The sequence below is a fragment of the Pezoporus flaviventris genome, unplaced genomic scaffold (genome assembly GCF_033815535.1).
Source record: "Pezoporus flaviventris isolate CSIRO_AGI_PZ_B2104156 unplaced genomic scaffold, CSIRO_AGI_Pfla_v1 ptg000018l, whole genome shotgun sequence".
Lineage (NCBI taxonomy): Eukaryota > Metazoa > Chordata > Aves > Psittaciformes > Psittacidae > Pezoporus > Pezoporus flaviventris.
In genome coordinates this window covers 5,257,115-5,523,080 of record NW_026892566.1, presented here as the reverse complement: position 1 = coordinate 5,523,080, position 265,966 = coordinate 5,257,115, and the positions used below count along the sequence as shown (strand labels likewise).

At 42.1% G+C, this 265,966-nt stretch overlaps 2 protein-coding genes across 4 annotated transcripts; one reads left to right on the top strand and one right to left on the bottom strand.

Moving 5' to 3' along the window:
- Positions 1-37,049: 37,049 nt before the first annotated feature.
- MUSK (muscle associated receptor tyrosine kinase) lies at positions 37,050-90,137 on the bottom strand. Its single transcript, XM_061455124.1, has 17 exons — positions 89,431-90,137; positions 85,003-85,129; positions 81,704-81,855; positions 80,110-80,237; positions 79,453-79,594; positions 64,147-64,271; positions 60,872-61,031; positions 59,410-59,416; positions 56,142-56,408; positions 51,372-51,547; positions 50,926-50,949; positions 48,565-48,653; positions 48,062-48,221; positions 46,010-46,199; positions 45,495-45,686; positions 39,971-40,119; positions 37,050-38,009 (listed from the first exon to the last, which is right to left on the bottom strand). Exons 1-17 carry the CDS (start codon positions 89,540-89,542, stop codon positions 37,333-37,335), a joined length of 2,877 nt encoding a protein of 958 aa, XP_061311108.1. The 5' UTR covers positions 89,543-90,137; the 3' UTR covers positions 37,050-37,332.
- Positions 90,138-134,472: 44,335 nt separating this feature from the next.
- SVEP1 (sushi, von Willebrand factor type A, EGF and pentraxin domain containing 1) lies at positions 134,473-265,578 on the top strand. Of its 3 annotated transcripts, XM_061455120.1 has the most exons (50): positions 134,473-135,200; positions 153,180-153,435; positions 154,643-154,819; positions 182,067-182,225; positions 182,480-182,659; positions 187,385-187,564; positions 192,278-192,475; positions 194,834-194,952; positions 196,397-196,526; positions 197,089-197,196; positions 197,431-197,562; positions 198,924-199,118; positions 200,164-200,285; positions 201,698-201,806; positions 203,725-203,910; positions 204,234-204,467; positions 204,976-205,137; positions 205,755-205,916; positions 206,570-206,731; positions 207,361-207,455; positions 208,579-208,675; positions 209,338-209,451; positions 210,322-210,435; positions 211,346-211,547; positions 212,604-212,761; positions 213,938-214,139; positions 214,766-214,941; positions 216,319-216,443; positions 220,819-220,942; positions 221,469-221,639; positions 223,086-223,259; positions 226,227-226,346; positions 227,191-227,367; positions 228,149-228,233; positions 228,541-228,732; positions 229,660-229,827; positions 231,681-232,353; positions 233,763-236,542; positions 237,744-237,969; positions 239,057-239,212; positions 240,471-240,534; positions 241,260-241,433; positions 246,676-246,849; positions 248,713-248,886; positions 250,313-250,489; positions 251,394-251,564; positions 260,358-260,453; positions 260,971-261,066; positions 263,356-263,449; positions 265,326-265,578. In XM_061455120.1, the coding sequence occupies exons 1-50, from the start codon at positions 134,682-134,684 to the stop codon at positions 265,354-265,356; spliced, it is 11,070 nt and encodes a 3,689-aa protein (XP_061311104.1). In that variant the 5' UTR covers positions 134,473-134,681; the 3' UTR covers positions 265,357-265,578. The 3 variants fall into 3 exon arrangements, with proteins under 3 accessions (XP_061311104.1, XP_061311105.1, XP_061311106.1); XM_061455121.1 differs by lacking the exon at positions 248,713-248,886; XM_061455122.1 differs by lacking the exons at positions 251,394-251,564; positions 260,358-260,453; positions 260,971-261,066; positions 263,356-263,449; positions 265,326-265,578 and having other exon boundaries at positions 248,713-248,888; positions 250,313-250,483.
- Positions 265,579-265,966: the final 388 nt, after the last annotated feature.

Here is a 265,966-nt window from a genome sequence, read left to right as displayed (position 1 = left end):
AAATCAAGTGGACAGAGAGGATAAACTCAACATTATCTGTCAGTTGACCAAGATATTGAATGTTGCACTTGCTTTGTCCAAAACAGCTCTTTTTTCCGACTGCATTTTAGAGCAAGTGAATGTAAATTTTGATTTTTTTTTTTTTTATCCACATAACTGTACTGCAAAAGAGAAGAACAGGTTGGATGAACTTTTTCATTTAAAATTATCTCTTTGCTAAGCCACTCATAAATTATTCTTAGTGCTTCTGTGATGTTTCATCTAGTGCAGTTAAGCAGAAGAGAGGGTGAGAGTGCCTCCAAAGAGAGGGCACATCCAACTGAAAAACAATTTCCTTTTCTCAAGAACGCTTGGAGTTGCCTTCTTCCCTGGATCCAGGAAGAGCACTTTTTCCTGTCCCCATCTTCTCCATAAAAGAAGGATATCGTAGACACTTTATTTTTGGGGATGCCCTTTCCAAGTGTCCGTTTTACTGCTGTTTGCATGCTCTTGATTGAATCTTTCCTGGATGGGTGGGAGGATGATGCTAAGAAATAGCAGCAAATCCTTCACCCTCGTTCACTGTGTTGAAAGTGTGGTGGTTTTGAAGAAGTCATGGGGGAATAATCTTAAAGCAGGTGTGTGACAGGGGATTGGGTCCAGAGGGCAGGCATTTCTTTTCTCATTGTAATTATGACAGGAGTTAGTCACTGCCCAGGTACATCAATCAGACCTTCTCCAAGGAGGCACTCAACAGTTCAAAAAGCTGGACATTTTGAACTATCTAACAGCAGCTAAATATCAGTCATTGGGTAGATTAATCCAGGAGCACTTCTGGCAGTAGGTGGCTTTTTCTTCTGAAAGGTGAAGTGCAATTCCTTAAGGTCAAAGGCAACAGGGTGCAAATGTTGCTTATACAATTCCACTAGAACTCACTGAGCATGTGGCTGCTGCTTAAAAATCTAATTAGTGCTGTGTTTTGTTGTCATGATCTCCCTATATCCTTGAGAAATCTGATCTGTGGATTGTGTTACTTTGCAAGCTAATGAAATTAAAGCTGCTGTGAGCAAAGAGAATAAAAACCAGAGCTTGGAATGGAAGGATTCGTTGGCTGTCTTCTTTAGAGTGGTTCCCATGCCACTTGGTTTCATCTCAGATTTTTTCCAACTTTTGCCTGTCTTCATTGCGCAGTTGTAGAACCCACTTCTGCTATGTGAAAACATGGTGCAAAGTACTTAGGGAAAAAAAAATTGCTCCACTTATTTTTACTTATCTCAAATCCTTCAGAAGGTTTTAGAAGGGTTCTTAAAATACCAACAATCCTCCCACAGTCATTAAAATTCTTCTGTTGCTGGCTGCCTCTGGTCCAAGTAAATGCTCTTGAAGTTCAGAAGTAATGGTGTTTGTTTCAGCAATTGTAGTGGTAGGAAGCTGTGTATTAAAAGGAGTATGCTTAATGAAATCATTTGCAGGTCAAAGAAAATGTGGTTTTCCTACTTTGTTTTCCCAGTGGCAGCACAAGTCTGAAAACTAATTGAAAAGATTGCCTTTGAGTGAAGGATTATTAAGTGGAATTTTAACTCCCTGTTTCTGTCACACTTAGAGAGGCTGAGCAACCAATCGGTCCACAGAGCTGTTAATCACAGCATTTACATGAAAAGTTGTAAACATGTTCTGTGCTTGACGCACGCTGTATTGTCAACCTCTTTTTTGCTCCATCTCTGAGATCTGTTGGTAGCTCCAGGCTGGCTGCTAACTGGGATGCTCAAAGCTGGGCAGATAACTCAGAAGATAGCTGGCACAAGGAGAAAGGGCAGACCAACTAAGAGCTTTTTCATTGATTGCCTGCTGAGGCATGACCCCATCCCATTGTGCCTGTAATTCCTTTGGGTCCCTTCTGACTGAGATGGGAGGGAGCTGGCAGAGGTCAGCCTTAGCAGACTGGTTCTTTTGTACCTGCTGCAGAAGTAACATAACCTGAATACAGGCTTTTCCTTTCTGGTTCTCTTAAGGGCTTTCCTGTTGAGCAATATGCGATTGCAAGTCCTTTGTGATCAGTTCCTGCCATTAGCCATCAGTCTGTGCTATACACCGTGTCTGTATGGAGGGGATTTGTAAATGCAATCTCATTTGTCCAACCAAATTGCCCAGGCTTTACCATTTGGTTGGAAAGGTCACTTCCGATAGACAGATACCTTAAAGAGTATCAATTCTAGCACCTGTCCAGACATAACCCCTCAAGAAAAAGTGCTCTTTTCTTTCCTCTTGTTTTCTTTTAGAGGATTTTCAAGAAATGTGTTTACCTAGCTCTGGTTTTCTAAGTCTTATCAAGGAGAAAAGAGGTTGATAAACAACAAAAACAAACAGGGATATTAAACTATGCTGTTGTCTTCTGTGGTATATTGAAATGCAACCTGCTGATAAGCTGCCAGCATTTTATTAACAAAAGCCTCCATGAAATGTTCCCATTTGCCTGTGATAAAATTCTGATAACCAAAGTGTATGTGGGGGACTTGGGAATCTGTTCATTTGTTTCCCTGTTTAAACAAAACCATGTTTATACATCACAAGTATGGAGAGAACCAATGAGGTTTAGCAAAAAAAAAAATTGCTATTATGTGCACTTACTGTAAATGTTTAGAGGTTGTTTCTAGTACAATAAAGTATTTAGCATGTGTAATACAGAGTGTGCAAAAATACTCTTCATCCTGAGAGCTGGTATTTTGGATGTGGAGGGGAATTATTCAAAAAGTGGTTCTAGGGAGTGTGGGGGGAGCATGGGCTGATCTGTTCCAGGCGACAGCATAGGGCTGAAACACAGGGGCAATGAAGGGGGAGGTTATTTCCAGTAAATCACTTGATCAGTTCTGTTCCATATTCCTAGCTGTTCATCTTCCTTTCAAGTCCACACTTGCACCATTTAACCTCAGACCTCCTTTAGTGTGTAGAAAAGTTTTCCTGCACAGAGCACCTGCTGATTCTTTTCCCTCTCCCTATTACTTCCTTTCTCTCTCCCCTTCTCTTTTCCATTCTCTTTTCCCTTTTTGATGTGCATGAGCATGTTTGTTCTAGATGATGTCCCCAGTTTCAATTCAACCACAGAAGGTCATACATTTACTAAACCAAAGCTGGTTGGCTTATACATAGGAATGAATGTGTACACACACAGATTTGCAAAACCATAGCAAGGAGGAAGAGCCAAAAGGAAAAAAGAAAAATATTATTATTTCAATGCTGTTTGAGGATAGCTAGCATAAGACTCTATGCTAATTCGTATTTCACATTTCGAAGAAAGCAGGTATTAGGTAAAGGGTCAATTAACTACCTGCTTTTCATTAGGGAAGTTACTGACTTATATACTGAGAGAGACCAACATCTGCTTCAGCAAAATAACAGAAAATAAAGTTGACATTCCTAAGATAAAATTGCACTACTGATCACTCCGGGTATTACTAAGTGCAAAAACATAAAAAAGGAAGAGTTCGATTTTTAACTCTCCCCAAAACCTGATGATTCATGTTTAGTACCCTGGTGCCTTCCGTGACATGGCATGTGTAATGTAAAGCAGCCCCACAGAGATGGATTGCTGGACATAGCGAACAAAAAGCCAAAATACACAATTGCTAAATAAATCACCCTTCGTGAAAACATGCTGCAATGCCTCTGGGATTTTTTGTTCTAAGCCCTGGATCACCATTTGTTGGCAAAGTCAGACTGTTTACATGATGATCTGTTAGCATTAAATACACAACACGTGCAGCAGTGCAGGACACAGCCTCAGCACGCAGTAGGCAACATTCAGAGCAGGAGCTTGGAGAGCCAGGATGTTTGGGATGAAGATGGCCAGAGCCCACAACACACTCCCTAGCATCATATAGGCCAGCCTCCCCAACCTGCTTTGTGCCTATTGAGATCTGCCCCTTCTGGCCAAGTGTGACAGGGAGAATAGGACTGCTGCAGGTGAGCTGGTCCCAGCAGGAGCAGGTGTGAATCGGCCTCTTCCACTTCTGTCTAATGCCTTACTCTTCTTAATTGCTAAGCCTTCCCATGCTTATGGATCTGCTCCTCACTCCACTAGTCATTGCATGCTCAACTTCTTGCTGGATTTTCTTGCCGCCCCTCCAAAGACCCTTTCCTGTTCCTCATTTGTACTGCTTTTCTCTGTGCCTCTTCCAAGTAGCCAAAGCTATCTCTGAATCAAGCAGCAAGGTAAACACCAGGTGTTTTCTACCACAGATAAAGGTTTCTTTGTTATTTCCTGGGGTGTAAGTAGGAATGGTGTTAAATCCAGTTGGTGCCCAATCACAAGTGATGATCCCCAAGGCTCAGTACTGGAGACAGTTCGGTTTAAGGTCTTTATCAATGAGATAGAGGAGGGGATAAAATGTACCCTCAGTAAGTTTGCAGATGACACCGAGTTGGGCAGGAATGTTGACCTGCTAGAGGATAGGAAGGCTCTGCAGAGGGATCTGGACAAGCTGGTTCAATGGGCTGTGGCCAGTTGTATGAGGTTCAATAAGGTAAAGTGCCGGGTCTTGCATTTGGTCCACAACAACTCCATGCAAGGCTCCAGGCTTAGGGAAGATTGGCTGGAGAGCTGCTTGGCAGAAAAGGACCTGAGGGTGTTGACTGATGGAGCTGAACATAAGCCAGCTTGTGCCCAGGCAGCCAAGAAGGCCAACAGCATCCTGGCCCATGTCAGCAATAGTGTGGCAGCAAGACCAGGGCAGTGATCATCCCCCTGTACTGGGCACTGGTGAGGCCGTGCCTCAAATCCTGTGTCCAGCTCTGGGACCCTCACTACAAGAAAGACATCGAGGTCCTGGAGCAGGTCCAGAGAAGGCCAACGAAGCTGGTGAAGGGTCTGGAGCACAAGTGTGATAGGAACAGCTCAGGGAACTGAGGCTGATTAGTCTGGAGTAGAGAAGGCGCAGGGGGGACCCTATCACTCTCTGCAACTACCTGAGAGGAAGATGGAGTGAGGTGGGGTTCATTGTCCTCTTTCACATAACAAGTGATAGGACAAGAAGAAACAGCCTCAAGCTATGTCAGGGGACATTTAGGTTGGATATTTGAAAAGAAGGACATGTTTTAGTGGTGGAATTTGCAGGGCTAGGTTGACAGTTGGATTTAATCGTCTTAAAGGTATTTTCCAACCTAAGTAATTTATTTTTTTTTTAATTGTCTGATGGAAGACTTTGTTGTTTTAGGTGTATTTCATTTATCAAGAGCTCAAAAGGCCAACTGAAACAAGGAGAAGCCTTTCCTTTTCCCACCCACACTCAACACAAAATTAAATTGTTTTTTATATAAATAGTGTTTTACCACTAAAAGATTGAAGGATGCTTCAAGGACTGACATTTTTTCATTTCACTTCTCTGTTTTTCCAAGGCTCATAATATCTGGGTATTTAAATGCTTGCCCTGCCACAGATTTTGAAGTTTGTGCATTCTTCTTGTCCTCAAGTGTCTCTTTGCAGCCTTGCTTTTTCAAAATATGTGAACACTCCTTAGTTCTAGAGAGTCATTCAAAAATGTGCCTGGTTTGAGCTAGTCCAGCTGCTGTTGCCTTCCAAACCCTTCTCCTGTTTACTCACATTAAGGTCGGATTTTGAGCGACAGCTAGATGCTAGCAAGTGACAATTATTTTGTTCAGAAATTTTTGTGTCAAGGGAGCTACCAATATCGTACATATGTTCTTGCAGCTAAAGCAATAACTGCAGGCAAGCTGGCTGTTCTTATGACACTTCTTAAAAAGGCACATCAGGAAAACAGACTTTCTTGAGCTGGACTGGGCTAAGGGTTTGAAAAAATTACAGATATTCCTTCTACATTTGAAACATCGCTCCTACATCTTTGCATGAGCATGCTTAGGGATGAACTGTTGTTTAGTCTTCAGGTCATCTGTCCTTTCTCCTACTGTTCAGACATGTAAACTCCTGTCCATGGACTTGCTCACCTGTGGAAACAATGGTGGGATGAGTAGTGCTCAACCTGGGACTGGCACAGGGGCAGAAGGAGGAGAGGGTCTGTCAGAGGGCTCAGGACTGGTGCAGCTCTGGCCAGCAGGGGCTTGCACTGACCCACTGGTGTCAGCAATGCCGTGTGCGCTCCTGGGCCCCAAGCTTGACAGTGCCAACTACTTAATTTGGAGGTGGCCAATGGACAAGGAAGAGGAGGAGGAAAAAACAGGAGGACAAAGGCTCCCATCCCATGCCTGAGGAAGAGAAGGTGAAATCAGGCTTCTCTGAATATCTGCTGAAGTCTGGTTCTTGGTATTACTTTTAAGCATGGCTCTTTTCCCCTACCCATATCACTTATTTTACCTCAGATCTCCAAGTGGAGGCATCCCTCTGGTTTTATCAAGTACCCAGCACACTGGGGTACAGAAGCAAACTGAGACTTTCCAGATCATTGGCCATAGGGTTGTGCACTCACAGGCAGTGGCAGTGACAGCAGCACTGTACCAAACAGCGACCTGGCATGCCATGCCCTCTTCCTTCTTTGGCCAGGAAAAAAGAGAGATGTCTTCCACATCTTGGGGGAGGAGAGGCTGTTCTAAGACCCCATGTGCAGGAGCTAGGGGTTAGGCAGATGGGTTCTTGGCTATTTGGCACATGCCTGCAAGGGAGGGTGGCCTGATGCCAGGGAGGGGTCAGCTGGGCTTGGGCATCAGACATCAAGCTCACATAGACCCACAACAGAGGGGAAATGGCAGGTGCCGGTGCTTCAGAAGCACCAGCCCTCCTTGTGGGTGATCATGCCTCAAAAAATAGCTCAGGGGTAAAAAAAAAAGGGGCTAAAGAAAAAAACCTGCAAATTTTTTATGAAGTGGAAATCCTGCTTTAAGTCCATGTGGTTAAAAGCATGAGACATCCATGCCTAATCTACCAGAGGGAGCATGCAGGAAAGTAAAGTGGGAACTGGGGCCCTTGACTGTCAGAACCTCTTTTCTCATCAGCTGGACACATACTTAGTGTCTATGCTGTGATGTCTATTTTGGTCAGGGAACACCAGGCATATTTAATGACTTATTCTAACTGCACAAATAAAACACAATTGCGATACAGACAATCATTTTGTTAAGACAAACTCCATGAAAACTTGCTGGATTAGAAGAATTTCACTTTAAATGGTGTGGGTTTTTATTGTCATTTTATATTTCTGTGCAGAAAACTGACAGACACTGGGAAGCGTTACTTTATTTTTTTCTAAGCAGAACACACCCTGAACCTGAGTGAATGCTCTAAAATCCTGGAAAAGCACAAAGAGCAGCTGTAAAAGGAGAAATGTCAAGTTTTCTTATCAACATCCCTAGATGACAGCTTCCCTTTTTAAACAAGCCATGTAAACCTGGCTGCTATGTAAGGATTGCAGTCCTTGAATACTTCCCTCTCCTTGAATACTCCCTACTCCTCATCTGCTGAGTCTGACCTGTGCCCAGTGAGCTCAGCAAGGGGATGTGGTAGGGGAGGTTTTGTTCACGCCTCCCCAGTTCCTGCCCAGCTATGGCTATATCAGCAGAGGGATGCAGGGACCAAAGGGGCCGGGGAGAAGTCAGCACAGGCAGGCTATGAAATGGAGCTATGCTGGGCTATCCTCTTTCCTGCCTTCAGCATTTTGTGAAGAGGTGACATCTCTGTTGGGTTACAGCAGAACACCACTAATTGGGATGGAAGGAATGATAGGTATATAAGGAGCCTTTAATGTGAATTATCATGATTGATTGCAGACCTGTCCCAGAAAAAGAGGATGTAAATTTTGTCTGCAACTAGACTTTAAGGGTGGCTGTCAGGAGATGTCAATTGCAGTGCTCCACAGTGAGCTCAGCCCTGGCTTTTACTCATACTCCATGGCTGTAACTCAGCCAAGAAGGACATGTCAAAGAACATATATGGCTTTGTTGATATGAGTGGGTCCTCCCAGGAACGTGGAAAAACTGACAGCCTAACAGCCACTGCCTCTCCAGTGGCTCCCAGCCAGTGTGCGCTTCTGGCTTGTATTGCCTGGCTGTGAGGATGAGCTATGGCAGCAGAATCCATCCCACTGCAGATACTACCAGAAGAATGCATGCATCCCACATGTTGCAGCAGGATTTGGTATTTTCTTTCTCTCTGGCATTTGATGAGTATTTTGGAAATTTCCTGCAGCACAGCTGTAGCCAAGCTTGATGTTTCACTAGTGAGCAGACACCAGACAGTGATGTAAGAAAAAACATCTAGGTCAGCTATGCAAAATTCCAGTTCCTGCTTTTTCTACTCATTTTCCAGTGCACAGTGGTATGAAAGAAAGCCTTTGTAGCACAGATTTGCTTATTTTTTAATGTTAGTGCTCTGTCCCTTTGCTTGCAAAAGCTAACATTTCCCCAAAGAATTCGCGTGGCTGAAGAAGCATTAAGTTTTGGTAGAATACTTCGGCTGAAAGTCAAAAGGACTTTTCTTCCCAAGTGTCCTAAGTCACTCACAAATGTGGGTGCACTCATTTTGCTGAGTACAATGGAAGAGACATTGTCCATTATCATCTGACTATCGTCTGTTCTAGTCTAGCATTGCCTGTGCCAGTCCAGGTTGATCTGGTTCAGGAACTAAATAAACTGCACTAGTAAAAGACATCTTTTTCCAGTGCTTTGTATTACTGTATGAAGGTGCAACCATTGAAAGGAAAACATCATATCTAGTCCATCATGCACCAATGAAATTTTTCTGGTGTAGGCCAAGGACTCCTAAATAGCTCAGACACTTTTGAAAATATTACTCTTCATCCTAATAAAGTGAAAGAGCAGCCAATATTCAGAGTAAGTGGCTTTGCTAGCAGTGCTGCTGCACTGCTTAAAGCAACCTCCCACATGCTTCCACCTTCAGAGAGTAACTCCATAACTGAAAAGTCTGGAGATGGGCCAAACAAAACTGTGTGTTTTTCATTAAGAGTGGAAAAATATTACACAGTGTATAAATTTACTATGAAGCCATGTTGTTTGCTATGAACTAACAGTGACATATGTGTGATTTTAATAAAGAAAACCATGATTTCATTAGTTGACACTGTGTGCAAGTAAAGCATACAATGAAAAACAAAGCATATCCAGTCATACATCAAAGAATCGTTCATCAATAAAGCTACATGAGCCTTTACAATCACGCCGCCAGGCTGGTGGGCTTCTGCCTCCTCCTTCTTCCCTAACCATCCCCAGCCCATTTGCTGCAGTTGGTAGCAGAGCACTGTGTTAAGAAAGGCTATGGCTGTGGTCCCGGTGGGTGCCCTACTCATAGGACTCAGTGCCCATGCACATGGCCACTGCATGATATGATGCAGAGGTCTGCTGTCTGTACCACTCCATATCTTCCCTTCTGGTCCTGCCTCTAACCAAAAGACCCAGCACACAGACAACAAATGCAAGGAATATTTAAAAAGAAAGAAGAAATACAGCCACCTGGGTACAGCCAAGAGTCCAGAGTTAGAAATGATGTTTGGCTCTGTCACAAACTGTATATGACTACACAATTTCCCCTCAGTATCTAAGTTTTTTATTTTAGTAGGGATAATAAAAGGTTTATTCTCTTTGCTTCCTTTCCACTGTGAATTCCACAGTTTGGGGAATACCTCTTTGCAGTGTATTTCTGCAGAACCTAGAGCAAGAAATGGGACAGCATTTCCACCAGGAAATTAGGCCATTTCTGGTACAGGACTCAAGAGTCCCCTAGTTGAGTAACTCAGTCATCCAGCTGACTCTCTGTCAACTCAGGCGTGAGCTGGTTAGTAATGTGCTTACCTCATTCTTGGAGAGGAGTTTGGACAGGAAAGCAGAGAAAGAGAATTACATCAGAATGCAGTTGGACACCAGAAATTAGTAATGAAAATACTAAGCAAAATATATGTTCAGTGACGATAAACCATGAGAAGTAATGTAGAAAAAGGTAAATGTCATGGATTAAACGTAAAGTTGAAAAACTCCTTGCAGCTAAGCTTTGCTGAACCACAACCAGAAAACTAATGGAACTGCTAGGCCTGATTTTCTTCAGGACTGGAGATGAGGAAGCCATCAAAGATCTTGCTGAAACATAGGATGCTGAAGTATTGTCCAGCAGGAAATGGCTGTATTTCCTGAAAGCCTGGAGAGCTTGAATTAGTCAGCAGGTTTATCATTTAAGCAAACCCAGACCCTTACAGCTCCTAAGGGGGGGTATGGAAAATCAGTGGGAGCATGTGGACCTGTGGAGTGCTGTTTAAAGGAGAGCCTGCGGTGCTTGAGAGGAGGGGAGGAATGGACTCTGCCTAAAAAACAAGGAGCAGAGCCATTTAGCTCCGAAATATGACTGCAGTACAGAGCAGCATTTGTTAGAGCAGACTGACTTGACAAGAGATCCATTATGGAGGATCTTGGCTGGAACCTACAGCACCAAACTCACTAGCGGGTGAGATGGCTGTTGGACGGCAGCATGAATCCATAACACCCTATGAAAAAATATGACCTGGTTTTTCCTGTCCATTTTGCCTTGTTTTCTCTCCTGGTTCTATGGTCCTTTCATGCATGGTAATTCCTCAGGAGTAACTAAGAGATTTCATTCATAAGTAGCAAGACAAAATATCCAATCCAGGAGGAGGAGGGCTCCAGTGACCGTGTTGAACTGACCCTCTGTGGGCCAGCTGCCAGCTTGCTGGATGGCCCAAGTCATCCAGCAGCCAGCCCCTCTGTTTCCTGTTGTGTTGAGTTTGGTTGGGCTTAGTTCTTTCCTCCTTACTGTGATGGGTGGAAATGTGATCCTGGCTTCCCTCACTAGAGCCAAGGCCATGGCCATAGCCATGTTTTGCTGAAACAATCATCCTGACACTCTCCTGCTGACTTCTGTTGCAACAACTGAGTTCAGCCAAGCTAAAGGAAGGTACTAGAGAAGCTCAAAATCAGACTTACAGCAGAGTGCTTATGTCTCTGTGGAGAGAGAGAAAGAAAGGTGACATGGATTTTCCCCTGCAAGTGCAAGAATAACTGAATGGGAATATGGCATCCAAAAGTCACAAAGTTGGTGCCGTTGGAGGGACTTGCTTAGAGAATAACTGAAGTTACAGAGTGTTGATATTCTCAGGGCACGTGCAAGCCTTCTCATTTGAAGTTGTTTTGAAAAATCATGGAGTTCAGTGGTCTGCTGCCTTCTCCCAGCCCACTGAAAGTGATGGAAATGAAATCCTGATGGTTTCAGAGAGGTTTGGCTGGGAACATTCCTGCCACGAAGGGGAGCATCACTCTCAGCAATGGTCCCAGGGACTAAAGCCAGCACAGAGCTTTCCACACTGCACAGCAGCATATCTCAGGGTGGGATGCTCAGGATGCCTATACCTTTCCTTGGATTTCTCCTTGGAGGCAGAAAAGAAAGCACCATGCCAGAGGTTTAACTGGAATGCACATTGCCAAACGTTTGTGTCCATTTCATGAGAGCATTTGTCCATTAGAGCACACAAGTGCTCTTCAGATAGGCCAGTGACTATTCCTGGGAAGGAAACAACATTATTCTTTCATGAAGTGGCTCTCAGGTTTGCTGCAGTGTTCAATACGTTACTGGGAACTACTTCTGCAATAAGATCATTAACTAGGTTGCACAGATCTGCAAGCAGCATACACTGGAAAAATCCATTTTTGCAGATTAATAGCGTTAAATTCTTATTGAAATAGATCAATTAAACTGTTTTCAGAACCACACAAGTTGAGATACAGAATGTGGTGTTACTGTCATCTATACAGTCATGATCTTGTCTCATTTCTCTGTAAATGCCAGATGATGCTATTGCAATCAGAAAAGCAACTCCAGATGTACATCTACAAAAACAAAATCAAAACCTAGTCATTGCTACTACACTTTTTCCAGGGGGAGCTAAACTTGCATTGAGAATACATAATATCTTAAAATGCCTGTCCCTGGGACATTATCCTCCCTGAAGAAGCAAGTAAGTGTGAATGCTTGGAGCCCCAGCAGCACGACAGCAACATTGTCAAGAGACAGGGGGATTGTTCATATAATCAAAGATAGGTTTCAAAGTAAGCAGAATAACCTGTTTTTCCTGCAGCTCCTTTTAAACATTATGAACATTTAGAAACTCATGCTCTTGGAAGCTAACTGTTGAAATGCATGTATCTTTCAATTCTTTAGAGGTGTTTCACTATCCATTGTTCTTAGAATAAAACTTTGTTCTTCTGAGAATAAAACTAATTACCATTTAGTTTGATATTCACTGGTTTTACCTACTACGTAGCTGGCTACCCAGCTACAACAAATTTTACACTGGTAGACAAAGTGATTTCTTTAGGATATTTCTCTCTCAGAGAGTAAGTTGACATCCAAAATAAAAGTGAAAAGGAGGACAACCGGGAATATGGAAGCAGTGTTTGGCCTGTAATTCCCTCCTTCACCTGCTCAAAAAAAGCCTCCAATTTGGCTCTATGTTGGATTGCTCTCAAGAGGTGTTTGCGAAGTTCGTACATCTGCTGAGGGATGACTCACTCCCCTGTGCAAAAATCCTCACTGTACTGTGAAGTTCATAATAAACAGGTCACAGGGTGGTGTGGAGGGTGGAAAGCTTTGGGAATGTATAGAAGACCAGTTGAAGGATGCTTTTGGCATATGTTTTGTTGGCTGAAAGGGATGTTTTTAAACAGCTGGGAAATGCTCACAGCTCCAGGCATGAAGAGAGGGCTGCCTTTAGAAAATACCTAGCATTTTTTACCTCCAAGGATTATTTCTGGGAATTGCAAGGCAGGGCCCAGTATATCACCAGCACATCCAAATCCCAGAAAGTGCCTCTCCCATCTCCAGCTGCAGCAGGAGAGCTGAGGAGCCAGAGAGGCTCTGTGACCGCTCAGTGTTAGCAAACTCTGAAGCAGCAAACAGCAAACTCTGTAAGAGTGCACAGAAATAACACAGTTGAATGAGGATGGGCTGCTGGAGGTCTTTGCAGAAATGATCCATCATGCGCTAGGGCAGAATTGTTACAAATGCTGACTGCATTTCCTATTATTTTGTGAATGAGCACTAGTAGCTGATGTGGGAAGACTAGAAATGAGCTGAATGATGATTCTAAGAACAGGATGGTGTGACAACATTCACAGCACGGAGAGGCATTGACAGCAGGAAGGGAGAAATTGTTGGAAAAAGGAAGAGTAGGATCTGTAAAGAGGAAATGGAATCAGAAAACAGAGCCCACATGGACAGAGGGTTTTCTGTCTGATTCAGGGAGTGGTGTCACCACAAAGTGGTTTGAGAACTATTGCCTTGGGTATTCCAACCCAGCGCGCACACTGCACACCGGTAAATGTCTTCCTCATACAGTTGTTTAAAACAACTTCCTCATGGTTCAAGAGGAGTCTTTTCCGCGAAACTTGACACTTCCCTGTCTCTGAAACTGACACTGAATGGAGAGCTGGAAGGCTCATACACTGGTACAGGTGACCCAGAGGCAGCATTTCTAGGAGCCACTGTTCACAGGACTCCTGATGCCCCTGGGGGTGGAAGCACTGGAGATGTGGTACAGCTGGTTGGATGCTGTGTCCCCAGCAGCTGATTCCTCTGCCCAAGGAGGGGGCTCTTGGACCACACCAGCCAGATACACCTTGCTCTGGCTCTGTCATGCCACGGTCTGTGGCAGGGCTATGCCTGGAGGCTGTGGCCATACTAATCTGTGCCATGCAGGAAGAACTAGAGGGCTTATATTTTTGTATAAGGCCAAAGGTCCAACCTTTTCTGCAAGCCGTTAATACAAAGGCTGCCATGCAAAGCATGGAAACAGCATGTCAGTAGTGTTTCCCTAGAAGTAATGCCAATTTCCACTACAGCAGAGGAAAACAGATGCAGCACAATGACTTTTTTCTTTTTTTCCTTCTGTTTTAAGTATCATTCATTGGTTACTGTGGGGTGGACATAGCTTTTAATGCCTGTGCTGACACAACCCAAACACCAGTGGCCAGGAAACGCTTGTAATCCCAGCTGAAACCTGACCAAGTGGTGGACAAAAGAGGGAGAAAGGCTGGCACACATCTGTCCCAGAGCATCTGAGAGGAAAAAAAGAAACATTAATGCCATGAATACTGCAAGCAAAAAATGTCACAGTCTTCCACAGTGCAGACTTTGCATCCCACAGGGACACAAAGCACTTTCCAGAGCTCACGTCTGAATGCCAGCACCCTGGAATGGTAATGACTGTGGACCTGGGAGGAACAGTCTAAACAGTGTGTGCTGTTGCAGGAGGATCTCTTCATGCACAGCTGTTGTATCTCTGTGGTGAAATGGGAATCTGGAAATCTATTAGCGTTGCTTATCTTAATTCTATGTCCAGAACAGGCAGATTAATCATCTAGTCTATCCTAAATTATCTTAAAGTGAATCAAAACATGTGCTTCTGAAGAAGCTGTGCAAAGCACAATAGACATGTAGGCTGGACTGTAAAAAGCTATCCCAGGATATGGGGCTGCTTGCCTTAACAAATCTCCTCCCACAGCTGGAAAATCAATATTTCAGCAATGCAATGGCTAGGGATTATTGGAAATTCTTGTGGGATGGATTATTGCAAGAAGGGATGTTATTAAGTGACCTTTCCTCCCATAAAAGTCTAGAGGTGATCTGGAAAAATCTAACTGCCTGGAAGAAAATCAAGACAGCTAAAAGGTAGTTTGACCATTGCAGAAGCAAAGTGTCCTCCTCAAAAACAGATGAGAATTCTTCTTCCACCAGCTGGAGATGCTGATTGCTTCAGCTGTGTTGCCACATAACAGGGTCCTTCTGTCACCTGCCTCACCTTCTCCCCACCTCTCTTTAATTTTCGCATCTCCCAAGCACTTCCTGGCTCAGTAATGCTCTGCTAGTCAGTTCTGCTATATGTTATGCTACCTGCTCCTTCAGGTTTCTTACCATTAGTAAATTTCTTCCATTTCTGGATCACACTATTTGCAACAGCAGGACCTGAAGATGAAACAATACCCAATGTTCCTGTCTTTCAGGACTACCATCTAAGGTGTACCTCTCTCCATTCTGAGTTCACCTCTTAGTCTTGTGAAAGAAGCTTTAAACTGTAGCTCTGGATGTCCCAAGCATAATTCCTTGGAAACATGCAGTCTCAGCATCATCTCTTTCTGTCCAAAAAGCTGCACTTGAAAATTTGTTTATATTGCTTTCTTGCTCCCTCCTCTCTCTCCCTGCCCTCTTGTTTCCCCCATCTGTCACATGTTGTCACAGATGCGGGGCAAAAATACCTTCTTTCCTGCATGCTTCTGCAGCACCCAGCACCACAAACTCCTAATTTTACAGAGAGCCCCTTGGCACCTCTGGGAATCTTGCCCACCTACAGAAAGAAATATCTGAGAGGCTCCTGTGTGCCTTTTCTTGCGTGTTAGAGTGTTAAAGCAAGGGAAGAAGTCTGCTGTCAGAGAAATGGCGCACCAAACTCATGAGCTGAGTACTTGGTGGTCTGGAGTGTCACATATAAAGTTCTGCCTCACTCCATTCCTAAGCCCTTTAAAATGCTTTTGGACAAATATACAGTTACTCCTCCAAGGATTCTGATTCAATTATAAAACTGTCTACTGGAGCAGTGAATATATGAATCAGGCAAGATGATTTCTGATGCTCTCTGGATTCCACAACTTGAAATATCTTTCTGGAATAAAACAAAGTCAGGACTGTGGGGAGCAGTTAACATGAGTTCGAGAGGATGCATGATAGATGTGTATTTCCTGACCATTTTCCCCCTTTTTTCAGTCAGTTCATTTTCTTCATGCACATCAGAATTTCTCCCTTTTCTATTTCATAATCTTCCCTTTCTGTAGCTGTATGCCATTAACAAAGAAGCAGCAGCAACAGAAGAGATATCTGTGTAAATGGCTATGTATATATATATATATATATATATATATATATATATATATATTGCCATTTATGGGACTTGTTTCATCTGGTCATCTGTGACAGCTGGTTGTTCTGGTTTTGGTGGGACTGAATGAACAAGTAAGTGTGACCTGGATGAGGAGCCTTGGATCAGCATTGTTGCAGGTATAGAGTCACTCCTGCAGCCCCAGGCAGAAGAAGGTTGGCTGTGTGCACACAAGGACTTTTCAAACAATATGGAAAGTTTGGGGGTTACTTTATACAGTTCATTCAAGCCTATTCCCAACCCACTTCCTATCAGCAGTCAAGTTAATGAATCAAAACTCTCTGAGCTGGCAACTGTTTTCCACAAAACTATTCTGGGAGGAATTTTGGCTAGTCACACAGGCCTTTAGTCAGAAATAAATTTTCCAAGTGAAGGTCTGGTATGGGAATTTTATCACATTTTATCACAGTGGTACAACCATATGCAAAGATGAAAAATCGTTCCTAAAGTTACTCTAAAGAAGGAAAAAAACCTGAATGACATCATACCAAGTCACTTCTTGCAGCCATATGAAGTCAAAATTTTAAGAAATCATTAGCAAGTTTAGTAATAACCCCCATTACTTTTATTGAAAAACTGCTACAGTGCTAGAACCACAACTCCTATAAATCAGCACAGTCCCATTAAAGTCACTCCTCAGTTCCTGATATCTGAGGTACTATCCTGGAGAATATTACTGGAAAGGCAGGTCATCTTATCCTATGTCATGCTAGTGGCATAGGTCCATTCTGCAGGACACTTGAAATATCTATCCAGATAGGATCGGAAGGGCACTATGCGTTGCAGGGCTGCTTCCATCATAACTTACATGAAAGTTCTGCAGGAAAAGGTTTATTATAGGTTAATGCAAGATTTTAACTGTTTCATGTGTTTCAAGTTCATCATCCATCCTGATGGATTTCAAGTAACTGATGGCTAGAAGCAACTCACTGCCCTTTGGGCTCCTTAAAAGTTGATTGCCAGTCACTAAGGCAATCTATTAAGCACTAATTAATAGCCTTTGGTAAGTTAATTGTACATAAGCCTCAATGAAAACTACGACCTACATTTAATTTCTAAACCTTCTTCATCTGCAAAACTTCCTGTTTTGCAGCAAGCAGTTCCTGCCTCTACTTACTTGGAGCTCATGGCACAATTCACTGACTTCAAAGGAGCTGTTCTCCAGGGAAAGTACAACTTACACTGATCAAGGAATCTGTCTCACAACCCCCGTTATTCTAAAAGAGGATTTTCATTCATTCATTTATTTATTTGTTTTTCCATTAAGAAGGAGAAAATTGGCAGCATATTTGTGGGGAGATAGCAAGTAGATGTTTTCAGCCAGTTGCAATGCAGAAGACAGAGCCAGGATGGATGAGGCACCAAGTCTGTCAGACGCAGAGGCAGGAGCAAATACATTCTCCCCCAGATGACAAAACCACCTGCCCTGCCCCAGCAAAAAGCATCTGTACTCTGACTAACTTAGTAAACCTTGTCATTACTCTTCTGCAGTAAAGTAAAAGCAGCCTGTACATCTTTGCAGAAGGAAAGAGCATAAAAGAAAGCAACAGGGCAGTTTTAACAGCTTGGCTCATGAAGCTATGAAAAACCCCAGCACACAATCAGGAAACCAGATTTTCTGCACACCAGTTCAGATTATTAGAAAACACTCCATGGAAAGCTCATGAGGAGGTGTTTGGGGGTAAACTGATTTCCTTTTTTTAATACAAAGAGCTGGGCACATTGCAATTTTTTAACAATCTTGAATTAGCACCGCAGAACAGCAAGGATGCAGCTGGCCACGAAGAACCTTCAGAGACCCACTGTGGCAAGGGAGGAGTTAGCAGCAAAAGCTTGGACTTGGGCTGCAGTGTGGGAGTAGAGGTATTCTGGGGGCTTTTTGTGGCAGATGCAAGGGACTGTTTTTCTCAGGCTCGTCTTGTGTTCAACGGTAGGCTGAAGAGAGGAGCTCCTGCATTATTACGCTACTTTTGCTCAGCTGAAATTCCTCTTGGTTGGTTTTTTTCCCCCTTTTGTTTTATCTACAGTCCCTTGCATGAAACTGTTTCATTTGCCTACAGTCCCTAGCGTGAAAGTTCAGGAGCACTGGATGGGGGTATCGCTGAGGAGTGGTCTTGCAGTTGCACAGTGTGGTTTTACTCAAGTTCAGCATGAGGCATGGTACAGTTTTTTCCAGCTGTGCTCTGCCTTTCATCCCCTCTCTGCTCACGGACCTCTCCACTGCGTGTCACTCGTGATCCACAGCTGGGCAGTCTGTGCATCCAGACCTTGAAAAATGAGCCTCTGGCAGGCTGGCTTCACTCTGTCCCTGCCAGTTCTTCCCAGCCCAAAGTAGGAAAGTATCACCCTTCAGTCTTCACAGGCTTCTAATGTACCAGCACTTGGAAACCATGGGGATACATGAGACCATTATCTTCCATGCTGGGTTTTGATGGCCTCTTTTGTTTCCAGTTGGCTTTTTCTCAGTAAAGCTTTCCAGGGCTTGGAGAGCTTGGAAATTGTAATGCTTTCTCTCCTCTAGCCTCCTTCACTATATATGCCACTCCATCCAAATGCATCCAAATCAGCAGGCAAATGATATAGCCTGTTGTGACTTATGTCTTGTGAAAGCTGGGATTTGGCCAACAACCTATTTCCTAAATCTTCTGTGTGGAGATCTAATGGGCACCATGGTTAAATGTGGTGCAGTAGCATGTTTTCTCTTGATGTCAGAAATTGAACTACAGCTGCAAAAGCAACAGGAGGAAACTTGATGAGGGGAAGTTCTTTGTACTGACAAGACCAAGGAGTATAAAGCACCTAGCTGCCCAGGACAGATGATCCAACTCTTGCATGGATCTGCCTGTAATAAAACAGTAGAGATCTTAAGCCATTTGTCATATTTCAGAGCCTAGTGGAACAGCACAGCCCTGCCATTCAGCTTTTCAGCATCTTTCTGCTCCATTAATTCTCCATATCTTTCCTCTCCTTTATCTCTGGATTTCACTTTCCCTCTCGTTTCATTTTTTGCATTGTTCATAAGAAAGCACAGTGCAAAATGAAGCGAGCAGAATGATGGCGGTGGCTCATTCCCATGCAGGCTTGGTGCAACGCAGCCAGGCAGGAATAAAGCTGCTGGCTTTTGTAAGGGGAGATATGTGTATTTTGATTGTTTTTTTCTTGGAAAACATGTGGTAAGTTCCTGTGTGGAGTTTGCCAATTGCAAAGTTTCCCAAGCTGCTTAATACATTCATCTTATTATTTTGTAACAGAGCCTTCAAAAACCGTCCCTGGCTGGCTTTGCTGCCTCCCCTATCACTTTAAGTCAGGCCTTCTGGATAATGGATGTCTGTGTCTTTTTGCCACTGAAAGACAGAGCAAGGATCCATTTGTTACTTGGATCATTGTGTTATTTTAGCCTTAGGCAAGACAGAGAAGAGAAAAAGGAAGATATTTGTTTGTATATGTGCACAGACTTTCAACCATTTTCTATTTTCACCAGGAATGCATCCTGCTATTTTTCACCTATCTCAGTTCTCCTGCCATGAATTTGCCTGTTCGCACTTGGCAAAGATTAGACACTTACTTTTTAAGTGGCAACAGAACTGGGCTTGATGCCCTTAAAGTCAGGTCTGGGCCAGTTCTTTTGCTGAAATGAGGTTCCTCCTGGCACTGCACCAATATTTTCAGCTTCTCCAGATTTGCACTACATTCAGGAACAAAAATAGTTTCTTCTTTTCCCCCTCTTAATTTTCTAGCTTTGCTTATGGCTAAGACTAGAAATTGATGGAATGAAGCAATACGAGAGAGTAGCTTTCTATGATACTGCTAGTTTGCATGAAGACAGATATCATACACATCAGGCATTAAGCACAGCCGTTTATGTACATTTCTGGAAAGAGCAAATTTTCAGCTCCTCAAGATTTTCTGTGGTAGCCTAACAATTTCTTTCATGCCTGCTGTTTTTCACATTTTGTTTCATTTTAACAAAACTGTTTAATATAAAGACAGCAATTTGTTGGATTTAAGTGTGAGATGTAATTGCCTCTTTTAAAATCACTTAGCATTTTAAAGTTTGATGCAAATTTAATAGTATTTCTGATTCACTTAATCCTCTGACAAGAAAATAAATGTGAGCTCCTGTTCTTTTCCTGTTCTGTCCAAAAGCAGTTATGTCAACTTTTGGGGTGATCTTTGGCAACCTCATTCTCCAGCTTTTTGTGTTTTCATATTGGTGGGTGCTCTGACATGACTCTTCATGTGTAATGAATCGTTCTGTGACAGTTTATGTGTACCATGAGATATTCAAGAACCAAGTGAGGGAATACACAGAGTCACTAAAAAACTGTGATGTGAAACTTAGCATCAAAACCCTACAACTGAACCTGGGATTAAATTTTGGAGGTTTAATGTGGGAGCACAGCCTTTAAGCAACAAAAGCCAAGCTTGCTACACTCCATATTTTTGGAAGACCCAGGATTAAATGTACTGTTTTGGTAACAAACCTTAGCAACAATTCTAGAGTCTAACATCTACTGCTCCTGACACTGCATTTAAAGTCATGAATAGTTAAGAACGATAGCTTTAAGGCACTTTTGCCTGCTGGTTGCCCCTCCTCCAGGTATTCTAGCATTTTCCTTTCAGGTACTGGAAAGTTCACAGCTCATGTCTGGGCTTGGACAAATGCTAGTATCTATCCCAGGAATACGGGATGCAAACTTTAAGACTTAAACATTTGAATTAACTAAGAGCCTTGTGTTTGAAACTAGATGGGGAGCTTACTTTGGGTTGCTTTTTCAGATGCTCTGTGCTCTTCCCAAAGGAATCCCTGCTCACTCAGATACCTGGTAGTCTGCAGAAAGCTAGGTGATCAGGTTTTGCAAGTGGCCCTGAAAACCCCAATCTGTGCTTTTAAACTGAGTTCATTGCTCTAGCCTGCGTCAATGGTGTGGTAGTCTGCAGTGTCAGATAGAAGACTCTCCCTCACCCAGCTCATACCATTAGTCACAGACTTGCTTATGGACAGACTGTCTTTGCCCTTGCATTGCTGGGGTTTGTTATGAAGCAGTGAAGAGGGATCTCCTCAAGTACTGGCTTCAGGCAATCTCACTCTGCAGCTTGCAGATGATAGGGCATTTATTAGTGTTTTCTTAAGGTAATTGCAGAAAAGCTTTTAAGTCAGCAGTTAGCAGCATCGCTGAAGCTTTCCTCTCCCCTCTTTGGAGGCATGCCTGTAGCTTGCAGTAGTGTGTGGTCCTGAGCACTTTGAGGGGTGAAGAGGTGTCCATTACTTTTGAAGAATTTTTTTTGACCTCTGGTCTCTGACAAAATGTTTTCTTCGGGACATGGACACCAAAGCAGTAACACCACAGAAGTGGGTAAACTGACGGAAACCGTTGTTTATCATGGAGGTTGCTGATTTATTGTTGTTCATTGCAATTTACTTTGGCTCAGCCCAGGTTCAATCCTCCAACATCCTGAACATCTCCTGCCAGGGATCGGGGCTTGTTTTGTTTTCAGCTGACCACAATATTTTACAGAACTCCTGGAAAATTTCTCCCAACAATATTGTTTAATAGTTTATTCGCAAGCCTCCCCTGCCCCGCGGCTGGGGAGCAGGGGAATGGAGGGTGTCCAGGGCTGCAAGCGCAAGCAGCTCAGCAGTCGAAGCTTTGTAATAGCTTCCATTTTCTGTGGCAGGAAAAACAATACGTATTCCCCTCTGGGAGATGTACGTCCTCTGCATAAAAGACATTGTCCCCACTGTTCAAGGCATGTCTTGTCTCAGATGCTGTGACCCTCCTCTTACATCATGGCACATCTGGGACCTGCTGACCAAGTACTGCAAGGCCTTGTGCTTCTCGAAGTGGTGCCTGCAGGAGCTCCAGTGTATTATGTGTCAGGCAGGGAGAAGCACTTCTTTTTTGCACTGAATGATGCAGGAAAATATGTCTTTGGTTTTAGGTGAGCATTTCTTTCCCACATGAATCAGGAGCTGAGCTGGATATTTCTATGGCATCTTCAATGAAGGAGTTGGGAAGAACTTGACACATACGAATGAAAGTGTGCGGGGGACATACATGTTCCTGAGTTTTTGCCCGCTGACAAAGCAGGATGCTGTCTGAATTGCATACACACAGCTGGTCACCTGCAAAGGTAATGTGTTTCAAAAACACAGCACAGACCTTGGGAGATCATATTTCTTAAACAAATCCTACAGTGCTTCTGTATTATGTAGATATGACTTAATTATGGAAAACACTGGCTGAAGACCAGCTATTTCCTGGTTTATTCTGTTCTGGGAAATCAGTGCAAGTTACTGCTGCAGATAGGAGTAAGGCTTCAGTGACACCAGATTGTCTTTTAAGGACTCTTACCTCTACCCTGTCTTTCTTAAAGCCCTTTAATAAAACTAAACTGGTATAAATACAAACTTTAATAGAATATATAGTAGTTCCTGAAAATTGCTGTGTCCTGTGAAAGCTGTAAGTTCACTCTGCAGCAGGTATTCCTCCTCTAGAGACTGGGCAGGGAAGCATTTGCAAATAATGCATAATATTGCCATATTATTGGGACATAATATTGCCAACAGGTTCATGGTCCTACTGCTTTGCTGGAGAGAAAGCAGAGATCTGGCCAAAGGCTGCACAAAAGCTTCCTGGGAGCACTTTGGAACCAGATGGGCAGAGAGCCACGTTTCAGCTCCCATTTTCTACTCAAGAACTTGATCCCTCACATGCTGAATGGTTCCCATGGTTGCTGCAGTGAATTCTTCACTCCGCAAAAGCTGGTGGGGAAAGTCCTGATGGATTCCCCAGAGCCAGGTGTCACAGCAGTCCCTGAGAAGGTCAGCTTCAGCCATTGAGTTCAGGCGCTGTACTGCTCCAGCAAAGAATCTAAGCACAGGGGTGAAAGAGAAAAGGCATCTCTGCTTTGCTGAGCAGTGAAGGGCAGTAGAATTGAGGCCAGTGATAAAGAAAAGTTGATATTTCAAAGTATAATGTAGTGGTCAGGTTGAATTATACAGCTTTCTCTTGCTTTCAGAAGAGCCTTTTATTTACACGTGACTGAGACAAACATGAAAATGTATTAGAAAAGCCTCTAGTAGTCCCAGAGCCCTTTAATAAATCCAGCTTTGCCCTAATTGTTTTGTTGTAGGTCCTGGCACAGGAGTGAAATTAGGCTGAATTTCTTCAAGAAAGTGAATCTTTTGCTTACAGATATTCCTTAATTTTGCAAAATACCTGTTACTTTCACCATGACTCTTCAGTTCTTTTCTCTTTTAGTTTTATCCTTCATACATATGTTTTTATCTTTCTCTGCCTTGCAAGAACACTGCAAATGCAGAAGACACTGGAAAGAAGCCTGCTGTTCTACACCTGCCTGAGTCCCCATAAGAAATGGTGGTATTTTTTTAGCTGTCCCTCAGCAAAGAAAGAGTAACACCCTCGTGAGTCCTTGCATACTGTGGCATTGAGTTTTGTAAAAGATTTTCAGCTTTTTAATCATAACTTGATTATTTTCCATTATTTTTTCCCACTTTTAAATTCATCTCCAAAATCAGTTGTCAAATTTGTAGCCCATTAGTCCCCCATTGTTCATGTTTTATAGCAAAAGGCAAATCAAGAGCTGTGAGAAGAACGTGCTAGAGTCTGTTTCCTCATCCAACATCATCCCTTTCCCACCTGAAGACTCCTGACCTCCCACAGAACAGTCTCTATAATTTATCACCACATCAGAGGATGCAGAGGGTGCAACCAGCTTTTGAAATGGAGATTTCAGTGGAGAAGCAAGGGGCTGACACGCCCTCAGGACTCACATACAGGCTGGAGAAATTGATGGCATGGCAGATAGGGAACTACATGCCATCACTCCAGCTGTTGGGACTCTGCCCTGCAGATGCTCACCTGTGCAGCATCTGGTAGAACAGCAGCGTTGATGGTTCCAGGCTACTTGTGAGTTGCCCCAGGGCTAGGCAGCATGGGCAGGATCACGTGCGTTATTGGCATCTTTGGCAAAAATCTCATGCAGTGGCTGACTGTTCTTGCTGCACTGGACACCCTGGAGACACCAAGCATCCCTCTCACCTCATCTTGCTGGACATCAGAGTGTTTCAGGTGATCACTGAAGCACCCAGCATCTGGGCTGCTCTTCATAGGCTGCCTGAGGAAGCACAGTGAAGCTTCACAAACTCCCCAGGGTGGATGTGGCAGTATAAATCAAGTAAGACTCAGGATTTTCAGCCTCTGCTGGCAGGGTCCCTTGTTCCCAGCACACCTGAAAAGATGTCCCGCACCTTGAGTATCTGTGCCTTGCAAGAGACACAAAGAAACTTAACAAAGCTGCTTCGATTCTCACTTTTTAAGGTAGCTAACTCTGAAAACCCAACCAACCAGCAAAAAGGGCAGGACTAGAGAGTCTTTCTACACAGACCCAAAAATATGCAGAAGTACAGGCCAAAACACTACTTGAACATGAGACATGGCTTAAGACACATAGTTATTCAACAGTGAGTGCCTAGTGGATAATAAACACCAAGAGGCTGCTGCATTCATACCATTGTTGCATGACTTCCATGCCCAGACTTGTCTGGGATCACAACTCCATTAAGATGAGTATTGGAAAAACACAGAGTAAGAAGCAACCTCTCTCCAAGAAATCTTGCCTTCAAGACCTGATCCCACGATTTAATCTATATGTGCTCCAGGGTTATACATGGAGCATTGCCGAAGAAAGGTATTCCAAAGTAAGCCGGTCAGAACAAGGCCTAAGCCAACACCACATGCTGGGTCAAAAGGCACAATAAGGAAGAAAAGGAGGAGAGAAACAACTGAAAATGGAGCAACGAACTTTTGCTCCATGCATTACCCTCAGGCCTCAGGCTCTTCCACATCTAACAAAACCGTGAACTTCTGACCAAACCAGGAGCTCCGAGTCTCTCTCAGTCCTGCCACTGATTTCCTGCAGATCACTCCAGCCCACACTCCCAGACCTTTGCATTCTGTGGGTATCTCATAGGGATTGGATCAGGAAAAGTTAGGTGACCTGTGCCAGCTTTCTCATTTCTTCACATGCTGTAGTCTCTCGCATAACCACTGTGGTTCATCTTTTTCTTTCTATCCCTTGGATTACTGAAGTACTATTGTTCAAAACACTGTGCCATGCTTGGAGATATTTTACACAATAAAATTGTGTAAAAGGAAGCAGGCAATGAGTCAGGACACCAGGGTGACCTTTGGGTCCCTCCCATGGGCTCTGGCCAGAGTGGGGCCAAGGCTGTATGACCTGGGGCCATGGGTAGTGATTAAGCTGATTTCCTACAACACATGAGGGTATGGGGAGAAGCTATTTAGGCCCTCTAAAAGAGAGGCATACTTAAGTATGGATTGAAAAATGCATTCTCAAGGGTCACATTTTGAGCAGTGCTGGATTTTGCAGCCCTCCTTCAATGTATGTTGTTGCTTCATTCATGAAATGGAGAGAAACTGCTTTCCTTGTGCTCCAAAATGATTTTGCTGGGCAATTACCAGAGTAGATTATAGTCAGGCATGCTGAAGCCCCCTCGCTCATGTTCTGGTCAGAACTGTCTTGCCAGCAGCCATCCATCCCAGTAACTGACAGTCTTGTAAATATTTATGAGCTAATTCTCTGCCCCCAAAAAGCAACGGCTGTTATTTGTACGAGCCCACAGATGCTGCGTGTGGCCCGAGTCTGCTCTAGTTGGCAGATATTGCTTCAAGCTTGCGAGTACACATACAGGCACGCAGAATGTGTGGCTGGAAAAGAAAACTGTGGTCCAGAAACAAAGCACGAAATAAAAGCTGTAAACCTTTATGGTTCCCCTCCTGGAAACAGTTATCATCTAGCTGAGAGTCAGTTTTGCCTCTCACACAGGGTGCGCAAGAACAACTGAACTGGAACTGGTAAATGACATTCTGTCAGCTCCTACTCCATGACATTTGCTTTTCTGGCTCTTCTGATTTCATTCTCCTCCCAGAAAAATGTGCTGCACTGTCTTTTCCCTTGTGGCAGGATAGTCTGCAGCTGCAAGTTGACTGTGCATCATACCCTGTCAGGGCAGCATCCCTTAAAGAATAGACACACACCTCTGCAAGGCATCTGACTTCCACAAACCTGTTACCATTTTCCCATCCCTTTACTCCTTACATCTGCGTGGCTCTCTCATGGGCGACCCTGCTCACTCCCCTGCACAAGCCAGATGTGTTTGTTTTGCTTGTGTGTGTTTGTTTGGAGTTTTAGGTTTTTTTAGAGAAACTTATTTCTTCCTGGCATTTCTTAATTGCATATGGGGTGCCACAGGTGATTTCCATTTGGATCATTTTCCCCTCCATGAGTTTCTAACTTTCTGCGTTTCCACTGATAAACAATGCAACCTGTAGCTTTATATGCCGCGAGGAGTGACTGCGCACGTTTTAGCCTCCACAAACCTCAATGCTAATGAGTGCAATGCTTAGCCTTATCTTGTCCGTAATTTGCAATAATTGGAGGGAGGAGAGCAAAGCAGCCTGAGGAGGCATTGAGTCAGAAGAGTTATTGCCTTGTTTTCTCAGGATTTTAGGGAGGAGAGGGGACAAGGTCTCCATTAGCCAGGACTGTGAAAAGTTTGGACAGTCAGTGTGAAAGCTGATGAGTTGATCCCCCTGACCCCTCTTCTCTTCCCTTCAAGGAAATAACACTGAATTGGAGATTGCACAAAGGTGCCCCGGCAGGGGCATTCTTAATAATGTTGCAACCTGTGTGGTCCAAATCGCTTCCAAGTCTGCAACAGTATTAATTTTGTCCCTTATTCATCAAACAGCTTTGTGCCCCAGGGACACCTGCAGAAATTTGTCACTGCTTTGTCAGAGAAAGCCAGGGAACAGCCAGTTCCAACAGGCATTAAAGTGATATACATAGAAATGAAAGAAAGCGACAGGGGTCTTCACCTTCTGCCTCCGAGACAGCTTCCCAAATACTCTTTTAGCACACATTGACTCTAACGGATTTAATACAGTACTTCTGGGGAAGAAGCTGGCTCATTCCTGGAAGAAGGAGCCCATAAAAGGGCCTGTTTCTTTGTGAAATACCTACTCCCAGAAAACTTCAGGCACACTTCTTGTCTCACATCCCCAAGGATGCCAACCCCAGGTGAAAAACAGCCACTGTGGCACTCCTCATTGCTTTCTGAATGGTTGGTTTTGTGTTTAACTCAACTACAGTTCACTGTGGATTGTAGCCATCTCCAAAGTGAGGTCAGTAGAAATTGTTCAAGTGGCTTGAATGAAAGCTGGATCAGACCCCATTATGCTAAGTATAATAGATAGTTTTAATGACATGTACCCTATTTTTGTTTGCATTTTACCCAAGGTAGAGGGAAGAAAAATAAAAAGCAGGAGCAGGGTGAAGACCATGGCTGAGCACATTTCAGAGAGCTATCCTGTTTGTTTGGTAATGAGTTTTTGGTTCCTAGTCAGATGTTTATGGGCAAGTCTCTGTGTCAAACACTGAACTTCTGTGCTCAGGAAGGGATAAACTGCACACACCCCTATGGCAAGCTCTGTTAAGTGTTTTCACCTATTGGCTCCGCAGGAGCAGCTCTCAGCAGCTCACACAAAGTACACAACAGGGATTAATTACTAGCTTGAACCCGACCCATTCACAATAGAAGTGGAGAGTTTCTCTTTGCTCACCAGCAGACAGACTATCCCATTTTGTATGAACCTCAAATAATGAGTTGGCTGTGGTGGGTCTCGAAAAATTTCCATCATGCTACTGTGGGTGTATGTTTGATGCCTCTGTTCGGACAGAATTAGGAAAATGGGGTTTAGGCAAATCCATGTTTCACTGAACATTGCGGGCCCTAAGGCCACCCAATAGCTTGTTCAGGTTAGACCTGTGCTAGGTGAAAGTAAGGGTAAAGTGTCTCAATAGCCCAGGACCTCTTCTCTGCTGGGTCTCCCATGAGGCTGGTACTATAATTCTGTTTGTCCTAGGACCAACCTTCGATTAAGTCCTGGGGCTGACAGTTTGCTTGATTAAATCCATGGGCTACAGCACCCCCTTCCCACCACTGCAAGTTTCGGTAATGAGTACCTGACCTAGGCAAGGTGGTTTATGTCTCCTTCTACTGTAGTGGTGAGCACTGTGTCACAAGCACTGGGGAGGCAGGGGATATTCAATGCCCTCCTGTCATTTTGTCTCAGCCAAAAGGGAAAGAGGAAGTTTTCGTTGTCCATCTGCCATGAAAAGCGTGCATCCCCCAGGAAGATATTTCAGAGGCAACATTGGGCTATTTGGATTCCCAACTTGCCAAAAATTTCTGTAACTGGAATTTGCTAAACTGCTTGGATCTGAGCATAAATTTGTCACCAGGAGATCTCTACTTACATGCTGAAGGCTGCCAGGGGAGGTCACGTGCAGGTTATCCATATAACTCTAACAGGAACATGCAGCAACTCAAAAGCTGTGTTGCATGATCAAAACTGTGTGGATTCACATCAGCATAGAGGATATAAATCTTTGCCTTGCATAATCACCGACATTACAAAAACCTCACTGTCAGCCACGAGAGTGGCATTTTCAAGCATGGTCTGAGCAAGCCAACTTCTCCTGCTGGCTCCAAAATCAAGAGAAGTCGGACTTCAAGGGACAGCTAGCAGCACTGACTACGCAGGGAAAGGGTGAAGGATGAGTCTCGCACTGCTGCCGCACTTCCTTCCCCAGGAAATGGAGCAGATCAAGAAATCATCCCTACTGTATCCCACCATGCCTGTTACTTGGTAACAGCATCAACACAACTTGCTGCTGCTTGTCCAAGACAAACTGTGCTCTTCAGGAGGACAGAAAAGCCATCCCAAAAGTAGTCACACCCGTGCTGGAGTGCCTTATGGATATCGTCCTGCAGTATCACAGTGTCTGCAAGGTGGATTTGCAGCAGACTGGTTTCACCATAAAAATGGTGTGCCCACAAGCCATTCTTCTTCCTACTACTCAACCAAGCATTGAGTCTAAAACGAAAGAGAAGAGGCTTCTTGAAATGCAACATCTGTCCTGGTGCTGGGGTTTGTGTCCTTGCCGGGGCAGCAAGCACTGGTATTGCCAGTTTCCTTGGCTGTGGGTGGAGCTGCCTGCTGATCCAGGGAGCCATCTGCAGATGAATCATGTATTTCTCTGGAAAAAGGCCTGCCCAGGGGAGACAAGGCAGCCAGCTGCTTAGGTCAATGGTTTCAGGGTTTGGAACTGAAAGAACAGCATTTGGCCACAATCATTTGATGCTGGGGGACTTATAGCTGGTAGTGACTGAATAGAAAGAGGACTTGCTAAGAAATGCTGGTGACAGTGATGTGTTGGGGTTTTATAAATAATGGCATTGCCAAATCTGTACAAAGAAAATTACTTGACCCTGAGATGCTAGTGTACCAAATCAGTTCAATGCACGGTTAGCCTTAGGGATACAACTGGGCTCCAGAAACCAGTGGGATGTACATTCAGCTTTTTCCTAAGGCTATCTCGTAGGTGAGTGTTCAAATGCAAGTTTTTTTTATTTTAATTTAGAAAAAGGCTGTTTGCGATCCCAGCTGGCACAGTGGGACCACAATGCAGGAGTCTGCCATTGCAGTGCAGTCACTACACTTTAGCCCTGGGCTCTAGCAGTTGCCTCTCCAGGATGAGCTTGGCTCCTTGCTCTGTATCCCCTAGTCTATATTTCGTTATGCCTCCCTGTTATTTCCATTCAGTTCTTACTACTGCTGTGTCTTTGTCAGCTGGAAAATACAGTGAAATCTTCAAAAATCATTGACACAAGTCAGTGGGTGGCAACAATTAAAGTTACACCAGGAAGAGTGTTTCAGATCCCTTTGCCCTGCAGAGGCATTTGCCCATTGAATGATGCATAGATGTTCGTTCAGAAGTTGTTACAGCATTATCCAAGAGACACTAAAACACTGCACATGAAAACAGAATGTTAACATTTTTTTGTCCAGTTACATGCCTTATGTCAAGTTTGGATGAACCAAATATCATTCAGGTAGGAGACGTCTGTGATCTGAGCCCAGATTTTATAACCCAGGCCCCTTTGCAGGTGAATTTCACAGTAGACACAGTAAATCAGGCATCAGACGGTTGGTCATTTGGTGTCCTGACTCCAGCTGTAGCCCGAAGATATTTTAAGAAAAGCAGCAGATGAGGTCACACTTATATCCATAAAGTAAGGTTTTGCCCAGTGGTCCTCTAAAAGCTTCCAGAAAACAGCACTGTCAGGGCATTGAAACCATCAAATTTAATGAAAATTTGGGGGGCCTCCCTGTCCCCATGTGAATTTGTGCAATCCCTTTATTTTTCTTATTTTTTTTTTTTTTTATACTTTGGCATCTGTAGCCTCCTGTGAATATAACTATGTCCTGTGAAAGTCTTTTTGCTTCCTTGTTGTTAAGTTCACTGGAGGCCCCTTCATTCCTGTGTTGGCAGAAACAGTGAATAATTATCAATCCCACTAAACTCTGAGTATAGTTAGAACAATTGCCAGAGAAGCCAGAGGATCTCAGAGTCCCAAAAGGATGAACTGTGCATATTTCTTATTGTAGACAGAGATACTTTTATCTCGTATGTAAGATTTTAATCTAACATTTTAGCTCAAGTTATTTTTAAGATCTTCTTGCTAACAGATAATCCTTTGTCTGGAGTGGTATAAAAGGGCAAATGTGTAGTAGCAGCTACTTGACTGTATGGTAGCTGGCCAAGAAAAATATTTGTGTAAGTCTTGCTGAGTCAGGGTATGTTTCCAAAAAGGCAGTGTGTCCTTTTCATTGACAGGATTTATCTCATGCAAGCCAAATCCAATACTCTGCTGCCCTGCACACTCGGGGAAATAGCGCTCCTCGTCTGCAAAAGAGACAGCAACCCTGTTCAGCACAGTGTTAAATTATCTTAGAGTCGTGTCTGCACGTGCAGTATTACACAGCAAAATAGATTGGCCGAAACCTTTATTGCGTTGCCTAGGCAGGTGCCACCTGGTGCCCAGAGAGTGTTTCGCAATTTGTCACACCCTAGATTGATGAGAGGACAGATCATTAGCATGCTTTGCTTCACTTGGAAGTTCTCACATACAAGACATACTGATACCAAGTCGTCTTGTCCATTCCCCTGCCAGTTGCCAGCTGTGAACCACGATGTACTACCAATGCCAAGCTATAAATCTGGCCAGTTTTTCTTGAAATGGAGCCGAGCAGCAGCCTAACAGCTTGCAGATCCCCTTAGCAAACCTTGTCAGGGCGAGTAATGACACTCAAACGCAAGCGTCTTTGCATTGCTGGAGGTTTTGATCTGAACATTTTGTACAGTACTCACCCAGAGCTCTTTCTAAGCATGGCACAGCCTCCCAGCCCCTGGAGACTTGCGGCTTTATCACACTCTCAGGACCTGCCTGGGGCAAGGGTACTGCCGACCTGAATAGGGGCCACACATCCAACAGCTCTTTGTCACCACAGGATTTATGAAAACATGCACCTTGTTTGTTGGCATTGTCCTGCTCTGCAGACATGCACCTGCCTAGGGCCTGCTCTCAGATGAAAGGGTAGGAGAGGAAGCAGGGCTGTCCCACTGCTTTCCTTCAGAAGAGTGCAAGGTGTGGGAAGTTCAGGGTCCTGGAACACCAAGACAGCTCACTATGCTTCAGAACAGGAGAAATGATAGCAAAGGCACTGGGAGTAAATCCCAGTCAAATCCAAGTAAATTCAGCATGGCAGCAAGCATGCCTGGTGTTGCATCCCTTGGGAAAATGGCATGCTCCTCCATCGAGGACTGCCCCATTCCCTGCTGCTCTTTCCATGCAAAGCCCTCCTGTTCTCCTGTGTCACTGCTGTGAAGTTAGCACCACTTTAAATAAGAAGTTAAATTTAGCACAGCATGAGCTCAACATCCACAGAGTGAATAACCCCCATTCATTCATACATCTGACACTCCTCGTTTCTGCACCCATCCCCTCTTCCATTAAGTTGTTTGTTTACATTAGAGTTTGCTGGTCTATATAAACTCCCAAGACATAACATCTTTTTTACATAAGATCCATGGGGGAGGGCAGATGAACACTCAAGTGCCTCAACATGTGACGTCATGCCTAGCAGAAATGTATAGTGTGGTTATCTCAGAGTTAAACACACCAGCCTGTAAATGCCACATGACATAAAGCATCCCAGCAGACAAAAACCCCCACATTTCTTTAATAAATGTAATCAATCAATTAATTAATTGATTTTATGATAGTCCAAATCTGTCATAAAACATCCTTTCTATCAGGTGTTGATGAAACTCCTATTTACTTAATCTTAAATTTGTGGGACATTAGAAGATGCTGTATTGGCACAGAAATATGTCAGTGGTATAAAGTACAACCTTCACTGCAGGCTACTGCCTTACTGAAAAAAAAATTGTAGGTACTGGTTTTAAGGGCAGCTTTGATGTCCTCAGATATTACACTTTATATAGTTGACAGATGGCTGCTGTACCCTAGCACAGAGAGCTGCCTCTCAGAAATGCTCTCGGCTACATACATCAAGAATATATAAAAAAATGAGTTTCTAGTGATTTTCAGGTGAATGAATTTGAACTTTCTCTTAAAGTTAAGCAATTTAAAATCATCCATGACATTATTACAGCAGGTTCCATATCTTCAGTGGAATCAGTAAATTGTCAGAATTTGTCTTTTTTCTTCGCTTTTTCCTTTCTTGGTTAGAAGAAAAAGATCCTAGTCCTGCATTTGAGAACAACTGGCTGCTTTCAGTTTTTTATGAAATGTGAAAAAGCAGTTTCACATTCACTTCAGAGCTCCACACCAGCAGCAGAGAGGGGCAGCAGCTCCCATGTCCCTGCCATGTCAGAGACTTTGCAAAGGCATCTTAAGACCTCAGGTTTTGGCTGAGGAGGAGAGATGTTACTACATCCAGCTGAAGATGAGAAGTTTTAAACAGAATGGAAATGGGTGAAGAGAAGTTTTTGAAAGACATAACAAGAAATTTGCAGAGAGCTGACTGAAACCTTTCTCCTCACACCCAAAGTGAGCTTCCTCACCCTGTCCATTTCCATACACACACAAAATACCCCACAGGCGTTGTGCACTCGCAAGAACGCAAAAGCCGAGGAAAATGAAATAACCCATTACATGCTTCTCCTGTCCCCAGCCACATGTTACTCTCATTGCTTCACTCAGGGTGTCCATCATTACTGCTGAACTACCCAAAGTACTCAGGGTAACTCCTGGTGCTGCAGACATCAGCTTGTGCTGGCCAGTGCAGGGGATCTCAGAACAAGTTTGGAGGGAGGGGACCCTGGTGTTGATTGCACTGCTGAAGACAACAGGCTCTGTCCTTGGGTCAACCTTTTAGATTAAGCTAAAAACTGTCTCTCTAAGGATTTAAAAAACACTTGGTTTTGTGATGGGAATGAGGGTCCCATGTCCCCTTGCACCTTCAAAAAACTTGGCATGTAACAGACAAATTTTTTAATATGATTTAAAGGACAAGAAGTAACTCTTTTCCTAGTTCATGATTGACTTTCTGAGTGAGGACAACATCTACAAAACACTTATTCTTTTCTAAGATTCCAAGCAAGACTATTTGCAGAAAATATTTTACATTGTATTTGAACACAAGGGTTAAAAACAAACAAACAAAAAAAAACACAACACACTAAACAAAAACCAAAGAATGTGTTTCATGGTTTGCCTCCCTGTTTCAGTCGGGAAGTTTGGTTTTACTACCCAGTTCTGCTTGTCAAATATTTGCAATTAATTTTTAAATAGTTAAAATTCCCGTAGATGTACTGAATGAGTTCGTGCTCAAGAAACACGTGCAGAAAGAGGAGTTATGACTTTTTAGATAAACCAATCAGTGACAAACTTTTTCTTGGCTGTGTTCTGCAGACAGCTAACTCAATTCCCTTTTGATTCTATACCACACTTTATTTTCCAGCATATCCACTTGTGAGATCAGGATCCAGACACAAATGCCAGCATAAATTAGGAGGGAGGCAAATGTCGTTCTTATCTATGTGACACAGCTTTCACATTAAGTGGAAACGTGGTTAAGGGACTCCTACCCAAGCTGCTGCAAAAACATCCTACCTTCACTGCTCCTTGCATCTTTAGTGTCAGGACAGGACCCGTCCTGCTGAGAGCACAGTGATCTCCCACTCTGACCTGGACACCATCCCGCAAAATAGCCTCCTCCAGAGCAATCTGACCAGCTGCTTCTTCTGAAGTGCCTCATTCTGTCTGTAGTCCCTTAATGTGTTCCTATAGTACCCAGTTTAAGTCATCAAAACAACATGCCTTTGAGTACACTCAATAGGCTAACTTTAAACAGCAATAGCCTACAGTATAGCCATTCAGATATTAAAACTGTAATAAGGCTGGTTTAATAAAACCAAATGCATCTCTTTTCAGAAACAAATCCAGTGCTAAACAAGGAAGAGAACAGGGAGATCAGAATTAATATTATCCTTTTCTGATATCCCTTTATTTATAAAATATTTCACACAAGGACTTGCACAGATTGGAATAATAAGAAATGTACATCTCTGCTTGGGATGCTTTTCAAAGCCATCATTTGTGAAATGTGTAACAATCACAGAATAATTGTCAGTATATACCCCTGGAAAATGAGACCAGACAGTTCAGTCACAATGTGTTTGAGAGGAAATTTCTCTAGACCAAATTTGATCATGGTGCAGACAGTGTCCGACCAATTATGGGATTTATGCTTTTAACATGCATTGTAAATTAAACTGCTTAAATAGACTCAGAGGATGAACATGAAGGATTTCTGTGCTGCTTGGCTTATCTGATTTCACAATATGTCATACAAGATAAAGCTGTATATGTACTGCAAATGCTCTAGGCAGAGCACCAGAGAGAATGGGTACATCAGATGTGCTGAATATCCTCTTATTCTCAGGGTTCTCATCCAGTGCCACTGACTGCAAGGCTCCCTCTGCCTTCATCAGTGGAAACCACTACCACCGAAGCACTAGAAATGCTCTTTTTCAGTTGATCCTCTTTCTGCATGAATTATAAATTCAAATTAGAGACTAATAAATATTTTTGTTTCCAAACAACTTTTTGAGAAATATTTTTTCTTTCTTTCCTACTCTCTCACAATCCCTTCATTTGCTCCCATTCAAAATAATTTGAGTTATGTGATAGCTACACAGAAAGTCTAAGTCTCTGTAGTAGCACACTGTGTAACATATATTAAAGAAAGTAGAAGCCTCAGACAAAAAGAGGAGAAAATAAATCTGTGAAAGAAGGCAAATCCCAAAAATATTTCAACCTTCAGCTTTTCGCAAGCTGAAAATTGTACAATAGGAAGAAAGTCTGAGGGTAAAATCTAACTACATGCTAAGGCAGCAGAAGGGCTATCTACCATTTAATTCTCAAAGGACATGACCATTTAGGTGCTAAGCCCTCCTGCTGGATCACAACGCAGAAGTGATTATCATCCTTGGAGAGCAAGCTGCAGAATGCTTCTCTGTCAGTCAATCTTGAAATGATCTCTTTCCTCTTAAAACTCATTTTCCATCCTGGCCTGCAGTCACTCGCTACCACACATTTCAGTACATGCTTATAATGCAAAGGCTGAAATGCTGCAAAAGGAAAACTGAATTTTCCACTCAATTATAACTGCAGGTCCATGTTGATGTGAAGATGGGGTCTCCAAGAGAAAGCTTTGGGCTAGGACAGTGCAGTGAAAAGGTCTACCCTTCTGAATTTGTAGGAGTCCTTTCACAAAGGAAGTGAGAGAAACTTCATTTCATGTGACATTAGAGGCATCTAACTTCAACCCACATGAAAACAAGAAGAAAACCATGATCATGGTTTCAAAGTAGTCTAGCTGGGAGAAATGGAGAGTGAATCACTGGAGCCAGTGCCAAGATCCTAGAAGGCAGACTGTCCTTTGGACTGTAAATGGGTGTGTTTGTTCACATGGTGAGCGTTTTACAACTTGTTCTTGCGTCTTTACTTGGTGTGAGATACTTTCCAGGTTAGGAGGAGATACTGAGTACCTTGACCCACACCAACACCAACATACAAGGTCTGAACCTTCCCTCTCTAAAGAGAGTTATAAAACCCCTGCTGCTGCGAGCACTGCAAGGCTTTTGAACAGGCACCCTCTGTTACAGAGATGGAGCCACTGCTAGGCTGTGCACTGGGGCTCAGCTCAGCAGAGGCTGCAGGCACCTTTGCTCAGCTGGGGATTCAGCTCACCTCCCATCACTCCAGGCCTGCCTTCCCATCCCTGCCATGGTAGGGAAGGATAAACAGCCAGGTGGCTGACAAAACCTAGCAGAATTTAATGCTGAAGACTGCGAGGTGGCCAGCAAACATTGCAGTGGGGCTTACAGGTGTTAGAGGCTGCTATCGGGAAAAGAAAACCAGAAACCTGAGGGAAAGATTGGAAAGGAAACAGAGAGAAATAAGTAACATAACCTGCCACATTTCTGCAAGAAGGGCTGAATTTCTCCCTGCTTTCAGCTCGCTGGGGACCATACTGCAGGAAGAGGCAAATATATGCACCTCAGAAAACTACCAGGTACAGGACTAGGCCCTTGAGATGAATTTCTCCCTTAGCACCAAATGGCTTTGCTGCAGAGGAAGGCAGAAAAGATGGGCTGCAATGCTTGAGGCAAGATTTTGTGTGAGCTATTAGTATCAAATGAACCTCACTGTGGATTTCCCACTTTTCAAAATGTAAGGCTCCACGCTTGACAGGATTTTGCCTGTCCGTGTAACATGAGATGCAGATGGCTGACAGTAGTCCTGCGGGTTCCTGTTTTGACTCTGCCAATGTTACGTTCACAAGTGTCAAAAGGAGGTGGAAGTTATAAAGAAAAAGAAAGTAGCCTATGGTTTCAGAAACATCCTTTTTCTACAAAAGGAAGTGAGTATGCAAAAAAATAAAATAGTATCCCCAAAATAAAATAAAATAAACAGTATCCCCAAAAAGATTGCAGTCTGCAATCTTTCCTTTTTTTTCTCTTTTTTTTTTTCCTTAAATAATACGAAAACATATGAGAAAGGAAAGGAAAATGTAAAAGCAGAGAGCTTAAATACAGAAGGACTTGAAGGGACCTGTTAAGCAGGGAGGTGCCACCAGCAAAACGTTGATTTGCTTTCCCTGAGGAATTCTGCACTGCTGGGAATGCCTAATATAGGTACTGAGATAGTATGGCCAGCACCCTCACCAACTCAAAGAGTCCAAGCTTGATGGCCAGGGGTCAGTCCTGTCACTTGGAGGGGACAGTCCCACCCAGGGAAGTATGGCCCACTGCAGGAGAATGCAGTCCACACTTCCTGATTGGCAGAGGAACAATCTGTTTCTCCTCCCCCTGAACTGCAGTTTTGTGTCAAGCTACCATTCTCAAGCCCATGGGCCGGCCTGAGTCAGTCTGGATGGGTGGACACAGGGCACATCCCTCAGATCGATAGGGTTTCCACAGCCTTCTCATACATGCGCTCCAAGATGCGGTGGATGCTGGCAAAGCCTGGCCGGTCAGAGGGTAGCTTGCTCCAGCAGAGGCGCATCAGGTTGTAGAGCTCCAGGGGACAATTGTCTGGGCAAGAGAGGACATTCCCATCCCTCACGTAGTAGATGACCTCCTCGTGAGCCATCCCGTAGTAGGGCTGCATGCCATAGGAGAAGATCTCCCACAGCACCACCCCGTAGGCCCACACATCAGACTCTGTAGTGTAGCGGTTGTAGAAAATGGATTCAGGGGGCATCCAGCGGATGGGGATGGCATCATTCTCATTTGCCTTGTAATAGTCAGCTGAATACATGTTCCTTGAGAGACCAAAATCAGCTATTTTTACAACCATGTTTTCCCCCACCAGGCAGTTCCTGGTAGCCAAATCCCGGTGGACAAACTTGCGCTCAGAGAGGTACGCCATGCCGGCAGCCACCTGCTTGGCAATGCAGAGTTGGCTGGTGCAGCACAACGCAAGGGGGTTGGGGAAGCAGATCTGCTCATCCAGGTTCCCATGCACCAGGCTGCAGAGGTTGCGGGGTGAGCGGTCACGCAGGTACTCATTTAGATCCCCATAGGCCATGTACTCAAACAGCAGGCACATCGGTTTCCCAACAGCACAAACACCTAGAAGAAGATAGATGCACCACAGAGGTCATTTGGGTTCTGTTGTGCAAAACAAAAATATACATAAATACTTACAGAAAGGGGAGACTTTCAACAGTGCATGAAGGGGAAGAGAGAAAGGAGAAGCATGCAAATACCATCAAGAATGCATGTATCCCTTTGAGTCTCTGAAGTTCCTTCACCAGGTATCTAATTCTGAGCTCCATGGGAGATGCTAACAAGACATGCAGTTGCCTGGTATTTCTGGAAACCCAGGAAAAAGATATTCTTTTGGAGCTATGTTCAGTTAAGAGCCAGTCCTGCTTAACAGAAATACTGCCTCTTCCCAGGTACAACTGGAAGGAAAAACTTTCAGGAAGTAACCTTTGTAGTTCTGATTAAGGTATTTTTTTTTGATTCTTTTGTTTGTTGTAATTACTGTACTTATATGTGTCTAGGGGCTACACATATGTGGGAAGACTTCAGGAGTAAGCAGAAGGGGTATGTTCAAGGGTTCACTGGGATACTTGAAATGCAAAGACACTCCCACTACAACTTCTTCTGCTCATAAGCTCATGCAAAAAATACTGGTTCTAGAAATGCCTTTTGTCATGACAAATACTCAAAAAGGAAAGAAAGACAAATTAAAAACAGACATCAGAAAGGAGAGATTTGCCACATCTGATACACACAGTTTAGTCCTCCTGACGGGCACATGCTTGACCTACACCAGTTTTACTGGGGGCCAGCATCAATACAGGACCCCACTGGCACTGTTTTTATTGAGCATACAATGACATGGCAAAAATTTTTGCATGCCTATTATTAAGTTGCCAACAAGCAATACCCAGCATTTCAAATGTATGTGTTTTGCTTTCTTAGGGCCATTATTTAGCAATTGCTGAATCTGTGAACTCTGAACTTCTCATTGATGACCTAACACTTGAAACGTTGAGGAAACAGATGGCTGTTCCCAGTGTGATAAAATAAAGATCTGACAAGCATGAGAAGTGTATGCGAGAGCTTTGTCATCTAAGCTGCCTTCAAAAACACGACTTTTCTCCACATCCCCATGATCTGAAGCTAGTTTGTTCCTGTACGTTCTCCCTTTACTGACCTAAAGTGTATTGACAGTAAATATAATGTTTATTTCAGTTTGGGTATTTCCTGCTTTTCATTTCTGTAGCTAAAGCACTTGTATCAACCCAGCTTTCCCAAACCTGGGATTTATCTATTTCCAAATTTTCTGCAGCTTCCTATTGAAATAAATTAGGATCTCAGCTTCCTGTTTGCAGGGATCAGGTCTGCATACAATAATTTAGAGCAGGATTGCCAGGTGAAGGTGGCTAGCAACACCTACTTCTCTCAAAACCTGAAAATTTACTGAAATAAAATTTGGTAAGCAGCTTTCTTCAGAGAACAGTGCGCTATTAGCCAAGCTGCAACATTGAGACTTTCTAAAAAACCCAATAAACCAAGGTTTCCTTTCAGTTGGAGAGGGGAGGGAAGGAAGAGACCATTTTTGCGGCTGGCTTTTCTTGTTTATTTGTTTCAGTTTGGTATTTTTTCAATGCTGGTGACTGTTCAGACATCACAATAGTAAGTGGGACCCATAAAACTAACTGGAGTTGTGCCTGGCTTTTTTTAAGTACCCATAAAGTAGATCACAGCTCCAGGGAGCTTGTGCTTTCCCTGAAGACACGTGCCAGTGTTAAAAAACTGGAAGCAGAGCTAGGCAACAAGATTATCAAGAAAATACTCAGTGCAGGACAAGAAGGTTTTTTTGCAATGCACTGTCCTGTTAAGGCAACAGCATCAGACCTACATTTTGAGACTTGTTCTGGTGGAAAAGTTAGCAGAGAATGCAGTGGCACACAGAAAAGCTCACCAGTACTGAATGCGTGTTCACCCCTGCACCCCAACAACCCCATAACAGATTTGCAGAAGGTGGTACACTGTATATGGGTGCCTTATCCAGATACCTAAAAGCTTGACAATATTTGGATTGTCAAACTCTGCCATTAGGGCTGCCTCCCTCTGAAAGTCAGCCTGCATGTCTGCAGATGCTTCCTCCTTCAGCATTTTCACTGCCACCATTGTGAAAGGCTCGTATGGCAGCAGCCCTGGTGCCCTGCAAGAAGACAGAAAGGAAAGCATCAGTAATGGATGCATGCACACTAAATGTAGGCTCTGCTTCTGGTGCGAAAGGATAGGATGATAGAAGAAAAAAAAGAAAAAAAGGGTGGAAGGCCCCAGCACTGACTGAAGACATGTGAAAGACCATCTTCATCTCTTGAGTATGCCTGCATTGCATGGTACAGAGACATTTAGTTTAGTTCAGGGGAGACTAAATCCAATACAGCTCCTTTTTATCACTGCTCTTTCTGCTTACAGGCTCTTTATCATTCCTAGTAAACAGTTAAGTAACTAACAGGCTGGTAAGCAATAGCCTCTTCCGGGGTTGGAAACTTCATGGAAGGCAGAATGGACTTATTATTCCAAATAATTCACTAATAATAACGGTGTAATGACTGAACATACCAGAGTTTAAAATAAACCTGGTTTATATGAAAATGTTGAAAAAGCCTCTTCACTGTGTCTTGTCCCATACCTGGCACCACAGTGGCATTGGTACATCTGACTACTATTAGAGTGAAAGTAACAATTACAGTAAATATGTTTCCCTGAGTTTGTAAGGAAAATAGCCTTTTGCCACTGTTCTATTTGTGTGTATGCCTGTAATTCAACATGATATAAACCATTAGCTAATTTCAGCTGAATTTAATATGGTGGAGCTGAGGTATAGGAAATAGTTACGTTTCTGGAAGTCTTGTGGAAACAGGTGACAGGCCAGAAGGGACAAAGCATACTTGTTCCCTGTCTGAAGAACAAGGTAACGCCTGAATAAGACACGATTGAACATTCAGCTAGAGCTTAGAGAGGCAAATCTGTAGGAAACACAGCTTCCTGACTTAGAGCAATTACAGACTCATTTTGGTTTCTTATCCAAAGGTCAATGCACCCTCAAAGTTTAATTACATGGGCTTGCCAAAGATTTCAAGGTAGCTGTTGCCAAAGAAGAGCAACTTCCTACTCTTCAAATATGCATCAAATTTCAGACATGCATTTTGTTGCCCATGCAAATTCTTCCCAAGAGTCCTGCAGTTAGAACACGTTCCTTACATGCATCTGGCCAGATCCCACGGAGAGTTGTGCCCATTTAGGTGTCATGTTACTACGCCAGCCCGGCTGCCCTCCCATTGCTCAAATGCCAGGTTATTTTACTGCTCAGTGGCCCCAAGACAAGGTTCCGATTTCCCAAGCAAACTTCCAGTTTCCTTTTCATCTGCTTGAGACATATGGTAGTTGCAACAGTTGCACTTGGATGCTGTAAATGTCAAATGTCAGAAGATGGTGGGGTGCCCATCCAGAAAGGAATTTCACAGGTGGCCAGATCGCAGTTGAGACACTAGGGTGAGGAGGTCTGGTGTGCTGGAGCAGAGGAGCAGGCTCCACACTTGTCTGCTACTGCCTCCGTTATAGCAAAATGCCTTGAGTTTTTTTCCCTCAGTGCTGGCAGCAAGTTTCCAGTCCAGGAGGAGGGGAGAAGTACCAGCACCTACTAGCTGCTGTCTAATATCAGTACTGTAGAAAGTCAGCAGCAACAGCCTAAAGAAACCAGTAGAGTATTTAAAAGTAAAAATAGAAGGGCCTTTATCTCCTCCTAACAGCCTCATTTTAGATTACAGCTCATCACTGGCTAGCAGATCTAGTGCAGTGCCAAAGCAAAGGCAGGCACAGCTTCACCTTCCATGCTTTGGAGAGAGAAACTCACTCCAGGCTAAAGCCTGAAGTACACCCATCCATCTACCCTTCACTGAAATACCGTAATGTAAACTAACTTAAATGTAACTTAAGTGAGATTAAGCTGCTCAAAGCCTTTTAACGGGCCTTTACGCAACAGCAAGTAATTTCACCCTTGGTAATGTGTGCTGATTCAGCCCAGTTCTTAGGAAATTCACACTGATCTGGAACAAGGACAAACTCTGCAGTTTTTGCAGAGAACTATTTAATGCCCAAAATACAGTGTTTGAAAAACAGATAGGGGCACATCTGCAAAGGAACAAGAGGAAGGCACTGCTTCTGAAATTAACCAGGAGAATTCTGACAGCAGGGTGGAACATGGAGTGCTTTCTACAAAATAGGTAAATTTCTCACAAAGCTAGGCATCATTAAAAGAAATTACCTTGGGTTTCCTCTCTCATGATTATCTAAATGCTTAGAAGAAATATCCACTGTGCACAGGACAGACAGCGGCTGTCCTCACCTTCACCATCAATGATTTGTGCAACACTGGCAACATTTGGCTTTTAGGTACCTGCCATTCAAAGAACTAAGCAGAAGTGCAACCAGGTATTTCACTCTGAGCCTACTTTCAGAGGGTGCCTGACTAAGTTTCAATCAGGTTTTCCTTCAAGAGCAGTAAAAAAAACAGGAGAAGCTTGAACCTGTATTTGAGACTGTGTCCTGTCCCCCATCTTCATCAGTATTATAGCTGGGTAGCTTCTGTTAGATAAGTAAATGATGCAAATAACATTTACTGGGGCTGATGCAGACCTGTCTTTACCCTGTTCTTTGGAGAAATTCATATGTGGTCAGGAGAGTGCTCTTAATTAGCAGGGGCTCCTTTTGTTGACTGTATTTTGTATTAACATCCACACTGGTTTTCAGCTATATTTGAGAAAGCAGATCAAAGAAACACCCTTTGCACTTGGAAAGAACACAGGGAGACACTTGTCAGAGAACCTCTGACCTCAACGACAGCCTTGCTTCTTGCAGAGATGATGAGCTGTGTCTTTGCAGTGAGGGTCTACTGGCCTGCTAGCAAAACCCCATGTCAAGGCCTTTTGGCAATCTTAGCCTGGACCATGCAACTCCATCTCTGGGAAAAAACTTGCACACTGGTCTGAGTTGAACTGTACAGAGCTGGTGCTCTGGTAGTGTGTGGTGCCAGCATGGTCCTCCCTGAAGCAAATGATCCTGAGTTGGCCATCATGTGTCAGTCTGAGCTAGATCCTAAATCTTATTTGAAGGATATCTGGTTACTTCCTCATCCTTTCTGTGTGATGCTGCCTCCAGTGAAGACAGCAGCTTTTCAGGAGATGCTAGTAAATGATCGCCTAACTCTTCCTGTCCTAACATGTTGCTTGACCCAAGAGTAAACACTGAATCAGGACTCACAGCAAGCCAACTGGCAAAGATGTCGTTGGCACCATGCAGAGACCTGTGTTTACAGGAGAGGGAGAAACATGAGAACAGGAGAAGTAAAAGGGTTACTAAACTTAGCTCAAGATGTCCATTTAACACATGTAGACAAGTACATTTTATCCATCTGAGATGGGAAGGCAATCAATTTGAGTTGTAATAACTTCACTAACCTGCTGGAATGCACAGCTGGTGCTACTGGGCCAGCAGTCTGCACTGATATGCCAGTGCTGCACAGAAACGCCAGTGGCCTAACTGTTCCCTGGAAGTACAAGGCCTTGGAGTGACTTCTGTTAGAGATATGAATAAGGAAGCCCCTCAGAAGAAATCTTTCTGTGGTTCCTTTCCTGAGCCACAGAGAGCAGGGTTTTTTTAGGGCATGGTAGTGTGGTACAATCCACTTTGCAAATGCTGGCTAGGAAGATGTGCTGCTTATTTTTTATTCCCTTCTCTTTTTCTCCCTGTTCCACTGTCAATAGCAAAAAGTTTAATTAAAAGAGATTGCAGCACTGGGGTGGATGAAATCCACATCAAAGGTGTTTACACCACTTTAGCACTTGCTTAACCCAGCTTTAGTGACATTGAACACCCTTTGAGAGGTCCTGTTCAATGTGAGTGAGAATCATTTCCAGCTCAGAAAGGTCTGTGCAACACTTAAATTATCCTGAAGTTCCCAGCACAGAGCTGAAGCAGCACTTGGTAGGAAGACCACTTGTGCACCCACAGTGTGGTGAGGACCCCAGCCATGCCAGTGGAAAGGTGACACTCCACACAGCATCCTGAGTGCTATGCTGTGGCTGGGATGAGGGCTGCCCTGTACCCCTCTGCCAGCTCACAGGCAGTGACCCAAGCTCAGCTGTGAAGTGGTTTCTACAGCTTTGCTCTCTTTTCAAGATGAGATATATTCATCTTTGCCATCCAGGCTAGCAATCAATTACAGGCTCAGCATCTGTGATTCTTCCACTGCACACCCTTCAAACTTTTTTGGTGTGTTATTCTTCTGTGTTAAAGAAAAGCGTGCCTGCATTTATTCCATTAGAAAAAAGGCATCCCTTCATAAGAAAAAAAATCCATCCCAGCCAATGAAAATCTTTCCCTGCTCTTTAATTCATTTAACACGAGCATAGCTCATTTCCTAGCAGGTACATCAACGGCATAATCATAAACATTAAAAGCATCTGTAATTATGACTGCTTTTTTCAAGGACAGTCCTTTGACTTTGAAGTCAATGGGAGCAGTTCCACCAGGCAGGTCTTGGTCTGTGGTGGGACTCTGCCACTCCCCTGTTCTTTTGAGGGCATCATACACAATTCCAGATATGCTACAAAATCAGCCACATCCCAGATTTGTTAACAGTACAAGACAAAGAAAACTGTCCTAAATAAACATAGAACTGGACAGTCTGTCCACTTCCAGGAATTTGGGGATGGAATTTCCCAAGGCACCTAGTACTGACCAAAAACTGTTCTGCAGAAATTACGGACACTGCCCAGGTTAACAGGACACCCTCCAACCACCTCAGTCCAGGCAGGACTAGGTTTATCGCTGGGTTTTTCAATTAAATATTTTTCACATTTGAAGAAGTGCATGACCTCACCACCCATGAGATTTAACAGAACTGGGATCTCATCTAATACCTTAAATTTAAAACAGGCAACAATAGCTGCAAATTCCAAGAATATTGAGCAACTAAAAGGGGACGCTCACACACACATGAAAAATTGGCCTAAGTGGGTTGGGTTTTTAGGGGATTTTTGGTTTGTTTTGGTTTTGCCATTGAATCAAATTGAAACTGGGTCAGGACCTAACTGGAGCATGACACATTGCCCTCTGTGGTAGTTACTGGCCAGTGTTGGCTTTATAACAGAGGACACAACACACTGAGTGGGAAATGCAAGGATTTCACAATAAATCACATGTCAGAAGCAATACTTTTGGCAAAAAAGAGTGGTGATAAATTTAGCCAAGTTTTTACACCACACTTTCGTATTCAAGTAGAACATTATATCTACTAGAGAGAACAAAAGAGTCATTTGTGACAAAAGTTTAGCAAATCACACAAAGCAATGGACAAGAGAAACAGTAACTTAAGCTTGAGTGTATGATTTGGTACACATGCATTTGATCTTGGTTTGAGAGAATGAATGAACGAATCATTTCCAGTGCCCAGATAAAGCAGTTGCCTGATTGCAAATTCTTCCCTGGTACCTCCAGATGAAGACTCACACCCAAGCCACTTACCTTGCCTGGAAGACTCTCCCAAATGCTCCTTCCCCAATATCTCTTACATATTCAATATTATTCCTGGGGTATTCCAGGCTGAGCAATTTTGGATTGAGGAGAAGGGGTGTCCTTTGGTACATCGGGTTGGGATGCAGCCGGTCCAGAAGGAGTTCAGAGGGCAAAGTCGTGAGCGTTGGTGTCTCTGACTCTCTGAAATGATGGAGCAGTTTCCAGTCAGTATGTGCATAGCCCTCAACCAGCAGATACCTATCTATCTGCATCTTCTCCAGGCTGGTTTCTTCCAGGATGGAAAAGGGAGGTGCAGCAGGGCTGTTGAAAGTCTTACAGCAAGATATCATGCCATGTCCCAAAAATAGCCACTAGGCCACAGGGACTAACCAGGGCTTGCACTGGGCTGTCATAGGCAAAGGGAGGACTGCTCCCACCTAACAGGCATTAATGGGACTATGCTCTCAGAAATAGACAAGCCCTCTTTCAAAGCAGTATTTGTTGCCTCAAGTCCTCAGGTTTACCTTTTTTTGTTTTTCCACTGCTTTCGCTGGCGGCAGCAAACCAAGGTCACAATGCTGAGGATCATGACCAAGGCAAAGCTGGAGATGATTGAGATGATAACAGTCATGGAGTATGTAGGGGAAAATGGAAGAGGAGGTGGCAGATTTGGAGTCTCTCCATTTGGTTTTCTTGTTCCTAGTGCTAATGATGCTGTAATGCAAACAAAACCAAAAGGTTATGCTTCTGCCAGTTTATAGGACTTTTTTTAAGAGGTATTCATGGAGACAACCTAATAAGAGAGCTGGGGGTGCTGGCTGACATCTGGCTGAACATGAGCCAGCTTGTGCCCAGGCAGCCAAGAAGCCCAACAGCATCCTGGCCTGTATCAGCAATAGTGTGGCCAGCAGGACCAGGGCAGTGATCATCCCCCTGCACTCAGCACTGGTGAGGCCGCATCTTGAATCCTGCATTCAGCTCTGATCCCCTCACTACAAAGAGACATTGAGCTGCTGAAAAGGGCCCAGACAAGGGTAATGATAGTGGTGAAGGGCCTGCAGCACAAGTCTGATGAGGAGCAGCTGAAGAAACTGGGTTGTTTAGTCTGGAGAAGGGAAGGCTCAGGTGGGATCTTATCACTCTCTACAGATACATGAAGGGAGGATGGAGAGAGGAAATGGTCCGTCTCTTCTCCCAAATAACAAGTGCTAGGACAAGAGGAAATAGCCTTGAGCTGTGACTGGAGAGGTTTAAATTGGATATTAGAAAAAAATTCTTCACTGAAAGGTGCTCAGGCATTGGAACAGGCTGCCCAGGGCAGTGGTGGAATCACCGTCCCAGGAAGCATTAAAAAAAGTGTAGATGAGGCCCTCAGTGACATGGTTTAGAGATGAACTTGGAAGTCCTGGGGTAATGGTTGGACTTGATGATCTTAGAGGTCTTTTCCAACCTAATTGATTCCATGGTTCTATGATGTCCTGAGAATTACTGACATCACAGATACAACCAGATGATTGCATGAGTGGACCATACTTAGGGAAGCCTGGTTTGCAGGAAGCAAAACCTGTTTTGCTTACCAAATACAAAAACTCAGGATTGGCAAAGACCAAGACACGGTTCCCATTGAGCTGGTAAGGAATGTTTGCAAGATACACAGATAGGAACTCACATATGATGGTCTCAACAGTATTCAAATATAGTAATGTCTGCAGTGGGAAAGATCAATGATCTGCAATGTGGACCACAATGTATCATGTGTCCTGAAAGGAATCTTCAGTGAGGAGTGTAATACCAAGTAAGTACACAGTGATACTTTCCTGAAATATCCACTTGCCTCCAGCAATTTGTGTCTTGGTGACCTTACGGGGCAAATATGGCAAATGAGTGTAAAATACATTCAGCTGTATAATTAAAAAAATAATAATATTAATGTAGACACCTGCTGGGTACTTTCTGAGACACTGCAGAAAATCTATCTGCACATGAAATGACTGAGAACAGAAAGAAACTGAAATCATTATTTTTAAGGCCAGCTAAACAGCAGCCCTGCTCTCTGCAAGCATTATTGTCTTACTTCCAAACACTGCTGTCCAGAAACTGTGCATCTTGGATTAAATACTTTTCAAAAATTATTCTATTCCTTGGAAAATAAATAACAGAAAGACTTAAGTCCAACATCACAGAGAAAAGATATCTTTTCCAGATTTGTTTTTAGTTAGGTTTGGTTTTTTGTTATTGAAAAAAATTGCCAGAAGAAAAACAACCTTGGAAAATAGCCCCAAACCTTACCTTGTCCTCAAAACACAGTGTGGCAAACCCGTTTTTCACAATACCACAGGAAATTTGATTTTATCATTTGGCTTTAACATAATATGGGGTAAGGAGCTCAATTTGCCTATCTTCATAGTCATTTAAGGTGCATCTTACATCTTCTGGTTAAAGGTGCTGAGTGAATCTATGCGAAGAACCAGGACTGACTGAATCCTGAACATGGGACAAACTGGTGTGGTCATGATGTAAATGCTTTGCATGGCCCCAGACAACAGTGACAGAAATCATAAACTGTAGTTGCCTACCATCTCCACAGGGAGACACATTGCAGTATTCCCAGGTCACGGATGGGTCTTTTGTGTAGCACCAGGGACGGTCCTTCTCACCACCTGGATTGCGGCAGTAATTCTCAGCATCAGACAGCTCAGGGAAAACTTGAGGAGTCCTCCTGTGCAAATGGGGAGCCTTGAGGAAGGAAACAAATTGGATTATTGTTTCAGTATAATTTTTTTCCTGCTGGTATTAGCAAAACAAAACCAAACAAAACAAAGGAGCAAAGAAAGGTTGAGGTAAAACAGCCTTTCAGTGGCCTGCCAGAATAACAGAGAACACGTTCTGCCACAGAAAGGGGAACTTGCAGACTGAAATATGAAGAGGATGTGAAGCACCAGTGAACTCAAGAATGAAAGCAACCTATCTGCTGCTCAGCCCTTCCACTGGAACTGGGCTGCCCAGCTCTGGGAAAGTCTTAGGAGAAGCAGACCTTGAGCATGGGTCTCCGTTCAGTAGGTCTCACACTGATGCGCACCTGGTCACTCCACTTCTGGCAGGGAATGCCAGAGACAGTGATGTTGGCCCAGCCGTGGTAAAACTGTCCATTGCCGGTGTAGCAAGTCCCTGGGGAAAAAAAACAAATATGGGGGTCAAGCATCTCAGACCATGTCAGCAGCAGGGACTCACAGAAATATACTTCATGTCATTACATAAGAGCACGTGGCAATCAGCAACATATCTGAAGTGCACATAAGGACCAGGCAACTGCAGGCAGGGAACTGCTTAGCCTCCTGTTGGCACGCAAATGGATTTTGAGATCAACACATAAGATCAAATCTGGTAAAACTCCAAAGAGGGAACTGTAGCTCTTTCAGATTGAGGAAACAGGCCGTGCACCTGTGATGGCTGTGCTGCATTTACCCAGTTCACAGCCCTTCCACACTGGCAGCGCAGAGCACAACCACAGTGAAGCCATCCATGCTATGCCAAGACAGAAAGCAAATTGCAGCAACAATTGCATGATTTCCAGCCTGCACTCTTACAGGGGCCCTAGCAGGAAGACATCCAAATTCCTGGGACAATAACAGAGAGCTGAGATTCATAAATTCCCATACTGGTATACCTCCTCCCTGCCTCTGGCTTGTCTTCTTAGATTGAATGTTTGGGAAAAGCCTATGGTTTCCAACATGTGTTCCCATAGCCCAGGGCATCCAAACACCTCAGTAAAGCAGTGACCATTAATTTCATGAGCACACTTAACCCATCACGAACACAAAGTAAAATGCTCAGACTTGGACTCCTTTTACTGATACATAAATTACCATGTTATGCCTCACATCTGCAACAAGCTAACAACCCCCACATGGCCAGCACCTACACCCTCTTCTGGGGGGTAAAATCTTCTAAAGCTGCCCTAGTACACAGCTGTTTATCTGAGCCCATCATTTTTAAATGTCTCACATTCAAAGGCAAAGCAGTGCCTGAAACCTGCCTCATGACTCAGCTAGTATCCAATATGAGAACAAATTTTGCACAGATCTGACATAAACTTTGTTGTAACACCTTCAAGGAGCAATGTGGAGAGGTTTAGGGACAGCAGCAACATTCAAGAAGAACCTCTGAGTCCTTGGAAAATGCAGGTGCTGTTGTACATAGTTTTGCTACAATGAGGACAGAGGGAATAACAAAGGTGGTCCAACTGAGTTTAATGAATAACTTTGATGGACAAGCTAGCAAATGGTTACATTTATGCTCCCAAATCTTTGTGCACATAACAGTGCATCCAAAGTAAAAAAGAGGGGGAAATATCACAAGAATGTTGCTGTTACATCTTCTGATTCATGACCCAATAGTGTACACCTGTGCAATGCCACTCTGGGAAAATACTGTGAAAGCTGACAAAAAGGTGATACATTTACAAAGGAGAGAAAGACCATGTCCTGAACTTGCAAACCAATGGGCTGAAACCAGCCCGTGACTGCACCACTCATTTGCTGGCATTTGTCCCTTTTGCTCCCTTCCCCAGGGAGGGGATGGCTGCTGCTGTGGGCTGTAAGCATTAGGCATGATGCTTGAATGCCCATGGGGCACTAAAGAACTTGTCTCCAGGTATACAGCACTTGGTGCCTGGGGGTTGGGTGGCAATGTAGAGCCAAGTCCTTCCCAGGAAAGTAAATTCCATGAAACTCTCAGTTTCACTTTTTCACTTTCTCCCTCCATGCAGAAGGTGCCTGCCACACCAGATTTGCAGACCTCGCCTGATGAGAAGCATGGCAGGAGTGAGGTTTTTCCTTCTTCAATCGGTCAAGTTCAGTGGCTGAGTTTTAAAACTGCAGTTGCATGTCAGTTGGAAAAGCTGTATTTGCATGTTTCAACCAGGACCAGCAGCAGGGCAGGAGGCTGACTGAAGTCACAGCAGCACTGTGGGGGGTAGCTGGATCTCATCACTGGTCTTTGAGGGTAACACGAGAAACAGACATAATTCAGAGCTGATTGGAGCAAAGTGCAAGGCCAGCTTGATGTAGGTAACCATGGCAGTATCAGTAACAGCACAGAAGGCTGGGATGTATCAAAAATACTAAATATGGGTAAAGCAAACCTAGAATGAATGGGTAGAAAGAAGGGAAAACAGCTGAAAGGGAGGGTACCACCTAAAAGCACCATGCCTCTCTAACAGCCTTCAGCAGTTACCATTCTACTTTCTTGCCAGGCTCTGTAGAGATGAGAATGTGTTTCCCCATACCTTGGATGTGGAAACTCAGGCATTCCTTGGTAATAACCTGAATCCATCCAGCTAGGACCAGAACAAAACACAAAAATGCTGTGCAAGCTGCATCCTCAGCAAAGAACATCATGCCCATCGCTAGAAACATAGAGCCTGGAGAAGTCTACTTACTGGTTATATTCTCATTCGTAAAATCTGTAAAAAGACAATACTTGACGTAAGGAGCGGTTGTCCAGGATATGACATAACTGGGTGCTATCTCAGGAGCATACTATGGGAAAAAGTTCCCTCCCACCAGTGCTTAAGCAGCTTGCTTCTTTGCAGTGGCACCTGAATGGCAATTTTGCCATCATTAAGACTGATTTTGGCAATGAGATTGTTATGACCTTCTCAATAAAGAGCTAGGCTTTATTTACTTAAGGGATTTTTTTTCCTCACACTAGTTGGATGTGACAGGCAAGCAGCCAATGAAGCTGTCACAGTTCTATCCACAGGCACTGGTAGGAGTATAGCCACCATCACCCTTTCCTTTAGTTGTAAGTTATGGATCAGATCTTTCCCCCCTCCCTCACCAAGAGCACAGTTCTCCAAACAATGGGAAGCATGTGCCACCTTACCAAAGAAAGGGATGTGGGCACAGGCACTGGGGTCCTGGTGCAGGCTGGGCAGCCTGTTGCATTCAGGAAGACTTAGCGACATCAGCCCTGGCTTGTAAATCCCCTTCTGAGTGTTTTCCTCCATTGAGAGCCATTCCTTAAAGCAGTAGAGATCCTTTACAGCAAGGCAATTCTCTCTACATTATTTTGCAAAAAACAGTGAAATATAGTAGTCAATGGCTGGATAACAATGGTTGCACTTAGAGTTATGTGTGCAGGGGTTATGCAGGCTGACAGAAATCCATTAACAGGGTTATGACTTTAAGCCAGTCTGTCTGGCTCATAAACCATAAAGGAAACTCTGTATAAAATGCAGCAGCTTCCTATAGGAAACCTACAAAACTACATTTTTAATGAAGCAGGGTTATGCTCACAACGCATATCGCAGTCTGAGAGGAGGTCATTCCCATCTTTTCCTACAGATGTATTGACATCTTCTACTAATAAACACCATGCCCAGAATCTATCTTAGCATTTTTTAGTACATTTTGAAAATCTCACCTGTCTTCTGTAAATTGTACACTAAAGTGTCATCTCATAAAGACAACAGGTGAGATGCAGTTCTTAATCTCCTTGAACTATTTGCCTGTGTTTTTAATCTCACAGAATCATCCATCTAATTTTCTTTTTCTCTCCACAGAAAACTTTTAGTTCCTTTTTCATCTGTCAGCTGTCTGCAGCAAAGCCTTTACAGTGCCGGGTAAAACCAGAGACCTAACTGTCTCCTACCTAATGTATTACCTCCATAACAATGTGAAACATTTATGGACAAGAAGTGGGGGTTTTCGATTCCTTAACTGTTCCTTGGATCAGAAACTGCTAGTAAAGAAGGCTAAGTCAGAAAAATGTGCTCTATAACAAAAAAAAAAAAAAAAAGGGGGGGGGGGGGGAGGGGGGAACAAAAAAACGCAACAACTGTACCAAACTGGTAAATTTGAGGATTTGTTGCATTACTCAATTTATCAGTGATTTACTTATTTATATACTCATTCTTGAGAACCTTAGTTGCAAAACCAGCTTTGAGATTATGTGCAGAGATTGCTTTTGCTGAGCTCAGCTGAAGCCTTTTGCTGATCCACATTCTTTCCAACCACCACACACCAATGAAGAGAAGAGTCTCTGGGGTTCGTGGTGAAGATTTTAACCAAACTCATCACCTGATGGGCTTATACAACAGTTTGGGGAAGAAGAGGTGGCCATGAGTTTCAATGATGACTAACAACACTGCAAACCCCCTTAAAGCACCTAAAGGATGGAGGCCATTGGGAATTCTACCATGGCAGCAGTAATGGATGCCCTTCAAGTCTGCAGGCTGAAGCCATCAAACCCCAGCTGCACTGTGCTTTGTTCCAGCCAGTGCTGGTTCAATTCTTCCTCATGTCCATGAAAGCCAGAATGCAGACAGACAGTGTAATTTACCTTTTTCATCTTAAACACGTAGAAAGGGAATTAATTTCTGAAGTGAATAGATATTTAGCTAGAGAAATGAGAAAATCTTGCATATGAAACACTGGCCAACATGGGAGATCTGGATTGCAGTAGCTTCCTTCACTCCTGAAGCCTTAGTATCCTTACACAAGTCCTTTATTTGGTATGTAATTGCAAAATGCAAAAGACCATTCCTCTGCAATCCTGTCCCCTCTAATGCTAAAGGCAGGTTACCTTCACCCACAAACCCATCTGGGGAGCATTGTGCGGCAGCTGGAGGGAGGGATGGTCAGCCTCTTTGAGCTGTGTTCATACCATTGTTATAACACTTAATCCTGAGCAGCAAAAGCTTGATGAGATCATGTGTAAAGATTACTTCAGATTATTTTTAGAAATTTTATGTCATGTAAGTGACAGACAAACAAAGAACAGTGGCAGCAGAAGATGACAAATGGGCCAGTAGCATTTTAGGGCCAATAAAGGACTGTTTAAAAAGAGGTGGGGACACAGACACCTGACCAAAGTGAGACATTTCCCAACACAAGACTGTTCTCTGCAGCCTAGTCACTTCATATCAGCAAAGATTGAAACAGAAATTGAGAGTTTTTCTGTCACAGCTTCTTTTCACAGAAACTGCAAATGGTAAAAGGCAGATATAATCAAGAACTATGAGATGAGACATCATTTTCCCTCAAAACTAAGAAAACACTGATTTTAATCAGACTGCATTCTAATTTACATTAAGTGAAAATTTTTCCATGCTTTTTTCTTCCGCTTGACTTCATCTTGTTTGACTCCCTGATTATTTTTATAAAAGCTTTACTTGTTCTATCATTGGTATTCTTGTTAGCTAGCTTCCAAACCAATAGGAACATTAAAAACTATATAGGGAGATAAAAAATGGTGCAGAGAATAAAAAACAAGACGAAATAAAACCACACAGAAATACGTTAAGGTGAATATGTACTTCAAAAACTGGGAGAATCCTCCAGCCTCTGAGATAGTTAAATTCTTACTCATGAAGCATTTCAACTGAAAACTGGTGTAGTCTGGCCAGTTTCTGCGGAGAAGTATTAAATTGTCACTAAAAAGCAGATAAGACAATTGGAAAGTAACCAAGATCATCTGAAAAGTTTTCAAGAGCCCCTAGAGGTCTCAGCTGTTCACATGAACCTATTAGATATCTGAGTTATAAAAGCAAGTATTGGGTTATGGTTTTGGAAGACCTGTTGTCCAGCTGATGTGCTCTGGAAACTGGAAACAGGAAGGATGCTATTTCAGGGCTCTTGTCATGAAGAAAGACACACTTAAATCTACATTAAAATCATAGGGGGAAATCATTAAAGTGGAAAACCATAACGTTGACTTGTGGATTTGAAGAAAGATGATGCCAGGCAAGTCCATTAAGATTTAGACATTTGCAAATGCTGTGCCTGTTAGCGTGAGATTGAGTGCAGATTTATGCTGATTTATATCACTCTGACTTCAGAAGAGTCCCAGAAGTACAGGCCTTCAGTCAAATCACTATAAGCTCTGGTCCTGCAAGGCAGCTTAGGAGCAGGGGTAGATGAAGCCAGACCCAGATCCCACTGAAATGCCTTTTGGAGTACTGTGCAAAATCTTTAGCTGACAAATGTGCTGTGCATGTGTGGCTCAAATATAAATACTGTCACAGATTTTGAAAAAAGCCAGAGAGATCATGTACTACAGGGCACAGTGACAAAGACCAGAACAACAAGGTGGCAGGGAGGAGTCTGCCAGCAAAAAGCAGTACTTGGCTGCATGATTATCTTGCACATACTCTTCTTTCGCAGGATATTTGCCACTACTGTGCTGGCGGAGGAATACTGAACTGCGTAGAAACCAAATAGAGAACACAATGTATTGTCAAGCTTTGCACTGGGATTTTCCTCTGTGCCTTTGCTTTAGAGATATTAATGCAGGTGCAATCAGAAAGGTATCAACTAAAAGACAACATGCTGCTGGTTGTTCTAAAAAGCCCCTACATAACTGGGAAAGTAATTGCCAGTAGACTACATCTTTCCCAAGTCCAGCTGGCAGCATGCTTGCCATGTTTGCGGAGAAGATTTGTGATTTAGTTGAGACACTGCAGTTTGGGCTCTCCCACTGAACACGGACCTGAATAATCTGTTTTAAGATGCAGTTCAAGGCGAAACCAGAGCAAAGCACTGCACTTATGCAGACGTGTCAGTTGCCTAAATGTGAAATGGGTAATGACCAGACAACATTCCTACAGGGGCTGAAAATGGATCGGTTGTGTTAGGAAACAGAAAGCTTCACTCTGAGACAGCATATATGAACTGTCCTTTGCAAGGTACACCAAGCAATCATGGTTCTGTTATAGTTCAGACTAACAGAACCTGGGCTATATATATTTAGTGCTTAAGGAAAGATGAGGAGCAGAAGCTTCAGAGGCCAGAAAAGCAAAAGTTATGAGCAGAGCTTGGAAAAACCTGCTTTATTCTAGTCTGACAAGTTGGAGAAGATTAAAATTTCACTGCAAAGTAGGAGGGAGGAAACTCATTCCACCATCTGGCCATGGTGGGAGGACAAGTAGCAATAAGGGGAGGGTTGCTCAAGAGGTTGTATTGTGAGGGAGCAGTGTCTCAGTGTCTCTCTCACTGGGACCTATTGCACAGACACCTGTCGGCAGTATATTAGCTATAGTGGGAAATGCTCTGGACTCCTTGGAGCTCTGTTTCGAAGCACATTTTCTGTGTATGGGAGGACATAAGAGCCAGATGGGAGGTTTGGTTTAGCAGGTACAATTACACTGGCAGTGTCTGTGATATCATCTTTTTATGTTTCATCTTCATTGTTGTGGGAAGTGCTGAATGATTAGTTTATTGCCTTGGACAGATTTGTTGCGCACACTGTGACTATATCTAGTCAAAATTCTAAGCAAGCAATTACTTTTGATAATAATAATGAGCACATACTGACCTAGTAAGATTTAATCAATAGCAATATATTAATAATTTTAATCAATTATGTCATTCAAATGGATATTTCTTTTCAATACTGTCTGCTAAAAGCCTGATATAACACAGACATCTGGGCCTGAAAGTCGGTCAGTACCCTAGCAATGAGCACAGAGACAGCTGCATCAGGTCATCTCTGTGTATACAGAGGAGAGAGCAAAGGGAAAACGCATGCAAACCTAGAGGGCCCAGTTTCACTCTGCTACTCCAAGTCTGGACAGACCCTCACCACTCCCCTGCTGTCTACACATCCCCAAGAAATAAAGTGAAAATGAGCATTTTTTATTTTTTATTTATTTACCTGCACATTGGTTTTGGAGCTGGCCCAGCTCCTGAGGGATTGCACTCCTGGAAGATGTAGTTACACAGCAGAGACGCAGCAGCCGGTTGGCAGAATGAACTCACCATTTTCAGTTCAGTCCAGGCAGTGTGCACAAGCAGCTCTTGGGTCTCCTCTGGGTCAGCATAGGAGGAGTTGAAGAAAACAAGAGCATCCTTTGCCAAGATACCACTACACACCTCACCTCTGTACATGCTGCAGTAGCCTGCATCACCCTTGTATAGCTTGCTGTAAGAGACAAGACCATACACACAAAGTAAGCTCACGGCCCTAAACACCTGCAAAATAGGATGCCTAGGCTCTGTTTTTGAATAAAGTGGCATCCGTAAGGCTGGCAGGGGGCAGAGGAGAGGGTAGATGTTTATAATCACTAAAAGCAGCTAATACCATTGAAAAATGAGACTTCTGCAAGGAGTGCAGGGCCCTCCTGGTAAGCTCCAGGGCTGAGGTTCTGGTCAACAGTTGCTAACAGTTAAGGTGGGCAAAAAGACTGAGCTCTTGTGCACAGCCATGACCTAGCATGGCCTTTTACCCTGCCCTTGGCCCTAATGGGGAAACATTTTGTTTTCTTGCTTCCCTGCAGTAGAGATCAGCTGCTACTTGCTGTATACCTCTGATAACTCAGGATTTCCTGCTCTGCTGGCTGGCAACAGTTTAATTTTGCATTGTCTCAATGAACAGGAGCCAGGTGAGTCGCACCCAACATACGCCAGGGAATTCTTCACAAGATGAGAGCAGCCAAGCTCCTGCTTGCCTGTTCTCAGCTCCTCCACCCCTCCTGGCCCTGAATCTTTTCCATTCACATTTAGGTGGGAGACATATGGCACAGGCCTCAGCACTTTTCCTTCTGGTGCTTCCCTATAAGGTATATCCTCTCCTTTTTTCACATCTCCTGCCACAAAGCATGGGGCAAAACTATGGCAGAGCAATAAAAAGCAAAGTAGGACTGGCTTCTTCATGGGCTATTTATTTATCTTTACCACATTTTTTACATCTAAAAGGAGGCAGCTCTCATCCCTCCTTTCTTCCCCACAGCCATTGGAAGGGTGCAGCAGCATGAGGGCATGAAAAGGTCAGCTGTTCTCCTAGCAGCTCCCATGACTGCCCTATGGCAGCAAAGCCTGTGGGCATGGACATGCTCTCCACTTGGGCAGCCTGTGGCGTGCTATGCCCTTTGTATGGGGTGGAACCTGGAAAACAGCCTCCCCTGTCAGTGTGGCAGAAGCCAAAGGGGGGGGGGGGGGGGAGAAGGGGGTGCTGAGTGCAGCTGTTCCCACTGCTCGTTCAGTCAGTGCAACTGGAGTCAGGGAGTTCAATTCACAACACGCCAACCATTTGGAGTAGCCAGCAGAGCCATTTGTATCTGTGCCTTTTATTTCTTTTCCTTGGCCAAATAATTGTCCATTGTCAGCCCTGATGGCTCTTGCTGTTTTCCTTGGATGGATACAGGATTATACAGGACACCCAGATTTCTGCTTTTTAGATGCTTCTCTCTGCAGATGATGCTCTCTGGCCCTGGTTTAGTTGCTCTACTTTGGGCTTTATGTAATTTTTTTTTTTTAACTATGATTTTTTCCTATATGTCACATTGGCTAAAAAATACAAGAAGGCACTGATTCCTTGAGCTGGCACTAAAACAGCAGTGATGCTGTGTCACCTGCATCACCCTGTGCTCGATGGACACCCCTTCACATGACATAGGCACCCCCAGCATCCTTCACCACGGCCTATGACATCTCTCTAGCACAGAGCAGGCTTCCCCACAGCTCTTCACTGCCCCCAGCCCCCTGTGTGGTGGCGTCACATCATTGATGTTTTCCTGATGATGCTGTTGTGTTTAATCTGACAGGTGAGTCCTTCCCGTGCTCCAAGAAGCAAAAGATGGCACAGGCATGCCTCGGGCACCTGTGCTGCTGAATTCAGTGAGATGCAGAATCAGCCTGGTAAGAGCCACCAGTGCTAATATTGTATTTCCTCACTTTTAAAAAACCTGTAGAGAGATATGGACCAGAATGGAGAAGCAACAGCAATGTGTTTCTCACAACACCTTGCCAGAGTGGGAATTTCGTGTAGCAAAGGTTGAGAACAACTGCAGCACAGAAGGGCTGAACATTTGATCACTGTTCCCATGTCTGTCACAACTACACAGGTGCAGGTGTAAGGCATGTCTGCCGTTATAATCACGTGGTCTCTAAATCATTTACAAACTTCCTGAATCAATCTTGCAAGCCCCTGTGAGGAAAGCAAGCACCTTAGCAGGGAGCCTGTGTCAGCAGAGCAGCAAAGTCATTTGCTCAGACTTTCTCAGGCTCTGCTCTTTTCTCTGAGGGCCAGTAGTTTCCAGCCCTCCTTCAGGCTAAACCTCTCGTTTTCCCTCAAGACTCACCTGTCAGTGCAGCATGTAGAAATATGCTAGGACTATAAAAAGAAAAACATCAGCCAAATTGTTCAGTACTCAAAAAAAATACTAAGCAAAAGTACATGTCTAACCACATGCAAGTGGCTTTATTCATCCATAACTCTGCTTGAAATAACTATCTAAACTCCTCTTGCTCTAATCTGGTGATCACCAAATAAAAATACATTTTTGTCTGCATACAGACAGTAGTTTAACTTGCATTTAGGTTTTTGCTTTTGTATTTATAAGGCCAGTGAAGTTGTGGGTGTGTAACAGTGAAAGGAATTTACTCCAGAATAGTCTGCCTACTACTGTACTTTAAACACCCTTACTGATGTGTGATCCACCACTTGGTTGATACAAAAACATCCCTCTCTACCTGGGCCCAGTCGCCATTTATGCCTCTATGAAGAAGTCTAGTCTTCCCTTCAGGTGAACCACAGCTACATGCTTGGCATGCAGAAGCCCAAATTAATTAAATCCCCTGGGTTATAAAATCATGGAATGGTTTGGGTTGGAAAGGACCTTAAGATCATCTAGTTCTAATTCCCTTGCTATGGGCAGGGACACCTCACACTAAAGCATGTCACCCAAGGCTCTGTCCAACCTGGCCTTGAACACTGCCAGGGACGGAGCATTTACCACTTCCTTGGGCAGCCTGTTCCAGTGCCTCACCACCCTCACAGTAAGTAAAGAACTTCTTCCTTATAGCTAACCTGAACTTCCCCTGTTTAAGTTTAAACCCATTACCCCTTGTCCTATCACTGCAGTCATTATTCTCCTCCCTGGCCCAGAGAAAATCCCCAGAAAGCCAGAGAAAGTCATTCTTACCTCCACTCTGACAAGATGCACCGGATCCAGGAGTGATAAGCCAGGAGAAAAAAAAAGAAATTGAAAAGATATAAGTGACATTTCATTGCCCCCTGTGAGATGTGAGGATTAAGATTTCCATACAAGATTTTCAGACATCTAAACTGTCTGAAAAAGATGCAGCTAAAATCTGTTCTTATTTCATACTTTCTTGTGAGGAAGAATATTTGGGCAACACTGGATGCTGTGCAGGGAGAGGGATTGAGGTGAAGGAGAAGGATTGCTAACTGCAGTTCTTGCTGAGATGGACTGTTGCACCTTAAACTCATACTTTTACCCTTATACTTTGAGTCCCACTTAACTGGCAGGTAGCACCCTTAACTTAAGGCCCCCATGCACCCAGTACTGCAGGCAGCAGATGGATCAGGAGGGAGACACCAGGGCTGCAGGAGATGGGCTACACCAGCATGGAAAGGTGGTGCTAAGCATCTGCCTAGGACTGAGACATCTCTGCCCTGGGACCCCTGGGAGTTGGGGAAACGCTCCTGTTCAGGTCTGGGGGTGCTGCTCCCCTCTTGCTGAGCACACGCAGTCTGGAGGAGATAAGCGCAGCTTCTCCAGCCAACCTAAAACACTTCTTCCTGACTGCATTTGCAGCTCTGCTTCATGGGGAAAACACTTGGCTTGGCTAAAATCAGAAGCAGGGATGTGAAATATAGTATCAAGCACTGAGTCTCTTAAGGGGCAGAGCTTGCTGCTAGGTTTCAATGCCCAGTGTAAAAAAGGTCATGGTTATTTTATCAACAGAGCAGGAGATGAGGCATAGGGAGACAGGCAGGTGCATACCTGCTTAACAGCAGGACCAGGGCTACCACCCCATGTCTGGAGACCTGGATGATTTCTCTTTCCTCTAACTAAACAGCCCTGCCTGTTCCAAGAGAGAAAGCAGAAGCTGCCACACTTGGTGTGACAAATGCTGTCAGCTAGCACAGACTATTTGTATTTCTCCTCTTTGGATCATCCTGTCCCCATCTGGGAGATGCCCCTGGGCATAGAGGTTACCCCGGACATGGTGAGGTACTGCTCTGACAGCAAGCTTCCTGCTTTCTGAATGCAAAGCCCTGGAGAAGTCAAACTTCTCACAAAAACTATTTTCACCTTGCTGTTAGGTGATACCAAGTCTGGGTCATGGCCATGACTTCCTCAACATGGATGAACTTACCAAGTGTGCTTCTGGGACACAAAGTACACGATGGCATCAAGCATTCAGGAAATGACAGCTGTGCCAGCCTCCCAAGTGTAAGAATGTATGAGGAAATAGACTGGGTGGGGGATGCACTTGTACTTAAATTTAGCCCGCTGCACACTATCTAGTCTCCAAGGCTTTCCCTCCTCCTCCCAAGTACTTCACACCCCTTGGTCTCCACAGCAGGGAAGCGACTGCAAGGGTAAAACAATATTGACCCCTTCTTTCCCAGCATACCTGAAACACTGATGGTTGCTGCAGCTTTGGCAGCTCCAAAAGTTTTGCTGTGTTTGTTTGTGGCAAGGCAAGTGAACAAGCCGGGTCGGGTGACATACACCTGCAATCTGGAGTCAACCACTCTGCCCTTGACATTCTCTGCTACAGATCCTGCAGAAACCTAGGAGACCAAAAAGCCCAGTGCGGTGATATTTCCAACAAAGGCAAACAGACAAACCGAGGGAAAATCTGAGACCCAGCCCAAGGCATTTAAATTGGTAGAGAAACACATAGCAAGTGGATAGAACTGGCAAAGAGCTAAAGCTGCTGGCTTTATTTTGGTGCTTTCATACCAGCTGACTTCACATACAAAAGTAAATGTTAAGGACCCCTCCTATTTCACAAGTCAGCAATAATTTTGCAATTAATTTTCTGTTGCAGAAGGCTGCAGTCTTAGTTTTGGTCATGTAATTGAGCTGAATAATTGCTCCAGGGCCTTTTCTAGAAGACTTTGCCTATTCACTCCTTAATAAGGAAGGGCGCAAGGTAACTTTGTGGACCCTGGCTATAGAGAGGGAGAAAAGAAAATAGTTTGAAAGTTGTCAATTCTGGATTAACATAGCCACTGCCACACTTCCAAAGAAAGCACTCTGGCTCCGGCACTTTGGCAGGTATGTGATAGATTTTCTTATCTCACACCTGCAAGTACGGAAGCGGCTGCAGATGTGGTGATTTTGGCTATTTTTCCAGGTCAGAAATTCCAAGGTAAATTATCTTGGAATCTGTTGATTTTGGCCAGTTGTTCTTAATTTTATCCTCAAGCCTGTTCTGCTCATATGGTATTCATTAAAGTACACCAAGAGTCTACCTTGCAAAGGCAGTAGGAAGGAGCAATATTGCCTGTTCTACCCTTCATCCTGATGGAAGGCATTAAGTGTAAGTCCAGCAAGGTGTGGTTACCAGTGCATCCCACCAGTGCATCCCACCAGTGCAACCTGGCCCTAAGAACAGCGATTTCCTTGGATCATCCTAACAAAGCACTCTACTTACACAACTATCTGAGAGGTCAGAGACATCAATTTGACGTCTCTGGAGGTTAATAGAAACATTATTTTAATGTGATATGTGTTTGTTTCCAAAGGTATTAACAGTGATAATTGAAAAAAACATGAAGGGTATCACATCTTTAATAAGCAGGTTTCTCTCTGAGAAGAAAATATTGAAAATAATGTATTTGTTTTGCCTCACTCAAGATTAGCTTGGAGTTCTCGTGGGGAAATGTGATTGTGGAGAAAGCACTATACAACCAGGCCAGCACAGTTTGCAAGTATTGCATCAGGGATGGGTGGGTTAATGTGCAAATGCAAGGACCATGGATGTTTTTTTGCCTTATGTCCTTTCCAAACAACCATCCTATGATTCTATAATTCTGTTTAGGTGGGCAAGGCTGCTGCTCCTGCAGAGGAGTTTGCATCCTCCTCTTCAAAGACAGTTCAATAGCCTCAGCAGATTACCTCTATTTAAACAGATTAAAGGACAATTACAGGTCAGTGTTCAGCAACCATAATGTTGCAGATACATTGCACCTTTTAATGACACTGTTGCTTGCTTGTGAGCCAGCCCTCAAACACACATGCTCCAGTCCACCAGCTTTCTGACCTGACTTACCCAGAGACAAGCACCATTAAGATCTCCTTGCCATATTTAAAATGAGACAGTCTGGAGCACCACCCTCCTTTGACTGGGCTTTGATTTGCAGACAGGAACGGGGCAGATCAGATCTGACCAGCCAGGCAGTGGCCCTGGGCAAGGACTGAGCATCATCCCACACACCACTCTCTGGGACTAGTGCAGTGGTGGGAGATTGGTAAAGCAAGGGTCTGTGCTCCAGAAATACTCTGCCCTTGCCAGTATCACCAGACTCCCCAAAAGTTTTTTTTCTCAATGGGAAAGAAGTCCTGAATGAGCAACTGCAGTTGTCTCAAAAAAATTATCACCAGAAACTACCAAGGATTTATGGGGTTCTGTGGGAGATGATCTGATCTTTTTGCTGTTCTCCCTAGAACCCTTGAAGGAATATAGAAAATCAGGCCTAATCAGACTGGATTACACTGTAAGGCTTAGAGGTGATATGAAGGCAAGAGAGCTGGCAGAGTAGCCCAGGCTCCTTAATAATGTATTTTAAATATATGGAAGGAGGGGACACAGACCTCTTTCCTGGGAAGGAATTTGAACAAGAGGATTTATTGGTGTTGCTGGACAAGCAAATTAACAGGAATGACCATGGCCAGAAGGACTTGGGGGCTGATGGAAGGTCAGTGAGAAAGAGTAGAGGCAAATTGCCAACCTGCACACAGTGGCTGCTCCACCTCCTCCACAACATTATGTCCTGGGGGTTATCCTTAGACAAGCTGTTAAAAGGCCACAAAGAGTACAAAACATGTCCACCATAACCATAGGAAGACTACAGGAAACCTGTGGCAGGCTCAGGCTGCAGAGCTGCTGTGACTGTGTTGCACTACTTACTCCCAGTAAGGCAATATCAGGTGTCAAGCAGCTCTTCAGTTCAGCTGAAGAGAAGGCATTGCAATAGCCTACCTATGGACATGAAAGCCAGACGAGTTCAAAGCAGGCACCTATTTAGAATGGCCAGGAACATTAGACCACAGAGCAATTTCCTGTGAGAAGCAGTGGATTTGCATGTCTTGGTGCCTGTCACTGAAGGGAGTGTATCTTTCTTGAGGATGGGCTTCTAGCCAGGAATAAATTGGTGACATGCTTCAGCGTGTCACCTAGGTCAGTCTAGAAAATTTCAGATCTATTCATCTGCAAATATGCTGTGCATATATGCTGCCCCACAGGAATTTTGCCTCAAGGCAGTTCGCACCACCTAACTACCTCAGTTTGTGTATTTTGTCAAATAATCAATTTTGCCATGTTATTGTTACCACATTAGAGAGGAAAGGTGGCTGCAGAAATACTTAAATGCACAATGGAGTCCTAGAAACCCTGTCTCAGGGGAAGGCTGCAGGCATCTAAACCATTCTTCACCTCAGGCTTCTCAGACCATAACACTAACCCACGCAACACTCTGGAGAAGGGGGAGAGCTTTGCAGAGGAGAAAACTGTAGCAGGGAGGCGAGATGGGCTCAGCTTGATTGCACAGCAAGGCGCTAAATAAGGCAGGAATAGAAACCACATATGCTGGCTCCCAGCCTTGCGTTTTAATCGTTGGGCTGTGCTTCCTGCTGCTAGCAGCCCTCCAGGGCAAAATGCATGAAAAAAAAGGAACTTACTGCTTTCCCATTTTCCAGCCAGGTGACAGTGGGGACTGGAAGGCCGGTTGCTGAACACTGCAATGTCACCACAGACCCGAAGGTGATATTTTGGGATTCAGGAGCCTTCAGGATTCTGGCAAAAACTGCAGGAGAAGACAAATGTGCTAGTTGAACAACACTGTAGAGCTGAAGCTGTGCTGCCATGGGGATGCTCCTTCCCCAGCAGGCCTTGAAATAAGCCCCGTGAATAAAAGCAGAGCATAGCACAGGCTTCCCGCTGAGTGATAGGTTTTGGGGATGGATGAGGAGGAGAGAGAAAGTGATTAGCATGGGTTTGTTCTGCACCTTACAGACCAAAATTTTACCTCTGGAGGTTTTTACATCACCTGAGTTTGATGCCTCAGAGGATGCAATGTGCAAAAAACTCAAGGGCAAAGTTGTTGGCAGCATGCAGATGGGACAGCTTACAGCAAACACACAGCAAGCTACCATACTGCCCTGCCAAGGGTCACCTCATGTGAAACTTCTTCAAAATCATCAAGGGGGACCATTGGCATGTCACGTACCATGAAATTTAAGGGTCAGATAAGCTCCTCAGTGTGACCACAGTGATTAGAAGTTACCATGGAGAGCTGCAAACCCCAACATCTTCCATGCCACAACAACCTACCCTAAGGGGAGAGAGTCCAGCACTGGGTTTTGGGGGAATGGCTGGCAATGACTTTAGGAAGATACAGTTGCAGGGGGAAATAGGTTTTTAAAGTGGCTTTCCATTTCTACAGCACTTGCTTTCTTTGTGGACAGTTTGAAGACAATCATGCCCTGGCACCGATTTTTTTCTTTTTTTTTTTTGGGGGGGGGGGGGGGGGGGGGGAGGGGGGTGCGGGTGGGGGGATGTGTGAGAAGAAGAACTGAAGTATTTTTGCTTAAAACTTATTTCAGTCCAGAAACACAACTCTGATGGCCTTCACAAGCTGTATTTCAGCTGCTGTACTTGGACTACACAGAGGAAAGCAGACGAGAGAAATATTTTTCAAGTGGAACATTTGAGTTTTGACTCAAACTTTTTAATGGAGATACCTGAATGTCTGTGCAGAAGCAGGCTGAAAACTCTGTACAATTTCTTACTCCAATTTCACCTGCTTAGTGAGTTAACATTTGCTCCCTTCTTTCTGGGCTGCACAGCAGTAACTAGAAATCTCCATCAAAAATTTTATTATGCAGGGGAGTTTCTCTTGGAGTTCTCAGACAAGCATGATTACCATTTTAACCACATTTGCTGTCTGTATGGTTCCCCTTTACTCAGCGCACCTCTTGGCACTGGCCACTGGTTTCTCTCAGGTGGAAATCTCCAATGCAGAGTGATTAGAAGACCAATAAGTGTCCCTTCAGAAAATGAGTATCTGTACCCACTATTTGGTATGATGGAAAGGTTTTATCTGCAAAATTTCAGTTGGAAAAAAAAAGTTATCTGCTTTCCACATAGTCCTTCCACCCAGTCCTGGCCTGGGAAGGGGCTGAGATTCATGTTAACAAAGAGCTTTTGTTCATAGATAGGCAACACTAAGAGTACATTTCAGTGTAGAAACTGTTTTGGCTTAGGAGCACAGCCACTCAAGGGGGTCCTGGGAAGGGGGTTTTAGTCAGTGAAGTGAAAAGAGTGGGAAGATATGTATTATATTCAGCTCCTAAATTGCTCCACCGTCTTCGAGCAGTCCCTCACTGTCAGTGCTTGGTGCCACTTGCTTAAAATCAAAGCAGAGCTGCTTTGGGGCCTGCTGAAACCCCCTCCCCCTCAGAAAGACAGCAGGTACAAAGCTCCACCACTAACAAGGAAAGCTGCAGCCACTGGCCGGGAAGTTTCATCACAAATAATAAGTGAAATGAAAGCTTTGCCTGAAGTTTCATTTCAGGCCATTAACACCAGATGGTTATGAATTCAGCCCTGAGTGCTCTGGGCCAAGCTCATAATTACTTTTATATTTCAGTCAGAGAAATACTAAACTTCTGTGCCTCTCCTGGCAGCCTTGATGTGCATATGGTTCCCACTGAAGCCAGCATGTTAGCTCCCAGAGCCAGAATATGTCCCTTAGTGCTTTTCTCATGCTGCTGCTGGTTTCTTAGTGTACTGCTGGGACCCTGCCTGCCTGACAACCCTCCTGCTCACATCTTGCCCAGCTTCATTAACACCGAGAGAAGTCCTCTAGCAGCACCCTGTTAGCAGGTGCCAGACACAGGCGCGTATGCCCTCCTCTGTACCAGCTGCTCTCCCAAAATCTGTAAGGATCTTTCAGCCAGGAATTAAAAAAGGCACGTTTTGAAGATGATGGTAGTTGCACAAGCAGGGACCAAAGCTACAGGGATCGTGGCAGCTAATCCAGCTCATGCACGCGAAAGCTGCATCCCACTTCCCTGGGTCCTCCTGCCAGCACTAATCATGGAACTAGCTTTAGTAATTCACCACACTGCTGATAAGAGTGCTCATTTGCCAGCCTAGGGAAAGCAAATGGTCAGGCCATTCACACTTAAAACACAAAATACAGGGACTGTGTGCAATTCTGGTGTCCTCAACATAACAAGGACATGGAACTGTTGGAGCAAGTCCAGAGGTGGGTCACAAGGATGATCAGGGAACTGGAGCACCTCCCGTATGAAGACAAACTGAGAAAGTTGGAGGAGTTCAACCTGGTGAAGAGAAAGCTGAGTGGAGACCTCATAGCAGCCTTCCAGTAGCTGAAGGAGGCCTACAAGGATGCAGGAGAGGAACTCTTCATCAGGTATTGTAGTGACAGGACAAGGGGTAACGGGTTCAAACTTAAACAGGGGAAGTTCAGGTTAGATAAAAAGATATTACTCTTTAAAGATATTATTATAATATCCTATTTATATTTATTGTATTAATGTAATTAATAATAAATATAATTAATATAATTGATATAGTAATAATTACTATTATTATATTATTTATATTATATTATCCTATTTATCATTCTTTTAAGGATATTATTCTTTACTGTGAGGGTGGTGAGGCACTGGAACAGGCTGCCCAAAGCAGTGGTAAATGTTCCACCCCTGGCAGCACTCAAGACCAGGTTGGACAGAGCCTTGGTCAACATGGTCTGGTGTGAGGTATCTCTGCCCACAGCAGGGAGGTTGTAACTGGATGATCTTAATGTCCTTTCCAACCCTAACTATTCTGTGATTCTATGATTCTGTAAAAAATCCAGTGACAGCTACTAAGCATTCACATGTTACTTTTCCGTAGGGAAGATATTGCAGGTGTATTATCCAGCACAAGGAGTGACAGCTAGAAAAAAAACCTGGACCCTTCAGGAAATAAGCTGATTTCCAAAATGTCAAAGAATGGAAGTTCCTGCTATCTCCAATGCTACTGTGTGTATTTCTAGGACTTTCAAAGTTGAAGTTGCAGATGTAATACTTTAACATTTCAAGTGCTTACACTTGCATGGATTTTTTTAAAGTAAACTTTAGCTCTTTAACTGAAGTACTTAGCTCTAGATACTGTGAATTGAACAACCTGGGGTCTTTTTACTTTATTTTATTTTTAAGTGAGAAATTCCCTCGGACAAAGGCTGGACTCTGCACTTCCAGGCATGCTTTGGGCCGCCACTGACCAGCACACTCAGGGACATATTCTCCAAAAAAAGAAATTGCTTGGGAAACATTGTTTAAAAAAAAAAAAAAAAGGAAAAAAAAAATCAGATCTTTCTCAGTCCCATCATCTATGGGTGGATGACAGACACATTGTTGCTGCTGGCAGACTCAGCTGCTGTGGGAAAGCCAGGATGGGCTGCATGAGAGCAGCCAGTGTCACCTTGTACCAGTGCAAAGCTGGGTAAGACCGCCAGGATGAGCTTGGGGTCCATTTTTGTGACTACATCAGCAAGGAAATCTGTCCTATAGGTAAATGGAGGAATCCAGCTCCCAAAACGCTGACTTTCTTTTCTGACACTATATTACACAAAGAAAAGAGGGAAAATTGAGGAAGAAAGATCAGCCCTGATGTTGCCAACCTAAGCAACCAGCTGGGAGAAGCAGGTGAAAGACAGGAAGAGGAAGAACAGGAAATTTCAGTAAGTGTTTGCAAAGTTCATGTTATTTGGTGGGCTCAGGACATTGCTTTGTTTTCATTTTGCCTCAGAATGAAAATTCCCCCAAAACAGGTGAATTTTAACACCTCTTTTCCAGATCCTCATGAAAGTAGATTTTGCCAGGACCTTTGCTTGTTTAGCTACATCATCACAAGGTTAACAACATTCACATCAAGACACCCAGGCTCTCAGTGAGGGGTTTACCCAAGGGCATGCCAAAAAGCAGTTAGGGGAGGCAAGCAAAGAGGGCTTCATTGATTTATTTATTCAAGTGGAAAACAAAACAGTGGAGCTGGAAATGAAACCCAACAGCTAAGAGCCAAGCCAGCACATTCAGTTTCACTCCTAAGCCCCTTAATAAATGTCCTTTCTTTTACAGCCCTGCTAAATGATGTGCTGTGCACTGCAGGGCTTGCTAGGAGGTATCTGCACCATGGCCAGCTGCTCTCGTTTCTGAGAATTAGGTAACATCATCCAGTCCAAATAGTCCGGCTTTATTTCAGTCACAAAAATTTTATACTATAAAAAGATGAAAGCAGGGCCCCTGCCCAGCCCCCAGTTTGAACAGCTAACTTCTTCCAGGTGACTTTGTTTTCCTGTTGCCTTTGACTGAGCTGTGTTTCATTTCCACAGTTTGGGGCCTGATCCTGCATTCCTAGCATATGCCTGCCCTCTAACTGGGTAAGGCCTGTTTTTCTCCTAAAGCAGGCTGGATTGGGCCAATCACATCCAGGCAGCAGCCTGGGTGGCCTGGGGCCATGCTGCTTTCAGGAAAAGGCGCCCTTTGGAAACCCTCATGCATACAACCCCACTGCAGGAAGATGCCCCATCTAGCCAGGGTTTCATAAACCTTAATGCTGGCTTTGATGCATCAGGCCCAGTCAAGTAACTAGGCTGTGGGGTGGGGGTGGTTTCCAGAGCCTCTTCTGGCTTCAGTGAACCTTGACTTTCAGAGAATATGTGCAACGTTTGCCAAAGTACATGAATTAACCCAGCCTGTCAACATCCATGTGCAGTCATATTTAAGTTTGTTGCTAGTCCTGGCAAACACTAAAGCATACCTGATAGTCCAAACTGATGTAAGGCTACCAAAAACTAAACTTGTGTTAGCAACTGTCTGGCAACTGTGGGTACATGCTCCCTTATCACCACAGTCTATGCCTGGCCTAAAATGTGAGCCAGACCTCGTACGTCCATACTGCCAGATCTAATACATCAACATGCTCCACTTTCCCATACTGTTTTGCTTTTGTCATGAAAAATGACTTTTTGGGTGAGTATGGTCAGACCTTATGCCAATTTTTTTTTTTTTTTGCAGTTATGCTATAAAACACAGCAACTAAAAGCAACTGCTATGTGGAAAAAAGTGTTTTCCTTTGGTACAGCTAGTGCTGTGCTGAGGACCAATGTATCTGCACTGCTGGGGAGATTGGTAAGGCACACATTGCCTCAGAAACTTTTGTGACATAAATACCCTAGCAAAGACCTTGCACTGTGTACTACTCATGGGTAAGTATTTAGTAGCTAAACTGCAAGCGTTTTTTTGTTTGCATTCACCAGTGTTCACATAGCTCTCCTCTAGTTGAAGCATGACAGATTGAAATGACTCTTTCTCTAATGAGGAGCTCTCCGCCTTGGGCCTTGCTTACTAATCCATAAAAATTCATTTATGCTTACCGCCTATATGCTTTGAAGAACCATAAGCTTGTGCCAATGTGTTCACAGTCTTTTGCCAGTTGGAAGTCTGGTTGTCTAAATCCCCATTCAGACTCATTCATCCCACATCCATTCACTCTTCCTGACAAGTCTAAACCAGGCAGTCAAGGAGAGCTAACAAGCACAGGGGATACAATTTCATTCCCACCAGTGAGAGATGAGGGGAGGTCTGACAAATACATTTTATATACACACAGAAATCCCCAGCATTTGTGTTTTCTGACATTTCAAATTAACCGGTGTAAAATCCCAACAATTCTTGAAATACCAAGCCTGAGAACGGGCCATGCATCATGCTCATGGATCAGCGGTTGTGGAGACAGCCACACCAGCTGTGTGCAGCAGTTAATTGCATGCCAAGAGCCAGGGCTGAAGGAGCAAGGCACAGTGTTCGCAGCTGATATGACAGAACCAAATCCCAGCACAGGAAATAAACAAATCCTTCTGTAAGCATGGTCAGCAACTCCTCTTCAGTGGCAGTGACAGGCTCTGCACATGGCTCACCACATGACTCCATATGGGAGCAGTTCACATTGTACCTTAGCCACTGCTCAAAGCCTGCTGTCACCCTCCCACTCCCTTCCAAAATTGCTGGGTTAATAATTAAATCCCAAGATAACTGCAAGGACAGTTTTGCTTTGATCTCTGAATATTTCTTACCAAAACTGCAGCCTTTCTTTTCTTGGAAGCCTACCCAGTAGCCTCAAAGAGAAGTAAAATGCCACAGGGAAAGCCAATGTAAGACACTTTCACTTATCTCTATCAAATTGCTTACTAGTTTTTTTTAATCCCTGTCCAAACACCATTGTTGCCAGAGAATCACATGTATGCATACTATCAAAAGAAAAGATGGTACAAATGCAGTAGGAAATGCACACAGCCACTGTATTATTTCTCTAGGAACAGTCCCATTAGGTATGGGCCTCAGAAGAGCAAGCTTCAAAAGCACTGTAAGCAACCAGTACTTGATCATTATCCAGCCACTCACCTGGTTATTGTGGTAAGGTGAGAGAAGAACCCCTTAATGTAATCGAAATATCAGTGTTTTGTACAAAAAAATCAAAATCTCAAAGCTCTTCTGGCTCCCGACAAACATTTTGAGAGCTTTTGGCATTGTAGTAGTTCTAACACCTCATGCAGTACAGGCCAGACAGCCTGGCAATACATGGGCACACAGCCTGGAGCCTGAGGCTGTGAGACAGACAGCAAGGACAGTTCAAGTTCTGTGTGGAAAAGAGATGGAGGAACCCGCAACATATCCATCCTGAAGTATACCCCTTCAGATTCTAAGCTATGCTATCTAATATCAAAGCAAGTTTTTCTTAGCAGGGCAATAGATTTTCAAGGTAACCTTAGTTTAGGGTGAGCTCCAAGATTTATGGATGGTAGGACAATTTGCATCGGTAGAAGGACTCATATTTTGTTAAATGCACCAGCCAGCACAGGAAGCTCTCGGCTGTGAAAGACTTTGCACAGCATGTAGATGTCCCTGGAATCTTAAAATCAGACCCTGCAAATACACAAAGCTATAATAACCAGGAGTAAAATGTAAATAGATAGCTTATATCCTGTGTAACTATATAAAACCCGTTCTGTACAAGTGTTCATTTCTATAGACTGAGCAAACACCAGATTCAAGGACAAGCGAGGATAATGTGTTCAAATTACTTCCCAAAGAAATGAATGAGGAAGTACTTGTCGTGTCAGTACTGGTCTTATATATGTGTTTGGTTTCTTTGAAGGAAAGACCCCTCTAAACCTCTCCATGCTCTGGCTTTTCTACAGTACAGAGACGCACTATGCGCATTTAACTCTGCCATTACCCATTACTGCATGTGAAACTGGAAAAGAAATTCCCACTCTCCTGAGTCAAAAAACAACATTTTTGCTTGTTCCACTCTTGACAAAACCCACCATGACCACTGCAAGGCTACCACTCTGCCTGCACATACTCAAATCTTCACAGCTGTACACAAGACTCCATCTCTCCTACTCTCTGTTCCTACTCTCCTACTCTCTGCTCCTACTCTCAGGAATGGAGCAGGCAGTTATGGAAATCACTGCGATACCCAAAACTGAGATAAACCCTGCAGCATCCTGACATGTGGTCGTCACCAATGGGTAACAGCAGTGCCAGAAATTTAATTACATGCCATGTGAAAAGTTCTTCTTTTCATCTGTTTTAAAGTGCTGCTAGCAGTAGCTGCTAGGATGTTTCTTATTTTGAGGTGATAGCAAGTAGCCTGTTCCCTGCTCACCTTATCCATCATGTGTGCTTGTTTTTCAATGCTGGAAATTCTCTTATTCCCTCCTTACAGAGATATCTATCTTCATTCCCTGTTCTCAACTCCTATTTTGAGATACCCATTTTGTGAGGCTCTGCCTGGGGCTCCATTCCATTTCAGGGATGTGAGGGGACCATTCCTACACAGACCAGCACTACAGCGGACACTTTCTGTTCCACAGTATAGGCACACATACTAGAAATATTGTGTGACACTAGAACTAACATTACTGCTGGAGGAAAAATCTAGAGTTGTAGAGTTTGGACGAGTCAAGAGAGGGGCTTTCACCTCCACCAAGGCTACCTGAATGAGAAAGAGGTGAAGGACCTTGGAAACAGAAGGCATCAGCCTCAGAAAAAAAAATGGAATTGGTCCATATTAAACTTAACAAAACTGGACTTTTTAACAGATTCTATAAAATTTCTAGGTTGCCTTCAGAACCCTCCTTTCTGTATCTTCAGCTCCAGGTCTATCTTGTTTTCTCAGTGTGAAAAGGCAGCCATTTCAAGATAGTTGTCTCAGTTTGCTCTGCCCCCCTTTACTGGATTGCTGTGAGTATTGTCTATCCTCTGCTTTCCCTGTTGCTGTGCAGGAAACACATCCTTCCTAGCTAATGAAGACAGTTTACAAGCCAGAAGGGTTTTGTCTGCAGTAATTATTTTTTTCTTACAACCACAATTCATGCAACAATGTGAGAAATTCATATATCTTTTAAGTGCCCTTCCAAACTTTTTGATGAGGAAAAGAGGTTTGGCAAAAGGGAAATGAAAGGCTCAAATGCCTATTAAAGAATTGCTCACATAAGCCTTGCCAGAAACCTCATGGTCCCAGGAAACTTGCTTTGCAGCTTCTCAGTGCAGGAAGCCACCCTGCGACAATTACTCTAAGGCAGAATGCATCTCATGTCTCTGTCATAACAAAGCAGGGTTCTGAAATAAAGTGAATGACTCACGCTTGTTTGTTGATTTGCTGAAGGTCTTAGGCTAGTTCTTTTGTCCTGTGGCTTGCCCTGTTACCTTGTAGTTAGGGCTACGGTCATATCTGCAGAACCTTGGGATGACTATGGTGAATGCAGTAAGTAGGAGGAGATTTAATAAGATATTCTGGGCTTTCAGCAATGCCCATGCCACCCTGCTGAGGCCAGTTAGTTACTTTGGTGTAATTACAACCAAGCTCAGTACTGTTTACTATCCCTGTAATGCTCCTTTCCCCAAAACTCTGCAATTTTTAGTAGCAAACTGCAGTGTTCACCACTTACTGCTATAGAACATTGCACACATGTGCGTACACCAGCATCACTGAAGACAGGGAAGGAAATTCTTTCCCAGGGTTTCTGCTTCTCCTTATGGCAGAGCTACTCTTCCTCAGTGTTGGTATCAGAATTCCTCTGAGGAATTTTCACCCAGCATTTAAATGCAAAACTGCAAACTTCCTTGTCAGTCTGCTATTTGGCAATCCATCTCACCCAAAACATCCTACCTCAGAAGATGGCACAGATAAAACTCCAGATTTCATATCGATAGCTGAACTATGGGCAGCATCGGAAGAGTCAGAGTAACAGTGCTGACTGGCTGCTTTGGTGTTTTCTCAATATCTCCCTTTCTTATTTCATCTATGCCAAGTATAGATGTGTTGACACACAACTGTAGAGAACTTTCTGGATGGCACATCTGGAGCCAGTTTTCATTTGAAATAGGGCCCATCTCTGGAATGCAGTACATCTAAACTGATAGATTAGTTGGACTAAATACATACTTTCAATCTTGTTTCTTGACTTATGGTGTGACTTTCATGTCTTTTGAATTATCTGAGACGCAAATTTGTCCTGAGGTCCACAAAACAGCTGAAGGAAGCTAGCGCTTTACACTCAGTGAGCATAGCCTGTTAACTAAATAGCCAAGGCACTGCTTTCTATCATTATCTGATCTGCTGCCCCATCACTGCATCCAAGAATTAGACAAAGTACTAAATTAAAAAAAATAAAATATCTAGACCAAATCTGCCCATGTCCTGGCAGAACCTTCCCTTTGAAGAAATGATTCTCCAAGGAAAACTTTTCCTATTTTTAAGGCTAAGGCGGTTCTCACAAGTGGCTTATAGGGGAACATTTTTGTGGCCTGTGGAAGGGTATTATTATAGTAGCTAGTAATAAGCAATAAACTGTGGGCAGGAAAATACTTCTGTCTACCAGGGTTGGAATGCAAAACCAAACAACATCTAAGTTAAGGGAGCATGAGGAATACTGCTTCTACCCTTATTTTGATTTATTTGCTGTGTGCGCTGTCACTTAGTAGCACAGGAAGTAGAGCGGCAACACTCGGCAGAGGGATGAATGAAATTGCTTGGGTAAAAAAAAGATCAGTAGCCCTCAACCAGTGCCCACTCAGCCAGTTGAAAACTGCAGAGAAGATGTGACACAAAAATGTCATTAACTCCATGGAGAATCCAGTTAGTCTCTTGATGAGCAGACTGGATCTTCCAGCACTTTCCCAAGTTATTTTTTTGTTTGTTTCCTGACAGATGATTGTTAATTTCTAGACATGCCTTTGTACATGCATTTGTACAAGCTTTATTGCAAGTGTATTCCAAAACTCTGAATTCCACAACTCTCTGGTGCCACAGGCTGGAGATGGAGTTCAACTTCATCTAAACCACAAGATGGAGGTGCATCTAACTCAGCATGCAACCAAAAGGACCATCTGTGTACTCTTCCTTTCACATTACAGTTAATGTATTTATATCCTTTTTCTTTCTTGTTCAGCATTAAAAAGTGCATCACTGGACAAACTGGGAAGATCAGAGGTTTTACTATCTGAGTGCAACACCTAGCAAGGCACAACAGAAAGCTTGTTCTTCATCCTCAGGTGAAGAAAAGCCATTATTTCAGGATTTCTGCACATGAAGTCCCAGTATACAAGACTAAAAAGCACAGTAAACAATTCAGACTGTCTTCCTGTAGCAAAAGACTTCCATGCATATGCTTCTGTTGGAATGGAAGGACACCTCTCATAAGAAAATTTCACCTTCAGCTCTGTTAGTGCTAATCCACCATAACCCTTTGTACGTTTTAATGGTAGTAACTCCATTTGTTTCCAGAAAATGTTTTTTGCCATAAAGGTAAAAATTAGGCTGATAGAGCAACATGATATATAGGTTTATGCCTCATCTATAAACAGCTGTTACTTTTAAGTTGTAAGCAATTCATAGCCAACTTTTCAATTTCTTTTGTGACTTTTTTGTTTTAAAGAATAAAAACATAAAGGACATGAGCCTATTCTACCAATTCATAAAGTGGCACTTTCCTTCCCAAGGGAGAGAAAAATACCTTCTTCAAAACACAGCACAAAATTCTGCCAGAGCACAGAGCCCAGGTGAGGCAATCAAGCCTGTAAATCATTGCAAAATGTATTGGTTTACTGCTGTTTTGCATTAGATGCTTCTTATTTGATGCAGTAATTGTATATACTTTGAATATTGGTTATAAGTACCACATCTGAAAAACACAGGACGAGATTAAAGCAACAGTGTCTAGCAGAATTTATTTTGCATATTAAATAAAAATCAAAACCTACCAGGCAGCCTCTGTCTGTCTGAGTGGTAGGCATGCTTATAATAGGAATATTTCCATGCCTCTTACCAGGCAAGAGATCGTACAATTTATACATCACGGGTATGGAGAATATAATTGTTACACATGTCAAGCCATGGGGACCACAAAGGACATGCCTTAAGCAGCAGACCCAGAAGTTGAACCTGATGAGCTCTTGCATAGCTTGGAGCCTTGTTGTCCAAGGGCTCAGCAGGTTTCCCAGTGAAGACCCCAGATCTTCCCACACACCCAGCAGTCAGATCCATTATAATCATCTTTCCACCCCTCATGGGTTATGCATTGTAAGGAGAAAATATATTTCATCATGACTTTTCCAAATTCACTTGGATTTGCCCTGAACTTGAAGAAAAACACAGTCCAAAGGACAGGCTTTTCTTCAACCCGTTTAATTAAAATCCTAGCACAGCTCAATAAATGATTAGAGTTTATCACTTGAACTCTGGTGCCTGAAACATGTCCCAGGAGAGGAAGCAGTCTGGACTGGCTGGGGACTAGTCTATGGAGGCGGCAGCACCCAGAGGATCCCTATCTCCTTTCCCCCAGTTCCCTAGTGAAAATCAGGGATAACTGAAAAAGCAGTTCCTCTAAGAGACGCCTTTGTTGCTTTCTTTTTCCTGACAAGAACTGTGACTGAGTTTTCATCTGAAATCATTGCTCAACTGATTTTAACTTTGCTTTTAAAATAATAAACTTTTTAAAATACTAAAGATGTGCTTTAAAAGAAATAAACAGGGGCCAGTACTACAAATGTTGAGGAAAGTCAACAAGGAATGGAACAAAAATATTTGGAAAATCAAAATAGTAGGATTTTTCATACTGTTGCATCCTGGACTGCTGAAACTGGACAAGAAATAGGACCATGAGACATCTCAGTGGCGTAAATGCTTGGGCCAAGATTATCATCATTTTGAATGAGTGGATCCTGCATAGACAGTTTTACATATCTGAGATTTGCTGTAGTTTCTGAGCCCCACTTCAGCAAGTTATATAAGCCTGTGTCTGATTATATGTGCATTGAAGAGCCTGACTGCATGCAAGAGGCAAAGAGTCAGTCTTTCAAGGAGTTAGAAACTCCTGCACTTTGAACAATGCCTGCAACTAATTGCAGAACTAGTACTGAACCCGTTAAAATGGCAGCTGACAATAGAAAACTAGAAATGTCTTTCAGAAACCTGGACCTGTGATCTATATTTAGCTAGTCATAAATGTTTGCACTGCTCTTTGAATAGGCATTTACTTCATGACTAAATCTTTGTAGTTAACCAGCCATGCTTAGTTATCTTATTTTAATATTAAGCCCCACAATGCAGGGAAGTAACTCAAGTGAACGGTACCAACAGGATTTAAGGAAATGTATTATACTGTTATTACAGAGAAGCAATAAGCAGCATATTCTCATAAGTTTTCTGAATATAATGATTGTTCAAAGAAGATGGATTGAACTGTGATTTTCGTGCATCAAATAATTTTAGATTATTATTTACTTGGAGTTATTTTAAAGTGCTGATACTAAGGGTGTATGAGAGGTAGGAGGGTAGGGATACTAAAAACAATAACAAAAGAGGTGTGTGAGGGGGATGCATACATGTATACATGCATACACAGGTATGTATACTTTATACACATATGTACATTTGCTAAGTATCCATAAGAATTAATCTAAAATACTCAGCAGGGAAGGGATCTGTATACACAACAAGCTGCAGTAATGATATTATTACCTTTGGATTTTGGAACCAAAAAAGTAAGCCAAACATGCATTGGTCTAGTTTGGGTGTCAGTCTAAAACAAGGTATATCGTATGAGTGCCCCACCAGAGAAACCTAGGCAAGCCTGGAGAACAGCATTGTTTGTTCATCCAACCTATGAATGGAACACAAGGGAATAGGTTGTGTGGGAGCACTGAGATCCTATTGATTAATTAAGAACTAATATTCCTCATTTTAAAAAGAACACAAACAAGCTCCCCTTTGCAAGTAGGATATTTGTGAATTATTTTGCCATTCCTTGAATTAACAGGCAGCCACATAATTCTGGAAACAGACAAAACAAGGTATCAGCCATAGCAGCCTGGATTTTGGTACAGTTCCACCTCACTTTTAGATCCTCTAACTGGCTCTTGTAGATAGATTTTGACCAATAAAAGCCCAGTTCCTGAGGCCCTTCAGCATGGAGGTGGGACTTGTATGCACAGCATCAAGTATTTGCCATTCACAGTTAATTCGGCCACTGTCTCAGTGATGGGTCCAAACCAAAACACAGGGCCCAAGCTGCTCCCAGCCAGATCAAAGTGTCTTCATTTTGCCCCATTGCTTTTAGCTTGGGAGAAGTACAGCTAGATTAGGAATAGCTACTTTCCTGTTTAAATGCTATTTAAGGAATAAATACTTGAAGTCTGCAAATGTAAATATAAAAGAAAAAGGAGAAAGAAAAAAGAAAAACACAAAAAAGAAAAAGAAAAATGAAAAAAAAAGAAAAAGAAAAAAGAAAAAAGAAAAAGAAAAAAGAAAAAAGGAAAAGAAATTAAAAGAAATGAAAATTAATGCATTTTTTAGGGAAGCGACAGGCCTACAGTAATTGGTACTTGGATCTAATATCTAAATACTGCTCCCAGAAAAAAAAAGTCAATGGTCCTCTTAGAAATGGGATTGCACCCAGAGTAATGTGTGATAGTTCTAGGCTAAACGTAATCTACAGCCATCTTGTGAAGCTTACTAGGCAAATGGAGACCCTTCTCCACTTTCTACAGTACAGTCATTCTGAATAAGAAATAAGTTCATCCAGTGAGTCAGTCATCCCTTGTCTCACTTTGCAAAACCTTGCATAACCCAACTTCTCTTACAGTATTCAGGAGTATTGAATGCCTCATCACCTACATTTGAGTTCCCCTGTGGTCTACTGGTCTCAGCACTCTGAAACTGGTGATCATTTATACCACAAAACAAACACCTTCTGCAAATAAGAGGCAGACACTGAGCACATAAAGGCCAGAAACTGAAAAATGAATCTGGTGTTCGGTTTAGCACGCAGAAAATGTTCAAGTCTTCAAAGAGAAAAGGTCTATTTACCAGAATAATCAACCAATTCAGATGGAAAATCATAGGAAAGGGAGGACATACACATAATGCTGCAAAATGCTTCACTGTTCGTAGCTGCAGCTCTCTCTGATCAGGCTCTCTGCAGCAAGTTTCTGGGGCCACCAGCTTTCTACTTGTCCATCTCCACAAGCCATAGTGAATAACCACAAGTCTGGTGGGACTTTTCACACAAGAAACAGGGTGGCAACTTAGAAACCATCAGTCAGAAATAAAAACATATTTGGGAGTCCTTACTTAGACAAATATCCCACCAGAGCCACAGCAGCCATGGACAAGGACCCTCCACAGATAATTTCTTTCACTATCAGCCAGCACTGGGATATTTGTGTACAAATTTTCCTTATTTCGCACTATGCTTTCTTTTCCTGTCTCTTCTGCCTTTTGGGTCACCCCTTAGGATATTTTTGTTGACATCAGTGTGAAACTTCAGGTTAATTCAAGTTAACAGGATACACACAAGGAGCTGGCACATGGAGCTGGAGCCTGGTGCAAGGATTACTCACCTTCCACTACCACTGTTGCAGGTTTTGAATAAGTTGTGCCCAGGCTGTTCTTGGCTACACATCGATATTGTCCTGCATCTTCTCTTTGAACGTTGTGGATCCTTAAATTCCCCGAATCGAGGACAGCAATGCGAGCATTCTCCTGTTGGAGGAAGGAGCAATCAAGGTAGGGCTCTACATGCAGACTGCACACAAGCAGCACCAAATGTCCACTGACAGACTGCACTTACAAGCATGAAAATCGTTTGTGTTGTCCTACATCTGAAGGATCTGGAGCAAGCTCTTCCTGCTCAGCTGTGTAATGACACACTCACCCATTCCTCATTTTGCAGATCAGTGAATTACATCTTCCAAAGAGCCTGAATCTTAGCTAAGTGGCTCAGTAGCTCTCATTTAAGAGAATACTCACAAATTTAGCAGCATTTGGCCACGCTTAGTAGTAATAAATACATGTCATATAAAATATAGATACACAGAGAATGTTTGGTTTATAGGTAGAATTATTGCGAATGCAGACATTTATGAGATGAACCATGGATTCCTCAAATGCTTGCTTCTTAGCAACTAGAATTTACAAATGCTGTAATTGATGCTCATATTTTAACACAGTACCATTAGTGAATAGTTAGCATTACTTAAATTTCATTCTGTACTCACCTTTACAGCTGTTTCTCCTTTGATCCATGAAACAAAAGGTTTTGGGTTCCCCATTGTAGTACAAGGAAGAACAGCCTTTAACCCTTCTATTATTTCTACATTTACAGGTGGTCGGGTTATTTTGGGTCCTAAATATTTAGAAGTAAAAAATCAAAAACGAAAACAAATGAAGTCAAACTGAGGGTAAGAGATACAAGAACAGGACAAGTTCAGAAATTACAAAAAATCTCTGCTGCTTTTTAATTTTCATTGCTAAAAATAGTCTTAGTAGACTAAGAAGCAGTCTTAGTAAGTCATGAGCTGTCTTGGAAAGAAAAAACTTCCTTAAGCACAGTGTTCAGCTTTTCAGTTTAAGGGCACAAATGCAGCACAAAACTTTCATGGGTTTTTGTTTTCACAAATGGGAGATTGAAAGCCACTTGAATGAGGGCCTGAGCTAAAATCCAAATCCAGATAAGAGTATTTCCAATATTGAAGAACATTTGCATTCCAGGTTTTGACATTCTTCACTGCATAAACAGTGTCATGTGTGAAAGTTCAGATCTGGAGTGAATCAGTTTTGAAAGAGTTTTAAGCTAGGGTTGTCTCTAGCTTCACAACAAAGGCATGTAAATGCAACTTGTGTCCTTCACTGAAGGGTTTATAGCTGTGCTAGTAAAAAAGAGAAAGCATCCTTAAAGAAAAAAACAATCAAGCTCCTTTAAAGTTAGTATGGGAAAAAAATAAAATCATTTTAGCCAAAGAAAACCATGACTTAGCTTACTCTGAGCTGGGAGTAAAGAAAATCTTCATCTTAGTGTTTTGGGAGATGGGAAGTTTTCCCTCCCTTGTACAATACCAAACTAGCAGAGAAATTACCTTCAGAAAGCATCAACACCTAGCCCCCACCTGCAGGCAACTGGGGTTCTGGAGAGCCCCAGAATTACCAGGCCTGAAGGGTCACTCTCATTAGCACAAACAAATCTTTACCTACAAAACAGACACTTTAGCCAGTAATATCTCAGCTAGCTTTTTCAGTGTTTGTATAAATAACTGTGGCCATGTGAGTTCAGTTTCACCAAGTTCAGCTTGTATATAGTCCTTTGAGAGAACCAGTTCTCTTCCATCCCCATGGGATGATGAGGTTTACACCACAGTGCTCCAGACCTGTCAAGACTGCTATTAAGAACATCTAAACAGCACTTACTTGCTTTTGCCATTCTCAGGAATAAATCTGATTAGTGAAATCTTATGTTTAAAATTCACAAGGGATTTATGCAGTACTGCCACAGAGGTTTAATCTATCAAATTGTGCTGCTTTTACAAAGTTCTGTACAAAGGGTGTTCTTCAAAGCACTGTTTTATATCCTGTGTTATGCAAAGAGTTCCTCTGATCCCAGCACAAGTGTATGTTATTCAAACTGAATAATCATAACTGCTTTTAGTTAATATATGATCAAATATGCCATGTCTCCACCTCAAAGGACCCTACCCAGCCCCAAAGCAACATGGATCTGCCCTGAGCACGGTCCCACAGGAGCCATACCTGGGAGCTTGCTCAGGCTCTCAATTACATTCTCACATGATGACAGAAAGAAATTGCATTCCCACTTACGCATTTTCACTTGGAGAGCTCCACAGCTCTGGGCAGCTGCTCCAACCCCATTATCCGCTGTGCAGCAGTACACCCCATCATCACTGTCCTCCACACTCAAAATGGTCAGAAGCTGCCCGTTCCTCTGTATGCTATACCGGGTGTCGAACAGCCTGCAGGGCACAGAACAAATTGTCAGGGGTAGGGGGACAGCCAGGGATGGAGAGGGGAAATTGCACTTATGTCTGCAGACCACTGATGGTACTACAAATGGCAATTTGTTTTACTCTTTAATTTCAATCTGAAAAAAAGAAAAGAAAGCATTGAAAATATCAAGCTAGGCCTTAATATTTGGTTTGGTCCCCACTAGACCATGCGGTTCCTGTCTGCCACGAACATGGTGGCAATTCTTCCTCCAGCCAGGTATTGGTAAAGTTAGCGGTTGGGTTTCTGCCTGACCAAGGACAGCCATGAGTGCAAGTAATCTAATCCAGCTTGGTTCTGTTTTAGGTATCATGACTCAGTGAAAGAGAAAGACTGCCTATACAGGAAATGGAATTGACTTTAAAAACCTGAGGTTTTTTTAAAGAAACCTTCTTCAGAATAAAAAAAAAAAATAATTTTTTTTTTTATTAAAGAGTTAATGCTATGGAAACATTTCACTGTTGTGGGGAAAAAAAAAAAAAGAAAGACTCAAACCAACAAAAAAAAACAAGTAGATTTATGTCTGCATCCAGAAGTGGTTTGACCTGCAGGGGTTTGTTTTTTTTAATAAAAAAAGGCAAAGAAATGTGCTGAAAAAAAGAAGTCATCCAAAGATTAGGGGATGAAAGGATGGCTGTAGTTCAGTGACAGCAGGCTTTGACTTGGAAAGTCAAGAAAAGCCCTGAAATAGGTGCAACAAAGGTTGGGGATATTGTAACAAAGTTTGCAGAGCAAAAATCAATTCTATATATGAGCATGAGGGATATGTGTGTATGTATGTGTGCAAAAGCCAGGGAAAGACAGAAAGCAGAGGGCTGATCTCTGATTTTCATCGTAAAACTGGAAGAGTGTAATAAAGCCTTAGTGTAACAAGATTTGCAGAACATTTCATAAGTTCCTCCATGTTTGATTTCTACACCTTTATCGATGCTTTTTGTAAGCACTTTCATACAATTGTCCTTCGACTCTGGAAAATAGCGGCAAAAGGGATCTGACTTGAGGATTTTCTACCAAGCTGTCATAAATGCCTGACAGGTCAATATGCCCTGTTTGTCTTTTACTGTTAAAAAATGCACAGCAGTCACCGAGTAATCTGACTGTGCCATCTATCATGTTACAGGCACACATTTCCTTTCAACAGCCTTTCTCCTTTCAGTCAGTATTTCCCTCCTTTTTTTCACCCTGGGAAGAAAGAGTACTCAGTTAACTCATCCATCATGTAAAAGAAGTGCAGGCTCCATTCCCTTCTTTCCCCGAGGAAGGCTCACTGTGTCTTGGGAGATGACACAGGTAACCATTTCACTTGTCACAGGGCACCTGCAAGTCTTGCACAAGATTTCACACCTAAGGAAAGATGTTTCCAGAATCCTAGTGTTGATAAGACCCTCTATCCTGGCACTATATCCCATTGAAGCTGCATGGTTACATACTGGTTTGTTTAGAAGGTTAGCTTAGCTGTCTGTTCAGGGTGCTGGGACCTTCTCTTGGCAAAAGAAGAAAATTTTGTGAATAAAATAACGGATATTTATTGCTTGCAATAACTATCCCCTTTGAAGTTTGACACATACAAACAGATGCACTTAAACATATAGTTTTTTTCATGGGGAAAAAAAAATCCACTGGTCAGACCCTTTTTCATTGTGCAAATGTTTTCATACATGTTCTTGGAAAGCAACAGATATTTTCAGCTTATCTGTTTCCCTGTCTTTAGTCTGAGCGTTTGTATTAGCAGCACTTTTAATGCCAACACAGCTCTGACAAAGTGAAAGATACTGTTAATATTGCTCCAGAAGTCCCAGTAAGGGAACAAAGCACCTGCATTCTCTGGCCAGGCCAGCAGAGACTTTTTGGTCAGTATTTTCCTTTTTAGTAAATATGTGAAAAAAGGCACTGTCCCAGAGAAAGTAGGATGGCTTTTAGGAAAATAAATTGGGCTTCTGGATGTGCGAATGGGTGTTAGAAACTATTTGTTTTTTGTATGATCTTAGAATAGAGAGAATGAAATTTCAAAGACCACGCATGGAGAGAGAAAGGCATGTAACGTCCATGATACTGCATGAATGACTTCTCTCCCAGCTTTGATTTTCAGGCATGGTGTCACTGATTGGGAAGCAATTAGGAGAAAGGTGACCTGATTTGTGAATAACATCCATGGAAATTCAGACCTCCAACCCACAACAAGGCCGGGGTCAGAGGGCTAGGGCCAGGGTTTTGCTGAGTTTCTGCTGAAGGCAATGAAAAACAGATTTCTAAATGCAGAATCCTCCTGCTGATGCTAACTTCCTTGGAGTCTCCTGAGGCAGTGGTTTAAGGACTGTTTGAATGCTTGACTGCAATAGCAGGAACCATGCTGCAGGTGACCATGTGCCTTACATGGGAAACTTCTGTGGAGAATGGGCCTTGACTGTGTTACACAGATATTGTTCCGTAATTTTCCCTTACAGATGGAGTCACTGACAGCAATCTAGAATGAGAAACTGATGTGAAAACATGTAGAAGACATGATGTAATTTCAAAGTTGGAAGATCAAGTACAGTTTATTTTGCAAGAGCCTGTATACAGCAATAAGGCTAAGACATTGGTAGCACTTCCATAACACATTTCCAAGGCTTTGTTCTTCAGCAGTACCTTGATGACTGGTGGTTAATATCTGATAGTGTCTTGTAGCAATAAGAAGCCAGTTTCCTATGATCCAGAACTAGAAGCAAACCAGAATACCATGATGCAACCTCCTTCCAATGCAGACTTTTCAAGCACATTGCAGAAACTCAGGCAACAAGTCTGGCAATGCTCCTTTTAAATACTATACAGCACTCTCCTTCATAAATGCATAAACTGAGGAACAGAGCAGATTTCATTGTCTGAAGCTGAAAAGCAAACTCATTTCTTGACACGGAAATGAACTGTCTCCAATCTCAAGTGTGTGAAGCTGCAAGAGCAGCCCCCAGGTGCTGCTGTTACTCCCTAAGGAGCACAGATTCCTGTATAGTTACAGCCGCTCATCCTTTTCCCCACCACAGACTCATTCTGAAGTTTCCGGATAGCTCCTTTATCATGAAGAAAAACACTGACTGTTTTGGCAGGAGATTCTAAAGGGATTTAGGGCCGTTCCCTACCTGATGGGAATTCCGTTGCGTGTCCATGTAATTTCTGGCTCAGGATATGACTCCACTACACAGACAAACTTAGCGACTTCCTCTACCAGGGCATCCACAGTTTCCAGAGGAGTGCTGATCAATGGAGCTGTGTGAACAAGGAGAAAATGAGAAAGCTTCCCAGTGCCTCCCAGAGAGAGGCACGAAGCCTGCCAGAACTCTTTGATGGAGGCACCCATGTCCTTGTAAGGTCATTTGGTGGCTTTTTCCACACCACAGAGGTGCTTTACACATCTTCTACATATTTGCTGTAACACAGGTCCCTCCACATTTGTAGCTGCAGCCTTCTGTTGTTTCCTGCAGGTTTTGCATTTACCCTGTGCTCTCTCTACAGGGTGCAAAACAGAGCATGGGGCAGCTCCAACAAGCCCAGTGTGTCCTTGGTTTCTAACCCTCCTCTCCCCTAAGGTACATAACACTGGATGGCATAATGCGAGGACATAGGTGAGGCTGTCCCCCTGCTATAGGGGTGGCACTGCATGGGCTGAAAGTGCAAGGAACAGCACACAAATAAAATCCAAGCTGACCTGCCCCTGCAGCTGGCACACTGCATCATTATTGGCTCGTAATGTATGAGATCTGGGGTTTGTTATTAATACGGTATTTTTTCCAATCAACTCAAATTTCTCTAAGAAAAACCAAAAACAAAAACAAAAAACAAAAAAACAAATCAAACCTATTATATAGCACTGTATTTTTCAAAGCCAGGCTTGTAAAGGCCCTTCACGTCTTCCTGAATTTTGGCACAAGTAGCAAACATTCTCTTTTTCTCACCTTTTCTAACCAAGTAGCACCAGGTTTAGAAGTCTAGTAGCTGTGTCTGATGCTTATAATCACAGACCTGCTGTTATACATTATTTGAATGTATCTTTAGAAACATTTTCCAATGCCCTAGTAAAAGACTTGAAGCACTGCTGGAAGGGATCAAAGGCTATGCCTAGTGAATCACTCTCCCTGCCTACGGTATGCATTGCAGCCATTGCCTCCAAAGACACTTGAATGACTTTTAATCTGTGGTTGCAAGGGACATATATCCAGTATTTGTTGGACTGGATTTCATCGACAGCTGTGCTGAGATGAACTAGTTTCATACCATGTTCCTGACACACCACCTTGAGCATGTACAGCAGATGCAGTAATCTTCCTGTTCCTCTCTGACTGTAGCAGTATCCAGCATGCTGTGTGTCTTTTCACAGCAAAATCCTGCCTGAAATGTATCTGCTGGCCCTCCACAGTACAGTAAGATTTAAAACTAGGCAAAAAATGAACTACATCAATCTTACCCCTCCCTCCCAAAAAAAAAAAAAAGGCAAGATGTTCCAATTTAAGTGACTGAGAATGATAGAAAGTCTTTACCTTAATGCTTTTTCAATTTACATGGGTGTAAAAATTACAATGTCATTGAGCTGGAATGCAGCTAGAGGAAGAAAGGATCATCTTTCACTACCAGGTTTATGTAAAAGGCCTAACGCTTTTGAAATTTCATTAGAATGAATCTGCTTCAATAATATTTGTAGATGATATGACTTCAGATTGCATAACTAGTAATGACTACACATATATAAAAGGATCTTAAAACTACAGCTAAGGTTGCACTAAAGATTATATTAACTTAACATTAGTTAAAACACATCTGTGTCAGATTCATCATTTAAGATCACTGCCTCAGACTGTATCACCCTTCAATTTATTGGCTCATTTTGGGTAACATCAGATAGAAGTCATTATCCATATTACACCCCAAGTGAACCCCATGCTAATGGAAGCAAGTGGGAGATTTTCATAAAGCCTAAATTTCCATGCTGCTGAAGGTTGTCTTGGGAGAATAACCTCCACTGATGGCTATCTTGTCTGCTTCAAAGAGGACATTGCTGTTTCGTGACAGAGTTTATTGGGTTTTGATGGCGTTAAGCCAGGAGTTTTACAATCTAATTTTATACGGTAAATTTTATTGCAGTTTTCCACATGCCTTGATCTCTGGAAGGATGCTTTTTTAACCCTGAGAAATGTAAATTTTTACAGTCACCAAAATTCCAAGCAACCAGTTTTACGACTATGCTGTCACAATAAGCATAGCACACAGAATAAAGTTAGATTTGTACCAACAGCTGGTATGCAGAATAACTATTTTTGGGGCAGGCAAGGGCTGTTAGTTTTATATATAAAATTAATTCTTTAACAACAGTTAAGTACTTTTATGACATTTACCTCTTTAATTCAGCAGATGACAGAATTGTCCTTAGCAGTAGTGCCTACACCGGCTCTGACTTAGCATCTCCTTAAAGCCAGCACACAGTTCTTACAGCAGAATCAAGCCCCATACCAACAGAAAATACTGTCCAAACCAACAGCACTTTACTTACGGTAAAAAATAGAAAGAGGACTTTTTTTTTTTAAAGCTGCCTTTCCAAATTCTGCATCAGAGAATCACACAGAATGGTGAGGGCTGGAAAGGAGCCCTGGAGGTCATCTAGTCCAACCCCTCTGCCAAGGCAGGGACACCTAGAGCAGGTTACACAGGAACGTATGCTCTGTTTTACCTTCCTGATATTACACAGGTGTGCTGGGCCAGCAGGGAGGTGAAGGCAGGATCCTGCTGCCAGCGTGAGGGGCAGACGGCACAAGGCCAGAGGACACATGGTGTGTCTGCAGGGGACAGTGAGCAGGGGAGGGTGACGCCATTTTGTCATGAGGCGATGAGAGAGCCCCAAAATGGCTGTGGTGGTGCTTGCTTCTAAAAGCCACCCAAGAAAGCTCAGGTGTTGGTGTCAGTCTGTGTTTACTCAGGAAAGCAGTGAAAACTTCTGGTGCCTTCATTGCCAGATTTTAACATGGGAAAATAAAAGCCAAACAATGCACAGACATATCTGTCAGCATATAGAAATGGCCCCGGGCCATTCTGTACACATCCACTGGAGGTCTCTGAAACATTTTAGGTAGTCCTGTGGCTTTAAATAACATTGAAAATCAATTAGCTTCGGTATCTGTAAAACCCCACAGGTGCCATTTTTCCGGATGTCAGCTGTAGTTTCCCAAGATAGCAAAATGACCCAAGCTGGTCACCGGGCCTGCAAGAAATTGCCCTCCTACTCCCAGCCCACCAGAATCTTCCAGATTGGTTGGCTTTGGGTTTGGATTCACACTTTTGAAACAAGACAAGCTGAGCAAACAAAGCAAAGAGTAAAACAGGGACAGTCTCCCCTGCGGTGCTGCAGGCACCAGGAGATGTTGCTGTTCCTCTCGTCGAAAACTGCTAATCGTGCTTCCAGCTAATGCCTCAAAACCTTTACAGAGCACTGCTAGGTTGCAGTCACGTTTCAGCCTCTCTCAGGTAACAAGCCAATTTGGCTACCCAGGATGTTTCAGAAAAGGATGCGCATCTCTTCATTGCACTGTTCCACCAGAAAAAAATCAAACCCCTTCCTCTTTGTTTTTCTTGTCTCTCCCATCCCATTTTACCACTGATTTCAAAAAGACCAAGGTTCACCAACTTACTTTAGTGCTTTAGGAAAAAAAAATAAATAATTTCAAAAGCTTTTATAAAGGAGACTTTTTCAAAAAAAAAAACATTTTGAGTCCAACCTGACTAACCTGACTAACAATTGTAAGAGCACAGGCCTGCAGGATCAGCCGTGTTGGCCTAACACATCCTTGAAGGTTTTTCTTTGTTTTGCTGAAGCTACAAAGTTTCCAGTATGCTTCAAATGGTTCCTGACAACCACCATGCAGCAGAGCCATTTGTCCGCTGGGGTACCAGACAGTATGTCCAGAAGAACGCTGTTGCGCTTTGTACCTCAAAGACTTTTCTAAACAAACTTTTCTCAGTTCTTGAGTTGGCTAAAAGTATGTGTGCATGTGTCTGTATATGTACACACAAGAGAGGAAGAAGGTATCATAACTTTTATGTTATATGCAATACAAACCTGCATATTTTTATTTATATATATATATATACACACTCTGTAAAAATGTCATAGCTATTTACTTCTCTTTTGAGCTTTATATATTTATAAGCATACACAGGCATTCAGAATGCGACAAATCTTAGGTTCTGCAGCAATGGGTGCTACCAGCCATTAAAACCTGTAAGCTTCATCTGACATGAGAAATGTCCATCCCACCCAGCCTGAACCCAAAGGCCTCCCCTTCCCATTCTAACAGAACTATGTGCTCTTCCTAGAAAAGAACCTCTGATCCCATACACGAGATCATTTTCACTGCTATCCTTCTAAAAGCAGTGAAGTGACCAGCAAAAGCAGCACATTTCTGTCCTTTTCAGGAGCGCTCCTGTGCCACCCAGCCAACTGTTACCAGAGATGCCTTCCTCTTTTCAAAACCTCCTTCAGCAAGTGGCAGAAGCAGAGCAGGGCAAAACCCCTCCAAGCAAACCTTTCAGGAGTGTTTCGGCCAAGCTGAGGGATGCCAGCATGAGGACGTGCACCAGGGGCACCTTCAGCAGGTCATTCATGTTTGATCCAGAAGGCTCCTTCAAGCAAGGCATTCAGCATTCCCGGATGGCTGCATTTCAGACTGCGGTGCACAAGCAGACCTTCTCTGCTAATGACAGAGCAGGGTCTGTGGGATCTAAGTATAATCAGGAATTCTCCCACCCGGCAGTGGTGACAGACATAGCCAGCTGGTGCGTATCCACTTCGGTCAGCGTGAAAGCGTGGGGCTTGTGAAACAAGAGAAAGCAAATCCCTTCTGAATTCCTTCTAAGCAAACAGAGAGGAGTACAATAGGCAAATGCATTTCCAGGGAAGTACCCTACACTAGCACTGGAAAGTCACCAGGCCTTTATTTCAGCATTGTGTAACTGCAGTTGTGGAAAAAATGCTTGCCACTGGATTTCCCTTCACCTTAGTCCCCCTCTTTCTCATTTTTTATCCTCTATCTCACATGTACTCCCTCTGTCTTATTATAACCTTTCATGATTGGCTGCAATATGCCACCTGTTGCCCCGCTGATAGCATTTCTTTTCTTAACAAATGTATTTGCTGGAGCACAAGATGTTGGCGTTGAGGGCTGAAAATGCCCTTCTTTGCTAAAGTGGTTGGTGGTGTTTGAGGGCCATCACATCACACTGAAAAAGCAGAGCCTTGTCCTGGAAACAGACCAAAAAATGATGATGTCCTGGGAACATGACTCCAGTTACTTTACATCATGTTATCAGTAGAGCAGATGTGAGCTTTGTACCAAAAGACATAGTTTGAGGAAAAGGAATATGCAGTCATAACATATCACAGTAAAAGATACTTTGAGATCTCTGGAATTTCTTTCATTTGCTGAACCTCTCAGTTTCGACCACTTTTTTACAGTTAGTTCTGCAATGAATATGCACAGTTCAGCAATGCTTCCTCTAAGGAGTAAATGGATTAAAGCTGGCCAGAGCTATGCATGTTTGAATCCCAGTGGTTTGGCATGCCATGATAATGCCAATGTTACTTTGAGGATATGCAACAACTTATTAGGAGCAAAGATCCTTAGACAAGTGCTCCTCTGAAGATGAATAAAAGCAGAAGCACTTGACGAATATGTGTTAAAGATCTTCTAGGAATTCTGGATCTAACAAAAACAACAAAGACAACAATAAAACAATAGTAATCCTAGGAGGAAACAGAGAAATCCTGACTTATGGCAGAACTTACAAATAGATCTTTTGGTTTGATCAGACCAATTGCATCCAATTAATCTGCTCCATAGAAATACAACTTGGTCCTTTAGAGTAAAGTTGTCTCAATGGAAAGACTTTACCAAAGACTTCTACATCACTGGATTTCTGTCAGGGCTGTGTTAGGAGGACTTTGAAACTGATCCAGACAAGTACAAAAATTAATCTTTCTCTTTTACTTGCCAATTACAGCATCTGGAAATGATACTGACAGTGACAGCTGTTGAATGTTAATACTGCCTTTGTATTTTTAGGATTACCAAAGTATCCCTAGCCTCTCACTTCCTCTATTTTATTAAGGACTACAGTGAGCTCCACTGCTCTAATCTAAAAGGATGTAAATTTACATTTTAAGTGGAAGTAGAGAGCATACACAGGCACAAGGTGGAGTTACTTTGTTATCCAGCTACGCATGACATACAGCTAAAAAACAATATATACAGGAAGCTGGTGATCCTCTGTATCCTTCACGGAGACATATTTCTGCATAGAGTGAAATCAGGGAAATGAAATACCAGTGACACCAAATTTTCTTTGATTCCAAGCATTTTCCTGGCTTACCTTATGAAAGCAATATTTACTTTATTTTATTTTATATACTCCTTTAATTTTCACTCCCAGTATTTAGGAGTTTTCTGTTTGTTGATTTATAGCTAATTATTGTTTACAGCTTTTGTTATTTGCTGTCATGACCCAAGTACTCTGCTGAGATGAGGTCCCAGCAGCCTACACAAGTAACAAGAAGCAGTCCACAGCTTTCAGGCACTGCAGGCAGTTCATGCAGTTCAGTGGACGAAGTCAGTTCATGAAGTTCAGTGCACAAAGTGTGCTGTACCATTCCTTCACCTGGCTAAATTTTTTCCCTTTGCAAATTGTTTGCAGAGTGACTGTTAATACATACAGTATTTTTTAATAAAAGCATAACTACAAAGAAAGTCCAAATTTCTAAGACTTTGCTGAATAGTTCAGGTAACTGTCTTCCAGTTGATTAATTGTCTGCACATCTCTTCTCTCCCTCCTTCTCCCAACTGCTCTGCTGGAGGCTGACAGTTTTACACGCTAATGCAACATGATTTGATCATTGGATACTTCGAAAATTGCATTTTCCCCCATATCAGCATCTGGGATGTCTTCTCCGTAGATAGTACCAGATGTTCATCCAAGTAGACAGGCTAAAGCAGGTATTTCCAGCAGAAAGTGTCCAGCCACAGAACAAACTCCTTCTACGGAGGCGCCCAATGAAGTTGCTTTCACAATGGCCCAGTCACCCATGTGATTCACACAGGAATATCCAAGTCAGCACTAACCCAGCCTGACCAGTGTGCATTTTAATGCAATGTCATCATTGTCGGTGCTGGCAACCTACCTGAGTAAATACATCAGCCACTGGTCTTCAGCTCTGGTGCTGCCAGTTCTGCAGTCACACTTCTGAGTGCAATATAGACATAGTCTTTGAAGCCTAAGATCATATCTGAGGCCTTACACAACAGGCCAGACTATTTTTACTTGCTTTTCAGCAGCAACAAGAATCTGCAAAAATGACTAGGTCACTACTATTGAGTTCAATTTGTATATGTAACAATCAAGCCAGAAGAAGAGCAAGCCCTAACCTGGCAAGGTAACAGACGAGTACAGACCAAAACACAAGTGATCTTCAGACCCCAAGCTCCCATGTCATGGCTTCAAGCCTCTTCCAGTCAGCACAGAATACAGAAGGACATATATTGTGGGGTCTTTCCCTGAGATGCACGCATACACATCTGTGCATGTACTACCCTGTGCCGGGTGCTCCATTGCTGCTTGCCTCTTCAGAGCTTTTGCACTCTCAGATACAGGGCATCTTCACAAAACATTTGATGGTGAAACTCATCTGATGACCTGGCCCTGCACAGAAATGAATCAAGGTCACATAGCCACAGGGTTATGGGCGCACCAGTCCTCCCAGGTCCACCCTGCCCACATTGTCAGCTGTATCTAAATGCAGCACACACACAGTCCTGGGTGTATGGCATGGAAAGGTCATCTCTGACAATGCATGTCAGCATTTGGGGAGGGGGTAAATAGTGGTTTAGCTCTGTTGCTTCACATTACAACTTGCTTCTTTACAGTGATCCTGAGTGGAAGCAGCTTCCAGCCACCAGCTCCAAAGGATTTAACCTAACCTGCTACGCATATATGACCAGTAAGTTATTGTTCCTTGTTCCAGTAATAGCAAATGATGTATTCAGTGTAACAAGTGAGGGAATAAGCTATGCTGCTGTGGCTCTTTACCCTCCACTTGTGGGTTGTGGGTTTGTTTTGAGTTTTGTTTTTTTTTTTTTTGTTTGGGGTATGATTTTTTAATTGTCAAAATTAATTAAGACTATTCTCTAAACACAGAACCATCCCGAAGACCCACTTACTGTCTTTAAGTTGCAGGGTTTCAGGTGCATTTGGCTTGGCCTCTGCCCTCAGCTGTCTGGACCAAACTCTCACCTCCTACTGATATTTCAACACTGGCTGAGCTCTGATGCCTGAATCTAAAATAGTCCCCTTATCTTCATTCGTGGGTATTGGCAAACCTAAGATTTGCATTAATTTCTCGATATCTTATTGCTATAAACTTTCCTGTAATTTTTGATCTCAGAGGATCTAACAGTACTGACTAGGGCCCCTATTTCACCTCCCTGCCCACAGCAGCCAGCCCCACAGCATAACACAGGGAAAGCTCACACCCTCAATAACCCTTTCCTCCCTGCAAACATAATGCTGTCCCTGAGCTGAGCAGGGGGAGTCAGAGATACCCATGTTTCACCAAACAGGGATGCCACAGACAAGCACAGCCCTCGTTCCCCAGCCTTCATCCTTTGGCTGCCACCAGCAGAGTGCAGTCTGGAGGGCCAGGGTGATTGTCGATGGACAAAACCTGCTCTCTATTACACAGTACCACGATCCAGCAAAAAACAAGACCTGCATTTATAATAAAGCAGTTGTAGCGGAGCCCTGAGTCGAACTGCAGGGAAGCAGGAGAAGGAGGGACTCAGCCATGAGGACCACGTGAAAGGGAACATCTCACTGCAGAAATGAGGAGGTGCTTCAGGACAAGAATACATTAGGGATATAACATATCCCATTTACTTCAATCCCAGAATACTGCATCTTATAAAATCTCACTCTCACTAAGAATTACATTCAACCTCAGCTTGATCTGATGGTAATATTAGCAACTACTGCATAAATACAGACACTATGAAATAGAATGTGTCTATGGTGTATCAGAATTCCTGTAAGAAATGTTTTAATTATTGTCAGCAAATCTCTAAAGCAATCAAAACTAGAACCAAGGAAAAGCACTATGAAATAAATCTATGTACTGTCATGCCTCATGTCAGATTGGAAAATGTCTGATTTGTAAGTTTTGTCTGTCACTATTTGTTGTCCTTGATTGCCATTTCAGAGCGTGGAAGAGCAAAAGCCAAAAAGCAGGAGTTTAGAGATGTGCCACAAAGCAAACAACCCATTCAATTTCAAACCTACAGCCTCTAGCAAAACTGGCTTTGATTGGAAAACTGGCCCTTTACAGCATAGAAATTAGCTTTCCTAAGTGATATGTATTCATAGGCCTGTAAATACCTTTCTCACCCACCACTATGGCAGCTCTGAAATATTGCAGCTTCTCTCTGGAGTCAAACTGGATCTGGGAGGTGTTACATATGGGCATGATATGAGGAAACATTCAAGTTTCAGAAATACCTGTACCCATGCAATAATATGTTTTCCAATGGAACAGGACACCTGAAATGGAGCTGTTGTGTTCTGACAGCTGATGGCAGGTTACCACAGCCAGTTGCAGGAGGTGTGCAACACACAAGTCCCAAGGGCATCCTATACCCTTTAATTTTACTGAATAGTGCACAGCATGCTGCAACATGTGAAACAGCTCCATGAGCTTCTTCTGGATGAGATAGCTTTTTTCCTACTACTGTGATAGCAAGAAGAACTTTGCAGCATGTGTAGCCCAGGAGCAACTGGTGACATTTTTAGACACTGTACCATATGCTGAAAAACATCTGGGTGGGCTTCAGCTACATGCATTAAAAACAAGGAACTAAATTCCACTCTAAGTTAACCCCAGGCAACCCCACTGACGTCAATGGAGCGTAACTGAGAGCAGGAGGTTGCCTGTGATCTTTATTTCTTAGAGTTCACCTGCTGCCCATTTGAAGTCATAATCCTTGGTGACAACCCAGTCATTTCTATGGGAGAGAGGCTTGCACTGCAGAGATCAGGTCCTGGTGTGAACTTCACTCGAAGCAGCATTCTTGTCTATAGTGTTTTGAACCATCCCAATAGCTACCTACTACAGCAGTCTCATTGGCTTCTATTTGAACACTGCTGCCTATTATTTGGAAGCACCACAATAAGTATAGCAATACATACAGGTATGTCTCTTTTGTCAAATGGTGGGTCTTTAGCCAAAAGAGGCATCCAACACATTCAGCATATTTAACTGCAAACACTGTCATGGTGATGTGCATCTGGATGACTGACATAAGGCAGGAAATGAGAGCAGAACCAAAGACCCAAGCCTCAAAAACATGTCATTAGCAGCGCACAGCTCCTCATGGGCCCCTGCACAACTATGTGGGACTGTAGCCACGGCACTGTTTGCTTCAGAAACAATCCTTGAGGTGTCACCTTTGACTGCCACAGCAAGGTGTGCTGCAGGGCTGGATTTCACTCTCCTAACACTGCATTTAATGCACCACAGCTGCCAAGCAGTGCCTGATGGCATGCCTGGAGCAGGCACGGGCTTTTCCATGGCTTGGTGCAGACTGGGTCTACTGAACTGCAGTGCTGTCCACACACCTTCGAACAGGCGACGCAGCTCCCTGAGGTGACATCAGCTGTGCCCTGTGGCCCTCCATGCTCTACACCAAGCAGACATATCATCACATCCCCAATCCATAACTCTTCCCCAGCCATTTGAAGACACAGAAGATGGTCCGTGAGGGCTGCACAAAGAGCTGCTCCTGTCTCAGCAGGGCATGGAAATCCCACTTTTGCTGACACCTAGTTCCTACTGGTGTTGATAAGACAGTTTAAGGTGCAAGACAGAAAAAGCAGGAAGGACTTGAATTTCCGCAGACTGTCTGCAGACTTTCACCTGATGTAAATAAATTGTTATTGTTCCCTTGGCAATAGTGGAGCTATGCCAGTTTGTCCTTCTGTAGAACTGGGCCTGTACTTCATATTTGATTAGCATCAATTTAGACTTCAGTTTTTTGTCTTATCTGCACATCAGAGGTTCTCTGTGCAGCTGCTATGCTCTGTAAACTACTCTGCTCTCCTGTATTTATCTCCAGCTGAAGAAGTATTCTGCCCATGGAGACATTTTAAATTAAGCCTCTGTGTAGCCCCTAAATTACAACTTCAATGGAAGTATCTTCCTACTTTAACCAAGTTATAACAGAAGACAGATTCTGCACTTACAGCATAAAGTTTCTGTTAAAAGTCTGAATTTTTATGAAAGAATAATCCCATGTGTGAGGCAAAATGCAGTTTCTAGCAAGAAAAACCTAGAAGAAGTGAGAAGGTTCTGTCTAACAGCAACCACCACCAATAGCCTGCATCCGTGCTGCTCAACCATCCAAGGTGGACAGCCTCCCAGCTGCCTTCTGGCAAGAGCCTGACCTAAACCAAAATCCCCCTTAAGAGTTGTTTTAACATGGCTGTGCCAAAGAGCTTGCACACTGCAAGAGCAGGTACCTTGAGCTTCCAGCACTAGAAGTGTTTCCCACTGCTGTGTCATCTGGAGGCATACACAGGGCTGAAATTCTCAACCAAAGTCAGGCCTTCCATTTTAGTGCAGCAAGGAGAGCCTAGCATTTTAATTCAGGCAAAAAAAAATAAAAATGTCTTGGGGATCTCTGGGTGTTTGGATTTTCCCCAGCATAGGTGAACCCCAGAGCTGGTCTCCTCACTCATGCCAGTGTGCTCTTCATACCAGCAGAAGCAGTCTGGACAGCCTTTTGCAAATGACATTCACTTTTCTTTCTACACCCAGCTAAGCTGGACAGATATTAGGCAACTGTCTACAGCTCTGCAGAGAGCCTAGCCCTAGCTCTGGGGCTGTTGTCATCGATGCCAATTGGCAGTGCTTGTCCCATGCTATGCGCTTGTCCCAATAAACCCCTCCCAATCACTGCCACCTATCCCCTTTAGCCAAGAGCTGTAGCACAATAATTCATAGCGTCCCACTTTGAAGAAGGCATTGTCTTCTTCCCACTCAGTTCTTTTCTTTATTCCTATAAGTAGGGAAAAGCATTGCACAGTCCATCAGTGGTTGCAAGCTGTAATACCACCCACCAGCATCATCAGGGGTTAGACAACAGTGGATGCTTTTTCTTCCAGTGGCCACCTAAAGGTGAGAGGGACAAGGTCCTGGAGCAATAGACAACTCATCTTCCCAGATACTGAGCCAGCAAAAGTAGGAATCAGTTGAGCTGTTGAACTGGGAACAGCGCTGAAAATCAAAAACACAACACTGCACCAGGTACTAAGAAGAAAAAAAACGACTGCTACTGCTGAACTCAGGACAACCTGTAAAGTCACAAATGTGTGAGATAGCTGCATATAAGAGTCAAGGTGCACACATGGGTAGTTGAAAGCAGCCACCTCTATACTTTCAGGCACTGGAAAAAGAAGATCCCTGCTATCCACGACGGAATTTGCGTGCCGAAGAAAGTTTCATCATGGAGATGGTGCCAAAAATTATATATCTAGCAGCCATTTTTTGTGGACAAGCATGATTTTGAAACTGTAAATGTGAAGTAGGACATTTGTTAAGGCACCTCCAACAATAGATGTATGACAGAGGCTCCTGGGGGCTTGGTTTTGGAATGTCAGAAATGCACTACAGAGCTACAGCATTCAAAACATTCAGAGAAACAAAATCCCTGAATTAGGCAATGCTGCCAGGCTGAGGAAATAAGAAATCAAGCTGAAAAGCTGAACAGTAGTTGTATTTTTGAAAATACACTAGTATCCCTCAGGCATTCAAAAACCCTTAGTCAGGTCTTAAAAAAATCATAGTCCACTTAAACGTAACAGTACAGGGTGAGTAACCTCACGTTGCCTGCACTATTAAGGGTCACATTTCTAAGTTCTTCTGGAAGAAAATAGAAAATGAACTTTATTTCATAAGAAAGGCAGAGATTCTTACATAATCGTATAGTCCTAGGGGCCTGAGGCATTAAGCACAACATCAGATAATGTGATACAATCCCAACAGTTGAAAATGCTGGAGCAAAATTAACTTGTGCAGCCCTGGCAACAGGACTGGGACCTGGTTCAAGAACCCACATACACAGGAGTAGTGTGCTCTGTTGAAATGATTCACAGCCACACTTTTTCCGGGCTGCAGTTCTTGGATACTGGCTGTCAGAAATGACAAGACCGTCCTGTTCCAGTCAGTGGAAAAAATCTTTCTGAATAAGAGAAAATAAAAGCCCCTGAGACAGACTTCTGCAGTGGCAAATTAACCAGAGCAACAAAGTGTAGAGTTTCAAAGGACCTTCTGAGGTTTTAGGGGCTTTATTTGGGGAGAATGAGCCCCACAGTATTTCAACAGATGCATCGGGTTCCTCTAAAATTTGTCCCCAGTGTATCACATTGTGGTGACATTCATGTGTAGCATGACATTTGGCTAAAATACAATATATTTGTATTATTATGTATAACATAATAAAACAACTCGGTTTTTAAGAGGACCCAAAGTTTGATTCAAAAGCAGGAAAAAGTCTCATCTTCTGACACTTCCCCAAGCCTTTGCAGATGCCTGGCATCTCCTAGCACAGATCAGTGTTGCACCCATCAAAAAGTCCCTCATGCTAGGAGATGGCCTGGGAGCAGTCAGCACACTGAGGATGGACCTAGGATATGACCTCAGTCTTTAAGGATGTCCCCATGCACTTTGCACAGGGAGAAGCAACTCCCATATTTGACTGGGGACAATTCCATGTCTGAAAACCATTCCAGAAGCACAAATTTACCCTGAACATCAGATGCTAAAAGCAGGGTTTTTTTTCTGGAACACAGGTGACTATAATCCTCTGACAGACCTTTAACTCACTCCCTCTGATCTACCCACCCTTGGTTTGTTACCATGCATCACAGAGTGACCAAACATACAGCATGTTTTTCATAAAGTGTGTATCAACATTTCCAGCAAGTGCACTTCATGACAATTTTTTTGCCAAGTGATTCTGCATCTTGCCATGGCTCTGTTACAAGACACACCACCATATGCATTTGCTAAGAAAAGGGACTTGGCTCTTCCTCCTCAGACTTTGCCCTTAAAAGCAAAGGTGCTGCCAGTGTAGCACTCTGTGCTGAAACCATCCCCACCTGCTGCTCCCTGCCTGTCAGAAGCACAAAATTACACAATTCCTTCTGTGCAGCTGGTACTTGAGCAACTGTGTGAATGTCTAGACTCTCCTCTCTTTACGTGAGCTCAGAGGCATCACAGACACAGGCTTTGTCCAGTCCAAGCTCCTACAAAGCTTGATAAAAGGTCTGTGGCCCTTCCAGTGCACCATCAAGAACTTAGATCCACCACTGCTGTCTTCAGGCATAGCAGGATTTAGGCTGTCAGGTACAGTATTCCACATTCAGTTAGGTAAGAGAAGTTGGTGCAAGGGCTAGTAAAGACCTGCTGTGTTGTGGCAATGAGCCTGCTGTTCTCTCTGAGGTTGCACTACCTGTCTGTGACAATGCCCAGCCTTCACTGATGCCCAGGTGGATGGGAAACACACCTTTTCCTCCATCCTGCAATTAATTGACCTCAACATCAGTGCTGGGGGAAAGGAACAGGGACACTTAGCCAGAAATGAAGTTGGGTATTACAGTAGCTACTGCTACTTACTGTAAGTGGCATTGCACAAGTTATACGTGGCAAAGTCAGAGTCAGCACAGTATATAGAAAGCACGTGAGAAACAGGCCCAGCCACAGCAGGCAAGAAAGGGGAAGTAATGGATCTTAAAAAATGTGGAGTTGGTGAGTGGTGTGGGAAGAAGCAGAGGCTGGCCTTGAGAGATGAAGGTACTTGGTGGGCTGGAAGCAGGCCTCACAGACCAATGAGGATTGTGCTTGGCAATGTCTAGCTTAATGAGATTCAGTGCGGGTACCCTGACCGCACCAGCACATGCAATCTGCCTGCTCTGTTTCAAATGGCATCCCCCCAACATAGGCAGGCTCACCTAGACTTTCCTACCAAGCGCCTGTACATTTCTAATGCTGCCGACACAGGGAGAGGTCAGAAATCCACACTGAACGCCACCATAATAAGAGCAGCTCCGTTTCTTCTTAACAAAAGTTCTGAAGGAGGTAGAGAGACTTCCCTTGTTTGCTGCACATGAGCTAGAAAGCATAACCTGCAGATCTCAAACTGAGAAACAAAGGACTAGTCAAGAGTGCTTGTAGTCAGTAGAAAGTCTTTTAGAGCACAAGCTACAATACACCTTGCACCTTTCTCACCATCCTTGTGCTGGCAATCTGAGTCTGCTGCCAGCCTGCTGGCTTCGAAATGCTTTTTTAAACCCTTACTCCATTATGGAGGCAATGGTCTATAAATATCCGTATCACCCACTGGGCACTAGCAGCTGTGGGCATGAAGCTGTGACTGTGAAACCGAAGAGGCAGTGATTAAATCGTACCAGAATAATAGCTTCTCCACTTATTAGCTACTATCCTGTTAGTTACTTTGTAAGCAGCCATTTTAGTACTACAGAGAGCATGGAATAAGAAATCTAGCCAGAAAATCCCTGACTGTTGTGGCCCAAGGCATGAGAGCATTTCCTCAGCAATACCTAGCACTACGAGAGAGCAGAACCAGGAGGCACAGAAAGTACCCATCTCACAAAGCTCATGAAATCCTGGGTGGGAGGATAGAGCAGCAGTGAACAGGTCCAGTATATTTTAACCCTGTCGGAGATAACTGGTGACCTGGGAGCCAGCATGAGTGGCTTGTGCCCCTAGTAGGATTTTTCAGGGGACATGCCTCCTACCAGCAGTATGGCCATAACGGTAGGAATCCCTGCAGTGCTACCCAGCATGGGAGATCTACACGCATACAAAACACTCATAGTGAGCAAACCCTGACATCCGGAAGAAGGAATAGTCCTAAAATGGCTGCAAAGGTGCAAAAAACATTTTCTAGTGATGCATCTTAATTTTGACGTCTTTACTCATGGGGCTTTGGGCAACCTGGACTAGTGGAAGGTGTCCCTGCCTGTGGCAGGGGGGTTGGAACTAGATGAGCTTTAAGGTCCCCCCCAAGCTAAACCATTCTATGTTTCTAAAAATCCTAACACCCCTAATAAAAAAAGATATGTTGTTGTTCAGAAGTGGATTACAAAGATTTGTTCCCCTTCTTTTGCAGAGACATGCATTAATTTCTAAAGCTTTTCATTATAACTGGGAAGTCATCTAAAGAAGCTTTTCCTACGTAAGTTTTTGCGTGAGTAAATGTTGGTCCTACATAAAGAATTGGCAGTGAATGAAAATGCAAGGAAAGTCTCTGGATTTTTAGCTGCATTCTTATCCAATCTTCAGACAATCATTTTCTAATACTGTGTGAAGTATCTGATTTTATCAAAAAGCTATTACTTTATTCAAGTCAGTTAATGGGGATCATTGAACATAGCCAAGTTAAACTCTCCCAAACACTAGGAAAAATAAGTGAGGCTTTAAAAAGAAAAATGCAGTCTGGGACTAATCCCCAGAAGATTTTTGTCATACAAAGCCTCTAATAGGTTCAAAGTACTGATAATTCAGAGGCACAGTTCTTGGATTATCCTCCTCTGATTTAATTACTGTCTGATTTATGGTAGTTCAAATCTAACTGACCCTGGACTTCTAAAACATCTGCAGGCGGGCTTAGTTTTGAAGAAAGGCAACTCAAATGGGATTCTGTGATGCAGTGTCTACTTGCTGATAAGAATAGTATTCTCACTTGGTACAAAATGCAACATCCCTTGTGGCTTGGCTTGGCAAGTGCAAAGACTGAAGTGACTTGCTCTGTGCACCACAATGAGTCAGCGCTTCAGGCACGTATCTGAAACTGTGCACCTTACTTACCTCCAGTGAGCTTGCTCTTTCAACAAGAAACTGCCACGGTTCAAAGTATCTGAATTTCCAGGGACAGAGGCTCATAAGAGAAGTACAATGGGGATGTTCAAGTTATTGAACTAAAGACCATTTAGGAAACATTGAGGATGAGCCTAGGAGGTTACCACCAAGTCAAAAGCAGGTAAGAAGTTCAACTCTGCAATAAGGTCATTTTGGAAGGAAAATTCTCTCTTCTTATCCAAAAAAGAGTCATTCCTGTGTGAGTTTCCTCCTGTGCCCTTGTGTTAGCTATAGACATAGATGCAGAATAATCTGCTTCCTTTGTACACATCCTCCACTAAAAGGACAGGAATAGGCTTTGGATGCTGTTTGATATTTGTTATTTGGATGTTACTTGATAAGTCCCAGAGAGCAAGATATCCATTTTCAAAAGAGTCAAGTTTGATCTGATTGAAGATATTTCATAGGAAACACTCAGATTTGATAACATTCTTACCCTGTCTTGAGGATCACAGTTCTTAAGACCCTCCCTGGTCCCAGAAACAAGCATCTTGCAACTGGATAATATTGGGTGTCCGTAATACAAGGATTAAATCAAAACTATTAAGATAATTGGTCTGGGGCTTTTTTGCCTCAGAATTGGTCATTATTATGAAATTTCACGCAGAAGGTTATTTTCCTACAACAATTTCTTCGTTAAGGCATGTTCTGTGCAATTTCCTGCTGGATCATCCTGAATAATCCAGTACGAAACCACAAGCAAATCCATCTACAGACTGCAGCAGAGAATGCTGTTCCTTATGGATGAAGACTGTACAGGCACTGATAGCACACAACTCAACAAGTCTAACAGGATAAGTGAAATTTTCACTGCTGGAGCACCAGTTCCTCCAAGTCTGCCATTGTAACAACACACAGGAAAAACTGCCATGCTGACTTGGACTGGATGGGACTTTGACTGGGTCTACTCCTGCAGTCTCCATCTGCAGTGTGTCTGGCAAAACAAGACCATGGCCTTCCTGACACTGAATATCATGCTGCTGAAAAACTTGCACAACCCCTTACAGGGATTTTTCATGAGGTACTTTCATGTCTTCATCTAGGATTTCCGTCACAAGGCATGATTCTGTCATGAGCACAGATAGGAGAAAAGTCCATTCTTTCAGAAGTGGGGAATCTGGTTTGTTTCTATATTACTGTTTACTTTATGACAGTGTAACAAAGCCTGTAAATGTTAAGCCAGAGTCAGTATTAGCAATGGAAATAATTACTACCACTGTAACTGACGTTTTGTTAATGTTACTGTAGCATTGTCTCATGAGTCATGACAGGATGGAAATTAATTTGTCACTGCTGTAGGTCTCTTTCTTTACTATAAAGCCAGTTTCTCCTCTTACATTCAGCTGCTCAAGTGTCTGTAATAGAACTAATAAACCAAAACCATGCTTGAACGTCCTTGTATGCGCTGCCTTCTCCTTGGCCAAAGCCTTTTAAATGTCATTTTGCTTAGGTAATGGAACAGTCATATGAAAACTGAGGCCCTTCAGAAGGCACCTCTGAAACTCACAGAAAGGCTCTGGACTCATTCAGCCTTTGAAAAGGTGTATTTTTACATTCTTTGCTAAAAAAATTTGCTTCTTAGGACTTTGTGGTATATAAGTTGTGCCTCCACAAAACTGGAACTTATTTTCCCTCAATTCACAACAAAGCCAGGAGAACTCTGCCCAAAATCACCTACCAGCATGGTGGTGGATGGAGCCTGTGTGGTCCCCTTAGGGACCAGCAGCAGTTCTTCATTCACATTCTTTCCAGGATGCCACCTTCTTGCAGTTCAAAGGCTTCTGGATATTAAACAAAAGCAGAGTGAGCCTATAAAAAGAATAAGCATGAAGCAAGAAGACGCACATTCTACTTGGTGACCACAGGACATCCTGTGGTCTGGTTGGGTCTGGAACATAAGACATACGAGAGAAGGCAGAGGGTCTTGGCACAATTCAGCCTGGAGAAGAGGAAGGGAGAGCAGACCTTACTTCCAGCCATTCTGTGGTGCATAAGAGGCAAGAAGACACTGATAAAAGGGTGATTCTGGTTTACCTATTTTTGCCATGAGGGTGATCAGTCACTGAAAGGGGGTGCTTGGAGATGTTAAGCATCTCCAGCCTTGGAGCTGAACTTGCACCCAGCAACCTGCTCTAACAGGGCCTGCTCCATGCAGGGGGTTGCACAGCCAAAGGTTCCTTCCCACCTCAGTTCTTCCATGAGTTAATAAAGCCTTTGGAATGTTTGTTTGCTTGTTTCATTGTCTGAAGAATGTCTCCTGACCCCTGTTTAGCTTCTCTTCCTTAGATTTAGCAAACTCAGTGTTTCAAATAAAGTCTTTGACCAGCTTTCTGTATTAGGATTTTTTATTAAAAAAAAAAAATCCACTAGGAGAAAATAGGTAGCTTCCTAGACAAAAATATTTGAAGAGGAAATTCCTCTTCACTTTTTCTTTGCCTGTTGAAACAGGGATTTGTTGTATTTCTGCATCCACTTTGCCATTATCTGTGGATATGTTTAGCCCTTTTTGCAATACAGCCAGACTTCAGCAGGCTGCTCAGTCTTTAGCCAGTGGCATAACCCACATTTCCAAGTGTGGATTATTTCTGAGCCAGCTGCAAACTTATCTGACTTCATCTGGAACCCTGCAGATCTGCTTCCAAATTCTGTTTCTGAACAGTGAGTATGTATGAGTGCTAATTCTACTGAGCTTTTTCTCATTTTCAGAGCTTAAAGGAACCTTTCTTTGTTGTCAGGTGGTTTTATTTTTTATATCAAATTTAGCCTTTACTGAAACTAAAATTTGTTATAAGTTGGAGGAGCATACTTCGGGGGGCTTGTGATGTTTTAAGGTCTGAAAGTGACACAGACAGAAAAGCTGGAAGAAATTAGACTTACGATGAAAAACAACTTTGTTTGAAAACAGACTCCAGCAGTGAGGTCTGAGGAAGCCTGAGGCTCTATCCACATGTGCAGAAATCCAGCTTTGCCCTGGAGATGTACGTCTGCTTTCTGTGACCAGCAATGAATCATAGCCAACACCTTTCCTGCCTTGTACTTCAGGGGTGAGACGTGAGTCCACCACACACCTCCATCTGCTCCCTTCACCTAGGTTGGTGCACTGCTCCACAGCCTGAGAATCTTTGGGAAGACAATAGTTTACTTTCAGCATCACGCTACACTTTCCCAGCAGTTTACAAGTAGGGCATATGCATCCACCCATGAAAGGAGCTGTGGACGCAGGACATGTCAGACTTCTCATTGCTTCAGACATGTAGCTTAACACTGAAAAGTTTCATTATCCCAGGATGTGCTTTGACAATTCACAGAGGAAATAACAGTGGGCCTTCCATCTGCAAACTCAATTTTTCAAGTGAAATTTCAGCTCTCGAAACCAGATCCTATTGTGAAAGTTCTTCCAAAGGGCTTTCTGTGAGCCTGATGCATATTCCATAAGTTCTTAAGCAGCACAATACCCCCTCATGACACAGGTAAACTACACCATTTTCTTCATTTCACCATAGGTGTCTGTTCTTTTAACACTGAAGCAATACAGATGCATATTTTAGACTTAAGAAGAAATAGAACATTGATAGTCAGTGTCAACAATATTGGTCAACAACAAGGCTCTCTCTTGTATCAGGCAGAATCGTGTTATCAGAGAAGGACCTGAGGAGAGGAACACAGAGTAAAACATGCCAAACACTGCTACACATCTGGGGGTTTAGGAGAGGTTGGCATGACTTCTTCCTATCCCAGTAGCAGGTTCATTTAATTCAGTTCTACCAGAAGATGTTTGGCCCTGGGGATTTGTTCCCAAAACTGCACCGATTTTCTGTAACCACTGCCTGAGAAAAGCATGACCGCAATGTCAATGTTATCCACAGCTTTCACAGCACTCACAAATTTAAGACCTGAAGGGCATTTTCTCAGATGGACTGAACAAGATGTCAATCATAGAATCATAGAATCATAGAATAGTTAGGGTTGGAAAGGACCTTAAGATCATCTAGTTCCAACTCCCCTGCCATGGGCAGGGACACCTTACATTAAATCATATCACCCAAGGCCTCGTCCAACCTGGTCTTGAACACTGCCAGGGATGGAGCATTCACAAACTCCCTGGGCAACCAGTAGGTAGCAAACTTAAAACAACATCATAACCTGGCTGTTTCCTGTCTCTTCCTGAATCTCTCAATCCTTCAGTCTCTTGACCTGTAATTTTCACAGCATACACCTGCATATCTTTTCCTAAATGAATGGATCTTATCATCTGACAAATCAATACACAGCAGAAGTGGAGGATACAAGTTTATTTCAGTAGATGTTGCATTTTAGCATCTTGACTCATCACAAATCAAAAGCTATGTAGCAGTGCTGATGGAAGCCAACAATGTGCCTTCATGAACATATTAATATTTGCAAACTAAATAAAATGAGAAAACCTGGATTATTCATGTAGATCACAGAGTATTCCTGTTGACTTGGCATGGACTGCAACAAAGAGCTTTAAACCAAACAAGATTTGGTCTCCTAATAATAATCTATTTCCTAATAGATTATTCAGGAATACATAATCTTTCTTCCTTCAAATATAAAGAGGTTTAGCCACTCTTGCAGACTTAAGCAGTAAAGCTGAGCACATGCAGCCCGAGATACTTCCTAAATGTCTTTTTGAATGTATATTAGGAAAAATTTCTTCACCAAAAGTGTGCTCAGGCATTGGAACAGGCTGCCCAGGGCAGTGGTGGAATCACTGTCCCTGGAAGTATTCAAATCCATGTACATGATGCCTTCAGTGACACGGTTTAGTGGTGGATTTGGCAGTGTGGGGTAACGGTTGGACTTGATAATCTTAAAGGCCTTTTCCAACCTATTTGATTCTAATGGTTTTATGAAAGTTTGACTAGGCAAATAACTAGGTCGTATCTGTCACTTTCAATCTTATCAAATTATAAAAAGAATAACAGGAATGGGAGGACTGCTTAAGACATAAATAAGGTGTGTGATTTTCCCTATTACTTACTCAAGCTGCCTGTAAGTGAGCAGCTTGTTCTTTGTGACCATCGCTTCTTGATTTCTTGGACATACTTGCTTTGTGTGTTGTTAGCAGTGCTGATTTATGAGATGCAGGATGTCTGTTCATGAGCAATTCCATGGAGATCATTAAATCAAAGGCACAAAACACTTGTGAAATGGGAACAGTATCTAACCAATAAAATATGATATAGGTGTGAGCCAACATCCTAGAGGTCATGAGCATTTTCAGCAAAGACCAGTTCTGATTTATCGGTCTTCTTCTGGCTTCTCTTTACTTTACATGAGGTATGAACTGTAGAGGGGGAGCAAACAGCTCTATTTTAGAAATAGGATGGCCGCTGCCTCACCTTGTCTATGAACAAAATACAGGTGCAATCATCCTAAGTAGCTTTCCCATGAAAATATTGAACACTTTTAATTTTCCAGGAAGAATCCTTCTCCTAAGACATGTTATACATAAAAGATGCCATCCAAATATTAACTTCTCAAGGGAAACTAAGCCTCTGTTACTCAAGCGTCTTCTGCACTGCTCAAGACCGCCTCCAGACGTTTGTTTTTTTGGGAGCATACTGACATCTCGTGGTTGCATGTGAAACTGTGACCAGCTCATGTACGAAAATTAGTTTCTGAAACGGATGCTATTTTTTTTTTTTTTTACAGGAATTGCATTGTTTCGACTGATTTTAGAAAGATCTGCTACTGATAGGGAAAGAAGTTAGATGTGGGACTTGAAAAGCAGGAGTTGGGAGATTTTTTAAGCCAGTTGTTTCCAAAGTGTCTGAACAAGTTCTCAAGCTGGAGCACTTCAGTCCAGGGGTTCACAGCTCCTGGCAGAGCCACCAATGGCAAGACTCAAATCTGTTTCCAACATTCACTGCATTGTCTTCAGATGGAGATGGGTGAAGTGATTTGTCTGGAAGATGCTGACTCAGTGTAACCCAGCCTTGTCCCTCTCTGCAGACCCCTGCAGGGCACTTACACATGCAGTGACCCATACCACTGGTGGGATCGTGCTTGACTACAAGATCAGTTCTGTTCACACCAGACAACATTTCCGAAAAGTTGGCTAAATCAAGAGAAAGGACAGCTGAGAGACATATGAAGTTCAGGACATGAATTATCCCTTTTCATAGAATAATAGAATGATTAGAGTTGGGAAGGATCTTAAGATCATCTAGTTCCAACACTCATGACATGGGCAGGGATGCCTCACACCAGACCATGTCACCCAAGACTCTGTCCAATGTGGCCTTGAACACTGTCAGGGATGGAACATTTACCACTGCTTTGGGCAAGAATATTTACCACTGCTTTAGGCAACCTTTTCCAGTGCCTCACCACCCTTACAGTAAGGAACTTCTTTCTTATGAAGACCTGAACTTCCCCTGTTTAAGTTTGAACCCATTACCCTTTGTCCTGTCACTACAGTCCCTGATGAAAAGCCCTTCTCCAGCATCCTTGTAGGCCCCCTTCACATACTGGAAGGCTGCTATGAGGACTCCACACAGCTTTCTCTTCTCCAGGCTGAACAGCCCCAACCTTCTAAAATAAAAATCTCGTATTTTTTTTTCTCCATAAAGATCTCAACTTCTCCTGACAAGGAGCTTTAACAAAGTCTGTGTTTGGTATGTAGATATAATTTTATTGTGGTTTTGGTTCCAGGATGTTCCAAGCTAAAACAAAACTCCTGAGTGTGAACATCTTAAATATTTTACTCAAGAATCCTGGCAGCAGACAGTTTGACTTTTTGTCCTTCCTTTTCTTTCTTCATATTTCACAGTAGAGCTTTACTGATCTTTAACTGCTTTTTTGATAGGAAAAATGTCCAGACTTTTCAGCTACTTTGTTACATTGATTTATTTGATTTGTTATTACGCTCAGCTTCTTAGTAAATCATTGCTTAGGGCCAAACCTTATAACTATGCCTGATTTGGTTGAATATTCTGCTATTCTAGTCAACGAAATTCTGCTATGCAACAATTACACTGGAAGTAAGAAGAAAGTGAGAAATGTCATCAAGGAAAAAAAAAATCACAATAAAACCAAACAGTTCTCTGCATATAGGGGCAAGACACATTCATGTATTATTTCCCACCCATTCTGTATAAGATATAAAAAGCCTGGTCTGAGCTCACCAAAACATATTCACCACCTGTCTGGGGAAGGGCACTGTGGAAAATCTTCTTGTGCTTAATTTCAGTTAATTAATCTGTTTCAAGCAAATTTAACCCTGGGAGCTGGCCTCTGATCACCTCCTGTGTGTCTGAGGAGTGAGTGTTGTCCCTTTTAGGGTCCCAGTGCTGCTGAAGGCTTGTGCAGAATGAGGGAAGATCAAGATGGCCATACCTGTTCCCTCCACAAAGGCAAGAATAAGAGGTCTGGGGCTCTGCAGAGGGGTGGGGAAGGTGGTGAAGTGATTCTGATGCTGAACAGGCAGTTCAGTCCAGGACCCTTCACCAAAACCTGAAAAGAAAGCCTGGCTAAGAGGCTCTGCAAGAAGCAAGCCTGGGAGCTGACACACTCTGTGTTAGTGCTGACCCTCTTCTAGACCTAGCGATGAAAGGGGCATTCCCACCAAGCAGTGACTCTAGGTAGGAGTCCCCAAGGACACTGTGCTTCCCTTTACTCACCCCTTGGGAGTAGATGGTCTCCTGCGCCGATCAGTAGAGGCAACACAGCACTGAGAGCTCTCATGAAAGTGAAGAGACATGGATGTGAAAAGGAAGGCCAGCAGATACAGTGCCTGGCTGTGGAGATTGTTCACAGATGTTATTGATTTCTCATGGAGCTACGCCAGCTCAGCTATGTAAGTAGTCTCTTGCAGGCTTCATGTAAAAGAACTTTTTTCCCCATAAGTGTGGTACCCACAAGGAGTGGGAGAAACAAGAAACAGGGATTCTCTTAACACAAGTGAAGATTATGTGACCAGTTTCTAGCTCTGGCAAGCAGTGAAAAGTGGATCAGGTGTTCACAGAACAGTCATACAACATCATACAACGGCTGCTGTGTCCGTGCATGGACAAGCTTGTAGCTGGACAGCAGCACTTAAGTAGCAAAGGACAAGCCCAGGGAGCCCACAGCCACTCACCATGGGGCACAGTACCTTCCTCGTGGGCCACACTCACCAGCAGACTGCGGCACAGGCAGCTGCCGTACCCTTTCCCTGGCTGGCCTCCATCACTAGTCCCAGGGAAGCAGGATCCAAAACAGGCAAGGCCAGGAAGTGCCCATCTAGGGATGGGCTGATATTTCTAATCCCTCCCTCTGCTTGAGACAGGAGGAAGGTAACCTGGAGGCACCGGGGCCAGTCATGCTGGGGAGCAGGCCCCATATTCATTCCTGTTCATCAAAACATGCAGGAACGTCTTGCCTAAAGCCAAGCTAGCTTTTGTGGATAGCTAGGGGTGAGGATAAGGCTGGGGCTCAAGCTGACGCCTGTTATATTGCAATTTAAATTCCCTCAGGCAGGCCCTTGTTACTGTAGGAGACATGGAGCTGGAGGCAAACTGCATGAGCAGAGTGGTTGTACAGTGTGGTACAACAGAGGAAGAACTGTTGCCTGCTCCCTTCAGTGCCTCCTGATAAAACCAACACAAAACACACACACAAAAAGTGTGGAAGACTACTCCAGTGTTCACATGAGCTCACAGATGATACTGCATTGAATGGTTAGTTACATCTTTCATTGGCTACAGGACTTTACCTGCCTCCCCAGGAAAGTATAGTCCAACTGGGCATTGTTAAAATTAGATATTTATGGCTGGGAAGCTCAAAGTATTTACCCCAGAGGGACAGGCTGGACATCATTCCTGTATTGCTTAGGGTGTGTTGCTCTTCACTCCAGCCTTTCAGAAGTTGTGAAGGGTGTTTCACTCCGAGGAAGGCCCATTCTGCAGTCTTCAGCAAGGCCTGTGTCTATTATGTAGCGATGGGTTTCCCTAAGAGCATAAGAACTTGCAGGCTTGAAGAGACGTTAGCAGCCTTCAGAGGACAGGGAGACTTCCCTCAAAAACAAGTCAGACTTCACTGTTTACGGTCTGCATTTATAACGTGTCATAAAATCCAATCCATGCCAGCCCCTCCTCCTGGCTTTCCTTCCCAACTTGACTGCACCTTAATGGTGCCCACACAGGAGGGGCTCTGGCAGGGAGCATGGCCACCCACAGCAAAGGTTGCTGTGTGTGGGCTGCTTTGATCTGGATGGCAGCACACAGACTGTGACAGAGGGAACAACACGCACATGTCAAGCTGTCAGCTATGGCCAGAGTTAAGCCTTGGGGGGAGTGGAGTGCATATCCCTGTGGAAAGGCTGCCCTGGAGGTTTGGCTTCTACTGGGTTGCTGAAATGTTCTTCCCAGCTCTATAATGCAGTTTCCCATCCTTCCCTAGGCTATTCCAAAGGCCTGAGGAAGGAAGGGATCCAAGTAAAATTACTATAAAACATTAATTCACTCATAAAGCCCTTGACAAGGGGAAAACACAAGCAGCAAACAAAACTCAAAACTGGGACTAGGAAAAGAGCTGCTTCAATGGATTTTGGATCAGCCCTTCAAAGCCATTCATAACTAGATTTTTGCCTCATTGCTTTCAACATCATTCTTGTTCCTTCACCTAAGAGGTTTTGATACCAGCTTTTCTGATGGATATCCCTGACTGTGCAACTACCATGGCCATAACTGTGGCTCTCTTGTGGTGCGAGTCATCACAGATGCTGCAACCAGGCAGACAGAAGAGGGGCTGAGAAAAGAGAGGGACAAAATATTATTTTCCTGCCTTTTTCACTGACAAGACCATTTATTCCTCTACCGCCCTGAAATGGACAGAAAGATCTCCAATACAGCAGTATTGGGATGAAACAGAAAATCTTACTCATATTTGAATGAAACTGAGCATTTCTGACAGAGTCAGATTCCTTTCGGATAAATATAATTTTGAAAGTGTTGAAATGGCACAGTTTGACATTGAAAACAACACACATTTTGGAGGAAGTTGTTTTAAACCATCTATTCTCTTGCAGGCTCAGACTAAACTTTTTGGGAAATACTTTGTTGAGAAACTGCTACTTATTACTGCCTGCTCTGCAGTGCAGAGCTTTTCCCTGCCTCCCAAATGATGAGGATGCATGAGATTATGCCAGAAGTGACTGGCTGCTTGGTTTATTGACTTCCTTTCCCTCATTTGTACTACTTACTTCAAAGCACTATTGGGTGGAATAAAAATGCTTGAAAATCTCAGTAACTGGTGGGTGCTCAGATTCTGCTCAGAGCCATTCAGCACTAGAGCAGCTTCAAGTGTTATTAGGTCTATAGTTTGTGAGTATTTGTAGCTTGCGTAATTTTCAGCCTTTCTCGCATCAATCTTCACACCTTGAGTCCTGGATATGCAAAAGCATAATGCAGCGTGCAGCAATATCTTAAAAATGTTTGTGGCTTTTTTCCCCCAGGTATATCGCAAAGTCATGCTCTGACTTATTCCCTAGTTTGCGTCAATCTTCACCACTAACTGCAAGCACTTTCTAAGAGAGCCATTGTGTTAGGGGCTGGCCCGGACACTGCTGCAGCTTGGGAGCTCCCTGCAGTTCCACAAAAGCACCACCAGAGGGTAGCAGGACGCTTAGCAGAACCTTCGTTCCTGGGTGTTGAAGCTTTTGCCGTGCAGGGTTTGTACAGATCCCGCCTGCCCTGCCTCTGTTCTTTTGATCCACACGAGATGTTATTTTCCTGAAGCAGCACGCGTTCCTTACGTAATCTTTCGGAAGACAGCACGGAAAATTGGGACTGAAATCCCCATCAGCAGAGCCTTAGTTGTCTGTCGCTCTGGCACAGCAGTTGTGAAAGGCTGGTCAGGTTTATTGGGAAGACTAGACTCTATTAGTCTAACAGCAACTTTATTGCTACACACTAGACTATTGCTACACACTAGCAACAGAAATTACAGTTCTCCGATCTTCTAGCTTCAAGAGCAAAACCCCTGAAACAGGACCCTCTTTTTAAACATTTCAGAGTTCCCTCTATGGAAAGCAGTTGCCAAAATGCTGGTTTCCAGGATGCAGTTTGTCATAGCTTTGTACAGTCACTGCTTAGTTGTGAGCAGGACCCAAGATGCATGCTTCTACACAACACTGCACCCTTGTTTCTTCTTGGCATTGATGGTCGTTGGATGCTCCCCAGCTATGACCAAAGTGGCTCTTTACAAGAGGGTATGAAAGTGAGCAAAAGATAAAGTCATGTATGTCCCCCCTTCAACGCACATAGAACACTTTCCACACATTGGCATGGAGATAGAGAGCTGCAGTGTTTGTAAGTGCACAGGCATGGTTTTCTTCACTGCTGCGTTTGAGGACTTAATTCGGGAACAATGCTGCAGAAGGAGAGGATCAGCCTTAGTGGAGACACTTAGCTCATCTAGCAGCTACCACACCAGGCTGCGTCTGGCTTGGCTGGACCAAGTTCTTAGTCCTGCTGCTCTTCCTAGGTAACCTCTCCTCCCTCGAGGAAAGGGGATAATATTTTCTGCTCCATGCAAGAACTGTTGGGGGCACGAACTGATGTTTGTTAGGTGGATTATACAACCACAACAAGAATAGTTTTGGTCAGTTTCCGCTAGATGATGCTGTAGCCTCTCCAAGGAGCAGAGCTTGCTGCTGTTAGAAGGCGGGGGGGAGACGACGGGGGGACACATTGTTAGCTTTAACTACGACTTGAGCTGAAGCACTGATTCTGCTCGTCAGCTCACACCCAACCCCTGCTCTTTGATCTTATCCTCAGGGTACTCTAAGCGAGGTATTTTGCATATATGACAAGAGAGGTTTCAGCCCAGATGACCACACAGATACTTAACACTGAGGATAATCAAGCCTGGGTGGCAGCAGACTTCCAGTGCTAGCCGGCAGTTCCAGCTCTCTTCCTCCTTACTTCTGCATGGGACATTATCTAGGGTACCCTAACATAGAGCTTGGTGGTCTATTTCCAGCATATGTCTGCAGCAGCCAAGCAGGGCAGATGCCAAAAATTCCTGCCTCATTTAGCTGGAAGCTAAAATGACTCTTCTGGTAAATCCATGATGTGGTAGCAATGGGGATCATAATTTTAGGAACACAAACACAAACTGTCATCTTCCATGTTGTAGTGGAAGAAAAATGAGAAGGAGGGAAGTTGTGCACACGTCCTCTGAGGAGTGACTTTCCTAATGACACTCTCATTAAGAGTGACTTCTGCCAAATGCTGTTTACTTTTCTCTGTCAGATCTGTCTGAATTAATCACAAGCAACTCGACTTGAAAGTGAGACTTGTTCTCCTCTGCTTGCTAAGTGACACACACACCAACTGTGAGAAACCGCCTGCCAATGGCTCCATCAGGCAGCCTGCTTCGCTACAACATCTGAAAAATAACAGATACCTTGCCAAGTCTCCATTTTAGTCCATGGTCTCTCCTACACCCCTCACATGGGTGCAGCTATATGGCCATGGCATGGAGAAGACTTTGCTCTACAGAATTCTCATCTGGGTAGCTGGTCTTGCACTGCCAGCAGGTTCAAAAGAGAAATAAGGCAAGAATCTTCCTCCAGCCCAGACTGGCCACACTCAGCTTAGGACAGAGAGAAATCAAACCTGGGTGGCAATGACATGAATTTGGGAGGGTGCATGAAGCCAGACTGGTGGACTAGAAAAATGTTAGAGGGTGGTACACCAGATTAAATTAATTGTATTCTTTTCCAGCATCACAAAAACTGTTACAGGCTTTAATGCAGTGTATTCACAGGGTAAATGGACTCTTGTAAAAGCAGTCCTCAATTTCTCATCCTGTTATCACTTCGTTTTTGTACAGTGATTTGTTCAGTACATATTGGTGGTATTTTTTTCTGCCTTTACAGATTAATTAAGGAATTCTTACCACACTTACATCACAAAATATAACTGCTCTCTGCAACATAGTCTTTGGCATTTGCTTCCTCTTCTTTCCTCAGGACATCTGAGACTAAGACAAATGTGTTTACACAACAGTTAGGATGTCTGATTTGTCCTTGGCCTTCCAGGTACTTCACAGGGAGTATATTTTGCCAAGTCACACAGTAAGTACTGTTACTTTCGGGGTCTGGTAACAGCTGTGAAAACCTTGGCTGACCATCTTTGATGACATACAAACTCTTCTGACCTGGACTGAAGTGACCTGCTGATGTTCCAATTCATGCTGCTGCAAAAAGTGAAGAATTCAAGTGAAAGTGACCCAATTTCTTTGAGCTACCCATCGTTGACAAATGGGAAGGAGAAACAGCATTTTAAAACTGTGAGTGTAACAAGAGGAGATTAGAATGTTCAAGTGATCCCAGATGCTTCCACATGAACAGCCAAAACAGTGCTCAGGAAGTCCTTGGTCTCTCTTGTGGCTTATGCATCCCCGAATCAACCACCACCACTTTTTTTGTGCCCCCTATGTGCTTTCTACATGGTGGAGGTCAATAGCTGTATGAATGACAGGAGACAAGAGCTTTGCATCAGCCTTTCTCCACTTACCCCCATAGAGGGTGGAAGGGATAGTACTGCCTATGTGATGTTCCTTCATTACCTGCCTGACTCCTTTCTTGAAGGAAAAGGAACAAGGTAACTTCATAAACCAACATGCTAAGGCAGAAATGTTGTTTTTCCATCAGATTTGTCCTTACAGTCACAAAGACCATGCACACCTGCAAAAAGGCTTCCAAGTATTTGGTCAAAAAGGAATTCCTACGAGACAGACTGCAGTACAGCAGCCCTTCGTTCTCAACATGGGGATTAACTACATCACAGTCTTAGAAATCTAGAGGATTTTGCACAGCCATCCTCTGCCTTAAGTGCGGCTAATGCATGTCTACAAAATCCTTCTCAGTCTGACATAAAGCTAATTCTTTGCAAAGACACTTTATGATTTAACTGTCACTAGTATGGTGAAAATCTGTTTGCTCTCTGGCATCTCAAAATCTCTAAGCCACGCATCATGGCTTTGATCCAGCCAAGCCTTCAGTATGAATGTGTACCCTAAACACATGCATTATCAGATGCAAGCACTAGCATAGCTAAGAGCCATCATAGCAGAAATTCTCTGGGTATAAGAATTTGTCTCTTCAAAATGGATGTTGAATATCCTCTTTGTGTGTACTTTTCATTACTCCTCATCTTTAACAGAAAGCTTCTTTAAGGAATTTTTTGCAACCAAGGAAGTGGGAGCAAAGGGAAGCAGATTAAGAAATGCTCGTGCAAATATGAACAATAGTTTCAGATTACCATGAACTTGTACGCCGTCTTTTGTAAGTTCGCATAGTGAGGCTTGTTCTGCATTATTTTTGGAAGCTGGGTGGGGTTCCTCCACTGTCTGATGTTTCCAAATCTCTTCTGGTCTCTGTACAGGGCTCTCAAGCTATCCCATCTCTTGGGTGGTATCTCTACGCCTATCTGCTATTCCAAGGCTTCGACCTAACAACTGTTATGTTTAAACAACAGCTCTGAAAGTGAGCTTTCCCTCTCTGCCTGTCTTTAAGATGGGTGGGAAACACTTTCAGCTCTCAGATATGCACTGTGCTCTGCTCTTGCTGACTCTGTCCAGGTTAGCAGAATGCACAAACACACCCAAGAACACAATTCCCACAGTGACAAGCTAGGTATGGCTTACAACAGAACATGTCCTACTGCATTATTAAGTGGCTCGTTCTCTGATAAACTGTAAAGCTGCTCTATTACACGTTTGTTGTACTTTGAGGTACCTGAAGGAAACAAGATTTTCCACCTCAGCACTGTTGAGCAGCCATGATAAAAGTATTGGCCTGCTTACAATGAGGAAACATTCCAGTTACGTAAACAGCAGAGAAACATTTTTTTCCCTCTGCATTCCTAGGGTAAGCTGGCTTTAGCTTTGTCCATAACTTAACTTGCATGTGTGCTGTTCCCTCTGCTGCCTACACACACATATATTCATTTCTTTAGAACTACAGGCTGTTGGCCACTGGAACAAGGGGGTTTAATGCATTCTTGTAAAAGCCAGCAAGAGATTTTGAAAATTCATTGAATGACCACCTCTAAAATGCATTTCCAAAAGATGTAAAAGCTGTCATGATGGATGAGGCCAAATGATGCTTTCAGCAGTGCTCCTTTCCAGCAGTGGTCACTAATGACAACCCTCTTCTTTTTCTTCTCCTTCTTGTAAAGTCTCAGCTTCCAGTGTCTAACAGTGTAAGAACTTTCTGGCATGGCAGCTACTGAGCTTAGATTTGAAGTATTGAACTCAATACTTGAGTTTAGATTCAAGTACTGAAATAAAAGCCATACACAATTCTCTTGCTTGAATTTACTGAAACTGTTTTAATCTATTCATACAATTGTCATTTTACTAGTATTCCATCCTAGGTGAGTTTCAGAGTCTAATTTGTGCAGTGTGTATAGTGAAGAAGAGGTCAAAAGAAGGGGAAAGAACTTATTTTTATTAGTTTAAATTGGCTGCTTTACATTTCAAGTCTGCTGCTTTTAGCTATTGAATTATTAACAACAGCAGCTCTCAACCCCCTGCACTTTGCATAGTTGTATTCATAATCATCATGTTCCCAGGAGCAAGAATTATTTCACACATTTGATGATTCTGCTATTCTTTTGTTTAGTTTGACTTTAAGATGAGGGAAGAAAACAGGCATATAATAATACTGATGTGGTTACATGACAGGGTATATAGGGCTGCAATGTTCTTATTCTGTTCTTTGTCTGTATCTGTAAGAGGAAGCTGAAAGCATCCTTCCCCCGTCCCCCTCTTTTCAAGGACTCAAAATTAATGAAGTGCAAGGACACCATCACAACATAATGCATACTGGGCTCTGTTTTACTGGTTTTCCTTCATTTGGATTGGACTTCCATGTAGACCACAACAGCAGAAGGCAGGTGGAAATTATGACTGAAGCAGAAGTACAAGCCTGGGAGCAGTTCTGGATTTTCTTCGTCTGCAGCTCAGGCACATTTCTTCACTCTGGAATGCTGTCAGTAATGTACATTGCATTCAGTCCAATTCTACGTCCATTCTACTAAACTGACTGCACCCTGTTAATTAAGATGTCATAAACTTGCTGGTTCATTACCTTTGAAACTCAGCTTTAATGAATGGCTGCTGGGCTTTTAACCTGGCATACAACTGCTTCAGGTTGTCTTGATTCTTCCAGATGTATCCCAGGCAAAAGAGGGAGCAGAACAGACAACTTAATTCACCTTTTTGCTAGCTAGCATCAGCACAGGCCTCAAAGTAAGGCTGCTCTGGAATGCCAGACATAGCAAAAGCCCCACATAACTAAACAAACAGCTCAGAATAATAAACTGATGCATACAATTTCCTGCATTGTCTCTTTGGAGTCAGTGGGCTCATGGGGCTCCTAAGTGAGCAGGGAAAAAACAACCATCTCAGCCAAAAAAAAGAGGTACTGACATAAAACAAACACTCTGCAAGAGCTGTGTCATCTCCAGTGAGTGTTATTTCACCTTTTCAATCTGCGATCAAAATTGAGATTACCAGGAAAAAGCAGCAGCCGAGGAAGTCTGATAAACATGGGTTCAGATCATGTTCAGAAGTAGCATTTCTTCTTCAGCCCCAGCATTACAATTTCTTCTGTAAATAAGTTGTGGACAACACTTTATGAAAACCTACTTTTCAAGGTGCACACCAGAGTGTTATTTGGCGTAAATATATGGAAGTGGAGGCCATGTTCTCAAGTGTTGACTAATGTCACCTTTCTACTGAAGGCAGGGAGAGCTGCAGCAGTGGGTGTGCTACTTTGAGTGACAAAGCTTATCTGAGTAGCATGCAATATTACATATGCACCTGTTTGCACTAATTATTGCAAAATTCATGGATTTGCTTCCTCCCTATGTCTCTTCTAGTCCTGTTGGATTTTCTTTTCAAAACAATTACATGACAAAAAACGCTGATCCCTTTTCCAATTTGAAGCTGCAGTCTGATGCTTTTTCAAATTAGTGATAAAAGCTCTCTTACAACATGTTTGGTATTTGGGTATAAGACTGTAAACCTGATGTTCAGCTTAAGCTGCCTTTAAAGGACTCTGGATATTCACATAACATTGAATCTTCACTATGAGTAAGTTTATAAATTAAGTCAGAAGAACAGCATGAAGCCAATAGACCTGCAAACCCCTTGATCCTGTTTGTATCAAGATACATACGCTTGTTCAGCGTTTGGTAAGCTACTAAGAATAGTTCCTGATCCATTCATCCAGCGATATTTGTATGGTGTAGCTGTCCATGTGAGAGTCACAGACTTCAGTCAGACTCATCCAGGTGTGTGCATGTATCGAGAAAGACTAATTATGTCAGCAGTCTTTATTCATGTTCCTGCTGCCTTGCACAGCACAAGCAGTTGTGTCCAAAAGGTCAAAAAGACTTCCTAGCTGTGTTATTTCCCAGCTTCAGAGTAAAGACTTTTGCAACCTGAATGTATGCCTCAAACTTCTCAAGTGGTCTTACATATAGGATTAAGGTAGTAGACAGAGACTGCATGTTTCCTTTGGCTCTCTGGAAAAAAAATGGTGTGCTAGAAACAATACAAGTTTTAAAATATTTGGAAGGCAAAAGTAGCAGAGCTTGCCAGAGAATGATTGCTTCACAACAGCGCTCAAGGTTTCAAAACTTGTTTTCAATGTGTGCTAGAGGAAAAACAAAGCTCTTCCAATGCTTTCAGGAAGCAAAATCGTGACAAAATGGGTCTCCTGAGACACAGAAGCCCAGGGCACACATTTGCCACCTCTAACAGAGAATCTATCATGTTCAGTTCAAGAATCCTCTCAACTTGTATGTAAGACTTTATTAAGAATTATGTTTTTTTTAAATAAGGACAGTATTTTTCTTATTTTGAAAGCCTATGGGTAAACCTACAGGGTCTATTAGCTCTAGACTAAGTGTCACCTTGTGGATATGACAGAAGCTGAATGCTTCATCACAAAAGCCCTGACCCAAAGGCCAAGCTGACAGTAGAAACACTCTTAATTTTTCTGTGCAATGCATTTTATTGTTATGTTCTTAGTCCTACATTTATTGCCTGAATAAAATTCTTCCTGTATCTCTTGCCAAAAAAAAACAACCAAACAAACAAATCCTGTGGTGAGGAGAGCATGTAGAAAAATCATGTCAGAAGAGAAGAACCATAAGCTTTCCAGAAAGACACATGCTCTTCTTGATGCTTTTATTTGTTCTTGAAGTGTAGGAGAGCAGTGAATAACATGCATTTTGTATGTCGTGTATGCTCATCCATGCTATGCCAGAATCTTTACTGGTGAACTAAGCATCTTGACATTTAACCTCCTGCCACAACTATGCAGAGTATTTAACAACCCAGGCCAAGGAAGTTAAAGTTTCTAGGCATACTTTGCAGCTATCTTAGCATTTTAATGTGCAAGTGGTCAAATCCTTCTATATTCAAAGCCCAGAAAAATAAATGAGCTTTCCCATTTTGCTTCATGTGACTGTTTAAGATTGTTTTATGAAACAATAACCAATGTGACTTTCCAAGGTCATGTGCATGTTAGTGACAGAATTCAGATATAAAATGTCAATGCACTCTTAATTAGGTCAAGATGTCTGAGCAAAATTCATTCTGCCCAAAGTATACTTTTTTCCATGCATAGGATAATTAAAATAAATTATGCCCATGAGAAAAGCCATGCTCTATCATCAAAACCCCATTTATCTAGATAAGCTTCAAATCCCTCCCTTGTTCTGTTCAGATAAAGTTCCTCTGTCTTTACTTGCAATTGATCTGGCTTTGCTTAAGCTTAGTGTAATGGGTTGCGGTTTTTTGCCTCTGTAACCTCCATGATTTGGTTTACATCACTGAAAAAAAAAAAAAAAAGGAATTCTTAGCCCCTTCTGTTTTCCAGCTGCCCTCATGCTCTTTATCTTAACCTTTGTCAGTGACCTTACAGGCCTCTGTATTTGGCCAGCTTTAAGGAGCAACAACCCGAAGAGCCATCAACAGGCTCTTCTCCACCCTTAGGTTATAAGGTGAGGCAATGGTTAGATGGCAGGGAAATGCCACACTTCCCTCATAGATATAGCAATGGACAGTCCACTTCACTCCAGCTGTACACTGGGGAGATGGCTTGAGACAGGCAGCCACAGGAACACCATGAAATGATCCAGTATTTATTTCTGTAATAGATAACTTCAGGTCATGTTCTTCCTTTCCAGTATTTACATTAGAAAGTACCTCCAGGCCCACGGCTTTCTATGGGATAGCTCATGAGTAGTAATCATATCCATATCTAATGGTATATTCAACAGTCAAAAGGGTGATTGGTTCTAGCTTTTAGAATTGGAAAAGTACTCTCCCTTCTTCCCATATCTAATGATATATTCAAGAGTCAAAAGGGTGATTGGCTCTAGCGTTTAGAATTGGAAGAGCACTCTCCCTTCTTCCCTATCACCTGGAGTAAGAAAGCTAGCCTCTACACCAAGGGCAAGTGTTTTCCTTGCCACTCACAGCTTTACAAGTATTAATCATCCTTCTGCTCAGGATCCTTCTGAGCAGTTGCCTGTGAGTTTTTTCCCCTAAGTTTTAACACTCCAGAAAGATGTTCCTTTAATGCAAAATTTAAAATGTGCTCTCAGGAGAAAGAAGCAGAATAATGAAGGTGAAGGGATGAAACAAAGAAGAAAAGATACTTTCTTCTTTCTATTTAGGGGGGAAGGAGAGAGAACCAATGCTCAGCTAGGTCCTAGCTATTTTAAAAGGTTCTTGCTGGTCGGCAATGTATGCAGCTGGTAATAAATTAATAAAATTTAGATCATTAAGTTAACAGGTTTTAAACCTCACACTACTGCTTTGTGGAAAGGAAAATGTTTGTATTCCTTTTCCCGTTCAATAAGAACAAATTGCATATTCCATTATTAACTCCCCTTCAGTTCTGAAAACTTTTCTTTGGGAGTTGAAACTTTCTACTCTTTCTAAATCCAACTATCTAACGACTTCAGTGAATTTGAGCTATCACTGAACTTGGCTTTGATTTTGAGCTTTTTATCATACATGCCTTTCTGATCAGGGTTACATACCTGAACTGCATCATTTAATGCATGTATCCACATCTGTTTCTTCATTAGTACCTGTGGGCATGCTGGCAACTCTTGCAGCTGCAAACTCAAGATTGCGTAGAACAGAACAAAGGAAAGAAGAGAAATTGATACTTTTTGTGTTCATAAATCTGTTACTTTAAGAATCATGTGCAGTACCATATCTAATTATTCTTTTAAGGACACCAGAGCAGTAAAACTCACTTTCATGTAGTATTATCCTTCCTTCTTGTCTCTATAGCTTTTTTTTTCAGTGTTTGATAAATTCAGGGAACTTTATGAAAAAAAGTGAATGTACTTTATGCTTCATTTTTAACATTAAGACTTTTCCAAGCTGTCCTAAGTAATGTAGATCTGCAATATATTGTATTCCTTTTTCTTGTATTTATTTAAATACAGTAACGGTACACTGATAATCAGCAGATGAAATACAGAACCTGCAAAAGTTCCAGGTTATGTAAACTGGAAAATTCTTAGAAAGAACAAAATACTTTGACTTTTTATAGTTCTTGAAGGGCTCATCACCTAATGAGAAGAAATCACAGGGAAAGATAGATTTATTTTTTTTTTCAATGACTGCAGTAAGAGGTCTGGAAATATGTTTGCAACCAACTGCTATTAGTTTCTCTAATTTTAAATAAGTAGTCTTTGTTTTGAGCCTCTTTACCCAAATAACCATGTCTTCTTGGAAGTTAGAATTCTCATCAACAGTGACGAGAGGGAAACAGGAAGAAAGTAAACTTCTGCTAGCACGGCTCTAGCATATACAAACTGAGGAAAAAAGCTATTTTACGGTCAGCAATTAGCACCGGTTTATGGTTGGGTCCTCGTGAAGCTAGTGCGCTTTAAGGTGATTAGTTTACAGAAATGGCTAGCTGCTATGGGTACCAACTCTGTCAATTATCCTTAAAGAGTTTACACATACTGTGTTAATTTGAAAGGGCATGGATGGTCACTACTGTGAGTCTGTCCATTCTTGAAGATAATGACATTGAAGACTGTGTGTGCCCCCATTACTTTCATTAAGTAATAAAATGTTTCTAAAAATCTCATTCTTTCCTTTTGAAACGTTGTGATGTGATAGAACCAGTAAATACCTTAAGCAGATGCATCAAACAAGAATGACCCATGGGCTAACACTTGCTCATGCACAAACAAAACACTGTAGGAATGAAAAGGGAAGCAATTCTGGGGAAGCAATTCTTGTACTTCTGGAGAAAAAAAAAAATGTGTTCCTTGTGGAATAATTTTGCAAGCACGTACAATTAAAAATAAATAAATAAGCAAACAGGGTTTATAAACAAGAAGCTTTGAGCACAAAAGACAGTTCAAGTTGGGGTGAAATAAGCCATTGCTTTCATTCACAGAGAGGTTTCAAACCAATTCCCTTCTCTTATGACACTCCTGCTGATGTCAAGACAAAATTAGGGATCCTAACAAGGAATTATGTCATTTCATTGGCTCCTTCTATGAATAACGGTGTCTTAAAGATAGGAACAGAAATTGTCCCCATTTGCCTGGTCTATATACGAGAATAGTCTGGGCCTACTTTGAATAGAAGCTTGTAAAGGTGCCATCTGACATTATCTGAAGACCTGAAGTTGCTCTTTGAGAGATCACAATACAATCTGGTTGTTGAATAGTGAAATATTTAAAGGAAGAAGAAAAATCATAAGCATACGTTTAGTGTGTACATACAAATGATGAGGAGGAAAAATGCAAACATTAAGTTTGGAATAAGAACTGAAAACCACCAATGGACAGGAAAGAAAATACAGAAGAGAGCCAAAGTACCAGTGCATCATCCTGGACCTTCAGTTCCTACCTAACAGCTACTAACAAGCCCTGATGTTTCCCTTCCAACATGTGAGTAGGTATTTATAAAAACTATTTATGCCTTGTTGGATATAAACAACTTCTCTATAATGTCCTAAGTGATTCCATCCCACATTTCTGATAAAAATGTATGTTTAAATGCTCACTCTTATGATTTTAAGAAGCTTGATCTAAGACAACTTTAAGTTGATTTCTTAGAAGTCCTTGAGCCATAAGACTTTTATCAGGATCCACCAGGCTATTATTAGTCATCTACAAAATGGGGTTGCAACATCTGTGATGATGAAGAAGACAAAACTGCAAACAGCAGTAGATTCTAGTTAAAGCTGAGCTTGGCTGTGCAATGGTATTTCACGCATAGTCCTGATAACAGCTCTGTAACCTGGAATGTCTGAGACACTTCTGAAGCAGAATGAATTTGCTCTGCTGGCTATCCTCAACCAAAGCTATTCCCTCCCTAAGCATCTCTTTCTTTCCCCACAGCACTCGGTAGAGAGAAGGCCCTTCTCTTCACCAAAGACTGCATCACAGCGAGAGAATGGAAATCCTTAGACCAAATCTATCCTGGTTAGATAGATCCAAATCTATTCAAATCTATCCAAAGCCTGGTACCTAATGCAAATCAGTGGTTGAAGTCACATAAGTGAACACAGGACTGAAGGCCAAAATGAAATTGTAATTTCTTTGAAACAAACGTAGTTTCAGTTAATTGTTGAAACAGGAACAAGGCACCAAGGCACACATAACTAAAACAGCTTTATAAAATGGAAAAGTGCTAGCACTGAGTTGAGTAGACATAACTCTCCAACATGACTTACTTCTTCCACATGGCTACTAATCTCAGAGAGAAAAAAAAATGTTCCTGTTTATGACAAAAATAGGCTTCGTACAAGATACAGTAAAATATAGCCACTAAATTTTTCTGTATCTATTCTATTGATCCTTTTTCCAAGATTTGTCTATGAGTACTGGCACTGCTGAAGCATACAGCAATTTTTTCAAAGTAGTATGTGAGCTTTTAGTACAAGCTGTCCATTTACAAAAACTGTACAACTCATCTTCTGTCATACACTATTTAAAGAGATAGTAACTCACTTCATTGTTTGCTTATTATTCCTGCTTCATTCCATGTACTGAGAAAGGATGAAGTCTAGATCTCACATTAGGAAAAGTTAGAATCATGAAATAAAAAGACCTGAACGTCCTTTAATTAAATTATAAGAAGAGTTAGGCAGGTTTACCTATCATAAAATTCATTAACATACTAATCTGAAGGTTGTGCATACAGGCAACATGTAAGAAACTCACTGAGCAACCCTTTAGAAGATGCTTTCCCCTTACCTTTTTATTAAACTGTAAAAGTAATAAAATCTTAAAAATAAATTTTTGAATTACACAAGAGTTCGTGAAAAAGGACCTGGCAATAAAATGCAAATGTCCAGGTATTTGTAACAGAATATAAAAACAGGGGAAACAAATTTAAAAGTGGTCAGCTTCTTCTATGTCAGTTGAGGGTCATGCTTCACTTCTTGCAAAAATTAATGGCAAACATCAACGCATAAGCGACAGCATATGTTGAGTGAACTAGGTTTATCTAATTCCCTCTTCCTTTATAGCATGCAGTACTGATCTGCTGACACATACACAAGCAAATCTTTGCAACAAGTAGATAAAACACAAGACCAAGCAAGATATAAGGACAGACATTCTTACTGTACAGTGTCCAGAAAACAAGAGAGGGAAGTACAGAGATCATACAGTTCATCATGGTGCCGATGTATCTTCATGTAGCAGGTGGACACCTTAGGGCCATTACTTACATGAGCTTGTGTATGTGAAGCCAGAATAAAAATTCTTTCTTCTATGCATCAGAATACAGGTATAACACTTAGATGATTTGCTTCAGACTAAAATCTGGGATTCTGAAATGGTGTCAATTGCTGCGGCTCCATTGGTTTCACTGATTTCTAGAGTTTGTCCAAATTTTGTCATATTTCCTAGCCCTTACTCTGCCAAAATTTCCATCAGTAGTAAACAGGAATTATGCTTGTATATGCTTGGAAGGATTAGGCCCAGAATATTCAGTCTCGGTTTGAGTTCACTGATGTTTATTTCTGTTTTGTGAAATTCTGGTATTATCTAGCTTTTGTTAACCAGACAGGAAAGGGGACTCTGGACTGCTAACAATACGATGATATAATCTGAATGCCATTTCAACCAGAAACAGTGTCACATGAACCAAATGGGTCAAATAGCTAAAAGAGTACCAAGTTTTCTTCACTTTTTTGGGTTAACTGATACAAACACATACAGCTTTAGTGTGATTTCAAGTGGGTGAGAGAGCCAAAACAGCACATCCTCCTTTCTCTTTGCCTTAACTTCTGATAGGCTGATGAAGTGGACATGCAGGGTTGTGCGCATTACTTCAAGGGTTTGTAAGCTCCGGAGGTGCTGAGTGTACCTGGGGTAGAAAAGACACAGCAGATGTCTGGAAAAGACGAGGATGGAGGTTCATGCTCTTCCAGCTGTCCCAGTATTGTGATGACTGTTGCCTGGGATGTCCCAATGATGTCCTCATTAATGTGTAAAAGATGAGGTAGAACCTTCCTACTGCTTCAGCTCTCCTTTCAGTTTTTTCCTGATCCCATTTTAACATACTGAGATCAGTGTCAATTATTCCTGCTGGCCCTGAAGTTACTGAAGAACTCATACTTTTTTCTGTAGGAGAAAAGAGAGCATGTTCTCTCCCCAACCTTGTATATTTTCTTTTTCTCAGCACTACGGTTTTAAGAGCTCTTTGTCCTAGATTTGTACCATAGTGATTCTGAAATCATTTCTTTTTCTCATGTCTTCAGTCCTGGGCTGGCATAATTTCAAAATAATATTTTGAGTAACATGCATATTGAACTCTCATACAAAGGGAGAGTGAGGTTCTACGAATGTAATATAAGCCACACCAAATTAGACTAAAGATCTGTCTATGCCTGAATCATCTTTTAACACACACATTTTAGGGAACAGTTTAAAGCTAGGAAAATGTAGTTAATACTCTCATAAAATCTGGGATACACACCTCCAAGTTTTCAGAGATGGAAGAGATGACACCTTTGTACTGTGTTAAAGCATTGAATGCATTTTTATTCCGCAGTGGTTTTGCACACACACTGCATTATTATGTGGATTGGTGTTCCATTGCTTAGGTACACACTGTACCTCCTTTTGAAAGAGGTCCCTGCCATTTCCATTTAATGCCATGTAATCTTTGAATTGATTGGTCCCTATTCATTGCCTCCGCTTTTCCTCATGACTTACTATCTGTCATATTATTTTGCCTATCAATCACATCTCTTTTCAGTTATCTCTTCTCCAGGCTGAAGATACTATCTTGTCTGAGAGTGGTATTTTCATCACAGTACCCTAAATATCTAAATATTTATAGATAGAATATTAATAGATAATGCATATCTAAAATATTTTATATTCATAGGCAATACTAAAATTTGTGTGAATTTTAATGAAGAAGCTATATCCCTGGAGTCTGGACTCCCTTCTTATCCACAGAGAGAAGTCATACTTTTCCTGCTTGTGAGTTTCAATTGCAATCCGGAAGAACTGCTCCACCTGCCCCATACCTTCTCTCCTTGACTCCTTAGTCTGTTACCTCTGGGAATAACACAACTAAAGTCCTCACTCAGAAAAGTACTTTCCAAACATACTTCACAAGACTATTTTTTAGGTTCTTTGGGGCTTTTTCGATATAGCAAAGAGAGTTTAGAAATGTACTCTCATTCTTCCAGAGCACTGTCGTACTTTGCTGGTTTACTGCACAACACTCTGTATTCACAACTAGCAGTCAAAGACTGCTAGTGCTTTTGCGTTTCAGGGATACAATACACAGCAAGTTTTGAAAATACAACCTGTAATAGCCTGTTTACCAAACCTGTTTTTTAATTGTGTCAGCCTATTCGTGTGCAAAAAAAAAATGCTGTAAACAGACTGCATCCTACAGATTTGGCTCTATCTTCTTTCCTGCCATATGAGAGCTTTCAGTCTCCAGTTTATCTGCATTTAAATCTGCCTTTTATGATCAAAAAAGCCTACCATGGTTTTCTCATGTTCAGTGTCCACTTAGGTCTTCTCAAAAATAAAACAGGACATTTTTTTGGGGTGTAGAATATGGCAAAATATACTCACTTTAGCATGAATGTACTAGGCCAATGACAGACGGACTTTGTGCTTATGGACAGAGTAAGTTTCATGAACTCTCATGAGCTTAACTTAAAAGTACAATCAACATCTGCTGTTCAGACGGAGACTAGCAGTAGTTTTGATTTTGCCTGTCTTTTTTTTATTAATCTTGGAAGCTAGCCATGTGATATTCTTAGTGTGCACTAGGCTTGTCCACAAGTGAAGATGAAATTCCTATGACTACATTGTCTGAATACTGTGGAGCAATATGAATCTTGTTTTTCTTTTTTATAGCTTGAACTAATAACCCATAGCTTGGATCACTCAAATGCTTGTTTGCTCTGCTGAAGACTAAAACACACAGACCTCTGCCTGAAAGAAGAAACTTTCTGGCAGACTGACTCTTCTCCTACATAATAATAATTTTTTTCCAAAGTCATGTGGACAGACATTTTGCTCTCATTTAAGAGCTGTGTACTCTCTTCAGTCTGTGTCAGAACTCCCAGAGGTGTCAAAAGGATTTGCATATATAAATCAAAACTGACTGCCCTCAATTTGAGTGTGTTTAAACGATTTATGTAGGAAGTCTGAACTTCATGTTTCTACCACTGGACAATTTATCTTAAAATAATTAAAGTCAGTGAACTCTTACTATGTGAAAGGATTGTGAAGTATCTTAGTTTTTAATGATAAAAAGGTGATAATTTAAGAGATTAATGTCTTTTCTTTTCCCCACAGAAAATTCTTTATTTCCTCCATGCATGTTTCTTCATGTTCTACTTAAGCCAAAGGCTGAGGCCTAAAATTGCAAAAAGAAAAAGAAAAACAAAACCAAAAACAAAACCAACCACTCAGTTTTTATGACTAAGATGTTGATTGCCTAGCTTTGGTACCTCAGTACTGAATGTAAAATACATCCTGATCTCTCTCTTTCATGCCTCCTTCACTACTGCCACTAAATAAAAATATTCAGAAACTGCTGAGACAGTGTGTTACAGCAACACATCCTACTGTATGGAGCTCTCAAGGACAGATTCTGCCCTGCAGCAGAATCTGGTCTTTGTCATGGTTTGGGGGCAGTGAATGAAAACCATGGCTAGAGTGGTAGGCATATAAGCCACTGCCAGCACTCGGAGGTGAAGGTTCTCAGGGGCGAGGAGAGAACTCACTTCCTGGACTCAAGAGCTGGACCTGTTCTCTCTGCAGTTCCTCCAAAAAGGTGCAGGAGGAGAGAGGAAGAAGTAACTTCCCGAAGCCCCTTTTTTCTCTTCCTCCTCCCTCTCCCAGAATAGATCTGCTCCTTCCATTTAAACCATGAAGACTTTGTCACGTACCAGGAACTGGCACTTCCTCCCAGTACCACATCAGGGGCTCCATGCTGGCAACTTTCAGAGGTCATTTTCTGAGAACAGAAGTATTTCTCCTCCCACTCTACAAATACTATTCCTGTAAGCTTTGCTCCTCATACAGAGTCTTAACAACCCTGATTGAAATACAGCCTGACATCTGCAAAGGGAAGTGGACAGCAGAGAGGAATCCTCTACCATGCCAATGGCTGAAACGGGAGAAAGAAGTCTGGTTCTGTTTGCTTCATATTGTGTGAGGTGTCCCCAGATAAAGGCTGTGTGCTTGAGCACAAAGATAGCCTTAGAAAAACCTTAAGTAATCAGGTCCTGATTTCTGTTGTTAAGCTGTCATTTTATCTCTCATTTAGATAAAATGTAGAATGTCACAAGATTCCTGCAGAAGACTTTAACATTTCAGTTGCAGCTGTATTTCCACTGTGGCACGAAGTTGCTAACAGAACATCTTTACTGCAAAAACAAAAGTGACCTGCATTCCTCCAAAAATTGTAGGGTATGCGATACTGCAGCGTTGTCTCTGCAGGCAGAAATACTGTGTGGGTTGTGTACAAGGATGTATTCTGTCCAGCTGTATTTGGGGGAACATGAAGGGAGGGAATATAATGCTTTTCTTCTCCATATTTGGAAAGATGTTTGGCCATGTTTCATTGAGTAATTCAACCAAAAAACTATTTGGCTAAAGGACAGCAATCCCCAGACTGCTTGTTTGCATAAGGGATTTTAACCAGGGGTAAAAATTTCCCTTTTGTTCAGTAAGCAGGGTAGTGTTAAATGACCATATGATCTTGCGGGAAGACAGTAAAGAATTGCTGGAATTCACAAAGTCTGTGGATTTTAATAAAACAAAGAGATAAAGCAATGTGATTGTAAAAGCAGTTCAGTGCTGCTCTTAAGCTTTCCTTTTCAGGACCAGTCAGCCCTCTTCTGTCACAAGGCAAATGCAGTTTATTCACAAGATCTAGTGCTTTTTGTTACCTGCTGTTTTGTAATGGAATAGAGTCACAGTCCAGCACCACCTTCTTGTGTACATTGTCATCAGAAGCCACATAAAACCTGCACATTCTGCTCAAGTAGTGAAGCCAAGGGAGGTATTTTGACCTTCAGGGATGCTGAAAGTGGAAAAAACTCCTGCTCTCCACTTCCCCATCTGCTACAAATCAGTAGGAACCAAAGCACAAATTATATGCATGAATACAACAGGGAAAAGACCATCAAAAGCAGAGGGCTTAAGCACATCAACATGGAAAGGATTTGTAAAGAGCTGGCAGGCAGGCTTGTAGAAGGCAATTTCATTACAATAGAGATTTCCCCTGGAAATGGTGCTTTTGGAAAGGCTTAGTGAACATATAGTGAAGAGAAAGCTTGCTGCTTACACATGCACACACGACCTCCACTATCAGCAACATGACTTGCAAGCACAACCCCATGAATAAAATACCTTCCTCAGGACTTCACAGGCTAAATTCACACTTTTGAAGCTTTGATTTATTCCAGAAATTATTCAATATTTTTCCCAAACCATGTTGGGAACACACTGGAATACTTTGGATGTTCACACTCTTTCCCTCATACCATTAGATTGTGATCATTACAGATGCTGATGCTAACTCTCTTAGTTTCTTGTAATGCTTTACTTAGTGTCTCTTGCCTGCACAAGTAGGTTGAATGTCAGTGATTTTGAAGAGAGTAACCTGTGTTATACGCAAGGGAGAATATGTGAGGAGAGTTACTACTCACAGGTCACCAATTCTTTTTGAAGTCCTTCGTATGCTAACTATGCACGGATTGAAAGGAAATTTTCCCTTTCCACTTCAATGTTCCTTGATTTTGCTTCCCATCAGTACCATGCTTGGATCTCTGTCTTGCATCCAGGGTCACAGCTTAGCTGTTCACCTATTTAGTCCTTTTCGACTGTGAACTCCATGTATCATAAATATATTTACATCTTGAATTGTTGACTTCACTCTGCTGCCCTTATACAAATAGAGTTGAACCTGTAAGACCTTCTGTGAAGCATGACTGCAGGGCCTGCAAGACCTAGGAGAATACACATTTTCAAAAATTGCATATGTATCAATGAAAAAACATAATTGCCCTGTTATTTTTTATGTTCTCAATTCTGAATTGCCAAAACTGAAATTAATTGCTGTGTTCTCACAATCATACCTGACTGTGGTTCCCCACACTGGCAATGCCACACTGGTCCCTTTTTTTGGAGGTAAGGAATGTCATCCAGAGGGACCCTGACACACTTGTGTGATGGGCTGATGCCAACCTTATGAAGTTTAACCATGACAAGCGCAAGGTCATACACCTGGGTCAGAGCAATCCCAGGAACAGCTACAGGATGGGCAGAGAAGAGATTCAGAGAAGCCCTGCAGAGAAGGACTTGGGGGTGCTGGTCAATGAGAAAATGAACATGAGCTGGCTTCAGTGTGCACTCACAGCCCAGAAAGCCAACTGTATCCTGGGCTGCATCAAAAGGAGCGTGACCAGCAGGTCAAAGGAGGTGATCCTGCCCCTCTACTCTGCTCTCGTGAGACCTCACTTGGAGTATTGTATGCAGTCCTGGTGTCCTCAACATAAAAAGGACATGGAACTGCTGGAACAAGTCCAGAGGAGGGCCACGAGGATGATCAGGGGACTGGAGCACCTCCCGTATGAAGACAAGCTGAGGAAGTTGGGGCTGTTCAGCCTGGAGAAGAGAAGGCTGCTTGGAAACCTCATAGCAGCCTTCCAGTATCTGAAGGGGGGCTATAGGGATGCTGGGAAGGGACTCTTCATTAGGGACTGTAGTGATAGGACAAGGGGTAATGGGTTAAAACTTAAACAGGGGAAGTTTAGATTGGATATAAGGAAGAAATTCTCTACTGTAAGGGTGGTGATGCACTGGAATGGGTTGCCTAAGTAGTGAATGCTCCATCCCTGGCAGTGTTCAAAGCCAGGTTGGACAGAGCCTTGGGTGACATGGTTTAGTGTGAGGTGTCCCTGTGGCAGGGGGTTGGAACTTGATGATCTTGAGGTCCTTTCCAATCCTAACTATTCTATGATTCTCTGATTCTAATGCAGGAGGTGCCTATGAAAACTGGCCATTGACATGAATTGTTCTTCCTTTGATAAAAATGCTTTGAGTTCATCCTCCTTTCCTTTGCTTCTGAGTCCTAAAATGTGTGACATTTATAAACCTAAATCTGGTCTAAGGAAAATATGGGGCAACCAAGGGAACTGACAGTAGCTTTCAAATAAACTAAACCAACAGAAGAATACTTTCAATTACCTCAACACTAAGGAGTAACAGTAGCACAATGTACCTGCAATGATCCCCATCACTTAGGAGTGCCTTGCAGAAACCAGACATTTCTCTCACTTCCACCTCCTCTTCTTGTTTATAGTTTTCCACTCTTCCACTCTGGTCTGTACAAAGACTGACATGGTTTCTAGCCTAATAAAAGGCAAAGAGCTCTCTGAGGTATGCTAGTGGTGTGACTAAGACCACAGTGAATGCAATTGCAGCATCATTTGTTTAATCCTCCAAAGACCAACAGCACAAATCAACTTGCTGAAGATTTTGGTGGTTGTAGAAACTTTCAGTTACCCTTTTCAAGACAGAAAGTCTGTAGATTAACGCAAGAGGGATGCTGTAGCGTTATTTCACTGTCACATGAATATTTAACTGATTCCCCTCATCAGCTGCATATCCTTCAGTACCAAAACTACTTTCCACATATGCCTCCGTGTTTGATTGCTATCTTTTCTTCAAGCACTAAGTGGCAAATGTATACCTAAGAAACAGACTTTTATGAAGCACTAAAACTACTACATCCAAGTAAAAACACATTAGAAACATATATTAAATGCACCATTTCCCTAATTAAATAATATCTTCTGTCACTTAGTCTGCTGTTATTTGCACTGGAATTTAGAGTATTGCTGGAAAGTCAAAGGGATGATATTGGATCAATTTTCCACCAGGGACACCCCAGTGAAAAAAGAGTAAATAATTCAATTAAACGTAAATGTGGGGTTTGACTTGCAAATGCACCAATGTACCTGTGGTATTCCATGGCACTGTGAAATGTCAACAAAAGCACACCAAAGCAGAGATGAGAACTAGAAAATTAAGAAAGGAAGGAAAAGTGCCAATGAAAGGCAAAACCTGCAATAAACAGGTTTACATTCCCAAATGAGTTTTTCTGAGTTACTTCTGGAAATGGAGTTGATTAGCTTGAGGACTGTATAATACTAAACCAGTGGTAAAATTAACCCAAGTTATTGCTTCATAACAGTCTGAAGAATTAAATCTTTAGAGAGATTGGTTGAAGGGAAAGTGGGTTCTGAATTTGGGCAGGAGGTCTCTTTCCCAACATGATCCACAGACAACAAGAAACCATGGGAACCCTTCCAAACAATGGCTTGCCATCTCACACTTGGCTACCGGGAATACTTCATAACAAGCACAGAAGATTATTGTCATTGTCGGTACATCCATGCATATATGTTTATATGTACATACCCACATAGATGTACGCATGCAGGTGCTGTCCCTGCCTTTCACACACAGCCCCTTGCCCACACTCACGCCATGTACCCAGAGACCTTGACATCGCTTAGTGAGACCGCACATCAGTGAGGTACTGCTACATCTTCAAAGCTGATAAACTGAGTCCACAGGCGGATAAGTGTCCCCTTGAACAAGAGAGGAAGACCGTGACAGCGCCAGGCGCGGGACCAGAGCACACCAACCAGCCGAAAGCGCATCCTCCCCGCAAAACAAAGCTCTGAATTCACCACGACTAACGCAGCAGCACGTGTCATCGCAAGCCCTCGCTCCGTCCCTGCGAGCAGCAGCTCCAGCTCCACGCCGGGGGGGGGGGGGGGTGTGTGTAAGGTTCTCCTCGCTTTTGTGGAGGGGGGGGGGGGGTGTCCTGCTTTTCCCCGTTATCCGGAGCCCGACACCGCTCCGGCTCGGAGTGTTTCCAGTGACCGCCACCCCCCTCCCACCCGGGGGACGGCCTGTGCCCCGCCAGCCGTGCGGGACCCGCTGGGGCGGGACGCGGAGGCGGGGAAGGAGCGGAGGGGGACTTGTTACCGAAAGCCGAGGGGGGGCAGCCGGGAGAGGGGCGTGCGAGGGGCAGCGCCTCAGCCTTGGGGGAGGCCCGCGGTGGGATTAAAGGACGCGGGTACCTGCGGAGGCTGGCGGGAGGCAGGCCGCCCCTCCGAGGAGAGCGGAGAGGAGGTGGGGCGTCAGAGGGCGACTGGCCGCTCTGCTCCCGCTGCTGCCGGCGTGTCCTCGCGCCCGCCACCCCGCGATGTGGCCCCTGGTGGCTCTGTGCTGCCTGGGGGGGCTGTCGCTGTCGTTGTCGCCGTCCGCGCCGCAGGGCCAGGCGGGCGGCCCTGCGGGCGCCCCCTTCCGCGTCCCCAGCCTCGCCTCTCCCGCTCTGGCGGGGCTGCCGCTGCCCGACACGACGGAGAGCAAAGTGGAGAAGCTGGGCCGCGCCTTCAAGCGCCAGGTGCGGCGGCTGCGGGCGCGCAGCGGGCGGCTGGAGCTGGTGTTCCTGGTGGACGAGTCGTCGAGCGTGGGGCCGGCCAACTTCCTCAGCGAGCTGCGCTTCGTCAAGAAGCTGCTCTCCGACTTCCCCGTGGTGCCCGCGGCCACGCGCGTCGCCATCGTCACCTTCTCCTCGCGCAGCAACGTGGTGCCCCGCGTGGACTACATCTCGCGGCGGCGGCCGCAGCAGCACAAGTGCGCCCTGCTGGGGCGCGAGATCCCTGCCATCGCCTACCGCGGCGGCGGCACCTACACCAAGGGCGCCTTCCAGCAGGCGGCGGTGAGCCGCGAGCCGCGGGCGGGCGGGCGGGCGGGCGGGCGAGGGGGGGGCGTCAGGCTAGGGGTGCTGGTGGAGCAAGGAGGTGTGTGCTGGGGTGAGGTGAGGGGCTGGTGGAGCAGGGAGGTGTGTGCTGGGTGAGGTGTGAGGGGCTGGTGGAGCAGGGAGGTGTGTGCTGGGTGAGGTGTGAGGGGCTGGTGGAACAGTGAGGTGTGTGCTGGGGTGAGGTGAGGGGCTGGTGGAGCAGGGAGGTGTGTGCTGGGTGAGGTGTGAGGGGCTGGTGGAGCAGGGAGGTGTGTGCTGGGTGAGGTGTGAGGGGCTGGTGGAGCATTGAGGTGTGTGCTGGGGTGAGGTGAGGGGCTGGTGGAGCAGGGAGGTGTGTGCTGGGTGAGGTGTGAGGGGCTGGTGGAGCAGGGAGGTGTGTGCTGGGTGAGGTGTGAGGGGCTGGTGGAGCAGGGAGGTGTGTGCTGGGTGAGGTGAGGGGCTGGTGGAGCAGGGAGGTGTGTGCTGGGTGAGGTGTGAGGGGCTGGTGGAGCAGTGAGGTGTGTGCTGGGTGAGGTGTGAGGGGCTGGTGGAGCAGGGAGGTGTGTGCTGGGGTGAGGTGTGAGGGGCTGGTGGAGCAGGGAGGTGTGTGCTGGGTGAGGTGTGAGGGGCTGGTGGAGCAGGGAGGTGTGTGCTGGGTGAGGTGTGAGGGGCTGGTGGAGCAGGGAGGTGTGTGCTGGGTGAGGTGTGAGGGGCTGGTGGAGCAGTGAGGTGTGTGCTGGGTGAGGTGTGAGGGGCTGGTGGAGCAGGGAGGTGTGTGCTGGGGTGAGGTGTGAGGGGCTGGTGGAGCAGGGAGGTGTGTGCTGGGTGAGGTGTGAGGGGCTGGTGGAGCAGGGAGGTGTGTGCTGGGTGAGGTGTGAGGGGCTGGTGGAGCAGGGAGGTGTGTGCTGGGTGAGGTGTGAGGGGCTGGGGGAGCAGGGAGGTGTGTGCTGGGTGAGGTGTGAGGGGCTGGTGGAACAGTGAGGTGTGTGCTGGGTGAGGTGAGGGGCTGGTGGAGCAGGGAGGTGTGTGCTGGGTGAGGTGTGAGGGGCTGGTGGAGCAGGGAGGTGTGTGCTGGGTGAGGTGTGAGGGGCTGGTGGAGCAGGGAGGTGTGTGCTGGGTGAGGTGTGAGGGGCTGGGGGAGCAGGGAGGTGTGTGCTGGGTGAGGTGTGAGGGGCTGGTGGAGCAGGGAGGTGTGTGCTGGGTGAGGTGTGAGGGGCTGGTGGAACAGTGAGGTGTGTGCTGGGTGAGGTGTGAGGGGCTGGTGGAGCAGGGAGGTGTGTGCTGGGTGAGGTGTGAGGGGCTGGTGGAACAGTGAGGTGTGTGCTGGGGTGAGGTGAGGGGCTGGTGGAGCAGGGAGGTGTGTGCTGGGTGAGGTGTGAGGGGCTGGTGGAGCAGGGAGGTGTGTGCTGGGTGAGGTGTGAGGGGCTGGGGGAGCAGGGAGGTGTGTGCTGGGTGAGGTGTGAGGGGCTGGTGGAGCAGGGAGGTGTGTGCTGGGTGAGGTGTGAGGGGCTGGTGGAACAGTGAGGTGTGTGCTGGGTGAGGTGTGAGGGGCTGGTGGAGCAGGGAGGTGTGTGCTGGGTGAGGTGTGAGGGGCTGGGGGAGCAGGGAGGTGTGTGCTGGGTGAGGTGTGAGGGGCTGGTGGAGCAGGGAGGTGTGTGCTGGGTGAGGTGTGAGGGGCTGGTGGAGCAGGGAGGTGTGTGCTGGGTGAGGTGAGGGGCTGGTGGTGTGGTGCAGTGCAGTGAGGTGCAGGGTGCGCAGTGACCAGCTCTGAGCGGTGAGGGGAGGCACAGCACGGTATGTGGTGCATAGGACTGGGAGGCATAGTGGCTTGATGCACAGTGAGGTGCAGGTGTGGGATGGGAGTGTGGCTCTGCATGCCGTGCGAGGGTGGTCAGTGTCAAGGGGTGTATGGTGGAATGTGGAATGGTGTGTGGGATGTAGAATAGTCTGGTCAGGGCAACTAGTCACTGTCTTACTGTGCCATCTTTGTCTGCGGCTCCCATGTTTTCTGCTGCCCTTGCAAAAAAATGTGTGAAATTCACTCCTGTAAGGAGCATGGAGCCAATGTCCCGATTTCAGAAGTGATATATATGAGTCAGGTCTGGCATCTGAAATGTCTGCCTTGTTTCTTGGCAGGGGGACTTGGGTGCCTGATAGCTGTCAGCAATCAGACACATCTACACACTGATGCCAGGTGACTATTTTAATTGCTGATGACTGACAAAGGTGCCCTTAAGCTTTGTGCACTATACCAATTAATAGTAGCATGTCCAGGAATGTTGCCAGAAACTGGAACACAATTAACTGTAGTGTTAAGTTGTTATACCATCCCATGGCACAAATTTGGGCTCGACAGCTCCTGAGCATGTGTTGGCACTTGAGCATGCTGGAGGGTTTCCCAATAGATGGCTTGTGGACAGCCAGTCTACTCTGGAAGTTTTCTTACAAGGCTGAACTGGGCTGCCCCTTGCCATTTGGCCTTCAGGAGCATTCCCAAAGCAGATTTCTGTTATGTTTAATTTCGGTTAGTGACCTGTAGCTGAGCATTGGGCGTACATCTCTTGAAACATCTTATGTTCTCTCACTTGGAGTTGATGAGTGAGACTGCAAGAGGTGTGTCAGTCCTGGGCATATGAAATTGGCAAAGGTTATTCGCTTCTTCACATTTGGCAAGGAAAAGCAAGACCATTGTCTCATGTGCTCAGAGTTACCCATGGAAAACCTGCTTTAGCAAAACACATCCCTGGATTAGATGTTCCACTGTGAAGTCAGGTTTTAATATAGATCCATCCCAGGGGTGCTGTGTGAAAAAGTTAATGATAGAAGTTAAAAGTAACCATTACAGACAAAACACAAGAAATACTGTTTTCTTGATATGGAGTCTTGACTAATCATATCTTTGAAATGGAATAAAGAAAAATTCCCTTCAGAAACCTATGATTTCAGTTTTATGAACCCAGTTAGACATTGCGGCCACAACAGCATCACTGCCATTTTACACTGTGGTCTCTTTAAGAATGTGGGAAGAAGAATATTTGCATGGTAGCAGGGAGGGTTGAGATAGAATGACAAGTTTAAATTTCAGGGTGTTTGCTGGTTCTTGGTTAAAGACACTGGACTGTGGCTTAGTTCAGTATGTCTTCATGTTAGACAAGTTACAGCTTCAGGGAATACTTTTCTTTCTAGACACTAGAAAATGACTGGTTTAAGTTTAAAATACTACTATTGGAATAAAAAAGTTGTTGTTCCCTCTGGACTCTTACACTGCTGTCCTTTGTTTTCGACTGTCTTTCAGTACAACTCTATTTATTTCTTCTTGTACTTTCCTGAAAGGTCTCTTTTTTTCTCATTACACTTTAATGTGGTTTTCTTTTTCTGCTTCTAAACAGGATTCTACTTCTTTTCCAAAACCAAAAGTATCTGCAAAGCGTGACAAACTTTACAAAATAGTATCAGTTATGTGTTGTAGTAACAGAAAATGAAGGAAAGTGCATTGTTAGAATAATCCCAGCACTTCAACTGTCATGCAGCACTCTTCATTGGTAGGTCTCAAAGTGATTAATTCAACTCTGTGACAGTTCTATGGAAATTACAGCAGCAGAGAGATAAGTGAGTTCTGCAGGGTCATCAGGCCAGTCAGTGGGTGATCTGGGAACATCAGTGAACAGGAGCAAGATTTACTCAGCAGTTACTGTCTCAGAACCTGTGGCAGCAAAGCCATTCATTTAACACCATGCTAAAAGCAGAGCTACTCAGTTTGACAAGATGGTGCACATCCATGTAATGTCCATCTTTCAAAAAGCAAGGGGGTTCTCCTTGGCAGTGCAGTCTTGCGTCCTCTCCAGAGGTGCTTCTCAGAGAGGTTTATTGCAGTTTCTGTGTTTTGCCACAACGTTCCATGCTTATCTTTGCCCCGTGGACCACACTGTGACATTCCTATCCAGGAGATTAAAGACAAATTGTATAATGTGCACAGAAATATTAAGGATGTACTACGAGAGACAATGGCAACTCACAGCACCTTGATGAGGAAGGCGAACTGCTACCAGTGTTCAGGTTTGTGACCCCATTTGGGAGTTCTTGCCACACTTGAGCTAGCAAGAGCTTATGTCTTTTTTTTAAGGCACATGAATGCAGTCTAAGAAAGGGGAAAAGAACTAAGCTCACTCATTCAAAACTCTTTGGCTTCATGTTTTTCTCACATAGTGAGTTGGTGGGACAGCACAGACTACATGCAGTTCATGTTAGGCAGATTGCTTATTGCATTATGGAATGGTGCAGAGCTGTTGTGACAGCGAGGAAGAACTGAAGTAGAATTGAAGAAAGTACAAACAGGTCTGAGCAAGTGTTTCTGCTGCTGGTTGATTAATGAAAGCATCTAAAGCCTGAAGAGCTCAGTAGTGTGAAGTGCTGAATTTCTCTGCTGTAGGTACCTGGATTGGAGCTCCTGATCCTGAAAGATAATCACTGCTAACAGCACCAGCTGGGCCTTGTGGGAGGGATGTGCGTTTATTGCCCCTTCCATTGTGAAATAGAGAAGATGGATTACCATACAGTGGTGGAAGTTTAATGGTGTGTTCTTGTCTTAGCACCCAAGAGTCACAGTTACATATGCGCCACTGTTGATGTGCCGTCTTTACTGATGGACAATTTAAACATCCTATAGCTGCACTGATGTGGCTAGAAAAGATGAAAACAGAAATTATTTAAACTACCTTTTGTGGCAGCCTCTTGACAAAATAATCATAGCCTTGCTTCTAAGACAGGCTTTTTTCTGTCTTCCATTGGAAGTAAAATGGGAAGTATTTCTTTTAAGAACTAACTTGGAAGTTGTAGGTGTGCACTGCTGTTGAGCTGAAGTCAGAGGTGGTATACAGCCATCCTTAAAGAGACAAATCCATTGTTCTGAACAGCTTGGCAAAACAGTAGCTGAGTAGACTTGCTCTGTGTTTTGGTAATTATTGTTGCATTAAAAAGCTGGGCATTTTGCTTTTGTAATTCATCTTCACTGAAGTCAGTGGTGTGTGTAAGTGTGAGGTCTGTCACGGCACCTACACAATCAGGTGATGCATTTCATGAACAATCTGGGGTTTGTATCTAATATGATCTTTAGGTAGCATGAGAAATGGCCAGTCAGCATGTCAAATTCAGTGTTCTGTTGTCATCCAGTTAACAAACATGGAAAAAAAAAAGGCCGTCAAAAGAATGTAAGCACATATCAGTTTAGGATAAACAGTTCTAATGCTTATTTAATGCTTGTTTAAGTAAGTAATGGTGGCTATGTTTCTTCTTTATGTAAAAAAAACAGAAAGTACAAGATGCAGCATTGTTACCCCCTAGGATAATTGGCTTTTGATTTCAATGCATTTTCAGATTCAGAATCTCATTTTGAAATTAAAACAAAAAGTAGTTGAAGCAACGGAAATTGAAAATCCTTTTCGTAACATATGAGTGGTTTAAATTTTTTATTTGAGGAAAGTACTATCCTGTTATTGACAAGATGAGCATTTAAAGTCATGTATGTTGTCTGTTTATCCAGAATGTGTGTATGGATTTTTATTTCTATGACTTCTGCAAAATCAGCAGCTAGTAATGAGAGAGCAGCAGATTCTGGCCTGTCTCTGGCATTGTGCTCTAAATATCTGGTGATGGCTTAGGTTAGTTAGAGTTAGCGGACTAGTTGACAGCAGTGTGCCTCTCCAAGTTCTGATATGGCCTTGGAGTCTGTATTAGAGATTACAGTGAAAAAAGCTGAAGTCAACCTGGTTTACCTCTGTGGTCACCTTTGAAATTGCAGACCTGGTAGTTGATGATTACAGAACAAATTGAGAGTGGAGTTCCTGTTAGCCATCATTAGCGTCAGCTGTAAATCGCCACTTCAATCAGTGTAGTGTTTGTGAAAAGTACTTGTCCTGCATATTGCAGTCCTGCATAGGATTTGCTCACAAGACTAATACAGTAGGGTCAGAGGCAAGATACACATCTGCACATTGTTCATTGTCTTTAGACCTAGCCTGAAATGGGGCTACTTCAAAAAGTTATTAAGTAGTTCATTTTTTATATGGCTTTTTGGCCAGGACAGGCAGAAAGTGTTCTGTGTAGCATCATACTTGGGGTAAGCAGGGATAATGTTTTCTTTGGTTAAAAACTTATTCTTTGGAAATTGATCTGTTTGTGCTCCAAAACTTCTGTCCTGCATTTTGGTCTAAGAAGAAGTGTGTGATTTGGAGGTCTGGTATTTAGCAGATTACTCATTTATTATCTTACCTTTAACTTAACCATAATTTGGTTTTCAAATGCTAAAATGCATGTCTTGCAACAAGCACTGCAGGATATTGCTACCTACCCTTCTGCCTCATCAGTTGAACAGGACAAACTGGGTTCATGAGTGTGAAGTACAAAAGAGCAACAGCCTGGCTTCAGACACAGGCTGAAGAACGTCATTTTGGGAGCCTGTATCCCAGTAGAGACCATTAGTAGGGTTGTCTCCATGTGCAGTGCCTCTGTAGGGCAGTTCTGATTTAGGTGTGCTGAAACCCTTTACTCCAATGTTCCCCCCTCTGTTGAGTATGTAGGAAGCTGCAGATGCATAGGTACACTGCCTGACACTAGACCCTGAATTAAAAACCTGCTTCCTCTCCTTTATTCTCCATGTTCTTCCTTATCCAGTATCCCTAAAAGCAATAAACATGATAGCTCCAATCAAAAAAAGGCAGAATGTACTAGTGAGTGTTCTGTTCTTCATTGCTTTTTAAAGAATTGTTTTTCATGGCTTGAAAAAGTCACTTGTCAGTACCCTTTAACACTTTGGACTGTGTGCCCTCCCAGACCACGGTTTTTATACCTTGAATATACTCTAACAATGTGTTCATACTAGCAGTAGGGATAAGTATCAGCAGTGCAAAATGTTGTATAAAAAGAATTGTTATCAAATGGAATGGTGTACAATATTTTAATGCAAAGTTTATGGCTTACTAAAATCTGGCTCATACTTACCATACTTACACTCTTGCACAACTGCTGGCCAAGGAGTTTGGTCATGCAACTTGGTGGCTCTAAGAATGGCAAATCAGCCCACAAAAGAACTTACAGTTCTTTTTTTCTGTTCTTCAATATTTATTGCTTGTTGCACTACTGTGAGTTTGATCAGCAGAATTCAAAGATGTATGTGGTTTTAGACAGCAGAAGGAAGAACTTTCCAGCACAATACATCATATTTAGCAGTATTTCCTGACATGAACTTCAGCATTAATATTCTGTATGCATTATATTTTGTGTGTTCTCTGACATATTTTTATGCTTTGTCGTTGAGTTCCACTTTTTTACTGGAATTTGAAAGTTAGATTTTACAGGCGAGGCAGAATGTTTGTGATGCTCAGAATTTTCTGACTGTTCTAGGTGCAGAAATTGAAAGTACCATTTTCTTTACCAACAGTTGGCTCTTCAGATGACCATGACCCTGTTCAAGTCTTTGAGCTACTTAGTTCTCTCCCATGTTACCACAATCCAAAACAAAAACTCCTGTTATTACTATGATGTTCCCTCTGGTTCAGGGTCTTTCTGGTAACCTCAGGCAGGAAGATGAAGAACCTCCTTGAATCAAAGTTTTAACATTCAGAGCTGTGGCGCTCTGATGAGCCCATGCAGTGTAAATAGTGAAGCAATGAGCCCAATTGTCTGTCCTGTTTCAATCCCAAACACTTCCACACCCCCCACCCCCCCCCCAACTGGTCTGGGACAGCTCTTATCAGTGACTGCTGTAGCAGTCCTGGAGCAAAAGAAGATATTCAGAAGATAATTGAGCAGTGAGAGCTGGAAGTAGATGGGCCAGGTCATGAATTGTGTTTCTCCTTCTGGAATTAATTACTCTGCTCAGCTTTTTTCCCCGCTTTTTTAAAGTAATGAATGTTTAAAACAAACACAAAAGAAACAAATATTTGGCAGATGCAGTAATAAATAGTGGTGTGAGTGCTCTGTCTGAAAATGCATGAAGATTAATTACGTATTCAGTAAAATATTTTTGAGTCCTTTTTTTATTATTATCAGAAGACCAGAGCAGTACTAGAGAACTCAAGTAACATCTTGGTTATATTAACAATGGGAATTGATCACACACAAAGAAAACTAGAATTTTTAATTTTTGAAATCAAACTGAGATCTATTAGCAAAAATATTTTGAACACAGCACAGAGCATAGCAGCATATGAGGCTTCCAGCAACTTTTCAAAGTGCTGATACACTTGTTAAAAGGTTGTACAGCACTAAGAACTGAGGAAATGGCTATGTACATAGCACACCTTGTCTTATAATGTCCTGCTTAGAAGACCTCAGAGTAACAGAAGATTATGAATATATATATAAATATATAAATGGAAAGATACGCATATTAATTGTTTCGTGGAAACAAGGTGCATTCTGTTTGTTCCAGACTCTCCATGCTCAAAACTTCATGCCACCTAATTTCAGGCCATCAGATCCAACATTCCTGGCACTTGCGTGAAACAAGTGTGTAGGTCAAAATTCTGTGTAGTAGCTCCTGTCATTGCAAAGGCAATGGTTTTGGGTTGTGTTAGGTTTTTTCTTGATGATGGAGGAAAGAAACAGTCTTTGTGCAATGTGAAGATGATTTTCTTAGACTTGGAGTGCGCAGCTTTGGTCTCTGAGGTAAGAAGGATTTACTTATTTTTCAAACATACAAAATGCATGAAATGGCACTTTTCAACTGTGCGTCAGTACTTAAAGCATTGAAAATGTAGTACATGCAGTACAAGCAGTATCTGTGCTGATTGATTTGCAGAAAGAGGCAAAATTTAGGTTAATAATAAATAGTAAGAAGCGGAAGTCAAATACGTGCCTCCCATATCACAGAAATATAGAATCAGTGAAAGGCACCTCCGAAGACCATCTGGTCCAACCCCCCTGCTCAAAGTGAATCTGCAAGATCAGATTGCTGAGGACTGTGTGCAGTTGCGATATGAGTATCTATCTCCAGGTATGGAGATACCACAGCATCTCCAGGAATCCTAGGTTCAGTGATTGATCACCCTTGTTTCTTCTGTTTAAGTGGCATTTACAGTATTTCAGTTTGTTCCTCTTCCCTCATGCTACTAATTAGAAGAATCTGGATCTGTCTTCTTTGCTTCCCTCCTCATTAAGTATTTATGTCATGGATAAAAGGACCTCAAGCCTTCTTTTTTTCAGGTTGAACAATGCAAGATCTGTCAGCCTTTCCTCAGATGAAATGTCCCTATGTTTCCTGGCCATAAACATGCCTGACGTTTATACCTCTGTGCTTTGATTTGTAGAGTGAGGATGTTTGACTGAGCTGTGAGACTTACTCAGGTCATACCTAGTGAGCATCCACTCAGATGCTCACAGCATCTACTTAGCAATGCTTAGAAGGTAAGTTTTGTGCCTGAGAAAAACCACAAAAACGTACTAGCATTCTTGCATTTGTTATTGACAAGAGATTGGGAAGTTCATTCTCAATTATGCAAAAAACACACAGAAAGTTAGAAAAGGATAAAAGACAAGTGGAAGATAACTACATGCTGAGAGGGTGACGCTGTGAAGGAGGAGATGAAGGTTGAAGATAGAGGGGATGAGAAGGATAGGAAAGATTAAAAGATACATGCATAGATTAAGGAAATGATTTTGATTACCCACCAATTGTTGAATAAATTAATCATGAGAATAAAATTGGTAGAGCTAGTACATTATTTAACTGAAGTGAAGATCATTGTAATACCAGCCTAACATGAAATAGGTGTATTTTGATAACTTTTTTTTTTAACTTCTTGTTGTCTTCAACAACCTATTACATGTAGTACTATTTAAATATCCGGATTGATTCTATAGATACATGTTTTTCCTGAATTACAAGTGCAGTTCCTGCTATGGGAGTAGTCAAGGAAAGCTTTTATGTTAGTTAATTTCATCTATGTAGGTAACAGCTGGTTCTCTAGAGTTGTGTAACAGTGTAGAAGAGAGTGGTGAAAGGTAACTATTGGAAACCAAAACCTCTAACTGTGGAATATTTCTTAGTTGCTCTCCTGAAAGAGGTCACAAAACCTGAAGAGAGGATAAGATTTACTTGAGCAGGGCAGTGAAAGTAGCAGTGTTCAGTGAGCAAAAGAAAAGGTTGTGAAATCAGAGCTTTGCTGTTTTAGAGAGAGTGCAGAGAAGGTATAGCCAGGTCTTTTATGTAACATTTGTATCATGATTAAGGGGAACAGTATTTGTCATCCCCTAACTTTGCGTTAGTCTTGTGAGATGACCAGCTTCCTTAGGATTGCTCAGGATTCAGTGATAAGATGCCTCGTCTCCACCAAAAACTATGGTTGATCCCAGTACCCATTATTTTTTTTCTTTACAGAATATCTATTTACACAAAATTTCCTGCCAGATTTGGAATTTTTTACCTGCAGGAAGGAAGAAAGCAAAGGAACTTTGCAAAAGGATTTACACTGTTATTTCTCTGTGTGACTTGCAGATCCACTTCTGAAGCTGTCCACGAGAAATTAAGAGATTAATTAGCTTCTAATTTCTTTTATCCTTTTCTAACTTTCTGTTTTTTGCATAATTGAGAATGAATTTCAAAATCTCTTTTCAATAACAAATTTCATTAATTTTTCATTAATTTCTCATTTCTCGTTGGTTTGTTGGTTTTTTTTTAGACATTAGGGTTTTTTTAATAAGTGTTCAAAAATCATGTAGATGAGGCCTTTGGTAATATGATTTAGACATTTATGGTCTTGGCAGTCCTGGGGTAATGCTTGGACTGAATCTTACATGTCTTTTCTAACCTAATTGATTCTGTGATTCTAATGAGGTATAATTTATTCATTTTAATATAAGGTTAGTAGTAATGACATTGTATTATATATAGTTATATTCTGTAATATAACAATATAACCCCCATTTTCAAGAAGGTGAAAATGAAAGACCCAGGGAACTACAGACCAGTCAGTCTCACCTGTGTCTGGCAAAATCTTGGAGCAGATTCTCCTGGAAACCATGCTAAGGCACATGAAAAACAACGAGGTGGTTGGTGACAGCCAGCATGGCTTCACTAAGGGGAAATCCTGCCTGACCAATTTGGTGACCTGTGGTGGTGCTACAGAACTGATGGTTAGGGGCAGAGCAGTTGATGTCATCTACCTAGACTTGTGCAAAGTGTTTGACACTGTCCCACATGGCATCCTTGTCTCTAAATTGGAGAGACATCAATTTGATAGGTAGAATACTCAGTGGATAAAGAACTGGCTGGATGGCTGCACGCAAAGAGTTGTGGTCAGTGGCTCAATGTCCAGCGGGAGACCAGTAACGAGTGGTGTCCCTCAGGGATTGGTGCTGGAATCTTATTCAACATCTTTGTTGGTGACATGGACGCTGGGATTGAGTGTACCCTCAGCAGCTTTGCTGATGACACCAAACTGTGGTTCGGTTGACACGCTGGAGGGAAGGAATGCCATCCAGAGGGACCTTGATACACTTGTGAGGTGGGCCAGTGCCAACCTCATGAAGTTCAACCAAGCCAAGTGCAAGGTCCTACACCTGGGTCAGGGCAATCCCAGGCACAGCTACAGGCTGGGTGGAGGAGAAATTCAGAGCAGCACCACAGAGAAGGACTTAGCGATGTTGGTTGATGAGAAACTTAACATGAGCCAGCAGTGTGCGCTCGCAGGCCAGAAAGCCAACTGTATCCTGGGCTGCATCAAAAGGAGAGTGACCAGCAGGTCGAAAGAGGTGATCCTGACCCTCTATTCATTCTGTGGCATGTAGGTTTTATGTAATTCCTAGGGTGAAAACAAATTTAGTTTTAAGTGGTCTACTATTATAGCAGAGCTGAATGGCTCTTTAATGAAGGGCTTTCTGTTTCACTTCTGAGGTGCAGTGAGCTATAACAAATAACATTCCCTTTGTAGCCTTTAGGTAGTGTATTCCCTACAGGGTATACAAGGAGCAGTGTAATTTTTGTGATGAATGCTCGGATAATGTTATTTTGAAAGCTAGGTTCCAATTTAAACCTTTCAAGGCTCGTTTCTCCTGGCAAGAATCCTGGCTCTGTCTCATGTTATCTAAGGCTTAGTTTGTAAAGTGAGACAGATTAACACATCACGGTTTATTTCCCTTTAGACAAATGTATTAATTGCCAGTTCCAAATAGCAGAAATCTTCCTTAATAGCGAAACACTGGGTAAGGACAGAGGTCAGGCACAAGATCAAATGTTTACAGATTAGATACAGAGCATGTAATTGAGGCAGTAACAGAAAACTTTGATGACATCATTGCTGTGGCTGACAAATGGTTGAAGAATTCTTTGGTCTTGGATGGTACTCATCCCCTGAATACAAATGCTGTATTAAAACCACAGAAGATAGATGTTTAGCTGGTTTTGTAACTGTACTGATAGGATTTTGTTTTGCCTTACCATAGTGAAATTCTAGAGGAGGATTTTGTAGGACAACTTTTTTGTTGCACAAGACTTCATTTTTTTTTAATTCTAAGGATTATTATTGGCACAGAGAAAATGGCAAGCCTGCTAGGTATTTGTACACACTAAACAGAGACGGAATACAATACAGATGGCAATAAGTTTTTGCTATTGTGAAAAGAATGTTTTATTTAAGATCTGGAAGGATTACTGAAACTGACCTATCAGTCCTGTGAAAGAAGTGTAGACAAGAAAATGAGCACTAAACCAGTCAAAGACAAGGTGTTTCTAGTGGCCCATGCATGTCTTTGCAATCATCAATAGCGTTAATTTTTTGTTTTGTTTGTACTTATCCTTTATTATTACTTTACAGTAGGGACCAAATGAGCTGTTTTCTCAATTAAACAAGTCATTTAGCACCTTGAATTATGGCTGGTGCTCAGTTTCATTTGGTGGTAAAATTGGAAGCAGATGTGGATATTTATACCAAAGAAACAGATCCTCAGGATCCCTCTGAGTACTGTTTAGTAGGCTTTTAAGCTTTGTTTGTTGAAGAACCTGACAATTTATGAAAGGGCTACAGAACCCTGTCATGAAAAAGCCTTATCTTTGTGCAGATGCAGTCTGTGAAGTTGATGGGTACTGGTTAAATATATGAAACCATCTCTGTGTTTATAAATTTAGGGGTTGAGTGAAAAGACATTTTAAATATGTGAAATTTCTGCTGGGAAACCAACAGCATTCAAAATGACTTTCTGGAGAAGGAAGGAGAGCTATGTCTTGGAATACAGGAATGTGAGTCAGGGTTAAAGGAAACAAAAATGATGTGAAATGCTACACAAATACTGGAGAGTAGAGGCAGAGCAGTGCAGGCTGTTACTTGGGTTGTTGGCAGCTCTGGATGGTCTCCTGTCCCTTATGTCACTGTGCTTTCACAGAAGGAAACAAAACATTGAGTGGAACACCAGGCATATACAGGTGATTTAAAAGTAGACTTGTGTCTTACTTTTCCCCCTCTAAAATGTTGAATGAATTCTTTCTTTCCTTATTCTTTTCCTTTGCTGTTATACAGCAGAGATGAGGGCCAAGCTGTTCAGTGGCTTTGCTTTGATTCCTAGGGGCAATACGTAGCAATCCTGTCTGTTCATCTGTCTTTTCTCTGCTTGGTCCACTGGTGCCCAAATATTTGAGTCCTCAGGTAGCCGGAAGACAGCTTCATGCACTCTCACCTCAATTTGTTCCTGTGTGTGACAGAAGTGCTGCCCCAGAGAGGCTGTCCTTTGAGATGCAGAGGACAGAAAAGTTCTTGGCTGCTTGATTTATCTCAAGGTCATGTAGCTAAGGGTGTTTGCCACTCAAAAATGGTCTTTTTATGGTGCTTCCCACTTATTCTGATGACCTGCATTTTTTAAGAGGACTTGGTAAGCTACTGTTCCTGAGGTCTACTTCCAGGGAACCTTTCTCAGTTGCACAGAAAGACATGGAGTTTCTGTACTCAGCACAGCAGTTTCAGAGGGCAGTGGTGGCAGTCTATTTCTGTAAAACAGAGATCCCTGATAAATTACTAATTAGAATTAAATAGTCCTTTCTAAGATCGGTGTTGTCCTGGCTAGACTACTGGGGCTCAAGCTAGTTTGTTCATTGGCCATACAGGCGCATCCCTGCATTTAGGGGAAATATAGAAGTTTGATTGCTGACTAAGTATCATTTGCTGAAAAACTAGGAAAACGTGTAATGCTGTCCACTACCTTCATCAGCAGTTCATGCAGCTTTGTGCAGTACACAGAGGGAAACAGTGCTGAAAGGATATTCCTGAAATTGCAAAGCCACAGCCTGCCAAAATTAAGCGTTGTTCTGCCTTCTGTATGTGTTACAACATAATTATGAGTTGAAATCTTCTGCTAGAGCAAGCTGAACATAGGTGGGGTCTTAAGAGAGTTGCACTGGTAATCTCCATTATGTCTCTCAGTCCTGTGCAACTTGTGATTTCTTCCTCAGTTACACAAGTTCCACAACTTGCATATATTAGGGACCTATTTTTCCACCTTTGTTATAAATGTGATTTGCAGTTTGGAAGTTCCTTCTGCAAAGCTCAGAGATGCTGCAGTTGCCAAAACCAAGTAAGTATGGATGGAACATATGTTTTTACTCATCTTGCTTTTTGAAATAAAAGGCATTTTCACTGAAACAGCTTAAGACAAATACCCTGAATGGAGCATTTCAGCCTGAATACTTAAGAAGTTACACAGACATGTAAGTTGCTTACATTCTGTTTTAAAAGAGCACAGTAATGCTAAATACATTAATTATATCTGCTAATTATAAATAGTACTACATGCTCTGCCTGTGGTGGTACTTGTCTTAGAGCATACCTTTCAGGATGCATTTACAAGTGAAGCATTTGTATTTTTTTTCCTGCTATTTGTCTTCATGTTATCTTTTGCCTTTTCTTCATCTTCCTGATTCTTTTCACTTGAGTTTTCCACTTATTGTGGCTTTTCACTTTATTCTGGATTTCCACTTAAGCAACATGAGGAAAAATAGGTTTGCTTTGTAAAGGGTATTTGTGTCTGCAAGGGAATTTGGTTTCACTCCCTTTGAGTTTTGCATACAAGTAGTAATAAAATAAAGCCCAACAGCAAAACATTACTTGGCAGTCTTTCAGACCATGGTGCCAATTGTCGGTTCTTGGATTTATGGTGTGTATGCTTATTTTTGTTTAGTATCTACCTGAAATCAGTGAATGCCAAATCAAAATCAGATTGTCCTGAAATATGGTCTGGCTCGCAGAGAAAGGCTGTAAAATCTCTGCTGGATCTTTGCGCTCTTGTAAGCTTTTGATTGAGCTGAAAGTCAGACAGTTTTACTCATTGAGTCTTACTTAAAGATTTTGTAATAAAACTACTCAACTCAGTTTGTCTCCGTTTTTGGAATTCATGTTTGTTAAGGGTGGCTTAAATACATTTACTACTCATCAGACAATACCATGATTTTTGGAGTATTGTTCGAACATCTGTCAAATGTGGTCTTTTGTATTGATTTGTGGCATGGTAGAATCTATTATTTAAATAAACACAGTAGTAATTTTCATGCTACCAAGATGAAAGTCAGCATGCAAATTACTTGGAAATTACAGGAAAGAGAAAGTACCCCTTCACAATTCCCTGCTTTACAGCAAGGACGAGATTGGTGGTGGTCCCATACTTACACTCTTACAGGCTGTGACTAATTATGAGTGGTCACTCCATAGGGTGGTTTCTAGTTCACAGCATCTTAACAGCGCATTTTTGCTGGTGCTTTGCTTATGTCCAAAACCAAACATGTTCAGAGAGTAATTAGCACAGGAGCACTGTCAAATTGGAAGGATGAAGTGGGTGGGAATCTGTGGGCATGTCCTCACTTGGGCACTACTGCATCACAGATGTTTTGTGTGAAGTATTGGAACGAATGATCCTTATGAAATCTGTAGATGGCAGCAGGGTGAAGGGAACCACAGGCAGTTTTTGAGGCCATGCCGAACAAGCTAAAAGGATCTTGGCAAACTGTTGGAAGGGAGAAGAGCACAATTCCGTGGGGATAAATGGGGAATACTATGCTGGGGTTAAAATAACCAACAATCTCAATGATTGTTGGCAGAAGTTTAGCAATAAATTGGAAGTGGGCCTTATAATCTAGTGGATCAAAACGTAAGATAACATTAAAATATGTTAGATCATGTTTGTTATCTCAGACGTGCAAGAAAACAAAGATGTATCACCAACAGAACAACAGTTGCCATGGTGGGAGATACAGATAGAAAGACTTTGATCTCTTAGGAGCAAGCAGTTTGCACACAATAAAGACAACAGAGTGTTCTTTTAGTCACTTGTTTCTCTTTCTTCAGCTGATTACCTGGTTAAACTTCATGACTATTGTCTCTGACTTGACATTCAATCCTTGAATGCATGATGCCATAGGAGGTGCTAATGATTGTTGTTAAGCTTTGGGGTTTGTTTTTTATGCATAAAATTACCATTTTGAGGACTGCTTATTTTTCCAGGTTCCAGCTGCAGTTTCCAGTTTCCAGATGTGGTTGTGCTGGTAGTAAAGATTCAGTAGCTGACTGTAGGAGGCAGGCTGAGGGTGCATTTAGGGAAGCAAGTCATCTTGTGCATGGTCACTCTTCTGAAACTTGTTTAATAGGAGATATACTCAAATTTTTTGCTTTTTTATTTAGAGTTTAATAGCCTGGCAATGAGTAGGATCTTGTTTATAACTAATCTCGTAACTAACCATCAGTTTCTAAAGCCTGTTCATAGAGAGCGGCTTAGGAAACCTTATCAGGCATTTTTGCATGGCACCTCAGGTACCTGAGATGCTTTTTTTGAGAACTGCTGTTCCTGACAGAATCTCTTCCGTGTCACTACCTTTTCCTTCATATCCATGCACATGTATGTACATGTTCTATGACGCGTTCTCTCTCTATTCATACACTACTAGATTTCTTGTGGGGTTACTGGGTAAATAACTTTTCCATGTGCCTTACATGGGAAGAGAATGACACAGCCACTGTTCTCTTTTTTCTAGAAAGTCAATAGATTTTAACTTTTAGAAAGGAAATGGTAGAGGGATCATGGGAAGGAGCCTGTGGAACTACAAAATTCGCAGGCCTGTGGCCAGATGATCACAGTGGAAATTTTAACCTCTCATAAATTCCTCACATAAAAAGTTGTTATTGTGTGTGAGAGCTGTTTCCAGCATTTGTGTCTATGGTTTTGACTAATTCTTCATGCAAAATTTTCTAATAGATCTATCAGTCTCTAAAATTTTCCAATACATCTGTGACTTCTTTTTCCTAGCAAAACAATCCCTAATAAAATTATTTTTGTTCTTAGTTACCATTTACAGACTATAGAGGATTTGTCCACAGATTACACACTGAAAGCCATGATAATGAGAGAGGGTGCGCCACCATTTGCAGCATATTTTCATGGTGGGATTTGGTGAGGTGTTCACCTGCCTGAATGGTCAAGCAAGTTTGGAACCAAATGGCATACATATACTGAATGTAAAAGCAGCATGGACCAAACTGGCAGCTGATAAGGATCCACATCACTCCCATGGCATTAAGACAGTTGGCAGCATCTGAACTTCGGTCCCACGAGTCTTGCAGTAGATTTTCAATGTCTGTAATAACTATTCAAACTGCAGTCTGAAAGAAGTTCCTAAAGCACTGGTTGAGGTCATTGCTGTCTGACACGAGTGACTTTATCAGTCAGTGTGAAAAGGGTCTCATTTCAGATCATATAATGATCTCTGTGATTGTACAGACTGAGCCACACTTCAGTTGGTCACAGGGGCTGGCCATATCTGATTATAAGCTCTACTTGCAAGTGTTGATCTTTGTTACACTAAGTAGTCATGCAAGGACTGAATGTAGCCATATAATTCAAATAAAAAGAGCCAGTTAATGGAGGAAGTAGTGTGCAGGTCAGCCAGCACTAACCCTTTGCTGAGGTGTGCAATTTCATTTTCTTTTCCAGCAAATACTGCGGCATGCCCGTGGAAATGCCACAAAGGTGATATTTCTCATTACTGATGGATATTCCAATGGGGGAGACCCAAGACCAATTGCAGCATCGTTGCGTGAATTTGGGGTGGAGATCTTCACCTTTGGGATATGGCAGGGGAATATCCGAGAGCTGAATGACATGGCATCCCATCCGAAAGAAGATCACTGTTACCTTCTTCACAGTTTTACTGAGTTTGAAGCTCTGGCACGCAGGGCTCTTCATGAAGGTATTAATGTACTAATCTCAGGAGTCTACAGAGAGCAGAGAGGTCTGAATAGAAAGATCTCCAGTGCCGTCTTGTAATTGCATTTCATATAGTGTTGATTTTTTATTTCCCCCCCCCCCTTACTTTATAGCATAGGTAAAGGTTCATTGCTCAGGTAAAAGGATAAACTGTATGTTTGACTAACTCATCATCAACAAAATGTGAGCCAAATTCTCCTCACTGGTATATACATACTTCCATTCAGATCTTCATTTTGCCCACAAAGAGCAGACTATGATCTTGGCCCAGTGTAACTTTCACTTGAATAGGTTAACCTCGTAGTCAGATACATTGTCGTCAAAAAGAGGCACCTAATACGTCCATTAGGAGTAGCCTTACTAGCTCCTGGTATTTTACAGAGCAACAGAAGCTAGCCTATTCAGAACTAATTTAGACCTCTCTGTATAAGGGTAAATACAGTTTATGACCTTATACATTCAATAAAACTGGAAAGAGCGAGAGGTGGAAAAGTTTTGACTATGGTTTTATCCTTTTTTAGACTACTGTATTCTAAAAAAAAGTTCTTCCTGAAAACTAGAATAAGTTTAAATTAGCAAGTGAAACACATGACTAGACCTTCGTTTGAAAGCCAATGCTGCTTGTTTGAGACTTAGAACATGTATCAGAATAGCCATTAGCATTTATTTGCCATATGTAATCTTTAAAAGTATGCGACTTTTACATAAATAGGTTGCTTTACTGCCATTCTGTTTGTTCCAGGTAAAGTTTAATGTGAATGTGCCAAAGGAAAGTGTTTTGGTTTTTAATAATGGCCTACTGGTTATACATGGCATGACCAAATGCTTTCCTGGTACCAAAGGTGGCATTGACCAAAGCTGGGAGAAGCTGTCTCAGCAGCTTCTTTTGGGAGTAAGACTGCATTCTGGCAGTGTTAGTCTAGAACAAAGCTGGGTGAGAAAGTTTGAGGATCTTTGCACCATGGATTTCAGTGAGCATTTTACAGGAATAGAAACACCAATTTTTTTTTCTTTACATTTTGAATATAGTAAGGCTCTGCTTCATGTTGCCATTGCTAGTGCTAGAGCTGGAATCTAAGGTGATTAAGAAATGTTTCACTAACAACATAATGTGAGGCTGTGGGAGGACTTTTGATTGGATTTTTTTTTAATAAATTGATTATAAATAATTGATAAATAAATTGTTTCAGACCTGCCTTCTGGCAGCTATATCCAAGAAGATATCTCGCACTGTTCATATCTCTGTGAGGCAAATGAAAACTGCTGCGACATCATGGCAAGCTGTAAATGCGGCACTCACACTGGCCAGTTTGAGTGCATCTGTGAAAAAGGATACTATGGGAAAGGACTACAACATGAATGCACAGGTGAGTCTCATGTCTTAGTGCTTGGGTTTCTCTCTGTGGCTTGATTTCATGGCTAATCTAGTTGGGAGTGAAAAGCTGTTTTGGGTTATGGCTATGAACCTGGATAAGAATGCATTTGAGGCTGTTGAAAAACTCTTATCTGACTGAAGACATAGGATAGCTCTAGCAGTCAAACTTGTCTTGTACCTTGTCTCCAGCAGTAGCCAAAAGAAATGCACAGGAAAGAGGCAAATGTTCTGACACAGTAAAACTGTGAGAGCCTAAAACACAGCTCACCAACAGTTTTGTCAGTAGAGTTTACTGATTCTGAGGTAATGTGTTTTTGCACTCAAATGCTCTTAGTAAATTTTTCCTTTGTGAATTTTGCTGACCACTTTTTGAACTTTCATAAACTTTCCTGTTTGGACAGGGGCTAAATGTGTGGACCTTTGCAGGATAAATCCTTGGAGAAGCTTCCAGTAAACTAAATGTTCTTTAATTCTCTCATGTTGACTTTCAGTTACTATGGAGGAAAAAGACTTGTGGGTCACTAAATAGAAACTTGTTATCACATCTTGCTGAGATTGTTGTTGTTACTGCTTTTTGGATGTGTCCTGTTATGAGTATGAATTCAAAGTCTACAGTTGAAATAGCAACAATATACAACTCTTAATGGTCAGAGAAGGTATGCAGGTTTTATCCAACCCTGTTGATTTCTCTAGAACAGAAGTTTCAAATTGTTAGGGTGTATCTGAACTCTTAAATTTGTTATGTGAGCTGGACAAAAGGAGTGCTTAAAATCAAGTATTTCTCAATGAGAAGGAAAATACAGTATTTATATTCATCCTTTTGTATTTGTGCATTCTCAGTTATATTCTACAGGTAACAGATCTCTTGAGTTTTTTCCTCATAAGACCTGAACTAACTGCAGTGGATATATAGACCATGGTTGTATAGCTGTTTGTGAGGGCCATACTGCTTTTTTAAATGTCATTTTCATTACATGTAGAGAGTCTCTTGATGTAAATTGTAAGACTTGGTAGTTCTGTTCAGAGAACAGACACAGGCAAGTTTGTGACTAGAAGTTGAAGAACTTCAGGAGAAGGTTTAATGGAGACTGTGATGGCTGTGTGCCTGTACAGGGAGGATTATAAGGATACACTGAGGGATCCAGACATGATAAGCACATGATGAGGGAAAAGTCACGTCTGTCACCACAGCAGGATCAGAGATACCCCAGTGTTTGTGTTGGGAAGTTGACCAGTACTATTATACTTCCTGACAATTATCACCTTTAATTCCCCTTGTACCTCTGGAGCATCTTTTCTTTGTCTTGTATTAAGGTAAGTAGGTAAGCAGGAATTCAGTGGCGTTTCAGTGCAACGTGAGTAGAGGAATGTAATTAATGTCAGCACCAGCACACTGGATCAAAATTCTGGTTTATGTGAGCGGGTGCAGCTTCCTTATGTGCTAAATTAAGTGAATGAAGATCCGCTTCTATTTTGCTTATTTTCAGTTGTAATTCTAATTTGGTTCAGACAAAATAATATTTTCATAGTAATTTTTTTCTTTTGTAATTGAAGTAAATTTCCTTCTCTTCAAGTGCACTAGTAACCTATTACCCCTTCAAGTGCACTAGTAACCTATTCCACCTCCAATGCACTAGTAAGCTATTGAACAAATTAAACACAGCATTTCTGCTGGTGTCTGTAGCTTGTATCATTTAATGTTGTTTTAAGCTGTTCCTAAAGATAGCAATCGTTTTAGAGTTACCGTTTCTACATGAAAAGATCTTTTGATGGGGTGAGCATAGCTTTCATGTCTCACTAAGAAGGATAAAGTACCATTTTTTAAATTGTACTTTGCAAATGCAGAGGAAGGTTTCATTCTGACATCATCAGCAGGTGCTTCTAATAAAAGGGGTTGGTATTAAATACACTGCAAATAAGCTGATAATTGCAGCCATCTGGTACATATGTGAAGATAACTGAAGATGCATATACATATATTTCAGGAAGAAGTTGATGTGAGTAACTCAAGCTTGTTCTTTGAAATATGTCTGCTGCTCAGCTATTGTATTTTTCTTTAAGACAGACAGAAACAAAAGGCAACGTGTTCTTTAAAGGAAAACCAGCATGTTTTGGAATCTTTTATTCTGAAAAAGATTCCAACCTTTTTTTTAACGTTTCCCAGCTGAGCACAGCTGTGTATTTGTAAAGCATAAGGAATCTTAGGAACACATCTTAACTTTTCTTCAATGTATAATGTGGAGAAGGACTTTTGGCAAGTTTACAGCGACAGGACTTACATTTTAATTGGACTCCTTTTAGCTTTTGATTGGTTAAACTTGCAGATACTCTACTAGCCTATGTTTACTTAATACAGTAAGGCTTTTTTAAAGCATTCTCTATAAGATGGGAGACTATTCTTCTGCAGCACATCTGTTCTTGTTACTAATTTGGTTATTTTCTGATGTTATTTTTGGTATGCTCATGTTCCTACACATTATACCACTTTACTGTTGTTTATGGTTTTAAATGTGAGGTATCAGAATAACTATGCAAAAATTGTAACAGTTCTTTACTTTCCTAATTACCTGAGACACCCTAGAAAGCTTCTGTAGAACAAAATAGGAGCCACAGGCTTTGTGCCAAAAAGCAGAAATTGGCTTCAATGTCCACCTTCTGTTCTTTGTAATGTTGATGATGTGCCACAGAAGGAAGAACAGACTGACTGTTCTCGTACTTTAAAAAGCAAACCAAACAAAAGCTTCTTGGCCCATACTAGGAGCCTCATGCAGCCAGAGACATCTGCGACAATTGCGAGAAAGGAAGGGAGGAAGAGGAATACAGAGGTAGAACAAGTATTAAGAGTATTAAGACTACATAAACACCTCCTTTTCAATAGCACTTCACTTTTTCTTCTCCTTCCTTTCCTTGATTGCAAATGTTACGTTTCAAACTAGAGATGACCAGACAAAAATACAGAATTCAGCAAAAATAAACATAGAGTGGTTTGGGTTGGAAGGAACCTTAAGAATCATCCAGTTCCAACCCCCCTGGCATAGGCTCTTGGGTTGGATGATGATTCATGATGATGCAACCGAAGGATGATACCCACCATGTTCATCTCATCAGGTACCTCCCAAGGAACACCACCGTTACTGAGGTCAGGAAACTTGTCTTACAGCCACTAGTTTCTTTTATCTAACATGTGGACCCCATTTTTGCAGCACAAGGTATCCATGATATGCAGCTGGCAGGGCAGAACTAGTAAATGAAATACTTCTAGTATATGCTAACTCTTTCTTCTTTTGTTTATTTTTGGTCCACTACTTGGGTATAATTATTGAAGTGTAGAATGTCACCACATGTATGAGCATTCACTTGGTTACCTATGCTTTGATTTAGGAGTATACAGCATATCAGTTATCATCTGCACAGCCACTAGAGCAACAGTTTTGCCTGCAGAACAGCACATGGATTACATCTATAATGAGCTTTTAAATGAAAACTCAAATCATGTGAAAATTTTACTTTTTTTAACAAATTGTAATTCAGAACATATTTACTGAAAAGATTTCAAACTTCGAGGTAATGTTGGGTCCAGCAAGGCAGGGAAGATTCACATTTTGTGGTTTCTTGCATTTTGGACCCCATTTTCAGCTGAGCATTTTTTTCCATGAGGTTTTCAATATTGTTTGTATGAGAATGAGAAACAAAACCTGATGTTCATGAGTTTAATAGCTTTCTAGTTAGACAGGAAGAATCTTAATTCCAGCTGTGATTCCTATGGCTTAGTCGAAGAAAGCTAAACATCTCTTCTGCCATCCTGTGTCTTTCCTCCCTTCCTTTTTATATGAGCTTCTATCATGCTGGAAGCTGAGTCACCCTTTCTTAATATTCCTTTTCAGAGGTGTTTCTTTAGCTACCCTTTACGAGTTACTGGCTTAATGAAGCTCCGGCACCCATTCTACATTTGTCATACTGTACGCAGAAATTTTAACTAAATTTACAAGATCCCTCTAAGCCCCAAGACATCCAGAGTTTACAACACATATCATAACATAGGCTGTACTCTTCAGCAAGTGCTTGTAATGGTTCTGGCAGTGCCATTTCATGTTTTCATCTATTAAATCCACCTCTTAAAACTGGACAGGAGTTTGTTTTGGTTCCTCTTCTGTCTTCTGTTTTTAAGTTCTAAATCAGAAAAATACTCTTTAATTCTACCATAGCTATCACTGAAAGAAGTCTTCTGAGGCCTACAGAAAACTGGCAATTGAAGAATCTCCTTGAGGAAAATGCAAAATGGTTACTAGTGTCTTACCTTGTGCCACATAAAGCTGCAGGTCTTGGTTACCAGAAAGAAGAAAGCAAATAAAACTTCTAAACAAGGATGCGTTGGAAGAACTTGGATTATAATTGAGCAAGGAAGTTAGGATGTACATGCTTAATTAATGCTTACAAAACCTGAGCAATTTGGAGAGACTTGCAGTTGGACTTAACTATTGTTAAGACAAAGAGCTTGACTGGAGAGTCCTGTTAGTGATTTTCCCCTTTTGCCTAACACCTTTCTAATCATAGGCCCCATTCTGTGACCCCTTTGGGGGATGAGATTCCTTTGTATATTTTACCCTTTTTATTTGTAATTTGTTTAAATAATGCTTCTCCCAAGCGGAGGCTTCTTCTGTTGCAGCCTCTCTTTAGTGGCTTTTTGTAAGTGATAATATGCAAAGGTTCTGTTATGAGTATACTGTGTTAAAATGACTCACTGGCACGTAAGGAGAAGAGCAAATAAGAAATTAGGGATGTAAAGCAAGAGGGAGAATGCAAAATACCCATGACTAAGCAACAGTGAATTGATGCCTAATTAATACTGGCAAAAACATTCCTTGCTGTCATTCTGTGTACTTTTTCTGTTTCTTATAAATCTTATTTGATTTGTTATGGGTGACAATTTGAGCAGAACATCATGACCGTTAAGTGCAGAAGAAATGTAAATTAGTGTTTTTCTAGTGAGGATATCATAATATGATGAGTAAGTACAGGAGAAATGTAAATTGATCTGGTTTTCCACTGGAGGTACTGGAAGACAAGTGGATAAAGAAGGTTTGTATGGGAAGCAAGTGCTACAGACAAGGCTATGGAAGTTTAGTAGGTTAATTATATTTAAAAAAAAATCTTATGACTTAAAAAAATAATGCAAAAGCATTCATAATTGCTGTTTGCATAAAGAGTGAAGAAAAAGGCATTTACAGTTATTTTGTGTGGAAAATAAATACATCTGGAAGCATGCAGAGGTTTCTTTACGTTGAAATCTGCTATCTCAAAAACTTGTCCCCGAAGCACACTATTTCCTGCTTTGCTTTTGGAAATTCAGGTAGGGATTCTCTTGCTTGTTGCTATAGGAAGCAAAACAAAGGCTGGGTGAATGAAGGATTGGGATGCTGCAAGATTTTTCAAAGTGGAGCAAAAAAATAGAGATAAATTTCTTTGGTTTGGCAGTCTAAAAGCATACATTTTCAGCATAATTCAGTAAAATCTTCATGTCAGGATGGTTTCTTTTTTTTGTAGGAATCAGTCTGCCAGAGGTGAATGTTAGTTTGTGTGTCACTACCATGGTTTTGCTTGCATTTTACATGGCTTCTGACACTAAAATAGTTTGTTTCCCACCTGTACAACCTGCTTTATGAAGATGGGGCATTTCTGGCAGTGGAATTTCTTTTGCTGAGTTTACTCCTTGAAGCCTTCTGACCTTCTACCCAGAAAGTGATACCGAAAAGGTTCCTAATGCACAGTCCGTATGAAGTGATCATAGATTTTGTCAATTACTGAAGTTTTTCTTATGATACTGTAAAACCTCTATGATCTGCTTTCCCCATGTGAAGCCTTTGAAGGGAAACAGTAGCAAAACATTTTTTTCTTTTAAGTGTACGTTTTATAATTATAAGTAGGAAAAAAGCCCTGTGGAAATTGGGATTTTATTTTCTTTATTTTGGGATCTAAGTATTCACAACTCAGACTGGTACAGATCGTGCAGACTTGCTTGGGGGTTTTCCTTTGTTTTGGTAGGGGATTGCTGTTTTGTTTGAGATTATGTAAACCTCGTTGTTTCCAAAGTGAAATTTTAAAGATTCAGCCTGTCCAAAAAACTCTTAAGACAGTGACCTGTCCAAGCCATCACAGTAATGTGAAAGTTTTACCATTGAACCAGTGTCTTTCCTCATGAAGTTGTAAAGAAGGAGCTTTTTTTGGTGGATTTGAAACAAGTTTTTTCACCTAAATAAGTGAGGTGTGCAGCTACTGGTGTTTTTTTAGTCATAGCTATAGTTTTTATAAGCACATTGAAGTGAGTAAGAGTATTTTCAGTGGTATTAATGAGTTTGGATCAAGTCCTTGGAAGTAAGTGACTGTTTTTTCTCTCTTCTCCAGGCCTGAGGTGTCAATTTACATACATCTTCTGTTGAAAAATAAAAAAATTAACACAATAGCTAATACGGATAATGACATTTCCTTGGTATAGATTTTTTTCTACCCCTGTACCATGTAGCTTGTTTCCTTTGCATTTAAAACTGAACTGTAGCAGAGGAAGGAAACCCTAAAACTAACCAAAAGAAAAGTTTGCTGTGTATATCAGCACCATTTCTAGGAAACTCTTATAAAATGAAGGTGAAAACCCACATTCAATTTTACGTGTGCAGACCAGGAAACAGAGGTGTATTTCTATGACTGTAGGCAGTATTGAAAAACATCTCATCCTTTCCAGCTAGATATCATCTGAGTCTTTAGAAAAAAGCTTCTGTGCCAAAACAGACTCTTTCTTTTCTATTAAGTATAGAGCTATTTCTGAAATAAATTTGATGAAAAGTTGGAACGTGATGCACAAGTTACCCTTTTTTCCTTGTCTTGAAAGTGACTTGTCCTGGTCACCTCAGAATGTCATGAAAATAAAACCTCTAGCCAGCACCCGTATGTGCAATTCAAGGAGAAAAATCAGCCATCTGGAGGGCTTGAGAGAAGCAGAAACCGTGCTCTGAATAAAAATAGACATAGGAATAGCATCCAGCTCTCCAGGCTGATCAGACTAAGGCTCTCTCTGGAGCACCCAAGCTGTCCTTTAGTCATGGTATAACCATTGCATACAGCCACCACTATGAAGAAGGTTCCAACTGTAAATACAGCACCAGCTAGGTTTAGCCTTTAGTTAAATGACTGTAAAACCTTTACTGTTAAGCCTGAGCTTTGCATTGAGTCTCTAGACAGAATAAAAAGCAGGCTCTCTTAAGTTCATTGAGATTTTTATGCTTTGAAAACTTCCTCTTCCAGCTGTGCAGTCCCTGGTGAAGTGGTGGTTTACAAACTTTGTGCTGAACATGTCTTCCTTAGCTGCCTGAAACACTCGTCAGCCAGTTGTCACAGTCTTAATTAAGTCACAATTAAGGCTCATACCATTTTAGCATAGGCTTTTGATAAGCCTTTGACTGGTCTTGCAGATTTGAGAATAATTTTCAGGATTGGGACTTTCATCATACCAGGCACTTACTCGAATAATTGTCTGTCCATTGAATCCCTTAATGAAACAGTTTTTACTCTAACATTCTTTGTTTACCCCTATGGATTACATGGTGTCATCTTGCCTTTACTACCTTTTCAGAAACACATAGCCAGGATGTTTTCGTGGACACATGTGCACACTTATTATTCCTGAACTTCTGCCAGTTTCACAAATTAAAAACAGGCATCTTCCCATTCTGTGAGCAGCTCTTGTCTTAGAGAGGAAAAAACTACAATTCTTGAAAGGGTGCATCAGTGATAAAATAAGATGGGAGTATTCAGCAAAGAGTTTTAATTACAAAAATTGTAAGAGAGGTTAAAAGACTTGGAGCTTAATTAACTGTTTTATCTTTAGTGGCTCTTTAAGGCTCCAAAGCATCACTTTCAAGTATGAAAGTCATTTCCAGGATGTAATTCATGCTACAGTTAACTGAGGTTTAGCCTTAGAGCCTGTGCCTATGAGGTTGTGCAGTTATCGGGACTCCTAGCATCCTTAAATTGCTCCCACAAATTGTCAAAGTTGATTCATTTAACTAGACTGGAGCATAGTGCTCTTAATGTGATTAAATCTGGCAGTCACTGTGACTGTGTTTGGGTTTTGATGGATCGTAATGGTGTGTTTGTAACTTAGTCAAACAAATTTGACTCTTGGCACTCAGAATCAGTTTCCAGTTGAACAGAGTGTAGGAATATTTTCATTTTATTTTTTAAAATCCTTATGCTGTGATATTCACTCTACCCAGTCCAGTGAATACTGCAGATTGTGTTCTCTGTAAGAATGAGTACTGTTCTTTTCGACATTTTAGACAAATTATCTACATCTCTTCCAATCTGAAGCAAGTATTTTATATAAAACGCAGTTTGCATCACTTTGCATGTGTTCAGAGATGGTCATCTCGTAGTTACCTTGGGTTTACTGAAAGGGAGATACAGAAGCAAAGGTGCACAAAGCTCATCATGTTGTAACATACAGTTAGGTAAGTCATACATTTGCAGATTTTGACCTGAACAAAGTCTTTCAAGGGATATTTATCTGAGAAGCAATATAGATGTGCCTTCCACTACATTCTGTCCATTTGGCTGCTACCATCATAAAAGAGTAAAGACAGTAGTGAGAAGGGATGAGATGGCTTTTCTGTTGCCTCTCCTTTCCAGTCCTGTCCAGCTGACTTCTCTGTGGAAAATCATCTGGCAGGTTCTTCAGATCATTTCACAATCTCTTCCAGGGAAGAAGCCCTTTCCCTCAGTCCTCTGCAGCTATGCTCCTCAATTCCTCCTGCTGTGCACATTCTCTGTTTCTTCAGCCACTGGGGTCCAGAAGTACTTCAGACTCTAGTATCACTCCAGAAAAGGCAGTGAGCAGCAAGAAGAATATGCTGGAAAAAGCACCATGATGAGGAGGGGGCAAAAGCCCCCTCATCTTGGAGCAGAATTAGGGCAAATAGTTTGCAGACACTTTATGATGATCTTAATCTATCTGCCAGATACTCAACAGCCAGAAGGGATGGGAGCAGTTTGGTCTGCTGTCTTGACAGCAGCCTTGTTTTCTTCTGTCACTCTAAAACCTACTATAGATGGCTCAACCTTCTCACCCAGAAACAGTGCTGCCTGCATCGTGGAGTGTGGCTGTGTCCCTTGGGAATGAAAAAGCAGCACCACAGATCAGTTCCATCAAACAGGAAATTGGTTTCTCCTGGTTTTGCTGGTGTTTTGATGAAAACAGAAATCAGGACTCAGCACAGAAATGGGAACCTCTTCAGGCCAAAACCCTAGGGTTTAATTTGTTACCATGCAAAATAAAGCCAGACCAGCAACTCACATTTCCAATGCAGATGTTTTAGTAGAGCTGACATCTGAAGGTAGTTTGAGGAGTTGAATTTTCCTCCCTAGGCTGAAATTTATTAAATATGAAGTTTCTCCACGAGAAAGGGAAGAATGAATGGACCTGGGGTAGCGGGGAGGTTGGAGTTGGGAAAGATTAATTTTATAGAAGAGTCTGTAATGTAGTTAATCAAATAGTCTAATTGTAGTTACATCATTTAGTTATAGTATGGGCATGACAGGTTTGAAACAAAACCCAATAAAATTAAGCACTAAGTGGCAGTTTTTCTTTAGTGTAAAGCATAGAAGAATGGCAAAATAGCCATCTGTGTAGGTGTGTACAGCTGTACTGATTTTACACAGAGCTGCACCTTATTGCAAGAACCCAATATCTGGCTCCTTCTTTTGACCAGGAGGCAAATCTGCTGGGTGGTTTGTTGTTTTTTTGTTGTTGTTGTTTTGTGGGGTTTTTTTGTGAGAGCTAAAGAAACATTCTGGTGATAGCTAAAAAAAAAAGGTAGATTTTTGGCCCAAAAAGTTTAAAAGATGTACCCTTGTGAATGCCGTAGTAAATAGCCATACAGTGTTTCCATCTCCTTGTAGCACGTAGTTTGTTTCTCAGACAAGGATGTCAGAAGATAAAGTACAAGAGCTTTCCTACACTGTGGCTGCTAATGCTGCTTGGCATTGATTTCACAGATTATTGCTATTAATTCCAGCCCATTTGTTGGTTAGGGCTTCGCAAAATAGCCCAGAGTGAAACATTTCTATTACTATTGTCAGGCTGCCCTTTAGCTCAGCTTTTATGGCAGAAAAGTGCTTGCTATGTTCCGAGTTCCCCCAGAAAAACTGTTATCTAGACATATACATAGGTGGTGTTAAAAACTAGATAGACATAGACACAGGAAACATCAGGTTTCTTGTGAAACACAGAAACACCTACATCTACACAGGCTGAGAATAAGTCACATTAATTTAAAGGCATATTTATATTCTGAGTTTAATGTCTGTTCCCTGGCGTTTTGAATGAAAATGTTGACCTGTTCCTGTGTTTTCTCTCCCTTTCCCTAATTTCGTGCTTTGTCCATCTGCTGTCCTCAGAGCATCATGTGAAGCCTCCATAGGCCTGGGAGCAGCAGTCTGTTGAATCCTGCTACTTTAACTTTAGCATTATAGGAGACAAGCCCAATGCATCTAACAGCAGCAACAGCGTGTGTGCTCACTTTGAGAGTCCAGGCCAGTGTAGAAGTACTCCAGCTAACTAGTTTAAATCTGCATCTTTTTTGCATCTGTGGCACAGAGGTGCCATAGGTCTCAAGACAGAAGGTATGGAAGACAAGTTTGCCTGCAGGAATATGAAGTGCTGCAGAAGTGACTCTTTCAAGTAACTTGGCAAACCTTGTGGTTATACACCAGAAGACCTGCTAAGCTGGTGTTTCTTTTGGACTTCCCTTATTATGTATGTCACAGAGGCATTAGTTTGTGCCTCTGTGACATACATTAGTTTGTTACCTAAATATGCTCTGATCCTCTAGCCCTATTTCTGTTGTCAGCTTGTCAAAGAATATCACCTGAAATGCAAATACCCAATTCCCCACTTTTCAGAGTCTAAGCCTTTGCCCCAACATAGTAAGGATCAAATGTGCAGTCAGTTGGAAATCCCTTCAATTTCTATGTCATTGTGAATTGTAGAGGAGTAACACACATATATAAAATTTGCTCTCTTTTATTTCTGAATGGAAATTCAAAACACAATACCTTACAAAATACAACACCATTTTTTAAAACATGGCATTCGGTGAACAGCCATATTTTTCACAGTTAGCCAAAAACACTTCACGGAACTGTCCCAGTGGCAGTGCAAGAGTGGTTGTTAGGTTGTGGCACAGGAGTACACAGAGGCAAGGATTCTTCACTAGTGACTTGATTTCAGCATGTATGGCTGTATTCATGTATGTCTTTTTTAGGCAGACCAGTAGCTCACTTTGTGCCCACAGTCCAAACCCATGAGAACAGAAGTAATGTGATCATAAAAAAATGGACAGAGAAAGACCTGGCTCAGACACACAGGCACCCTCTGCCAGTATCGCTTTAATGTACCAGTAGCTGGGGGTTCATGAGTACCTTTTCCACTACTTAGGAGCAACGCTCCTTGTCAGTCCTCATCCATAATAACAGCTCTCCTAGCCTAGGTGTCGCAGTTTTTCAGTAGCTGTCTGGGCCCTTTTCACTGTGTCACAGGCAGAAAGGCAACTTGCACTTTAAAAACATCTGGGAAGCCCCTTATTGTCTTCTTGTTTCCCCACTTCTTTTTACTTACCTATCCCCCAAGATGCAGGTGATGCATTACAGCTGTTACTTGTCTGGATTTTACCTCAAGGCAAAAGCACAGACAAGTACAAGGTCTGTGAATGAGATGCTTCACAAAGTTGTCTGTAATGTCTTAAATTTCACTCCCAGTTGTTGCAGAATGACTCTAAGAGCAGGACCATAGAGTTCTGGAGGACTGTGCAAGCAAGGCAGGGGGTAGCCCCCACAGGTAGCCGGAGACCGGACCTGGGAGGAGAATGTGGAGGAAGCTGTGGGGGCTAACCAATACTGTTGTGCCAAGAAGGAGTGGCTGAATACCACTCCTATATATGTGTGAACTGCGTCACAAATAAAGTAGAAGTTGCTTATCACCCCTATTGGGTTGGCCTGTTTGCTTCTCCTCGCCGCTTACACCCAGTGATGTTAGAGACTGATTGATTCTCACTACTTTTAAGGTCAGTTTTTGGTAGGCTTCCTACACTGAAATAGAAAGTGTAGTGCCTGATACATTCCGATGTCAGAGAGGTCGTTTGGCATTTGTCGCTTGCGTCTCTCAATGGTTCACAGTCTGCAAAAGTGGAAGAAATCAGGCAAGAATTTGCCTCCAGCTCAGGAAAAACTGGGATATTCTTAGCATCAATTATCTTGTGAACGTAACCTAATTGTAATCAAGTGCTGTTTCAGAATACATTTTCTAGCTAAATTTTGGTGGTTTAATAATCATAAGTTTTAGGTCCCTTAAGGAGTGATGTAATCATTATTGCTACTTACTTTTTTAAAAAATTATATATTTATTTTGCTTAAGGTTGCAATTAAGAATGTTCCTTCCTTATTCTCCATCTCTGCGGGTATACATGGCCATGTTTATGGCAGAAGAGATCAAAAAAACGGCATGCATTTAGACAAGAGGGCAGGACCGGAAACGTGGCAGACTTTTTTCCTCCCAAAACGTGCAAAGGATTTTGCTGCCCTTTAGGAGAAGAACAAGTGACTCAGTTTCATCAAGGTCAAAAAAATTCCCTTGAAGCTGAGGATAAAGAAGTGGGGGACAGAGCACAGTTCGCTTTGGTGGGCAGAGAGGCTGAGTACCTGACAGTTCGAGAAAGAATCTTACTCTGGTGTTATCTTGCTCCATTTTTGCCAGCAGCAGCAGGCTATTTCATTCTCTTTTACTATACCTGCCCTTCAGTAAAGCCTTTGGATGTTACAAGTTGCTACTTTAGCATATGTTTGCTCAATTATGATAGCAAGAAGGGGCCTTTTGAACATGAATCACTAGCAAGTGATTCCCACTTAGTGGGAAAATCCTGTGTTGCTGAATGTCTGGTCTTCACAGAGTGGCTAAGGGATGGAGAACACATTAGTGCTGTTTTGTGGAGAATGCAGAAGTGTTCTTCAGAAATGTTTCAGTGCAGTTTCTTCACAGAAGGAAGCTTTGCTAGACTGAGGACTGTGTGTTTGGTTGTGGTACTGTAACGGTTTGGGTTTTTTTACCTTTAATCTTTTTTACCATCTCTAATGCAGTAGTAAAGTTTACTTTGTTGACAGTTACTTAGATTCAGCTCAAATCTAAGATGACCCTTTGCTTGCAGCTGGCATTGCTTTAGCAACAGTCAGATCTGTCCAAAGGACTTCCTTTATATTTTGCAAAGAAATGAGGGGAGAAGGACTAGGGAAAATTGGGTAAATGAAGTGAAAAGCAGTCACTTCTCCAAATGTTTCTTGGGAAAGCAGCAGTTGATAATGAGCACAGTAATCTAGTTGTCTCAGTGCTCTTGCTTTCCATAATGAGACTCTATTTTGCTCTACATATTTAGATAATTTTAAAAGAATTCAGGAGATCATGTCAGCTTCCATAAGAGTTTTGCAAGAGGAATAGCAAATGGGATTTATAGCATTTTTCACAGTAAATCGTGGGTATCAGTTGTGATTTCAAGACTGAAGCAGAAACTGTAACAGCTAGATTACAACAATTTACTGAACTCTACACAGGAATAGCTGAGTTGGTTTCACAATATGTAAAAAAATAATTGGCAAAACCACCACTTTTTGTTGCCTGATTACTGGCCTGAGCCACTGCATGTGCTTCAGCTCTCTTAAGTTAACTAAAAACTGTCTGACTCCTACTCTGGGCCGCTAAGTAAATAAACATGGAAATAGTGACATATGTTCTCCATCTGCGCGGTCATGTGCTGTATCTTCAGTGCTCAGAAATGTTGCTTAATAGGAGTATAATCACTGTTGTTGAAAAGTATACTTAATGATAAAAATAAGAGATGTGGAAAAGAGGCCAAGTTTGGCACCTAATGCGGTAGTGACAGTTTATTGAGGGTCTGGCAGAAATGGCTTCACTTTCCTGTTTATAATAGCTTTGACTTGCTGCATTCCCCATCTGTGATTCAGCAACTGGAACTACTCTGATCTGCAGAAAAAGGAGACCGAAATAGGTATCTTTCTTTTGGTTTTTTTTTTCTTTCGTGATCGTATGCTCCAACAGCTGCTGGGAGTGGGTGTTGGAGGCAACAGCAGAAAGGGAGCTTTTCACATTAAAAGAGTTAAATAATTCAGCACAATTCAAGGTTCTGTTAATATTTTGCCAGAGGGCAAATTCACAATTTTTGCCTGAATGAAGAGGAGAAGATCTGAGGATGTGCAGTTTCTGATTCCTCTTGGGTTCCTCATGCAACTTTCTGCTCTTAAGAAAACCAGTTTGCTCCAAGTGAATACTTGGAACAGAAAGTCATTTTTAGTTACGCTCTTAAGTCCCAAGAATCACTGAAGATAAAACTGTGTTCAAGTTGCTGAGTAGGTGAACACAATGTAAATGGATCTTGAACCACAAGGCCTGCTTTTCACTGCAGAAACCTATCAGTATTGTGAAGGTTGGGGTACACACTTCCAAACCCCAATCCCTTATTTTAGGTTAAAGTGCCTTTGAGGAAGGTGATCTGTTGAGTTAGCCATGTAACATGAGACTTTTGCGCTCTGCTTCTGGAAGAAGGTGGAGGCTCTGCTGAGTAAACAGTCTGATTTTGGTGATTTCAGCATGTCCCAAGTGTTACAGGCAGTGGAGTAGATTCTTGTTTCTGTCCAGCTTCCTCTGGGTGTAGCACATCAGGATTTGTTATGGAAAATATTTTTTTCCTCAGTTCCAGCTCAGACTTTCCTCTTTCCACGTAGTTGCCTTTTCCAGTTGTAGATAAAGGAGGACTGTTTCTTGCTTTCTGTTTTGTGCCTCTAACTCATGAAGAAGTTAATTGAGCAGCTTACTGTGCAGCCCAGATGGAGCTCTTTTACTCTAATGATGTGTCTAACTGCCATGACTTGGTATTTGATCTAGGGATAATTTTGGCCCTTTGGGCTTCTAATACCAGCTTGTTAGTCCATCCTGTTAGGGAGGTGATGGATCGGTGGATTTGTTGGTACAATGAGGACTAATGAAAAAGTAAGAAAAAGTATGGAGTGACTTTGCTCATAACATGTGATCCGAATCCCACACTGCAAATGTTCCTTTTCTCAGTCCTTCTTTTTCCTTCATGATGGAGAACCTTTTCTGTCAGCTGAAAAGAAGAGTAATTTCATGCATGGTGTGATAATTGTGCCAAGCCTAGAGAAAACTTGGGCTTCCAGTGCCTGCAGATGACACAGGTACTAGATCTCTGAAACAGGTATTTGCTCATCTATACATAGCACAAAACCTACACAAAATGCTGGAGTTGTTTTTAATGGAATTACTTTACATCAGCCTGCCTGTGTTTTTTTACAGTTTTGTAAAAGCAAAAATTTAATTTTACCGCTAGTATTAAAATGTCAAATAGGGCAGGATGGTGATGCTCCTTTTCAGTGTTTATGTATTAAAATAGCAGGAAGCTATGCAGATATCTAGGGCACTTTGAACAATGCTACTTAGAGTAGCATGTGCTGTCACATCAGCAGTGATCAAGGTTTACTGAGGATATGTGTCTGTGATTGTGGTGAAGACCATGTCCAGAGAAGCCTGCTGTATAGTAGTTCTGCTCTGAGCAAAGCATTTCCAGAGTTGATTTTATTTCCCCTTTTAAGTAAGAGTCTGATTTCATATGAAGTTTTGGACAGAAAACCTTCACTTGCATGAAAATAAATTAATAAATAATCTCTATTTTCATAGCAAACTTCATATAACCAGCTAAGTTATTTTTCCAGAAAGAGCTTTTCGTAGTTTCAGAATTTGTTGTATACTTCTAGCACTATACATTTTAGAAATATGCAGGAGCATGAGAACATAAACCAGTATCCAAGCTCTAAAAATCAAAAGTGTTGGCATGAGCTGATACCCATTGCTAATAGGCATGTTTATGTTTGCTTTGGGCATGCCTTCCAAATGCATTACCAAGAGTAGATGTGATGTCTCTGCAAATAGCAAACCTGTAAACACGATCTAAAATGTTGCTGATACTTAAACCAAAAGAGCTTCAGTTCAATGCCATTTCTATGTATACAAATTGCACAAGTTGTCAGGATGCATCTTGTGAACTTTTAACTTGAATGAAACATGGAAAGGCACCCTATTAAGTTATACAGTACATGGAATCAGGATTTCCATTTTTTATTCCTGAGTAAGCCACATGCTTTGAGACAGAGAGAAGTTGTACTCTGTAAAAGTATATATAGTAGTCTTTATGATTGTAAAACATTTTAAATACTTTAAAAAGTTCTGTATATGAATCTGTTTAAGGCACTCACCATGCTTTTAATGTATAATAGGTGCTTTTTTAAAAAAGGTTTAAAGCTAGGCATAAATGAATTTTCTTTATATTCTCAGTACTGCTGCTATTACCAAGGAGGATTTTTGTAGTCAAAATTATTGCTTTGCAGTAATAATTTCTAAATGTGCTGGCCCCATGCCTACCAAAGGACGCTCAGCACAGTTGTGGCTCATGGCCAGACCTCCCTGTGGAAGAAAGTCCGTGTAGGCATCGTAACTTTCACAAGCTGTGATAGCTCTTGGGCTTATATTCTTCAGCAGGCAGATTGTTGCCCGCTGTGAATGCTTGAGGTACTGAGATGGACTGTCTTCTGAGATGGACTGCGTCTCCTTCCAGAAAAATTTCCAGTTCTTCTGCCCCATGGGAGGGGATCTAAAATTCACATTTTAATTGTGAATAAGTTATTTCTGTTGTAGGTTTGTTATAACTTTTTGAAGTGCTCAGAGATCTAGAGCTAGATCACCTAATAGTGTCATTCCAAATGCTGCAGCCTACTTGGTAGTGGAATGTTGCAGTTTTGATGTCTGTAAACTCAATTAAAGGTTTGAATGGACCCCTCCCCCTACATGTCGTGTATAACTATGTATAGAAGTAGCTAAACTTCTGACTTGTTTCAACCTGCTTTCCCCAGTAAGAGGAAATTTGTAAATCTAATAAAGAGTTGAAGCAAAAGACATTGAATAGGAACAGAGAAGACATCTAGCTTGTTGAACTGCTAATCATGTTGCTGTGAGAATGATGCTTAAGCAATACTGACAAAGAGCAGATGGATGAGCAGGTTCAGTGCCGTCTGAAATTAATACAGTGCACATACTGGGGATAACAGGAGATATTAAAGAGCTGGAGAACATGCTGAGACTTAGCAGAAATCCTTCCCTGATCCCTACACTTAAAGGCAAGCTCAGGGTTTTCCTTTGCAGTCTTTGTACGAGTCATACATGTCAAATATTGAAATAAAGTCACTCTCTTGCATATTTTTTGTAATCGTAACATGCTTCTAGCTCATGTTTTTTTTATGGCGCCATACATGTTGCAGACTGTAAAAAGGTGGATTACAGTATCTGCCAAAGGTTTAGATATTTTCTTCTTAGCTTTCCAAAGGCATTTCATGGGCACAAAGTGCCTCTTTTGACAAACCTACCATATAGGAGATTAAAAAAAAAAAAAAAAACCACAAGCCACCACTTTCCCAGATAACTTAAATTTGACAACAAAAGCTGTAACTTCTGAAGACAGCCTTTACAGTAGAGATCCAGGGTGTGGGAAGTCTTTGAGAAGCAGGCTTAAAGATCTTCATGTGCAGGTACAGTGAGGTACAGTTCAGCAGCTGTAGTAGGGTTTTTTTTGCTGTCTAAGTAGAGCAATTTTTGGCTTGTAAATACAGGACAGAAACCCACAACCCTGGTTAATTGTTTGGTTTAGTAGAACAGACTTGAATAATACAGAATCTTGGGGCACATCCTCTGCCAGTGAGGAAGTGCACAAGAAGACGGGAGGAAGCAGAGACAGGACACCTGACCCAAACTAGCCAAAGGGGTATTCCATACCACAGCACGTCATGCCCCATATGTAAACTGGGGGGAGTAACTCAGAAGGCCAAGATTGCTGCTTGGGTTGAGCTGTGTATGGTTTAGCAGGTGGTGAGCAACTGTATTGTGCATCACTTGTGTTCATTGGGTTTTATTCCTCTTCCTGTTTCAACTTTTTTTAAAAACAAAAAACAAAAAAACAACACTTTATTTCAATTATTAAGCTGTTTTCAACTCAGCCCATAGGTTTTACTGTTTTACAATTCTCCTTTCTGTTCCACCAGGGAGCAGGGAGGAGAGTGAGAGCGTGTGTGTACTTTATTTGCTGGTTGCTGTTAAACAACAACAGTGAGAGATGCGGATAGAGGCAGGGTAGAAAGATGCAACACAAGATAATGCAGTATAACTTCTTTGTGTGTCCTTTCTCATGAAGTGTTTTGCTTCTATTTAGTAAAACAAATAAGCTTTATGTTCAGGCCCACTCATTGTGGCAAATTTAAAATATTACTGGTGGCAAATACAGCTGCCACAGCTCTTGATTCACACACACAAAGGTCAGAAATAATACATTTCTAATATTAGAAATATTTTCTGATTGTCATAGTTTGTCATGTTTTGGTTTGGTTTGGATTTTTTTTTGCTGTTGCAAAGACACAGTAATCTTAGATGAAGTAAAACAGTGGAAGAGAGACCCCCACACCTTCAGGCTGTAGTTTTCTTCCAAGGGCATAATTACGAGTTGAATTTGAGGTTTTGGTGTGGACTATAATTCAAAGTAATTCTAGGCACACACACTGGATCTTTCACAAAGCTTCCAAGAAATCAGTAAAAGTACAAGACCACACATGCCAGGTGAAAGATCCACATAACCAAAAAATCTCCTGTCCATGTATCTTCAGTAACAAAAAAAAATGAGGAAGAGGAAAATGAATTGAATACAAACATCCAGTGATCATTGTTTAGAGATTCCATGACTTACAGGTTGCATCATTTTTAGTAGAAACCAGCAAACCAAAATAAGAACAGGTATTCATGGTATATTCTGATTTTGGAACAGATTTGACACTGAATGTGTTTCCACCTAATTAGTGTTATAAAAAGTAATTACAGTAGCATATAACCAGTTTGATTAAATGGAAAACTAGGTATTCCACATTTAGAAGTTAGGGATTGAGTTACAAAGAATATTTATGTATTTGTGATTTGCATCAAGGTATAATTTCATTTAGGCTTTACCCACATGAGGAAAAATGAGAATTAGAGACTACAACCATCACAATAGTGATGTATGAATAGAGCTCAGGCTGATGCAGGAGGAAGCAGGATATTGCCTAGCTGATTCCTGCCATATCCTGCAAAAGATAAACCATTAATCGGATCTTTCATTAATATGAAGTGTGGAAAAAGCAGCTCATGCCACGGATTACTTTGTAAATGTAGTTAGTGGGAGAAATTATGCATTAAAGAAAACACAAAATCCCTCAAATTAATCTTTGAAATATATGCAGTTTGACTCCCATCTGTCTTACACTGGGATAAATGAAGAATAATTACATTTTGGTGACTAGATACACTAGTGTAGTTGTAGAGGAAATTGAGCTTGCCTGCTCTCCCAGGATTGTAAGATTTACATTTTTAAGCCAGAATTGTTTATCCTTAAATTTTTTACTTTTACGGTCAGAGTAAGATTGGTGATCCTGTGTTACAGAGTAGAATCCTTTGACACATGATCTCTACCTGTTTAAATCCAGATGGAGTCTTTATGCCATCATGTGGGTGCAATACCAGTTGGCTTAACTTTGCCACTGGCTTTAGTATATGTAGTTTTTTTAGTTTAAAAAAGTCAAACTGGATGATATGTGCTAAGTATTTGGTGAATCTCTGACATATAACATGGTTTATGTTGTCACTTTTACAACGTTAAATTCTTCTTGCTTGAAAATTCAAATAGCAAATTTACCATGATTGTAAGCACAAAGAGCAGAAGAATTCCTACTGCATTTGAAAGTATGTAGTTTGATTTTTTTTTGTGGACTTTTCTAACTTTCCATGTCCAGTATTCAGCTTCAGACAATGTGTTGATATACGGTTATGCTATCGATACATATGCACTGACTGAAATGTTTTTATGCCTACCCTGTAGGTAGCCTAGCAGGCTTGTCTTATGTTTCCTCTTTAGCGATTTCTTTTCCATGCACAACTTTTTTTTTTTGTTGATAGATGCAATAGTAAGAAAGTGTGTTGCATTGGTGGCCTAAAAAGTCGTTAAATCCTGTCATGTTCAAACACAGAAGAGACATTCTGAATTTTCATACATTTTTTCAGTTAGTGTATAACTTCGGCGAGCATAACCAAGGAGGAAATTGCAGGAAGCATGCTGAAGTAAGCATGTGTTATTTCATTCTCATTTCTGATCAGATGGTTATTTTATTGTCATTATCATGGACAATAGAATCTGAATGTGAGCTGTTGGTGCATGTCAACCATTTTCTGAAAGCAAGTTGTTGATGACAGCTTTAATGTGATCCATCTTTCTGTGCCTGGGGAGTTTGGGGCATGTGCTTGTTTGAATTAGCACACTAATCCCTGCTTCCAGATACCCTTTCATTCTTGTATCAAAGAGGTAATCCTCTGGTGTAACTCAGTATTTCAGGTTCTGGTCTCAAGAGAAGAATTATACTATAAAAAAAAAAAAAAAAAAGCATTTGCTTGCTCCTTGCATCTGGGTAAAGAGCAACATGGTTCATGTATAGGCAACAGTTAAATCTGCTGCTGAGAAAATCCTACATGCATATGTGCACGTAAGTGTCCTCTCTGCTTAAAGGCTGATACTATTAAAACTATTCCCCTATTTTAAAATTCTTACTTTTTTTGTCATTCTTGACAGTGCCAGATTGATGCTTATTTACACTGGAGCTCATTCACACACTGTTTTAAGCCTTTTTCTACCATCATGGCAAGGGGAAGCAATCCTTGCAGGAAAAAAAAATTGTTTGAACAGATTAGCGCTGCAGAAGATTATCTCTGCCTGCAGTCAGTTTCTATAGGTATAGGGAGCATGTCAGTGAGTGCAGACTGGTGACTAGAATGCAAGGAAAATCTGGCACTGCTTGATTCTCAGAAGAGGTGCCAGAGAGACACCTGTATGATCAGTCACGGATAGGGCCATATGGGCTCTTCAGATGTGCTTGTCCTTTAAGTTCTTTCTTCCCTCTGAAATGCAAGTCTGCAGTTCTGACTTGGGCTGTGCTGCAGTGTTGTCTGGAATGGGAGGATATGGGTCTGCAGCCTAGCTGGGTCAGGTGTGGACAAATCCAGTCTACAACAGATGGGCAAAGCTCTGCTCTTAAACAGTTGATTTCGAACGGTTGTAACCTAAATTGTGATGAGACTGACCTCTACAGTTGTGATGCTGTACAGTATGCTACAGTATGCTTATGCTCACTTAAGCCATCTCTTGGCATCACAGGACAGGCTGTGTGATCTCACACACTTTTTAACCAAGTGTTACCTTGTGGAATTTTTGAATATAGCTTACATGGAGTTTTCGTAGCTGAATACATCTAGGGGAGAGGTCAATGAGCAGTTCAGGAACTCAAGCTTGGAGAAAACTCTACATAAAAATGCAAGGTAGAATGTAGTTCAACTTTTTAGAAAGGCACTGGGAAGCATCTGAAGCATGCAAAAAGTATCAGGACACTTGGGGAAGTTGTCTTTCCCAGTAGAAACATTAATAACCATTTTAACAGTGTTACCTCCTGCTGCTTCACTGCAAAGAGTAAATTGTGTCATTTCAGAATGACCCATTTTTGTCAAAGCCAGGCTGATTAAAGCCCTAAGAAAATTACTGGGTTTGGTGTTAAAAATGCCCATGTCACAGAATGGGTGATTATTTTTATCCTACAGTTCTCAAACAAAACAAAAAAAAAAGCTGCTGCTTCTGAATGTAAGGTGAAGTTACAAGAGAGAAAGTTGTTTTGCTGGTGTTTTTTAATGAAATACTCCATTTAGATGTCATTTTATAGGCCACACGTGGAACAGAAGAGACTAATTTTTGTTTGATGGCACATGGACAGCAGCTTTGTCATACAGTATGTCCCATGTGGTGCTTAACTTGCTCTCTTTCCTGTATCCTTTTTGATGCACTTCACCACTTTTACCTGAATACTGAATTGGATGCTGATTATTTTTAACACGGCTTCCACAAAGTACCAAAGGGAAGTGTTTCAGAAATTTCAGAGTAATACCTCTGATATGTAGCCGGTTTGGAGGGAATCATCAGAAGCATGAGCGAGCATTTCAGAGAGATGTAAGTGAGGGATTTTTTGCGCAAAATACAGTAAAGAAGGGGTAGCACTCCAAGAGGAATGCCTTGGATGGAAAGAGTGGGTGAACTATAGGGAAGTGATACTTTTTTGCAAATGCTTTTCTGAAAGTGTCATGGTTTAAGCCCAGCCAGTAACTCAGAACGACTCAGCAGCTTGCCCACTCCCCCCACTTTTTACTCCCCCTGCTCCCAGAGGGATGGGGAGGAGAATTGAAAGAATGTAACTCCCATGTATTGAGATAAGAACAGTCCAGTAACTAAGGTATAACACAAACCACTAGTGCCATGACCAATAATAATAATGATAAGGGAAATAACAAGGGGAGAGAATACAACCACTTACCACCAGCCAACCAATAGCCAGCCTGACCCAAGCGGTGATCTGGGCCTTCCGGGTAGCTCCCCCCAGTTTATATACTGGGTATGATGTGCTGTGGTATGGAATACCCCTTTGGCTAGTTTGGGTCACGTGTCCTGTCTCTGCTTCCTCCCGGCTTCCCCTCCTCCCTGGCAGAACATGAGACTCAGAAAGTCCTTGATCAGACTAAACATTACTGAACAGCAACTAAAACCCTGGTGTTATCAGCACTGTTCCCAGGCTGAAAGTCAAAAACACAGCACTGCACCAGCTACTAAGAAGGAGAAAAATGACTGCTACTGCTGAACCCAGGACATAAAGTCCAAAAACAAAAATGAAAAATTCCCAGCTGTAATTCCGATTGGATTATTCTACCTGAAATGCTTTGATTTGTACTTACATCCTTCACTGCTTAGGCATTTCCATTTTCTTTTTAAAAGTGTGTTGAAAATACAGATTTGTGAAGCAAAATTACAGCACCCAAAATCGCCTCTTAACTGCCAGGCACTTGGCTGCTTTCTTTAAAATTATAGAATCATAGAATCATAGAATGGTTTGGGTTGGAAAGGACTTAAGATCATCTAGTTCCAAGCCCCCTGCCATGGGCAGGGACACCTCACCCTAGACCATGTCACCCCAGGCTCTGTCCAACCTGGCCTTGAACACTGCCAAGAATAGAGCACTGAGCGCCTGATCAAGAGGACTCTGTGGATTAAGCACTCTATAGACAAATAGGAACAGCCTCACACTCGCAGGCCGTTGTCCTCACAGGGGACTTCAACCACCCTGATATCTGTTGAAGGAACAGTATGGCCTGGCACAAGCAATCCAGGAGGTTCCTCTGTTGTGTGGAAGACAACTTCCTTCTGCAGTAGAGGAGCCAACAAGGAGAGGTGCCATGCTTGACCTTGTGCTCACCAACAGGGAAAGGCTGATTGGAAATATGACTCTCCAGGGCAGCTCTGGTTGTAGCGATCATGAGATGGTCAAATTCGAGATGCTCAGGACAGTGAGAAGAGCGTGCAGCAAGCTCATGCCCTGGACTTCATGAGAGCAGACTTTGGCCTCTTCAGGAGCCTGCTTAGTAAGGTTCCATGGGATATAGCCCTAGAGGGCAGGGGGGCCCAAGGCTGTTGGTTGATATTCAAGGATCACCTGCTACACTCAGGAGTGTTGCATCCCAACTAGAAGGAAGTGCAGCAGGAGGGCCGGAAGACCTCCTTGGCTGGATAAGTTGCTCCTGAGGAAACTTTGAGGGAAAAAAGAGGCTTATAACAGGTGGAAGCAAGGACAGGCAGCCTGGGAAGAATACAGGGATGTTGTCCAGGAAGCTAGGGACCAGGTTAGGAAAGCTAAGGCTCAGTTAGAATTAAATTTGGCTAGGGATGTTAAAGATAACAGGAAGGGATTCATTAGGTACATTGCAAATAAAAGACAGACTAGGGACAATGTAGGCCCCCTCCAGAAGCTATCAGGAGAACTGGCTACACAGGATTTGGAGAAGGCTGAGGTTCTGAATGACTTTTTTACCTCGATCTTCACTGACAAATGCTCTGACCACACCACCCAAGTCTTGGAAGGCAGACACAGGGAGAGTGAGAATGAAGACCTTAGGCCCACTGTAGGAGACCATCTTAAGAACCTGAATGTGCACAAGTCCATGGGACCTGATGAAATCCATCCGTGGGTCCTGAAGCAGCTGGCAAATGAAGTTGCTAAGCCACTGTTTATCATATTTGACAAATCATGGCAGTCAGGTGAAGTTCCCAAAAACTGGAAAAAGGGAAATACAACTTCCATTTTCAAGAAGGTGAAAATGGATGACCCAGGGAACTACAGACTGGTCAGTCTCACCTCTGTGCCTGTCAAAATCTTGGAGTAGATTCTCCTGGAAGGCATGCTAAGCCACATGAAAAACAACAAGGTGCTTGGTGACAGCCAGTATGGCTTCACTAAGGGGAAATCCTGCCTGACCAATTTGGTGGCCTTCTATGATGGGGCTACAGAACTGATGGACAGGGGTAGAGCAGTTGATGTCATCTACCTGGACTTGTGTAAAGCGTTCCACACTGTCCCACATGACATCCTTGTCTCTAAATTGGAGAGACATTAATTTGGTGGATGGACCACTCAGTGGATAACGAACTGGCTGGATGGCCACACACAAAGAGTTGTGGTCAATGGCTCAATGTCCGTCTGGAGACCAGTAACGAGTGGTGTCCCTCAGGGATCAGTGTTGGGACCGGTCTTGTTCAACATCTTTGTCGGTGACATGGACAGTGGGATTGAGTGCGCCCTCAGCAACTTTGCTGATGACACCAAGCTGTGTGGTTGAAGGGAAGGAATGCCATCCAGAGGGACCTCAACACAATTGTGAGGTTGGCTGATGCCAACCTGATGAAGTTTAACCATGCCAAGTGCAAGGTCCTACACCTGGGTCGGAGCAATCCCAGGCACAGCTACAGGCTGGGTGGAGGAGAAATTCAGAGCAGCACCACAGAGAAGGACTTAGCGATGTTGGTTGATGAGAAACTTAACATGAGCCAGCAGTGTGCGCTCGCAGGCCAGAAAGCCAACTGTATCCTGGGCTGCATCAAAAGGAGCGTGGCCAGCAGGTTGAAGGAGGTTCCCTCTACTCTGCTCTCGCAAGACCTCACTTGGAGTATTGTGTGCAGTTCTGGTGTCCTCAACATAAAAAGGACATGGAACTGTTGGAACAAGCCCAGAGGAGGGCCATGAGGATGATCAGGGGACTGGAGCACCTCCCGTATGAAGACAGGCTGAGAAAGTTGGGGCTGTTCAGCCTGGAGAAGAGAAGGCTGTATGGAGACCTCATAGCAACCTTCCAGTACCTGAAAGGGGGCTATAGAGATGCTGGGGAGGGACCCTTTATTAGGGACTGTAGTGATAGGACAAGGAGTAATGGGTTCAAACTTAAACAGGGGAAGTTCAGGTTAGCTATAAGGAAGAAGTTCTTTACTGTGAGGGTGGTGTTCCTCCTCTTTACTGGAGGAATGGGTTGACCAGAGAAGTTGTGAATGCTCCATCCCTGGCAGTGTTCAAGGCCAGGTTGGACAGAGCCTTGGGTGCCATGGTTTAGTGTGAGGTGTCCCTGCCCATGGCAGGAGGGTTGGAACTAGATGATATTAAGGTCCTTTCCAACCTAACTGTTCTATGATTCTATGATTCACCACTTTGTTGGGGAGCCTGTTTCAGTGCTTGACTACCCTCACAGTGAAGAACTTCTTCCTTGTATCTAACCTGAACTTTCCCTGTTTAAGCCCACTTCTCCTTTTAAATAAAACGGCAATTTTTTCTGAAAAGCAAATGAAAATACGTCTGGAAGCTATTCAAAAGAACATGCTTCTGTTTATATGGGTTGATTTTTTTTAGGGTATAAATCCTTAAAATTATAGCTTATGAAAGTCAATTCTCCAATGACAGGTGAGGAAAAAGGAGCCTGGGGTTTCTTCTGATTTTTGTTTGTTTATTTGTGGGGTTTGGGGCTGGGTTTTGTTGGTTTTTTTTTCAGTGCTTAGAAAGCAGGAAGTTGCTTTCATTAGTAAGACCAGAATCAGAGTATCTTAGCGCCTGACTCACAGAACTAACAGAGCTGGTCCACTGTCTACCAAAGAAAAGACTGATACAGCCAGAAACTGTAGGCAGAACAATGAAACGATAGTTATTTGACTGGATTTCAGTGTTAATGTTACATAGCCTTCTCAAAATATTTCCTGAACTTTACATCAGGAGGTGTGTTTTTCAGCACAAGTATCTGTGAGTTCTGTTTCAAGTGGTAATCTGATCAATCAGTACTTGACTTTAGCAGTAGTCACTGTTGATTAATCATTCCTCCATTTCTCACATCATCCTTGAGAAATAAATATTTTTGGTTTCCTGAAGAAAGGAATTCAAGGCAGAGAGAGATAAAACAGACTATCCCAACCAACCTGAAGTTCTTAGGTGAGAGGTGCCATTCCCCCATGCATTTTCCCTGCCTCTGAAGATGTTTCCTGAATCTGTTCACGGCTTGTTCATGTAGTACAAAGTTAAAAATCCTAAGTGAGATATAAATGAGTGCAAAAGCTTCAGGGAGCAGTTGCTATGATTAATTGCTTCATTGTTTGCCGTTCATACATTTTAGCAAGTATAGTGAGTAGATCATGTATAATCGTGTTGCGTTAAGGGCAGGGTTTTTTGCTAGCTTGTGTTAGCTTGTTGCTAATAATTTGTATGCATTAAACTTTGGTGTAGTTTTGAATGTCACAGATATGTCTGAACTAATATTTTACCCCTATAAATCAAAAATGTCTTCATGAGGTCAGCACCAGTTTTATTCATGAAAATCTGGTGTGTCTTCTGGGACTGGGCTTCTTCTCAAGATTAATCATGGACTTAATACCAACACACACACAGTCACTGGAAAGTGAGTTTGGTGGGCTTTAGTACACCCCTGTAAGACCTCTGTGGCACTTTTAAGTGCTGAGTACCCCTGTTCTAAGTGACACTGGATGTATGAGGTAGAAAACAAAATGTAAAAAAGTAAAGCAACCTGAAAAATTATGCTAGCTGCAAAAGGTGGGTATCCTGAACTCCTTCCTGTCATGTTTTCTTTTGCTAAACAGCCTGTCCACCAGGAACATACAAGCCTGAAGGTTCACCAGGTGGAATCAGCACATGCTTTTCATGTCCTGACGACAATCATACTTCTCCACCAGGAAGTACCTCAATTGAGGATTGTACATGCCGGGAGGGATATCGTGCTGTTGGACAAACCTGTGAAGGTAAGTGGTTCCATCCAGGAACAGAATACCCCTGGAATGCACAGTGCAGTGCTGGGACAATTTTGTTATATGTGTTTGCACTGTGAAGGAAATGTCAAATTGCATGGAAGATTTTCTGTGTCATTCCAAAACAAACAAAAAAAAAACCAAAAATGTTCTAAGATGCAAGTCAACTTGGAAATGAAAAAAACTGTTTTCTTCAGTAGCCTACTGTACTCCAGCTAGCATCTTAACTTTGTTGTTTAATTATTTAGTTGTCCACTGCCCTGAGCTGAAGCCCCCTGAAAATGGTTACTTCGTCCAGAATGTCTGCAACAATTACTTTAATGCTGCCTGTGGGATCCGATGCAAAGCAGGATTTGACCTCGTGGGAAGCAGCATTCGGCTTTGTCAGCCAAATGGCCAGTGGTCTGGATCAGAGGCTACTTGCAGAGGTATGGATTGTCATGTTTGGAAAGTCTTTTTCTATTGGGTTAGTTTGTTCTTAACAATAGTTTTCTCCACTCACTACATAGTTGAGTGTGCAGATCTAATCCTGCTAACTCTAAGCAACTCTTAGATAAAACAATGTTCCCAAGGTAAACTCCCAGTCCAATCACTCCATTTTCATCCTTCCCATACTGGAAGGAGGGCATTTACAACAGAAAATGCAGAGCAGTATTTAGTAGGCAGACAGTCTTTTGCAGGTGAATCTACATTCTCCTGCCTTAAACCTCTCTCTTAACCTAATTTTTGTGAATTCTGTATTTATGTTATGTGAATCCAGCAGGTTTACCAAGCAGTCAAATATATAACAAGACACCACATGGGTGTTTCAAAATACACACCAGGCTCTTGGCGTAGACCAGCATTGGTGTTGGGAGAAATTAACTGTGGAAGAATTCCATTTTGCTTTCTTCTCATGAAAAATAGGAAAGCCTGGGTTTTGAGAATCATTGTCAGAAGAATTTTGAGTGGGGTTTCGCTAGGGATCAACTGACAGTATCCTAGAAGTTCACTGCAGAAGAATGTCAGCTGGAAAAGAAATAAACAGAGGTGTGAAAGGGAGGAGAGATGGGGAAGAACATCCTGAAAAACAGTATTTCTGGAGCTTTTACAGGTACATAGGAACACAGTTTTGCTTTGCTGCCACATCTCTGCCTGAGGTTGGGTTCTTGATGATTTAGAAGGGGAGCAGCATCCCCATGTAGTCCTATGGTATATCTTCCAAGGAAGGCCTAAAAAAAAAAAAAAAAGGTAGCAGCCTTTATCTCCTCAACAGCCACGTATTTAACTCAAGTTGGATGCAGTTGCCATTAATATGCAGCACTGGAGGTTACTAAATAAGAAGTTGTCCTCTCTGTTGTAAATCTTTCCTTGGCCTTGAGTTCAGGGAAAGAGGCTGATCCTTGGACAGATACTTAACTCTAACCCTAACCCATTAGCACTTTATGCCACTACAGCAAACCCTGCAGTACTTATAGAAACATCAAGTCATCGTTCTAAAAGAAGGGATCTGAGCTAGAGGTCAGTTCATCAGGACATTCTTATGTAGCAACTCAGTTCTGCTTAGGACTCCTTAGATAATACTGGAAAACTTGGTCTTCCTATATAGCTTCTAGTGACAGAAGGCAGGAAAGAAAAGCTTTCAATAGAAAATAAATTGAGAAGCTAGACTTAGAGCTGTTGACTTTCCAGCAGTCAAAACACAGACTGAAGATCCAACCTACTTCAGATAGACTGGGATACTGGGAAAGAGCACCTGCCTGTCAAAACTCTATCACACAGTAGCCTCCAGTGCAAAAAATCTAGGGAAAGCTGCAGTCAACCACAGAGAAAGGATCTTTCATCTTCACTCTCTCTAGGGAAATGGAAGAAAATGGAAAACTCTCTGAAGCATTTTAAAATATTCACTTCCTGGGTGTTGGTGCATGATTTTGCCTGGAAGGTGAGGGAATAGAAAAGTCTGCCTTGAGATACTGTCTTGATGTTGATATCCTTTAGAGCACTGAAATTATATATTTTTTGCTTGTCTTGTGCCATTCTCCATCATACTGAAGACTTCCAATTAAAAAAAAAAAAAAAAAAAGAAAGAAAAAAAAATCCCACCTTTACATATGCTGGATCTGCTAGTTTCAATTTACTTAGACTATGAAAGGGAAGAAGATCAAAGGCACAGTTTATAGCCATCTTGTTAATCTCAGGAGTGTTTTATCACTTAAATTAGGAAGGAAAGTAAAGGAAAACCTTTGCACTGCTTAGGATTTTGACATTAAACACTTCTCTGTTGTTCTGCTAGCTAAAATCTTCTGTGCTATTGGAAAGTGATTAATGAAGTCGTGTCAGGCAATTAGCAGTGACTTATGAAATAAACAACCACAGAGAGTGTATTTAATCCAGAAAAATGTATTAGGAGAAAACCCAGAGCAAGCAGAATTATACTGTTGTTGTTTTCACTGGCTTTACAGAAATATTTCTTGGTCATAAAAAATGCATTATTGACAGAAGGATGGTTTTGCATTTAATTCATGGAACCATAACAGGAGATAATATGCGCTCAATTGCAGGCTTCTGCCAAGGCTATACTGAGATACTAAATGAGCTTGAACATTGAAACTCTGTGAAGGCAGGAGCACTACAGGTATGCAGGCCTTCCAGAAGGGGTGGCTAGACTTATCAGGTAGTGGAAGGGAGTGCCTCCTCTGTAGGTACGTTAACATTGATGAGAGCCTCCTTGATGTTCTTAATTCATTCAGACTTCCTCAAAAATGCCACAGTGTTTACCACAGGCTGGGTATTAAAGGCTCCCATAGAAGTCTTAAAAGAGAAAGCCTATTATCTTCTGTATAAAGCATATGTGGTTCAGCTGGAAAAAATGTCTTTCTTACTCTACTACAGTTAAGATACAGTATATTAGGAAGCTGCTCTGAAGCTCAGAATGCCTCAAGTTTCAAGATCTTTCAAGATCTTTTCTAGAAGTTTCAAGATCTTGTTTGGACTCTTAAATGCACTTCCCAGGAGATACCTATGTATGTACAAGGACAAGAGGAACAGTACTTTCAGAGAGTAAACATGAGGCAGTGGTAATGCAAAGATGTATTGGGTGCATCTGAATGGCTTTTTTTCTTTCTTTCTTTCCTATCCAATATAGATAGGTTTTGCTACTGACTGTTTTTTCAACTCTGGTGCCACTATAGCTTTTTTTCAAAAGAGACGCTATTTAACACGTGGTTTTTGTAGCTTTGAGGGGTGCACAGTTACTGGCATTTATACAGCTGAGTTTTATTTGAAGGAGCACTCAGGGCATCTGTCCATTTGTTAGTTTGAGGACATAGAGTGATCTGTTCAGTCTGTGTGTCCACTTGTAGGCATGTCCTGTCTCCAGTCTGCAGAGTAAACAACTACTGGGAAAAGGCAAGTTGCCAAGTTGCTTTACTTTTGAGTGCATCTGGAGAGGAGGTTGAGGTTTGCCTCCTACTCAGCAGCAGCCAGGATAGCTTAATTGGTAAAATCGGCATCCCAAACCACAGTGGAGAAGTCATCCAGATCTCTAAAGCCACCCTCACCAGAGCTTGCCTTCTTGCTAGAAAGGTCAACAGAAGCTGTGGAAAGCAATCCAGGGAGAACAGAGTTTAGGAAACTGCAGTCTTCTTGATTATATTTTTGAGCAGTCACGCTATCTACCCATGTGTGTTTTTCTCCCCCTTATGCCTGTTGAATGTATTGAGTGGTATCTGCTAGATTCAGCTAGCTGTGTTTTCAGCTACACGAGTTTTCCACTGGTTTTGGAAAATCAGTAGCTGATTATCAAAGAGAGGCATGAATTATTGAAGGAAAAGGTGTACTAGGACCCCAGCAGGCATCTACACGTTTGGGCTTGCTATCACCAGGTTATCATACATCTATCATCATCACATAGTCATGGCCAGACAGTAGGTGTGTACAGCTTAGATGTTCTAGGAAGCCAAGGGCCAGGCAATGTGTATGTAGTTCGCGTCTTGTCTGGAGGGAAGAAAAGGGGCAAATGCAAAAGTTGAGATACTGACTTAAGAGTAGGAGAGCTGGAGGCAGTGCAGAGGAAGGTCCTAGTAGAAGAGTCTGAAGCTATGACACTGAAACGAAGAATGTAAATCCAAGCCATACCAGTGCTACTAATTTTTTCTTCTATCATTCAGCTGTTTTGGGATCAATCTTAATTACAGTGTAGCTTTGTGTTAAATTGCAACATCAGGATTCAGTAACGAAATCATAAAATAATCTGCGGATCACCCTCCATGTGCTCCACTTCCCTTTCTATATGCACATATATGCACAGGACTGGGTCATCCTTGGCATTACAGTGCTTTCAGTGTTTGTGAAACATGGCAGAAGGGCCTTTGTGCTGAGCAGCAGCCAGGACTGCCTCCGTGGGGAGCCAGTCACCTGAAAGGGTCTCTTTTATCTCAGCAACAGCCTTATTTGTTCCTTTTCATCTCTCATGGTCCAGTTGTCTATGAATGCCTTGTATTCCTTTCTTTCTTTTTTTCCTCCCACCATGATGGATGGCTGCTGTTCTGATCTGTGGAGACAAATGTGTCCATGTCTACATCAGTACACTCCAGAGTGCCTGAGAACTCCCGAGTTCTTGAGCACTGGGACACTATCACCTCCCTTGTTAATAAGCCCTTAGCCTCTTCCCCTCCCTTTGCACTCAGCCAGTATCAGACTGCCAGCTGGAAATCCCCCAAAGAACTTTGAGGCATGGCTGGGGGATTAGAAACTTCCAAAGACATGCACTTTTCCACAGGATTCCATTCGCCTGCAGCTGCTCACTTTTGAAGGCTGATAGATATTACTAGTGCAGGCCACACACTGTGTGCCAGATGCCTTCAATGGCTAGGAACATTTCTGAGCACAGTTAGATTTTTAATCTGGGCTTGCATCAGATCTTAGGTGAGCTTGGAGGTGTGTGTCCAACCTCATACATGCTGTGTAAGACTGTTTCAGGAAGAGGAAGGCATCAAGCCACTGAAAAAATCAGCCCTGTTCCAGCCCAGTTCCCTAAATCTGTACAAACTACTGCAGCCAGTGGACAAGCGATTACCTGTCCCACCCCTGAAAACACAGGCAAACTAGTGTAACTCTACTGATTCTTGGTGCTCCAGAGTGATCTGGTGTTTGGGTTTTTTTCCCCTTTGCAGTTCGAACATGTCCCAGACTTCGGACTCCTGAAAATGCGCACATTAATTGTTCAACAGCTGACATCTCCTATAAAACAGTGTGTTTTGTGACCTGCAATGAGGGCTATGAAATAGAAGGAAATGCCAAACTCATCTGCCAGGGCACCTCACAGTGGGACTCAAAGGAGCCACAGTGTGTGGGTACGTATCTGGTCATATTCTGTCTGTTCATATTAGGGTGCTGCCTTCTCTGACATGCTGTCACAAGTGAGAAACTCCCTATTTTAATATCTGGTGAAGCTAAATGTCTGTGGATGTTTTATATAGTCTTTAGAAGGTGGGGAGGGGCAAAGGAATTTATTAATGGAGAAAGTGGACAGATTATCACTGAAGTCCATCATAGAACGCTGATAGCTAAAAGGTTGTTGCATCTGGTGGGTGTTAAGACACCATCACACAATGTGTTGTAGGAAACATTCAAGTTGTAAGTGAATACTAATGAGTGAATATGAACAATCAGGGGTTTGAGTTATCATCTTAAAGCTACAGATGACCTCCAGACAACGTCTAAGGTATGTTAGCCAAGCTCTGTGAGTGCCAAGTAGGGATCTGGCAGTTGTCACTTTTGCTGAACTCCCAGCAGGAAATAAAAGGCAAGTTAGGCACCCAGCACCTCTAAGTCAGGATTCAGAGGTCACACAAGCTGTGCAGGGATAGTTAACATATGTTGCTATTCCAGAAATAAAGGATTGTAAATTTAACAAGTACCCATTTAAGACTAGTGTCAGGTATTAAATTAACTTAAAACAGTAAGAGGAATGAATCATTGAATGGTTTGGGTTGGAAGGGACCTTAAAGATAATCTAATTCTAACCCCCTGCCATGGGCAGGGACACCTTCCACTAGACCAGGTTGCTCAAAGCCCCATCCAACCTGGCCTTGAACACTGCCAGGGACAGTTGAAACACTTCCACATGTAGACTGCAAAAACAAAGAGCAAGCTTAAAGCCCAGCAATTCAGAAGCTGATCCAGTGTTTACTAAAGTCAGGGTAAAGTGTATGTCGCATGGGTATAGTAAATTTGATGCCACCAGGGTGACTTGGCTTGAACCTTTGGCTATTTTTTACTGTTTTACTGCAGGCTTAAAAATGTGGACTTTGTGACACAAGAATAAATTTCTAACTGTAGATATGTTCTCTAAAATTATTGAAATATTCCAAAAGTACTAATTTATCTAGAGAGTTTGTTAAGAGATCCTAATCTTACTTCTGTTGAAGTCAGTGGAAAAACTTCAATTAACTTCAAAAGGAAGGGATCCTGAAATCCTGTTGGAAGATTATAATTGGAAGATTAACTGTATTCATCATTTGAAGTCATCCTTCCTAGCTTAGCATTTTGATTAGTAAAATCCAGCTCTAATCTGTATCAGAAGATTTTTTTCACACCATGCAATAATACCTTCATTCGTGGATTACCCGTGGCAATAGCTTATTTTTGCTGAGTCTGAAAATCTAGTATAAAAGTTACCGTTTGTTGTCACAGAAGGAAGAGTGCTAGCTGGAAAACCTCTCTGCTACTTCTTGTGACTTAGAACAATTTTGCTGAGATTCTTGTTCAGTATAGATGTGTTTACTTTTGTCTAGGGAAGGATGCAAAACAGGACTAACATCATGTCATAATCAAAAACTAACCTTTGTTCTAATTTTCTGAATGTTCATCATTATCATGGAATATTCTTTCTTTAGTTTTAGTCTGAATAGCTGCTAGCTGTTATTTATCATTTGCTGCATAAAAGAGAAAGAAATTCTGCTGTATTTAGGAATTCAAAATTGATAATTTATACATTTCCTACCCTTCTGTTAGAAAAATCAAGTGGAATTGGGTTCAGTTTCTTACCTTGAAACAGATTTTTTGGACCTTGGGGTACTCTCCTAGCTCTTTTTCTGAATGCTTTGCAGTTCAGCTGCACATCAGTGCAAAGTTTACTGTGTTTGAAAGTTAGCTCAGTGAAACTGCTACACCAGCTGTAACTATAACTGACACTGTACATACATAACCTGGATTGTTTACAGTCACTTCTGTGAGGTCTGTTGTCATATGCGTCTTTTTTTCCAAGGAGCTGGAAGTTAATGCAAGTTTGGCTGTTATAAATTTTTTGCATTTTTATATTTTTCATGCAAGATGCTGTTAGGAACGAGTTACTTTTGAATAGCTTACATATATTATAGGTGGCTTACAAACAAAATACCTGCTAAAAAGGGAAGCTTTGCCATCTATTCAATTTGAAAAAAAAATAAATCTGCAGTCATGTTCTTCCCCACTGGTGAAATACTAATATCCAGCACGTTAAAATTAATGAATTTTACAGGATGCTCTTCTTCTTCCTTTATTCAATGCTTAGCGAACAGAGGTGAAAATAGGAGTTGTCATCCAGAGTGTTGATGCCACCTAGTGTTGAAAGAATTACTACTCCACAGTTCTAAGTACCTGTGACCAATTCTTTGCCTGAAACACTGTTTGCAAAAGGGCTCTTGAAGGAAACAGTCATATTTTACAGAATCATTAGGGCTGGAAGGGACCTCTGGAGATCATCTAGTCCAACCCAGGCAGGTTTCAAATGTCTCCATAGAGGGAGACCCTACACCTCACCTGGGCAGCCTGTTCCAGTGCTCTGCCACCCTCAACGTAAAGTTCTTCCTCATGTTGTTGTGAAACTTCTTGCGTTTTAGTTTATGCCCATTGCTCCTTGTCCTGTCTCTGGACATCACTGTAAGGAGTCTGGCACCATCTTCTTGGCACCTGCTTTTGAGGCATTTATATGCATTAATGAGATCCCCCCTCAGTCTTCTCTTCTCTAGACTAAACAGGCCAGCTCCCACAATCTCTTCTCTTAAGAGAGGTGCTTCAGATCTCTGATCATCCTTGTGGGCCTCCACTGGAGCCTCTGCAGTAGCTTTTTGTCTTTCTTGTACTGAGGAGCCCAAAACTGGACACAGCACTCCAGATGTGGCCTCACCAGCATCAAGCAGCATGGGGGGATGACCTCCCTCATCCTGCTGGCCACACTCCTCTCAATGCACTCCAGGATACTATTGTTCCTCTTGGCCCCAAGAGCATACTGCCAGTTCATAGTCAACTTATCATCCACCAATATTGCCAAGTCCTTCTCAGCTGAACTGCTCTGTAAAAGGTCAGCCCCCAGCTTGTACTGGTTCTTGGTAATCTTTTTATTTGTTACCATATTGAAGTTCCTCTTGATGTTAAGAATTATAATAGTGTTGTGGTTCATCACAGGCAGTTGCAGATGAAAGCAGATTCTTGTCTCTCCTTAGAAGTACTTTCTTCCTCTCTCTTCATTCCCTGTCCATATGGCTAATATCACAGACATCACTCTGATACTCATGAAGTCCAGTCTTCCTGGGTCGGTTTAATTAAATTCTGGAATTAAGTGAATATAAGAATGCTGAAAAACACTATTACTTTTTTTTCTTTTTCTGCCAAAAAACTCTCCCACTTAAAAGAGATTCCCTCAGGCTAGCTATACCAAAGATTATCCTGAATGTTCGTCAAATGTTTCAGGATTATGCTCTACTAGTGTTTTGCTAGTATAGTTGGAAACATCTCAACCAGGAGGGCTGTTACTACTTCCCAGAGAGCTGCAGTTTTCTCTCATTTTCATGTTTATACCTTTCACAGACTTTCTGCTACATCTTCCCTGAGTAGTATACACTTTAATGCTTTTAGATTATCTTTTCAAATATTTTTTCCCAGTTGCTTATTTTTCTGCTATTTGTCAATTCCTTCCTGTGGTGAGCAACCAAAAGCTAGGTTTTGAGTTTTTTTCTGTTGGAGCTGGGTTGTTTTTTTTTCTGTTGGAGCAAACAGTGTATGCCTGAAGTGAACAAATGTGTTAATATTGTGGTCTTTGCATCCTGTTGAAATGAAGTGCAGTTATTAACTGGTTGGACTTCATACACAATTTCAGTATTGAGAGTTTAAAGGCAGGAAATATTTAGAACACTTCAACTCTTTAAACTTTGTTTGATACAGAAGAACCAGTTTTCAGTTACTCACTGAGCATCTTGGGAAAGGAGAGCAAAGGGATATGAAGGATTCTGAATGTGAATCACTTCTGTGTCATCAAACCATTGCTAAGAAGTTAACAGTTTTCCCTTCTGCAGCTGGGTTGTGTTGGTTTTTGTCTGCCCTTTGTATAAATACATGTATGCTTTCTTCACTGACCAGCTAAATAGAGTTACAAGTCTTCTCATTAGTTATAAATAATGAAACACTTTTCAGCCACCCTGAGTCTTTGCATCTGGGTTTGAACACAGTCAAGAACAAACCGAATTTCATTCTGTTTGAAATGAGGTAGGCAGAATCACACACTGTGTCCCTAACTTACAGTGAGCTCATGGCAGGGTGTTGATTTTTTTTTCTCTCCTTGTTTCAAGAGGCAGTGTAGAAGCTGTAAAAGACAACAGGTATAAGACTACTACCTCTTTACTGCTATGGAGGTCTGGTTTCCATAGCAGGCAAGGAAATGCAGCTACAAGGCAACCATGAGAGGTGAAGCTGTAAAGAATAGAGAAAAAAAATAACAACTAGTAAAAACTAAACAGCCAGTAAGATGTAGTGGAGGTCCATGAAAAATACCATGTTTCTGTCCCAGTGAAAAGCATAGGCAAGAAAACAGAAGACCTGATCTCCTGCATGCTGTTTAGTTAAGTCAGCGCTGGTGTAGAAAGCTTTGGAAGTTCTTACTGTTTTGAGACACTCATTGTGCCTGCAAACTCTTAAGACTGTTTATTTTCTGTTCCGAGTTGCCATATGACTTTATTTGCTGAATTTTTTTTTTTACTGTATGCTCTGTGTATGTCAGTTAAAAGACATATTCTATTGGTCTCTTGTAGAAATGCGTTGCCCCATCCTCCAGAAACCAGCGGGTGTAATGGTTTTCCCTCCCAGATGTGGGCTGGAGCCTGCCATTTCTGGGACTGTGTGCCAGCTGAGCTGTCCCCAAGGATTCATCTTATCTGGAGCTAGAGAAGAGCTAAGGTGCATTTCATTTGGGAGATGGAGTGCAAACATCCAGGAGGCTCTGTGCAAAGGTAGAGACCAACACAAAATCATTTCTGTTTACACATGTGTGCAGGATTGAAGGGAAATGCACAGCAAGTAACAGTGAGAAAAGGTTTGAACTGTGGAAACCATGATTTAAACAGGCTGTAAGAAGGGTTGCCTGTACTGTTACAGCTTGGCTGTCAGATTTACCTGTAATTTGGAGTAAAAATGTGGAGTTCATAGGTTGCTGAAGTACCATCTTAGACTGCTCATCATTAACTGTCTCTCCTGGGATCCATCTCATAAATCTGTTGTTGGGAAACTGCCTGCTAAAAGGCATGATGTCAGGTAGATTTGAAATTTCAGAGTAGAAGTGAAAGCGCTTATGTTAAGGTAGTCAATATGGAACTCATACTCCTACTAAAACAGCAATTATAATAATACTGTTACTGGTTTAGCACAGGTTTATATAAGTCCTGTTGTTGGAGCAAATTTGTAAACGCCATGTAAACCCTGGCTGACAGGCTATAAAGGGGTGGTTCATTTCAGTTGTCTTTGAACCGACTGTGGCTGTTGACATGCCCTGAGCAGTAGTACACTAGCATTTAGGCCAAAATTGGCTAACACAATTGCACAGGGTATAAAGATGGGCAGAAGATGGTGACGTACATTTCAGTATGGTTCTGCCATGTTTACCCACTTCCTCTAGAAAAGTTATTTGTCCCCTTACATACACACTGAGTTGGAAGGAGTTTGGCTTTGGATTATAGGAGGATAGAAGCAAAGGTGCATTTTGCCTGTGAATACACTGTTCACCTCTTCATGAGCTATTGTGTTCCTAGAACTAATGCTTCCAACCCAAACTGGGGCCCTTACCAGCCACTGAGTGAAAGAACAGTACAGAAAACAGTTACGGCAGTCATCATGCCAGGTCACTGCAGAAACTAAGTTGGGAACTTTTTTCCCTGTAATGGTCAGGAAGATTTTATCCCTCTATTTAAAGATATTATTTCCTACTCTGTGATGTATCACATTGTTTTTCTGAATCTTTTGTGTAAACCTGTGCCAGACCACAGTGTTTATTTGATGGGATCCCAGCACAAGGCTACAAGCTGAAGTGTTTGGACCAAGATAAAGCATCATGGCTTTGGTTCAAGATTTTAGTGCATAAAACCCTAAAATAAGAAGCGCCAAGAAACAGTGAAGATTATTCTACTCTATTAAAAATTAATAGTTGCATTTCAGTTGCTTTCATTCTTGTTATTGTCTGTCTTTATTTTGCTGCCAACATATTTGGCCAGTTCAAAATAGCCATTTTCTTTTTGACTTATTTATTAGTCTTTCTACAGAATTTCACTTTTCAATGGAATTTGCCCCAGCCTGAACACTGTAGTCATGGGAGTGTGAACCATAACTGGTAGTTATATAAAAGAGTGCATTTCTAATAAAAATTTCATCAGAATGGGTTCAGAGGAAGGCAAAATCACTTGTATTTATTGCTTTGCACTCTTAATTACAGAGTTTAATTGCCTGAGTTATGTCTTTACTGGAACTATGTAGTAATAAAAATATAAGCAATACCAGTTCTGAGTTGTTTTAAAGTCTCCTGAGCATAGATGAGTTCAGAGCTGAATGCATCCTTGTCTCATGAGTCTAGAAACCATTTATCAAATAACACCACAGCAATAAAATAACCTTACTACATATGTTTTGGGAGGCCCTGTGCCAGGGAAATGAAGTATTGTAAGTTTGTCTGAGAAACTTGAGGCTTATATGTTGATGGTGATGTTACCCATATTGTACCACCAGTCCTTTGAAACCGTCGAGCATTGTCCATATGTCACAAGAAGACTCTGTTTGTCCTACATAACACCTTGTAGCAGCACCTTATTAAGGAATGTTTCCATCAGCTGCTGACAGAAATCTTGCCATTGTGTTTGAAGCTGGTTACACACCATGCTCCAGGGAAATTGAGAGTCATTACTGTCCAGTTCATAGTACATAGATCATGTCACAAATACCATTTTAATACACAGATTTCCAGAAACGTGTCAGCTGTGTGGGCAGTGAAAGGATAGAGAAGCCACTCCTTTTTAATCAGTATATGTATGTAATAAAGAGATGAATAATAAAAGAAGCCAATTAATTCTGTCTTATTTATTCCTTGGTTTATGGTTACACATAGAAACCAGAGTTTCATTGTACTCATTGGTGTAGAAAAAATACAGCAAAAAGTAGGCAAGAATTGAAAAGGGGCAGAGACAGGAAGTTTGCAAGAATATTTGGGCTTATATTCTAGGCAGCACAAAAAAAACAGTGCTTATAACAAGTTACAGTCTAGCTATCATAGATGTTTTATTTCTATAATCCCACATATAAAACCAGTTTGTCTTTTTCTGGATCAGATATTGAAGCTCCTCAGATTCACTGTCCAGAAGATATTGAGACTGAGACTCTGGAACATCATAACTCTGCTAATATCAGCTGGCAGGTTCCAACAGCTGAGGATAACTCTGGAGATGAGGCAAGTTAAAATCTATACATTTGTACTGGAGTTAGTCTTTATATAGTTATCTATTTCAAGCTGATTTTATGTTCCACTAGATTTTCTTTCTTCTGATAAGCAGGAGTACAAGAAAAATCTGCTGAAAAGTTTGTGTCTTGAGAATTCAGCATTTTCTGTCTTGGGTAGGGTTGTGCAGTCACAGGACACTCTGCATGGTATTTAAGTACATAAAATATCCTATGGTTAATTTATGTGGTCAAAAGAAAGTATGTGCCATGTTTATAAGATGTAGACAGCTGCTTTAAAAATGAGCTCTTAGAATGTGAAGAAGTTTAATAAACTCTTCTCAGAAGGAAGTAAACCAGTTCATTAATCTAAAAGGCTAACAAGAACATACTGTGATAAGCAAAATTTTGTTTCAGTTTACCAAATGAGAAAAAAAAAATCTTATTTTCCTATCCAATGCAAGGTTCAGACATGGGCGTTTGGCTACTATGGGTATCAGAGGTCCAGAAATGGAGTGATATAAGGAAAACTTGCTCCAGAGCTGTTTCATGGAGAGTAACATTCCCTACAGGCTCAGACATGATCAAATTACAGCAACTGAGTGCTTTATCATGAGTCAGCAGAGGAACAGTGACTCTGTGTATGCTTCTAATTTGCTGCAATCATCGGAGTTCTTTACACTTGGAAACTGTGAGCTATCTCAGTAAAAGAGTTTTAAGTTCACACATTTTTTGCTCTAGCATAGCCATAGTCATGTACTGTAGCTCAGCTGGCACAGGGTCATTCACCAGACTAGAAATCAAGTGTCTTATCTCTTAGTTGTAGCTGGTTTGTCAAAGCCAAAGTTGTCAAATAAACTGCTTCATTCATGTGAAACTAGTTCCTTCAAAGAGAACTTCCTTAAGACAGTTTTAATGCATATGAAAGAGACATAGAGAACATGCAAGTGTCATTTACTCCAAATGTAGGGTTCCTTTGCTGTGCCAGAATATTTTGAAGCATCTGTGGGCTATTGACGCACAAGCATATAAAAATTAAAACTGACTATGTAAGTACTTACAGCCCACAACTGTCTGCTCTACTCATCTTCCAGGTCTGCTGCTCTTGCAGCTGGAGAGTTGAACTGTAGACAAAGCAGGTTCTGATCTGGCTTAGTGTGTGTTCGGTGCAATAAGGCAAACAGGAGTTTTCTCAATGCACAGTGCTGTAAATTGCAGTAGTTCAGGTCCAAATACTTACTGAGTAAATCCCAAATAAATAATGAAGGCAATCTTGAGAAGGGAAGCAGGGCACTCTGATATGAAGTCCGCCCTCATTACTTGAAGAGACTATTTACATTAAGAATGAGCAAGTGTGATGTTGAAGGATACTATTTTGTTGCCATTTCTTGAAATATGAGTTCCATGATTACTGACCAGCTTTGTCTTTTTTAAATAACAACTTTTTCTTATAAAAGGTCTCAGTTCATGTTACCCCAGCTTTCATACCACCATTTCTTCTTCCAATTGGTGAAGTTGCCATTACTTACACAGCAACTGATAAGTCAGGCAATGAAGCAAGCTGTACGTTCAGTGTCAAGGTTATTGGTAAGTGCTGGTAAAAATCACTGGAAAAGAATCTGCTGTGGTTGAAGCCCTCTAACTTTGTGCAGAAAGAGGCTGTAAGTCACTGTGGCCTTTATGTGTGCACACATAAGCCCAGGAGTAATACCATCTCCATAAACTCTTTGCTGATCTTTATTGTGTTGTCACTTACTGCCTTCATCATACTTTTTTCTTTTCTTCTTGAAAGACTCCAACAAAGTTTTCAAGTTTCCCACACATTGCTGATGCAAATCATTGTTCAGGTATTTCTGTCAGACAGTTGTGCTGTTCAGTAGTCCTGTTAAAACAAGGTTTGCTCTGTAGAAAGCAAATAGAATGCAGAAACCATGAGTTCAGCAGAATTAGTTTTGTCCATTCCCTTGCCATATGCCAATAGCAGCAGTTTACGCTTCTAACTGTTATATGTATACGTGCATCTAACTGTTATATCTTCTGTTGCAAACTTAAAACTGCTGTTTACCTGAATTCTTCTGATTGTAGATTTCATTTGAGTATGGTGACAGTTCAGTAAGCTAATGTCATGCCATCCCTTCAAATTCTGCAGATGCAGAACCACCTGTAATTGACAGATGCAGATCTCCACCACCCATGCAAACAGTAGAGAATGAGTACCCAGCAACATGGGAAGAGCCACAATTTTCAGACAATTCAGGTGAGGTGAAGCACCTGAAAACATGCATGCAACAGAGGAAAGCTAGGGAACTCCAACCTGTTTACCTTGGATCACATGGGAATTTAGGATTTTTTGAGGTTTTTTTCACTCACTTGGTTTAAGAACACATAATTTGGAAGACAAGCTATCATTTCCTTCTCCAGTTGTCAAGGTTGGGTGTCAGGAATCCTCTTTTACTTACTGACGATTTAAGTTGTCTTTCAACTCTCGTAGGTGCTCCACTGACTGTCACTAGGACTCATGCACCTGGAAGTCTCTTTCCCAAAGGAGAAACAACAGTTCAATATACAGCTGTGGATCCCTCTGGTAATAACAGGACATGTGAGATCCACATTGTCATCAAAGGTTTGTTGTCTTAGTCTTCTGGTCAAGGATGTATAGCATTGTTTTAACTGAGCATCATAAAGGATGCAGTGCTGCTTCACTTTTTCATTTAGCCTCCACTTTTTCATTTAGTTATTCCAGTTTTAGTTTGGAGTAAAGAAGGCAGACAGGATATTTGTTAGTACCCGCAAATAAATTGTCTGAAGGCTGAAGCAGTACAGCAGTGAATGTGGTCCTATAAATTCAAATTAGGTATAAAAGTGCTGGAATTATGGTTCATTAAGCAGTAAATTGATCCATTTTTTTTCTCAGTGACAGATGTATGAAATGAATTAATAGGTGTTACTGATGTCTTACTTCAAATTTGTAGTTAAAAAGGAAAATTTTATGAAAATTGTTCTGTAATTACCTACAAATATTGTAGCAGATACTAGAACACTTTTCAGATTTTAGAAGCTGTCCATACTTATAGATATGCTGGTGCATTTGTGTTTCTTGCACAGACACCTTTTCCCAACAATTCACTTTCTTCTTTAAAGGCCAAACAATAATTTGGCAGATGAATGAATAAGGATGAAAATTCTACTTCATCTCTGTCATGTACTGCCTATCTCTCAGTCAGACAGCTGTATAAAGAAGTCTCTTAGTGAAACGAGATTTTAAAGTCATGCAGACTGGAACTTTGGTAATAGCTTTTAGAAAGGGTAAGTTGCAAATGAATATGCTTATTCTGATTTGTTGTAAATCTTAGCAAGAACAAGACCGTGTTCTTCTTGCCTGAAATTGGCATTATTTCATGTTCTACACCACCTCAGGCTTTTTGTGCTTCAGTGTTTGTGACATGTTTTCAGACGTTAACAGTCTCCTTCATGACTGGCCTGTAGAATAAATCATAACTGAGATTTTGCAGTCAGTCCCTCCTAAGGTGATTCTGAGAAGTCCATGTGTTGTTGCAGTAGTGCAGAATGTTTTGTTTCAGAATTCAAGATGTAATATACGTTACTAGAATTCATTGTATGAAAGTTCGTGTGAAAATTTAATGTTTTGTATTATTTTAATAAGTAAGTGCTTGAGCATGCACCTATGCAGAAGAAGTACTGAAAGGTTTGGGTCTTGCATTTCTGAGGTTTTTTTCATTTCTCATACATAACAGATTTTTTAAGTCTTCATGTTGCTGGATCTTAAATTCTAGTGGCAGAGTTTGAGATTAGTTTAGCAGTAGCCTGACCCTGTCTTAATGGAAGTAACAAATAATACTTCACAGACTCAACAGAGGCAAGATCAGGTTGATACTGGGTACATCTGGAAATCCTATCAGTGCTATTTTCCTCTTTGCTTACTTACTTCATTTATCAATATATAAATCTTTGTATTTTTCATAGGTTCTCCCTGTGAAATCTACTTTGAGCCTGTGAATGGTGATTTTATATGCACATCAGATGAAGTGGGAGTTAATTGCACATTGCACTGTGCAGAGGGTTATAGCTTGTCAGAAGGATCGAGTGTAAACTACTATTGTGCATATGAGGATGGTGTCTGGAAGCCACCCTATTCTCCAGAGTGGCCTGGCTGCTCTTGTAAGTCTTACTGTTGCTAAGTCTGCAACTTATCAAGCACTATGTTTAATGAGGAAGTAAATGAAAATATCTTCAAAATTATGACTTTATTTAATGATAACAAATCTTCTCTATTCTTTGCCTCCAAATTGTTACAATTATTATGAAAGAATGCCTGGAAGTCCCTAAATGTATTATTGCAGAAGCTGTTTCAAACACAAAAATAGCAGTGAATTTGAATTCTGGAAATGACAAAATAATAAAAATGACGAAGTAGGCAAGGTTTGTCATTATTTTGAATTGGTATTTGAAACAGGTTGCTTATAAACACTAACAGTATCTTTTCAAAGGGAATTTCAACAGTGTTTGCAATTCATTGATCCAAATGCACAATGCATGCTGTACATACATATCTAATTATCACCAAATCAGAAACATTTTGGTATTTTGTCTGAGGTGGACACATGCAAAACTGTGGAATTATTCCAGCTTTGGCGACATTTTAATAATAAATGTATTAGAACTACATATGAAGCCAGTCTTGGCACCACTTTGCATCCAGTTCTTTCAGAGTGGATTTCTTGGTTTCAGCAAACATTTCCTATGAGCAAATGAGAGTTATGTTTTAGATTAGAGCTATGTATCAACATAAAGTCCATAACTTGGACACTTAGGAACTTTGAGTTGCTTAAATTCTGGATGAGAATTTTTCATATTTAGCAGCATTTGTAGTAGGACTTCTAATATTTATTGCTTCTCCTTCAGCAAAAAGGAAGTACAAAGTTTAGTTGACAGCACACAAGTTTCTTCTATTAAGAAAATGCTAAAGTAGATATATGACAGACCTTTTTTGAAATGTGTGTCAGCTTTCCCATTAAATTAGATTCCTGCCAAAGGGCCATATTCAGCTTCACTGGCTAAGGTATGAGTGATCCATTTAGGTTGCTAATTTAAAGACAATGCTTCTTAGTTTAGTGTATTCCAGTTTTGAGCCTGAATAATCTTGCTTTTAGCTCTGAAACTTTTGCACTGACCAGTAAAAATTTATTTTTCCAATATTTTTCAGTAAATCGTTTTGCAAACCATGGGTTCAAATCTTTTGAGATGCTCTACAAAGCAACACGATGTGACGACAACAATCTTCTAAATAGATTTACTGATGCATTCCAAAGCGCACTTGGTAAAATGGTAGGTTAGTAAATACTCCTTCCTTTCATGTACCTTTAAATGTACCTTTAAAAACACACCATTTAAAAAATGTGCTTTTCCCAGTTTACTGATTTCATAGAAGGAAAATACAACAGAAACCTGTAATGAAATCTGTGCTTCTTCAGAAGATGACAAGTCTCCTTTAAAAATAAAGATGGTTCTCTGGCATTTTAATGTAATTTAGTTCAGTCTTCAGTGTGGGGTTATATAGAATAGAATTCTTAGAATTCTATATATCCCCAAGTAGCTTAGAGACCTGGCACTCACAGATTTTTATTAAGCTTCCGAAGAGAACCTTTGCAGTTTTGAAAACCCCAGTCAATTGTTGCCTAAGTCAGTGTTGTTTGCCTTGTTTCTTGCCTCCCTTCCAACAGACAAATCTTGGCTGGTTTTATTTTTGTTCCTTTCCCCTGACAGCCAGCTACTACCAGGTTCCAGTGCTTGGACTATGACTGTTGGCAAGCAAAAGATAACAAGGGAAAAATGCTTAGTGAGCTGACCAAGCAATTCCATCATAATGCAACAAAACTGTAAGAACAGTCAGAAAAGCTGTGTTGAATATGCCTATGCCTATTCCCAAGAATTTTAAATTCTAATAGAGATCTGAAAAGGGGGATGGAATCAGCAAGAGCCATCTTTCCAATGAAAATTGATATGGAAAGAAAACAGAGCAATTTCAAAACATGACCTAGAGCCCAACTTGCTTGAAACCTGTCTGGAAAAAGCAAGAAATACAGATCTTATCAAAAGTCATGCATTTGCATGTTCTGATTTAATCTCCACTCCTTTTGTGTAGTATGAGAAAAAATCAGCAATTCCAGAAGGGTTCTGTTGAATTTTCTGTTCCACGGTTTCTGTCCTTCTGAGACAACTTGCCCTGTCTCCTGAGGCTACTTGGTGGAATGGATTAGCCCCTTTCTATGAGTAGGGAGAGGTGGAGATGAAGAAATATGGTTTGAAAGCTAGAAACAGTGACAGCATTGCTTAAACCTGACAGAATTACGAGTTACGTAGCTGGAAAAACCACAGATGTTTTCAAATGTGTGAGCTCATCTGTCGCCTTCAACAGCAAGAAACAAGCCTGAACTTAGTTCTGTATTTTGGGATTTCACATGCAAGAGTGGTTAACTGAATAGATGTCTTATTTTATAAGAAAGATCTTGTATAACAAAGAGCTTATTTGCCTACAGGCTGCCCGCTTATTTCTCAGATGTCTCAATAGAACATACTTCTTTCAGCCGACCTTGCCAGGGCTGGAAGAGACATTAAAGGGGAAATCCAGTGTCACTGGTTGAAACAGTGCTTTACATTGTAACTAGAAGTTTCTATACGTTCCAGGAGGAGGATTTGTGGGTTTATTTTTTTAATATTATTCTTTTTTATGTTGGAAGGTCCCGTCATTCTGTAATGATGTTGATGATATTGACTGCAGATTGGAAGATCAGACACAGAAACATTGCTTGGAATATAATTATGATTACGAAAATGGATTTGCCATTGGTAATTATTGATTGTATAGACTCTTAGCCATTCAGGTTTAATGCAGCATAGTTCCTTTTGTTCTGAAGTAGGCAACATGTTGTGTGAAATACTTTTTGAAAATAACAATAGGGCCCTTAAGATAGTAAGCAATTACATAATAGGTTTTATAACAACATTGTGGACCTTTTTGCTGTCTAGTTTTGGTACTGCTTCCTATACAGTATAGAGGGAAAATGTACTGAGATGCCTCATGATGGAGGGTGGGGAGAAGCATACACACACACTGTCCTACAAACCTGCTTGGTTAGCCTAGAGGAAAGCAAATTTTTAGAAACACACAGTTTCAAAACAAAATACTGCAAAAGTAAAATAGGTGGTTCTAGAGATTGTTAAGAAAATGAGGACCATCCTTGATGCTTGGTCCAATCAACAGAGAAGCCTTACAATGTAAAGCTATACAAGCTTAAGTTTGCTCATTAGCTGTGAAATTACTTCCGGTATCCAAGGGCAAATTTTGCAGGATGACTGCAGCTGTATCAGAGTGAAAGCTTTGACAGTCCTAGTGTTTGTTCTCACTTTGCCTTATGCCAAGTAACTTGTCATTTTCAATTCATCTTTAAACAGGTTAGTGTCCATGTTGTACTGCTGCTGTCCTTGGCATTTCTGAGTCCCTTGGGGGTGCTCAGAGCAGAAAGGCTAAACACAGATAACTTATGTTACCTATCTTGGCAGGAAGCATTTTGGCAGATCAACATCAGAATACATACATAGGACTGTGGCTCTTTCACACGTTTATAGTGGAGGTGCTTGTTAAAATCTTCCTGCTTCTTCCTGTCCCCTTCTAGACATGCTTCACTGAGTTTGAGAGCACATTTGTTTGTAATCAGACATGGGGGGCCTGGGTGTCTAGTTTGCAGCTGTCATCAGACTAGGGATGAATACTGATGACAGCTGGAACTAATTTGTAGAGGCACTTGGAGGAAACAGTGTTGAGGACGTGGGATGTAGGGTCCTGTTCTTTTCTTGTTCGTGTAAGCCAACACTGTTGCAGTTTTTCTGGAGTTTCACATGATTATAGGCTGGGCAGGCAGATGAGAACTCTGATCATAAGTGACAGCAGTTTAGAAAACTAGTTGTGCAATACTTGCACAGTATTAACCACGAAACTTGTCCCCAGTTTCCATGGTATATTAACTATAATTTGCTTGTATTTACTATAATTTAGGTGACTGCTAACAGATAATTGGCAGAACTTTCTTCTATCTTCATGGTTTTAAAAATAGAGCTAGATCAATGAAATAGACCGTGATTTTATAATTTAGTCATTGCAAAAAGGTAGATTATGTACAGAAACAACTGTTTCTGTTTGAAAGCATGTCATAGGTGAGGGATATTTTAGGAGTGAATTTGACTCACCATGTAAAATAGGAAATGCCTGTATGTAGACTATAAATATATAAGGTGATGATGATACCAGCCTTTTCTGAGAGGACAGGAAATGGTAGAACTACTCAGGAGTTGTGAGAAGATGCAGTGGAGACATAGCATAGGCCATGGTGGCTGTCATTGATCAGGAAGAGGAAGAGAGGAATATGGATATGTTTAAGAAGATGTTGCTGGCAGCAGAAGGTGCATGAAAGACAGGAAGGGAAAGAATTGTAACTTGTAACTTTGATAGCAGTATGTCTTTAAAGCTTTGTCAACTGCACAAGGTTCAGGATCTCTAGGATATCAGTTAGGAGTGGGACTGGTTTTTCCTATTTTCTTTAGTCAGAATGCTAGTAAATAGGCACTTGTGCAGAGGCAAAGCCAGCACATATTGTCTGGAACTTCAGACAGGCCCAGTTCTGTTGTGGATATATTTTTTGAAATAAGTATAGGCACTTATTTTCCACATGATGTTTCTTCTTTTCTGTTTTTTCTTAATGTCTCACAGGACCTGCTGGTTGGGGGGCAGCAAACCAGCTGGATTATTCTTATGATGATTTTATTGATGTAGCACAAGAAGACTTCTCCAGGCATCTCTCTGATTCTGTAAAGGCAGCACCTGCTCGAGTCAAAAGGCATAAGCTGAATGTTCCAATGACCGACCATAAAATCAAGTTAATATTTAACATCACAGGTGAAAGAAGTCAAAATATTGTCCTTCTCCTATTCCTTCTCCTTAAAAAACATGTTTTTAATACATTCAGTAGAACAGCCTTCTGTTCACAAAGCCTGCTGGAGATGTCAGGTTTTGGAGACATACATAGCCCCATTTTATCATAGACCTTTTGTTTGGTGGAAAGATTGCAGTCTTATATTCATGGAGACCATTTGCACATGGTCTGCTTTCCATTTGCTACTGGCAAGCTTGAGTGTTACACTCTTGATATTCTCCAGCATGCACTGAAAGTGCTGACTGCAAAATCTGTGTGCTTTTTGTGTTTTCTGTTTATATTCCAGCTAGCGTGCCACTGCCTGATGAAAGGAATGATACATTGGAACTGGAAAACCAGCGACGGCTCCTTAAAACTCTGGAGACAATCACAAACAGGCTGAATAGGACTCTCAATAAGGAGCCCATGTATTCTTTTCAGTTTGCATCCGAAGTCATTGTAGCTGACAGCAACACTCTGGAGACTGAGAAAGCCTTTCTTTTCTGCCGGCCTGGTTCTGTGCTGAGGGGGAGAATGTGTGGTAAGCCAGATGATTTGTTCCTTGCATGTATTCAGAATCATTTTGAAAAGCTAAGTTTTAGAAGATGTATGCAGAAGGTTATGGTTTGACACAGTTCAGTGCTTATGGTCTCTTGGAACAATAAACTGCAAAAATGCTTTGTGCAGTTTGACTTCCAAAGGATATTTTTGTTCCTAACCAAGGTCTGTGGAAAAAAGACACTTCTGTACACGTGATTCCAGTCCCATAGGGAAATCAGGCATGTCCACACTTGGTGATACAGAGGAAGATAGTGCTTGGTATGTAGTCTTTTAGTGCTATTAGTCTTGTGGGTGATGTGTAGCTAAGATAGGGAATTGGATTCCATTTCCTGTGCATAATGAAATCTTTGCAGTTTCCAGAGATACCCCATTTGCTGAGGAACAGAGTCACATTTCAGATAAACAGGGTTTGACTAAATAGGAACTTGAGGCAAGGCAAGAATATGATTGTGCACTCTGAGGGGAACCTTATGTTTCCAACATTACAGTCAACTGCCCTTTGGGTACCTATTACTCACTGGAGCATCACACCTGTGAAAGCTGCTGGACTGGATCCTACCAAGATGAGGAAGGGCAGCTGGAATGCAAAAGTTGTCCCTCTGGTAGCTCTACTGAATATCTACATTCTAGGAGCATCTCTGAATGCAAAGGTGAGAACTTTGTTTTCTTCAGGCAGCCACTTCTGAACACCTCACTTGTTGTACAGGTAAATTAAAAAAATCCAGGTTTTCACCACTGCTGTGGCATAGAGGATGCCTGGGCAGGTGTTTTAAGAAGAGCTGGCCTCTGAAGCTTCGCTTCATTTCTGTCTTCTTTCTGTGAGATTCTGCAGGGACTAACACACTTAAAATCATGCTGGTTTTGTCCTTGCAAGCCTCCCCATCCTATCATGATCAAAGATAAAATACTTGCATCCTACACTGCAGTGCTGGGGCACTGAGCACCTCAGCACCACTCTCTCTTTGTGACTTGCTCTGAAAAAGAAGTTCCTATTTTTATTTCGTGCTTATTGTCTTATCATTAATTTGGTGATTAAAAATGAGTAATTGGATTGCAATAAATCATTTGTAAAGCTGATTGGAAGAGAACTAACTGGTCAATGATTCGCAATTAATTTTTTGCTCTTTGCACCAATTAGATGCTTCAGAGTAAACTCTTGAAATAAAAGCCCCTGTGGTGTGTATTGTGATTTTGAATCATCTTCTAGGAATCAAGAGCAATGTCTCCTGTTGGACATTGCTTAATCTTTATCAATTCTGCCTTATAGCTCAGTGCAAGCAGGGAACATATTCACCTAATGGTCTTGAGATCTGTGAAACTTGTCCACTTGGCACATATCAGCCAGCATTTGGATCCAGGAATTGTATCTCTTGCCCAGAAAAAACATCAACAGTAAAAAGAGGTGCAGTGGATGTCTCAGCTTGCGGAGGTTTGTAACAAAAAGGGCTATGAATTTTTTTAATTCTAAAAATTTCTAAATGTTGTTTAAAGATCAGCTAAGGTAATCCAGTTCATCTGCCTGAGATTAAATTATGCTTTTGGTTAAGTGGGGACCAAACAGCATTTCCCAGCAAAATTTCCTGATACCCTGATTATTTCAAATGCCCTCCTTTTGATTTCCAAGATGGATTCTTATCTAACGATTAATAAAATAAGATACATGATGGGTACCTAGAAGAAAATAAAACCTTTTCCTTTACAGAAGAGAAAGGTAATGATAGGATGTTTGTCACTATTATCTCCAAAGAACTTCCATATCTTCTGTACAAAAATACTGAATTTTAACACAGTGTGTTAAGGAAAGGAAGTTGCATATGAAAGCTTCCCATAGAATAGCAAAAGGAATAGACAGAAATAGTTCCCAGGTATTTCCGTAGTTCTTTGGGAACCACATGTCACCTAGCAGCACAATTTAAATAATCATCTCCTAAAGTCATGAATAATTCTTGGCAGGTTTCATCATATTCCTTTAAGTCTGAGGAGGGACTATGAAGGGAGGAGAGAAAATGGTCAGAAAGAGATGGAGGGAGGTAAGGTGAGAGTGCAAGTGATCACTCAAAAATTGTCCTTTTTTTCTTGCAGTACCGTGTGTTGCAGGCGAGTTCTCTCGTACAGGTTTGACACCATGCTACCCTTGTCCCAGAGACTACTATCAACCAGACCCGGGAAAGTCCTACTGCTTGTCTTGTCCCTTTTATGGAACAACAACTGTCATTGGTGCCAGATCCATCACGGATTGTTCAAGTAAGCCAAATTACCTCTGCTGGACAAAGTGAATACAGGACACACCAAAAGGATGGCCAGCAGTAGCCTCAATAGGAAACATCCCACTTAATCTACTAACAAATGTAGACTTTCCATTTCAACCAGTGAGGTTCACAGGTGGTTTTGCCTACTGGTGGGCCTTCACGTTATGTGGAAGTGACTGTGTGATACACACTAAGGCTCAGTAACAGATAGATATATATATATATACGTAGAGAGAGAGAGACAGATATAAAAAGAGTGTGTATACACACACACACATATTGTATAGGTATCCTACATATATACACTCTAAATATATATATACACAAATATTAATATGCATATATGTGTATAAGTATGCATAAAATATGTTTTATATGGACACACACATATATGTGTTTTAGAAATATATCTGCTTAGAAATACACACTAGTATAAATGTATTTAAAATACTATGTGACTACTGTAAATTTTGCGCTTTTTTTCCCCAGAAACTCAGGGGTTTTCTGCAGATTTTTAGATGCATTACTAACATGCAATTATTATGCCCTCTTGTCATACATTGTTATTAAGGGATCTTGTTATTACATTGTTATTAACAGCATGTTCATATCTTTCCTCTTTAGGTTTTGGCTCTACTTTTTCAGCAGCTGAGGAAAGTGTAATGATGGTACCAGCCTCTCCAGAAAATATCAGCAAGCAGTACAAAGTCAGCAGTCAGGCAAGGACAACATAGATTTTCCAGTGTTAGCTCAAATGAAAGAAAGAGTGCCTTATGCAGCAGTAAATGACTAAGGCCTTTTTAAATGTAATTGTTATGCTGTCTGTATTTCCTGAAGAGATGATGGTGATGGTCTTGAGGGGAACACTCAAACTCTTTCTGTAATCATGAAAAAAGAAGCACTTTCACTGAACAAAGGAGGCTGCATGAACTATTGGCAATCTTCAGTTCTGGACTTGAAACTTCACCTGATGTATGAAATATTTAACATGCTTAGAAAAGAAGTATAAACTCCATGGAGGAGATTCAGCCACTATGTAAAAACGTAGTTTGACCACACTCAGTCATCTGATGTTTTCATATGCTGAATTTCAGGAAATGCTACCAGACAACAGGTCCCAGTTGTAAAATCTTTGTTTTGCTTAGTGCAACATAGATACACTTAGAGGAGGCAAGCAGAGCTTCCTTCTGCTGTGAGTACCTCTTTTGAAATACAGGTGGGTCCTCATGTGAAACTACCCAAGTGACAATGTTTGCCAGAGATGCTCCTTTAAACCCACCATCTCCCTCCCAGTGTGTAACTCTTGACTACTTTGGTTGAATCTGAAGTTAGGATATTGTGTGAAGAGGAGCAAAGTTGGCTGATAATAAATTTGGCTTGATCCATTATATCACATATGGACAGGCACAAGCTGATCTCCTGTGGTTTTAGTAAGCCCTGTTTACTCAAAGGGTTTGCTGAATTCAGGTTTGCTACATTAGAAAAAATAACGTCACACAGTAAAGTTCCCTACCAGCTCGCCTGATGAGCAGTAGGAAGTGAATAGCTGGTGTAAAAGGATATGGAGAACTCTCATATAAATATAGCATAATATGGGAACTGCAGTGATCACATTTGACTAAGTAAAAGGTCATTTTTAAATAATAATTCAGATTTCTATTATTTTTCTCTGAAAAAAAAGAAGATAGTTGATGTGAGGAAAGTCAAAGAGGAAGACATAGAAGTTAATGCCAGTGACTTTTTTTTCTAGCTTTCTAAAGTGACTGTTAGGGGGTGTCAGACTACTTTTTTCCACCTGTATTTCCACCTTTACTGTAATTGCATGATTCTTGCCTTTGACAGGTCTTTCATGAGTGTTTCCTGGAACCCTGCCACAACAATGGGACATGCAAACAATTGGGAAGTGGATATATGTGCATATGCCCACTTGGATATACAGGTAAAAAACTGAGAAGCAGATGAATGAGCTAACATGTCTCCATGCACTTGACATGGGCAAGAATAAGGGAGCAAAACATCTCAGTGCAAGAGTACGTCCTAACTAACTGGAATATCCATCATAGATTTAACATACATTAGTATTAAGAAAACAAATTGTCCCTCACGCTGTCACTGAATTATAGAGTGTTTAGCAGAAAAGGATTTTGAACGGTGTTTGTTTTAGTAGAGTTAGTGAATTTGAAAAGCCGATCACTTGGTAATATTTGATAATTAGCAAAAGCTGAAAATTTGCGCTCTAAATACCTACCACCAGATCTGCCTATACTTCTCTTCAGTGTTATTTTCCCAGTTCCTCCAAAGCAAATAACTTACTATTCAACTACTGTCAAGAAGTGATCTCTGTTACTTGTGGTAGATACTAAGTGCCACTGTCTGGAACTAATCAGTCTGTTGCCCAATGTGCATGATACCTTTCTAATAATATTTTATCTCAGGTGTGTGTTAAAACACAATCTAAAGAGAATCTAAGTAAAACTGCATGTCTGGTAATGCATGCAATTAATCAGTCATGTTTTTTCTACATTAATAGTCATGACTTCCACATTTCTGAACAATTTCAGGTTTTCTCTGCCTGTTCTCAATCCTCATTTTGCATTCTAGGCTTGAAATGTGAAACAGCAGTTGATGAGTGTAAGTCATCTCCTTGTCGCAACAATGGGATGTGTAAAGATGCCATTGGGACCTTTATTTGCCATTGCCAACCAGGCTTTTCAGGTAGCTTTTTTCACTTCATAGCTCTTCTTCAGACTGGCATTGTTTCTGTGCCAAGTAGATAACAGAAAACACAAAGGCTGTGTAATTACACATCCTTGGAACTATAACACGAAAGCAAGCTGATATACAGGTTAGAGAAATGTTCTGCTGTGAATAGGTTTTGAAACAAAAGGATGAGCATTCAGGGATAGTCTTTGTGCATGCATGTGTGTGCATGTATACTTCTGTTTTGTGACATTTCTGGTCTGAAGGAAAAAAAAAAAAGGGAATGAAGTTTAGGGAATTAGTAAATACTCTCAGGGAAAATGCTTCTGAGACTGAATATGGCCTGACTAGGCAAAGCTTTTACGCAGTTGCTTTACTGCAGCCCTATGAGTAAGTGAATGGTCTTTTTTCTTAGTGTTTTTTTATTCTCACCTTTACTTACCTTGAGGTTACTGAAATCTATGGGAAACTGACATGCTTGAGTATGTTACCACAACAGCACCTAATCTCTAAATATTGAAATAAACCATTGAGGAGATAATTTTGTGTGGTTAAAATGAAAAAAGCCTCACATTTTCCACTAGAAATTATCTCCCTCATTCTTCATGTTTATGGCTATACATTGATCAACAGTAGCACTTACTGGATATTTATTAAACTTTATGAAGACAAACCGTGGGTTTCTTACCTTTCGGATCACATCTCAATAACACAGATGATCTCTGTAGAAGTTCAAAGTAGTGCAGTCAAACATGGAATTTTATCACCTGCTCTCAGTCGCCTTTTGTTATACAAGCAGTTTGGTGCTGTTCTGTCTTCTGCATTCAGTCATTGCAGCATGCAGACCTTGTCTTGATCATGCCTTATAACCCTTGCTGTTTGAAGGTCTCCTGTGTGAGGAAGATGTAAATGAATGTAGCTCCAGTCCGTGTTTGAATGGAGGCCACTGTGTTGATGGAGAGAACAGTTACCGCTGCACTTGTGCAAAAGGGTTCACAGGTACACCTTTTTGTGTTTAATTCAGCCTTCACTCTTTCTGACCAAAAAAGATGTCTTCCTACCCTGTCCAAAGTATTTTCATCTCATTGCTATGTATTGCATATGTATTGCATATGTTATGCATTGACATAGATGTGATAGATTCTTTAGGTCCATCTAATCGTGTCCCTTTTTTGTAAGCATGGCTTCAGCAGGATATACTAAGTGGTCTGCCTTCTGTTACTGATTTGGCTAACTTATTGTGTGATGTTGAGGAAATAATAAGGACATTTACATGGGTGCAAATTGTTATTTTTAATTCTATATTAAAAAGAAAAATATTGTTATAATAGACAAGATGGTCTATAATAAAACTCCTTCCCATCCCCATACTCAGGTACCTACTGCTTTCATAAATTTCTGTAACAACTAAGCATATCTGTCAAATACCATGTTGCCAAAGAGCTCCACTGTAAAATCACCTGTAGTTTCTTCATTCTTAAGTGCTTGTAGATTGGAGCCTCTTTCATAACAGAAGTCCCAGAATTACATATTCATGGGTTTCATGTTTCTCTGTAGATTCAGAATTCCAACTAAACTCTTTTGTAGCAGCTTTTCATTAGCTGCTCGGAGTAGTTTCTCAAGTGATTTCCTGATTCAGTCCAAATTACTCATGCAATGGGCAGTATCCACATGAATTACCCACAGTGTGCTGACTTTTAATTTCTACAGCTGCAAAGATGGTGTCTGGAATTCTTCTATGACCACTTAAATTTAGTTAACAGATAAAAGCTTAAACCTTCATGCCAACCCTGCAGTTTGTTGTTTCCCAGAAGATTGGCAACAGTCCTTGAAAAACAGAGATAGGTTAGTAATTTTTTTTCCTAGGTTAATTCAAAGCAGAGTTTTGATTTTGTTCCTTTCTTCTCAGGTGCTCGCTGTGAAATGGAGGTCAATGAATGCCTTTCAAACCCATGTCTTAATAGGGCTATTTGTGAAGATCGAGTTGGCAGTTTCTCCTGCAAATGCCTCCCAGGTTTTGCTGGTGTCTTGTGTGAAAGAAACATCGATGAGTGTCTCAGCAGACCCTGTAGAAATGGAGCCACGTGCAAAGATGGTATCAACAGCTTCAGGTAAAAAAATAGGTTATTAAAGTAATACGGTGTGGAAATTCAGATGTGTTGTGATGCTTTAGCCTTCTTAGATTTCAGCAAGGTATTTCATAGCCTGATCCAATATCAAAGATATCCATATGGATGCTAAAGGAGATTTTAAAAGACAAGAAAATAAGTTCTAGTGTTCTCACGTTTAATAAATTCCAAGGTAGGCAGCAAAGAAAATATGCACAGTTTAAAGTGTAAGCATAGCATGGTTTTAATACTGACTGTTAAAAAAAATCCACTTTCTCAAGCTTCAAGGGCTTGTCTTACTTTCTCTTAGAAGAGTAGGCGATGGCCAGTTACGTACCTGATAATATTACGTTTCTATAACCTGGAAAACATGTTATAGAAAACAGGAAAAAGATGTACATAATGAGATTACAAAGATTAAAACACAAACACCACTGGAATCTTCCAAATATTTGTGTGTGTGTGTGCTTTAGAATATCTAAACTCTGATCAGAAGTTACAAATACAAATAGCAGTGTCATATCATAGATCACTGTAGAGATAAAGAGATGGAACAGCTGTTACTGTCCGGATTTAATAACCCTTTCCCTCCCTAGAGCCCCAGAAGTTTTGCTGCCTTTCAAACACCTTGGTTTTCCAAGTACCAGAGGTTTTGGTGCTTTTTTTAGTGCCTTGGTTTTCCCTCTACGTAAGCATATCTGCCTGAAAAGTCAAGTACCTCTGATCTGTAATTCTGTGGACCTAGAAGGCATGCTTCGCTCACCAGAATGCAGTGATTGCCTCTCCCAAATTCATATGAAGAAACACAGGCACTATGTTTAAATACTGTATTGTCCCTCTTACAAAGAAATATTATGCAGCTAACACAGTGCAAGCATACTTAAAGGAACAACCAAAATAGAACTCCATTAATTCTGTAGTGTCTGTTCTATTGATTTTGTCTATTTGATTTTGTTTTTTTCAGTATACGCCATTCACACCGGTGAATATGGCTTCATGGCCAGGAGTCTTTGTCATGACAGAGCCACCTTTGAAGTGTACTTCTCTTTTCCTCCATAGGTGTCTGTGTGTGACAGGGTACACAGGACAAAACTGTGAAGTGAACATCAATGACTGTGACTCCAGTCCCTGCTTAAATCATGCCACCTGTGTGGATGCCTTGAACTCGTACGTTTGTAAATGTCCCCCTGGCTTTACAGGCAGCAGGTGTGAAACAGGTACACAGGACCAAGTGTCAGAAAAAGGTGGCTTGACTCAGTCTCTGAGGGCAAGATTTGCACTGGCTGGGCTGATTTCATACAGCTTCACAGAAAGCAACTAGGGTCATGGGACTCTGAGAGGCTGTCTGTGACTGCAGTGTTAATAAGTATAATTGCAGACAAGTAACAGCATGTGTGCTTTGCTGTCTTCATTTCTCTTTTTTAAGGCACAGTTCTATCTTTTTAATACCTAATAGGTTTATTAAGCTTAGTTTGTATTTGTACTGTGTATCTGAGTTAATTAGCTCTTTCTGTTTCTTTTATTTCATGTAGGACTTTGCATCTCAGGGTTAGAGTTTAGTATTTGGTAGTCCTAGCTTTCTAAGACCTAAAGGCATAAAATTTCCTATGGCTAGGCAAAATGAGTCACACTTGCTTAATCTTCCTGGAATACGCTGGAGTTAGGCCACACAATCATGAGGCTCAAACCCATTTGTCTTTCAGTAACTCCATGAAAATTATAAAGTGTTATACTAGTAGCTGATGAATCTTTAAATGGAAGCTGAAGAGTCAGTAGAGGACGTACAGATCATTCAGACCTGCCATCCTATGCCAGAGTTTAGTAACACCCAGCTTTCAAGGAAGCTCCACTTGACATATTTGCATGTAGTATCCTTGTAAAGCATGTCATTCTTCATTGAAAAGCAGCACAGAAGTCCTGTTCCATACCAGCGCAGTGTATTTCAATACGTCTAGAACAGAAAAATCTTGTGGGTTGGTTTGTTTGTTTGTTTGGGGGGGGGGGGGAGTTGGGTTTTTGGTTTTTAATCTTAACTCTCATGAATATAACAGAACCAGCTGATCACACATCCTTGGGTTGTTGGATGGCAGATGGGATATTTCATTTCATTGATAGAGGTCTGAAAAGGAAGGCTCATGTTCAGTTTTTGGTAGACAGTGAGCTTCTTTTCCAGTTGTTTATCTTCAAACATTGTGTGTTTTCTTGCCTTGGAAAGCTCTGTATGCTGGCTGATGTTAGACTGCTATACATTCTTTATAACTCTGAACAATGTAAAGTAAGTAATATTTGTAGATGGGTTGCATTCCATTTTATTGTATTTGCTTAGAATCCATTTGATTCTCTTTCTGGGTTTGCTGGAATGTAGCTCTGAAAACTCTTTGTCTTTGTTGCAGAACAGTCCTCTGGTTTCAATCTTGATTTTGAAGTCTCTGGTATCTATGGATACGTTATTCTTGATGGTGTTCTCCCATCTCTTGGTGACATCACCTGTACATTCTGGATGAAATCCACTGACACCACAAACTATGGGACTCCCATTTCTTATGCAGTGGAGAATGGAAGTGATAATGCATTTCTTCTGACTGATTACAATGGGTAAATTGCAGTTCTGCTTTTCCGTAGTGTATGTAAGTCTTGAATTGTTAAAGCATAGACTAGAAGTCTGAATATCAGCTTTGCTTATTTTGGGATAGAAGAATTTGCAAACTCCATAGTTGGAGTTGTCTCTTTGTTTTGTTTTTTCTCCTTGCTTTTTTTCCTTCACTTTTTACCAAATACAAGTGTAACGGCAAGAAAGTAGTCAAGTTTAGAAAGCAGGATATTTTGCATCTGGATTACATTTACATCATATTTAAATGGCACATTGATATAATTATTGGATGAAATGAAGCACTCAGAGTACCTGTAGTGTGATTCCAAACACAGAGATGGTTCCAGAGGGCAAGTTTAAGAATCCACTGTGCAGCTGTGATTTGGCTCTTCCTGTTTTGGTATAAAAGCTCGTTACTTATTTCACCATCCTTTGTATATAATAACCATAACTTCCAAGTTCTCTGAGAGAGAGCTATCTTGTGTGATCATCTGTCAAGAGAGATCTGTTGTATGATGTAGACATGGTTATGTCATTTGACAAATAACATTTTTTTGAGTCATGTGGGACAGGCCATGGTTTTAAAGTTGCTGCATGCAGCTGAGTATGCCTTCCTCTTCTTTCCATGCAGCTGGGTTCTTTATGTAAATGGGAAAGAGAGGATTACAGACTGTCCTTCAGTGAATGATGGTAACTGGCATCACATTGCAGTCACATGGACATGCACAGATGGGGCATGGAAAGTGTACATCGATGGAAAACTGTCTGATGGAGGCAGTGGGCTCTCGGTTGGCTCAAAAATCCCTGGTATGCTTTACTTATATTACAGCAGACCTGTTGCCTTCCTTCTGTTTTTATTGTGGAATTTAGTATGCCTGCAAGGAAATATTCATTTTGGTATTTTCACTGTGTTTCCACATTGTCCGCATTTATGCAGGTCTCTTGTTTGCTGTTCTTGTTCATGAGGACAGTTCTCTCTACTTCACTGAAGACAAAGTGCACATTTCTAGGGTAAACTAGTAGGTAACTTGTTTTGTGGGTGATTGTTTAGTCCACGAAGGAGCCTGTGCTACTCTGATTTTGGAATGGCTTTTTGAGAATAGGTTTTGTATGCTACTAACTGAAGTTTAACTGGCATTTCCCTTACAAACATATGCTAAGAGTTAATTGACTTAGGCTTCTCCTGTTACTTTTAGACATCTTTTTAAAGTTATGTTTGCATTTTTTCTAACAAGTTGGGGTTTGCTATTTCATTGTTTCCTGTGACCAGTGGTCTTTCTGGTAAGATCAGAAGACATGAAAAGGAATACCTTCAGCATTGAAGAGCTGTGAAAAGCCTGATATTAAATTGTTGCAAAGAGATTTGGGATTTATTCTGTTTTCATACTACTACCATCAGAATTTACAGAGAGTTTCAAAAACTATTCATATTAAAATAAAAAATATGGATGTGTGAAGCATTTTAGTCTGCACACCTCATGCTTGCCCCTGTCTTTCCCAGTTACATTGGAGCTATCTCCAGAGAAAAGAGCTGAGGAACTGTGCAGTCTCCATTACTTTTTGCCCTTGTCCTCACAACCTGTGGCTTAGAAAATGCATGTTCGTATCACCTATGCTACTGGTTAAGGAGAGGAAATTTAACTTGTATGGCATGTCGGAACGTTGACTGTCTAATGACCAGTGTGCTTCTCAGGGTTTGGGATCAAATTTGTTCTGACTTTCTGAGCTTTGTCAAATATATATAATAAAATATATTTATATATATATAAAAAATGTATTTTTATATATATAATATATATACATATGTATATAAAAATATAAAATATGCACTACCTGCTCATTTCTCTGTAAAACGCTTCAAAAAATGGAGCTAAAAATGGTCTTTTAGAGCCAATACCATTCCTGAAGCACCCATGTAAAGTTTCTGCCTCTCATCAGCATGAGTTTAGTATTAATATGTACTTCAAAATTACTTCCAAATTGTTGTGATAACTGCCTCAGCCTACGATAAAGCTTCCCAGAGGTTTACTGAGAATTTGTTGGAGGTGGCTGATCTCCTGCACTACAAAGTCTTAGTAAGACAGCATAGCAAAAGTTCTGTTTTGGTAGCTTTTAGTCTTCCTGTGTGGATCCTTATCATAAGGCTTTGTTTCCTATCCCTGTTCTAATTCTCTGTGAGCTTAGGTGGTGGTGCACTTGTATTGGGTCAAGAGCAAGATCAGAAAGGAGAAGGATTCAACCCAGCTGAATCTTTTGTGGGCTCCATCAGTCAGTTCAACATTTGGGACCATGTTCTGTCTCCACAGCAGGTGAGTCCTTACTGCAGTGTTTCAGCACAGGGCTCTGAGCTTAGGATGAACATTTGAAAAGGCATTCCAAGTTAGCATACTGGATAAACCTGTATTCCCACAGAAGTCAGTGGGGACCAGGTGAAGCTCTGGTTTAAGGTAATAATCTTAGCACAGTAAGTAAAGGTGTGATAAAATCAACACTGAGCTGTCTTCTATTTTGGCTGAGCCTTTCTATATTATGTAGCTTTGAAAGAGAAGTAAAGGCATGCACAAAAGCTAGCAATCCTGTTAGAACAGGGAGAAAACCCAATGAAATTAGCAAAGGACTTGGTTTACAGGTTATAATTCCCTCATCTTGCTGTGTGAAGTCACTGGTAAAACTTCAGAGGGGAGGCATCAGAATTTATGAATGCATTAGACATTATGAAAAATCTGAGCTATATAGCCCCAGGAAAAGTCTGAATGGGCAGAGTAACTAAATATTAGGCTGTTTTTATTTATGTGCCAAAAAATAAAGGTTCGTCAATAAACTTTCACAGAGTTAAGAAATCAGTGTAGATCAAAATGTCTGCAAGGCCAGTGATTGCTCAACTTCTCATGGAGACAAGCTTCAGTTCTCTGTTATCCTCAGAGTGATTTTATATTTTTTTAACATGTATTTGGGATCTCCCATTTCAGTTCACAAGCATTGTCTCTGTCTCCCGCCGTGCACTGCTGTGAAGAGCCCGACTCTGTATACTTGATTACCTCCCCATAGGTACTGGGGGCTGCTGTTAGATGTCTTCGCTCCAGGCTGAACCAGCCTTGGTCCCACAGCCTTTCCTTAAAGGGGTAACGCTCCATTCCATCTCCTTTTTGATGCCCTTCCCTGAACTTGCTCCACCCTGTCAGTGTCTTTCTTGTCTGAGGAGCCCAAAATGCAATGTGGTACTTCAGGCATGGTCTAACAAGCGCTGAGAAGAGAGCTTCCTGCATTTTCTGGTTGTGACCCTATTCACACAGCCAAAAATTATGTTGATCCTTATTATTGCCAGGGTGCACAGATGACTGATACTCTTCTCTGCCTGCCAGAGCCCCTAGGTCCTTTTCCATAGAGCTCCTCTGTCTCCAGGCTTTCCCCAGCCTGTATCAATAAGAGGTTTTTCCTGTTGAATTTCATGAGGTCTGTGTTGGCCAGTTCCTCCAGCTTGTTAAGGTTCCTGTGGATCCAGTTCTGCCTTTGAGCATACTGACTGGGCCTTCCAGTTTGGTATTATCTGAAAACCTGATGACAGTGTACTCCATCACCACTTCCTGATCACTAGTATTTCAATCCTGAAGTCAGAAATGATTAAACTGTTAGTAACACTAGAATAACAAGGACTAATGTTCAAAGTTAGAGGCATTTCTTGGAGAAGAGGTCTTTGGGTTGAAAGGTTTTGCTGTTCTCCTTTTTAAAGTTTTACCACTATTTGGAGATTTGCTAGCCATGATCCAAATAAATAATGAACAGAAAATAGATGCTTCAAGCATCCAAGTGTCTCCTCTCCCTCTTTCTCCTTTTCTTTGATATTTCGTCTTTCTGCTAGGTTCAGAACTGTCCAGCAATCTGCTACTGTTCCTGGCTTTTGGGGTCACTAATTGTTGCATTGCCAAGTCAAAATCTTAAGGGTTTTGCTCACTAGCAGTTTTGAAGCTCGTAAGTATATGTGTGGTTTTACAGAACACACTGTTGAAGACATTAAGTGCAATTTTCTGAGTCTTTCTCAATAGTGACCTGTCTAATCATGTGATGGGCTTGGTTAAATTCCTGTTTGCTTCAAGTGCAGTACAATTAGGACAAGGAGGAAAATCCTGCCCTTCATTTGTGGTATCTTTATTACTTATCTGGAAAGACAGATGTGAGACCAGACAGGATGCTAAGCCAAGTAAGCTTCCTATAAAATTATTACCTCATTCTTTTCAGAGCTTAGGATAGTAAATCACTATTATTGTCTCTTATCAGGATTGCTGTGGCCAGCTGGAACTGTTCAGTAAGTCTTAACCTTCCTATTCTCAGCCATGAAGGAAAGCAGGGTGACAGGATATGTTGTTCAGTAAGAATAACATAAGGCAAAGTCTACTCTTAAGACTTATCTTTGTGTACTTCAGTTGCTCATCCACTTGCACATTAATTTTCTATAGACAATCCAACAGTCTGGTTGTTTGGTTGCTGAGCACACAACAATAGAAATATGAGTGGTCTGTGGGACTGTGAGGTCCTTTCTGGCTCTCCATTCCCCATCATATGGCTTGGAAGGGCTGATTCCCAAACCTGCCTTTCTCGCACTTTCCCTGCAGATTCCTAGCAGTTTGTTTACAGCCCTTGGCCTAAGCAGTTTTCATCAGCACATACTGTTGAAGTGAAATCTTTGGAACAGACTCAGAATAAACAGAGCAGATTGCTCTCTTCTCCAGCTAAGCTGACCCTAGAACAGTCTGATCCACCTCACTAGCATTCAGGGTAGGGGAAATGTGAGAATGATTCAGTCTGCAGGTCATGGTGTACCTTCCTTTCTGACAAAGGACAATGTAGCACATCATTCTTGGTAGTCCACTGGAGACTTGACAGAAGCCAGACACCCTTCTGTGTCTGAAACTGTCTGCACTGAAAAGTGCAGTTTCCATACAGTTTGACATGAACTGGGCACTCTTGTGCTTTCTAACCAGTTAGCTGTGCCCTGAAGCCATGCTACATCTACTGATGGATAGGCTGGTTGTGTTGAGATGTACACAGCCCACTGGGCTGCTCATCTTTGCTCTTTTTTTCACACTGCTGAGGGTGACATTCCTTTCTCCCTGCCAAGGAACTACTGGAATGTCCCTGCAGCATGGAAGAGCCAAAGAGTAGGAAGTAGTCTCAGTAGCCTAATTACTACATGTTTTCTAAATTGAATAACCATCTTTTTTCCATAAACCACTTCCCTCCCTGATATCTTAAAAGAAGAGGAAGTCCTTAATTACCACTTTACTGCACATTTATCCTCCTCAGGGCACATGTGGTTTTTTCAGCAGTTCCATGGCTGAGATATAATGGCATCCACGCTGACAGGGGGAAACGTAATGAGGAGTGCTGTTCCAATAATGCACCATAATCCCAGTCACCTTCTGGGTCTACATTTCCTTTCTGTTCCTGGAGTTACAGTGCGCAAAGGCAGTGCTGAGTGAATTCAAAGCTCTGGTCTCTCATTTGCAGTTCTACAACACTGTTACGTAGCAAAATCTCCCTGAGCAGCCAGTGGCACTAAACAGCCTTCTTTTTTACAAACACCGGTGTCAGGACGTCTGAGCTCCTTCCAAGGAACCACTACGGAATATTTATGTGACATCCCATCATTAAGGATCTATCTGCATATTCTTACTATTGCATATAGTTTACACAGGTGTCTGAATAGCTTAAAAGCATTGTTGCATCTGGTATTGTAATCCCCAGGTTCCTTCTGTTGGTGGCCAGACAGAAATATGATGACATTACTATGAGTAATGTGACTCAGAGTCACAATGGAGAAGCACAAATATTTTCACTTTATTAACTTTTTTTTTTTTTTTTTGCATTAGAACACTGTACTGAAATAGCTTGAGGATTCACATTGGTATTTCATTTTCTTGCAGTAAGAATGCAAAAGAAACCCCTAGTGGTGCCATTAAAGAACTCATGTTTTAAACAGAAAACTTTTCCATCAAAGAAATTTGACCAGATCTGCTCTCAAGATAGTAATCTGCTGCTGATCTTACAGTGTGTTCCTTTTTTTTTTTTCCTATCTTTATTTTGCCTATGTAATTCCTATTTCAGTACTTGGTTAGTTGTGGCCCTGTCCTGCAGTGGCAGTACTGCTGTTAGTATTGGTGTGGGTAGGCCTTGCCTGCAGTGTTTTGAAGAGCCTAGTACATTGAATTCACAGAACTCATGTCCTGGAAACAGCAGATATATTAAACTGCTCCTTTTTGTATTTCTGTTCCTAGCAGAGTTTGCAGAATGCAGATCTTCACCGTCAAATTCCTCTTGGCTCCTATTTGACATTTTTCTGCAAATCAAGTTTTGTCTTCAGGTTGCATTCTCGTATCTGCCTTTTGTGTGACATAAATACACACATTTACTTTCACATTAACAAACCCAATTGTGTTTCAAGAACTGTGTTACACTTTACTTGTATTCCTTCATGTGTTGCCTCAGCACATGCCTGTCCATAGCTAGCTGCTTGTAAGTATAGAATAACAAGCAGTTCAGCCAGAAGCATCATGTGCTAGGAGGAATAAACATCGCTTATTCAGTGATTTTTTCTAGCGTTGCATGTAGATGGGGAAGGAATGTTTTCTACAATTTTTTCCCACATGGTCTTTAAACAGCACCTAATCAACTGTTTTAAATCCATAGGTAAAATCTCTGGCTACATCCTGTCCAGAAGAACTCCAAAAAGGAAATGTACTAGCCTGGCCAGATTTCCTGCCAGGAGTTGTTGGAAGAGTGAAGATAGATTACAAGAGTATATTTTGTGCTGGTTAGAACTTTATTTTCAGAACCCTTTTTTTCTGAACAATATTATAAGACACTTTTATGATGTCAAATATGCTAGCTTGCAGCCTTTGCCCTACTAACCTTAAATGAATTATTTTGATAATTTGACCGTTAGAACATTCAGTCCTTCATTCCTCGAATTCCAGGATTTTGTAACAGAAGTTCACTGGAATTTCTGACAGAGATTTATTGCTTCCTGAACTGAGATGGGGAAAGAGTGAAGATGGTGTGGGGCCAGAAAGAAATTTTTCTTGTCTATTATTCTAAAAATATAGTAGGTATTAAAATACTTCCTGCCTCCTTACCTCTTCTCCTACAGACTTCTTTTCTGATGTTATATGTTGATGATTCTCAGAACCTTTTGAACCTGAGCAGAATGTAGCATACATTAACACTTCCCAAAGCTTTCTCATAAGTAAACTTACACAGGATCAAATAATTAGAAAACAAATTTATTCATTTCAGCACATAGATATATATCTTACTGTGTGCATGTGTTTTGTCCACAGACTGTCCCTCTTTGCAAGGATCTGTACCACATCTGCGGGCCTCTTCTGCTGATTTAAAGCCAGGATCAAAAGTGAGCCTTTCCTGTGACCCAGGCTTCCAGATAGTAGGAAACTCTGTTCAACACTGCCTTAACCTGGGACAGTGGACACGGCCTTTTCCCCGTTGTGAAAGTGAGTTGTCTTAGCCGTCTGGCAGGGTTAAGAAATCCTGGTTTTTATTTGTACCCTATCATTATTCATGGCCTGATAATCCTGCAGCTGTGATACACTTGAATCCATCCATGTTACAGCATGTGCATACATGCTTAAAGCTAAAGTTACTGAGCAGGAACTATACCATGATCAAACCATGACCTGATGATGCCACCTTTTTGAGTCAGTTTCTAATGCCCATGGCAGAAATGAGTCTATTTGGATCCACAGTCTGATACTCCAGGCATTCCTCTGCAGTGGCATCAGGAGTGTGGAAGATGCACAGGAAATTCTACAGTATCTCTGTGATTTTTAAGCATCACTTAGAACCTCTGTTTTTAAGTATGTTACAGAGTAATTTCATTAAAGGCAGCAGATATTTCTGTCAGAAATTAGAACTGCTCAGCCTGTTCCACAGGAACATGGCGAATTAAAGGCAGTTGAAGATAGCTATTTTCTGCATAAAGAACTACAGGGCTTATAGTAGAAGGTGTGGTACAGAAAAGGTTCTTCTACTGATGAATCAGGCTCATTGACATCATTGCCTTCACCTACCAGGATCCTTTTCCTGTACCAAAGATCCCCAAAACCACAGGTCCCCATCCACTGACAGCCTGTCCATTACAGGTTCTTCAGTTCTATCCCTCTGAAGCAAGTACTTGGCTTCAGTTACTATGGGCTCTAAACACTTATTATAAACAGTATATTTTTGTGTGATCCTTGCACATAGCTGAGGAGCAAGGACTTGCTACAACCCATGTAGTTAGACAGATGAGCTTTATAGCTGTTGGAATAAGTTCATCTCATCTTGATTGAAATGAAGATGCACAGAATCAGCTCTCTAAGGATAAATAGCAACTTCCAGCAGGCAGGTATAATGATGCCTTCTGCTGGCACAGCTGGGATCAGGAGGACTTATTTATTCCAATTTCTCTCATTGCTCATTTCTCCCTGGTCTCAGACCAGTACTGTAACCTCTTAGGAGTAATCTGTTAGCTAGTTTTGCAATGTTCAAACACAGTAACATTGAGCTTGTTTTTCAGTGAATGGAAATAACGGGAACCTCCATGGAGGCAAGCTTACATTTCCTTTTTCCTTAAACTCACCAAGAATCAGTGATTATCAGGGGTAGTGTGCTGTGATTGAAGGGCATCTGCTCAGATCTCAAATGATGGATGGCTCCTCCAGAGCTAGGAGAATAGGAGCTGGAGGGTCCTGCTCATGATTGATAAGCGACTGCAAAACAAGCGCTTCCACAAAACCCAGACTCAATGAGCATCCGGAAAGGTCTGCGCCCTCTTGTGGACAGGATTCTACAGTTGTAGAGAAAGGAATCTCCAGTGATGGCTCTCATGTGGAACTACTTTGAAGTTGATCTGTGCTTGCTCTGCTAATGTCTGTGCTTTCTTTTCACTCATGTCGCAGGAATCAGCTGTGGAGTGCCTCCACCTTTAGAAAACGGATATTATTCAGCTGAGGACTTTTTTGCTGGCAGTACCGTCACCTATCACTGCAACAATGGCTACTATTTGTTGGGTGACTCCAGGATGCTGTGCCTGGACAATGGGAGCTGGAACAGCATTTCACGATCTTGCCTCGGTGAGGTGTACCATACACTTGGGTGCCATGGGCTGTGCACTTCTCCTGTGCCCTTGGGTTTTGGTGGGTTTTCATTTTGAAATTGTGAAGACTGACCAGAGTCTCAGAAATCACACTGCAAAATATTCACTTTTCTGAAATACTGTGCTCAGCATTATATTACATCAAAACGACATTCTGACATCTTTCTGTGTCAGTCCTCTCGTATGCCCCACATCCTGTACTTAATAAGCCTTCATTGCACTCCCAGCCTCTTTCCTCCTAGGTTCATTTAGCCCTAGAGTTCTTGCATTCTATGCTTCTAACCTGTACATTTCCCTGTGCTTCAGCACACTCTCAGTGTCCCATACTTCCTGACCAGATACTTTTAGATGTTCCATGCATGGAGGGTGGAATGTTTAATATCAAATTTATTTATTTGAATATAGTTGATGCTACAGAGGATTTCTGACTTATCAGAGGGATAAAACATGTACTGCATAATGCAATACAAATAAATGCAAGTTATACTTAGCACAATATAGCAATTGCAATATACAGTTCAGTCACAATAGCAACGTGTTTCCCATTATCAGTCTATAATATGGTCTCTGTCATGACGCTAGCTGTCCTCAGTAGCCAGGAATGAATAAATGGGTTTAAAGCCAGCGAAGCCCATTCCCAGTTGTCTGGATTTTATACCCTGTGTTGGCCTGAGCCACGTATTCAATTCCCCCTCACCCCGTGCTGGTGCGGCTCACTCAGGGAGATGTTTGCACTCTCTTAATGTACTCAAAGAGAGGCATTTACACCAAAAGTTGATACACTGGTTGATAGCTGTTTACTTAAAACAAAGACCACCTTCCCATCCCCTTTTGTTGAGTCAGCTTCTCTGTAACAGCGATGGTCAGTTACATCATGCATTATTCCCTGAGCTTCATGGGGCAGATCACCTTTGCCCATCTCCTCTGAGCCCTCTTCTGTTGTGAGAGTTTGTTATTCAGTCATATGCATCTGTCAGCCAGCAGCATTGGAAGGCAGGGAGGGCACTTGTGAACACAGATGGCATAGTTGCCACACCATAACTTCCTGATCAGATGGGTCTGATGTACCAGATGCAGCTTCAGGAGCTGAAAGGTGAGACACAGCAGCATTGTACTGCGTACAGAGGACTGAGTGTGGCTGTTCTTTTAGGGCCATGTTTTCAGCAGATCTCTGCTGGAACCCACTAACTAGTTGCACTTGCACTGGTGCTGTCTGAGTCATACCTAACGATTTGTAGGGTAACAACTGCCAAAATTTGTGTTTGATCTGACTCTTAATTTTGTGTAGGAATGGCACATATTTTTTTCAGTCAACATGAGCAAAAGGAATGCCAACAGTCTTTTAGTTCTGCCAAAATTCACTTTGGCGTAGGACCCACCTGGTTTCATAGCAGTTTCTACCTGGACTCCAGAGCCTCCAAACAGACTCAATATGTTGTTGCTCTCTTTGCTTTACCCCTTTGCACTTTATACCCAGGCTCAGAGCAGATGCTGCAAGGCATCAAATAGTTTGATGTCTGTGCAGTAGGAAGCATGGTGTTGAGAAGGAAAAACCCTGTGCCCCACTTTCCAGCTTGCCTTGTCTCTCATGAAGCGGAATAGATTTTGGGGAAAATGAAAACAAGAGTGGCTTTGGCTCCCTGACCCACCCTTTACCTTTCTGATTCATACTCCAGGCACGTGCTAACAAAGCCTGGTACACCTGTGCCCTGGGACATTCCTTTTACTGTTACGGATCTGATTCTCTGTGTCATTCCACTCTTCTGCTGCCTTACAAGATGTTATGAGAGGAGCAGTCATTCCAGTTCTGCTCTGATACCACTTTGCATTCTCCTGATGCTTTTGTGATTGAGAACTGTTTTGATTTTAATGTGCAGGTTTTATCCTGCATGTCAGAAAGTAGCTCCTTTTCAGAACACTGTTGGGTTCCCTTCATGCTGGACTGCTCACTCAGCAGTGAAGAATAAACACACTAATTCAGTAAATTTTGTTGCTTTTTTAACCAAGTTGCCTTTTTTTTCTCTCCCTGGCAAAGAGCTCCACATATCCATCTTCATGCTATACCAAGTTCAGTAGCTGTCCTGTAGCAGGGCTTTTAAATGAAGAACTGTTCTATCTCTAACACTCTGATTTATATGAAGAATAATCCCTGATGCCTGCATTTATCAATTAGATAACATGAAATTGACCCTTTGCAATTTATGACTCATTGTTTACATACCAAGGATGCTTCTGTACAGTCAGGATTTGAAAGCTGATAGGAAGTATTCTGGAGTGAGGAATATTTTTTCATTTGTTTTTGCTGTACAGTACCAAGCTACATGGATCATAGATCATCAGTCAGCATTTATAAGGCACTACTGTATATGAATAGCTAATGATAATAACTAATGTATTTTGAACTCATTTTAACTTTTCTGGCAACTGCAGCTACTTCTTATTCCTAGTCTAATGTAATTCTCTTCAGCAAAGATGGGGCTGTAATTATATGTAGTGTTCAGAGTGTTTCCCCCCTGGGCTGTTTTCCTGTCTTACAGGTGGGAAGTTTGCAGTATAGAGGATTTCCCAAGCAGGTGTTCAATATAGGCGGCCTCTCTCCTAGTGACTGTCCAAACTGGTAGTAGCAGCACATAAGGCACAATTGTCTATTATTTTACTACTTGGAAACTGGATACATTTTGTGGAAGTGTTGACTGAAGGTTAATAGGATTGGTCTCTGATTTTCTCATATTTTACAATACTATATAGTAAATTATTTTGAAAGCATAAATATTAATTTAAATAGTAAATATTTTTACTAGTGCATCAAAAATGTGATTGACATAGGATTGAGTTTTAATTATACTAATTAAAGGGATTCCTCTTGACAGTGAGACAAATTTAAAGCAGATGCTTGTTGTAAATAGCACCCTAAAGACATCTTCTTTGTGTTTCTTTTTGGTAGATGTTGATGAATGTGCTGTTGGATCAGACTGTGATGAGCATGCGTCTTGTCTCAACACAAATGGATCATACGTTTGCACTTGCATCCCTCCTTACACAGGAGATGGTAAAAAATGTGCAGGTATGGGAAAGAAACATGAGGCAGGCCTTTCCAAGGTTCTGTATAGGTCAGTATCCTGCCTTCCACTGTAGAAGACAGTTGGCAGTAACTCATATCTGGGGAGGACAGGACAGGCATGCTCTCATCTGCAGGTCACTTTGACCTGAAAGAAGCTGTGATGAAGTGTCTCCCTTTGTTTCTTGATAACTCACCTCTCCCTGGAAACACAGCTGTCATTTGGGATTCTGCTTTGAGACATACACACCTGCAAAATCCTCTTGCAAGTGGAGCACATACACGGAATAGCTGGGAAGGCCACAATGTGTCATTTCTCAGAGCAAGCTGTTCAGTGAAGAAATAATTGAATTCAGGCATCTGACAAGGGCTTGAGCTGCCTGTGAAAACATTAAGCAAGGTAACTTTCCATGAAGACAAGACAGTGGCATAGGTAAGGGGTTTAGAACTAGATGAAGTATAAGGTCCCTTTCAACCCATTCTCTGTTTCTATGTTAGGTTGGGATAAAGGGTAGCTTAGTTGATTTCCTGTTCGGGGCTGTACATGCTGGAGTGGGCTTTCCCTCACAGAGGGGAAAAATGACTGCAAGATGTGTTTGCTTCTGATAGTGAATGCAAACTCATTTGCAGAGGACTATTCCATGCCAAGATTAGCTTACTTTCACAAGTCATCAGTGCCTGTCACTTACATAACAGAACAGAGAAAAGTTGATAAGGCTGTAAACTGCTAATGAGTAGTTTCCGTGTTCTCTACCTTCCTGCTTTCAGAAAATTCCCAAGAATAATCTAATGTAACTTGTTTATAAAATCTGATAGTTATGTTATTAATTATTTCTCTTCTCATCCTCAGAACCAGTGAAGTGCCCGAACCCCGGAAATCCAGAGCATGGCCATTTTTATGGGGACACTTATGGTGTTGGCAGTGAAGTAACATTTTCCTGTGCAGAAGGGTTTCATCTGGCAGGAGTGACTAAACTTACATGCATGGAGTCTGGAGAGTGGAGCCACCCAATACCATATTGCGAAGGTGTGGTTCCTGGGAAGAATGCATATTGTCATGTGTGGTGTTAGATGGAAGGGGAAAGTAGTAGTTTAGAGCCTTTAGAGACCGCAGCAGCTAATGAAACCCTGTCTTAGCAGACCTCTGTCTCAGTGTTGAAGTCCCTGTTGTCTTCAGAGACGTAAGCACCAGTTGAAGCTTTTCCAAGAGTTGCCGTATTCATAGTGGCTCTCTCCTACTCAGATTCTCTGAAGTGCCAAATGTGTAGATTTATCTCATTGTAATGCAAACACTGAAAGTGTCTTTCTTCTCCACCCAGCCTCCCATTTTCAAGGAACTTGTGGGAACTTGATGTCTTAAAGCTAATTAACTGTGTTTCAGTAAATAAAGAGCAACCAGAGAGGACAGGCTGGTGCATGTACATATACATGGTATAACTAAAGAAATTTCTTCAGAAAACCAGAGCTAACATGATGAAGCAATAAGGTAAAATGAAGGAGTGACAAAGATGATGTCAAAACCACAATTATTTTGTCCATAGGGACGGATGAATATGCAGTCCTCTTGACAGTCAAGTGTGTGGTTTGTATAAAAATTCCAAATAACCTATTTCTAGTTAGTCCAATTTCTCAGTCAGGTGGACTCAGGTAAAGAGCCCTAAATGTCAGTTATAGCTAAATCAAGAACCCAGTGTTACCTAGGTCTTTAAACCTCTTCAAACCTTTTAAGAGAAAAAGCAAATTCTTATTGTGTGTTCTTTTTTATTTGTGTTGTTATCAACCTTTCCTGTGATCCTGTCTTTTTAAAGCTGTATCCTGTGGTGGTCCAGTTATTCCAGAGAATAGTGCCATTTTGGGCTCAAATTTTACATACCAGAATAAGGTGGTGTACAGGTAGGAATTCAGTATCTTTGAAGTACTACATTAATAATTGATTGAGAATCAAAGGAGAGTATGGCTGAATTGAGAGAGTGGTTAAACTGAAGGAGAGAAGCAAGATGGTATTACAGTAATGCAAAGACTTTTGGTTGTAGCTGTGGCTATTCACTAGCAGAGCTGAATATTTACTCCAGTACTGCTTTTCTGTGCCCTGCAGAAAAGGATGGTGTATGTAGGTGTGGATGAAAAAAATGATGGCTGCGTATGCACACTGTGTATAACAGGCTCTGTGTTTGATAGCACTTCTTTTCTTCTAACTCAGATGCAACGATGGTTACAACTTAGTGGGTGAAAAGGAAATTCTGTGCCTTGCTAGTGGCATGTGGAATCATCCTCCCCCCTCCTGTGAAATGGTGACTTGTCCTATCCCACAGGATATCAGCAATGGAAAATACACACTCACTGGAACAACCTACCTTTCCTCTCTATCATACACCTGTGACAATGGATACAGGTAAATGCAGGAGTGTTCCTGAGCCAAATGCAGGCAGTATAGTTGCTAAAAGGTCTAACTTATGTCTCAAAGAGACAAAGCTGGGATCATTGCTAAGACAAAATACCAAAATAGAATTTAAAAATACTTCTTCATATCTTGAAGGTACTTTCTGTATTTCATCTTAAATTGGACCAGTTCATCAAGGTCATTCAAGATTTGATAAATAGTCATTATTTTTGAAAGTTCTCGTTTGTCTTTAAAGATTATCGTACCCCTACAGTTTAGTGCATACCCAATATTATTTTTGCTATTGTTTTACAATGCCTTTGATGAAAGAACCTTCTGGAAGTTACTAATTTACTCTTTGAAATCTTTGTGGAAGTAGTTTATTCTAGGCTTTTATTCTGTTTTACATTTGTGTGCAATTACACTGGAAATTCACTTTTAACATGCTGCAATTAAAAATTAATACAGTAATGCTATACGCAAGGATGTGGTTTTAAGTGCAGGTTTCTGCCTGTCCTGATATCTGCTTGTACCTCTAACAAATTTACCCTGACGTAAGCAGTCTCCTATGGAACTGTTTAGGTTTGATTTTTTTTCTGAATTTTCCTGCTGCAAGCATTCCCTTTGTCCAGATGCAGGCAGGTAGGTGAGGTGGGCAAAGCTACAGCAGAAGTTAGGTGTGTGTGTCTGAACAGTGCATTAAGGGCCTGTATGAATTCCACTTGCTCTCTCTCAAAATAATCTGAAGACCAGCTTTTTTGACAGCATCAGTAGTACTTTTTCAAGAATAGGAGTGTGAGATTCTGGCCTCTACTGAAGTCATGAGAAACTCCCCTTGGTGTCACTGGGGCCAGGAGGTCAGAAGCAAAGCACCTTTTTCCCTCTTCGTTCCTCACCTGGATTGAAATGGCAGCCTTAATAATGATCTTTGTCTCTCAGCCTTCAGGGACCCTCTATACTTGTCTGTGCATCTTCAGGGAACTGGAACAGTACACCTCCAGCTTGCAACATTGTCTCCTGTGGATCACCTCCTGCCATCAAAGATGCAGTCATCAATGGAAATAACTATACTTTCGGAAATAGAGTCTCTTACGTGTGTAAGGAAGGGTATGTAGATTAGCAGAAGTGGACTAATAGTCAGGACGAGTAAAACTTGCACGCTGCTTCACCAGTCTTTTGTAACTGCACACTAATTCATTTTTACTGCTTTTATCTTAACTCTCTGGAAATTAAATGTGATGGAGATGCTTTTGTGGGCTACCAAGTTAGTATGGGACACATAAAGTAGTTTCAGAGCACCTGAATACACTCTGAAAAAGGAGATTTGAGAGGAGTCACAGGGAATCATAAACCAATTCAATAGGAAGCCCTCTGCCTCGAAGTTACTACAGAGCTAGTATTTCTGTGGTAAAATCAAGGCCCTGATCATAAAGAATTCCCTATCTCATCAGGTTATAGGAAAGCTGTTTGGTGTGTTGTAACAACTGTGTGTTCTGGTGTTCTAAATTCTGCTTCCTTAAAACTATGACTCCTCGTTCATTGAGATGCATTATTTTTCTTTGATTTCTATCTACTCATTGTAGTGCCCTTTTCAAGCCATATTTCATCAAAGATGAGACTCTGTATTTATGATGTCAAGCATGAATGTTATGCTGGACTCTGCTCACAGGCTGTAAAGATAAGCATGTGCAAAGGTTCTCACAAGATCAGTCTCCTTGAATTTCTTGAAACTGGTCTATCCATAAGGTAGAGAAGGCATCCAGAGCTTTTGTCAGGTCAGGCCCTAATTGACTATTTGATTTTCTGCTTGTGATGTAAAAAGAAAGATTTATAAGCTAGGATTTTTCTTATAAACTGGCTTTGCAATATTACTTGAAAAATAATTGAAGCAAAGCATCCTTATTCAGTTTCTTTGACTGTATTATGATTTTAAAAGCTGCTTCCCCACTGTGCAAATGTTGTAAATCGGTTAGGATAGCAGAATTTAAAGAGGGTCACAGCTGTGACAGTAAATAGAGTGGGTCATATTAAACATTAGCACATAATAGGCTCTTCTTCTGGAGTCCAGTCGTGAGGCTTTGAAAACAAATCCTGCAAACAAGCAAAAGTACTTTCACAGATGTTGCCATCAAAATCTGAACAACCAGTTTCCAGCTGCAGCTGGAAAGAGTCACTGGGAACTTTGCAGTAGTTATTGTTTCTTTGCTGTCTGTGACAGCACACCAGAGATTTCAAAACTGAAAAAGAAGATAGCCACAGGTACTGTGACTGTACTGTTGCATGTTTAAGCAGCAGGGTTTTGAGTGAGGTGATGAGCAGCAAGGAGTAATGCTTGTCACTGCATCCCAGTACACTGACAGTAATTATGTGGTAGAATTTCATTGTAGAAGATGATCTCTCCAGATGAATACTCAGCATTAATTATGGTTCTTGGCTTTTGTAAGAATTTTTACTGTGGGTTTTTTGGGTTTGGGGGTTATTTTGTTTTTTTTTCAGGAAAAAGTTGTTACAAGAGTGCCAGTGCATTACTGCCAAGAGCATTAAAGGCCTTTTGGCCTTTTCATCTCTTTCTTCTCCATTCAATTCTGCTCAAGGGGAAGAATTTGTTAGTGGGATCATTTATTTGAGGACTTAGAGACTGTCACAGTACGATACTAGGTTTGTTGTAGTTTTTTCAACCAAAATGGAAGTGGAGGAATGGTAATCAGATGAACAGACAAGACAGAAGCAATATACACAAGGTGTGCTAGGGTACTAGGGTATCTCTCATTGTGATACCTCACCCATGGTCACGTAGGCCTTACAATTTTCCTTTTGAAGTCGATCATAGCTTTTGTAAAGGATCTTACTCTTCTGGGGTACTATCAAGCAAGCTTGTACTGGAGGGGCTTCAGGAAACTGTAGGTAGCATTTGGCAGTGCTTGTCTTTTTGACTTCCTGTGTGGTTTCCTTATCCACAGTTACACACTAGTTGGCCCAGCAACCATCGAGTGCTTAGCCAGTGGCGAGTGGAGTGTGAGTCACCAGCAGTGCCTGGCAGTATCCTGTGATGAACCACCCCATGTGGAAAATGCATCACCAGAGAGTGGTCACCGCCTCTTTGGAGATACAGCTTACTACTTCTGTTCAGATGGCTACAGCCTGGCTGATAACTCTCAGCTGCTTTGCAATGCAGAAGGGAAGTGGATGCCTCCAGAGGGCAGGGAGATGCCCCACTGCGTAGCTGATTTCTGTGAAAAGCCATCCACCGTCTCATACAGCATCCTGGAGTCCATTAGTAAAGCTAGATTTGCAGCTGGCTCCATTGTGAGCTTCAAGTGCATGGAAGGCTTTGTTCTGAACACTTCGGCCAAGATCGAGTGCCTCCGAGGGGGCCAGTGGAATCCTTCTCCTTTGAGCATCCAGTGCATCCCTGTTCGCTGTGGAGAGCCTCCCCACATTAGCAATGGCTATGCCAGTGGGGCCAACTACAGCTTCGGAGCAGTGGTGGCTTACAGCTGCAACAAAGGGTTCTACATCAAGGGAGAGAAGAAGCGGACCTGTGAGGCCACTGGCAACTGGAGTGGCAGTTTGCCCACATGCCACCCGGTGTCATGTGGAGAACCACCACAGCTTGAGAATGGCTTTATTGAGGTATAGAATGAGTTTTCTCATCTGTCTGATGCTATAGCAAACTGAGTATGACTTAACAATTTCTTTTGCTGGGGTTTTCTATTTTGCTCTTCTGTTAAAACTGAAGACATCACTGGATTTAATAAGCAAAGGGAGGAACAGGTGGATTTGCACCAGAATCATGTCTGAAAAACATGGACACTTCCGTGGGATTTCCTGTCTTAAAGTGGGTTTTCTGTTAGGAGACTCAAGATGCAATGTGTCAATTAATTGATTTCCTTAATGTTTTATTATTCATTTGTTTGGCCCATGGGTGCCTTTGCAGTGCCATCTGGAGACGTTTGAAGTATTGTTGCCAATTCACAAGCCTTACTCTATACTTACTTTTATACTGCTATAAAAAGAATCTGATTTGCAATAGATAAATCACCTTAGGATATTTTCTCTCATTTTTGTGCAAGCACACTTCTTTACTGAAGTCAGAACTTCTCTTTTCTTATGAGATTACCTTGCAACGATGCCTAAAGTTAAAAATCTCCTTGTGGCAGCCCAGACCTGTAACAACTACTTAACATGCGTTGTGCTTTGATGCACAAGGGTAATATTGTGATAAGGAAGATCACAAACAGTGTTGTAAAGATTAAACCTTTGAATTTTTAAAGCAACTTTTTTTTTTTTTTTTTCTGAGCATCCCCCCCCTCCTTCCTTATGTCTAGCTACCAGGGAATCTGCATTTGCTAAAAACTGGGGGATGTTGCATCCCATTCCCGGCATGGGCTTCCAGCAGCAATAGCAGCAATTTCTGTTTAGACTGCCGCACAGATACATCCTCTAATTAACAGGTATCATTCTGTGTGTCTTCCTTAGATAGGACCACCCCTCCAGATATTCCTTCCAGTCAGAGACATTTTTAATACCACAGTCAGAGCTCAGTCTGCAACTTTGAGGGGCTTCTGAGCTGCTGTTCAAGACACTGTAGATGCATATCTAGGCATTTATAAACATCTCCTGGTAGCAGTACTTCTGAGGACTCCAGCCTTGAAAGTGCCAGTAGGCTAAAGAATCATACCAACAATAGGCCATTTCATGGCAGCTTCTTCTGGCCCATTTCTTTTCTGTCTTCATGTCTACACATATTTTGACCTCATGGGCTAGGAAGGGGGAAAGCAGAGGAACTTCTCTACAGCTTTTACCTTTAAGCCTTGAATTTTCTGGTTTGATACTGCTGTCAGATTTCCTGACACCAGAGTGCATAATTTGAGGCAAGACATTCTGTGTCAGTTACTTGCATTCATTCCTTTGCAGATAGCCTTTACTGCTGCCTGGGATTCAGCTAGAAGCTAGACCAAGAGAACACAAGAAATTAAATCAGCCTCCTATTGCTCCAATCACGCATCTTCAGACATGTCCCTGTCTTATCTGTTTTGCAGGAAACAACTGGACACTTCTTTGAGAATAAGGCAAATTATCAGTGTGAGTCTGGCTACCAGATGGTTGGGAGCTCAGTGTTTACCTGCCAAGCCAATCGTCAGTGGTACAGTGAATCACCTCCTTACTGCGTTCCTCTCAGCTGTGGTAAACCACCACCCATCCATCATGGCTACTCCAAGGGAGAAACTTTTGATATGGGTTCCAAAGTTGAGTTTTTCTGTGATGAAGGCTATGAACTGATTGGAGATGTTTCTTGGACATGTCAGAAGTCTGGGAAATGGAGCAAAAAGCAAAGCCCAAAGTGTGTGCCAACAAAATGTCCGGAACCACCCTTGGCAGAAAACCAGCTGGTCTTGAGAGAAGTGACTTACCAAGTCGGTGTTGTACAGTTCTCTTGCAAGGAGGGTTATGTTTTGCATGGCTCCTCTGTGCTGAAGTGCTTGCCCTCCCAACAATGGAATGATTCCTTTCCCTTTTGCAAGGTAGTACAGTGTTCTGCACCTCCATACATCCCCTTTGGTGACCCCTTGACTTCATCCCTTCATTTCGGTAGCACTGTGAAATACATCTGTGTGGATGGGTTTTTACTGAAAGGAGAGTCTACCATCAGATGCCAGGCTGATGGCTCGTGGAGCTTGCCTTTGCCAGAATGTATTCCTGTGGAGTGCCCCCAGCCGGAAGAAATTCAGAATGGAATTGTTGATGTGCAGGGCCTCACCTTCCTTAGCACAGCCCTCTATACATGTAAACCAGGCTTTGAACTGGTAGGGAACACAACTATCCTCTGTGGAGAAGATGGCCAGTGGCTTGGAGGAAGACCAGCTTGCAAACCTATTCAATGCCCAAGGCCTAAGAAGATCCTCAATGGCAAATACTCATTCACAAACTTCCATTATGGGCAGACTGTAAGGTATTCCTGTGACAGAGGTTTCCAGCTCCAAGGGGAGGAAACACTGAGGTGCCTAGAGACAGGAGAGTGGAGCACAGAGGTTCCCTCCTGCAAAGCCATAAATTGCCAGCCCCCTCAGCCCATTGAGAATGGCTTTGTGGAGGGTGCAGATTATAGCTATGGGGCCATGGTCATTTACAGCTGTGTGCCAGGCTTCCAGCTGTCTGGTCTTGCCATGCAGACCTGTGAAGAATCAGGGTGGTCTAGCTCCACACCAACCTGTCTCCCAACAGATTGTGGCCTGCCTCCCCACATTGACTTTGGTGAGTACGTGCAAGTGAGGCATGGGGAAAGACGTTCTGACCAGGAGAGCATTACAGAGAGCCCCTCCCTTTCACATACGTTAGTGGCTGACAGTTTGAAAGACTTCAAAAGTTCTTTGAAGGTGGGCGGTGCAATGCAGCTGACCACTTTCTTATTTGGAACTATAATTTTATACTCATGTTACTCTGGCTATGAGCTTCTGGGAAACCCTGTTCTATCCTGCCAAGAAGATGGGGCTTGGAATGGCAGTGCCCCCACTTGTGTTTCAATAGAGTGCACCTTGTTATCTCCCCCAGAGAATGGTTTTTTACACTTCACTGAGAACACGCTTGGCAGTGCAGTACAGTACACCTGTAAGCCAGGGTTCACACTTGTTGGTTCTGACACACGACTGTGTTTGCCAAGTCGGCAGTGGAGCAACTCTGCTCCATATTGCAAAGCAATAATGTGCAACTCACCTACCCAGCTTATGAATGGGAACATAACAGGGGAAAACTTCACATATGGGAGTGTTGTATACTATGAGTGTGATCCTGGATACCAGTTAAATGGCCCCACAGAGAGAAGATGCCAAGAGAACCAGAAATGGAGTGGCAGTGAACCGATTTGCATTCCTGTTACCTGCAGCCCACCGCCAGTTTTGGAGAATGGTCATGTGACTGGAGAGGAGTACACATTTCAGAGGCATACAGAGTACAGTTGCAATGAAGGTTTCCTGTTAGATGGGGACAGGAGAAGGGTCTGCCTTGCAAATGGAAGTTGGAGTGGAATTGCTCCAGTTTGCAAAGCTGTGACCTGCCCTGTACTGCTGCCTGTCCTCAATGGGAGAATCATTGGCTCAGATTTTGGCTTTAAGAAAGAAGTGCACTATCACTGCAATGAAGGTTATAGCCTGCAAGGAGTGTCTACACTTACCTGTCAGAGTGATGGTACCTGGGACTCAGAAGCTCCACACTGTGAGCCAGTCATTTGTGGACCTCCTGAAGACATCTCGCACGGCTTTCTAAATGGTTCAGGCTTTACCTATGGGGAATTTGCCCAGTATGTGTGCTTCGCTGGTTATGAGCTACATGGCAATCCATTACGTCAGTGTTTATCCAATGGCTCCTGGAGTGGAAGGCTTCCATCTTGCCTACCCTGCCTGTGTCCTTCACCACAGATTCAGAATGGGGTCATTCTTGGTACAGATTTCAGCTGTGGAAGGAGTGCCCAGTTTCAGTGCCTGGAGGGCTTCAAACTGCTAGGGCCTTCTGAAGTCACCTGCGAGGCAGCTGGCAAGTGGAGTTCTGGGTTTCCTCGCTGTGGGCAGATTTCCTGCGGCTCTCCGCCCATCATCCCTAACACATTTATCAATGGAAGCAGTTCTACAGATGAAAACACCATCATCTATACCTGCTTGACAGGTTTTGTCATGCAGGGGAGTCCAGAACTGATTTGTGCGGAGACTGGTGTCTGGAAGAAGCCATACCCAAGCTGTGAACTGTTAAGCTGTGGCCCACCGCCTTCTGTGCCAAATGCAGAGGTTCTTGGGAACACTTACGCCTATGGGAGCAAGGTCCAGTACAGGTAAGAATGCTGCTGCCCGCTGCCCATCTGTTTCCATAAAATCTCTGAATGAATGAAAATGGAAGGTTTATGCACTCTCAGTTAGTGCAAGTTATCAAAGGAAAAATTAATCCCTATCACATGCTGAAATAGACAAAGCCCATGTTCCCATGCACATATAAAATATTATTTGGACCACTGTCAAAATTCAAACAAGGTATTTCAGCCTGTTGGGCTGCATTTCACCACGTCTGATTTCCCATTTCCCTTTTGCTTTCCTCTTCTCTTGAACATGGGTCTGCACATTCAGGTTTTATTAGTAGATAGGTTGCAGCAGAAGCCAGCAAGGTGTGCAATTTTTCTCCCCTTTTGACACCCCTTCTACAACTTCCTCCTGCTTCAGATGTCTGTTGTAATACAGAAGGGCTGATCTCCCTCTTGTCACAGTTTCTGTACTAGAACACTGCACTGTCAGTAAGTATAGCTGATGCAAAGTTACTCCTTTGTCAGACATGAGAGAAAGCAGTTCTTGTTAATTTGCAAAAGTACGCACAGTGCAGATCTCTTTCTCCAAAGTGAGGAATTCTTCTGCAGAAGGGGAGATATTTGTTTGCAGTAGAAGCAAATTATAGTATGGGACGTAACTGGGAGATGAATTTGATGTTGATGAATTTAACAGTATCAGTCATTTCCATGCATCTTCAACGAGGTGAAAGGGGTGTTTGGGTATGCTTTTCTACTAGTGAACCCAGTCATGCAAGCTGTTGAGTTGCTCTTCCTGAAGCACCATGTGAAACAGAACAAATCAGCCTTAAATGTGTAAGGAAATTGCCTGTGGTCAGCCTAAGGCTTGGTTTGTTCTTGGAAGAGATCATTCTTAGAATTGCTTGGCGCCGTCAGTCTGTTTTCCTAACCAAAAGCCCTCTTTACAAAACCGAGGTGAAGTGCTGGAACTGCACTAAAGTGTTCAGCACTAGAGCCATGAAATTTCCATTGTGGTGCTGCAGCAGCATGAAGCAGCCAGAGGTGAAGTCTGAAGCTTCCACCTTTTGCAACAGAATAAACTCAGTCCAGGCATGCTTCTTAGAGGGTTACCTGGATATAATAGAGAAATCCCAAGGTGTGCTTATGAACAGCCAATGCTGAAAAGTCTGACTTTATAAGTTATGGGTTAGCTCGTCTGAGCTGTGTCTCTGTGTCAGGTCTTCATGCTGTGTTGCAGATGCCTGGAAGGCTACACAATGATGACAGAGGTGGACGTACGCATTTGCCAGGAAGATGGACGGTGGTCTCCTCAAAGTGTTTCCTGTTTCCCCAGAAAGTGTCCCCTCCCAGGAAATATCACCCATGTAATAGTATTTGGGGACAACTTCACTTTGAACGCAAACATCACTTTGTCATGTGTAGAAGGCTATACTTTGGTGGGAGCAAGCACATCTACATGCAAGGTATAGTGTTACTTGCACTGTTTTATTTTGCTGGCTTTGTTGAATTCAAGAATCTTCCTCCTGCCCATGTTACCTTTTGGCCCTTAATTGCATACAACATAAAAATTTAGAGCATGTTCTGCAAAATAAATACAATTCCTTGTTGTGCAGAAAGAGCAATTTTTAGTTTTCCATGTGTAGACATATAGAACTATAAATTATTTATTTCTTTTTCCATCAAAAACTAATGCTGTCCTTTAGAAAAGCATTCCTTTTATGATTTCAGGGAAAAAATCATGTCCAAGGCTGTAAAAAATTAGGTCCAAGATTTCAAATGTATTTCATATATATAAGATTTCTAATGTATTTTGAGGATTGCATGCAGAGCTCTTTTTCTCCATAATAACAGGCAGCATGCTTTTTAATCCACTGTGCAGCTGTAGAAACTGGAATCCTCTGTGTGTTAAAGAGCAAACATCCTCATCAGTTCTGCTTGTAACCTCTTGTCATATTAGCTATGGACAACCTTGACTTGAGCTTGTAAATAGACTCTTAAGTAAGTCCGCTTACAGGAGAAAAGCTAAGCATGCATTTTTTCACAGAATCAGCACTTCATAAGGAAAGATTTCCCCCTCATTTTTCTGTTTCAAATATCTGTGGAAGTAGGAGTAGGTCTGTTTGATGAGTATCTCTTCAGGTATCTGACTTCCCTTAGAGATCTTGGGAAGCTGAAGCCCTTAGTCATGGAATCAGGCAGCTGTAGTTTTCATTCTTCTCCTGATGTGTGTCTTGAGCTATTCTGTGATCTTGTACAAGTGAACTTGTTTTTCCAAACATGTATTTCTCCATGTACTTTTTGTTCCTTCTGTCTTATAAGTCCAAGATGAACATACCTCCCAAAGCTGTGCTCCAGTCTGTGTTGACATCTCTAAAGTGTTACTTTAATTACTGAGTTTTATTAAGGATTGTACAGATAATATTACATCAACCACCTGCATACCCACCGCCACTGAATACTTTTACTACGATTTTCCTAACTTTTTCAGTTAGATATGAATTAAGCATGTAAACTGATGAATTCTCACTTCTAATTACCTTTATTTTTCAGGAGAGCGGCATTTGGATGCCACTGTTCTCTGATGATATCTGCATTCCTGTGTCCTGTGGGACCCCAGAGTCTCCAGACCATGGATTTGTGGTTGGCACTAGATACAATTACGAAGATGTGGTTCTTTATAAATGTGATTCTGGCTATGAGTTACAAGTAAGCAAGCTCAAATCTCCACCATTCTGAGCCTTTAGTTGTCATTTTCAGTTCTTACGTGATGACTGTGAGAATGTATTGTGTCTGGTACATATTGATATATTCTCTTAACTGCCGCAGAAGTTGGCTATCTGCTGTTGTGGTTACTTTCTATCGAAAGGCTCCTGGTACGTCTTGGATAGTCCTTAAACTTTTCAGCGCTTTGGTTTGTTTGCTTGTTTGTTTGTTTCAGCTGAAGGTTGTTTCAGCCCTCTACAGATGCAGCATTATATATAGTTGTTACCACAAAGAATTGAAGAGTTTACTTTCTCATGTATTGCTCTCTTCAATTCACCCAGTCAGGAGTGAAATCACTCAGTCTCCTAGTATAAAAGTAAGCAGAGTTTAGAGAATGCTTAGATAACAATGAATTTTATTTGTCATGTATGTAATACCACTGGGGATGAAGGGGTGGGTTCATAGTCAGATAGGTAGAATTGCTGCAAGTAATTTTTGGAGGTAATAAGCCAGTACTTTCAGTCAAAAGTCCTCCCGAGCTTTGTACTCCAGCTTCGCCACCTAGTGTCAGTCTGTCTTCCCGCTGTTGAAGAGAAGTACTGTTTTTTTTTCGTTTGGAAGCAAATTCCATTGTGTGTGATGCCATACAACATGTCAAATAGCTGCCCTTATCAATGGATTTGCTTTGTAATGAAAGCACATTACTTCAATAGACAAATTTAGATGTTGTTCTTCATGTCTTGAAATAAAATAAGAAGTCAATCTTTGGCTATTAGATTGGCTATAAAGCTTATATTTAAGAAACAAATAACTATTTATAAGCAAATTCAAAGAATGAGTTGTCTAGGATATGGTCAAAATCAGTATGGTATATTTATAAAACACAACCTTGTACTGTTGTTGAAAAAAACACTAGTTAGATTTTTCTGTAAGTCATGGAAGGAGAAAATTTGTCATTGTAATACATTCATAGGAACAAGTATGGTAAAACTAACAAGAATATCAATACTCCAGGAGAAAGAAAAGAGAACTGACTAACAGGTCCCACAAACTTTTGGTTTATAAGCAGTACTCGTCATTTTGCAGGAAAGAGTTGCACCCTAAACTCTGTTACTAGACATGGGCTGTAGCATTTAACTATCTCTTTACGTGGGTTGCACATGGAGGGAAAACGTCCTGGCCTTGCTGGGTACTAGAGTTGATGGGAGAAAATAGCTGACAAAGTAAAGTTGTTCTTTGAGCATTTTCTTTTGTTTCACAGGGTGATACAGAACGGACTTGCCAAGAAGACAAGCTTTGGAGTGGCACGGTGCCAGTGTGCAGAAGTATGTCCCACCTGAGTTTATAAATTACTGTTGGTCAAGTTACACAATTATACAACAGGAAACACTAATGTTCATTTTCCCTTATTACTCATACTGTCTGCATTTGCTTAAAAATTTTGGTAAGTACCATTGATAACACATTGATAACATCCTGGAAGAGCTGCAGAATTGCTGGCGTGTGCAGGCAATAATATGAAGGAAGTCACTACACCTTTCTGCCTTGCTCCCGTACCCCTAAGTAAGCTGTGCAGACAGTTTCCAAATTTAAATAGTTCTGATGCTTGAGTCATGATTTCTGGGATTACTGAGGACCTCTGAATGTGTTAGTTGCCAGGAGTCACAGGTATCTAGTGTCCTCAAGTGTAACTCTGTGGATACTAATTCGCAAAGGTATTTCACTTCTGTGGGATGTCTGATGCCCAGTGACTGCGGTGCCAAAAGAGGAGATGTCTACATAAATACTTACATGGACATCAGCTGTTGGCTGTGAGTGGCTACAGTGGAATTTCATGAGGCTTCCTGCCATCACAGCCACAATGGATTTTGCCTTTTAGCAGGAACTAGAAGCACCAAGCATAATACTGTTCTGCTACACAGGGGTAAACAGCTGGGAATGCTCAGATAAACTTCTTTCCCTGTTTCTCAGAGTAAAACCCGTGGAGGAGCTGTGAATTGGATACAACATATGCATTATGTCTGATTGGAACATATTCCTCATGTTTCAGGGGTTTCATGTGGGCTCCCGGACATGATTGAAAATGGATCTGTTCAAGGAGAGGAGTTCCTGCTTGGCAGCGAGGTATTTTACAGCTGTGACCCTGGCTTTGAGCTACAGGGACCAAGCCGAAGGATTTGCCACGTTGACAAGAAGTGGAGCCCCTCTGCCCCTTCATGCATACGTAAGTAGCAACCACAGCAACATGGTGGCAGCTTTCCGGAGAGCTGGAGAACAAAGCAAGAGAGTGTTTTTACTGGCTTCCTCCCAGTCTCCCCCTCCAGCTGGAGGGCTGTGACAAGAGGAGCCAGGGGAAAAGCTAGCAGAGAAGTTCTCAGTGACAGTTCCTCTCTGATCTGAAGGGAGCTCCTTTTGGCCCATTAAAATGGTACAAGCATGGAGTCATGCTCAGGTAGGTAAGGGAGGAGTGTGGTCTGCTGTATTTGTTGTGCTCTCCATTGTTGTGTGCAGGGCCTTCAACACCACGTGGTGGGATGGGTCTTCTCTGCTATGCCGAGGCTAATATGTCCTGCCCGCTCTGTATGTCTAGAGGTCAGGACTCTGTTCCCTAGGATCAAATCTTTGTTCTCTGTGATGCAGAAGGTGAAAATTGCGGGAGCATGCAAAGAAGGATTTATGACTTATTTCATACAGCTTATAAAGGAAATGCCAAGATTTTAGTCTCTACTGATAAATCATTTTCCACCTTCTCATGGTGATATCCTACCCCTTACATTCTTTTCTCTCACCTTTGATAAGTTTGCCAGGTCTCCACAGTAAGTGTGGGACGGGGGCCTTTCGTAACTACTGTCATTTATTCTTGGGCACATCTTGAGGTTGCCTTCCACTGTACAGACAGCAAAAAGAAGGCTGCAAATGCACCTTCTGGCCTGCTCTGGAGAAATATTCTGGATCACTCTGAACATGCTGTTACTGTAAAAGTCGGTCAGAAACTCTCTAAGACTAGATTTGGAGTTTTAGAAAGCAGGCATTCTTTATTGCAGCGCTGGGAACACATGTGAGTCGTTTCACAAAGGTGAGCTCACCCATCACTTGCCAGCTGTATATTTAGCATACTCGTGCATGTTTACAACTTTTCCAGGAAATTATTTACATATACATGAGATTTTCTGGGAACTAATTGTAATGTTTGCATTCGAATTACACACGCACTTTCTTGCTGAGTAGGGGTCTCTGATGGTCAGTAGTCTTTCTCACTGTGTCTACTGCATGACCTCTGTGCTAGTGCATGCTCGCAAGGTCCTAGTGCTGAATTAGCAGTGGTATGTCCTTGCTTCTGTTCTGTTCCAGTCTTGCTCCATGTTGGGCACCACTCTGCCATCTTGAAGGCTGACATCCTTGGTCATATTTGCTGTCTCCCTAGTTGTTATCCCGTGATGTTCCTTCCCCTGTCAGCCAGGTATTCCTTACTCCCTACATGTTAGCAAGTTAGAACAGTTTGCTCTACTTTACTATGTTAGTTTAAAGCCACACACACTATTGTTAGTTTAAACCTATAATTTAATCCTACAACACCTCATAGTTTATAACACAGTATCACAGTATCACAGTATGCTAGAGATTGGAAGGGACCTCAAAAGATCATCTAGTCCAATCCCCCTGCCAGAGCAGGAACACCTAGATAAGGTTACACAGGAATGTGTCCAGGCGGGTTTTGAATGTCTCCAGGGAAGGAGGCTCCACAACCTCCCTGGGCAGCCTGTTCCAGTGTTCCGTCACACTCACTGAGAAGAAGTTTCTTCTCAAGTTTAAGTGGAACCTCTTGTGTTCCAGTTTGTACCCATTACCCCTTGTCCTATCATTGTTTGCCACTGAGTAGAGCCTGGCTCCCTCCTCTTGACACTCCCCCTTTATATATTTATAGACACTAATAAGGTCACCCCTCAGTCTCCTCTTCTCCAAACTATAGAGACCCAGCTCCCTCAGTCTTTCCTCATAAGGGAGATGCTCCACTCCCTTAATCATCTTTGTTGCCCTGCGCTGGACTCTCTCCAGCAGCTCCCTGTCCTTCTTGAACCGAGGGGCCCAGAACTGGACACAATACTCCAGATGCGGTCTCACCAGGGCAGAGTAGAGGGGAAGGAGGACCTCTCTCGACCTACTAACCACCCCCCTTCTAATACAGCCCAGGATGCCATTGGCCTTCTTGGCCACAAGGGCACAGTGTTGGCTCATGGTCATCCTGTCGTCCACTAGGACCCCCAGGTCCCTCTCCCCTACACTGCTCTCTAACAGGTCATTCCCCAACCTATACTGGAACCTGGGGTTGTTCCTGCCCAGATGCAGGACTCTACACTTTCCCTTGTTATATTTCATCAAGTTATTCCCTGCCCAACTCTCCAGCCTGTCCAGGTCTCGCTGGATGGCAGCACAGCCTTCTGGCGTGTCAGCCACTCCTCCCAGCTTAGTGTCATCAGCAAACTTGCTGATAGTACACTCAATTCCCTCATCTAAATCATTGATGAATATATTAAATAATACTGGTCCCAGTACTGACCCTTGAGGCACTCCACTAGTTACAGGCCTCCAACTAGACTCAGCCCCATAGACTACAACTCTCTGGCTTCTCTCCTTCAGCCAGTTCACAGTCCACCTCACTACCTGATCATCCAGACCACACTCCCTCAATTTAGCTGTGAGGATGCTGTGCGAGACTGTCAAATGCTTTGCTGAAGTCAAGGTAGACCACATCCACCGCTCTGCCATCATCCATCCACCGTGTTATTTCCTCATAAAAGGCTAAGAGATTGGTCAAACATGATTTCCCCCTGGTGAAGCCATGTTGACTGCCCCTCATAACCCTCTTATCCTTCATATGCCTTAAGATGGCACCAAGGATAAGGTGTTCCATCACTTTCCCAGGGATGGAGGTGAGGCTGACCGGTCTGTAGTTACCCGGGTCCTCCTTCTTGCCCTTTTTGAAGACTGGAGTGACATTTGCTTTCCTCCAGTCCTCAGGCACCTCTCCCGTTTCCCAGGACTTGGTAAAGATGATGGAGAGTGGTCTAGCAATGACTTCCGCCAGTTCCCTCAGCATCCACGGGTGCATCCCATCTGGACCCATGGATTTATGGATGTCCAGATTGCTCAACTGGTCTCTAACCCATTCCTCATCGACTAAGGCAAACCGCTCCATTGACCTGACTTCATCTAAGGTCTCAGGGGTGCAGGGCTCTTCAGGACTGCCTGCAGCAGAGTAGACAGAGACAAAGAAGGCATTCAGTAACTCTGCCATCTCTGTATCTTCTGTCACCAGGGCACCCATCCCGTTCATCAGTGGGCCTACATTGCCTCTGGTGTTAGTTTTGTCTGCCATGTATTTGAAAAGCTCTTTTTGCTGTCCTTGACCCTTCTCGCCAGGTTTAATTCTAAGGAGGCCTTAGTCCTCCTAGCTGCCTTCCTACATCCTCTAGCAGCAGCCTTATATTCCTCCCAAGTGGCCAGCCCCTCCTTCCATGACCTGTAAACTCTCCTCTTCCACTTGAGCATACCCAGCAATTCCCTATTTAGCCACGCAGGTCTCCTGGCCCTCTTCCTTGACTTCCTATGTGTTGGGATGCTCCGATCTTGAGCTCGGAAAAAGCAGTCCTTGAATGCAAACCAACTATCTTGGGCCCCTTTACCTTCAAACAGCCTTGCCCATGGGATTTCCCCTAGCAATTGCTTGAAAAGGCCAAAGTTTGCCCTGCTGAAGTCCAGGGTTGCAATTCTACTTGCTATTCTACTGGTCCTACCACACAAGATCCTGAATTCCACCATCTCGTGGTCGCTTCAACCAAGGCAGCCCTCAACCCTTACTGCTTCGACCAGACCCTCCTTGTTAGTGAGGATGAGATCCAGCAACACTCCTCTCCTGGTTGGCTCATCCACCATTTGCAGGAGGAAGTTATCATCCATACACTGGAGGAACCTCCTGGACTGCGGCTGGGTTGCTGAGTGGTCCTTCCAGCAAACATCAGGGAAGTTAAAATCCCCCACGACGACCACAGCCTGTGACTGTGAGGCTGCTCTCAGCTGCCTGTAGAAGGCCTCGTCAACTTCCTCACCCTGATCTGGTGGGCTGTAACAGACACCCACAACAGTATCCCCCCTGCCAGCCTGCCCCTTAATTCTCACCCACAGACTCTCAACTCGCTCGTCATCTGTCCCCGGACAGAACTCGGTGCATTGTAGTTGCTCCCGCACATAAAGAGCAACCCCACCACCCCGCCTGGCTGGCCTGTCTTTCCTGAAAAGGACATAGCCCTCCATGACTATATTCCAGCCATGTGAGCTCTCCCACCACGTCTCTGTAATTGCCACCAGATCATAGTCTCCTGACTTAACACAGGTTTCCAGCTCCTCCTGCTTATTTCCCATGCTGTGCGCATTGGTGTACAGACATTCCAGGGAGCGAGCTGAGCACACCGATTTCACCCTAGGATTATAGGAGGCCTCCCAGTCTTCATCAATTCTGAGTGCTGCCCCACTGGGGCAAGCCCAGCTACAACCCCATCCCCCTTCGAATCTAGTTTAAAGCTCTCCAAATGAGCCCTGCTAATTCGTGCCCCAGCATCCTTTTGCCTCTGTGAGACAAACCTTTCTCACTTGTCATTGTCCAGACTGGTGCCCTATAAAACCAGCTGTTATCAAAGAATCCAAAGCCCTGCCTGTAGCACCAGTCTCGAAGCCAATCGTTTATGAACTGAATCTTCCCATTCTGTCCCACATCATCAGTGGAAGATGGAAGGAGTGAGGAGAAGATCACTTGAGCCCCAGACTCTTTCACCATCCGCCCCAAGGCCCTGTAGTCTTTCTTCATCCCCCTCAGACTGCGGGCAGCAGCTTCCCCCTCACCTGTCTGGAAGACCAGCAGCGGGTAGCAGTCTGTCGGGTGCACCAGGTTGGGGAGCGCCCTGGTGATATCCCTGATCTGGGCTCCAGGCAGACTACACACTTCTCCATGATGAGGGTCAACTCTGCATATCGGGCCCTCTGTTCCTCTCAGAATGGAATCCCCTACTACAATGACCCTTCTTTCTTTCTTATCAGAGGCAGTCTTGAGGTGCAAAGTCGACCGCCTTTTCCTGTGTGGCCTTGTAGGCTGGCCTTGCACCACATTCTCACCTACCTCTCCTTCAAGATCCAGGGCCTCGAACCTATTACGGAGGGACACCTGGGGAAGCAGGGCAGGAGTCACCATCAGATACATTTGGGCACATTCTCTCTCAGGTGCCTGCGGCCTGAACCCCAGGAGAGAGGGAAGGCAAGGCGTTGTATAACTCTTTTCCATATAATACTTCACAGCTGCTCTCTTCCCATCTTTCCATTAATTCAGTGTGTGAACAGAATTGTCAGTGTATAACAGATAAGGCAGAAAGGCCTTCCTTGCCTGTATAAAGCCAGAAAGTTTTCTTTCCTCCTAGGAATTACCTGTGGACTGCATCCCTCCATAGAAAAAGCAGAGGCCATTTCTACAGGAAGCACATACAGAAGTAACGTGACCTTTGTGTGCAACTCTGGATACCATCTTGTCGGGCCCCAGAATATCACATGTCTTGCCAATGGGAGCTGGAGTAAGCCGTTGCCATCATGTGAAGGTAACTGTTCAGTTTCATGGCCTGATACACTCTGATCTGGGATAAGCTCCTCTCTTGTGCACACATATTATATTATCATAAATCTGGTTTGGAGAAAAAGTTCTGCAATGTGCATCAAAAAAGATGCTTGAAAAACAAAATGTGTCACAGGGAACACTGCCTGTTTCCAAGCCAGAAAGAGCTTGGACATTTTTCCTAGGGTTTTCATCTGCAGTTTAACAAGCTAAATGAGAGATGAGGTTACTTGCCATCTCAGAAAATCAAACTCCTAACAAAAGGTGATAGGCTGTGAGGACAAGTAACTTTTCTCCCAGCAGCCTTCTGTAGTCAATTATTAAGTTGTTATTCTTTTTCTGGTCTTTGGGCACCAAGGACAGTCTCAATAGTTCAGCCTTTAACCTCCACAATCCTCACATGAACAAACACCATGAACATATGATTTTGCAAATCACTTCTTTGAGCAGCTCCCTCAGCAGAATGAGTGCCAAGCGAGACCTGTCTGTGTCATATGGAGTGAGTGGAAACAAGGTTATCAACACAATCCCAAGTCTGAACAGATAGCCACTACTGTTGGATGACCCTGTTCAAAATGTAAATTATATGGAAGCTTATTAAATTGCAGCATCATTACCTTTTAAGTATGAGTGCTCTTCATTCCTGGCCTCTTTGCCATGAAAATACTAAGCCTGGGCTTCACACTTTACCTTTCCTCACAGAAACACACCAGTTTGATTCTTGCCCATCACACTTCCTTTCAGGCTGTTTTCCCTGTTGCACATACCTCAGTTCTCCCAAACTAGATGCTAGATCCAGCATCCTGCTTGCTTTTCTGGCTGCTCCTGGCATTCGTTCATGGAGCTGACATGTTTGATGTCTCCACACCCAGCTGCACACAGATTCAGAGGGGACTAGCATGCTGTGACAGCTTCACCAAAGTAAGACCAAATGGAAGATGACCATCTTCCATTCAAGGCAGAAGGTTAGGGTCCTGGCAACAGAGCCATGAAGACTGCATGAGGGCTAGGGACCATCAGATGCAGTGTTGGGAAACTACAAAATACAGAGATCATTGTGCCCAGCAGTGCCTAATGCATTGCTGATTCCTTATAGTAGCAATCTGGAGAGCTGCTAGGGGACATCCACGTCAGAGGAGGTCTCTAGTACCTAGTCAGGGACCTAAGAAAAGTCACACACTGCTGAACAGATATCAAGAAAACCGTCTTGAACAACATTGAGCACAGCCATTTCACCAGCTCCTCTCTTCCTCTTCCCTGATGGCCTTGTCTCTCTCTCAGAGTTTAATCTTCAGTCATCCCATTACAGAGACCACCTAGGAAAATCAAATATAAAATGGGACACAGAACAGAGTCTCTTGTGTAGCAGTAGTAACTCAGTTTGGACTGTCTGCCTGCTGGCTTGATAAACACAGCTGAGAATCTTGAGGGGAGCAACTAGTAATATCAGTGTCAGCAGCTTGCACCAAACCTATCCTGCATCTCACTGGTATTACTTGTAAGGTGAAAAGGGAGGTGCAAAGGGCTGAAAGTTTCTAGGGTATTTCTCAGTGTCATGAAAGAAGCATTTGCATGTTCTGATCCAGTATGAATTCAAAAATGTGTCCTCTCCAGCACTGCCACTTTCTGCTGACCTTAAAAATATGTAGCTGTGGCTTTTCTCTGTCACTGGGTGGAGCTCCTTCCCCAGGTTGGCTAGGTTTCATTTCCAGGGCTACTGAACTCTCATCAATGTTCTTCATGATTTATTAGTCTGTGGCTGCTACTTTTAAATATATTATGTAATTCAGGAATTGTTGAAGTTTAGGTCTAATATCAAGTGGAATTAATAAGAGCTCTTGCTTTGCAGAGACCAGATGCAAAGTTCCAGTTTCCTTGCTGAATGGGAAGGCAATTTATGAAAACAATACATTTGGAAGTACAATAGCATATTTCTGCGAGAGGGGATACAGCTTGGAGGGGGAACCTGCAGCAGAGTGCACAAAAGATGGAAGATGGAGTAATCCCTTGCCTCTCTGTAAACGTGTGTGTTTGCTTTATAGTGAAAAAGTGGTCTCAGTTTGTAAGCACAAAAGGCTAGGCTGCTCTTCATTTAAACTGACAATAAATGAAAGCAAATTCTGCAGATCTTTGTGGAAATGTACTGTAATTTTCTTCTGTAATTTCTGGAGTGGCCAGGCACAGAATTTGTCACTTGTAGTTTAAATAATTGGTTTGGCTATGTTGGGAGATCTGTTGGTGTGCAACCCATTTTTACAGAGGAACAAAGGAAGCAGTTACTGAGCAGTTACGTGTTAATCTTGTCTGAGTGGGTTTTTGTGACAGTAAAAGAACAAGCTGTGTTCTGCATAGTTCCCTTTAGTTGGAAAGCTGATATAAATGGAGTCAGTTGTAGTCAACCACGTAATGTATGAGAAACAGGTAAAAGAAGTTTGGAGAAGGCAAAAGGGAGACCTTGTCTACAATTGACTACTGGGGGAATGTAGAGAAAAAAGAGCCAGACTCTTCTCAGAGGTGCACAGTGATAAGCTGAGAGGCTATGAATGCGAAGTTGCAACAAAAGAAATTCCAGTTATGTATTTGAAGAAACTTTACACCATCACAGCATGGTGTAAAGAGAGGACTTGAAATTTCCATCCTTGGCAATATTCAAATTCACCTGGTCAAGTCCCAAAGCAACTTCTGACCTAGTTGGCCCTGCTTTGCAGAGGTTGGACTTCATGGCTGTGTAAATTACTCTGTGAAAGAGCACCTTATGCACATGTGCATTGTGGACACACACCCTTCCTTGTGTCTGTAACTAATTTTAAGATCCGCTGTAGTCTTAAGGTGGTTAATTGAGACATTTAATTCTTGTATTGCAAAGGACTCATAGGATTTTAGTTTCAGAAAACTGGCATCAATCTCTGCTGTATATAGAGTCCAACCTTTTCCACATTCATAATGAGATCAATATTCCGTGCAAAAATAGCTCATCAAGCCTACAGTCAGCAATAAATAAGAATATCAAAAATTCTAAACCCTAATGAATGTTGTTGTAAGTCTCTGCTCAGACACCTGTATTTTTGCTGCTCTTGATTGATCCAGCCCCTCAGAACAAGAAGTAGGATAGATCTGGCTCCTTTTTTTTGTAGTAACATTATGGTAAACAGGAAGAACAAGAGAGAATGGTTTGATTGTAACAATTAGAATATTCCCCTATTAAATCCTTAGTATATCTTCTCCTGGCATCAGTAGAGTATGGTAGCAAGCCATCTGTCAGCAGAGCATCAAACCTTCTAATTTTTATTATTTTATGTTCTAAATCTCGTAATTTTACAAATTGGACTTGTGCCCAGCATCCATTTCTGTTGCTTTTTATATGATTCGATTTTGAAATTTGCAGAAACTATTCTAAAATATCCTTTTCCTTCCCTTCTCCTTTTCCCTCACACCCTTTCTTTGAACAGCAAACCCTTGTCCTGTTCCTTTCATAATCCCAGAGAATGCCGTTCTGTCCGAAGTGGATTTTTATGTTGGTCAGAACATATCCATCAAGTGCAGAGAAGGCTACCAACTGAAAGGACAGTCTGTGATCACCTGTAATGCTGATGAGACTTGGACTGCAGCCACAGCTAAGTGTGAAAGTAAGTACATAAGGTACAGTTCCACAGGGCTTGGTATTCTCCAGAAGGCTGGTAACCACAACTGCGTCACACAGGAGAGTGACAGCATGGACCTGTCAGCAGAGCTCTCCACCTAGGTGCAGTTATTCTGGGAGAAGAGAACTTTTGTCTGTTACTGCCATTTGAAGAGATTGTGGCATATAAAGAGATTCAGGCATATAAAGGTGACCTAAGAAGCTCCCCAGAAGAGCTGTTTCCTCTTTTTTTGTAACAGTACTATTTCTTTAAAAGGACCCAGAATATGTCTATGTGGGTTGATGCCCCATGAGCATTTGTCCCACTATGTACTAGGCCTGACTCTAATTTTCTTCTCAGTTTACCTTTTGCAAGCACTGGAGATGGGATTAGACTGTTGTATACCCTAAATATTCTGAGGATTACTTCTGTGAGGTTATGGGTCGTGGAGACAACGGTTGTAGGGAGAGGTGCTGCCCTTTATTGTGTTTATTGACACTGACAGAAGACATAGTGTCCTTTTGCAGGCATGTCTGAAAGCTTCTTGGCTTCTTGCAGGCAATTTTGTTTAGTTCAGACAATGACATCACCTCACTCCACAAACCCAGTCTCATATATATCCTTGGGACCATCTGAAAGTTTCTGGTCTATATGGTGGATATAGCCATTGTTGCATGACCTAAAACTGCTATTCCTGGTCATCTCCCTGCTCACTGGGTCTATATACAGATTCTCACTGAGAATCTGAGGTGAGTGCACCATGAAGAAGTCCTGCTTACTGATTTCTCACCAAAGGTGTCTCTCTGGCACCTCCCAGGTCCTTTGTCCACAGTACTGTGTCCAGGGTTAGAAACTATCATATTTCAAACTATTGCAGCTCACCAGCCTCTGGGTGATTTCTTTTGTTTAGAGATATCTTGCGGGCCCCCAGCTCACACAGAGAATGCTCTGATTCGTGGTAGCTTCTATCAGTATGGAGACATGGTTACCTATTCATGCTACAGTGGGTACATGCTGGAGGGCCCCCTGCGGAGCATTTGTTTAGAAAATGGAACATGGACAACACCACCTATCTGCAAAGGTAAGTCTTTTTTATGCACAGCAGTATCTTGCCATAAGCATGGAGGTGTCATCCTAGCTGCCATAAAGACAAAAGTGAAATATTTTGTAATTTCAGTACAGTTGTAGTTTCACCCAGTGCATTTTAAAATGCGGGATGTTGCTTTATTTCCAAGTGGAAGACAAGGCTTCCACGATTTTTCTCTTTAGTCCTTGCTAATCTTACAGTTCACTTTGATACAATGTTGTATCCCACACAGTATCACAGTATCACAGTATGTTAGAGATTGGAAGGGACCTCAAAAGATCATCTAGTCCAATCCCCCTGCCAGAGCAGGAACACCTAGATAATGTTAGGAATGTGTCCAGGCGAGTTTTGAATGTCTCCAGGGAAGGAGACTCCACAACCTCCCTGGGCAGCCTGTTCCAGTGTTCCGTCACCCTCACTGAGAAGAAGTTTCTTCTCAAGTTTAAGTGGAACCTCTTGTGTTCCAGTTTGTACCCATTACCCCTTGTCCTATCATTGTTTGCCACTGAGTAGAGCCTGGCTCCATCCTCGTGACACTCCCCCTTTATATATTTATAGACACTTACAAGGTCACCCCTCAGTCTCCTCTTCTCCAAACTATAGAGACCCAGCTCCCTCAGTCTTTCCTCATAAGGGAGATGCTCCACTCCCTTAATCATCTTCATTGCCCTGCGCTGGACTCTCTCCAGCAGCTCCCTGTCCTTCTTGAACCGAGGGGCCCAGAACTGGACACAATATTCCAGATGTGGTCTCACCAGGGCAGAGTAGAGGGGAAGGAGGACCTCTCTCGACCTACTAACCACCCCCCTTCTAATACACCCCAGGATGCCATTGGCCTTCTTGGCCACAAGGGCACAGTGTTGGCTCATGGTCATCCTGTCGTCCACTAGGACCCCCAGGTCCCTCTCCCCTACACTGCTCTCTAACAGGTCGTTTCCCAACCTATACTGGAACCTGGGGTTGTTCCTGCCCAGATGCAGGACTCTACACTTTCCCTTGTTGTATTTCATCAAGTTATTCCCTGCCCAACTCTCCAGCCTGTCCAGGTCTCGCTGGATGGCAGCACAGCCTTCTGGCGTGTCAGCCACTCCTCCCAGCTTAGTGTCATCGGCAAACTTGCTGATAGTACACTCAATTCCCTCATCTAAATCATTGATGAATATATTAAATAATACTGGTCCCAGTACTGACCCTTGAGGCACTCCACTAGTTACAGGCCTCCAACTAGACTCAGCCCCATAGACTACAACTCTCTGGCTTCTCTCCTTCAGCCAGTTCACAGTCCACCTCACTACCTGATCATCCAGACCACACTCCCTCAATTTAGCTGTGAGGATGCTGTGGGAGACTGTGTCAAATGCTTTGCTGAAGTCAAGGTCGACCACATCCACCGCTCTGCCATCATCCATCCACCGTGTTATTTCCTCATAAAAGGCTAAGAGATTGGTCAAACATGATTTCCCCTTGGTGAAGCCATGTTGACTGCTCCTCATAACCCTCTTATTCTTGATATGCCTTAAGATGGCACCAAGGATAAGGTGTTCCATCACTTTCCCAGGGATGGAGGTGAGGCTGACCCGTCTATAGTTACCCGGGTCCTCCTTCTTGCCCTTTTTGAAGACTGGAGTGACATTTGCTTTCCTCCAGTCCTCAGGCACCTCTCCCGTTTCCCAGGACTTGGTAAAGATGATGGAGAGTGGTCTAGCAATGACTTCCGCCAGTTCCCTCAGCATCCACGGGTGCATCCCATCTGGACCCATGGATTTATGGATGTCCAGATTGCTCAACTGGTCTCTAACCCATTCCTCATCGACTAAGGCAAACCGCTCCATTGACCTGACTTCATCTAAGGTCTCAGGGGTGCAGGGCTCTTCAGGACTGCCTGCAGCAGCGTAGACAGAGACAAAGAAGGCATTCAGTAACTCTGCCATCTCTTTATCTTCTGTCACCAGGGCACCCATCCCGTTCATCAGTGGGCCTACATTGCCTCTGGTGTTAGTTTTGTCTGCCATGTATTTGAAAAAGCTCTTTTTGCTGTCCTTGACCCTTCTCGCCAGGTTTAATTCTAAGGATGCCTTAGTCCTCCTAGCTGCCTTCCTACATCCTCTAGCAGCAGCCTTATATTCCTCCCAAGTGGCCAGCCCCTCCTTCCATGACCTGTAAACTCTCCTCTTCCACTTGAGCATACCCAGCAATTCCCTATTTAGCCACGCAGGTCTCCTGGCCCTCTTCCTTGACTTCCTACGTGTCGGGATGCTCCGATTTTGAGCTCGGAAACACCTAAGAGCCTCTCTCCTCACATCTTCTATGAGAAAGTGACAGAACCAGTCATTTTGCTGACATGCTGAGCTGTTTCAGATAAGCACTGCCAGTCAGTTTTCACAAAGATGAAGCACTGCAGAAAAACAAAGAGATCGAGTGGTTGCTTTGCCTCTCACTGTGTTTAGAGCATGACCACTCCTGAAAATTGTTTTGCAGTAAAATACTTAAGGATAGGTTGATACAGCTCACTAAATAATACAGACCAAGTACTGCAAAAAATTCATGATTTTAACAAAATAGCAAAGACAAAGTCTAGCCTTTCCACCCTTGGCATACCAGCAGGAAAAAGTCACTTTCTGGTTTTTTTTAAATTACAGAATTAATTCTTTCATACAGAAGATTCAGATAAAAAAATTTTAACAGAAAATGGGGGAAATAAATACAAATCATAGACGACATGATAAACTAAACAGTTAAATATAATCATCTTCAAACTAACTTAAAACCAAGGATAAGGCATAGCTAAAGCGTTTCAGGGTCACAGAGCTTTGATGGAAAAATACCTTGCCATCTGCCATTTTCGCATCAGAAGCTTGACTAGCCTGCTGCTGCTGGGTAGCTGTAGAGCAATGAGTTAGCTGCACCCTGAATTCTTATCTCAGGTGGTGTAACAGCAACCATATTATGGTTAGGTATTTTGCTTAGAAATGTGAGTATTAAAAGCAAAAAAACCTCAGGGCATATCAGTAGCCAGTCACTAGCAGCCCCATTCCCTCAGCTTGAGAACTCCCACAGAAGAGGGAAGGTGCCAGAATGCTCACCTGGGAACATTAAAGCCCACATCCAAGTTGTCAGGTCTGCATCTTCTCCTGCAAGTTTCAGCTCCCCATAGAAGCAATAGTACTTCCTCCCTACTTGGCTATTTGCCTCAGTCTTTAATAGTGACACCAGCCATTCTCAAGGTACTCAGTTCCCTGAGTTGGGTGGCAGAGATGGGGAGCTGATTGAAGTCCCCTTAATTCAGGAAGAAATGGTTAGCAACCTCCTGCTCCACTTAGACGTATGCAAGCCTATGGGGCTGAATAGGTTCCACCAAAGAGTGCTGAAAGAGCTGGCAGAGGAGCTTGCTAAGCCACTCTCCATCATTTATCAGCAGTCCTGGTCTAGTGGGCAAGCCCCAGAGGGTTTGAGGTTGGCCAATTTGACACCTTTCTGAAAAAAGGGCAGGAAGGAAGACCCCAGAAGACTGCAGGCCTGTCAGTAATCTCAGTGCCAGAGAAGGTCATGGAGCAGATAATCCTGAGTGTGATCATAAAGCACATATGGGAAAGTGGAGGGATCAGGCTCAGTCAGCATGGGTTCATGAAGGGCAGGTCCTGCTTGACCAACCTGATCTCCTTCTATGCTAAGGTGACCTGCCTGGTTGATGAGGGAAGGGCTGTAGACATTGTCTATTTGGACTTAAGTAAAGCATTTGACACTGTCTCCCACAGCGTTCTCCTGGAGAAATTGGCTGCTTATGGCCTGGATATGTGTATTCTTCAATGGATTGGAAACTGGCTGGATATCTGAGTCCAAAAAGTGGTGGTGAATGGTGTCACCTTTAGCTGACGATCCATCCCTAATAGTGTCCTTCAGGACTCAGTGTTAGGGCCAGTGTTGTTTAATATCTTCATGGATGATATGGATGAAGGGATTGAGTGCATGCTCAGTAAATTTGAAGAGCACACCAAGTTGGCTGGGAGTGCTGATCTGCTGAAGGATATAAAGGCTCTGCAGAGGGATCAGGACAAGCTGGATCGATGGGCTGTGGCCAATGGTATGAGGGTCAAAAAGGCAAAGTGCCAGGTCCTGCACTTGGCCCACAATAACTCCATGCAGCGCTCCAGGCTTAGGGCAGAGTGGCTGGAAAGCTGCTCATGCAAAAGGACCTGGGGGTGCTGACGGATGGAGCTGAACATAAGCCAGCTTGTGCCCAGGCAGCCAAGAGGGCCAACAGCATGCTGGCCTGTATCAGCAATAGCATGGCCAGCAGGGCCAGGGCAGTGATCATCCCCCTGTACTGGGCACTGGTGAGGCCACACCTCGAATCCTGTGTTCAGCTCTGGGCCCCTCACTACAAGAGAGACATTGAGGTGCTGGAGCAGGTCCAGAGAAGAGCAACGAAGAAGGGTGAAGGGTCTGGAGCACAAGTGTGATGGGAAGTGGCTGAGGGAACTGGGGGTGTTTAGTCTGGAGAGGAGGCTCGGGGGGGACTTTATCACTCTCTACAGCTACCTGAAAGGAAGTTGTAGTGATGTGGGCTTGTTCTCTTCTCCCAAGTAACAAGTGATAGGACAAGAGGAAATGGCCTCAAGCTGCTCCAGGGGAGGTTTAGGTTGGATATTAGGAACAATTTCTTTACAAGGAGGGTGCTCAGGCATTGGAACAGGCTGCCCGGGAGAATGGTGGCATCACCATCCCTGGAAGTGTTCAGAAACTCTGCAGATGAGGCCCTAATGGTATGGTGACATAGTTTAGTGGTGGTCTTGGCGGTCCTGGGGTAATGGTTGGACCTGATGGTCTTAAAAGTCTTTTCCAACCCAGTTGATTCTATGATTCTGTGATTTTTGTTTAGGTCAGAAACTCTCTGGAGATGGAGAATTCTGCACTGAGCTAACTAAGCCTGACTGATCAGGGTCCCCTCACCATTTTTTTTTTTTTTCCAATGAGTTCTGGCAGCAAGATACTGTGAATGCTAAGACCTAGACAAGCTTAGTTGCCCTGCTCTATGAAAGCAGGCACTCTCTTAGAATTCTGTATAGTTGCAATTGTCTTGCCTAAAAATCACGTATCAATAGGTGATTTTAAGGAGACCCAGAACCAGAGAACCAGGCATGTCACTCCTGAACAGGAGTTTCAGGAAAAGAAGATGCTCCTGAAAAACAGGTTTCTCCTGATTATGTGCCCATGGTTTGTCACTGCCATGAAGAATCACCCATCAAGTAGCCAAATAGAGAAGATGCACAATAAAAGCACCTGAGTTACTTCATGGGTCAAGAGGTATCAAAAGTCCTGAATTTATACTCCCAAAGCACTGAGCCTTTTCTGAAAAGTTTGCCAAGTATTGTGTCATTTCTGTCTAAACTGTGATGGCTACAGAATTAAAGGGATCTCTGCATGACAGCTACTCCAACTAAGTTTGACTTCATTAGAGAAAACGTTTGCGTATTATCTCTTCAGACTGTAATGATTTTGATTCTTCAGCTGCCCCTTTAGTATCACCAACTTTACTTTTTATGCTTATTTAATATTTGTTAGTTACACAGAACCTTATTTTATGCAAGGGCTGTATTTTTCTGCAAAGAGCGGTTCTTGCCACTGGTTACTATCAGCCTGGAAGGGCCTATCTGCAAAGCACTGTAAAACATGTTTCCTATTTGCAACACCATTGAGTCTACTGCGACTTTTCAGAGGAATAGGTTTTACGGAAAATTACTTAAAAAACTAAGGGATGAGGTGGACAGATGGATGAGGTGGACAGATTATCAGGGTGCAGTGCAGGAGAACAAAGCAGAATAACCTGCCCTTTGGTGTACAAAGGGAGAGGAAGAACAATATCCACCCTCTCTTTTCACCTGAAAGGGGAACTGAAAAGGACTAAAAGGGGAACTAAAAAGGACTAACAATGTTTCTGAGAGGAGTGGCCTGTGTTTTCATGACCCATGTCAAAGTAATCTTTCAAAACTGCTGTAAAATTCATTTGAGGATTTGCCTAACAAAAGGCGTACAGGATCCAAGCCTTTGTGGTCTACATCAGAAGCGGCATGAAAGCACTCAATGTAATGACTCACACTGCATTTCTGGGTTTTGGCTCTGTGAGTTGGTTGCTGATGTGTTCTAAACCTTCTTGAAATGTTCTGGCCCAGTTGAACAGGTTTGTTAATGTAAATATTGTAATTAAAAAGGAGACGTTGTTAGCTTCTTTGGGAGAGCTCTCACCACAGCTGCACTTGCCTGAATCACTGCTCATTAGGGGTTCCAGGCCAGGTTCTGATCTGAGTTTCAGGGTGAGAAGTATTAGCATGAGTCCGCCAATCACAAACACCTGCAGGACTCAGCAGGCTGCACACAGTTTGTCTGACTCCAGTTTTTTCTCTCTGAAATTATCTAAAATCTGTGTTGTCTCTTTGCCCTCTGCCCATATCTTCCTGTGGTCAGAGTGGTCAGAGTGGAACTGCCAACCAAAAAGTTCATACCCTGTCAGCATAGACGAACATTATGAGAGGGCAACAGAGACATGGAAAGCTTTTTGGCAAAGATGAGAACAGATAGCAGAAATTATATTTTCCCCTTCTTACCCATGTTTGTCTTGTAGAGGTGTAATGCTTTTTGTATCTGTGGAGATAACCCTCTGGCATGGATCTCCACAAGGGGATCTCAAAGAATAGGATTGATACCATGGATGTCAGATCTACTACCAATAACTGAGCTCATAATTGGTTCCCATTCTCTCCTCAGCACACCAGGACGTCATTTGCCCTGATTGGTTTCACAATAGCAGAAAAAGAGAATAAGATCCCAGCTTAACTTCCCACCCCAAGCCTTTCTCTAGTCTTGTCTGTCAAGTGAAGAATAATCCCCACAGCTACAGACACAGAGTCTCTGCCTGAATTGGTGTATAACAAGTGCACACCTAGGGATGATACTGTCTCATTCAGTTTCACAACCAGCGCCTGGGCAGAAATCCAGGAAAGGCCTATCTCTGCCTGAGATCCTGGATCACTGAGCTAGCTGGAGTTCCAAAGTGATTTCTGTAACTCATGAAAAAGCCACATCTTCTCCATTGACACAGAAAGAGAAAATACATTTCAGAGGCCATTTTTCACAGGCTTTGATTTAACATGGGGTATTATTTATGCACAAACCTTTTACCTCACATCCTATTATACATTCATGGGATATTGTTTAAGTGGTGTGGATCACACAAAGCTTTAAATGGCTTTTGATTTAACTTTCATAATTTTTCATTGCACAAAAGAATTCTGATTGGCACACTATTCTGCTTTAGCCAACACCCAGACAAGCTGTCTATGTAGTCATAACCACCATTATAATAAAAATTGTTCAAAATACCTGTTAAAATATTGCAACTTCTGTGAACCTGCCAGGGCCTTGGGTCCCTTCCCGTTCTCATTATCAGCTGACATTTGATGGGAAGGCTCTTGAGATGGAGAAACAAAATGGCAAAAGCTTTGGCCTCATTTCAAGAGACTCCAAGCCATAGCTTGAAGATTGGCATAGCTTAGCTGCAAGAGTGGCTCAAGTTTGGTTCTGTCAGGGGAAGATTTGCATTATTTCCAATGTGGAGCTCAGGTCCGAACAATATTTCCGTGTGCTAAACCACTGTTGGTATTCAATACTAACATTGAACAAGATCTGAAACACTCAAAGCCTAAATTCATATTTTGCTCACACAGTAACTAATTAAAGATAAAACACAATAACAGTTCAGACTGAGTTTCCTGAGGTTACTACCACTAATCAGAAGTTAATCTGATTACTTATTCCGTAGTATCATCTCAAAGCCACAATTTTTGATCTTCTGTGTATGGTATGCAACCCAACATAACGAGGATTGTACTTCTTCCAATAATCTTGAAGTCTGACAAGTTTGTACGCAGCTTGCCACGTGACTTTGTAAAGTAGTCCTGGTTTCTATGTATGTTTTAGCCAAGATCTGGCGCAATGTCATAGAGACGTGGTGAAGTCCACAGCCTGTACAGACAACATATTGGGCTAGCATGATAAAGTACACTTCAAATTCCTCACTTTTATGGTCAGGTGCTCATTAACAGGTGTGCAAGCCAAGGAGCACCAGTCAGCATGAATGCTAAATGAGGTTTATAATCACACTTTGGGTTCCACAGGTAAACACTTCACTGTGCCACTGCTGCACCCTTGTGGGTCACTCCTAATTGTCTCATTATGGTGGGTGATTGTACAATAAAAATTGCTTGTTCTACCACAGCATTTAATCTTACTTTCAACAAGCCCTATATTATGCCAGACAGTACTATGTTGGTGTTTCATAAGAGGGTTAAAAGAAAGCTTGGTTTTATTATTTCAGAGTTAATTTGGAAGAGAAAAGAAGAACAAAAAAGAGGGGAGGGGATGGCGGGATAGTAGTTTTTGTTTGGAATGCGGTTATTTTGTTTTACAAAAATGAGTGAGGAAAAGCAAATGAAGCACAGTGTCAGCCTTTAAACATTATCCAAATAATTTACTCAAAATTTACTGACAAAAACTTCTAAGTTTTCATTTATGACATGGACAATTTTTGATTGTCTTAATGGTTCTAACACTCCTGCTTACAGTACCTGGTCCAACACACAAAGCCAAAAAACTGTATAGCCTTTGAAACCAAAGTCGTCATGTTTAACTATTTTTGTTTGTTCTACTCTAAACTTTACAACTGTGAAATACAGAATTACTAAGCTTCTAGTTAACCTTTTTGAGTTTGTCATGAAATTGCATTGTTTCCAGCTGTCTGTCGGTTCCCATGTCAGAATGGTGGCATCTGTGAGCGACCAAATGCCTGCTCATGTCCAGATGGCTGGATGGGTCGTCTCTGTGAAGAGCGTATGTATATCATCCATGACTGTAATTTTAAGGATGTTGTAGGTAAGACAAGTGAACCAGGTGGGAAAATTAAAGGCAAACCCCATAAAAAATGTTAGGTTCTTCTGCTTGCCAAATTAGAGAGAACAGAAAGGACCAACCTTTTTTTTTTTTGAATGGATGAATGACCATCCCTTGCCATCCCCAAACCAAAATAAGCACTTTTTCAATTGATGTGATTCTGCTCTTGGGTGCTCTTTCAGTAGTGTTGAAGAACAGCCTGCTTTAGTTCTTCAAAGTCTGATACTAATAGGAATACTTAATAGTTTTGGGGAAAGAACAGGCGTTAGAAGAAATATGAGTGTTCTGCTGGTTGCTGCATTTGTTTCTTGGCTTCCTTCATTTATCAGTCTGTGATTATGACCCTGATCAATTCATGTTCAAATAATATATAAACATAAGTTCATTTCTTGCTCACTTTATTCTTTGTTTTCATGGGAGATAATTGTTTTCACTGGGTCTCTTCTCCTGTCCTTAGCAATATGCATTTTGCCATGTCTCAATGGAGGTCGCTGTGTGGCCCCTTACCAGTGTGACTGCCCCCCAGGATGGACTGGACCACGCTGCCATATGGGTAAAACTCTTTTCATCTTCATTTTCTTCTCACTTTTTATGACTACTAGAAATACTTAGCACCGTTCACTAAAGAGTCTCTAGAACTACTAAGCTTCTCACAGGAAAACCCAGGCCTGCAGTAACATTCCTGGAGGATTTGCTGTCCCCAGCTGCAAATGATTTTCACAGTAGTCCTTGATGAGTCTTTAAAATTCTCAGAAAGTTTGCTCCCAGAAAGGACAGACAGCATACACGTGACTGCTCTCTGCAAAAAGCAGTGCAGAGGAGAAAGGATATCCAGAAACTAAAAATCATAGAATCATAGAGTGGTTTGGGTTGGAAAAGACCTTCAGATCATCTAGTTCTAACCCCCCCTGCCATGGGCAGGGGTGCCTCACACTAAACCGTGTCACCCAAGACTCCATCCAACCTGGCCTTGAACACCTCCAGGGATGGAGCATTCACTACCTCCTTGGGCAACCCATTCCAGTGCCTCACCACCCTAACAGGAAAGAATTTCCTCCTTATATCCAATCTAAACTTCCCCTGTTTAAGTTTGAATCCAAAGTTCAACCTAAGTTACCCCTTGTCCTATCACTACAATCCCCGATGAAGAGTCCCTCTCTGGCCCGCTTGTAGGCCCCCTTCAGATACTGGAAGGCTGCTGTGAGGTCTCCACGCAGCCTTCTCTTCTCCAGGCTGAACAGCCCCAACTTTCTCAGCCTGTCTTCATATGGGAGGTCCTCCAGTCCCCTGATCATCCTCGTGGCCCTCTTCTGTCATATTACACAAATTTTGCAGCTATAACAACATAGGTGGTAAGGAGGATAGATGGCTTCTTCACTTCCGGAACAGCATTTCAAATCTACTCAGGCTGACTTGCTTTTCAGTAGCTAAATTAAAAATTCTAGTAAGCAGTTGCATCTGTGCCAAAGCCCATTCATAAAAGCTCATAACCACAGCTTACGAAGTTATTAAACCACTTCTCATTTTACTTACTAGTCTTGACCTTTTTCCATGACAGAGCAAAGTGAAATGAGAAATATTTGAATTAACTGCCAGTCTCACTGGAATAATTATATGCATAAAGTGAGAGCTAAATGTGTTTCGTTCATATGCTTCATTCCAGAATCAGAAGTCATTTTTAACATGACAAACTTGGTACACTTAATTGGACAGGGATGGTCCATCTCTATAGCCTCCTAGCTATTTTCTGTTTGTGTTTGGCCCAGAGGATGTTGAGTAGTATATTTCCATCTCCTTTCACATTACTGTGATTACTCATTTCCATTTCCTGTAATTCCATTTTAATCAGTGTTTTCTAATTGTATATTCTTTGCAAAAATATTACCCAGCGTTTGTCCTTAATAATATTTTTAGGTCTGTTCTCTAGATATGGCATCACCTGCTCAAAAGACTACAATTTCAGCTTTCCTGCATTATAAATGTCTGTATTTGAAGGACCTCATTGAGTCTCTAAATCTGTTCTGTACATTGTATGGAGTTTTACCTTCCAGTCTCAAAATTGATTGGAAGGCTTGAAGGTTTGACATTGTTTGGTTACTTGATGTCCTTTGGTTAGGCTATTGCATAAAAGCAACCATTTTGCAGCTGGCCCAACAGGATCCTATCAGGCAGCTAGTGTTTGTTTTCTTATTAAAATGCCCTGTACCTCTTATGTCACACCTCTTATGGCTATCCAGTGTATTTTTCAGGAACTTACTGTCATTCTCTGCTTCCTTTCCTTGTCTCCATCTTACTCCTTGTGGCTCTTGATCTGTAAACGGCTTCCTGACCTTTAATGTTCTCTGTTTATGCTGCCTCTTTCCATACTTTTTTACCATATATGGTGTCTGCTTGTTTTGGCTGTCATATGCCTTTCAAACAAATACACACTGCTTCTTCCCAGAAATAAGGCCTATTCTCCTGTTGTTCTTCTGACTCTTCTGGTTCTTCCTGCTGCTTCCACCTGCATTTTTTTTTTTTTTTTTTTTTTTGCCTCAACTTGAAGCAAGAACAGAATTTTTAAGGCAATGTGAAATAATACATTTGCTATATTGTACAACTTATACATTGCAGCAGATAGCAAAAGCAGTAGAGTAGGTCAAAATACATTCAGGAGAGATGTGTTTGTAAGGCTCCCCTTTCACAGCAGACCATGTTTTACAACAGACTCAGAGATGAGTTACAGTTTTGAGAGCAGTCCATTCTTCACAGAATAATGCAGGTTGATTTTCAATGTCCTGTTCCTTAATCAGCTTGATGTGGGTGTGCTCGTTACTGCAACTCTGTGTTTATTTGTATGCAGCTGTTTGCCAATTGCCTTGCTTAAATGGTGGGAAGTGTATACGACCGAATCGATGCTACTGTCCCTCATCATGGACTGGACATGACTGCTCTAGGTAAGTGTTGTTCATAGTGTCCCATAGTCAGGCTGAATCACACCCTACTAAACTCTAAATATGAAGAATGTGCAATTAATTTTGCGTATCTTGAGCATCTCTAGATTCTGTAAATTAGTAGTCATTGGATCACTCATGATTTTTGAGCCATCTGGAAAGGCCTTAAAGAGCAGTCTGCAAAATGATTGCCAAACATCTAGAAAACTCAGGAAATTACACACTTACATGGAAGCAGACAGGCAAACCTGAAAGTTTTTGGCTTATTTTTAATGGTATAAATTGATATGGCTTTTGTGATGTAATACAAAATGTTCTTCAGGAAATTTGAGTGGCCTACTGTGTGCAAGTGTTCATTTTGAACTCTATGTACCTCATCTGGATCCAGGTTCAAGGTTAGGGTGACACAACAGATGTTATAAATAAGAGCTTTTGAGTGCTGTAATCATTTAAAGAGTACAACGCAGTGCCTCTGAATCAAGTCCCAGTTCGAATAACGTGGCAGTGCAATCTCTGTATCAAAATTCCCAAGGGACTGGGCTTAGATCTGGTTCATGTGTGCTCTCTTTTAAAGGGTTTTACCAGTGTTTGTGTTTTGGACTGCTGATTCACGTCTAATGGGGCAAATAGAAGATGAGGTTTGCAAATCAGTGAGCCCCATCACTATGTGAGGCAGCACTTACAAATCTCAGTTGTGGCTTTGCTTTTTAAATTTGTGAAGTTTGAGTGTTTGGCTTTGAAAGCAGTCTGAACAGGATGTAGTTTTCCTTTAGAAAGCAGTTTTACTTCATGCTGCCATTATGAGCCATTTACAACCCTGAAGAGGGAAGGCAGGTGGAATGGTAATGATGTTATTGCGGTCAGGAATCAGATATGATAACAAAACATGCAGCATGAGTTCTGCTCCCTGTATGGAATAATACTGAAACATATGCTAGAAAAATATTTATACTTAAGTTCACACAGGCTCCTACTGAACACATTGGTCATTATCCTGGAGAGCTAAATAAATAACAGCCAAGTATTAATATTTTTCTATGGGATACTGAGGAAGCCTGTGACATTGTACATTTTTTCTGGACAGATAGTAACAGACATTCCTCCCTGTCTCTCTGATACACTATTTAATTTAAAGCTATTTGTAATTAAAAGATGTTTGTTTATGAAATTACATTGTCCAAAATGAACAGTTTTCATTTTTCAGCAGTGATTAAATACGCCTAAGTAAAACAACTTTAATGTACTGACAGCAAACAGTATCCAGCTTTATACTGAAAGCTACACATCTGGATTCTGATTGTATTTCCATTTAGGACATGAAGCAGAGAAGCCCAGATCCAGTGGATTTAGCAGCCAAAAATGAAGTCTATCTTTGAGACAAATCAAAGGTCCCTTCAAGAGCTTTTTGAGAAGTTTCCCGCACAAAACTGGGGCTAGAGGAGGGGAGAGGACAGAAACAAGGACTAAAATTTGTTTTGTATCTTGTTAAGTCTCAGCTGCTGGTGTCTCTTTGTGGGGTACAATACTCTTCTGAGGACTCAAAAACAATAGACACAGACAGGAGTAAATGCCATGATAGCAAGATTTGATGTTGCACGTTAATTAGGTCTGATTTAGAAGGTGAAGCTGAAAGGGACAAAGCTTTTACCAGCATCCAGAACAAGATTAGCTCCAAACCACACTGATGAGTTGTGAGTTAAATGCCACATACCTCTATTCCCCATACCAACATCCTTCCCCTCTCAGTATGCCATCTTAAGCTGTGGCCCTCAAATCTCTGGTATACTTTCAGACACCATCCTCTTGTGCCTCACTGTTGATCTTTGTTTGATATGTTCAATACAACACTGATTTTATTTTGCTTGTTTTTCTGATGCAGGAAACGGAAGGCTGGCTTCTATCCCTTTTAACATCAGAGCAGCAGTTCTACATTCAGAACATTCAGATACCTTTGTTCAGCTTAGGCACCAGGGCTTGGAATCTAATGCATTGTAAATCAAATCCATTGCTTCCCTCCCAACCCAGCTCCCTTGTTTTGTATTTTGTGATACATTTTTAGTATACCTTTCCATTTTTAAAGAAATTCCTCTGTATTTTTCATTTACAAAAGTATTATCAAATATATGCTGCTACACACACACCATACATACACACACACCATACATACACACACATAGAAATGTAAAGATTCTTACTGACCACTGAGGAAGTGGTTGTGTAAAGTGAAGTCCCTTCCATTTCTTACATACAGTAAGCTAATTAAACCACACTATACTGCCAACCATGATTAAACAGAATGTGGCGATTCTGCTTACCATCTGCCAAAGTATACTGCTGTCCAGCAACTCAACAGTAAAGAATAGTTATGCAAAGCTAATCAAGCCACTAAATTTTGCATTGGGCCTATTAATGAACTCATGTTGGTTTAGAAGCATATGTGATAAAGCCTGTGTTGTAACCACATTTTCTAGTGGGCATAAGAAGAAGATTCTGTAATATATATTATGTGACGTTAACGTC

Excerpts from the sequence above, each read along its gene's own strand:
- MUSK (XM_061455124.1), bottom strand. The coding sequence starts at position 89,542 with ATGCCTTGCTTGAAGGAGCCTTCTGGATCAAACATGAATGACCTGCTG. Across the intron at positions 81,856-85,002 it reads CGCAACGGAATTCCCATCAG|GCTGTTCGACACCCGGTATA; the intron begins GTAGGGAACGGC and ends TGTGCCCTGCAG. Across the intron at positions 48,222-48,564 it reads GCCAGAAGTGGAGTGACCAG|GCTCCCCATTTGCACAGGAG; the intron begins GTGCGCATCAGT and ends TCCTTCCTCAAG.
- SVEP1 (XM_061455120.1), top strand. The coding sequence starts at position 134,682 with ATGTGGCCCCTGGTGGCTCTGTGCTGCCTGGGGGGGCTGTCGCTGTCG. Across the intron at positions 187,565-192,277 it reads AAAGGAGCCACAGTGTGTGG|AAATGCGTTGCCCCATCCTC; the intron begins GTACGTATCTGG and ends GGTCTCTTGTAG. Across the intron at positions 212,762-213,937 it reads AGGCAGCAGGTGTGAAACAG|AACAGTCCTCTGGTTTCAAT; the intron begins GTACACAGGACC and ends TCTTTGTTGCAG.